This window comes from Nesoenas mayeri (assembly GCF_963082525.1).
Source record: "Nesoenas mayeri genome assembly, chromosome: 1".
In the NCBI taxonomy this organism is placed as follows: Eukaryota; Metazoa; Chordata; class Aves; order Columbiformes; family Columbidae; genus Nesoenas; species Nesoenas mayeri.
The window spans coordinates 68,955,901-69,163,486 of NC_137541.1; the positions used below are offsets into that span (position 1 = coordinate 68,955,901).

The 207,586-nt window shown below is 37.9% G+C and overlaps 1 protein-coding gene across 1 annotated transcript; it reads right to left on the reverse strand.

The window, feature by feature from the left end:
* Window positions 1–27,258: 27,258 nt before the first annotated feature.
* On the reverse strand, window positions 27,259–205,940 carry ANO2 (anoctamin 2; the record flags this gene model as incomplete). Its single annotated transcript, XM_080356136.1, has 23 exons — window positions 27,259–27,540; window positions 29,109–29,214; window positions 35,960–36,141; window positions 38,076–38,128; window positions 38,236–38,388; window positions 50,358–50,506; window positions 59,379–59,479; window positions 60,342–60,399; window positions 61,659–61,770; window positions 66,306–66,507; window positions 72,218–72,292; window positions 122,912–122,995; window positions 138,226–138,308; window positions 142,115–142,275; window positions 144,825–144,959; window positions 162,084–162,148; window positions 167,659–167,700; window positions 167,939–167,994; window positions 171,154–171,202; window positions 172,096–172,150; window positions 173,428–173,579; window positions 178,088–178,186; window positions 205,602–205,940. 23 exons carry the CDS (start codon window positions 205,938–205,940, stop codon window positions 27,259–27,261), a joined length of 2,793 nt encoding a protein of 930 aa, XP_080212262.1.
* Between the last annotated feature and the right edge of the window lie 1,646 nt (window positions 205,941–207,586).

Below are 207,586 nucleotides of genomic sequence, written 5' to 3' on the forward strand. Positions count from 1 at the left end.
AGGAATAATTGCTTGCATGAAACTACATGAAATTTTCTGTATTCCATTGCCATGACTACTGGGCGGTTACTCAAAGGTATTTGAATGATTGTTCTTTTCTCTTTAATCACACCAAACAGAATCTGAAATAATACCCAGGGTAGAAGACATTCCACAAATACAAAAGCCTGCAAGAAAGGAACAAAACTTTTCCACACCATTATACTGAATTATAAAACTCATTACTGTAGGATATCACTGAGGCAAAATGCATAGATTTATTTGTATAAGAAAACTATCCATGGAGGCTGGACATATTGGCAGATATTTAGCACAATGACTTTGATGTCTGTTCTGGGTCATAATGCCTCCAGAAGCAGGAAAAATGTTTGTCTTTCTTTTTCATCACCCAAATTATCCACTGAGCCATTACTCAGCGTGGGCTACTGGTCTAGACAGGGGTTTTGGGGGATTTAGACCAGTCAGCAGGCAGTGGTAAGTGAAGTGACTTATTTGAAGACACCAGGAAGCTTAGCAGCAGATTCGGCTACAGAACCTTAACCTCCAAAACCCCACTTTTAAAAATCTGAAAGCCTGTGAGTGTATCCAGGGCTTTGGGAATATTTTATGGATCACTAATTGTTCTGCATTTGGTTACCTTACTGAATTATCCTAGTATTTGATGGTTTCAATACAAAGAGTTGGAACTAACCTTGTCCTCTCCTGTGAAAATACTCAGAGAAGTACTTTTCAGTCAATATGTGACTTGTTCTCTTTGACTCAACAGGAAATATTTCATGTGAGGTATCTGGGGAAAAAAAGGGAAGGCAGGGAATAACTACAGCCACAAAACCACCGTGGGAAGATATGCACCTGTTTTGGTTTTCATCCAGTATCTCATGCAGTACTTACAGCTTTCAACCAGGATGTGAAAACAAGGATTCATTAATCCTTTTCCCACCCTAAAAGCATCTCACTGAAAGAGTCATACCCATTAGGCTACAGAGTAATGAAGAAGGCAGTGAAGGGAAAAGGGTGTTCTTCTTAATTCTGTATAAATATCAACTTCCACCTATGCTGCAGTATCAAGCATTCAGAGCTGACTCTTGTCTATTATTGCAGACACATTCCTCCACATTGAAACTCTGGATCAGCACATTTTAAATAAAACAGTCACATCAGTGGTAATAGCAGAGTCACAGTACTGTCCCTTGCATGAGCTGGTGTAAAAAACAGTAAAGGCAGTAAAACTATGGTTTCTTGTAAAAAAGGCTGAATAAAAAGCTCTGTTCACCTGGAAGACAAAATAATGAATCCTCTTGAAAACCTGGTCAAGCAGTTCATTGAGGCAATGGGGAGATGCCTACCTCAGCCACTGAGGGCAGACTAGCTCTACAGAAAGGGTGCTTGCCTGGTTCTGTGAGCATTTCCCTGCTGGGAGTGCCACAAGCTCCTTCTTGTGCCAACAACCAATGTTTATGGGTCTGCCAAGTGAGGCGGGCAAAGGAGCTCTGTTAAGTTAAAATAAATTTTTGAACAGCCCTGCTCAGTGTTGCAGTCCAGTTAGCCATGCAGCTGCACATCGAGCACCTGAAAGGAGAGGAATTGCTTGAGTCAGTACCGCTGGCAGGAGAAATCTCAGTGGAGTCATGGCCAGGAAGAAAAGTGCCTTGAACACCACATTTCTAATGAATTTGTTCTCTTCTGGGAATGGTGAGAGTTCTGCCTCAGTGTCTTATAAAGCATAGTATTCATCCCTGTTTATATGAAACCAGTTCTCCAGTCCATTCCTTTAATGTCTCATTCTCATTCACCCTGTCATCCAAGGGAAGAAAATTAATTTGCACAGACCTTGCCTTTTCTTTCTGAAGAAGATCTCTTCAGTCATGCCGAGGTCTTATCTCATTCTCTCATCTTCTATATACTCTCTATGTCCACAAGATCCGCATACAGGAGCCATATAGCTCTTTGTAATCACTAAGGAAACAAGCCATCACAGGAGACAAAATTTCATTCCTTCTTTACAGAAATCGTGATGGAAACACATCAAATTACCACTTTCAGCTCATGGCTCCAAGGGGTGAAAACAAGCAGCAGTGAACACTAAGCTGGGAAATGAGGGAGCTGAATTTCTAATACAGGAGTGACAAGATGGATGGCCTTGACTCCATATTTCATTTCCCCACCTGTGAAGTGGGAATAGGATGATGTACAACTAACACTGTGTTAGAATTGAGCATTTCTATGTGACTACAGAGAACAGTACCTGGAGGTACTGGAGGGCTCCATCACCTGGTTCTTTGGATGCCAGTTCCCCCCAAAAGAAGATACCAGGAGAGAGGAGAAACTCCTTCTACCCTTCATCAGGCAATTCAGTGACATTAGGAAATCCTTGTACACTAAGAAGGGTGCAGCTTTGGACAGGTTTTAAAAAAAGATAAAAGCAGACACAGCCACATGGAAACACAAATGACATCCGTTCAGAATTAGCTCTGCCCCTTTTATCTTCATAAGAAGCCAAGCTGAACTCCAACCTTTGGATGCTCTTGAGGCATTAGCTTTTCATTACGAATAAATGGCAGATCACATTTTGACAGACAAATGATCGGCAGCAGGAGGGTTTACCAACATACTGTGCACTCCCACAGTCACTGAGGGGGAAGTCTAATGAGCAAATAATCTGCTGCAACTTTCTACATATTTCCTGTAACTGAGAACTCTTCTGTACTTTGTCTGGAATGCAGATGCCTGTCAGTCATAGGGTCATAAATAGGATTAGGGCCTGTTTCTTGAAAGGCGGGCAACTAGCTATAGATGCTCAGGTGAAAATGCAGATGTTTTCTGGCTGCGTGGCTGTTAGGCAGTTGTATCTACAAGTCTATTTAAGGATGTTTGGCTACTAACACTTCCCTAAGGCCCCAGTCCTGCAACTGCTGCAGATCCCAAATAAGATCCCTCTTCTGATCTGTAGTTGAAAAGGGAAAAGTACTGTGCTTGCTGTTGGTATTAGATGTGGGGCTCTAGAGTCTGAGTTGTCCCTAGAGTCTGGGTCCATTGCAGAGATTGCATTTGGAGGGGTAGATTGTTACTAGAGTTAGGGTGGTGTTGGTGCAGCCATGTTTAGAGCAGGTATGAATTCTGGAGTTGATGGTTGCGGGGGGTGTAGGCGTTGGGGTTCTATCTTGCTTGTTGTTTCTAGATCACTTGCCAGTTCCAGAGTGGGTTCTAGCTGGATTGTTGGTTCTAGATGGGGGATTGGGGTATGACATGAGTGGGGGAAGGTCCTTGAATCTAGTTCAGGGGTTTCTCCTGTTCTGGCATCTCACAAGGATTTGTGGTACTTGATGACAGCAGTCTCCCTGTGTTTGTTTGTTTGTTTCGTGTTTGTTTTGGTTTGGTTTGGTTTTGGTTGTTGGTTTTTTTTTTTTTTTCCCTCCTGGAATGCTTTTTTCTTGATTTTTGGCTTTTTTTTTAGTTAAAGGCTGATAAGATGGGGATACTATCATTCAAAAAAGGGTAACTCTCCCAGATTTCTAGCACACTGACTTGTGCTGCCTCTATGGTGCAGAGAGAGAGGGATCTGGGGATTCTGGTCAATGGCAAGTTGAACATAAACCAATAGTGTACCTTGGCAGCCAAGAAGGTCAACTGTGTCCCGGGGTGCATCCAGCACGGCATTGCCAGCTGGGCAAGGGAGGTGATTATCCTGCTCTACTCTGGTGTGGCCTCACTTGGAGCCCTGTGTGCAGTTGTGGGTGTCACACTATAAAAAAGATATTAAGCTACTAAAGAGTGTCCAGAAGAGGGCTACAAATTTGGTGAAGGATTTGGAGGGAAAGCTGTATGAGAAGTGGCTAAAGTCACTTGGTTTGCTCAGCCTGGAGGAGATCTCATCATGGCCTACAGCTTCCTCACAAGGAGAGGAGGAGGGACAGGCACTAAACTCTGCTCTTTAGTGACCGATGACAGAACCCAAGGGAATGGCAGGAAGACGTGCCAGGGGAGGTTTAGGTTGGACATTAGGAAAAGATTCTTCCCCCAGAGGGTGGTGGAGCACTGGAACAGGCTCCCCAGGGAGGTGTCATGGCCTCAAGCCTGACAGTGTTCAAGAAGAGACTAGACAATGTCCTCAGACACATGGTGTGAACTGTGGACCTGTCACATGCAGGGACAGAAGTTGGACTCAATGACCCTTGTGGGTCACTTCCAACTCAGGACATTTTATGATTCTATGATTCCTACCTGTGCAGACAGAATTGGAAACTGGATGCAGGACAAGATCCTACTTGCCGCTGTCCTTCATTGGTTGTCAAGCTCCTGGTCCCAGGATTCTTGCCAGCATCTCCAAGAGTCTTGTCCAACACTTGTCCAATTGCCTTTGGTACCCCCTCTTGCACCCAGAAGCACTTCAGCCAGGCCAGGTGTGGCCATGCAGCTCAGAAAAGGCTCAAAAACTCTAAAGTACTTGCACCCGCAGCTGCCAACAGTGTGCTAGCCCAAAAGCCAAAGGAAAAATATCTAGGTCTCACTGGCAAAGTTGAAATCTGCTGCATCACTTGCCTGCTCAATCCTAATACACAAGATGTCACAATAGCCATTGCTACTGCTGGCAGAGTCATTCTGCAACCTTGCCTGAAGTCCCAGGGTTGGAAAGGCACAAAAGATGAGACTATCTGGTCTCCTTATTGCTGAAGTCCAGTGGTGAGTTTGTGATCACTATGGGTAGTTGAAGCACTCTAAACAGTTGACTGGGTTGATACTATTGCTTTTGTACTTGTAGTTTGGCCCCAGGTCCACGCTGCATCCAGCAATTAAAACCAGGTGCTGCCACCCACCCCTCCACTGCTGCTGGTATAGTGTTGTGATAACTGAGATGTATCACTGGTTCTGGGATGTACCCAGGAGCTATTCATGGTCATGGTTGCTAAAAAGCTGCGAAAATGTTAGGGATGAAGAAGGTAAATATAAGTTTTGGATATACCTCTTCTCAAAGAAAAGGAGATGGATTTGGATCTTGGTTTTATGTATATATGACACACAATATGGTGGGTTTTGGTTCGTTTTTTTTGTTTGTTTGGGGTTTTTTTGTGTTTTGGGTTTTTTTGCTGTGTTTTTTGTTGTTTTGTTTCTAAGATGACAAATGTGGTTTAATACCAGTAGGGTTTGATTTCTGTTCTAGCATTTTCTTTATTTTCTTACATTTTTATATCCATGCAGTATTAACATTTTGCAGAATCTGAGTCTCTCTAATTGTTGACATGTAACCTTGAGGGAAAAAAAATCCTGTTGTTCAGCAGAAGCAGAGATCCTTTGCAATGCATCTAGCATTTTTGTGTTCTGGTGCATGCTGTGATGTTACAGTTGATTACACTGTGGCTTATGCTATGAATTTGCACACTCTGCAGTGCACATAATGAGGAAAGGTATGGGATCCCATGTAAGCATGGGATTAAGTGATTGAGCGGAGAGAAAGGAACATTACAAATAGCTTAGAGAGCTAAGAGAAAACATTTCAGTGTCGTAATGTGGTTTAAATCCTAACTTTGGTAAAAATATTAGTTAATTTCAAAATAAAAGCTATTATACTTTATTGTCCTAAATTTGTGTTCTGTACTGTATTTGAAACTTGGAGTACATTGTTGAGGATGTTATTTCATGACTGTACCTACGTACTTTGTAGAGAGTGAAAAATTCTGAATATATTTAGCTGGCTAATGAGATCTTAGCATGTTTGGAGGACAAGTCTTGTGAGGAGCAGCTGAGGGAACTGGAGCTGTTTAGCCTGGAGAAAAGGAGTCTGAGGAGAGACCTGATAATTCTCTACAGCTATCTCAAAGGAGGTTGTACCATGCAGGCTGTTGTTCTGTTCTCCCAAGCAACAAGTGATGGGATGAGAGGAAATGGGTTTAAGTTGTGCCAGGGAAGGTTCAGATTGGATATTAGGAAAAAATTCTTCACAGAAAGTGTTGTCAGGCACTGGAACAGGCTGCCCAGGGAAGTGTTTGAGTCACCATTCCTAGAGGTGTTTAAAAGACTCATAGATGAGGTTCTTAGGGACGTGGTTTAGTGACAGTGGAACTCGATGGTCTCAAGGGTCTCTTCCAACTACAATGATTCTATGATTCTAAGTGCAGATCCCTACTAATTTTTCTTATGCAATCGGTTGCAAGATTAAAACATTAAAAGCTCCTTTTAGAGACATACAGTGTAGGAGTAACTTTCCAGCCTCTAACAAAATGACCTCAGACATTTAATGGGCACTGAGACCTTCTTTCTTTTGAGATATCTATTTCAGACTGGTGAGCCGCTTCATAAGCATGTAGCAACAGTCCTTGCCCCTAAAGGCATTTAAAATCTCAATAGCAAGGACACAAAAAGTATAGGATAAGAGCTACTGCAGTGAAGCAACTTTCTTGGGGTCACACAGGAGATCAGTGACCAGGCCAGGAATAAAACTTTCTCCTCCTACACCTCTCTGCTGTGTTCTGTTTTTCTTTAGTAGAAAGGAGTTGGTGTTGAAGCTTATTGGTTTCATACAAGGCAAATTCCACTGGATTTCACCATAATGAAGATAAGGAGAGGGGCTATATCCCCTTTAATGAGTCTATCAAAGCTTACAAAACCTGAGTACAAAACCCTCCCATTTCATCAGCTTATTCAGCATATGAAAACCAGATGGAAGTCTGTGTATTACACAATTAAATGTACTTTAGATCAGAAAGAAGCAATCACCAAAATCATTCAAAGCAACGATATGACAGAGTTCTTTTTCTTCCATTCATCTAAGTTAAGGTCACAAAAGCCTCTACAGAGATAAGAGGATGTGGTTAGTGCCCTGAAAGGCTGACATACTAATTACAGACAGAACAAAGGGACTGAGGGATAAAGCACAAGCTTTGTGCTTGGGTGATGAGGCTAAGGCCACAAGGTTATTCAGCAGAGACATGGTCAACAAGGCTGTCCGTGTCCCCTGCCAACCTTAGGCTGATCCTAGTGCAGGAGAGGTTCTGCCTCTTTGGGGGTATAATTGTGAAGTGAGCATACCAAAATGCACTCTTTTGTCACAGGACACAGAAGAAGGTTTCAGAGGAAAAGTTCATTTTTCTGAACAGTGTTCCCATATTCTGAGATCATTGCCTATCTCTAAGTCATAACCAATCTGTCTCTCACACATACACAGATACATACATACAACATACTGATGTTCTACCTAACTGCTAGCTGTGCTTGTGTGGTTTATTTCCAGACAGCCTATCACTCTCAGCGTAAATGCATATTTTTCAGGTAAAACACACTATAACAAGAATGTTGAATTGGCAGCAGACAGAGGAGGTGGATAATACCATAAAACCCTTGTATTTTTCCTAATTACATTTTACATTATGAAACATAAAATGATTCCAGTTTCAGAATCTGAAAACTTTGAATGAGTTTTATCTTGAAAAAAACAAACAAACAAACAAACAAAAAGACTGACATTCTTGCAAGTTTTTCTCCTCAAACTGTCTTTTTTCCAATTTTTGATATTGCATTATTCAAACTGCCAGGAAGAATGGTTATATTTTGTCCTGTATCTAAGTTAAAATTTCTATCCAGGATACACCAGGCAGAGCAAATGTAGTTCAGTTTAATATGTTGTTTCTTTCTCTTCCTCTAACATTATATTTGCCTCAGCAACATCCTGCAGCAATTAATTTCACTAGTCATGCATACTTGTGCAGGCAAAAAAGGAGTATTAAAATAGTGCAGGACACAAAGTACTTCATACAGAGGGACTTTACTGACTACTAGTCTCCTAAGTGTTTCCAGCACATAAGAGCAATGACGTCTAAGGCATGTCCATGAATTATTTCTATGATGCCAATAGCAGATTGGGATTGACACTTAGATACCTCAAGCAATTAATCAGAGACTTTGAAACATGCCACAAGATGGGCAGCAGACCAGGTCCAGCCCCAGCTTCAGAAGCCCCCAGTCCACATTATCAGATTCTCAAATTTCCCCAAATCTCAAAATTTTATTTGCTTTGCCCAGATGTACTGCCACAACCATGAGAACACTTAAAGTCTGTTACTTTGGTTCTGTTGAAACCCAACATTTGTCCCTTGGATTAGGAGGTCTGTGGAGGAATTGTCACATTTGTTCCATCACTTTGTGACCACCGTAATACTGTATGATAATGCCGAACAGGTCTGTAAAAGTATTTTGATGCCTAAAGACACACGTGGAATTAACAAAAACTACCAAGTTATCTAAGACCCAGTGCCATAAAAGCCACATTTGTCTGTCTCTGGGAAGCTAAATAACTTGAGAAATTTGACTTAGAAAAAAAAAAAAAAAAAGGCAAAGAAATTAAAGCTTGACACTGATTTCAGTCTTGAGCAGTGTTTGAGTTCACTAAAGAGAACACTCACAGAATCTTTAATCTTGTAGTTTTTCTCCTGTTTATGGAGTATTTGACAACAAGCTTTCCTCCCCTTATTCTTTCTCTCACCTTTCTGTATCAAAAGTCACAGCTTTTTCATCATCCATGCACCCCATGGCTCACGGGCACACTGAATTACGTTAACTGAAATTCCGTAGGCACTCAAATGAACAAAAGCTTCTCAAATACCCACTGTGCTCCTGGTGTAGCTGTTAGCTGAGGTGATGTATGTGAGCAATCATTTAAATTCTTCCTTCCTTCACTGTTGTGAAGCCATATCTCCTATAGGAGAATCAGCCCCACAGAAAAAAACAACACTTACTGTATCCATACATTACATATCACCTGTGGCAAGAGGTCTCAAAAACCAGTTTTCCAGGACTTTTCTCCTTTTTGCTTCGTCCCAGCTCCCTCATCTTCCTCCCTTCACTGTCTTCCTATGGCAGAAGCAGCCGTTCTTTAACTTCTCACCTGTAAGTCAATAAAAATCCATTTTGGATAACATTGTCAAGAACGTCTCAACTGACTTAGAATGTAAAACATGTTATTTGCACCACTGTGCAGATAGAAAATTGGGCAAAAAGGAGAGACCAACAACTTGATTCTGTTGCCTTATGTGCTTGTCTCTTTGAGCTCTCTGAGCATAGCCCAGCTCACTCTCAGCTGTCCTTATGGAAAGGCACAGGTCTCCCACAGGATTTGAGACAAAGCAGTCACATGAGATTGTTTCCAATAGTTCAGAACATCTCCAGGCAGCAGAACTTGATTGTATGGGGATAAGTGAATTGATCATCAGATAACCCTCCTCACCTCTCATAACAAGTAGGTGTGAACCTGTGCTTCCCATGCCAATGTCTCAGTCATAAACCACTGGGCAAAACAGGAGCCCTGTCAAAAGGCTCTTTTTGAAGAAATGCTTTTTTTATTTGTGTCAGGTAGACAATGGAAATGTAATGACTCAACCATCAAGAGGGATGGGCTGGGGTAGAAAAGATTAGTAGTAGTCACCAAAGTTGTGTCATGAAAGTACATGAAGGAAAATAAGAGAACAAAGAGAAAATTAATAATTTATATGTTTGAATAGAACAGGACCCAAGGGCAGTGCAGCTCTTTCAGCAGTCCTGCATGTGTGTTCATGAACTATCTGTACCAAGAGACTGGCAAATAGTAAATATATTAAATCTCCAAAGGACTGAAGGTAGCATAGACATCACTGTGTTTCCTGGCCTACAGGCAACACATTTTCAAAATCAAAAGTGTTGTCTGTCGCCAGCCCTGCCTGGCTGTAGACTCAGAATCCCATTAAATCTCTTTCACAGGGCTTTCCTGAATGTGGGTGTGGGCACTGAAAGTGGATGACTGCCATGTTTTCAACTTTTCTACCTACAAACACCAAAACACCTACTACCACTCTGGAGGCAACTGGGATATCAATGACATTAGCACTGACACTCAAGAGCAGCAGGAAGATCTTCAGGGAGCAGGGTGAGGTTTTTGGAAGCGCATTAGGTCAAATACACTCTCTGTCATATCAGGGACATGGAGAAAATGTTTCTGTCATTAGATTCATCAATGGATAGTAATCAGTTTAGGGCTATATACTTATTTTGAAAAGGTTGTGCAATTATTTTGGAGAATAATTCTCCCCTCCAGAGGAAAAGTCCATCCAAAAATCACAAAGCAGCCCAACCACTATATGCCATTTTTCAAATTACCAAAGGAAAGGAATGAGAATGAAGAAAGATAGTAGACTGATCCTGTTATGCTATGGCTTCTTCTTAGTCTCTGTAGCTAGGGAAAACGTATTCTTATCAAAGAAGCACACTGTGCTACCAGTGCAAAATGTGGCTAACATTAGAGCACAGTTTCCCTAACACAGTTTAATGCCCTGCCTCAGCCTCTTACCCTCTAGCAAGCTCTCTGATTTACACCACTGTTCCTTAATAAACACAGTATCAGCACCGAGCTGACATGTTCTGTTGATCCTAATATCTGTGTGTTTCCATTCACAGCTGGCTTGGGTACTGCTGCCCAGCACAGCTTCTTGGTTGTAAATTCATCACAAGGACTTTTTGGTTGTGAGCACAACATACTCCTAGGCTAAGATCACTGCTTCCAGAGAAAGAGCAAAAAATTGTGCCAAAAATGGATATGTGGAATATCACTCAGAGATCTCTACTTCCCTAACACTAAGATATAAACACTGGAGACTTTTAAAACAAGTAGCTTTGGAGGAGGCTGACTGAGCTCCTGAGAGGTAAAGTGAGCTGATAGAAAGCATGATATTGTACAGAGATGAGCTTTATAGAAGAGTGTAGAGGAAAACAAAAAACCTGAGATAATTCTAATTGTGAACCTGGTGATTCTCTTCAACATTTAAAAAAAGTGGACAGAGAAAGATACTAAATTCCCTTTTCCTTACATCTAAGGTAACACATTTTGCACAGCACTCACAAAATTTTGCTTTCTAGAACCTCAGTGAATATAGAGTTAAGCACTCCCAAGTGGGTGAAAATGGGATGGAGTACCGCAAGTGATGGGAAAAAAAAAATACATCTGGCACTGTTTCAAGCTGAGAAGCAGCACATAATTAGCTACTGAAAAGTGTTCAACTACGGCTTGCTAATTTTCTGATTAATTAAATATGACATACATTAATATTATCTGTACATTTAGCATGCAGTTAGATTTTGATCTTGGCTACAGGGTTTCCCACATCTGTACCATTGTCTTTTATTTTCTTTTACTCCCTGCTGGCTGCCTGAACTGATAACTGGTAAATTTAGAGGTGAAGAAAAGCTCAAAAGATCCAGGTAATTCTTTACCATCCTGCCTGCAGCCCTTACAATATTTTGTCTCAAAATCCACAGAGGTGGCTTTCCTTTCTACTGCTTACTAAACCAGGAGCAAAAGCCCATATTCTTTTATAAAAATGGACAATCAAAAATGTGCTCTCTGGGTATTTTGCCTGAGTCCTCATGCATCTGTTCCCCATTTTTGTACATATCTTTATCACTATAGCTCTGTTCTGATTTTACCAGTGACTGTCACAAATTCTAGCCACCTGGCACCTGTTTTCTTCCTTAGTTTCAACTTGGGTCACTTTACACAGCATAATCTGCATGTATCTGGGGGAGGCTGTTGCCTGTGGGTGACTGGGAGGACAAGACTGTAACTCAGGAGGAGAAAATCTTGCAGTTGTTTGAAGGATGGAAGGGCAGGCCTTTATTCTGCATCAAAGAGGGTGGCTTTGAATGGAAACTCAACTTCTCATTTTAAATATTCCTTTGAACTGTGGAATGACACACATAGCCTGTTCCTAAGAATAGCATCCTTTTCTATTTTCTTTTTTAGTTCTGAAGAAATCTATTTCTGCCCAAGCATGGTATCTCCTTCACTTTTGGCACTGAAAATTATTTATATCAGAAATTCATATTCAGGAAAGAAAAGATGGAATTGATCTCATTGAAATGCATTCCCAGATGAATACCTCTACTGACTTATTTTACCTCCTTCATTTCAGCTCTGTGTTGAAGGTAGTCCTCATTGTCTCTGCTTACTGCTCTTTGGTTCACACTGCAATATGGTCTCACAGCACACAAACAGGATGACTTTTGGAGGGAACTAACCTGGAAGAGACATCCTGAACTGTACCCAAAGGGTTCCAGCCATGAATAGACTTCAGTTTGGAGTACCAGGCTGGAAGTTGTCTGAAGGAGCCCACTTCCCAAATGTATGTAAGGTGGACAGCTGGGCTACAGCTCCCACTGCTTCTCTCTGCTATCCTGCTTCCATTGTCTATACTGCTTGCTCTTGTATGCATAGACAGTGGGACCCCCAATTCTTACAACTTTTTAACATATTCCTAACATCACAAGCTCAATATAATATCTAAAGGTTTTGCATGGCTTAATCATTAGTTTGTGGAATTGGATTCAATTTGCAAGAAGTCACGCATAGCCTGTAGCAAGACAAGAGAAATTTCTGACCACAGAAGAAAGATACTGAAAATGGTCTGGCTAGAAAAGTTACCAGTGGAAATTACTAGATCAATATGCTAGTACCAACGAAATCCAGATACGATAACAGCATTTAAATGTTTTAAGCATGTTCATATTATTACCAAATTGGCCAGGCTTTGTGGTATCTGTGTGTACTGAATGACCACATGGTCAAAATCTTGAAACTACAGGGCATAATAAATTATCATCCTCTTCAAGAACATCTATGTCTAAGTGATGCCTATTTTTTCTCATCACTCTGGTATATTTTAAGAAAATATGATGGTAAATTGAAAATAGATATTTTTTCCATATGGCTTGGAACAAAGTTTTGGATAAACAGAAGACTGAACAGTCTGGAAACAACAGATGGCAGTGTTTTACAGATGAAGAGATGAAAGCCTGAATAACCAATGTCGAATGTCAGTAGTAACATATAATGGAGGCACTTACATCTGGGAATTTAGTTCTACCATAATTCTCCAGGATGGACATGTGGGTAAAGTAGAGACTATTTTTTTAAATGAGATCTACCTGTCGTATTCCAATAGCCAGACACACAATCTCCTTGGTTTTGATTTCAATAGTGTCACTTATGGCTATAAATAATGTTCCCAGATCAATTAGGAGATATAGAAAAAAAGAGGACAAGAATGGGAAATGTAAAAGGAACATAAAAAGGTTCCAGCTTAAGGGTTGGCTGGAATACTTCCCTCCCTTCACAGTATCACAGTATCACAGTATGTTTGGGATTGGAAGGGACCTCAAAAGATCATCTAGTCCAATCCCCCTGCTGGAGCAGGAATGCCTAGGTGAGGTCGCACAGGAACATGTCCAGGCGGGTTTTGAATGTCTGCAGAGAAGGAGACTCCACAACCTCCCTCGGCAGCCTGTTCCAGTGCTCTGTCACCCTTACTGAGAAGTTTTTTCTCAAATTTAAGTGGAACCTCTTGTGTTCCAGCTTGATCCCATTACCCCTTGTCCTATCATTGTTTGCCACCGAGAAGAGCCTGGCTCCATCCTCATGGCACTCACCCTTTATATATTTATAAACATTAATAAGGTCCCCCCTTAGTCTCCTCTTCTCCAAACTAAAGAGACCCAGCTCCCTCAGCCTTTCTTCATAAGCGAGGTGCTCCACTCCCTTAATCATCTTTGTTGCCCTACGCTGGACCCTCTCCAGCAGTTCCCTGTCCTTCTTGAACTGAGGGGCCCAGAACTGGACACAATATTCCAGATGTGGTCTCACCAGGGCGGAGTAGAAGGGAAGGAGGACCTCTCTCGATCTACTAACCACACCCCTTGTAATACACCCCAGGATGCCATTGGCCTTGCTATAATGCTCAACACCATTTCAGAATGATTTTTGTGGGATAGGTAACATTTTACAGACAAACCTCTAAGGCAGAGAAGGAAACAATCTCTCTTTTATGTTTATCTCTGATAATTTGTATTCACTTTTGGAGATGGGAGAAATGGAGGGAAAACCAAACAAAAAACAAACAAAAGAAACAACCAACCAACCAAAAAAACAGAAACAGTCAAACTCAAGGATCTGAGATAAAGACAAAAAAGTAATTTATTTTAAGCCTTCTTACTCACATTTACATGGTAAACTTCTTTGACTTGCCTCAGCTTAAAGATATGAGTTATGCTACACTTTCTATCAAGAATATCAAAGTATTAATGTATACTAAGTATACATCTATAGAGATGGTAGCTTGAGATATCAACCTAAGTCCTTTAAGGACATGTCAAGAGGAGAGAGGAGGGAAAAATAACATTTCCATTTGCACTCAAACTTCTATGTGTAGAGCCTACAATAGGACAATACTGTCGTGCTTACAGCAAAGGCAATGTTGAAAATCAGGTATTGGGTTTGCTTGTATGTAGAGGTCAGTCGTCTTCAGGCAAGAGCCCAGTCAACAAGCAGTCCTGTCACCAAAGTGCCATGTATGACACTTCTGACAGCCCATCTGCAATTGTGCAGTTCTGCTGGTGCAGATAATATCCTTCAACTCCTCAGATGCACCAACCTCGACATTCTGGGGATAACACACAGCAGATGTGCAAAGGTGAAGGAAAAAAAAAAAAAATCTGTGCCTTTTTGTGCTTTCTTCATCGTAGTAATGTGAGATAGCTCCTTTTCTGCCTCAGCTGAGAAGGGCTGGACACAAAATATCCTTTTGAGCCTCCTCTTTCCAGGCAGAGGCAGAAACAAAGCTATCAAGCATTATTACTATTTCTATTCTTATTTTATAATTTAGGCTTCACCTTCAGTTTCGAGACACAATTCATTCCTTTGTCTCTATACACAGAATGTTAAAATATAGTCCGTCACTCTCATAGCTGGATGCTTGAGTCACAGCAGGAGATCTGTTCTCACTCTTATTTTAAGTACAGAATAACTTTTTTGACAACGTGCGAGTTAGTGCGGTTATAGCTTTATGCAATAGTCATATGTTTATCATTAATATATTTCAATGTTCACATTAAGAGAAATTTTTTCTCTAATAGAGCTAAGATTTTTAAGATGTTTTAACGGGTTTTCTTTGTGGATTTTTTTTTTGTTTGGTTGGGGTTTTTTATTAGCTTTCTTGGATTTCTTTTATATTTAACAGTATTTTTTTTTTTTAATTTCCTGAACTTGAAATGCATGGCTTTCTTGTTCATTACAGTGTTTTTATAACACCTTTTGTTCATGTATTGCTGATATAGGCTGCCAAACTTCATCCCAGCATCATGTCGCTTTGTGTCTGGGAATCATACTAATCGTGGATATGCACAACTATATGCTAAAAAAAAAAAAATTCTTCCTGAATAGTAATGTTAGAAAATTCAGTAAGAGTACCAATTTACAGATAGCAGCAAACTGTACTGAAGTAGAAGTTTTGTATTTTAATAAAAATTTGTGTCCATGCACAATGTTGTGTTGTAGCCTGTTACACATTTAGTTGTTCACCGAGTGACACACGGCCGTTTTGCACACTTATATCTCATCTTCACTTTGTGTTTTGTTTTATCTCATTTATAGAGCTTGAGTTGTTCAGTTGGGTAACTGAAGTTACCCTGGGTTTATACAGAAAGGCAGCGGGAACAGATCAGGAGTGTGTCCTAGCAGTGACAGGGATCATGGGATCTGGATTTTCTTATCAGATTTTTGAGTGTGAGTCTCCTCTCACCTCTGCTTTGTTTATGCAGCTGATTTATGCCAGCGTCTGGGAAACGAGAACAGGCAGTCATTAAAACGGGGTGTCTGGTCTTCATAGTCATGATGCTGTACTGAGAAACCATGCACTGCCTTCAGCATATGCATGTTTTAAGCCATTTAGTAGCTATTGGAATGAAACCCATTAGGCTTCAGACAAACCTTGTTAGCAGCATCGTAATGGCAGAGGATCCTCTGGGCTGCCTGGATTGCTTGAAGAGCAAGATTATGACAAATAGATTTCCTCAGGATCAGATTATAGATGTTAATTGCATCTCTCTTTAAACTGAAGAGAAAAATTCTCCAGCAAATGCAGTCTTGACAGTGGAGCTGAAACATCTAAAAATTTTGCCTGGAATCAAAAAGTCTTTTCCTCTTTCAAACAGGTGAAATCAGGTGTGAGCCCCTTGGAGCCAAAGGAGTTATACCAGCAACAAAGAAAGGTAATTGTAAGATAAGTCAGGCCCCAAACATCAGGATTTGCAAGGTATTACTGCTCAAATGACATTCAGGCTTTGCGCTGGCATCAACCATATCTCCTTTTATCCACTAATTGTGTAATTCATTCAAAAGAGCAACCAGATTGGTTTCATCTGTTACATGTTGTATGGGCCAAACCCCAGGAAAATATTTCCCTTGGCTCATCCCAAGGAAAACATTCACACACACTGTTTATTTTGATATTCTCAAATACTACTTTTATCTTATGTTTTAGCTAGATATTCCTTTAAACTTGTTCTTCTGATGCCTTGTCCCTTTGGTATCTCTTAATTAGACCTGGTGACTAATTCAGAAGGAATTATTTATTTAACAAATCCCTCTCTTTCCAATCACAAAGCATCACAAGCAAAACACTTTTTTTCCAAGTTGGTATTAATTAAAAATTATTTACAGATGTTCAGACTAGAATTCTTGTTCAGTAGCTCCCTCCTTGTGCTTCTTTGAGATGTGTCATCACTGCTTTGCTAGCATGTCCTCTGCAAAACAGTGATGCCCAAATAACTGACATGGGTGACTATGCGACAATTTGGAATGGGAAATGTTTATGTCTAGACATAGACTCTTCTACAAATATAGGCTAATTAATAGTAGCAGGGATCTCTCTGTTCTTCACTCAGATCTCTTGCTCACTTTTATGCTTTTCCACTTCCTGTACAGCCTGGGGAGGTCTCCATGCTGTTGTTTGTCCTTGCGGTGGCAACCACCATCTGTGAAATACTTTGTGAGCACATTCTCCTGTCACCACTGGCTCTCTTCCTTCCCTGATACACTGGATCTCGTCACTCAGATGTCTTCTACTTTTATCAAAGGCAGAGGGGAAGAAAGTGAGAGAGCTGTGTCCACACTCCTCATGTTGTCCTATAGATGAATGTGCATGAGTCCATATCTGCATACACACATAGAGGAGTGTGGGTTGGTATGTGGGAACATCCCTATACCTTTCCATTGACTTTCTTGGACACTCAGCTCCAGATGCAGCTGGAGGGGAGAACTGATCTCTCAGCTCTCACTGTGCTTGTGGCAGATACTTGCTGGAGGACCACATCAGACCTTGAGGATACACCTGAGTGAAGGGTTGTTTTGTAGGAGACAAGTGAGACATTGACTTCTCCGAGGGTTTTGAACGTCATGAGGGGAAGAAATTGGTAGAAAAGCTGACTTTTTTTTAACAAAAAGAAGATAAAATAGGAAGCCATACAAACCTGCTGGGGTCACCTGCAGCAGAAAGAACCACTGCTGTCTGGAACACACTACAGACACAGACCCTCCTGTGCTGGAGCTGATGCAAGCCTAACTTCACAATACATATATCAATGTGTCCATGTGGTCACTAATCACAACAGAGAACCTGAAGCTGAGGCAGCCCCAGAAACATGTAGCTGAAAAGGAGATGACAAAAGGTCTCCCACAGCACTCCTGACACCCTTATGGGTTTGCTGCTGGCCCTGGGATGGAAGCCCCAGCACAGGAACCACATTTCTACTGCTCACATGCTCCACCTGAATTACTGGTCTCAGCCCAGCCAGCCACGGTTTCAAGGCAGCCTTATATCAAGCATCAGCACCAGCACCAGCATGTCTTCTCATTCAGGTTATCCTATCTGACAAGCACAGGCAGACAAAAAGTGTCCATCAAAAATGCCTTTTAAAAAGGAGGCAGTTTCAAAGGAGTTTAGCATCTTTGCAATATTTTTCTTGTTGTGTTTGTTTTGTTTTGTTTTTTCTCTACTTGATTTTTTTAAGGAACTTAACCACAATTCTTATATAGTTTTCAGAATAGCTTTTTCAGCTCAATTTTGGCAAAAACAATCAGGAAGCTGCAGAGAGCTGAATCTGGAAAGTGAGGTCAAGCTGACCACTTCTGTCAAAAGACATCTGTGGAAATTGCATGGAAAATACCTGCCAGCAGGGATGATCACATAGGGCTTGAAGATGACCACACAGGGTTGACTCTCAGTTTTAGAAGTTAGGGAAGACTCAAAAAGAAGAGGGGCTGACTTCCCCTGAGCCTAGAAGAGGAAGGAGACCCTCCTCCTCACTGTCGTAGGCAAAGAAGCTGTGCTCGCAGATGTTCCCTTTTCCCTTAAGCTGGGTGTCACACACTTCCTGGGCTGGTGACAGGACACAGGCCTCGCGGATGTTGCTGGCGGGCTGCCGGAGGCTTCTGTGATAAATAGGTCCTGTTAAAAAGAAAAAAAAAAAATCACTGATTCAAGTGAGAGCTCTTTGCATTCAATTTCACCAAAACAAATGGTTGGCTTTTTTATGTCGTTGTTGTTGAGAGTTTTTTGTTTGTTTATTTTCTAGAAGGTGTTAACTTTAGGAAAGCAAAACAAAAGAAAACAGTAATTTCATCCCAAATGAAGAGCTTGCTGTTATTTTGGCTCCCAAGGTGCCACAGTGTCTCCCAGGAGCTTCAGCTCCACTCCTTGTGCCTGTGCGGGGCCTCTGGCCACATTTCCTGCACCACATGATGCTCAGTAGGATGCACGACCCATTTGTAAACAAGGTAATATACAGTACATATGGACTCAGAAGAGAGAGAAAGTGGAAAATAAGAGGCTGAAGATCGTATGGGATATGTAAAGCTTGTCTCATATAATACTTCTTCACAGCATTAGCTTTTGTTGAAGGATTAAGCTGTCCTAATCTCCACTAAAGCCAAGAGAATACCAAGCTAGTTATATATATATATATATATATATATATATATATATTTTAGGTTGGAGAAAATCCCAAGTAGGCTATTTTCCAAGGAAAAACTTCTGTCAGTGTCATTTATGTTGAGAGTTTCTGACTGAACTTGGATCCATAGAGTAGCTTTCAAAATGCTTTTTCCTCTGATGGTCTGAGGCATGTTTTATGAACATATGCATCTCATATCCTGCCTCATGAACATGTCCACCTCATTTGAGTACCCTAGGTATGTGGCATATTTTTCCTCCTGCTTTCTTGCTCCACCTGCTGGAACCAGTTCTACATGGCACTTGAATGGACAAAACATCTGTACATTTACTTGCTAAAAACCAAACAAACAAACTAAAAAAACCCAAATAAACAACAAAAACTCCACACAAGCAAACAAACAAACAAACAAACAAACTCTTAATCCAGTGTTGTCTTTACAGTTGCTTCATTTTACTTTTATAAGGAAGTGCACAGTTTCTAAACTAAATCTTCCCCTTTTCCAGGCTCTTAATCAGAGTCCTGACAGTAAGACTCTTCTAGATGTAAATGTCCTCATAAGTTCACATTCTTTCTGACTTTCAGTGTTTCCAAACTTGTACGAAAGTACGCTGTTGCTTCTCAAAGGATTACATGTAATAAAACGAGTAAAAAACATCTCTCAGCATCAATAGAAGCATGTATTGTGTAATTAGCTGTTTAAATTGTACCATTCATACGTAACTGACTTTTAAAAAAATAATAATTTTTTTAAAGCTTCAGAACAGATGGAAAAGACGCTGAAACTCTAGATGACAGAGGAAATTTTACACCACACCTGTAAGATTCAAGTTAACTTTATTGTCAGCTTTGTTTATCCCTTTTCAAAAGAAGTGGCTACTGGAGAAGTTTACAGAAAATAATCCTCTTAAGAACTGGCTTGTTAGGAAAGGGCTAACTTTCTGCTTAAGTGCTGGGTAGAAAATGTTAGAAGTTCTATCTGTATTGGTGCAGTTAAAATCTCCACAGTTTTTTGTCTGAATTTCTTCTGTCTTTTGTGCATAATATTCAACGTAGACTCAAGAATCACTCAAGAAAAAGACTCTACCTTGTGGGTCAGATTCAGGTAAGGCTGTGATTTCTTCCTGTAACTTCCCTTGAGGCAGAGAACAGTCTGTGCTCCTATCTACGAATTTCAAGTGAAAATATTCAAACTTGTGAAATACCAGCATTTTTGTCAAGGTCCATCTAACGTTGTCATTAATAGTCAATGAAAGAATGACAAATTATGCTGAGTGAACCAGGATGTTTTATGGAGTAAAATTTAGAATTACTGACACTAGTGAGTCTTTTCCTCTGGTACTGTTATCAGAGTTGGAGCTCCAGCAAAGGATGTGGCTATGGACTGAAACATGATTAATTGGTGAGTTCTCAGATGAGTATGTTTACCAACAAACAATATGCAGAGACCTTTAATTGAACAAGAACAGAGTTATTCTCACAGCTTCATGGGGCTGTTCTCCTATTCCCCTCGTTCTACCTCCCTAACTAGCTTATTTCTGGTTTTAATGACATGACTTTAATTCTCAGAACAGTCTTTCCCAAAAATGTGGGGTTCAGCTAGAGGACTGAAATAGCCTTTCCAAGTTGATGGATCACATTGTTTCCCTGTTTATTCTCTTCCTGAACTTATTAATATCAAACACTGTAGAATGGAATAACAGGTACCCTGTCACCAGAAGTTGCATATCTTGTATAAACTACATAGATTCAACTAGATTATCAATCATTATTTTTAGATTCCTACTTATGCTATTTATAAGAGCATCATGTACTACCTCCTCTTTTGTCAGAATTCCATAGATAAAATAATTCTTCATTTAGCTCCTCATGTATTTAAATTCAAGGATCAAAATTTTCAAAAGTGATTCATAGCTGTGTCTGCCTTAAATCCATACCACATGGAAACACAGAGTAATAACTCTTTGGAAAATCAAGTTTACTAAAGCCAGCCCTAAAAAGACATCAGTATCAATGTAGACAAAATTGCTAGTCAGTTTTTTCCCAGCTCAGGAAAATGTAGGGTCAAATCCCTAACTGCTGACTGCCCACATTTTCCATAGCATTGACATAGTCAGACTCATTGAAGACCATAGCAATGGAAGAGTTTGCTGTGCATAAACATTTTTTTCACTGCTGTCACATTTCTCTGTCTAACTGTTTGAAAGCTGTATGCAAAGTTGCCTAAAAGAAACACTCTCTGATCAAGGGGATACTGAAACGAATATAAAGACTTCCACTGATTCCAGTGAAGTTTGAATTTCAGGTTCTTGTCTCAGGTGGCCACGTTAGAGACAGACATAATATATTCTTGTAATAGTAAAAATTTTACTTATTAAGATTTTATCTGTAGAACTAGGGCATCAGTGGGAACAGCTTAGAAAACTCTGTACATGTGAGCAGAGAGTAGTTTTTAATGACTTTCTTAAGAATCAGGAAAAGTAAAGCTGCAGGATTGTATTGACAAGCCGGGTGAAAATACACATAAATGAAAATATTTCATTACATCATTATGTATGAATGAAGTGTATTATCAGGCTGTCTCAGGAGTTGTTATGGAATCTGACTAATTTTAACAATTCTGTCGGTGGTGCAAAAGAGGCAGTAAGGCAGCTTGTTAATTAATGCAGTGATTAATAATTTAATAGCCAATTAATAATTGAGTACATTTGCAGATGATGGGTAAAGGACAAGAACTGTGGGGAATATTCAGAGTTTGGGTAGTACTGAGGGAATTATGAAGGATTGAAACACATTTAGAAAATAACTAAAGCAGAATCTTCCTCGAAACGTTTACACATAGGGCATACAGAATCTATACTCATTTTATTGCTAAAAATATTCTTCAAGTACTGTTGTCTGTGGGCCTTTCAGATGAACCATATGCTGATGTCCTTTACAAGGTAAGAACTGAGAGTTCAGGTGTACATCCTCCTCCTATCTCCATACCTTTAAGTGCAATAAAAGCACTTTCTATTCGCTTATCTGAAAATCTCATGTTACTGGACATGAGATGTCTTAGCCAGTATATGATGTAGAGGAATTTACCTACAAGGATAAGTCACAAACAAAACTGGTTTATATTTTCTTCTCAAAAGGAAAAGAATTAGACCAGATGGGGAAGAGGAAGACCATCTGTGCCTAATTAAAGGGTGAGACTGCATAACAGCAACAGATGTTATATTATTGTAGTCAGAAGAGTTTATTGCTAACAGTGGTAAATATTGTGCATGTTGAGTTGTATATTTCCAAGCAATAATTTAACAGACATACTTCCACATAGGCTACCCTTTTCTTCCTGGACTACGTTTCATTAGTTTTGAATGTCATGAAAGGTCAAGCTGCAGAAGAGGTCTCAATAGCAGTATTTTCTACACACTGAGAACCTGAGGACTGAAAAAACAATAATACTCATCACAAAAAAGGCATCTAGTACTGATGATTAAAAAAAAGGGCAAGTCTATGTGAAGAAGACATGACAAGCAGTTTCACTCAGCTCCTAAAAGACTTCTTTAAAACTAGAGATAAGCACAGTGAGAGGGTTCATCGGGCTGTGTGGATCAGATGGATTCTGTAATTCACGGCATTTAAGCACAGCATGACTTAGTAACAGGGACCCCCTTCAATCTGGGCCAATTTCTTCTACTGAATAACTCCTGAAAGCTGCTTGAAACTATCTTGCACTAACAGTTCAAAGGAGAGGCTGTGGTAAGTGAAGAAGCAAACTCTTTCTGCTGCCATGAGCTTCTACTGGCCACACAGAGCTGGACACACTTTTCCATTGCCTGGTAATTACAAGGTCACATCTGATTATATCTGTTTTAACGCTTTACACAAGCCTCATTCCTCCCTTTTGTTACTTCATATTCACACTATTCTGATTAGATGTGCAATTATATACATTCCTATTAATGCGACTCCACGTGAAGCCTGAAGTGTGGGTTTGATGGTTTATGACTGGGTGTATTAACTACTCACACACAAAGGCATGTGAGGTTTCACTTGTTTGCTCATTTCCTTTAATTGGAGTTTTCTCTTAATTTATAGTTGAAAAAGTTTGAAGAGCTATGAAATTGTGAACTAAATGTGCAGAAACATCTATGCAACTTCTTCTCTTATTTTTTTTCCTTTTGTTGCAGAGATTTTAGCTCGTTTTCATTACTAAAGCAAAGAATGACTATAGCTCACAGGTTTTATTACCTTTGTGTTTCTACTTGAAGCCCTGTACTCCTCTTCCCTAGAGAGATCTTTCTACGCACGTCTCTTGAAACAGTCATTCTCTGCTTCTGAGACACAAGTTATGGTAAGGGGGTGCTTTGTGGGTAGACTTACAAGTATCATGCTGTTAAAAAGGGATCAGATAAAGTCTTGCTTTGTCCAAAAGAGATAAGTTAGAAACTGGGAATGAATGAATGCTCAATCAGTGATCTACAATTACAGGAGCTGATGGGAAGCACTGTCAGGAGAATCCAGAGGTTGCCATAGAAATGTAACAAAGGATGCAATCCTCGGGGACTGCACCTGAGTCAAGTACCAAACATGCAGGAATTCTCAGTGAATGAAACTTTCAAGTTTAAGAGAAAAATAGAAGCCATATCACAGATAAAGATAATTGAGCTGTCTGTCCTGTTTGTGATATCATGGTAGATCCCATCTGGACGTCAGCCGTGATTGTTGTTATGCCGCTTTCCCAGCCTTGTTTGGGTGAAATGTATAAACCTCAGGAGAATCTTCAGAGCATCGGTGTACGTCTGCTGCCTTCTCTAGTTCCTTTTGCTAGGAAATCTAGAAACACATTATCATTTTTGGACCATAGCAAGCATTTCGGTTGCTTGTTATGGAAATTCTGTGTAACAACAGCCTAATTTATTCAACTTTGGGATAGCATTTTTCTGACTCTTTTTGAGTGACTCACAGTTTTTAAAAAGACAAGAGAGTATTTCCTGGGAGAGGGAGGGTGCAAAAAAATGGCTTAAGAAGGAACTTAACTCTGAATATCCTTCATCAAACAAATCACATCAAAAAGCTTACAAGTGCTATGCAACTTGTAAGCCTCTTTCTAAACCTGTTTCTGTATGCACTCCCACATATCTGGGAAAAGGAAGGAAGAATTATGATAATCTAAAGGTCTGGCAAGGTTGATATTTCTACTGTTTGGAAACATAATGTTTTTCCTCATCAGAGGCATTTTGAAGTGAACAAAACTGATTGTGTTTCAATCAACTAGAGTTCTAAACAATGAACATAAGCAGTTCCAAACTCGCAAATCCACCACCAGAATACCCTCTAGTGTAAACGAGGGAACATATGTCATTAATATTGACTTACTTAATATATTAGACCACGCAATACCCAACAGGGCTTGTTGGTCTTTTGAAATTGAAATGAGACAATTTGTTTTTGAGGATATACAGTATCTTGATTTAAATATTAACCTTAAAGGGGGTAAACCAACTTTTATGTCTATGCCCTGTCACAGATTTCCATCAGGGAGCCCAATTCTTAAAAATTATACTCGTTCAGGCACCTAGCAAAATTAAAACAAAATAAAACAAGCATGATCAAATAGGAATATTGCAGTCACTAGTTCTTTCAGAGATCTAAATATCTTAAGCTCTCTGACTGGGAAAGTTAGATTCTGATCTTCTGCAACCTAAAGTCCAAGAGCATAATCTGAAATGCAGACAGCAGGGCTCCCACTACAGTGCAGGAAAGGAGACAGGCATCCTCTGAGTGCATTCATCTGTCCATCGCAGACATCAGTCTCCAAATGGGATGAGTAAGCTGTCTGTTGGTGCCTTTCTTTCTCTGGTGACTGCAGAGGGAAACTACCTAAATTTTAACAGCGTATTTAGTTCATACAAATCTCATCATAGCTGAGCCTCCCCAAGATGCAATAGCATAACTTTCAGGACTGGCAAGAATGTAGTTCATGTGATCACAAGTGACTGTGAGGTATTTATACTAAGAAAAAGCTTAAACTGCACTTAAGGAGAGGACTATTTTCCCATAAGTTTCCTATCTATCTCAATCAATTACAAACACCACATATATACAGTCAATAGTTTATACACAGTACATTATAGCAGGAGCTCTTCAAATAGCTTGTATCAGATAATGTATATCTAAATGGAAGAAACATTGTAATACTACACTGCGGCTCATTAGCCTGGAGAAAAGGAGGCTGAGGGGAGACCTTATTGCTGCCTACAACTACCTGAAAGGAGGTTGTAGAATGGAGGGTGCTGGTCTCTTCTCCTAAGTAGCAGGTGATAGGATAAGAGGAAATGAATGGCCTCAAGTTGCACTAGGAAAGGTTTAGATTGGATATTAGGAAAAAATTATTCACAGAAAGGGTTGTCAGGCATTGGAACAGGCTGCCCAGGGAAGTGGTAGAGTCACCATCTCTGGAGGCGTTTAAAAGATGTTTAGATGAGGTTCTTAGGGACATGGTTAATGCTAAAGTTAGGTGATTATTTGACTTGGTGATCCTGAGGGTCTCTTCCAACCAAAATGATTCCATGATTCTATATTTTTGCACATTTACAAGCTGTATTTCTAATCTTGAGAGTATATAGTCAAACTGAGATTTGGGCAATATCCCTAGCAATTAAAAAAAACACAGTTTCAGAAGAGGGATGAACTCTCTCTGAATTCATTTAAAATTCTGCAAATGAGTTTTGACAGGGCAAAAAGAAGGAAACATTTGGTGAGGTCAGACTTTTTTCAACAAAGTTAAACATTTGCAATTTTATTCAAGTTGACATTGTAATTTTAAATTCGATCTGTTATATAGAAGGGAAAAATAACCCTAAATGAAATTTTAAAAATGAAACTCCAAAATGAGACTTTTAATTCTAGCCTGCCCTGAAACAGTTCTCTCATTTTCATTTTCTTTAGTTTAGCCAATGAAAAAAAAACCCCAACAAAAACAAACACCCCCCCAAAAAAAAACCCAAACAAACAACAACAACAAACAACAACAACAAAAAAGAAACCAACCAAAACAAACAAACAAACAAAAAATAAAAAAAAAACCAAAATTATTTTTACATCTCTCATTAAAGCACCTAAAGTTCTTATAGAAAAAATCTTTCCACCAAAGAGAACAATGAAGTTATTAGGCTTCAGAAATATATAAAATACCATTATAATGTTAAAGAGCAATCATACAGTACACAATGCCGGAAACTGAAGCACTTCTTCTTTTTGTTTGTGTTTTTGATGGCTTTGAAAGCATTTTTGAGAAGACAAAATAAGAAGAAAATCTTATTTCCAGACTCTGAATTTCAAGTCAAGTTAGAGGCAGAATCTATAGTAAAAGAAACAGATTTTTTTAACAAATATTTATTTTCATTTGTAGAAGAAAAATGTTATTCATTAAGTGCTTATAGATGAAAGCTTGCTTAGTGTATATATTTATCTTCCCATGACATGTAGTTCTGCAAAATATTTTAGTTTACAGTAAATGCACAACAGCAACAACTTTTGTTACTTTACACACAATGCACATGAAAATGCCACATGATTTACAAGACTTGCTTCCACTCTCACTCCTCAACTTCACACTACTTTTGGTTTAGTCATGTGATTCCTCTTGATACTGGCTGAATTCCCAGCTTAAGTGAAAGGAGATTCAAACATGAAGGGTTTTTTTTGTGGTTGTTTGGGACAATGAATAACAATGAGCTCCCCTGGTTCTAGCAGCTTTATTTCATTCTGATGCATATGTTGGTGGGCTCTCTGTTCATTACCAAATGCATTCAAGCTCCTGCTAAGCAAAACACTGTAAATCTGTAGATGAAAGTGCTCAGTGAATTTCATTTCTTTTGTTCCCACAGCTCTGTGCCCTTAACAACAGCTCTACATGCTCTACAGAGACAGCACCAAGTGACAATGTACATCAGGAAGGCACAATGACTCTTGACACTCTAATTGTTTATAAACCATCCTCTGGCAGCTACAAGCTGTGAGACAATGTGTTGTGTGCACTTTGTCATGGTCATCAGTCAGATCTGCCAAAAGATAGATACTAGAGCACAAGTGTCCATTCTATCTCCCATGCCCCACAGGTTGTCTTCAAGACAAGGGATGGCTGCGATCCTACCACTGAGCCTGAACAAGTGAAGAATATTTCTGTATGCCTACCCAACTCACATGCATCACCACTAAGACCAGCTACAGCTATAATGTAGCCCTTTATCTTGCCTTGAGGAAGTCTGAAAATGCTGCAGTCCAGATAGCATATAAAATGTAACAGAGATTCTTGCATATAGAGTTTTTAAGGATGCAAAAGAACCCTCCTTTTTGCTCCCTGTCTCTTCTTTGACTGTCTCTCCCTTTCGGTCCAGGTTCAAAATCACATCACACAGTAAACAGGTATTATGGAGATAAGCAAATATTTTACCTCTCTCTAAGGACTCACACTTCTGTGTGCTGTGACCTAGAGGAGGTAAAGCTGCCTTTCTGACTTCGGTTAAACTGACAGAAGCTGGCAGCCCGAATCCTTTCGCCTTTAGTCCCACTTTTGTGTTTCTCCTTGTCACGTGCGATAAAGCTTTCAATCAGCTTCAGTTTTTCATGCTCTTCCTTTAGGAAGAAGTCAACAAGTACACTCTTCTCCTTTTTGATCTGTTCACTGATGTCCTTGGGAATGTCAGGAATCATCCAGTCAACCAGAACACTGAGGAACATCACCAAGTTCTGCAAACACAGCAACAGACAGGAAACAAGTACAAAAAATCCAAAACACTTACACCAGAGCAAAACTAAACTTTTGTTATAGCTATGAGGCAGGTATCAAACACATTCTGCTGACAGCATGTAGTATTAAGCAGCTGAGTAAGATCTTAGTTCAAGAGCGAGCTCACACTTGTGCACAGCTGAGCCTCAGTGGAGCAGCTGAATTAAACACATGCTTCAGTTAGGTTTGAAATGGGGAAAGGACTTGGATTCATCAAATGATTCGCAGTCTAAGTAGCTAAAACAACCTTATTCTTTACAGGCGTCTAAAGGTTCTCAGTTTTCAACATAAAATTCATTAAGATTGAATCCAGAATTTGTTACTATAAGTGCGATGTCAGTGAAAACATCCTCCAACACAGTCATACTCATGTGTTTTCAATGTGGCCTGAGTAGACAGCAGACAGCTTTCATGGTCAGCCTGTCCTGAAATCCTTCAGTCTGCTGACAAGCAGGATTTTTTACACTACTGCAGCATGCAAGCCACAGCCCTGAACCTCAAGTGTCAAGGTCATTACAGGTGATACTCATAACACAGAGACAGGAAGCAGATTGGGCAAAAAGTTTTACTTGTTTGTGAAATTAATAGATAATTTATGCTTTGGAGTTTATATTATCATGATAATGCTTTGAAAAGTGCTGTGTTGTGCAATGTCTCCAAATGTGTGAGCACATTTACTGAGAAGACTACTAGCATGAAGCCTCTGTTCCATCTGACACAATGGAGCTAATTATCCAGGGAATGTACTCTGGCAGAACAACGTGCATGCAGGCTAGTTGAAGCTCAGCATAACTAGTTGATTTCAAATGTTTTGCAGACAGTGGTGGAAAATTACTGAAGAAAGAGCGAAGAAGCAGAAGAGGATAATATAAACCACACAAGACTCACAGTCATACTTAGGAATATTTGGCAGGTGAGGAGAAAAGACAAGTAGGTTTCAATACAATGATTGGGCCTGATTTGGCTGTGGAGGGATTCCAGATTATGGAGGAAGGCAGAAGGCTTCTGCCATTCAGAAGGCAAGCCATGGTAGCAAATCACTTGCCAACAAAATCTTGACACGGGAGAGAATTTACTCCGTTAACTTGTAGAAAGTAGCAGAAGACCTTGAAAGATTTATTACTTCTGTTTATTTCTTGTTTTGGGTAAAGAACAGGATTTAACAAGCCTACATAATATTTATATGCTTTTTACAAGTGGTGTCTCTGAGAGTATAAAATCGGACAAAGTCAACTTAACTGAAGCATTCAAGATCCTGGGGTATTTGGGGGATCACTGCTAGTGTCAGGGGCTAATGTAGGCTGTGAAGCTTCCCTTCCATGAAGGGAAAGGTCTGCTGAGGAAGTGCTCCAAAAGGAGAACCTGTGCTGCAGCCCATTGGCATCTCACAGGTTGGGTGCAAGTATATCAGGCTGGGTATTTGCAAACAGAAAACCTCTATTTGACATGAATTTCTTTGGCACAAGCATTTCCATCCATTTATTATGTTATTTCTGTGACTGAAACTGCAGTAACTCAACAGACTTACCTGAAATAGAATAACAAAAGCCAAGCGAGCAGATAAGACTGCCCAGTACTGTTTAGAAAACTCGTACTGATTTGGGGACCAAGGCGGTTCTCTGTAGTCTTTGAACCTGTCGATAGAGACAGCTCAATTGTTACACAGTTCCATCAGTCCCCTCCTGCACAAATTACTTTAGTTAACATGATTTTCCAGTCATAAAACCTAAAGAATCAAGTCCTCCAGATGTTCCTACTTCAACCCTTGTTATGAAATACAACTCCAGAATTAGAATTGAACTATGTCCACTGAATTTAGCAAGCTTAGAAGGATTTTCACAGTTTTAACCAAAATCAGAACATTGTTCTAATGCTGGAAATTTCCAGTTTTTCATGGATTTGCAATTGTCCTATTTTTTTTGTCTTCCTTTTAAATTCTAAATTGACATAAGGAAATAACGACACAAGTCTTCATTCATCTCACTTAAATCTTGATGAATTTAGGTAATACTTCAGGCCATATAAAATCTGATGCTTTGATTGTTCCTGTCTTTCCATTAACGACAGGGGGAGCCATGGGCAAGGCACTCCCTAAATTAACTGTGTAGCCTTAGACAGGACAAAACAGAGCTACAGTGGTTTGGCTTGAAGTCTGATGTTTTTAGTATTATCATAAATCATTTGGAAGTAAACAACAGGCTAATAAAAGTCACAGATGCTCCTAAATTAGAAAGTTGTGGAAATAGCAGGAAACACAGAAAGCAATAAGAAATACAGACAGGAAACACAATAAGAATTATCTGGGGAAATGAAAAACAATTAAAAATAAAACAATTGAAGGACCTTTAAAAGCGTAGAGTTTGAAAGAAAGTGCAATGAAAATAGCCCAGATTTTACAGTGGCCAGCAAGTCAGCACAAGTTTGAAATATGGCAGCAGACACTATGACTTGTGGATGTATAAACAAAAGGCATGATGGTGCTGGGGGGTTATTAGTCTTTCTCTGAACAGCTCAGGTAAAGCCACACCTGTAATGCTGCTGCATTCAACCATTCAGTTGTAGGGATTTCAGAGGAGGGGAAAAAACAAAACAAAACAACAAAAAAAACCACACCACAACAAAGAAAGGATAACAACAAATTGAAGGCAGTTTTAGCAAAATAATGCAGGCGCTGAGGAGACTGACTCACCAGAAAAGATTAAAGAAGAGCACATGTATTGTTCCACTTTGGTAAGTAACAGCCACAGTTGGACATGATAACCATGCACAAATTGTGCCCTTAGGACTGAAAGGGATAATTTAGTGCTGTTCACAGTGTTTGACTAGGAGTAATGGGATGGAATTAAGAAAGGGAAAATCTGTTTTGAATACCACAAAACCCTTCCTGACAGCAAGATTCATTAAACTGTGGAAAAGCCTCCATTGGAGATAATGGCAAAGGTTCATAAAATCTGTCAGCTTCAGTTTGCAGGTGCGCTTACCAAAATTACCTTCAGGTTCTATCCACATGGTTTTGCACGTTAAATTACACATTTACAATCCCACACAACCCTACATCCTACCCCTTTCCCTCTTCCTCCCCTCCCCAAAGTTCAGTCTGAAATGCTAGATGTAATTTTGTGCTGCAACCTACTGGAGTCAAAGGACACAAGGTACAACTCAGGATGGGGAGAGGGAGGAGAGAGATGAGGGGGAAACAACTTTAAATTGGGGTCTATATTAATTTATGGAAGCACTCTCTGGGCTGTGTTAGACCCTGGATTATTTGTTTTGTGCAGTGGTGTGTGCAGAATAACAGAGCTCTTTGTCCTGTCTTACATGGGACTCCTCTTTGATCCTATACTGTGCCTGCACTGTGAGTTTCCCTCTCTGATACCTTCTGTACAATGTGGACTCTCACACGTTGCTCAAGTCTGTGTACATGGGCTTCAATAAGGCCCAGAGTCAGTTCCCTTGAATTTAATCTGCTTGAACATCAAAGCAAAGGAAAACCACTGCATTAGCTGTGGATTTTGCCTGGCACTACAAATCAGTTTCTGTCTTGATATGGAGCCCGTGTTCACCTGCAAGGGTTACCAGATGTGGTGAGGTTTCTATTTATTGTACTCTGAGCTTCACAAGTTGTGTAAGTGTTGCAGGAGATCAGACCCCATAGAAATTTTACCTGGCTCAGCTGGAAATCACACTGCTTATGATGTCTGAATCTACATTCAACAGAGCACTAGCAAATGATTTATGGTGAAGGGAGGTATTGTCTGAGTTACAGACAAGGTAGCTGGGTTTCCTCCCCACTCCCTTTCTAATTATTCTATGGCATATGGGACATCAAAGTGCAATAACCTGGTCATTTTCTAACAACTATATTTTACAGGTAGTTTTCTTTTCAAAAAGACCACGTTTTCCCTGGCATCTTCAATTCTTCATTCTTGAAATACTTTATTAAGCAGATATGCTAGGAACAGCAAGTGACTTGTGGTGCAAAGACTATTGCATTTCAAAAGCATTAAACAACTCTAATTCCACTGAAAAAGGACAAGACTATGAAGTAGCCAATATGGTTTAAGAATAGTGTACATGAAAGTTCTGAAGGAAAAAAGAAAAATGTATGCTGGAAGTAGAGAAATGTTGGGGAAATGAGGATGGATGGAGAGGACTAGGCAAGACTTAGACAAAACTGAACTTAAGCCAGATTTAAAAGAAATATGCTAATATGTTTCTTGAGTATATTGCATGGGGAAAAAGAAAGACTGGCAGAAAAAAATCAAAATGTAACTATAAATGGAACTATGAATCAATCTAAATAAACAGATCTGTTTAATTTTCATTTTCAGCTGGTCTTTGAAAAGAAATGAAAGGAAACATGACTGAATCACAAGGAGGTATTGTTTCAACAATGCAGGAGTATATAAGAACTGTTCAGGGAAAAACATTAGAAACCACCAGTTACTATTGGGGGTAGATGAGATGAATCCCAGGGCATTAAGAAAATTAATTCATTCAAAGACACTTTATAAATTTGCTGAATATTGGACCAGATTCATGTTAAGAGAAAAGTCCCTTTAATGACTTTCTTCTTTTCCATGTGATCAGCATGCTTTCATGTACTCCATTATCATACCAGATTATAAAGATTAAAAGGGCTAAACCAATAAAAATGTCACTTAACATAGTAAAGTTTGCTCTTATTTTGCCTTCAGCTACAAAAATATTTTGCTCTGAAAAAAAAAAAATCATTACAACTAATGCTCTGCATCAGACTGGTGTTACAGCAATGTTTATTTGAAAATAATGTTGAACAGTTCACAGAATTGTACAAAATGCTGCTCAAAATATTCAAAGAATGTATTCTGGAGGTTCAGTGGGAGAGTTGTTTCTGGCTTGTTATGGTTATTTTTAAGATACCTTAATCTCTGGCAATGCCCATAAGGAGCAAAATACAGGCTTATTGTAACCGCATTTATCTCCAGAGGTCACAGAAATCTAAGAATAAGGGAGGTCAGCTTGTTCCCAACATATTTTCCAGAAACAGAAAAGCAGATTTTATTTCCAGCATAAGGGACAATGTTTGTTGTCTGTCTCTTGGGACACAAGCTAGATATCCCACATTTTATCACAGTGGTAGTTCTGTCCAAAACTGAGATTTTGATAAGATTCAAATGAGACGAGTGATAATGAGAAACAGTGAATAGGGATGATGGCATATTTTCCTAATTGTTTCCTGCTAATGAAATAGAAATGCTCTCATAGTTGCTTTTCATTCAGACTAGTACGTGATCAAACATTTAGTATATCCTTCTTTTTTGCAATCAATTTTGTTTATTCTCGGTGGCATAGATATTATGAGGCAGGGACCACTTTTATACCTAGTGTGAATTATTTCCTTATCCTTGTATCTTGCTGATTTTCAGTCCATGTTAATCTGAGGACTGCATTTCATCACTGTTGTTAATGTACACATTTCCAAATACCCAGGCAGACTTACACCATAAATAGAGGCCAGTGACTGACGCCAGGTAAAGAGTAGAAAAATGAAAGCAACACAGTCACAGTGAAGTAGGAGATCCATATGGATAAAGATGCTTGTTGAATGAAAACACAGGCTAATTTAAGGATACAAATTAAAAAGTGCTGGAAATTGAGAGTAGAAAAGCATTTTACAGACTTACAAGTCTATCAGAAAGTATAGAGGTGCTGCATACTCTCACATGTAACATTATACTGAAAAATATCTCCTAGCAGCAAATAGGGAATAGCAGAGCTCACATGGAACAACATTTGGAGAAAAGCGACAGGCCCCAGGTTTAAGGTTCTTCACCCTGTCTGCCAGAAGCAAAGCAGCAGGTACAGCACAGCATGCAGCTTTTAGCACTGGAAAGCTATTTTTTTCCTTTCTGTCTGCCCTCAGGTCCCATCTGACCGCCTCCTCAGAGGCAGCACAGATGTCCTTGACAAAGTTCCTGGCATTGGGAGGTGGCTGTGCTGCCTGAATTAAATGCTGACTCTTCACCTGTTTAAAAGTTGGGAGCCTCACCTATGCACTCATATAACCTCCTCCCCTATTGTCAAGGAAGTAAGGCTGGTATGTTCCAAGGGCAATCCCAAGAGCAGTGCCTGAGATAGAGGGACAGATTTACCTCTGCATTTAATCTGCTTCCAGTGAAGGAACCAAGACATGCAATTTTTATGGCTTATAGTTGAGTGAGATAAATATCTTGTTTAAAATTAGTGTGAGCCTGAGTATGATTAAACGTTGCTTGCACAGGAGCAGGAGATAAACACACACAGACTACACTGAATAATGCCAATTTTAAGACTTCTTTCTTGGAAATGATTACATTATGATATGTAATGTTTTTCTTAAAAGGGGTATGGATTTGTAGGTCTCATTAAAGATCTTCCACTTACCCCTTTTCAAGCTATTTCAATTTCTTATTCCCTAATAAAATCAGAAATAAAAAACAAAACAAAACAAAACATGAAACAAAAAAACAAATATGATTTTGTGGGAGATTGGTCCATAGCCTACATTTTAAAATGCGCAATCTTTTAGAAGCGAGGAGAAGTTTTTGGCTACTTCAGGACCACAGCTAGAATATGATCCCTCAGTGAAAAGAAGGGAACTGTTCTGAAGGCCAATTTGGAGCACCTAAGTTAGAAACATAATTACAAAGTGAATTTCCTTTTAAGTAGCTGCTTGTTTCTAGATGCATTTAATTTTAGAAGGGAATTAATTGAATTTCGTGGTTTTGATTTTTTTTTAAATCAAATTGTCTATTTATTTGCAATATTTTCCCTCCCTAACATGAAGAGAAAGGTTTTGGTAGGAGAAAAAAATCGTATCCTAACTATCTAAGTTATAATGTTTCCATGTCACACTGTGAGCTGCTTTTACAAGTTTATAGAAGACTCCAACAGTCATAACTTACAGTAACCCTTTAAGAATTTCCAGCTGCTCTAACTATCTCTATTTTCTCTGTCAGTATAATTTCTTTAAGAAACTCTGAATGTCAGACATGTAAAAACATAGGGATTGCTGGAACTAATAACAAATAAATTTATTTGTGTATTGAATACCGATTTGTCAAGGGCAATTAATTCAACTGAATGGGAGGAAATAAAAAAGAATTCTGAAGCACTAATTGGAAAACACTATTTGATAGCTACGATAACTGGCAGTGTTTTCTCCCAGTATTTCAGTATTAAATAAAATAGGCCAATCTGATGATATGTGAAAATCACCTATAAGATTTGTCTTACTCTGTTCTGCTTGGTAACTGATTTTCTGCCTTTGCTTTGACACTGATACTGATAGAATTTGGCTATAGATTTCAATAAACCCATTTTTGGCACCTTAGCCAAAATTTTATCTTGGAGTAAAACTGCACAAAGAAAGCAGGAGACCAAAGATGCAAGTTAGAGCAGGAGACTGGGAAAGACAAAGGTGAAACCAGGGCAGGTTCGTTCAGATAGCAGCTATTCAAAGTATCAGCTTCAAAACCTTTAGCACCCATCAGAAAAAGACAGCAGACGTACACAAATATATCATGCAACAAAACAAGGGAGGCCCATTAGAGACCTGTGTATAGAAAAATATACATGAAGAATCTCCTTCCAAAGAAAATAGAAGAAAAAGATTTGTGATGATTTCTTGCCGTTGTAGAGGTTAAGTACAGTGTGATTTCAAGTGAGTCCAAAAGGAAGGTGAGACAGGCTGTCAAATATAACATTGATCAGAAGGACTCTGTTTTGAACAGCCTTGGGTTGTACTGCCTTAAAACAGCTCCTTGAATTTCTGCATGTTTTTATAAAAGGTAGAGGTTAATTTGAGAGCCCTGGAGCCATGTTAGTGATTTCTCATGCAGACTGGAACTAGCCCATCAGTATCTGCACTGTGGGAGAAGTGGACTAGACATTTCCGACATATTTTAAAGGAAGTTGAGCCTCGTTTCCCCAGTCTGAAAAGATTAAGCTGAAATTCACATACAGATGGGGAGCAACATAGGTTTTGAAGACGGGCAGAATATACTGAAAACTAAAATCTCATTAAGTAAACACAGAACTTAATAAAGAGAATTAAAGCCTGATTCTATGTAGTGAGGTTCATTTTTAAAACATATTGTTTTTAATGAAAGTTATGCCTTTTAATACAGAAGGAATTTTTTTTTTTATTTTAGTAAGTCTGCCTGAATTGTTTATTTTGCCTCTTAATGCATCAGAAAAACACTTCTAAGAATCTTCTAACATAGTGAGAATACTGTTAAATGCTCTACTATTAAAACCACCTTCCTAAAGACACAAATATTATCAGCTCCCACTTGGAAAAAATTTGTCTCACAAAAATTACTTTGACTATGCAAACTGTCATTAGAAGTACTTTACCTGCAGAATAAAATGTCTTGTGCGAACAGGGAGTTTTCTGGCTGTGTTCCAGCCTTGAGATGACTGACATTGAAATATGAGAGCGTGTGATTGATGAAGCCATGCATGGTTCCATTTTGACTGTATGCATATTGATACATAAGGCGTGGAATGAAATCAGATGTGACAGCAATTACAAATGCCTGAGAGACAAATGAAACGATGATACAATCAAAAAACAACCCAAAACCAAACCAAACCAAAAAACCAACAACAACCAGAGTCATGAATCTATGTGTTTCAGATTAAGTTAATTCAGGTGATAATTTTCACTTTCAAGTAAGTTTAGAGTGGTGATGAAGTGAGAGTTAAATGGCTGTTTCTGGTACAAAATGTACACTTATATAAATGCACAGTAACCTGCTCTGTCTCTCCAGGGGAAGGTTGTCATTAGGGAAGTGGAATATTTCTTAAAGCAAAGAGTAGAAAAGCAATTAATGTACCATACATTTCCCCAACTCTTTTCATCCCTGGAGCCACTAGGACATTTATCACTAGTTTTAAAAGAACTACAAAAAGACATAATAGCTAGCTGGTATAATTGGGAGCATAATTTGGTGTAGTTACATAGTATTATCTGAGATAAACCAGTTGAGTATAAAGTAGTTGTCCTCTATTTCCCCCTTTGCATTAGGATTTACACATCTGACATCAGTGGATCTCATGCTGGAATAAAACTCCTGGAATTGCTAAATGAATCAGACACAGAATTATCTATGTAATATCAGTAGGAATTCATTAGACTAATTTAGAACTACATTTTGCTAAATAGTTCTTCTGCATCAATGTTATTCAGATGGTGAAGCAGAACTGGGCATTTAGTTTTTTTAAAAAATTGAGTATGCGCATATTTACATTTCTGTTAATAAAAACTAGCTTACTGATTTTTGATGGAATCCACAAGAAATAAAAATGTTCAGCATTTGTTTGATGTAGAAAATAATAAAAGACCATAAGCCTGCAAACTGTATTCAGACAAAACTGAAAGGCTGCAGAGTTTTGCTCATCTGCCACAGATCAGTGTTCAGAAAGCCTGAAATCTATACCTGACAACAAAATTACGCATATGTGCAAGGCTGCACAGATTTCCTGCCTTAAATCCTGGAAACTGCTGAGCCAAGAGTGAACAATGCTCCACCCAAGTCAAACAAAACTGCTTCTTCGGAGGCATTATAGTTCTCCCAGTTGTAATGATAGCTTACACACTGCTACAGAGTGCTGTTGTGCTGGAAGCTATTGTACTAGATAAATTACACAACACTTCTCCACAAGTTTCCCCTTCAGTACTGACAATCAACCGCCTTTCTAAAGAGCTTTGATATCTGTGGGTCAAAACCCCACTAGATAATATTATGATTAAACTCCTAGGGCATGAGTATTTTTCATCTTAAAGCATGTACAATAAAATTTTACTTTAGAAATACATGTAGAACAATAAACATATCTGTATACTAGACACACATTATGTTAATGTCATCATTCTTTTTCTATTAAATAATATATTTTTCCATTAAGATTTTGTAGCTTGTGGAGTATATAAGCCAACTAAAAAAAACCTCTACTCTTACAGAAAGACTCACTCGGGGCGGGGGGGGGAAGATGTTTAGGGATATAATGATACGTGTATATGCTAAAACAAATGTTACTGCTTTTTCATCTAGCTAAGGACTTTCTGCTCCTAGAATCTAGGATGTTATGTTACATCCTTTTTATTCATATCAACAGTTATACTAGCAAAGTAACAGAAAAAAGCATGAGTATGAATGAGAATTAATCAATGAATCAATTATCTGGAGTGTTGCCTGCTTACATTCCCTTCATTAGTTGTTCTTATATGAATTAGTCTTCCTGTCCTACATAACACAAGGATAAGGGAGAATGAGATGAGTGAATGGTCATCTCTGTTGTAATTAAACCATGTTTTACACTTCCACAAGAATGAACTGGATAATTTAAGATTTTATTATATTATATTTCATAACAAATGGAAAAATCAGACATCACTTTTAAATTATGGTAGAGGGACAATATAATCTCCCAAGATCATGGTTAGAAGCTGGTGTAGCCAAATACTTACATTAATGATAACGGAAAGCTTTCCAATACCACTCAAAATGTTATACCAAATTCCTGTAAGTTAAAAAAAAAATAAATTATTTATGGATATACTATGATTTTTCTTCTTCCATATTGAATTTTTAGTGTTATCTTTACTGTAATGTTTTTTCATTACTTACCTATATCTTTTTCTCTTACTGTGTCTGGCCTCCTTAGTTCAGTAACAAACTTTTTGGCATCAAGCCGGACTTCTATGATGTTGTTCAGAAGGGCAAAGAGAGGTGCCAGAGGGAAGGAGGCAACAAAGAGTGTGACAAAACCAAACTGGATAACTGGAAGAGAAATATGCAATGTTTTGTGGTATCTTCTGTAAGGAACCAGTAAATGAAGCTGACAGCAAATAGTTGATGAGCTTTGTGGGTTACAAAACCCATAACACTCCACAATTTAGTCCAAATGATAAATATCACAAAGTAAGGTTATGAAACAGAGAAAGGTTTGGCACTATGCTTAATGAATATTTCTAATAATGCTTCCAGTCTCCAGCACAACAGCACAAGCCATAGTAAACAATAAATTCAATAAAGGACAAGAGTTTTGGAGTGTATTCTTCTGCTTTTGTACATAATTAGCAGATTAAGACTGTGCTCTTCTTTTCTCCCCTTTTACCTCTAAGGAAAATGATACACAAGTAAGCAGGAGGAGAAATTCTACAAGTCATCACTGTTTCTTCCGAGCTTCTTTTGAAAAACTTTGTGGCAATCTGTCAAGTGCACGAACAGAATAAGTATCTTTGTGGATGCATGAGCAACTCTTATGGTCTGTCATTTTCATCCCTCCTTACATCACTAATATCCTCCAAAGTAAAAAATCTTCCTCCTAAGCCCTAGTAAAGGAGAATTCTTCTGGAGAATTCTTCTGTCACTTTTTTTTTTTTTTTCTTTCCACTGGGTTTGCAATTTGGGTAAAGTAGTTTGGGAGAAAGAAACTAACTGGTCCACTGGTCCTAAAGAACAAGCAGTATTGCAAAGCAGAGCAGACCTCCTGAGTTCTCCATATTTCTTCCACAGGGGTAAAAACTGACCAACTAACCAAAGAAAACCCTCTAACTTTGCAGTGTGTGGCACATTTTATATCATCCTATGCACAGTACTAGACTACTACACCCATAGTATAATGATATTAACAAAAATAACACATCATTTTCTGAGTGAATTATGCCTGTTTTCCAGGATATAGGATGACATGTCTCCATTCAAACAAATTATCTTCTAAGCAGCTAAGGAACCAATGTCACCCTGCAAAGCACAATGCTGGAACATCTGTGGTTTTTTTCTGACAACTCTCAGTGCTCTACAGAGGCTTTGAATAATGTAGTAGAAAACCATGCCCCTCCAAATCAGCTTCTTCAGTTTTTCAGTGGGCCGAGTACAGAGTATCCCTAAGTTCCCCTTCTTTCAGTGGCATTTTAGGGCACACACAAACTACCTCATCTGGGTGAATCTCATTTGGGTATAGTGCTGAGGAATCAAATTGCCTAAAAGGCTGTATCTTCCATGGAAAGTAGGAGGCATCAGTGGTGAATATTACTCATGAGACTAGATAATTTCCTGGTAAAAATGCTACATTATTTAAAAGTGATACTTCAGGGAAGTGAGAGGGGTTTATTACTCCAGAAAACTAATGAGTAGAAGAAAAAGAAAAACTGACAAGCATGTTGCCCAAATGCAAAGGCAGTAATCCCAACAGGATTGAACTAATAAATCTAACTGTGATTTGCACTTCAGAATTAAATAAATAGTATTATAGAAAAAAATATTGGTGTGTATGAGGCATTATTTATTGTGGATTCTTTTTCAGCAAATCCCTGTATAAGTTCTCTCTCCACTATGGGAGAAATCTATTGTACTTTTTGTGAAAATGAGGGTTTTACACAACCCAAGTCTTTACTTTAAAATCTTTTCCTTAGGCATTGTTTTCACAGCCTACAACTAACTGATAAAACAGCTTTCTCCAGGATTTTCTCTTGCATGCATCTTTTCTTGTGTGCAGATTGCAACTTTTCTGACTGACATACCTGCTTTTCTCTTCTCAGTGACAATATATTTGCACAGTAAAGCATTACTTCTTTATTATATACACGGCCTTTTGATTTTCCTTCTCATTGTTTTGCTTTCAAAGAGCATATCCAAACATATACTAAGATGGAGCTTTTTCAAGGCATACAAACATCCTATCCTTGAAATCATGCTTTCCTGAATATTTAATGTTCAGAGTCAGGAAAAGGAATTAACAAGGAAATAAAAACAGATGTTAGAATAATGTCCCAAAAAACTGTGAAATTCTTAGAAATACACATAACACCAAAATATGCCTTATTTGGCTTTAAGTGAATTTAGTAGGAATAGAGCTGGAAAAAGAAAAAAAAAAAAAGATATTTGCAATGTTTTAAGTATAAACCACACACACATTTGCTTTGATGTTATTTGCAGTTCCTTTTATTCATTGCTGAGGAAAATGCAGTTTAATGCTTTTTTCATGTTCATGAAAGAATTTTCCAGGTATTCAAATGACTTTTGGGCGATTGTGTAAATATGTCTTTATATGAAGTGCCAGAAGTGTTCGTGTGGCCATCTTGAAATCTCTTCAATCTTCTAGTCTCCTTTTTATGAAAGTGTGAATGATGCAAAAAACAGGTAAAAAAAAAGGAAAAATAAAATCAAGGACACCATAATTTAGATGGTCTTGTGCAATAAATTCACAAACAGTCATTCAAAACAAGTGGTCTGTGAACAGCCTGGGCAATTTAAAGGTACTTGTTTCGTTCAGCCAGTATTTGTAGAAAAAAAAAAATGTTTAAAAAACTCTATGAGCTCTATGGATTAAAAAGAGAAGAATCCCCGATGTATGTACAGTTTGGGTCCCAGAATCAATCTAGTCACAACAACCTGGAATTCTGCAGATGCCTCTCAAGTCACAGTGGAGACATTTACAGCACTTTCAGGGCAATTACAGAGACTCATCCATCAAGGACAGCTGATGCTAAGACATCTTATATTTGGTGGGAGGACTTGATGGCAACTATGGAATACCCTTTTTACATTCATGCTTGTGCCACAAGGTCAGTGACAAAATACTCTATTTCTGATGAGACAAAAACCCAAACCTCATAATGTTGGTGCCCAGGACAAGTCACCTTTGCTGTCTGACTTAAACAGGAAAGAAGCAAAGGACTTTGAGGCCGTCCATGAAATTCTCAACACCTGATACCACATCTGCATCTCATTCAGGCTTAGGCTGGCTGAGCCCTGGGACAAAAACTATAATAGATATATAGCATGAAGTCTCTCAGTCTACAGTGCTTCTCAGAAAATGTTCCTGTGTACCCAGGGCCTGAATAGAACCCAACTCAGGTTCTACCAGATTTGCACACCGCATAGTGTGAGTAACCCTACTATCTTTTATGCCAAAGCCTAACCTAAGAGAAGGTAATTTTTTATGGTTCTGTTGTTTATTTTCCTTCTTTTGTATCAATAATATCTGCCATAGGATGATGTGTTACTGGAGGTAAACAATGGAAACATCACTCCTGTGCTAAGAAGGTTTCCAAGTCCTAAAATGAAACTTTTTAAAATATAGCCAAGCCTGTCTGAGAAACTAAGGAAAAGGTGTCATTTACTATTTTTTGGTAATAAATCTATGCAACAAGTCTACACACAACAGGCTATGTCAGCATTTTCAAATCCATCTTCATTATAGAGATTATAGAGAAATGTAGGTTTCTCTTCAATGATTCCTCTATTTTCTTTTCTCTTTTATTGCCTCACAGAATTCCTTTTTGAAGTTTTTCCTGCTTTAGGCAAAGTTCTTCCAAAAATCTAAGATTAATCCTTATAGTAGTCGGTAGCTACGGACATTGGATCTGATCATTTTCCATCTTAAAATTCAAAAGGGAGTTTTGCCATTTATTTTTAACAGAAGTTGAATGATGAAACCCTTTATTATTATTTCTCTTTGAGAAAAAATGTTTTCAATTAGTTGCCACATGAACCTTGGACTTTTAAAGGGGCTAGACTGGAGAAAGGAAGACCAAATGAAATAAGAATCTGAAAGTAATTGCTGATGTCAGTTTCTTCTTAAGAAAATAGTAGTGGTGCAAATTTCATACATTCTCATGCATCATTTAGCTGGCTTTGGAGCCAATTTCATAAAGTTGGGTTCATTAGCAATATTTATTGTTACTCTAAACATCAACTTCTTGCCGATTCCTATCACTGCAGGCTAGTTACACGTGTTGCAAACTTGCTGCCAATTGTATGAGGAAATTTTTATACATGCTGCCTACTTTGGGAACGCATGTGGTCTCATATATTGGGCTGGGTCAAAAGTCATTGCGCAGTTTTAGAAACAGGAAGAACTAATGACAAATTTGACACATGTTAAAAATGACAATTTATATTTCAGGATTCCTTGAGCACAATTTTCTGATCACTAAGGAACATTAAAAGTGTGTCTGCTGAAGAGTGTCTTCTAAAAAATACAAATATATATCGGTTAATAATATCAAAACAAACAGCCATCAGAAATTTCACTGGTGCAAATCAAAACTAAGTGCATACATGCTATTGACTGACAAGGCCTATTCAAAAAGGAAGTTCAGCACAGCCTGCTAACAGAAATCAGATTCAGAGTTCAGCTTGCTGAAGAAATGACCCACAAAAGCTTTCCCCAAAGGAAAACTTACAGTTTATTTTCCGTGGTAAAGTGTTGGCCTCTTCCTCCCACACTGCTGGTATCTGTAAAATGCCACTGAAGTCAATGGAAGTCTGCCTGACTTGTAGACTTTTTTTTTTCCCCAAAGATTTATATATGACTTTTAACTTTGAACTAATAGAATCAGAGAGTAGTTTGAATTGGGACTTCTAAAGGTCGTCTACTCCAACCACCCCTTGCAATAAGCTGTCCTGAATCACCTCCCTGTCCTCCATGTAACTTAGCAGAACTTCTAGGAGGATCTGTTCCATGATCTTCCCAGACACAGAGGTGAGGCTAACAGGTCAGTAGTTCCTAGGGTCCTCCTTTCTACCCTTTTTAAGAAATGGGTGTGATGTTTCCCAGTCACTAGGGTTCATTGATGATGTTTTCCAGTCACTAGGGACTTCACCTGACTGCCATGATGTTTCAGATATAATGGAGCACCTTGGTAACTACATCAGCCACTTCCCTTAGGGCTCTGGGATGCATCTCATCAGGTTCTATAGACTTATGTAGGTTTAGGTTCCTCAGGTGGTCATAAACCTGATCTTCTCTTAGAGTGGGAGGAACTTTGCTCCCACAGACCCCATCCTGTGATCCATCCAGTCAAAAGGTGTGGGAAAAGAGCTTGCCAGTGAAGACTGAGGCAAAAATGTTGTTCAGTACCTCAGCCTTCTCTTTGTCCATTGTTACCAGTTTGCCAGTCTTGCTCATCAGAAGGGGTACACTTTCTTTCACCTTCCCTTTCTGGCTGACATACCTGTAGAAGTTCTTCTTGTTATTCTTTGCATCCCTAGTCAAGTTCAGCTCCAGCTGTGCCTTGGCCTTCCTGACCCCATCTCTGCATGTGTGTTTCCCTCTTGCCCTTTCGTTTGACCAGAAGGTCTCAGCTCAGCCATGCCAGCCTCTTGCTTCCCTTTCCTGATTTCTTACATCTGGGGATTGAGAGCTCTTACACTCTATGGAAAGCATCCTTAAAGATCTGCCAGCTCTGTTCTGGTCCCTTGTCCCTGAGGGCCATTTCTCAGGGGCTCCTGTTGAATAACTCCTTGAGAAGCTGGAAGCTGGTTTTCCTAAAATTCAGGGTCCTGACTTTACCCTTTTCCTGACTCTCATCCCTCAGACTGCAAACTTCATCAATGCCTGACCACTGCGGCCCAGGCTGCCTCCAATCTTGACATCACCAGTTATCTCACTTGCACTGGTGACCATCGGGTCCAGTATTGCATCTCCCCGGTAGGACTGTCTATTACCTGGCTTAGTATGTTATCCTCAATTATTTCCAGGTGTCTCTTGGATTTCCTACAGCTCACTGTGTTAATTTTCAGCAAATATTGGGGTGGTTGAAGTCCCCCAGCAGGACAAGAGCCTGCAAGTAAGAAGCCTCCTTTAGCTGGAGTAAGAAGGTTTCTTCAATAGGCTCCCCTTGCTTGAGTGACCTGTAGTAGACACCAAAAGCAAGGTTCTCTTTGTTGTCTTGATTTCCAATTCTTACCCAAATGCCTCAAACCTGCTCATGGCTATACTTCAGAGACAGCTATTCATGCTCAATTTTTTAATGTACAAGGCAATGTCTCTGCCATTCCTCCCTCACCTTTCCCTTCTGAATCGCCTGTAGCCATCGATAGTTGCACTCCAGTCATGGGATTTGCCCCACCAAGTTTCAGTAACAGTAACTAGGTTGTAGCTTTCTAGCAGCACAGCGTCTTCCAGCTTCTCCTGTTTGTTGCTTATATTGTGTGCATTGGTGTAGAGGCACTTGAGCTGGGCTGTTGGACATGTCAGCTTCTCAGAGCAACCCTCCTAATCTCATTATTTCTACTAACTTACCTAGGCTTAAAAAAGGTGAGGGATGGTGGCCAAGGGACGAAGCCTGTCCAAGGCTTCAGGCTTCCTAGTATAAGAAATCAGAACAAAAAGAAATCCCAGCAGCTTTGAAATGGACATTCCAAAACTAAAGTGAGAGAGTTATAATCAAAAATGCCTTTATGTGTGGCGTATCGTACTATAAAAGACATCTTGACACTGCTTCAAACACTGTCCTTCGGATAAGTGGTGCCTCATCGAGGATAATCTGCTTGATAAGGGAATGTAAAGATAATGTATGATTTGATGCTTGGGGAGTGGGCCAGACTCCAGGTTTCCTTCAGAATGGCCACATGTCAATCCTTTTGAAACAGATTAGTAGAAGAAACTCCATACAGGTACAAAAGGCAAGGACTACCTGTTATTAGGGTACAGTCTGGTGAATGGCAGACCTATAGTCAAGAGTCTCACCTTGTCCAGAGACTTTCTGTGTAGTATTAAAGATGTCACCCATCCTTACAAACAGAAGCATTCTGGCAAGACAAATCTGAATGTAGTGAATATTCACGCACAGATACGTAATCTGTTCATGCTTGTTTCTGCATGAAACCCCATCATGATCTGAATCAGAGAACTCAAATGCTACAGGAAGCCAAGTCTACAGTTTCTTGTTCGACGGCTTCATTCCTGTTTGAGCAGATAGCCACTGATACCAGCGGGACCTTCCCTGAGTAAATCAGTGTGAAAATTAAAAATAAGTTCTGAAACAGCAGTCAGATTTCTTTCTTCTCCTTAATATCATACCTCTTTTTTACATCACAGTAATTCTGCTTTTTTTAAGCAATTCAGGGAAAAAAAAGAAAAAGCTTCCTCTACACTTGCTGCATTGTTTCCCTTCCCTCCCCCTCCCAAAGTAAATTTACAAAAACAGGTAAATAAGCTGTGTAACTGCGTCTTGTCTCACAATTTCAGCTTGATGCCCTTCAACAACCATCCCAGTTTACAGGTTCGGTGTTGAGCTGCACAAAGTGCTTCCTGTCGGTGTGGGTGGTCTGAGTAACTCCACGGTGAATCTGACAGCTGAGTGCAGTGATATGGACCCAGGGCAATGAGCAGACTGGGGAGATGCAGCTTGGGTTTCACTTGCTGACTTGAATCCCACAGGGAGGACATAGCTCACTGTGGCACACCACAAGGCTCAGTGAGCTATTCCCTTCACTTGAAAAGCTAATTCTCCTCTTGTAGACAGATGTTTAGATTAGTAATTTACCATTCATTTGCTAGGCATCTATCTAATTATCCCTGAATGTCTGCAGGATGAGGCACTAAACATTTTTTTATGATCTAGGCACAAGGGACTAATCTAAAATACAGGCTTAGTGTCCGGTGATTTATAACATCAGTATCTTAGACCTTGTTGCCATAAGTTACTCCAACAAGGAAGACCTTTGCATCTAAGTGTTGTCCTTATCAGTGGATCAAAGGTGATCTCTTACACAGATGTCTCGAATCAGGGTGAAAGCATCATCTCAGATGCAATTAAAGTTTGTCACAGGTAGCGGAGAGTGGAAAATAATTTCCTCCCACACCTGAATTCACGCTTTTCATTAGGTCCAGCTACAATTAAGAGAAAGTACCATATATAATGTTTGGAAAGTGGGATATTCTAGTTCATATCATTCAAGGCTCCATTCTACCTCTGTATCAGCCAGCCACACTTCCTCGTTATCACACAGAGTACTCAGCAGTCTCTGGCCCTTCATAACTGGGAAGAACTCTGGGTCTTCCTTACCCTGCCCGTGATTTTCACTGTAATTACCCATTCATGCTGAAACTGATCACATGTTCTAGCTCCCAGAATGAATAAAATCAATTACCACAGATGTGCAAGGACAAGGAATTAAATATTTATAAATAGTTGGTTTTATTCTGTCTGTTTATTACCAACAACTACAGATTCTTGTCCTCAGAGAGAGCTAGCTAACCAGGAAATTTTGGATGTTAAAGTACAGACACTTCTGAGTTATGTTTGAGCATAAAAACATATGAAAATGCAAGAGGAAATGTCTATATTTTTTTCACCATTGTTTAATTCAAAAATTGCAAATAATTTTGCTTAAAGTTTCCAGGAGGAAAAGTTATCTTGAGCTGAAATAATGCCTAGAAAAAAATAAAACCTAAAGGACCCTTTTCAAGATAGTATCATCATGTGCAGAGAGGATAAGGTAGTAGAGGCTGCAACACACAGTCACATCCTAAGGTGAGTTGAAACAATTTAGAAGAGGATCATGGCAGGTAAAGGCTTTCTTATATCAAGTTATGGCACTACAGAGGGCAAGGTTCAGATCCATAAACACATCCATAAAAGAGATCCCCAAATCTGCCATTATAGAAAATAATTCATATACGCACGCATATTTTTTTATTTACATAAATCCATAATTTTATAAAATCCCCTGTATGCATTTATAAATACATTATACATTATATATATAAATCAGTATAGCTATTTCTATATATAGAGATAAACCATACATGGTGTTAACTTTTTTTTGGTCATAAAATACATTCTCTTTCAGAAGTTTTGAGAGTGACTAGTTAAAACAGAAGTTATCACATGCAATGTTTAACAGATGTCTGGTTTTAGATAATATGCCCATTGACAAGCTGTGGTTCTCTCCTAAATACTTTTAGGACCTAAACCTTGGGTTTTTCTAGATTATTTCTCTCCTTTCCCACACCCATACCAATCCCCCTTTCTCCTTCCCTGCCTCTCCGGGGTCTACTCATGAGGCAGCTACAGGGTTTTGCGGTAGACTGCAATTTTTCATTTTCATCTGGTGTGAAAAGCCTGGCCTTTTACTTACTCCCTAGCATCCCTGTGTGCTGCTTCCTCTCAGGTTCATTTCCCTGAGGACAACTGAAGTTGGACTGTGTCCCAGGGCTGCAAGACTGAGTTATTTGGCGATTATTTGCACCTCTGTCCTCCTGGGTTCTGTTGAGTCATAGAGATACTATTTGGAATTTATAACAAACACACTTTAGAATGAGAAGAAGGCACATATATATTTCACTTTGGAATTCTCTATCAGATGCTTCATATTTGTCCTCAGCTAGTTCATCTATAACATATTCCTTTATCCGTGTTTGACCTGCTCCTGCTGTAGCAGTGGATGAGTGTTAGTGGATGTATGGAGATGAATGTGATCAAACAATCTCAGTGAAAGCTGAAAAGAGGAAACAGAGGATTTCTTAAATAGCAGAATTATACCAAAAATGCCTAGTTGTTGGGCTTGGTCTCTGTATCTGTCTATATAGGACAGATACTGTACTCAGAATTTCAAGCATAATTTCATAAGTATCAGAGCAACTTGGGACAATGGAGTTATATTTTCTCTTGAGCAAAGTGCAATCAAGATGTCAAAAGGATCAGACTTCCAAATTATAACTATTGAGGATGATGGCACAGTGCCAAACATGTTAAAATGAAAATAAATTATTAATGATATTTCATTTGAACAAGCTCAGTGTTTTAAAGAATCTTTCCTGACTTCCAGATAGCAGAAAGCACTTTAATGCTACATCTCTGATAACATATGGTGGGCACACTGACCTCAGATCCTAAATCAGAGAGTCGTTTAACAGTATGCCAAGGATGGATCAAGTCACTAAGATGTCAGCAATCCACACCTGCAGATAATAGTGCATATAGTTGCTCTCTGATAAACATTGTATCTTGAGAGGGGCATTTCTGTGTAGCAGCAGATTCAGGTCCTGGATCCCACCTAGTGGAAATCAAGAACTGCTGTCTTCCTGGCTTGACAGTGTGGTCACCAAATATAAAACTGGTGGCACCTTGCCACTTCAAGAAATAATTTCTCCCAGCTCCACCTGGTTTTCCACCAAAATACTTATGTTCTCTAATGTGGAAAAACAAACTGTGGAGCAACCTCCAAAATCTATGGATCTCTCCCGTAGTTTAACAGCAATTTAAGTGAAAACCAGCAAATGCATATGAATATATAGATGGTATACACATGGTGGGCACCAGCTTTATAAAATCAGGATACTATTGACTTTAATAGAGTTGCTCCTACTTTACATGGGTTTGAGAGGCGACCAAATGTCTGGCAGTGTGCACCGCTAGTGACGTCAGTCACTCCAGCAGGGTGATGCATGCAGAGGAAGCATGCACATACTATTTAAAAAACTACAGAATGTGCTGGTTAAAGAACCGTTGGGAGACTGAGAAATAATTCCCAAGTATACTCTAAATTTCCTTAGAAAGTATGACCATCTCAATACCTTTATGGTGCAGCAATCCATGAATAAAATAAGAACAACAGCACTCTATTCCACTGTCTCTTTCAGCTGACTGAGAAGCTCTTACAGGATGAAAGTTCTCTCCTGTTGCATATGCTTGTGGATTTTAATTTAAGCATAACTGCGTAAGTGATTCAACATGTAATGTTCAGTCATGAACTAAGTCATCAAAAAAAATAATCCTACAGTGTTCAGTTGTAAAGGGTAATTTACCTCTTCAAGAAAGTATACATTTATATTTTGGAATCTACTCATTTTTACTATATTTGAAATATTAATGACTGATATTAATTTTGAAAGGAGTTATGCCAGATGGCTGTGCTGCCATCAAGAAGAACCTTAACAGGCTGGAGAAATAGTCCAAGAAGAATCTCACAAAGTTCAGCAAAGGAAAACACAAAGTCATTCACCTTGAGGAGGAATTAGCCCAAACACCAGTAGATACTAGGAACTGACCAGCTGAGAAGCAGCTTCGCAAAAAAGGGCCTCTTATCCTGGTGGACAATGTGCTGAATATGAATGAGCAATGTGCCATAGCTACTAAGAAGGCCAATAACCTTCTGGGGTGCATTAGGCAGAGCATTGCCAGTAGGTCAAAAGAGGGGATCCTTCCCCTCTACGCAGCACTACTGTGAACACATCTGGACTGGTCTTTCCAGTTCTATGCTCCCCAGTACAAGAAAGACATGGACATATTGCAGCGTACCCAAAGAAGAGCCTTTAAGATGATTAAGAGACTGAAGGACCTGGCATACAAGAAGAAGCTGAGAGATTTAGGATTCCTATATCACAAGAAGAGAATATTCAGGGGGAACTTACTAATATATACAAATACCTCTTGGGCGAATTAAAGAAGACAGAGCTAGACTCAATCATGACCAGTGAATGGACAAGAGGTGATGGGCACAAATTGAAATATAAGAAATTCAATTTAAACATAAGAAAAAGCTTTTTTACTAAAAGGGTGATCAAAGACTGGAACTGGTTGCATAGAGAGCTTATTGAGTCTCCATCCCTACAAATATTCAAAAATCAACTGGACAAGCCCCTGAGCAATCTGCTTTAGCTGACCCTGCTTTGAGCAGGGGACTGGACTAGATGATGTCCAGAGGTCCCTTCTAGCCTTAGCTACCTCTGATTCTATGGTTTCTATGTACTTATCTCACCTGGGAACACTGGACTCCCACAATATAAGTGTTAATAGATACTAGGACTCACCACTGTTACTATGCTGGTAACATGGTAGTCTCATAGCTCAGTTGTCTTGCATGTAATTTCTGCAAACTGCAATTGTTTTGGATTTTTTTCCCCTCTTTATCATGACTATTTATGACATATCATCATATGATATACAATGATTAGTCCTATGTAAATCTATGGTTATTGCAGAGAAGGAAAGGGAATTCAGAAAACCTACTCATTTCCATGTATTCTGGAGTCAGCCCAGTGAAAGGTTCCAAGATGTAGTCAAGATCCCACTGTTGAGGGTCCTTTGACTGATTGATGTCCATTTCTTTTGGTTCGGTTCTTTCATCCTTCAGCTTCCTGAAGAACTTCTTTAACTTCCTGAGGAAAAAAAGTTCAGATTGAACCAAATATATATATATATATATATATATATATATATATATATATATATATTTTATTTTTTTTTTTCATTACAAGACTTGGTGTAAGTCTTTGCACAGCAACATGAAATATCACATTATTTTGGTGGCCCACAGGCTTTGCTTATACCATCCTCTGAAGATCTCATCCTGCTTTTTGCCAGGTGACAGGCTGCTGGGACCAGCAGTTGTGTTCCTGTGTGAAAAGGAAAGTTACAACAGCATAGTGCTGTTAAAATGGAGTTGAACCTAGTGCTTTTTAACAATTGTTTCTCTCTAAATACATGTTGAATGGGCATCTTCCTGAAGCACAAGCACCCTGGACCTAAACAATATTAATACTAAGTAATACTCCCAAAACCAAGATGCTGACCACCTATCCCTTAAAAAACAAACAAACAAAATACCGAAAGGTGATTAGATACCTTCATACCACATATCTAGGACAGGTGCATTTTTATCTCACCATGAAACCCAAGAACTTCCGATAGAGTATACTTTTAATGTGAAAATGACCAGACATTGCCAAACAAAGCTAGGGGATGACAAGGACACAGGAATGTATTGATTCCTAAACATTGTGAACTTATGAAAATTTTAGCTTGTTGTTCAAAGTAAAAGGTAATAAGCACCTCTGCCTATAAATCTGCAGCATCAAGAAAAGAAATGTCTCCATGATTCTGACAGGTCCAAAGCCATTTAGGACTCTAAATATGAATATTGTTGACTTAAAGCCAGTCCTATGACCACTAGAAAACACCTGCAGCTCTTCAGGCTCCGGTGTTCTCTCATCACAAGCACATATATCTGAGTTTTTTTAAAACAGACAAAAAAAGGTGCTGCTTGTCAAACCTTAAAGGGGAAGAGCTCTCTTTCCTTTAACCAAAATGATGCTACAACTAATAAAAACAGTAATATATGTACCCATGAAATGTTAAGTATAAGCAGTGTCTTAATTTTGCTAAGGGCCTTTCATCCCAGAGAAACATAATTCCCTTGTTGCTATCTACTGTGCCAACAGGGTTCAAACTACTGGAGAGATTTGAGAGACAGTTTCAGTAAGGTCAGTAGAATTTCGTCTCACAGAGAAGTATGTAATTCCTGTCCCGCACAAATGAAAATCCTACCTTAGTCACTTCAGAATCAGTAAGAAATTATTGCTAGAAAAGTGTTACTTTAGGTATATGCAGTAACAGCCTCTTCAGTAATCTACAATGCAGCTGATACTGGAACTCACTGGGAACGAACTGGAACTCACTGGAGCTTCTATGCAAGTTTATTCCCAAGCCACTGGAAACTACAGAATTCGATAACTATTATCCTAACATCAAAATTGAAACATTTAGTGAATGCTTATGTGAAAAAGATATATTTCTGATTTTTTTTTTTTTCCTGAGAGTCTACTGATCATGCACAAAGCAATATATGCAGATTTATGTAGACACTGAAGAAATTTCTTCACCAGGAGTTAGATGCTTTGTCTGCTTCCACACTTGTGTAATCTTCCTTCAGAGATTTCTCATAAGAGTTTTAGAGGTTCTGAATTTTCCTTCAGATATGCCATAGGCTGTATAAAGCTGGAACACTGGGCTAGCACACAACCACTATTATGACGAGACTTGGAAATTCCCAATTTCAGTCAAGAAATACTTCTGCCACCAGAAAAGTACACATCTTTCAAGACCAGCTATACTGGTGAGTTTTCACTGCCTGTGAAATAGAAAAGCAAAACCATTTCCTAACATTTATTAAGTAAACACAGATCAATTATGTCTCCCAGCTACTGTAGATCAGAGGAGGTTCTATCAGAGGTTCTTATTTTGGCCATGTTTTAGAAAAACATTGCCCATTCTGGCCAGACTACAAATTACTCACACTGGTGAACAATTATTTGTGCAAGTATTTCTTTGGACCTCAGTAGGAATAGTAGTATAAATCAATGTCCCACTGCAATGGGAATACAAATTTAATGGCACTGACAAATACATTAATTTCTTAAGCCGTATGATCCCGTAGTAAAATGAATCTGCCTCTAAAAGAAGAATAAAGTTCTTCCAATGCCCCCTACAGATGACTCTTTAAATGCATATGTATCACGAATTTCATGTTATTTTACACATAGAGAAATTCTAATGGAAAAATGCAATAGAATGAGGTATTTCTTTAAAATCAAGGTAGCAAAATAGAGTTTAATTAGCATAAAATGTCAAGACTTATACATACTTTATGTCTTCCTTTTGCAGATGAAATTTATCTTTCACAAATGTGTACGAAATTATTTTATAGTTCCTCACATATGTTCCATGTGAGTGAAAATCCAGACTAATTCCAGTGATGTTCTGCCAATAGTGTATGCAAGGCTCTCCCATGAACTTTTCCTCCACAGTTTGCGATCAATCCTTTGAACTAGAGGTGTGTGGCCTGGAGACAGGATTGTGTGGGGAAATGGTAGGGGTTTTCATTTGTACCTCCAGTGAAGCAGAACCATTTTCTCAGACCCTAACATGGCAGCAGGGCAAGACTAGCTGGCAAACACACTAAAGGCTTTGCTGGATAGGTTTATTGCTTTGTTCTTGAATATACAGTGAACCACACAGGAACACTGTGTTACCACATAGAACAAGGCTTCATAGCAGCCTGGAAACGACCTTAGTGGCTACAGAATTTCTACACCAACTGATGTTTACAGGACCCATTCACTTACATCGCCAGTATGGAGGAAAAGGGATTGGCAGACACTGTTAAAACAGATCTAGATTGCATCATGCCCTGTCAGTGCCAGGATCACAAAGCTTCAAAAATCAACAGATCAACTCCAACTTTTATTCCAGGTACAGCTAAGATGTAGCTCATTAGTCTGATGGTAACATCATCAGTATTTTAGCAATAGTCAGATATATTGGGGCTAACCAAATACTTTTGGTACACAGAACATCTAGTTTACACAGTGTTAATAAAGGGGTGGGGATATTTAAAATGCTTCACAAGAAAGAATTAGATGTATCCTTACAAAGACATTCACCTCTTACATCATGCAAACTCAGCCATTTCAAGACACTAAAATTTCCTTTCCCCCCCTCTGCTTTTATGGCGATCAAGGGAACTTGTCTGTGACAGAGGTGATGTAACATTCAGAGGGTAAGAGACTGGGGGCAAGATTTAAACCAATCTAAGAATTCCCAGGATGCTCTTCCAGCATATCCTAATTAATTTCCTAATGTGAGGGACTCTCAGAAGACAGTGAACAATAAGTTCAAGACAATACTGATTTCTGTTCCAATAAAATGACATGAGTTACAATGTCCCTCACATTTCCATGGGCAGATGGGATTGAAGAGCATCTTTCTGTCACTGTGCAGCAGCTGAGATAAAATTTGAGTGTGTCTAGATGTGAAGTCTGTACATGTGTGATCTAATCCTCTGCTTATAGCACCATGGAGTCAAGTTATGGAGTTTAATGAATACACATAACTCCCCTGAGAAAACAGTAACTAAAACAATAGTTGTTGTTTTTAATGTTTATTTGGGAATACACTAATTCCAAGGCTCAGTTACTTAGAATAATTTTTAATTTTTGACCTGGTTATCTATAAGCCAGGCACAAGGAGTGACACCTTTACCCATTTTGAGTTAAGCTTTGATGCATGTTCTTATTTTTATTTTTATGTGATTTTTTTAAAGAATCAACTCACTGATTCTTTCAAATTTTTCTCAAAAAAAAAAAAAAAAATTATGTTTGTGTCATATCCAAGTATGTGAAGCTTCAGACCAAACTGAAATGTGTTAGAAAGTTAAAGGAACAGAGGATAGGAATTTGGACAGTGTTATCTCCAGCTATATAGCAGCAGGGCTTTTAAAATTAGTTTTGCAGGAATATAGCTGCACATATGATTGTGTTATTAAAACTGTAAGCTTTTTAAATGCACTTGTGTGAAATCTGTTTTTTTAATTACTCAGATCAGAATTTTAAACACAGTTTGCAGACAACAATAATCAAGAGCTATTCTAGCTTCTGATTTCTGCATGACAGGCAGCCCCATCAGTGAGAAAAAGGTAGTTTTGCCCACTCAGGATGAGTCTCTGAGAATCTTTGTGCTGAAGATGCAAATGCAGCAAAGTTTCATGACTCCACTAGTAGCCATATGAATCTAGACAGAGAAAAGTGTAGAACTGTAGAATAGCCACTATTTCTGGTTCTTTTGCCAGTGACTATCAAAAAGCAAGGTCTATTCTTGAGAAGACTGATTTTCATGGAAGAATGAATGTAGGATCGGAGAGAAAAAAAAAAAAAAAAAAGCAAGCACAGGTTTTTGTCAGAAAGCTATGTGTAGAGCAAATAAAAATGATGCTGCAGTTTCTCACAAGGGATTGACACCAAATTGTTGTGTTAGATAAAAAGTGCAAATATGGTTTAATTTTGCTGTTTGTAATTCCTAATATAACTAGTAAGCATCCCATTGTGCAAGGTAATCAGCATCTGAAGAGAGTGCAAAATAACTACAGGAAAATTCCCCAGCCCTGCAGGACCCACTAGATTTTTGAGAAAGAAAAAAAGAAAAAAAAAAAAAAAAAAAAGAGGAAAAGAAGAGAGAGATCAAAATCAAGTGATCCTGACTGGGCTGCAAAGACATGGCATACTTACAAAAAGCCTCCTTTTCACAAAACAGACAGATGATGCAACAGTGGTTCTATTTACACAGTAGAAAGGAGTAGCAGGATTTCGTGGATCTAGGAGAAGATATGAAGATGACTTAGGAAAAAGTGAGAAATTTGTGGAGTGAGACAGAATGGAATGTAAAGAGATTGGAGAAGCAGGGCAGCTGGGAGGCAGGCTCAAATAGGGCAGATGCAAAGAAGTGATTTTGTTGGCACAAGTATATTCGCCTTTACCGGCTGTGCAGTCCTCACAATGTAGCTTCACCAGAGCTTGCTGGAAGGATTGGAACTGAAGATCCATTTACCAGTTTCTCAAGACTCTCAGTTAACAAATGTCCCTGGGTACTGCAAAGGTAGATCACCTGTGACAGCCACCAAGAACTGGATGTGAAGTACTGCAAGGCAATACTTGCTAGAAGAGAGATGTAAATGGAGAGTCTACATGAAATGATGGAACCCCCTAGAATTCAGCTGCCAGGGATGAATTTTTATTTATATCTGGTGGTTTCTAAGGTGTTCTTTCCAGTTGGTGCTTTTTCCTTTGTAGCATGATAGAAAAGGGTACAAGGAGAAAGCTAGACAGACAAAACTACTTGGTAGAATAGCTGGGGCACTTGTGTCTAGAGAAAAGGAAGCGCAGTGACTCAGACTCTTGTGTCTCTGCCTGTAATTTTGTCTGCTTATTTGGGAAAGGAGCAGTGAAGGTCTAGACTTTTCTTCAGTCATACTACTGCAATCTGTTCACATAAGGAGACCTCATATTCACAGGTAGGGGGTACAAGAAGGAGGCGGGGGGAGAATGAAAGGACTTTAATCTCTCATTCCATTCCACAGATTCATGGTGTAGTTATGCTTCCTTGGCACAATCAGGCCTCCTGGATTGTACAGCAATTTTAGTTGGTTTGGGGTGTTACTGGTTTCTCAACCAGAAGAAAACAAAAAAAGGAAAAAAAGTCCCATTAATAATTATTTATTAAAGGTGAAAAGAAACATAAAAGATCATAACTATGAAAGGGTATCTTTAAATTGATTTCAATAATAGTAAGTGATGGAAACGTATTGAATAAAAAGGCCAAAATCATGGCCCCACTAAAGTCAATGGAAGTTTTGCCATTGACTTAAACAGGGCCAGGATTTTACTCTGAGGGTTTATCACCAAGATCAAAGACAGAAAGTAACAAAATAACCACATGGATTTTTTTTCAGGAAGTTCAGAAAAACAGAACTGAAGAAAACGAGTGTTATAGAAGCTCTAGGTTAAGTCTCTCAAGCCCTGCAGCCTTTTAGGGTCAATTCCTGTGACAGCAGTAAAAGAATTATAGTATGTAACACAACTGAGTGAACTGTGACATATTTAAACTTGTGAATTCCAGCCGCGTGGAACACACATTGCGGTTCAAGAATGCTTAATTTTCCATAATTCAACTGTTGTTGCATTTACCTAGCTGTTTTGATATTCTTGGGTGCAGAAATTGAAAAAGAAATCACAGCAAAGATTTAGAAGACCAGCAAGTCAAATTTGTCATAGCTGTGCAACAGTTTCTCTGGAAATGCTGAAGAAAAAAGCAAGAATGTGCCCCAGTGACCCAAAACAATACAGGACTGCCATCCAAAGTTTAGCCCCATATTCTTTCAGCAAGCACTGACCATGGAGAAGCTAGAATGAAGACACTGAATTGTGGTTGTTTATAAACTCAGTCTATCATCTACTTAATTTTTGAGGGGCAGACAGCAAATGAAAGTAAGCAATTAAAATGCCTTGGATTTTATGGTTAATGAAATATAAAGATTTTCTGAAAACAATCCTGAAATCCCTGAATTTCAATAAGGAAGAAAACTCTTTTGATGTGGTTCAGCATTTAACTTAGCAGAGAGATACTTCTATGTTACAGTAAAGAACAGTTCCAGATTCTAAAGGACAAATCCCTTCTGCCTCTCCATATGGATAAGGTTGATTGCAGCCCTTGTACTCTACCTTCAGTGAAGATTCAGAGTCAATGGAAGAATATGTGCTATTCACACTCTGACTCTCATTCCCTTCAAAGAGACATAAGGTAAGAGGGAAAAAAAAAAAAAAGTCAACTGCTGAAACTGCAGAAAACTAAAAAAAAAATATTGGTAGAAAAAAGATGATCTCACAGAGGAGATGAGATGACTATAAGAGATTACCAAGGAAAACAGGTGGCGGAACAGAGTGAATAGGGTACAGACAAGAAGACTGTAGGGCAGAGAGCAAGGGTATGTATATCTACACATCTGTCACATCTTCTAACAACAGCATGTATAGACATAGTAGACTATGCATGAGACACTGACATGCGCCACAGCTACTACTTGGGCAACATGTGCGTTTAGAGTCCCTTTTTGATCTGAATTTATATGTATACAACAGACCTATTCATGGCCTTCTGAAAATTTGTTTGATTGGCAAAGTGTGTCTGTGTGCCTGTGCACATGGGGCAGATGAGGCAGAATAGAGTACCGTTGACGATGTTGTCCAAACCAGTAGAGTGGTCCATTCAGAAACAGAAGGCTAACTCTGATTTATTTAAGTGTACAGTAAAGCACTGTGTCCCTCTTAGTGAAAAGAGGTCTGGTGAGAACGGCTGAGCCTTACAGATAGACATGTGATTTTCTTGAGAATGTGGACAAGCAAAGGAAAACCAGATGTGCTTATTTCAGGATGACAAGATAGCATTGTGTCTGAAGTGAGGTATTTCTCTGGGAAGGAGAGGGTGAAAGCATGTTTTTAAACAGTTGTTCAGTTCTAAAAATTGAGGCCACCATTGATTGTTGGCAGAAGGGTGGGGGAGCAGAAATGAGAGAGAAGAATGGGATGAAATTGTCACATTCTTGCACCAAGAGTTGTAGTGGGGAAATTGAGAAATAATTTGCAGGAATTCTCTGTTTAGACTGGATCAGCTTCTGCCTTCATGAGTCAAAAATAATAAATAAAGTATTCTAACATCATAAAATACCCATTAAAAAGGTCCAGTAGCAGTAAGTTTTTGGAAGACAGGAAAAAAATCACACCAGGTTTACACTGGGAAAGCTTTAAGCCTTCAACATGTCAGATATTTTGGGAATGATTTACCACCCTTTTCTCAAAATAAACTGTAAACTCAACGAGATGGAGACAGAAAACAGGCCTCCCTATTGAACTTTGACACAAGAATAATGAAACCATCCATAACCCACATTTGATTTGTTTGGGATTTTTTTTTTCACTCTGAATTACTTAAAAAAAAAAAAAAATCTTGCTATAAAAAGGGAGGAAAAGGGCTCATTTTAAAAATATTTCATAATCTTTTAAGCACAATTCATCTTGGTTTCTAGCTAGCATTTTCAAGGCTCTCCTTAGGGATGTGATCCAAAAGCTGCTAACACCAGAGCTGAAAGATTCTGACTAACTTCACTGGAGTTGAAGCTTGCATCTAAGCCAGACTCTTCACCTCATACAACATTTCACAGAGCACTGTCACCAACAGGATGATTCAGTTAGCAGGAACAGGAGCAAACCTCCTAAGAGGAAGGAGCAGGACATTCTCAGTGGGTTCTCAGTGACTGAAGATCCCCTTGACACTAGAGATAGATCAAGAGAGACGTTTTGCTGTGTTTGGAGCAGAGGACACTCTGGAGTAAGCATCCTGTGGCAGAGCACCACCAAGCAGTGTGTCAGCATCTCTCCTGTACTCTAGTTCCTGTGTTATACTGACATACAGGCATATTAAAATTGTGTGGGTTTCATCTGTAAACCCATAAAAATAGTCGTAGATCAAGTAATACCTTTTAAAATCTTTTATGAGCTATTGGTTTTCTTCACGCCATCTCTCCTTCACTTTATACTAATTTGTATTCAATATTGCTACCCTGAAAGCTTCTCTAAAACTTCCCAAGAGATCTATCATACCTTGCCTGTTTTCCCAGGTTTCTAAAATTAATATAGATCAATTATTTAATATATTCAATCACTTTCTTTAAGCCATTTACTGCAGATATAGCCAATTATTCAACATAAAATACAGCCAGATCATTTCATCACAACTAAAAATGTGATTTATCATCATATTCAATTAGAATCTACTGAAGGCAGTATCATTTGAATAAAGATCAAGCCTTTATTTTACCGTGTCACAAGAATAACGCATGGTAATGGAGAAAGCTGGGATACATACGGGATTGCAATTTCAAACAAATTGTTTTGAATCAGTTGTTTTCCAAGCATAATGATGCTGAGCTGAATACAGAGTTCCATCAAACAGCCTCCTGGAGCACACTGTAATTATACAAAACCATAGAGGGTGAAGGGAGTAAGAGAATTAATTTAAAAGTATCCACCTAGGAGAGATACTGATATCTGTATGTGCCTACTGCCCTGCCACCAATTTGCACAGGAACACGGAGCTCGTTGATCATTGCAGTTCTGTGCTTAACAAGGTACTTCATCTCCACTCATAAAACTACATTATGAAAAATATACAGGGCTCTGAAATAATTTTCTGTGCCCTGGGGCTACTATATTTCCTTTTAAAATATTTACTATATAATCAATGTAATAAACATAATGCAGTATCACCAATAGTCTTCCAACCTGATGTCTCCCAAGGAGGAAGAAAGTCTTCAATCTTGCAAAGGCTTATGCATAAGCTTTATTGTAGAACCTTGAGTATGTCTATCGATTTTCAAGGGAATACTCGCAGCAGTTAAAAGGAATTTTGGGGAAAAAAAAAAAAAAAGCATGCTTAACACAAAATGGCTAGAGCTTTTTAGGCTATTTAAATTCCTAGACTTTTAGTGAGCTACAGGATGAGAAATCAGCTTCCAGTTCTATCTCTGCCATAGGTTTCCAGAGGGACTCAGTCAAATCATATAATGTTTATGCCTTAGGGCCCAGTCATAAAACATAAAAATGGTGAAGTTTCACCTAAGAAAGACCATCAAGTACTCAGAAGTGCAGAAAGAACATACAGGTGTCTCAGATGGAAAATTTGGGTTTTGTCTATTTATGTTGAAGATTTAACATCTTGTTTTAACATGTTTTCTGTTCTTCCCTTATTATCTAGTCTTCAATGAAATACAATGTACACATAGCTCTTTCTGTTAAGGATTTTTTTTGTTTTAATTTCATATGTACTTACTTCTTCCATTCGATAACCATCAAACACGTATACATAATGACCAGGACGGCCAACAAATCTGAAAACAATAACAATATATGAAATAATACAAAAATAGGAAAAAAGTTAATTTTACCAACATAACTGTTCATTCATATTAGCTAAAGTATTTCAGAACTAGTTACTTCATTCTGAATCTTAGAAGACTAGACACCTATTCAACTTCGATTATTTAAAATTATTTCAAAACAATAGGCCTCTACAAAGGTTTTTCTACTATAGTTTAATGAAACAATTTCAATAAAATATTTTTGTGTGTGTGCTAAATAATCATAACAACTTCTCTCTCTTGGTTACACAAAAAACCTGGGAACACATATCCTAGCTCACATTCTCTTGCATCTGAGTAATGCCCTGAATAGAGTTATTTACATGTCTATAAGCAGTCAAGGCTCTTCTGTCTACATGAAGAGAAACAGTGAGATGATTGTCTTCATTATAACCATACAACATACACACAGGCACAAAAAAGGTTAAAAAAGAAAATTTTTCATTAATGTCTTACAATATTTACAACTGCTGGTAAAATGTATCATTAATTCTAAAGTCAATGATGCTGAATAGGATTAGAGAAGAGTATAGATTAACAAACTTTACAGCCCCAAAAGGAACAGAACAATGGTATGAAACATAATCCAAAGGAAGTTTAAAAAATTTTGCCAAAGTTTGAGTAAACAATCATTTTAAGCTTCCCGTTCAAAAGCATGTGTTATACTGTGGATAACTGGGTCCCAAAAGACAATGATCCTGAACCCATAGGAAGTCACACTTATTTAGCAAGACAGCTGAATTAGCTTTTTGGTCAACCAGTTCGTTTGCCAAAACATGCAACTTCCAGTTGACTATTTCTTAATTTAACTTGATACGGATGAATAGAGAAAAATATTGAGAAAGTAATAGAGCAAGTGGCTCCATTATTTTAGATGAAACAGGAAAATCTTCCAATGCTAAATGATGTTTCAAGAAAAAAATAGCTAAAATGTGGGAAGTGAAGACAACTAAGCACTATCACTCATTTATAAATGCAACAGCCTTTTTTTAAACTAGGGCAGTACTAAACATCATGACCAGTCATTCAAAAGCAAGCTTTGGACAATCCTGTTTGTGATACATTTTTCACTGCTGGTGAAGGTAGCCAGTCCCAGAAATAGTTAGGTAGCCACTTGTGTCCATTTTTAAACACAGATCAACTAACATTGACACATATATATATGCACATAAATATCTATATATACAAATAATACATAAATGAGTATATGTAAAGGACATTTATCTTACCTTCCTTTAAAAAAAGCAACGTAAAAAATTGGTGCATAAGAATTCACAAACTTCAGTAGGAATGCCTTCAAAATCAGTCTCTCCTCAAAGGTTTTCTCTGTTTTTGGTATCTCTGTGGGGAAGGCAAAACAAAACAAAAAAAGAACCCGAAGAAATCACTTAGCAAATATATAAACTTCTCTGGTATCCCCAAATACAAAACCAAACTTCAAACTTTGAGGTCATACTGGTTTGGTTGTTTTATCTTTTGTACTTTAATTTGTACCAATGCACACTAGTTCTGTCACTGACTCCCGATTTCCAGAAAGTGTTTCCAAATTTCCAGGTGGAAACCAAAGATTCTTTGCTAGAAACATTAATAAAGAAAAGATAATTAACTTGATTCTCTGAGAGACATCTGACAGCTTATCCCAAGTTGCTCTTGGCTGTCCGTCCAATAAAATGGTAGGAAAAAAAAAAAAAAAAACAACAAAGCAACAAATCCTGACAGTTGGCCTGCACCTCTCAATACTTTACTTTTCCAGGCAGACCACATCACCTTCCCCTGCTTTAGGCCACATCCATGAAATCTTAGCATTGAAGCCTCTGTCATTCATTCTGATACCTATTTTATTATTAAATATAAAATAAAATTAACTGTATTTTATTAACACAATGTTGTTTATTATTATTATTATTATTATTATTATTATTATTATTATTATTATTATTATTATTTACATGGATCTCCTACTAGTTATCTGGAGTTTGAAGAAAATTGGATCTTGATATTCAATTGCAATAAAGCTAAAGCAGCTTCAGTGCATATAAGCATATGTATATTAAGATAAAGAGAAAAAAAAAAGGCCCTTAAAGCCTTCTTAAATTTGTGTGTACCTTAAATTTGTGTGTACAGGACGTTTTTAGTATGAGTTTGTTAATGTGCTTAATGCTAAACACAAGACTGAGTACCTTTCTGAACAAGACACTAAGTGAATTGTTACTCGGCATACAAAAAAATGTATTTTTTTCCTAATGCTTCTCCATTCCACTATATATATTCTACATTCCTAGAAATCTTCAGATAACTTGTAAAAATGTGTATTAAATATTTTCAGTATTCATTATTGCTCCCAGATTTATTTTCCATTTCCACGGAAATTTTCTAGCAACAGAACACATGGGTATGAGACAGGTGTTTTTCAAATTGACAGTAGGATCTTCTTTAAATGATTCTGTATGGGTTAAACTGCCATGCTCATCCTGACCTGTTAACTAACATGAGAGAAGATAATTTTATTGTGGTATGTTCTTGACAGAATTTCTGTAGCACAGTGGAAATGTGAAATAATAAGGTAGAAACAAATACTGCTGTACTTGTACAGTTTTGTTTTGGGGCACAGTTTAAGTGTCTTGGTTGCTTTGAAGTTTTTATCTTTAAAAAAGAAGAACAGTGTTTATTTGAGCACTAAAGTAAACTCTAATGAGTTCCCTTTGCCTAGCTTTATTTGTGATACTTTCAACCATATTTTCATAAAAGGTCAACACGTAATCCAATGAACTCTAAGCCATCATTGACTTGTACATATAGTAAAGCTTAATTAACCTTCAGAGGATTTTAATAATTTGTAGATGACCCTATATGCTAGATAGATCCTCAAGACCAAAGCTCAGGGCAGCAGGAATATCAAATAACAGTGGTGCAAGTTTTAAGTTGAGGGAGTAAAATCCTAGCCTTTCTTTTATGGAGAACTCCCACAAAGATGAGCTCAGCCTGAGGATGAAAATTTGCACACCATATATGGTTTCAGAGACTCACTCAGCACTTCACCCCCTCCCCACACTCAGCTATACTACACCATAACAATAGAGGCATGCATAGAATTTGTCCTTTAGCTAGTGGAGTCTGCTACACCCAAAGTGTATCCAGTCAGAATAGATGCCTTAGTAAGAGTGAAAACTTACCCCCAAAAAATTATACACTCATATGGTTTGTTGTGCAGAATGTCACATCAAAATTGGACAGCTGAAACTTTCCAGGTAGAGAATGAGCTGAAATGTCTGTGGCATGGGCCCTACCTCATGAAGGAGTTGCTGCCTTTATAAGGCACAAATACAAGTACTTTTGATTTTATCCCCATTTGACTGATTCTTACTTGACCTGAATGAAGTTACAAATGAGCTGTAAATCAAGTCTGACATCACCTGATTACTGACACCACCTGATTACTGAAGATGAAGATTCATCCTGAGAATACCAGGATATAATTTACACTTTTGCTGGTCTGATCTGTGACAAAGGGGGCATCAGTGGCCCGCTTTGCTGGGTCTACAAAAAGTGTGTGAAGCCCCAGTGCATCCTGTATGAAATCTCTGTATTGGTTACAACAAAACAAATACTTTTTTCCCCCCAAGCATTGATTCAGTAGGTACTGAGACTGATCCACCACTCTGATCCTATGATGAATCTGATTGCTATCAGTGGTACTATTCTTGTGCTTACAGGTGCAATTTTTCACTTGAACAAAGTTTCAAGTGTACTTGTGGTTGAAATAGGAGCCTATGCTGTCAAGACCTCTTCCTCCAACCCAACAAGTCTGTTCCTCAGCTTGTCGGTTAACCACAGTGTGAAAAGAGAAGAGAGTATGTTTTGCTCTGCTCAGCAAAATGAAAGTTCACAAAGTAAGGAGCACTTATCAGCATTAATGAATTGTATTTTTTTTTTAGCATTTTGATTACATTTGGCATCTGAGCCTTAAGCTGGAGAAAGCTGCCTGAATGAACTTTCTAGCTCATATAATTTGTAGCACTAGAGATTACTCAGACTGAACCCTTCATAAACAAAACATCTGGTGGTTAATTAGGAATGTTGCCTAAATAAAGATAGTAGGATTAGAATTAAATGCAAACTGTCAGGGGGGCACTAATCAGCAAGTAAGAAATTATTGTTCCTTTCACAATTCAGAGTGGTGCATATTTCAAAGGGAGAGATTTTCCTTCTGTGCTTCCCCCAGAGAGGCAATGGCAGTGGTTGGCCTTCCCAGACTTTGCCTAGAAATTGCCAGAGAGGAGAATCATCACCTTTATCTCTTCCTACTCTTTCCACACAGCAGTGTCACACCTTAAAAATTCTGCCCTTTCTTACCAGAATTGATCAGGTCACACACAGTTGACAGCTTGTCAGTTATATGAAAGCTGAAAATCTGGGGTACGGTTTTGGCCTGAACAGTAAGTCTGCACTTCCTTAAGCCACTAGAACAGAGTTCATTTGAGTAACCCTGCTACATTCTGGCCAAAGTCTGATGCAAAACAGAAATAAACAAACAAATTAACCCCATATGGTGGCATGTTGTGAAAATGAATTTCTTTGTCTTCATTACAAATGTAATCTAAACCATCAGTCCTTACTGGTGAAACTACAGGACGACGTTTCAAAAATTCAGGATTGAGACTTTATTATAACAACTAATAAACTTTAGTTTATGCTGTTCTTCAAAAATAAGACTAAAAGAGATGTGACTTTGAAAGTGTCTTGAGAAAGTGAGAATAAAAACCACAAGTCTTAAGACTTGCTCAGGTTTTAATCTGAAGTTTGTTAGCTCCAGCCAGCTTCACGTTACTGTAAGTTGTACAGGGAGGGAATCTGCAATTGCAAATTAATAAATCAGGCTCCAGTTGTCAAAAAGTTTCTAATCTGGATGTCTAAATTTAGATGCTGAGAATTGTCAGGTACGAGACTTGCTACAGTTAAAGACATTTGTGGTTGCTGATTGATTTTCAATGTTTTGAATAACTGAGTTTATGCTCCTAAACTTCGAAGAATCTAGAATTAGAGCTGATGTATAAAACTGTGTGAAACAATACTTAATGCCATCTCTAAGAATCTCATGTTAGGGCCTCATCAGTAAACATCTTTGGCCTAATTTATATAACAAAACAAGTGCCAGCCTAAACCCTTTATAGTAAAAATCTTTGGTTTAATATATATAAGAAAACAAAAGTATAGCCTAAACCTCTACAGTAGTCAAAGCAATTACTCCTCTTTAAAAGATTTAAATACATTGCCAGGCTTGTAACAATACAATGACATTCAAAAAGGAAATAAATAAATACAAATCCTAACTGAAATAGATAATATTATAATAGTGTCCAGCACAGACATGCCCCTATATTGGTAAAGAAATGCTTTGAGTAGTAAAGACCTGGTAAAAATCACATCAGCAAAATAACATGGTAAGCATTTTCCAGTGTAGTTTTTCTAGAGCCTGCCACATCTTTGAAATAACCCAATGACTTTCAGTAAACCAAGCTCCTAGAGCTGAAGATATAAGACAAAATACATACCAGGTCAAAAATTTTCAGCCAGCTCTAGATAAGTAGAACTTGGCACAAAGCCAGTGCAATGCACCAATACCAGCTGACATCCTGTAAATAGCACAGCTGCATTAACATGGCATTGCAACCAGGCTAATTAGTCCTTTCAGTGGCATACTGCATGTTGCAACTTAGTCCCCAGTTCACAGAGGCAGGTCTGAGCATCTTACCCTATAGGCCTGAATATTTTCACTGGCATTCTTCAGTGGAAAATATTCCTATTGAGACGTTCTTGCATACTCTCCTGTCAATACACGTAATGTACTAATGAGCAATGTGTTGAGATAGTTTTACCAATTTCTGTCAGCCATTTGGCAACAGCCCCGTAAATTTCATCAAGTATAAGTATCACGACGAGGTTAATGATGACAGCAGTTGCAGTCACAGTCACTCGAACATTTGACCTGGTTGTCCCATTGGTGCTGAATGACAAAGCTGCTGCTGTGATGATTCGGTATACAATCACACCAAACACTGCTGAAAATGTCAGCATAATCTGCAAAGAAATGCACAGATTGATTAGTTCAAGTTTGGTGCTAGCATTTAAACAGAAGCTTTGATGGATACGTTGGCTTTGTCCCTTGAATTGGTATTGCGTGTTTATTTCTTAGACCAATGATAATACGGGGTTAATCAAATTAAAATGTGAGAATTCAAAACCCTCTAACAGGGACATCATGAAGAAAATGGATGCAGAGCTCTGAACTGGCACGACGGCTCTTGAAGGTGTGCATGTTCCCTCTGATTAAAGCTCTACACATTGTTCATGCAGTAGTGGTAAAACTCAGGTAGTTTGCGTTCAAATGCAGGTATTAAATAAGGTCTTTTATCTGGCAATAGGTTCAGATGGCTTGGACTGAAGGACTTACATATATGTGCCATTAAGTAAACCAGTTTTACTGGCTGAAACATCTTCACCTCTGCAAAGCAGAAGTGGCACCTTACACTCCAGTTATGCTTGCTCGATGTTTGGCAAAATTAAAAAAAAAAAAAAGTTTCCCTTTTTTGTTATTTTTTTTAAGACCGACCAAAATAGGATTCCCAGGACTTCACTTTCCATTTCTGTCCCAGAAATCAATTGCTATCCTGGTGTCCTTCATGGGCTGGCTATGACCCATGATATGAAGAAAGTCAGCCCTGCTACTTAAGGACAAGTTCCCACAAGAAGAATTTGAATTTCACAGGGCTATGGTATTCTGTTTTCAAAAATGAACAAGCAAACAGAAAAAAAAAATAACACACTCCATGATTAAAAGAAAATAAAATAGTAATTTTAAAATGGCAAATTTTTATAGCCACGACAGGAAAAGAGGAGAAGGTACATTTTTCTATTTGATTTTTGCCTTTGGCAAGAATTCCAACGTACATTCATAATTTTAGGTAAAACATCTAGAGATCCTCAGATGAAAGAGACTATCTAAATGTGAAAGATTAGACTATTGCAATTATTTCAAGGGTCCTAGGGGCCCCTTGATTCACAATACAGTTCAAGGAAATTTTAATAGCTCATTTTAATGACCCAGTAATAGTTTATTGAATTCCTGTATCCAGAGGAAGACTGTCTTATGAAAAAGTATTATTGCAAAAGAATCAGAACAAGACCTAGTGCTATATTAAAGGTTGAAGGTGAGAACTGGGCACATTTAATTTTAATGGAGAACTTATACTAAAAAATAATGATTTGGAGAAACTCCTGGAGATATCAGATGAAATTCACAAATATGTTTTGTGAGAAAACAGTAGTAAAATGTTAGTTCTAGTAAAATGTGTAATTTTGACTTTTTAAGAAATGTTTCATAAATTTTAAATGAATAATAATACTGATCTAAATAGGAAAGTCTAAACATAAAACACTTTGAAAACACTTCAAATGACATAAAATATTATTTCCTTTCCTTTTGCAGTATTCATTGTGTTGAGAAAACAGTTCTAACTTTTCTGCCTATTTTTATCTTTTCCTTTTGACTTACCTACCTTACCAAACATGCAGACAAAAATCTGATTCATGCTGAACATAATGATTCATGACAAACATGTCTTGCTGTGACAGAAATGGTGTGGGAACACGAAGATCAGAACATTTGCCTAACTTGCACCTCACAGAAGCAATCACTACATCCCAAATAAAGAGAGAAAACAAAAAAGCACCACCTGACTGTAATCTAATTCACCTTCCAGTTCTACAATCACCTTAAACTCTTTTCTTAGTTTGGCTCATAGATTCCTTCCTCTTAACCACCTTCCAAATACTCTTTTTTTCTGTTTCTTTTCCCTGTGGATTTCTTTGAAATTGAGGATGGACAGGGAAAACCAGCAAAGTAAGCTTGTATATATCATTCTGGAGATTATGAGCTCTCTGGGCCTCCACAGACACCTATCTCCATTGCAATCTTCCACTTAGAAATGATATCTTAACAGCACAGAAAGAACAGTCATCAAGGACAGACATCACTAAATAGAGAATGAGGAAATTTTAGGTTGTGGAAGTTGAAGGGCAAAGCCTTAACCCCGACCAAAGAATTTAAGGGATTCTTAGCAATGAGAAAAATTACTTGGAGGATGAAATACTCTCAGAGGCTTGCACTGTTGAGGTCTTTTCAATTTATGCAGTACCATAGCAAGATATATGAAGTTACCCAAAGAAAAGGTTTTATTTGTTTACAGAACAAAGACGCTGGTTTTGCTAAAAAATCAGAAAATCCTTGGTTGCCCAGCTGTTTTTAAACATCTGCATAGACACAGATGGAAAAACACTCCTTTAGGAGTGTTCATTATCTGTGCATTCAGCAATAAGAGAAAACTGAGGAGGGCTTGTAGGACTGCGCAGTAACTGGGAGTATAATTCTCTTTTCCCAGATGGTCACTGAGAGGGAGTGGTTCCTATATCTTCACACCACTTCTCCCATTTCTTACAATGTCTTTTTTGCCCAAATTCCAGATCAGATGTTCACCTTTTATTCAAGTGCTAACTTTGAGTTTTGTTGTCAGTGTCAACTTTTCATCCGCCCAGTTCTATTCCCTACCATGGCAGACAGTTTCTTCACTGAATATCTAAACTAGTCTGTCAAGGACTGAATTGCTTAGAAACAGATGTGAAAATTGGCTGCAGAAAAGGTCACCTACTGAGCTTGGTATGAATGAAGACAAACAGGAAAGCATACTAGATCTGAGAAGGAAGTTATAAAACCCCGTGGGCTAGACTGATACCTTCATCCAAGTAGGATAACAATTTAATGTCCAAATAGTTCTTGACTCCCCAGTGGGGCTATTCTAGAGTCAAGTATTATGCCATGTGAGTAAGAATAGGGCAATAACATTGAAAAGAAGAAACAGGCTGAACTTCTGTGCCATGACACTAATTAATTTTCTTCCTTCCTGTGACAGAGCCAAATGCAATGAACCCAAAGAAAGGCTCCAGTGACGACATTGCTCCACACCATCATGCTCTCTCCCAGCAGCTACCAACGTTTTCATCACATACTCAGAAGTTTTTGTCACAACATACACCTTCTAAATGCAGAGTTTCTAAACTGTGACATATGTTATTACTAATCACACACAAGCTAAACTTGTATATGCTCAGCTGAGCCTTGACCTCCTGCTGCCAGTGGTCATACTGGGCAAAGATAAGGCCTATGAACTTCTGTTACAAAATCCCTGCAAAAGACACTGCTTAAACCGAGGTTGGGTCTTCTGCTACATTTGCAGAGGCTTTCTGTACAACAAAAGAGCTGTGATCATATTTTAGGTATCTGTAAATGTGTAAAATAATCCTTGGAATTATTTGATAGTGTAAAATACCAAAACCAATTGGGCAATAGAATCAAACCAAACATTGTTATCAATTCACACTTTTAAGTAACAAACACGATACATAGCTTAATAAAGACAGAAGAAAAGCCAGAAAGAAAAAAATAAAATGCAGTTCTTTAAAGAGGATTCACAAAAGTGAAGGGCACAAAAGAATTACATAAATTAAAAAGAAATAGAAAAGGTTTTACAACAAGAAAGCCATTAGCAGCTTCAAGAATCATCAGGGAAAGTATGATGTGTACAGCTGGAGGAAGGAGAGACAGAACACAGCAGCATCATCCTATGGCAATGTAGTCATCTTCCTGGATAATAACCATGGGTTTGTGTCACCAGACCCTTTGGGCCTGGAAAAGGTAGTATTAAGAATTCAGCAATCACTTCTGCAGCACTAGAAATTGCAGCATATGAGTGCTCGTCTGTGTCTGAATCTTCTATGTCTGTGTGCTGTATATGTGCACACACACATGTAAATTTGAGATTTCATCACCTTTTATGTACATAGTGCTTACAGATTAAAAAATTTGTCTATGAGGATAACAATAACAGGGGTAGATGAGACCAACTTAGTTTCCCCACTGCAATTCTATTGCACAGACTGACAGCAAATTTGACTCTGGTGTTCCGAATTCCTGTTTAACTAATCTAGCAGGGAAAAAAAAAAAAAAAAAAAAAAAAAAAAAGAAGAAGAAAAGAAACATTGCATACAGTAAAGAGTAGATTGTAATCTTTGCATACAGTAAAAAGTAGATTGTAATCTCCACATGGGAAAGCAGAGCTGGCTCTCCCTCATCAGGAGCTGACTTGAATTTCATGCATGGTTTCTAAGTTGTCTCCTCTAAGTGCTTACATCTTACTAATGCTTGAAATATACTAAAAAATTAATTGTGGCTATTTCTCCAAAAGGTGAAAGCCAGCATAGCTCCACCATTCACTAACAGGAGCTGAAGGATTAGAGTGCTACATTTTACTTTTATAAATCTCTCTCTGAGATGTTGCAGCAAGCAGGGAGTGTAATACATAGGCTATGACTCAGGAAAGAACTTTAAACTCATGCTTAGGGGAGATCTAAACATGTGATGAAAGAGCCCATGTAAGCACCCTGTCTGTGAATGAATGACTTGTAAAAGCTAAGTCGTGGCTATATGCTTAGTCATAGTCAATATAGTCTGCTCTAAGCGAAGTCCCGACTGATGTCAATTAGAGGTTCTGTCTAGAAAGGAAATGCTTGGTATGGGCTCAGGGCAATACACTCACTCAAAATGTTCATAGAATCATAGAATCCTTTCAGTTGGAAGAGGCCGTCAGGATCATCAAGTCCAACCATAACCTAACTCTAGCACTAAAATGTTCTAAGTACATACATATTTATATGAATGACGCACCTAATATGTAGAAAAATATACTTAATCTACAATACCTTTAACTTCATAAATAGATACATATATTTGTAAAAAAACAGACATTAATTTTACTTCAATGTGAATATAAAATGTTTTCGATTGTCAGAAAAATAAATTAAATCTTCACAGGATATCTGTTGCAGTCCATGCAAATTCCAGTATATTAGAAATAAACTTAGATATTCTAAAATAATTTAGTCCCTAATTTCTCATGTCAGATGATCCTGTGGTATAAACAAGCATATTTCATTGTCATTTTATACTGGGTTTAGATGTGAATACATGCTTTCATTCATGAATTTCTGTAATCAGAGGGTAATGGGATTCTTGGCAAAGTAATTTAAGATTTATTAGCCAGGCTTTCTTATTGCTGTTTACAAAGTCTAGCAGCTTGATGATGTGCTTGTGGTCTGTTGGGAATTTCACTAGGACAGTGGTGTCCACACTTTACAGCTGGCTGACCTACACACCTTATTCTCGTTCTCAAGTGCAGATTGTCTAGCATGATCTTCCTTGACTACAGTATAGTTCACCTCTGAATATATGTTGGATGCATACTTCTCAGCAACAGATTTATTTCACCTGTATATCATCTATTCAGTAGGTTCAACACTTCTGAATGTCATTCTGACAGAGCATATGCAATACTACACACACAGGCAAATACAGAGTGGGCTTCCCTTCATCAGATACTGGAGGACGGAGCAGAAACCCTGTGGTAGAGACAGCAGCCAGTAACGAGCTGCTGTCCTTACAGCAAGTCATCCAGCAAACAGCCCTCTCTTAAGGAGCCTTTGGAAAAAGAATAAAGCTGGAGATAGGCACTGAGCTCTGTGTCTTCCTAGTATGATACATATTTCTCACAAACTGTAGGTTATAACACTAGCTTTCTTCAGACCCATCTTTGAGAATACTAATTCAGGATTCCACTCAAGATGCTCATTGCAACATTTCTCACACTTAATAAATGTGCAGAAATGCAGATTTTATTACCATAAATAAAATCAATCCAAAGTTTGCTGCATATCCAGGCATACGATCACTCCATGTCAGCTTCTCCTTTTCATCCTGTCACAAAACACAAAGATAAAACAACAGACATTACAGAAATGCACAATAGTAAATATTAGAGTTAGTAAGATCTATTATTGAAAAAGGTTCTCAATTCCCATACTCCTGTTGTAGTTTTGAAGATGAGTATAAGAACTAGAACAGATGTATTAAAGAATTTAGTTTGAAAGAAAATATTGTAAAAGTATAAATAAGACATATAGAAAATGTCTCTAAAAATCAGAAATTATAGTATCTAACTATTATTTTAGTATTTAGAAAAATGTATTGAGCTCTTAACAAATTTCACAATGTCAGGAGAAAGTCTTGAGATTCACCTTAGTTTACATTTAGGCAAAGCAATTTTCAACCATTTATTTTGAATTGCTTCTTGTAAAACTTCAGAAGAATAGAGACAGAAATAATGAACAGAATGCTTTCTACCATTAAACCCAGATTTTTTGTCTAATGGTTACCTTAGCCAAATGCGGCCCCTAAGATAGTTCTTGAAAAGACACCCAAATTCTTCTCCTGATACTTGGTCTATAGAGAGAAATTACAAAGGCAAGTCACTCCTGCGATTTCTGCTGCTGGGCTTGTATTCTTCATGTGCAAACAGCAACTCTTTATTCATTACATAATTTAAAGCAACTGTGAGCAGTGAAATCGAGTATACTTTTACTCTCCCCACATGAACCTGACTCCATTTCTAGCAACATATGCATCCACAGAGATATTTGAAAGTGGATTTCTATAAGAAATATAATTCCCTTCTCTCAAAATAGGTTTCTTAAAATAATAATAAGGTCATTATTTTGTTTAAGTTAAACTAAACCTATATAATCAAATTAACTAATTTGAGAGAGAGCCAGCTGCTGTTTGCATTTCTGTGAACCACCATTGCTGTCCCATGAACTACTACTTCACTTACATTGGAGTTTACCCAGAGTTATTCTGAATTTAAATTAATTTAAATTAGATTAGAATTCAGGTCAAAGGTTTCAAATAAAACATTTCTAAGGCTCAATTGTCCTCAGATAAAAATAAAAATCAGGGAATATTATACCTTTGTAAAGGGCTTTCCCATGGAGTTTACTGGCATGTGGAATTAGACCAAAGATATTATCCTGTCTACACATCCATTGTGGTGATGTGGCAGTGCTGCAAGCACTGTGGGAAGTAGTATTACTCAGCATCCCCTCTTCTCAGTTCAGTTGTTGATGCAGACAAATTAAGCTTGTCTCCTTTGGGAGAATGCTGGCAGGAGTGGGCCATAGCAAACCCAAGCAGAAGCACAAAGCACAAATAATTTGGCCCAATGTATGCAGTACATAAATGCTCCATACAGTACATAAATGGAGTCCATCATTTAGCTGGAAGGCTACTTTAAAAAGCATTTCTGTGAAAGCACAGATGCATTTCATTTCATTTTGGCTTTTACAACTCAGCAGTTACACAGGACATAAGGAAGTTCTAAGTGATTATACTCCAAGAAGGCCTGAAGGACACCATTTCTAACAATTTTACTAAGGGAAAAACACTGAAGAATCAAAGCAGCAGAATGAGTTAATGCTAGCCAAAGCAGTTAAAGGAAAGAAGAAAATCTTTTGAAACCATATGGAGGTGAAAAGAGAAAATTGTGATCCATACAAAAGGGCCATAAAGAGGCAAAAATGACCAAAACAATACAGCAGTAAAAATTTTTTGCAAAACAAGAAATCATAATATCAAAATAAAACTTTCACATATCATAAATAATTCTTACCAAATCGTAAGGGATGAAGTGACTAAGTTTGGTTTTTTTTTCATGTTTTATTATTTTTTTTTAATATTTCTGGTGATGTAACACATATACTGTATTTTGAAACATTAGCCAGGATTCTGTCATGATCTATTGGCTTTTCAAGTCAAGAAAAAAAATCATATGCTGGAAGACTCTTGATAACACGTCAGTAACTTAAAAAACTGATAAATCAGGGAATACCTTAAGAAACAGTTGTCCTTTATGAAAAAAGAAATAACTATTTGCCATGTTTGCCCTACCTTTTTTTTTTTTTTCTTAATAGTAAAATAAAACCAAATAGTTACAGGAAAGAAGAAAAACTAGGAAAACTGAGCAATGATTGACATATTGTTTTAGAGTTTAATATCAGAAGTTAAAGTGTGCCTAAGTCTGCATTTTTAGGTATTAAGAGACATTAAGATTAATCCATTTAAAGGTCCCAACTTCAGGACTGTTTAAGGAATGTAATTACAGTGTTTACCCTCATTAATCTCAGCATATGCATTAAGAATGCAGAGGCAGCTAGCAACACTAATAATTTTGGAAGTCCTAGGTTTAACTCCTGAATATTTGTTTTACATAAATTATTGCTTTTCAAAAGCACCTTGTGCCTGATTAGTTCAATAAAATAAGTTCCTGAAACAAAGATTTCTAAGCAAAACTGATTCTTAAAATTTCAGTTTATTACTGGTATTAAACGAAATATGGACTGCCTCTAAAAAAATTACCATGCTAAACAGGATAAAAATAGTCCTTCCTCTTGCATTGGGTTGACCTTGGCTGGCCACCAGATGCCCACCCTCCTGCTTTCTCAGTCCCTCTCCTCAACAGAATGGGTATAGAAATTAAGATGAAAAAGCTTGCGAGTTGAGGTAAAGACAGGAAAATAACTTACCAATTGCTATCACAGGTAAAGCAGACTTGACTTGAGAAAAATTAATTTAATTTATCACTATTTAAAATAAATTTGGACAGTGAGAAATAAAAACAAATCTAAAAACTCCAGTTCAACATTACTTCCCTCCCAACTTATTCCTAGGGCCAAGTTCAGTCCTTCTTTCCTGACTCCTCTACCTCTCTCCTCAAGTGGTGCAGGAGGGTGTGGAGTGGCAGGATATGGAGTCAGTCCATAAGAGCCCCTCTCTGCTGCTTCTTCCTCCTTACACTGTTCCCCTGCTCCAGTGTGGATCTTTCTACAATCTGCAATCCTTCAGGGGAAACTCTGCTTGGGCACCTTGGGTACCTCTTCCCCTCCTGTTGCTCTAACCTTGGTGCTGGTAGGGCTGTTTCTCACACTTTTTCCTCTCTCTCTTCACTGTCAGGCAACATTTTACCCTTTCTTACAAACACTTTTCCAGAAATGTCACCATCTTGCCAAGGGGTGCAGCTGTGTCAATAGGTCCATTGGAGCAGCTCCAGCCTCCCCTTATAGAAGCCACCTCTGCAGTTACCACTACCAGTGCCTGAGCAACAGTACCCAGTACATACAGAGCATTGGTTCAATGACATAAGGAAAATCACATTTGTTTTTTAACATTGAACAAGGCAAAACAAGTTGAATGGAGTTCAATGGAGTGACAGACACTTCAGCAGTGCTTTCACAGTCTCTTCTTGAAATTAATGAGTTGAAGTGGGGAATTAGGAATAGGAAATAGGAGAGGGTGTGCATGGGAAATGACAAGCAGATAAAGGAAGAGAAGATCAGCATGACATCTAGTCAGCTTTCTCTTTCACGTATATGTTTTCTTTAACCTTAGGTGACTTTAGCATGTTTGCCATTCTCCACAGCACCTAGCCAAAAGGAGATCAGAACAATGTGCCTGAGTTGCTATGCCATTATGAGAAGAAAGAAAAATATTACCAAGTTACTTAGAAAGCATACATGGCTCAAACCAAATTCTGAAATTTATATCAATATAGCAGGCTGCTGAAAGATACTTTCTGTAAATGCTCTTGCTAAGAATACCAAATCTGTAAATTCATTTTCTTGCTCACCTGATTCTACTCTCTGGCAATAGTGCCATCTAGCTGCTGCAAGACTGTACTGTTAGATATCAAGAACACCTTGTCAGTGATCAAAATGTTACACTTGCACTCTGCAGCAAGGGCTGTTCATGCTAAATTAGTGGAATTCATTTATATATTTCTCCCAGCATATATTACATACCCCATTCTAATAAATAAAGTGCATTGCAGAACACTGTCTAGATGTTAAATGGAGGTAGGAAACCTTTCCTGAATGTTAATCAAAATCTATCCAAACAGTCAGGGAATCTACCTGGAGCAGTCCAAGAGGTATTTGCATTTATTGGTGTAACAAGACGAAACTGATCATTCCCCAAGAGAAACTGTATTGCAGAGAAAAATTTGTATGAAGACAGAAAAACTCATTATAAAGATTATATTTTCGTGGTGAACAAGACAAGGTGAAAGGTATGTTTTAAAGTCTTTCTTTCAGTTTCTTTAAATTCAGTGATGTATTTGCAATTGTATTGGAGGAAAATATATAGTTGTTCTGGGTGTAGTGATACATTCCTGCTTTAATGTTTAATGTAGTGTTGAAAGTGTTCCAAGCAGGAATACAATTCTTTCCTATTAGAAAATATAAAACAAAACAAACCAAAACACAATAAAATAAAATAAAATAAATCAGACAAAAGCCTCACCATCTAGGTTTTACAGGATGATTCATTTTCTTATGAGTTACCTAATACGGCAAAGATACAACATGTGCAGCTTTGCATCTTCAGGTGGGCCTCTGAGCTGTGGAAACCTGGAGATATACTGCACCTGGATAGCACTAAGCAGTGAGGTGAAAACAGTTCTATGTTTCTCTGTGAATTAAACCACAACCAACTTGCTCAGATGACATGTATTTCAGTTATTTATTCATATTTTCCCACAAGAGAACACCTTCTCTAAGCAGGTGTTTTTAACCATCAGCCATGCACTTGGGGAGTAAAGCAACGTACTTTCTCTCTTCTGCATCCTGCCTTGTAGCTCTGGTTCTGAAATTCAGGCTCCTCAGTGCAGTTGTACCTGGGCAACCCCAACGACTTAACTGGACTTGCGTAGAGCTGCAACAATTGACTCAAACTTAGTACAAGATGCTCAGAGAAGAGCAGAATCTAGGACTCCTCTCTCTTGGCTTCCTAAGGTCTTACACAGATAGCAACAGCAAAAAGCTGCAAAACTATATTTCCAATCATAAAATCCAGAAGTTCATCTCTAAGTATGCCCAGGAAGCATCAAATAAGTAACTGCCATTTTTATAACGGCACTTTTCTTAGTAGAAAGAAAAGCTTTAATTTGTGTAAAAACTGTACTGTCCAAATGAGCATATAGAAATAAGAATTGTGGTATCAAATACAGCTCTTCTGTATCTGAGTAACACCCAAAATATAGTATGTGCCTTGCAGGTACAAAACAAAGAAAGTAACGGGCTTCTTCTGAAATAAAAGGTCCCTGTAATTTTACTTTGGGGATGAAATAAGATAAAAGGTAGGGAGAAAAGGATACTTGAGAGCTATTTGTAGATGAAAAGAAGTTCTGAGGCAGAAAAATCCTGCAGAACAGGCAATTTTGGAAGACAGTCTGTTCCAGGATGGTGATACAAAAGGAGCTACAATCAAGACACATCAGCATTTCTGGAATGTTGTAGTGGCCCACAGTCATAATCAAAGCTAGGAAACTCTTTGAACAAGTTCATGGGACTGTTGCAGTCTGTATTAGGGACCGTTTTCCCTAAAATTTCTGAGAGGAAAGACAAAACGGCTGCCACCCTGGGCATCTGTCAATAACTATGTCTATCCTAGTCTGAATCTGTCCCTGGGAGTTCTGCCTTCACACTCCTACAAAGGTAAAAGAGCTTTTGGTTTAAGACCCTTCAAAAGAAAGAACAACATTTTCTATTCTTCTCACTTAAAAAGCAGTAAGGGCATTTTAACAGTAAAGATGGCTCTGTTTTGTGAGCAATATTCTGTTTCAGGGTTGCACATGGAAAAATAACTGCCAAGATTAATTTGGAGCTAATTGAAGGACTGCAAAGCCTTTAATTAAAAACTTTTTCTGAATTTGAAACATACAGAATAGCACAGACACTCTGACAGTTTTCAGTGAAGCTTAATGGACTCATCCTAAATAATTTGCAGAAGCAATGCAGGATAGAGAGCTATGAGAAGTGTGTGCAAGGCTCAGTATTAGGATCATCAAAATTAATGGAATTAAAGGCTAAGGAAGGTTATTGTTAGGCATCCAGTCATGTTTTCCTTTGTAACCACAGAATTTCCATGAGGTGATTTTTGCTATGAGGCTAATAAATGTGTTTCAACTAAGATTCTTTTTAGAGAAACCTCTGATCACAGCTTAGGCATTTCTGTGATGAACAGTCAGTCACAAGCCTTATTAGGTCATTCCAGTTGCTAATTATCCTAGCTGTTGAAAACACATGCATTATCTCTAGGCTGAATTTGCCTATCTGCAACTTCCAGTCTTGGCATTCAGCTTCAACTTTGTCAATTAAAAGCATCTACTGGCAGATTTTGGTTTTGGCTGTAGGTTCTTACAGACTGTGTTCAGGCCACATCTTGGCTTTTCTACCAGCTTAGACCACTCACTTAAAATAGAAACAACCAGCCAAGTCAACAGCTGCATTTCTTCCCCTGCCATGTGATTGGAAACAAATTTCCCTCAGACATGGGTCACTCACTTGGACTTTCATGTAACGAGGCTTATGAATGCATGTGTGAGTAGCCAAGTCCCTGTGCCTCAAGATACACACATGCACGTCCCTTCCAAAGGACCAGATATAGGTTGAGCAATCCAGGGAGACCTTATCACAGACTTCCAGTACTTAAAAGGAGCCTATAAGAAAGATGGAGACAGACTTTTTAGGAGGGCCTGTTGCAACAGGACAAGGGGTCATGGTTTTAAACTAAAGGAGGGAAGATTCAGGTTACACAAGAGGAAGAAATTTTTTACAATGAAAGTAGTGAAACACTGGCACAGGTTGCCCAAAGAAATGGTAGATGACCCATCCCTAGAGACATTCAAGACCAGGCTGGATGGGGTTCTGAGCAATTTGATCTCATTGAAGATGTCCCTGCTCATTGCAGGAGGGTTGTACTGGGTTACTTTTGAAGGTCCCTTCCAACACAAACTATTCTATGATTCTATATGATAGTTACTGTGCTAAGCGAGTGTCATACTTGCAGTCATGGAGCTCAAGGAACCTTTGCAGAAAAGAGGACACCAACCTCTTCTCTGTCAACAGAGATGCTGGCAGAATGGAGAAAAGGACCCAATAATCCAAATAATTTCTAGTCTTCATCAGTCTTAACACTATGTTGCTAGACATAGTTAATTTAATACACTGTAGTTTCTCTGCTGTATTTAAAACTAACTTTGCCTTTGATCCTCATCTTCATGCATTTACTGCATTGTAGCATATTGCAAACCTTATTGTGTAAATGGCATTAAGGTGCTTAGTCTTTATATCACTGTTTAAAATCAACTTCTTGATATTTACATATGGTTCAAGTGAAAACTGGCAGCACTTCTCTTTTTATGATGACAGTTTAACATATGGCTTTACAAGTATGAATTATTTATGTAAACCTGATGCCATTCAGAACATTACCAGAAAAACACTACGCAAACAATAGCGTTACATCTGTAGTCATAAATATTCGTTGTTTATCAGTGTTCTTTGTTGATGATTAATAAATCAAAATGAGTCTGGTCCAGAGAAGGCAAAGGGTTAGATGTACAAATACACTTAGACATCTGATAAGATTTCCAAAACAAGCTACTGACAGAGGTACATAGGTCCGTCATAGTAGGGAAGGTGGTAGCGGAATGCCACAAATTAAGTTCATGACATATTCTGTCACTTGCTTAATTGTTTTTGTCGTGTAGGTCCTGAACTTTCTCAAAAAAGGTATTGAAATGCCACATATACCTTTAAAATATGCTTATATAAATAAAAGAATGCAAAAGGAAAACATATTCTGAGCTAGACATGTCTGATTTGTGTGATTAGATCATTTTAACATGCTTTGATATTGACTAGACACAGACCTATCTGTCACATTAAACAAAGGGACAACAAGGTGAGTTACAAAGACTGGCTTTAGGAAAAAATCAATTACCAGCAATAACCATTCCCTTACATTGTCCTGCATTTAACTGGATTTGCAACCACTTTGTACCCTGAAATCCAAAGCACTATTACTCTAATAGTGAATTTGGTTTCACACTTTCTTCTGTAAACTGTGAACGTCTGATGAAGAAGTTAATGAAATCATAAATGCAGCACTTTTTAAAACAATGTATCTAGTGTAATTTAAAAAAACAAACAAACAAACAAACAAAAACAAAAATAAAACAAAAACGTTTTACTAGTTCCCATAATTTAGTACCATTTTAATATTGCAATGATTTTAAACATTTTTCATTGTAAATTATTATAAGTATAGAACTATCTTTTCTTAGTAAGTCCTTTTAAAAATATTAGTTACACAATCAAAATCCCAACTACATGCAGTATCTCTCCCTACAATATAAAAAAATCCCTACAAAATAAAAAAAAATACAATATTAAAAAAAAAAAGTTTTTAACTTCAAGTTTATTTGCCCCAGAAAAATAAGAGTTTACCTTAAATTTATCTGTAAAATCACTCATTTAGTCACCATTATACACTTTAATATAAGCAACGTGTGCCCAGTGGAACTAAGCCAGTTGGCAATTTTGCAATTTCCAAAGCTTGAATTACAATTCTTTATGTGGGATTCTCTTAGCAACATTTAATAGTCCTATTACTTCTCTAAACTGCATGTATTGGTTGCCTTAATGTGAAGAGAATACAATTAAAATTTTTAACTGGGTGTTTGATTTCAGTTCTGGATGAGATGTATTTAGTGTTAGATTCTGAGGATCCTTTCTGTGTTTCTTTGAAGCTTGTCTAGCCCACATCTGGGCCAGTGTCCTAGCCTGAAGAATCTAGGCTGAAATTCTTGCTCATGTGAAATCAATCACAAAAAACCCATTGACTTCAATGAAGCAGAATCTCACCCAAATGCTTTGGCATTGCACACTTAAAATTAGATTCTCCATTGTTTTACACCATGTGAAGTCACTTATCCCCACACAAAGTGGGAGAAAGAGGCATGCAACACATTATCGGTTTCATTTGTTTGAAATTTCCAATTTAGCTTAGACAAACTGTGAATGATCACACAAACAGCAGAGGAGAGTGAAGTGGTGTAAATTTTAGTAACATTTTTAAGTTGGAAATTATATGTTTGAGAAGCAAGGAAATAATTAAAAAGGGATGTGGCTATGCGAGATTCTTTCCCTGATTCCAGAGCATTTATTACCAGCTGTAAAATGTCAATTAAGTTTGTATTCTAACATTTGAATATGCCATAAAAATTGGCACTCAGTTGCAGAATACAATCTACAGAGGTGCACTTTTGCCAGCAATATATGGATGACATGCAGAGAAGAGTTCTGGGTAAACAGTCAACAAATGGAAGACTTGAAGGGTGGGGAGGGGTACAAGAGCAGAGCAGCCTTCAAGTCTCTCCATGTCTGCTCCAAAAAGAACACATTTAGAGGTACAAGAGTCCTGCCTGTGTGCTTTATCCTGCTGAGCCGTTGTACCTGACTGTTTCATAGAATCGTAGAATCATACAATGCTAGGGATTGGAAGGGACCTCGAAAGATCGTCTAGTCCAATCCCCCTGCAGGAGCAGGAACACCTAGATGAGGCTACATAGGAACATGTCCAGGCAGGTTTTGAATGTCTCCAGAGTAGGAGACTCCACAACCTCCCTGGGCAGCCTGTTCCAGTGCTCCGTTACCCTCACTGAGAACAAGTTTCTTCTCAAGTTTAAGTGGAACCTCTATGTTCCAGTTTAAACCCACTACCCCTTGTCCTCCCGTTGTTTGTCACCGAGAAGGGCCTGGCTCCATCCTCGTGACACTCACTCTTTGTATATTTGTAAACATTAATAAGGTCACCCCTCAGTCTCCTCCAAACTAAAGAGACCCAGCTCCCTCAGTCTTTCCTCATAAGGGAGATGCTCCACTCCCTTCATCATCTTGGTAGCCCTACGCTGGACTCTCTCCAGCAGTTCCCTGTCCTTCTTGAACTGAGGAGCCCAGAACTGGACACAATATTCCAGGTGTGGTCTCACCAGGGCAGAATAGAGAGGAAGGAGAACCTCTCTCGACCTACTAACCACCCCCCTTCTAATAACATCCCAGCATGCCATTGGCCCTCTTGGCCACAAGGGCACAGTGCTGGCTCATGGTCGTCCTGCTGTCCACCAGGATCCCCAGGTCCCTCTCCCCTACACTGCTCTCTAATGGATCATTCCCCATCTTATACTGGAACCTGGGGTTGTTCCTGCCCAGATGCAATACTCTACATTTCCCCTTGTTATATTTCATTAAATTTTTCCCCGCCCAGCTCTCTAGCCTCTCCAAGTCACGCTGAATGGCAAGCACAGCCTTCTGGCGTGTGAGCCACTCCTCTCAGCTTGGTGTCATCAGCAAACTTGCTGATAGTACACTCTAGTCCCTCATCCAAGTCATCGATGAATATATTGAACAGTACTGGTCCCAGCACCGACCCTTGAGGCACTCCACTAGATACAGGCCTCTGCCCCATTGACCATGCCTCTCTGGCTTCTTTCCTTCAGCCATTTCGCAGTCCACCTCACTACCCGATCATCCAGACCACACTTCCTCAGTTTAGCTATGAGAATGCTGTGGGAGACTGTGTCAAATGCTTTCCTGAAGTCAAGGTAGACCACATCCACCGCCCTGCCATCATCTATCCACCTCATTATATCTTCATAAAAGGCTATGAGGTTGGTCAAGTACAACTTCCCCTTGGTGAAGCCACGTTGACTGCCCCTAATGACCCTCTTATCCTTGATATGCCTTGAGATGGCACCAAGGATAAGTTGTTCCATTACTTTTCCAGGGATGGAGGTGAGGCTGACTGGTCTATAATTACTCGTGTCTTCCTTCTTGCCCTTTTTGAAGACTGGGGTGACATTAGCTTTCCTCCAGTCCTCAGGCACCTCTCCCATCTCCCAAGACTTGGCAAAGATGATGGAGAATGATCCATCAATGACATGAGCCAACTCCCTCAGCACCCGTGGGTGCATCCCATCTGGGCCCATGGATTTGTGGATGTTCAGATTGCCTAATTGTTCCTTAACCCAGTCCTCATCAACCAAGGCAAATTCTCGTACCGTCCTGACTTCTTCTGGGGCCTCAAGGGGTATGGGGTTCCTCAGGACAGCCTCCGGCAGGGCAGAGTAGACAGAAACAAAGAAGGCATTCAGTAACTCTGCCTTCTCTGTATCTTCTGTCACCAGGGCACCCACCTCATTCATCAGTAGGCCTACATTGCCTCTGGTGTTAGTTTTATCTGCTACATATTTGAAAAAGCTCTTTCTGCTGTCCTTGACCCCTCGTGCCAGCTTTAATTCTAACGAGGCCTTAGCTTTCCTAATTGCCTCCCTACATCCCCTGACAACAGCCTTATATCCTCCCCAAGTGACCAGCCCCTCTTGCCATGATCTGTAAACTCTCCTCTTCCACCTGAGCTTACTCAGCAGTTCCCTGTTTAACTGCGCAGGTCTCCTGTCTCCCTTCCTTGACTTCCTACGTGTCACGATGCTCTGATCTTGTGCCTGGTAGAAACAGTCTCTGAACACTAACCAACTATCTTGGGCCCCTTTACCTTCAAGTAGCCTTGCCCGTGGGATTTCCCCCAGAAATTGCCTGAAAAGGCCAAAGTTTGCTCTGCTGAAGTCCAGGGTTGCAATTCTGCTTGCTACTCTGTTCCTGCTGCACAAGATCCTGAACTTCACCATTTCATGGTCGCTGCAACCAAGGCAGCCCTCAACCTTTACTGCTTCAACCAGACCCTCCTTGTTAGTGAGGATGTCCTCCTCCAGCAGTCCTCCTCTCCTCGTTGGCTCCTCCACCATTTCTGTAAGAAAGTTATCATCAATGCACTGGAGGAACCTCCTGGACTGTGGCTGGCTGGCTGAGTAGTCCTTCCAGCAGACATCAGGGAAGTTAAAATCCCCCACCACAACCAGGGCCTGTGAATGTGAGGCTGCTCTCAGCTGCCTGTAGAAGGCCTCATCAGCTTCCTGACCTTGATCTGGTGGTCTGTACTAGACACCCACAAAAGTGTCTCCCCTGCCAGCCTGCCCCTTAATTCTCACCCATACACTCTCAACTTGCTCCTCATCTGTGCCTGGACAGTACTCAATACATTGTAGTTGCTCTCTCACATAAAGAGCAATTCCACCACCTCGCCTGGCTGTCCCTTCTTTCCTGAAGAGGACATAGCCATCCATGACCATGTTCCAGTCATGTGAGCTGTCCCACCATGTCTCTGTAGTTGCCACCGGATCATAATCTCCTGCTTGAACACAAGTTTCTAGCTCCTCCTGCTTGTTCCCCATGCTGCGTGCATCGGTGTACAAGCATTTCATGGAGCGAGCTGAGCATACTGATTCCACCCTAGGGGGATGGGAGGCCCCTCAGTCCCCATCAATTCTAGAATGCTGCCCCACTGATGCAAGCCCACTTAGAACCCCATCCCCCTTCAAGTCTTGTTTAAAGCTCTCCAAATGAGCCCTGATAATTCCTGACCCAGCATCCTTTTTCCCTTGCAGGATAAACTATTCACACGCATCACTGTCGGGATTGGTGTCCTATAAATCCAGGCATTATCAAAGAATCTGAAGCCCTGCCTGTAGCACCAGTCTCAAAGCCAATCGTTTAAGGATTGGTTTCTTCTATTCCACCCCATGTTGTCACCCAAAAAAGGAAGGAATGATGAGAAAATCACTTGAGCTCCAGACTCTTTCACCATCCATCTCAGAGCCTTGAAGTCTCTCTATATTCCCCTCATACTGCAGGATGCAGCCTCCTTCCCACCTGTCTGGAAGATCAGCAGTGGGTAGTAGTCTGTCGGGTGCACCAAGTCAGGGAGTGCCCTGGTGATATCCCTGATTCAGGCCTCTGGTAGGCTACAAACATCCCTATGATGAGGGTCAACTCTGTGTATTGGGCCCTCCATCCCTCTCAGAAGGGAATCACCTATTACAATCGCCCTTCTTTCTTTCTTATCAGAGGCAGTCTTGAGGTGTGGAGTTAACAGCCTCTTCCTACGTGTCCCTGTAGGCGGATCTTGCACCGTGTCCTCACCTACTTCACCTACCTGCTCTTCAAGCTCCAGGGCTTCAAACTTGTTATGGAGGGGCACCTGGGGAAGTAAAGCAGGTAGGGAGAGGGGTTTCTTGTGACACCGAACCGGAACTCTCTTCCAAACCTGAGGAATGAGGCTGCATTTATGGCAGTTGTTGTATAAACAACAGCTTGGAGACTGCAAGAATAATATGGGTACATAAATACCATTGAGTGATGACTGACCTGAGCTGACCATACCTATGCTACTTCTAGAACTAGAGAAAGGATCCCCAAGATGACTGAATATAAGGCCACTGAGAGGACCTCTGGAAAGAGCCGGGAGTTGAATAGGGTAATTCGGGATGTTCCATTTCCCCTCAGAGATTTGTTCAAAGTCCCCATACCAATCTGAAGATTTTCTGAACTTCTGGTGTTGTCACAGAAAGCTGACAAGATCCTGTTTCTAACATTACTTATAAACTGTTAATAGGTCATTTAACAAAGCTGTGGGAACAGGGACAGAAATATTTAGGAGAAATAGACACCTTCCAATCAGAGGCAAGGCTACAAGGGAGGCCTCTCCTGCAGCATTTTTTTGCCATGTACTTTCTGTGTTTTTAGACCACTGAAATGTCTTTTGCATCCTGGAGAATCACCACCCACTGCACTGGCCTGTGTAGAAGACTCAGAGCTACTACGGTGGAACAGAGAAGAACATAACATTGCCACATAAACAATGCCTGTCTACATCTCTTCTGACACTGTCCCAATGACATGCCAAAGACCACCAAGCATTTACAGTGATATGGAATCTTGCATTTAAACCCTATATTATAACCAAATTTCAACAAAAGTTAAGAAAAATAGTTTCTTCTGGAAAACAGCTTTCAGTGTGAAGTCATCAATTTAGCATTTCCTCAAAGTTCCCAAAAATATCCAGACTGATCCTCTCATTTGCTACATTTTCTTTGCATTGACTGCTGGAAGACTTTTAAGGAAGACTCTGTCCAAGAGAAAATTACAGGGATTTGTTGGGAATCCTTTGTTGACACAAATCTGATATAAAGGCTTCTATATGATGTCCCATTCCTCTGGCTAGAGTATGATACGTAGCTGAAACGAAGGTGACAGTTACAGTCAAGGCCACCTACATTGGCGGTTTGTCTTTGGACAAAGTTTCAGCTAAATGGCCTGTGATTTGTTCAAGCAGACCTGCGACGGGCATCTGCTGAAATGTCAGAGCTTCATGATATCGTTACATAAATAGACACACACACACACACACACACACAATGGTTATATTGCCCAATGAGACAAAATAGTACCAAAATAAACAGTCTCCCCAAGTTTTCCATTGTGTATTGCAGTATAGTCAGTCTCAGAATTTCCCATTGAATCATGATTTAATGGAAGAGTAGTACTGGGGCAGAGAGAACTTGTGTAGAGTCCTCATACTCATGTCTCATTCTATGTGTCCAGGCTCTTTCAAAAGGCAAAGGGCATGTTTGTTTTTCACCCTCCTTTGAATGTGCCTTGTTCACTGGTACTCTTGCGACAAAGGAAGGAGGAAAAAAAGATCTTTGGAATCTAGAAATACTGAGGAATTCTCCACTATTTGCAGTTTTGAAATCAAGGACATACACTTTTTTATAATTTTCTGTGTATTTTATTTTGATTACTTGTTGCGGATTGGTTGCAGGATTCATTTAGTGAAATTCTATAAGTTGGGTAATAAAATAAAATAAAATGGTTTATATCAAAACTAAAGCAAAAACATATTTTAAAAGAAATCTATGTGAAGGAAGTAGATGAACAGTCTTCATGTCTATTACTGATATGGGTAAAAAGTAAGTAGTGGCTCAAATTACCAACAGAAATATTTATACTGGACATGAAGAAAGTCCTTGGAACAGTAAATACTTCAGTCCTTTCAACAAGCATCGGTAAGGCCTAGGTCAATTTCCCTAAGGATGATGTGGTGTCTTCATCACTACAGATTTTTAAGACCAGGTTAAAGAAACATCTGGTGAACATGACACTGGGTATAGCTGGTCCTGCTTTGGAGCACAGTGGGGGAACTGGATATCTACATGAGTTCCCTTCCAAGCTTAATTCCTGCATTTTATTTTCTGTGTTGCCTATGACCTTTATAGCCTTAAATTAATTTAAACTACTGATAACTTTGTATATTTCTTTTTCTTGTTCTTCAGAAAATATCAAATGACAATAAATCTCATGTATTTTTCCCAAAGTACCAATAAGAGAAATTAAAATTGAAGTAATTACCGGTAGTTACTGACAGGATGTGAATAGAGTTATCATCACACACAAATGATTGTCACATGATGTATCCACACACTAACTCATGCAAGTAAATACAACAATCTAAGCACCATTTCGAGGGAAATAATGGCCACTGAAGACGTGGTCTTTATTAAATGAAAAAGGGTGTTCATTATTTGATAATTACCTCACAGAAATCTATTAATATAAGTACAAAACCCAACAGTAGTCTGCCTGCCCCTCAGCCTCCAACCGGAAAGTGTGACTTCCTGTCCCAACAGACATATAATCTGAGTCCTTGACACTGACAGAGAAAGCAAGGAGAGGTGACCTGTAGACCTTGCAGGCAAGTAAATATGTCTTCCAATAAGCCAAGGTTCTGAATCAATGATCTAAGGTATCCTGTCACTCAATATCAGGCCAAAAACCAGAAGGGCTAAGCCTACAAAGTTTTGCAACCTAGACACCACTCTAATGAAATGATAAGTCAGGGGCCTCAGAGCTCCATGTCCTAAACATAACCCTGACTACCCAGAGGTTCAGACCTAGTAATATCAGCCCAACAAGCTACAGTCCACCCAAATCAGGAAGCTCACAAAACTTTGTTATCTGGCATTTGCTGAGGAAATAAAGGAAACAGCTGATGTCTCAGACATCAACTCCTGCTTTAAGGGTTGTATTTGCTGGGTAGTCTTCCACTAATACTTCTTCTTCTTCTTCTGGAGCTGAATTCTCCCTTCATCCTATAGTTTTTCACCAGTCCATGACTCCTCAGGAACGGAAGACAGATATACTGAAGGATCTGGGCCAGGCCTGAAGAGTTGTGGTGAATGGAGTCAAATGCAGTCGGCAGCCAGTCATGAGTGGTGTTCCACAGGGATCAATATTGGGACCAGTTCTGTCTAATATCTTTATCAATGATCTGGATGAAAGGATTAAGTGCACCCTCAGAAAGTTTGCAGACAACACCAAATTAGGTGGGATTGTTGATCTCTTTGAGGGTAGGAATATTTTATAGAGGCATCTGGACCAGCTGGATTGACGGACTGAGGCTGACTGTATGAGGTCCAACAAGGTGAAGTGTTAGGTCCTGCACTTGGATCACAACAACGCCAAGCAACACTACAGGCTCAGGGAAGAGTGCTTGGAAAGTTGCCTGGTGGAAAAAGACCTGGGGGTGTTGATCGACAGCCAGCTGAACATGAGCCAGCATCCTGGCTTGTATGAGGAATAGTGTGACCAACAGGACAAGAGGAGTGATTGTCCCCCAGTATTCAGCACTGATGAGGCCCCACCTCAAATACTGTGTTCAGTTTAGGGCCCCTCATCACAAGAAAGACATCGAGGTGCTGGAGAGAGTTCAGGGGAGGGTGACGAGGCTGGTGATGAATCTGAAGAACAAGTCTTCTGAGGAGCAGCTGAGGGAACTGGGGCTGTTTAGCCTGGAGAAAAGGAGGCTGAGGGGAGACCTTATCTCTGTCTACAGCTACCTGAAAGGAGGTTGTAGCATTGAGGGTGTTTGTCTCTTTTCCCAAGCAGCGAGTGATATGACAAGAAAAAAAGGCTTCAAGTTCTGCCAGGAATATTAGGGAAAATTTGTTCACAGAAAGGGTTGTAAAGTACTGGAACACACTACCCAGGGAAGTGGTGGAGTCACCATCCCTGGAGGTGTTTAAAAGACGAATAGATGATGTTCTTAGGGACATGGTATAGTGCTAGATTTAGGTTATGGCTAGACTCGATGATCTCAAGGGTCTCTTTCAACCAAAATGATTCTATGATTCTATGATTCTAAGATGATGCTCACCTAGGGGGTTTATGAGCACAAAGCCTTCCCATGGGACCCCACAAACTAGACACACATACATATGCGAGTCAGTGAGTTTAGTGGACTATGGTTTCAGTTTGGAAATGTATTCTTTCTGACTTTTTAAGTTTGTTCTCTCATCCTTGTCTGCAAGATAATGCAGTATCCTTGCCACAGATACATCTGATAACTAAAGCTGAATTTACTGCTACAATTAATTCAAGTTCTATGAATTCCTGAGGAGGTATATATTACACTCATTCTTACTTTCCTTTTTCTGTGAAATTGTACTACTACCAGTTTACGTAGCTCATGGGACTGGCACTATGCAAAATTCACCAGCTGCAAATAGATGGTGACATTGTAATTCCATCACCTAATGCTTAAAATGCACCAATGCCATTTTTTTCATATTTGTAGAAATCCCTAACTGAACCTACAAGATTGTAACAGAACTAAGACTATATATTCCTATAAATAATAAGATGGAATAATTCCTTCAGAAACAAAGCAATTTCATTTATGTCCAAATAAGAATGAGCAAATTAACAACAGATTAAGCATATGGAACTCTTTAAATAATTTGACTAAATGTGCAGCATTATTAAGAAAAGATGTGTTTTCTTCTACTGAGATTTATGTCCGATATATTCATATCACCACAGATGAGCTTCATCAGGCAGCAGGAGAAACAGCCGAAACAAAACATTTTGCTTGTTGGCTCAATAAATGAATTATTATATTTGTTCTATATTTTAATGAAGGTGAAAAATAACACTGTGCTAATCCTGCCAGGCGTGGCGTATGTGTGGTTGGTCAACTGAACCCTGAATTCTGGTTTACAAAGGTCTGAAAGATATACAACATAGCCAGGTTCAAAGGAGACTAGTGAGCCCAGTGAACTCAAACTTCCAAGTTCAAATTTCCAGCATTGCACTTTGGGGCCTTCGGAGGCCCAGTGAGGAATTTCAGCTCCCAGTTTTGTACTACTACCCCAAAACAGAGAACCTGGTATATCTAAGATAGATGCTTTTCAGAGAAATTACATGTACACCACCCACATATAACCTTTTTCTTTTTCTGTGTTATCCTATTGTCAGTACCTGCAGGGATGCCAGGTGGCTGTTCTTCATGCCAAACAAGTTATTCAAAGATGTTATTCAGTATTCATTGCCAGCCTTTGAATCCAGAATGTCCTCTGAGGACAATGAGTAGGTGAGACGTTTCCCCAGCAATTACAAAAGCAGCTCTGTCATAATTTCTAGCCCTGTGGATTTTTGCTATTCTAGAAATAACTCACACTCCATAAGGCCTCTTTGTCACAGAACTTCTGGAGTGCATATTTTTCCATTCTTGCCTTATTTTTTAGCAACACAGATATTTCCTCTTCCCTGCCCCCCAGCAGAATACTGCTCTGGATTGAGAAGCAGGTGTCTATGCTGTGGTGCCTCACAGAAAACCTACCGATGACTTTGAGTACATCATTCTCTTCTTAGCATTCTTCTTCTGGTCCCATTTTCCCATATATGCTATGTGGCTTCACCTTAAATAAACACCAGTACACACGTAACTCTTTCTTATTAAATGCAACTTCATTTGGAGACATCAGCTTCTGCCTCTATTTGCAAAGGTCTCTGTCTTTCCTCCCTCTTGCCCAGTCTTCCTACTCTATTTGCAGAGTCACAGAATCACTGGTTCCACTACAACACACAGGTATTCTACTCCTATTTTTTTCTCACTGCTCCTTTTCATATGTCCATGTATTCCACCTGCTCTCCTCTAGCATTCATCTTAGACTGGGTTCTTTCATTGACTGGGGTGGTATTTTGTCATAGAGTCCTGTAAAATATTCTGTTTGTTTCCAAAATATCTGCTAAAATTAATCTTAAATATGGTAACACAACTATTCCTTTTCCAGTAAACTGGTGAGATCATAAAGATAAGAATAATGAAGAAGATGGAATAAAGAGTCAATCTTAATCTAAAAGGAGAGTAAAAAATCTGTTCTGAACAGGTGACAATGAAAAGTTAGGTTTCATTGGCAATTAAGCAAGCTAAAAAGGGTAATAAGTGATTTTTTTCTCCAGTAAAAACAAAAGAAAGGAGATATGTCCCAAACTAGGATGAAAAGCTAAAGTATTTGTTTTCAAAAGTGTTTTTAATTACTGTGATCCAAATGTTTTACGTCAAAAACTTACATATTTTTGTTTGATTCATTCTATTTTTAAAAACCCTCTAATATAAATTGCATTTTGAAATAAAAAGTCATTTAGTAACAGCAGCTGGAAACTTGTCACTCTATAAAAGTTGAACTAAGATATTTCATTAAAATCAAAACATGCTTTATGAAAAAATAGGATCAGTAAACAATATTTTCCAGTTGAGAGGCATTTCAACTCTACAACTTTTTTAGCACCTCTGCTTTCAGTTTTCTTTGAACACAGTACCAACAGGTGTCTATAGAAGGAAAATGGCACAAGGAGATTTCTGGAGTTTTGTGCTCTGTGAAAACCCTGCTGTTAAGGCTTAACATGCATGTTGTGTGTTGTCATGTCAAATGACTTCTACTGGTAATAGTAAGATTCTGCATAACATATAGTTGCCAGGACTGTAGACACAAAAAACTACTTCATCATCTCACTTGACTCTAAAAAAAAAAGCTTGACAAATCTGCAGTCTGTGCTTTCTTGCATGCAGACATATTGCATTCAACATACTCCACCCACTTCAACAGCTTATGGTAAAATAACCACTTTGAAAAGCAATGAGGAATAGTAAGGACCACTGCATCTGAGGTGGTTCCTACCTGAACCCCAGGCCAAAATTCACTGCTGCAGCACTACGTCTTTTCGCAGGTTATAGCTTTGTGAAAGATTGTCTTGCTCTTGACTATGTCTCCCAAATCTAGAAGTAGTATGGCCCTGAGCTGCATTAATTTTGATGTTTACTTTTGGATATCAAAGAAATGAGACATTATGAAATGCTGTTCAGATGTATCAACTGTTTTCTGATGCCTGTGTGCCTTGAAGAGACTGATAGGCAGAGAACAGGCAAGAGGAAGAGAAGGAAAACTTGCACAGTGGCAACATGTGGTGCAAAAGTTCAGCATCTCCAAATACAGACGTATTTTTTCAGAAAGTCTTTTAAAATTCTTATCAGAATAGAAAGGTAGATTCTGCACCACCACAATATATGTCCACATTTGTATAGAGAAGCTTGAGACAAAAACAGCAAAAAAACTAACTCATGCAATAGTAATGAAAGACAAGTATCAGATTCTTATCATAACTATATAAAGAAGAAAGCTCTTGTTAAATGTGTATAATTACAGAGAGAGGAAAAATACAGTGATAAAACTGATCTTCATGTTCTGTGGATTCAAAATTCCATCATGTTAAAAATGGTACTGCAATGGCCTCAATGTGGCTGAAATTCATTATTATGTTCTTGAATGGAGGAGTCCAGTAATTACATTTAAATTCCAAGCTCTAATACTGTTTTGAGTCAGTAGCTGTTTTGTATAACAAGCACTATTTAATAATTCAGCACTCTCATTCTGTTAATGCAAGTTTTAGGTGAAATCAGAGAGCCCTGAACATTCAGTAACTCACCCAAGTTATGTTCAATGACAATCACTGATACAACTCAAAAAGTGTACACCTGGACAAATCCTACTTGCAGGGACACATATTTCTGTTTCATAAGCAGATAAATGGAAAAGTCAGTGTGGCACAGTCATATTCCTCACCATGCCTCACAATTCAGAAAAGCAGAAAGACATAGCACTTCACCTGGCTGGTGTTTTCATTTTCTTGCATACTTGGTATCACATCCTGTTCTGCTACTGTCTGTGGGATTTGGACTCCTCCTGGACTCCTCACATACAGGAGGATCCATGCTTTGCCTAGTCTCTGTTCACCATTTGGCTATTATATAGATGGATAGCCACAGAATAACACTACTCATCTCAAAGTATCTCCTTAATTATTTTTTATGTTTTCATAGTTAGCAGAATTCATAGGCTAAAGTAACGATTAACCCTCTGAAGAACCTCTGCTGCAGACCTCATACACATCACAGTAATTGATATATTTCATGACCTTTTGGAAAGAGCACTGTGAACTATGATATCATACCTCATTTGAAGCAAATTTTTAGTCCATGCTTAATAGTTTGATAACACTTGTATTAATAAAGAAAAGAACTCTGTGCCTAATGCTTGACATAGGAAAGGTGTAGAGTCAGCAAAATGTTAATTGTAATAATAAGTCTCTTTTTACAGTATCATCTAGTTGCTCATCAATCTGCCTAATCATTAGAGTTCTCAATTGTACTAGCTTTGCTTCTGCTTCTTCTGTATAAAACTATTTAAAAACTGAGTGCTAGGGCACAAGTCAGAGAATTCAGCCATTTAATGCCTATGCAGAAACAGTTGCGATAAGCAGAGAAACACAGAGAGTGCTCGAGCACAGGAGCAGTCTCCACAGCAGCATCACACACTGGGGAAAAGGCAAGATACTGATAGGGATAAGAGGTGTGGCTTTGTGAAGGAATGACCATGATCTAGGAACTTCAGTGTAACAAGCAAATGCCAGACAGCCACCTTTGAGATGTTCATTCACAGCTCTTATCAGCAACAGGCAAGTGTTCTCTGGGACGTTTAAACATGGCTTTAGAAGAACTTGATGTAAGGGCAGCAAGAAAGACCAGCAATTAGTACAGTAATGTATATTAGAAAATTTTTGAAACTTTCAAGTCAATTTTCCAAAACACTACAAAATTTTTTGCTTAATCACTTCTTTGTTTTACTTTCCTTCTTTCCTTCACTATTTTTCCCATTTTGTTCCTTATCAGGATATCTAAAAGCAACAATTTAAGAAAATAACATGATACTTCTTAGCTATTCACATCAATTCGGGAAATAGGGCTTTCCAAAAGCATTAGATATTCTGAGGTACATAATAAAACTTCTAGCATTCATAAACATGGAAATCTATGGGAAGATTTTGAAGATGCTGATCCTTCATGGACAGAAAATTAGAATATGCTTTGGGCCCAGTATTGCTGCTGACTCAGCAGTTAATTTCACCATAATTCTTTTAAGAGCATGTAGGTCATATAAATGCTGCAGGTGATATATTGCTCTCTTCCTTCAAGGCTTGAACCTGGGCTATGGCTATTATAGATGCTGAAGTCCTGGGCAAGGAGCCAGGTCACTGGAGTACACCCTTTCCAGCCCAAAATCTGAAACAGAAAACTATTTTCATGAGCTTTTTCACTGCTGTAGTGGTGTTACAGAGCTCTATGTATCAATTTGACTTTTGTGTATATATTTCAGATGATACTACTGAAAGGCTTCTTTACAAATGACTGAATGTGGCCTAATGAGATGGTCCTCAATGAGCCAAACTGCAGGAACGCTGACACCGAGGTCCCCTGTTCTTCAGGAATACAGATGAAGGAATTACAGCTGTCAGCTAAAATCAGAGTTGAAGAGCAGGGAAAGTTTCATTCTTTATCTCACCCTACATTCACACACTTAGGTAAAACAGAAATTAACTCCCAGATTGCTGGAACTCTATCTCCTTGGACTTCCAGTTCAATACTCAGAATACATGCTCCTCTGAGTTATGGACAGTAGGAAAAGACTTCTGACACTTTTCCACATGTGGGCCAAAGGCCAACACCATGCTTCTAAATACACAATTCGTTCCATATATGTTAACCCTTTAATAAGTGCAAATAGCACAACAGAAATTCAAATTATTCTTTAACTTTCCTGATTAGAAAAATCTGGGCCATGCATGTGTGGGGGACTACAGTGTGTCCGTGGATTCCCTGACGGAGGGCATGGGAACAGAAATTAGCCTTGAAGATATGAAGGCCTACCCGTGAGAAAAATGGGAATAAAGGAGTATCCAGAGATGTTAGGGATGTACCCGTGAGAGAGAAGGGAGTAGAAGAGTAACATTGATGATAGCAAAAATAGCCAATGAGATGTTTCTGTTGTAACTTGTAACCAATAGTGAAGAGACACATGAATTGGCAGAATTGTATACAAATGCACTTGTGGCAATAAATGGCATCTACTACATTCATCCTGGAAGAACTTGGTCTATGTCATTTGTCCGTCCCAACCACGACATGCATGATCTGTTTTCTCTGTTGTCCTTCCATTTTGCCAAAGGCTACTGTCAAAATCCTTGTTATCTATGTTACTGCAAGAGCCAACTACTCTACGTAAATCACCTAAAATTGGTTAACATTTTTTTATGTTAATATGCAACAAAAAATAATAGAAAATGTCTTTTGGCATATTTTTATGTCATTTGCATGCCAAAAGTTACAATTTAATAATATTAATTTAGTATTTAAATGCATCAAGGCTTGGGAGTAGATTTGAATTATTCCAATTTATCATAAGTGTTAAGTTTGGTTTGGCTAAGTGCCCAAACGGGAGCTGAATGCTGTTGAATATGGAGTTAGAGTTGGCCTGTGTTCCTCCCTGAGTGTTTGACAGCAGTACCGCAAGTGAAAACATACAATTAACATGTAATTATTATTAAAGATGGTCATTGTTTTCATAGGGTTATGGGGTTTTTTTATGTGGATTTTTTGTTGTTGCTCTGGAGGGTTTTTTTGGTTTGGTTTGAGGTTTGTTTTGTTTTATTTTAAAGCTATTTTATCTTGATTGGAAATAAAAAAAAAAATTAAAAATTCACCTTCAGAACACATATATTCTTACGCAGGGGGGATCCTTGAAATTCCATTTCATTGGTTATAAATTAAGAGAAAGAATCAGTGATTCTCCCCCAAGAACGGTGCCATTTGGAAAGAGGCAGTGCAAGACTCTCCGGGATAACAGGGACAGAACATCAAAATAGCAGTTACCTAAAGTAGAACCCCCTCAGCATAATAGTAACTGCAAGGATTTGCTTAATGGTACTAGAAATCTCTCTCAGTCTCACAGTTCAGATGTGATACTTACTATGAAACCTTTTGCAAATGTATCATCTTATATAATACAGAGCAGCAAATGATAATTTTCTTCTCAAATGAGGAGGTACAGTACAGAGAATGCTTTCCAGTGGAATCACTCCTTGCAACAGCAGGATCACATCAAAGCAGAACTTATTCAGGAGGTTTGGATGCCTGATGGAGATCTAAATATCTGATCTAATGCTGCAGCCAAATAATGCCATTAACAGTATAAAGAGATCAACAATATAAGTTTTATATACACATAAGATCAGCAGAAATAAAGTTCCTCATGAAACAGTGGATTCTCCCTTAGAATGAAGGTCATGATTTCATGATACATCTAGTTACTGTCAGTGAAAATAAAAAAGTCACTATCATTAATCATATTTTACTCTATTGTGTGACATTAATTGATCTAGAGTGCATCATTATACTGCAGAAATGTATACATATGATAATATCTATCAAAGCATATACATACTTCTGGACTTTCATTAATGTGACTGAACAAAACAAAATCCACATTTATTTAAAAATGGGTCCTAGTACAAAAAAGTCACAAGGGGCTACCACATAATCAGATGGACTGGGGAATATGGTCTATTAGCTAAATGTGCTATTTCTGGTACAAGTAACCAAACATATTTACTCATTTCATAGGAACATCAAAAAAACATACCCAATGCATACAATGAAGTACAGAAGTTAACTATAAAAATACACTAAAAAATAAATTAGTACAGGTTTCTGAACTGAGCCCTGTCATAACTGGTCATATGACACAAAATTGATGGAATAATCTTACATTGGAGGAATCACCTCTGCACAGTGGAGCTATCTCTCTGAGAGAATATGCTTCAGAAAACTGACGTAGGAAATTGTTAGTAATTTGATATTCCTCTGCCTAAGTAATACAGGAAAGTCTGGTTGTAAGTATTTCAGTCTCATACAACACTCATTCTGCCTTTATTCAATGCATTAAGAAACATTTATCAAAGTGACATAACTTTCTAACTTTCCACTATTATGTATGACAACCTTGCCCCTATTTAGTAAAGAATTTCTAACATTTGGCAAATGCCTGCTAATTGGCCTCAAATATAAAATGTGTCATTCAAATGTATTGTGTGAATCAGGAACAACTTTTGCGGAATTTCAGACTGGTAACTGCATAACTTCCTAACTTGACTGGATTTATATCAGTGAAAGAGCTAATATGGTAAATATAAGTGTAATTAAAAAATTAAAAAGAGTTTTATTCAAGCTATTAAAATATTCTATTAACAGGAGATCAAAATGTACAGTCTTCATTCTCACATGTGTTAACAAATCTGGAAATTCAGAATCATGGGGTTTTACATTTGGTTTTGACTTTTTGTAAAGGACACTCTTCCCACAGAACACGAAAACTGAAGAATGTGAAAGGAAAAAAAAAAGGTGTAAAGTTCATATGTGAAAGGAATCCTCATTTTTCACTGATAATTTTGTTTTGTTTGATTTGCTTTCTTTCTTTTTATACTGCAACATATGCAGTGGGTCAGATCTTGATTTCAGTTCCACATATGTAAGTTAGAAGGACTTTCAATTAAGCTTTGTGAATTACTCCAGATTTATACTAGTTTAACAGAGATCAAAGTCTTGTTCAGAAATGGTGCTTATGTCAGTTAGGAACAGACTGGAGCAATTACAATTAATGGGATAATTACAATTTGCACGCACATATATTATCTATGATGATAGGAACTTCCAATTTCAGGAAAGCTAGTATACTCCTCACATAATTTTATCTTTCATTACTACTGGAGTTTATATTCAGTGGCGAACTCTGCGGAGAAATGATCATCGTTTTGACAAGCAGAATAAGGCGAATGGCATGTGCAAAATGCTTAAGCAGAAACGTAAGTATGTGCCTGAATATGTGTAAAATACAAACTCCATTTGCCAGAAACAGGGATCTGGAGACAGCATCTAGATGCAGACTGGTGCATTTAGGCCTGCTACAACAGCACATGTGGTCTTGACCTCTAGGAAATAAATGAGTATTTAAAAAAATTAGATCTTCTGCTAACTCTTCTCCTTAGGCAAGAACCATCTTAAAAGCGCATATCCTCCTTCCACAGATATACACGCATGCACGAACATGCTGACACATGAGAACATAAGCACAAGCATATATTTCTAAAGGTATCCCAATGCTGTTTAGATATGATAGCAAGGCTCTTTTTAAATCAGGCTTTTCATGCAGAGTAAAAAAGCATTTTGATGATGAGGGAATGTTTTTATACTCAGTTTCTCCAGTAATGACCTTCATACCAAAGCATAGTAAGTGACTTTCCTTGCATCGGGATCAGCCAGTTATCTGATATGTATTTCCAACAACAAGAAAAGGTGAAATAGCAGGCCAGCAGCAAGCTTACAGAAATGTGGGAATTCTGTTCTTGCTGCTTGCAGAAGGTAATGTGAATAAACAGTATTCCTACTCACAAAACAATCAAAGTTGTACAAATAACTGTCATTTTAATCTTCCCCTTACCTGTTAATAAAAATACAGCTGTAAGCTTATTAGTAGCCATTTCTATAGTAAACTGCAATTTTCATGAAAGAGCTTTAGGGTATAAAAATTATTTCTATAGTTGCGATTTGACACTAGACAATTTGTTATGATTCTCATTGCAATAGACAGATCATACGTTTCCTAGATCTGAGCTCTGTCTCTCATATTTGTATTTCACTCCACATTCCTTCTAAAATAAAGAAGCTTACACAAGCTAGTGAGCATGGCGTTCTTCAAAAAAGTTTAGAATACTAGTCACCTGAAGCTCAGCCTACATTGAAATATACTATAGACCTTAGGGACATTAAAAGGAAGTGTTTCCCTTCCTTCTTATAGAAACTTATGGAAAGTAAAGGGAAGATTAAGTCATGAGTGGAATTCATATTTTCATCATTTCTCTGCTGTTAAATTCACAATAACATAAGTAAATTAGAGCTATGTGAAAGCACATTGTTGTTTCTGAAAATGACATCTTGAATTTGCACCTGACTACAGATTTGTCATTTTTGGCTCATTCATAACTTGTCTTTCAATCTTCCTATCATCACCCCTAACTATAAGCCAAATTCATCTTGTTCTTGCCTCTGCTATGATTATTACATACATCTCCACTTTTCATTCTAAATTTTATGATTCCCATGGCTGTAGTCTCCCCACATCCCTATACTTTAAATCATCAACAAATTCAAAAAGTTATTTTCAGACATCTCTCCAGATGAGCAAAAACATATTAACAGATACAAATTTACCAGTCAAGGCTTAAGCTGGTTCCTCAATAACATTGCTTAGTGAAATTCCTGTGTTCACTACTCATGGAGAACATGGAAACACCTATGTATCTACATGGATTCAAACAGCACTGCACTGCACCATCTCCTACAGATCACTGTCTTATCAGTATCATCTTATCCAGCTGGCCTTCATTTCAGCCCCCAGTGCCTCAAATTTTCCACAGATTTACCCTTCTCTTCCAGTCCACACTTCAAGCAACGGTCATTCATTAAAATTTAGAGAGGTCTTCACACCTTCCCATAAGCAGAGTGACTGCTTGTCATGTTATACAGGATTCGCCTACATAACCATAGAGAAAAAGGATTTTATTTCATTTTACCAGCCAGTATCGGCTGCAGAATAACACAGAGAAAATAATTACCTCTTTCTAAAGAAAATCTGACTAAGGAGATGTGTGCTATCCAAATCTTAGCAGCAGATTCATAGAGTAACTCCATAAACCTTATTGCAGATCACTACCAGAGACTACAAGCTTAAGTACAGCTTCAGGCTCACCAAGATGAACAGACTTCAGTAGCCCAAAAAATACTTTTGTGCCACTAGGAGAAAATCAGTGTTTCTTCTCTTACTCAAGTAATAAGGGGAAGAACAGCACAGCTTGCATCCCACCATATAGCTATAACAGGTAAACTGGAAGCCAGCATGGTACATGGGAAAAATACAGAAACATTTATTCTTAAGATTGGCCCATCTGAAAAGATTTTTAAGATGCAGCAGCCCCAACTGCAACCTACACATACCTGCCTGTTTGTCAGAAACTTCCCATCCTCAGCTTGCCAGACAAGGCAAAAATTAGACACAATGTATAGTGGTAAAAATCAGCTATATTTTTTCATACTCTTCATATTGTTGCTAGAGAATGTTAATTTTTACTTCATTTCAACAAACAATCGGTCAGTCTTCAGAGGGAGAAACACACTTCTGTACACAGACACCTTTGGTATCTCTGTTCATGTCTTCCACAACAAAAGCAAAACAGGTTTAACACTTTTATTTTATTTAATACATGAGAAGATAAAAACCAAGAGATCAGCAGAGTACCATTCAACTAAAAGAGTGATACCAATTTGGTGGGTTTGGTACAGTAAATACTTAAAAGACTGCTCACATCCAGTGTTCCTATTTGTGCCACACCACTCAAAAGTACTGCCAATATCTGTAGAATGCTATTTCCCTCAGGACAATATTTGGTCAATTTACATATGTAAAGCTACATCTCCTGATACTCAGAGGTTGTACTGTAGTCAGTGGGAGGCAATGATGCCCCCTTTTCAATATGAACTAATTCCATGATGTAAAAGAGATGAGTGTTCACCTGAACACTAACATATTATCCAATTACTTTCATGGTCTTCGCAGGAATATCTGGAAAAAAACTCAACCTATATTGACTTAATATCAATACCATGTTTATAAATATGGTAAATATCAATACCATGTTTATATAGTAGGTTTTTTGTTGATAAACTGGTATATATACATATATATATATAAGATCTTAGGTAAGAAGCAAGAGCGTTTTTGTATTCAGTCATAAACCCCTTTTCTAGACAAAACATTTAGTTACCTTGGGTTGACAAGGCAAATAATTTGGGACATTTGGCAAATGTTTACATAAGAAACAAACCACCATCTCTCTTGCAATCTTCACCATAAGACTACCTAGAATCCAAAGTGTTTAACCAAATATACAAAGAAAACATTCTAATTTTAACTTGTAGGGTTATTATGAGACAAAATAAACTTTTGCAGCATATAAATATACAAGCCAGTTTACTATGAGCCCATAAAGATAAAGCACTTCTTTTGCATTGAGTGTTCCAGAAAAGAGTAAATATTCATTAGTAATAACTTTACATTTTGAAAAGCTATAAATTGAGCTTTACCAAGTACTAAATATGCATTTAATTATTCAGCCTTAGAATACAATATAAACCAAGATTACTTTAAATTTCTAGGGCCCCGACATAGTTTTAAGCACAGATTGTGCAGTCATTCACTGAGAGAATGTCAATGTTATAACCATTATCTTGCATTAACACTGCCTAACTTTTCCAACAGTAGAATCACCTAAAAGAAATTCCAGTACAGAAATGGAGAACAAGACTCATTATGACTTTAAGCATTACTTGCCTTCTTTTTAGTGTTTACTTGCATGATCTAAATGGAATATGATCCTTACAAACTTCTTCATAAATGTTCACATAGAAAAAGGTAAATATAGCAGCTGTACAATCTCTAACAACCTGACTCAAAGTCAGATGAAATGAAACAATACTCCCTTACCTTGATGGACTTTAGCTACAGTATAATTCTTACTGAACAAAGCCAGCAACTTCTAGTATATGGATAATGATGGGTTTACTCCCTGGTAAACTCTTGATAAATTCTGATTTTAATACTATGATAAATAAGATGATATGTGTCTGCTTTGTAGGATAAAGCTTTCCCTAATGCTTTCTCATGCCAGGACCTTGTACTGCAAGCTTCCCATTTGTAGCTCTCTTTTTGACTTCAGTAAGGTCTCATGAAAAAGAAAAAGCATAATCAAGCCCTTAATCAAATTTATTAAAATCCTGATGATATACAACCCAATTAAGGAATATCTCTCCATTCCATAAGAGCTCTTTACATTCTCTATAAAACATTTTATTCCTCGCCACATAAAACTTACTGTGTGCATTGCCATCTGTCAGTATGAAGTACTAGCCTTAGAAATGAAAATGGGGTAACTGTCTACAATCTATTGATGACTTAAAAATGAAAAGACAATGCTGATCTGTTGGAAGAATTTTTGAGTAATTTTCAGTCATGTTATTAGCCACATTTTGAAAACCACAGCAATATTGTGATATGCCACTTTCTAAAAGTAGGATCTTCCTAATCTAATTTGCTAGTACAATACTTCTGTCAAGTGCCAAATGTATTTCTGCCTGTTTTGAAGTTTTCTATATGTTTCCAAACTGTAAAAATGCATATCATGTTTCCTAACCATCTCACATTCTATATTATTACAGAGCCAATTTTGTTTTGTTTTGTTTTCTTCCCTGCTGGTCTGTGTTGCAACTGCTTTGTTTTAGATGCAAGACCTTTTAATTGTCAACCACACTATCAGCATGTCTCTCAGATATATATGGCACATTTCAGAGCACAACATCCCTGCTTCTCTTAAGCTGAATCTAACAACCAAAGCAAATGATCACAGAATCTGTAAATATCCCACAGTATCTTTATAGCCAAGCTGAACAGATAGGGACTGAATAAGCACAGTATAAGATGGGTGAAAAATAGGTTGGGATCAGCAGTACGAAGTCCTTCAAAGCAGCAGCATCCTTCAAAGGCTGATACTCAGGCAAATGCAGTTTAATATATTCATTAACAGCCTGGATGTTGGGACTCTTCACAAGTTTGCAGATTGTAACAAATTGGCTGAAGTAATTCACACCCTCAGGAGTGGGGTTGCTATTTAGGAAGACCTCCACGGAGTGGCATAATGAAACAATTCAAACTAATTAACTTCTGCAAATGAAAAAGCAAAATCCTGCACTTGGATGGAAGGCAATGGTACAGCCTGTGGTCCAGGTGGTAGAAAGAAATTTTGCCAAAAAGGATCTGGTGGTCCCCCTGGACAGTGGTTCAAACACAACTCAGCAGTGCACCCCCTGCTGAAAAGAAAGCCAACAGCAGGGCAGGATGTATTGGTAAAAGAATAGTCAACCAGTCAAGGAAATTAATTGTCCCACTCTGTTTAGCTCTTCTGAGACCGCATCTAAACACCTATGTCTGGTACCTCAGTACAAGGAAGATGTTTATATAGCGGGAGAAGTTGAGCATGATTTAACCATTTCAAGATGGTTATGAGGATATAGCTCTTACACAGAAGGAGAGGCTGAAAAAAATGGACCTCTTGAAGGTGCAGAGTGATAAATTCAGAAGCATTAGACACAAGTTGCAACAATGGAAATTCCTATCAGATAACAGAGACTGGAGATAAGCTCTTCACAGTGAGTTCAGTCAAACATTACAGTAGATTCGTCAGAAAGGCTGGAAATCTCCATCCTTGGAGATTTTCAAAACTTGATTGAACAAGGCCTTAAGGAAGCTGTTCTAAAGTAGGCCTTACTTTGAGCAGGTGAGCGGACTGGAACATTTCCAGAGATCTTATCTAACCTATATTGTCCTATAGCTCTGTGATTAATTTTAATACCATAACTAGATTATCTTTAATACCAGCCCTTTTGAACAACACCCATATTTCTTTAATCCTTTTTCTTCTCTGTGCATGTGCAGCTACAATTTTTTGTTGTTTTTTAATTTGCTTTGCAAAATTTAGCTCAAGCTTGACTTCTGCCAATTCTTGTTTACTCCTGCTCTTCTTGTCTCCCAAGACAGATTTCTGTCTTGAACAATCTGTTTTCCTCCACTATTTTTCAACATTCTGATTGCTTTCAAAATATTCCTTAAAGGAAAATATCCATTAATGTATTTCTGTGATCCTATTAATTAAATCATATGGAACTCTACTATTCAAGTGCTTTCTGTATGTTTTTATCAATCTCACTTCAAGAAAACCTTGCCCACATTTTAGTCCCTGATCACTTCAGACCAGTTAGTGTTGAAAATATGTTTCATACTTTTCTCAGTTTTCCTACCAAAATTAAAAACCTCATCTATGTCATGAAGAAAGTTTAGCCTACTATTTAATTTAACATTAAAAAACCTCACAATTATTTGATCCAAGTTTATCAACTTTTTACAAGATCTGCTGCAACTAACATAGGCAGATATTTTCAGTTGTGGATATGCACCTCTGTGTATGAGACGCTTGTTTTCAAGATGGTGACTTAGAAAAACAGAGAGATGCAAAAGAAGTACCAGAAGTGGGGAAATGATTACCTACCTAACCAAGAAAGCAATAAATGGCTTTGTCAAGTGAAAAACAACAGTAACAATACATTAAGTAAACGTAAGTTTAAAAAAAAAAAAATCAAAATTAAAAAATCCTATGGTTTGTATAATTTTAAATTACAATCAGTTTTACTAGCTACTGGTTTATTACAGACATTAAGTGATTGCCACAGTTCTTTTTGTGCTTAATCTTTTATTTCTCCAGACTCTGCCTTAGATAATACTGTTGTGTTGTGACAAAGAAACTGTTGTGCAATGAGTACCTGGAATGGCTTCTTTTTTTTTTTTTTTTCCCTACATTTAGATAGCAACCTTTCCCTTTTCCAAAGAATCAGATTGTTTTGTCTCCTCATCCTGTCTATGCTTCTTTTGAAGGCATGCACAACCCTTAGATAGCATTTACCTTTTGCAAAGATGTGATGCCTGGTGCCAGGCTATGGATCATACCAACATTTTCATGGGGTTACCACGGTTCCTTGAGGAGGAAGATGTCTTATTGCACTGCTGTTTCAAAAATCTGAGCTTATTTAATTTCAAGAACAAAAAAATAATTACAGAAAGTTTCATCGACAAATCTTGTTAAACTACAGCTTTTTACCCTTATCCAACCAAACAATATTCTAAAGTGCAACACTAATATTTAAAGAAAGCTGAAGGAGTGATCCTCAAATCAGAATTGTCCAACCTTTTCCATGTGCAAATCACTTAAGAATTCAAGAAAATCAGCACCATACCTCCTTGTATTTTCACTGGTTTATCTGATAATCTTTCGAATTACTATTAGTTGGACTCCATAGAAGAACTGCATGAGTTCAAGAAAATGAAAAAAGAATTAATCTGTTTGGGTTGTTCTGAACATGCTTATTGAATATCATATTTGGGGCGACTTTCTTTGTAGCTGACAGTGCAAGATAAGGCAGAACAGCCCTGAAAACCTCACAGTCACCTTTCCCCAATGCCTTTGGAGCCTGTTAGTGATGTGAATAGGTCTTTACCTTATAGGGCCATAATCACTGGCCAGACAAAAGAAAGGACAAAGCACCCAAAATATGGTCCTGCTCCAGTTATTACCTTTCAGGTCCAAATTTTTGAGAAGTACTAATTCTTTCAGTCTCTGCAAAAGAAAACTTTAGAGATGCTTTTGAAAAGGCACAGCTAGCCAGATTTTCAAAAGTGCTCAACTCTCAGCAGCTTTTACTATTCCCTGTTAAGCTCTTTTGAAAACAGCCATATATAAAATGAAAATTAATTGAATTCACTCTGGCTTGTATTCCTGACAGCTGTGATTAGAGCGTTACACATCAAGCTTGTGGATCAATGAGCAGCATCCCTCCCTGAGAACAGCCCAAATGTAAACCCTCTGAGACTGTAGGAGGAATGTGCTACCCTCAACAACAGTTCATCTCTTAGCAGCCACCTCTGCTGAATACCTGAGCTCCACCACCATCAGCACAGTGCATCTGGTAGTGACTCAAGGTTTCTCTTCCTTATAAAACTACAGCCAACACACTTGGTTGGCTTGGCAGCGAAATGCTTTGGCATGCTATATGAACTCCAATTATTTTTCAGCTGAAATAGAGCATAATCCTTAGTGAGTTTCATTGTGTACTGCTAAATTATTGTACTGAGCCACTCCTAAGGGCTGTTTCACATTTAGCTTGAGTGCATGCAGAACAGCAATGTATCTGTACAAAGTTTCAGGAGCAAAATGGGAAACCTGGAGAAACTTGGGACTCTCCAGACTTTCAGGATAGGCTTGCCAGGGTTCATTGTTTAAACTTCATCTGCCTGGCTGGGATTTATTCTGCTTGCCTGAAATTTCTAGCTCCTATACTTTCACCAAAAGCTATCCAGTGATTTAAAGCAGCCTCCTAACCTCAATATGGTCTTTTTCCCTACCAAACATTCTGAATGCAGCATTAGGTATCATGTGAAAGATGATAGTTCTCCTTGCCAACATCCAGCAGTTTCTCACAACCCTGATGGTTCTGTTGTACATCAAGAAACCATGAAATTAACAGCTATGGTAGTGCTTCATAGTCTTTTGGCCATATTGTTAAGTGAGCATCAGGTAGACTAGCTGTGTACCACTAACAGTTTGACCACGTGAGGCCTTTCTGCCATGGACTTCTGTCCAATGAATTACATCAAAAAGTATGTTAGAGTTGAAAATTTGGACGTTCAGAAATTGAGAATTCCAAAATCTGTTCAGAAATTAATGACAGAAGATTCTGACCTGAAGAGTTACTGTTGTACACTGTTGTAAGCTACAGAAAATAGATAAAACTTCACGAGACCCAACATTAGAAATCCACATCTAAAAAATTACTAGAATGAGAATTGTGTAATATTACAATGGAAAGAAATGAAACTTCTGCACATACCTTTACTATGAATTGTTTGTTTGTTTGTTTTTTTCTTGCTTACAGCTTATATGTCCTTATTTGTCAATGTATAGGTTATGCAATCCCTAGATATAAATGAGTGCTTTTATTTGGAGGAAAATAAGTGCTAGTCTTAGCTTCAGCAGTTATTCAATTTTGACTTCACAGAAGAGCATAGGAAATGACAGAAACTGTAAATTCTGCTTAGCCAAACTAATGCCAAACCCATATTTCATATACAGAACATCTTAAATCCAGAGAGTGTTTCATCTTTACAACCAGTGATGTGTATCTTCTCTATCAGCTGTGCTACTTCATGTCAATATATCCTTGCAGGTCAGTTTTTTATTTAATTTGTATTTAATTCTTACATTTCCATGAGCAGCACGTAAGCAGTCTTCATAACAGGTCTCTAACTATAGTATTTCCAACAGATTTGAGAGAAACAGTAGTAAGTTTTAACACTCTTTTTCAGTGCTATTTCAGGCACACATAACTGCTTGTAAGGCAGATATCTGTAATGTAGAATGCGAGGGCATAAAGGAACATATCATGCCCTCACCAAAGAAAGTAAATCTAGGACAGAAAGAAATTATACCTAGTGACTACATTAAAGGAATAGATGTCTAAGAACAGATCTTAGACAAAGTTCGGTGTTTTGGTACAATTAGTCAAGACAAAATACACATATTGCTCTGCTGCTGTGACAATGCATCATGGAATGGTGACAAAAACAGCTAACAATGTTTTTTCTGGAACACAGTCTTCCCCTCTGCCTCACCATTTATGAGGCTTTTTCTTCCTTAAAAACAAAAAACAACTAACCAACTAAACAACAACAACAACCAAAAAAAAAACCAAACCAACCAACCAAAAAAACCCCAAACAAACAAACAAACAAACAAAACAACTGGCACAAGGAGATGGGATGGAAGAATACTGTAGCAAGTTTTATCCACTCTCCATTACTTAAACAACTATGGGTTTTGAACAGTTCAGTCTACATTGCTTTTGGCTGTATGTCTCCAAAATTGATAGCAATTAATTTCTGTAAGTTGTTCATAATTACTCTTTTCCTCAAAACCATGTTATTATTTTTATTCTTTCATTATATCCTTCTCTGCTCTTAGATTTTAGCCCTACTTCTAAGTCTTCACCTTAGTTGGTAAGGCTGGTAATGCTCCAGCTCCCATGCAAACCCATTTAGACAATATCTTTCCACATAGTACAAACCTAGGAAAATACACTTTTATTTTATAAAAATACAAACGTATTTTTAAATTATGCTTAAAGGTATACTTTATTAGTTATTCAATCTTAGCCATTCTGAATGGTGCCAAAATGGTGTCTACTTCCTTTCTTCTACACCCTGTTAAAAAAAATCTACTCAAATTTGTGCTTCACTTCATTTTTCTGATTCAGTTTTTGTCTCTCTGAATCTGCTCTAGATTTTTCATTTCATAAGGAGAAACTAAGCTACAAAAATGGTCTTAAAAGTCTGTGATATTCCCTGGCTTGGCACTTAGCTGAAAAGAGGTTTAATTTTCATCAACAGTAATTTTATACTAGAATAAACAAAAGTAGATGAAAACGTATGTTTTTTGGGTTTTTTTAAATATGCAAGCCTTGTAAATCCTGAAGAACAGAGTGGCAGAACCCATCCATGCTGTGTTCATTTCTGTAACTGAACAAGCCTGGGGTAGGAATAATTAAGGAACAAATATTTGTGTGATATTCACTGAAAAAAAATGAATCTGTCAAGACCAGGACTTATCTACATTCTAAGGCTTTAGATCCTCAGACATTTCTAAAATTATCAGATCATCAGCAAAGTTTCCCACGTTCTCTACAGTAACTTTCTTCAAGCAAGCTATTTCCAACTCTATAGCACTTTTTAGTCCTTTTAAAGGCAGAGGAGAGGAAATATGTGTTGAAGTTCATACAAATTCAGCATGAGACCTTTTCCACTACATAGCCTGATACTTTTCCTCATTTCACCTGGATGAATCAACAGGTATGCACTTAAACACTTGGGAATATGAAGCACAGAAAAAAGCCATGCCATACATTTAGAAAGACTCAGCCGCAGGTTTGTGTGGAAAAGTAGACTAAGGGGGAAAAAAAAAAATATATATATATATATATAAAGATCTAAAAGGACAACAAAAATAAAGGCAAAAAAAGGCTTCTAGTACACCACCTGCAACACAAATAGTCAAAAATCAAACATAAAAATAAAATAGAGAAGATCTAAAGCACATGCCCTAAGTTATAATCCCCTCTCTTTCACAGGAAGTCCTATAAACTTTTAAAAACAGTGAGATCATCTCCTCTAGCCCTGCAGTGATAACAATATGCATGGATCCCTTGCCATTTGCCAGGAACAAGAAGGCTCACAGGAGCAGGAAGACCATGCCAGAATCCCCTTCTTCAGACAGAGACAGATGCTCTTCTCTTCCCTTGAACTGAGTAAGCTGTTGCTCTCAGTCAGAGTACACTTTCCTCTATGTTTGGAAGTACCAAACAGAAGTGGCTGGAAGGCACTGTAGTTGCATTGCCAAATTAACCATTTAAAAAAAATAATAATAATTTTGTTTTAATAAAAATTCTCGTAATCATTTTTCCTGTCATTTCCAATGAAATCTATTGATTTATAACCTATATTGGTTTATAACCTATTAAAAATGTGATATTCCCCTTGTGGCATAACACTATGTGAGTTTACTGAAGCACACTACATTTCCCTTCCTTAGGGAATCAATTACATTGTTTAAAACAAGTTTAGATGGCATGGTTTAGTAATTTGCCTTTAGTAAACCCATGTTACTTTTTGTGCCATTTCTCAAGTACTTCTGGTAAAGCTCAAATTACATTTTTTTCAAAATGTGCCTATTGTGGTCAAACCAATTTGTCTGTACTTGCTTAGATCATTTCTTTCCTACATTTCACATAATTGCACAACAGTCAGAGTTTGAAGGGACCTCTGGAGATCATCTAAGTCTAAGACCCTCCTTAAAGCAGGGTCAGTTAGAAGAAGTTTTTCAGGCCTGTGGCTAGCTAAGCTTTAGTTATCTCCAGGAATGGAGACCCCACAGATTATCTGGGCATCTTGTTGCAGTGTTTGACTCCCTGTAAAAGAGTTTTTCCTACTTTTAACTGGAACTTCTGGTATTTCAAGTGGTGGCCATTACCTCTTTTCCTTTCACTGGACACCTTTGAGATGAGGCTGCTTTCATCTTCGTGAACCAGTTTCATTCAGGTATTTAAACACATTGATAAGATGCCCACAACCCTTCTCTTCCTGAAGTTCAACCATCTCAGCTCTCAGCCTCTCAAACTCTCATACAAAGGTTTGCCAGATGATCCAATACTGTAAGCAACTTAGTGATGCTTCAATGGACTCACTCCAGTATGCGCATGTTTCTCTTTCACAGGAAGGTGCAGAACTGGGAATAGGGCTCCAGCTGTGGTATCACCAGAACTGAATAGAGAGGAAGGATGCCCTCTCAACCTGCTGGAAACACACTCTGTAAGGTGTTTATCTCAATCCAGGTTTCTTCCTATCGATTCTCTCCTCTATTTGGGAGGGAGATGGGGAGGTGGCAGGGGAGGGATGAGTGAGCAAGTGGTTATCGTGGTTGTATTGCTAGCTCGAGTTAAACCATGACAACTACATAGGTGTGTCAGTTATTTTGTGGGGGTTTTTATCAGTAGGTTTAAAAACCTTTCAATGGTTTTAATTTTCTTTTTAAAAGCCTAATCCAGAATTAATGTTTTGTAACTTTTATTTCACTTTACAGCTACAAAAAGACATTCTTAATCATTGTGAGCTGCCTTCTAATGTCTGATGGGTGTCTTTTTTTTTTTTTTTCAAGCATGCTTTGGATGCAAACTGTCAATAATTTTTAAAACTTTGAGACGTTAAGTCTCTTCTATGTTCAACACCCGGAGCTCTCCAATCCAGCATATTTCACTAATTGACACCTTTTATTTCTTAAAGATTACCTTATTGCAGTAAAAAACTTTATTTACAGATATTTTTCATTTATTGGATATGGCATATTTGCTGTCAGTATTGTTTCTGGAATAGCAGTCCATTTCAACAAGTATGCCTGAAACGATTTCTTATCTAGAGTTTTGCTATTTTTCTTCATAATGTCTTTTGTTATGACTCACAATTTTGCAAGGATACTTCCATAAATGTAGTGCACTTCACTTTTTATGTACCAGTGAGTTGACAATGGACCCAGGGAAAAGAAAATCACTACCATCTTTATGTTCAATGTTTATAGAAAGAAAACTTCTTTGAAACTGTTTTAAGTCTTTTCTTTATCTGCAAATTAAGACGATTCATTCCTTGTGTCTGGATTTGATAATATTTCCCTTTCAAATAATGCCCAAGAAGATGTAAACTTATACCACGTTGTCTCTGTAGAACTGGTAGTGATTGTCCCATAAGTAAAGGTGGGATCTCTTCCTCTTTCAATGGCAGAGCCACTGTACCTTTCTATACTGTCTGTCCTTACCAAGGAAAAATAGACAGATAGAAAATATAGGCAAACTAGAAGAGACCATGATAGGAGCTGCAGAAAACAGAAAAAGAAGGAATTCTGGGGGGAAAAAAAAAAGGTCCTAAGGGTTGCTTTTGTAATGCATCAACAGGAAGACAGAACTGAAGCTGTATTTTTGATACAGCATTTGTAAAACAAATCAGTCTGAGACATTAAATATTTTCAAATATTACAGTAGGTAATTTTTAAAGATATATTTGCAATGTAAGAGACAAGTATCAACTCTTTCAAAAGAGACAGGTATCAACTCTTCCACGCTAAGGATCAGAGCATCCCCACACATAGGAAGTCAAGGAAGGGAGCCAGGAGGCCTGTGTGGTTGAATAGGGATCTGTTGGGTATGCTCAAGCAGAAGAGGAGAGTTTACAGGTCATGGAAGCAGGGGCTGGCCACTTGGGAGGAATATAAGGCTGCTGTTAGAGGATGTAGGAAGGCAGCTAGGATAACCAAGGCCTCCTTAGAATTACAGCTGGCAAGAGGGGTCAAGGAGAGCAAAAAGAACTTTTTCAAATACATAGCAGATAAAACTAATACCAGAGGCAATGTAGGCCCACTGATGAATGGGGTGGGTGCCCTGGTGGCAGAAGATACAGAGAAGGCAGAATTACTGAATGCCTTCTTTGTCTCTGTCTAGTCTGCAGGAGGCTGTCCTGGGGAGCCCTGTACCCTGAGACCCCAGAGGAAGCCAGGTCAATGGAGGAGTTTGCTTTAGTTGATCAGGACTGGGTTAGGGAGCAATTAAATAGTCTGGACATCCATAAATCCATGGGTCCGGATGGGATGCACCCGCGGGTGCTGAGGGAGCTGGCTGAAGTCATTGCTAGACCACTTTGCATCATCTTTGCCAAGTCTTGGGAAACTGGAGAGGTGCCCGAGGATTGGAGGAAAGCAAATGTCACTCCAGTCTTCAAAAAGGGCAAGAAGAAGGACTCAGATAATTATAGACCCATCAGCCTCACCTCTGTCTCTGGGAAAGTAATGGAACAGCTTGTCCTTGGTGCCATCTCAAGGCATATCAAGGATAAGAGAGTTATTAGGGGCAGTCAGCATGGCTTTACCAAGGGTAAGTCATGCTTGACCAACCTCATAGCCTTTTATGAGAATGTAACAAGGTGGATGGATGATGGTAGAGTGGTGGATGTGGTCTACCTTGACTTCAGGAAAGCCTTTGACACAGTCTCCCACAGCATCCTCACAGCTAAGTTGAGGAGGTGTGGTCTAGACAATAGAGTAGTGAGGTGGGTTGCAAACTGGCTTAAGGAGAGAAGCCAGTAGTTGGAGGCCTGTATTTAGTGGAGTGCCTCAGGGGTCAGTACTGGGGCCAATATTATTCAATATATTCATTAACGATTTAGACAAGGGAATAGAGTGCACTATCAGCAAGTTTGCTGATGACACTAAGCTGGGAGGAGTGGCTGACATGCCAGAAGGCTGTGCTGCCATTCAGTGAGACCTGGACAGGCTGGAGAGTTGGGCAGGGAATAACCTGATGAAATTTAACAAGAGAAAGTGTAGAGTCCTGCATCTGGGCAAGAACAACCCCAGGTTCCAGTATAGGTTGGGAAATTACATATTAGAGAGCAGTGTAGGGGAAGGGGACCCGGGGCTCCTGGTGGACAACAGGACGACCATGAGCCAGCACTGTGCCCTTGTGGCCAGGAAGGTCAATGGCGTCCTGGGGTGTATTACAAGGGGGGTGGTTAGTAGATCGAGAGAGGTCCTCCTTCCCCTCTACTCCGCCCTGGTGAGACCACATCTGGAATATTGTGTCCAGTTCTGGGCCTCTCAGTTCAAAAAGAACAGGGAACTGCTGGAGAGGGTCCAGCATAGGGCAACGAAGATGATTAAAGGAGTGGAGCACCTCCCTTATGAAGAAAGACTGAGGGAGCTGGGTCTCTTTAGTTTGGAGAAGAGGAGACTAAGGGGGGACCTTATTAATGTTTATAAATATATAAAGAGTGAGTGCCACGAGGATGGAGCCAGGCTCTTCTCGGTGGCAAACAATGATAGGACAAGGGATAATAGGATCAAGCTGGAACACAAGAGGTTCCACTTAAATTTGAGAAAAAACTTCTTCTCAGTGAGGGTGACAGAGCACTGGAACAGGCTGCCGAGGGAGGTTGTGGAGTCTCCTTCTCTGGAGACATTCAAAACCCACCTGGACATGTTCCTGTGTGACCTCACCTAGGTGTTCCTGCTCCAGCAGGGGGATTGGACTAGATGATCTTTTGAGGTCCCTGCCAATCCCAAACATACTGTGATACTGTGGTATTTAAGTTGTTTCAAGAAATGAGGTCCAACCTATTTTCCAGGCAATTCATCTCAATAAGAAAACCAAGTGCAAAGTAGGAAAATCAGGTCCAAAAGAAGCAAAACAGAGTACAACACTAGGTCCACTAAGTTGTCTATGCTTTCTCTAAGCTACTGTAATTTGCCACACAAAGAAAAGATTGCAACTTGTGTCTATGGGTTAGGAAAGCTTCTAGAGTGATGCTCAAAGTACCATCCAATTTTAAACAGATCAGGATGAACTTTGCTGTTGTTTGGGACCACTTTAATTATGAGATTGAGGCTCAATTTGTCAATTGGGCTAAAGATAGAAGTAATCTTTAGAACAGTTCTTACACTCTAGCATTAGACAATTATAAAAGCTTTATAGCATCCTCCTTCAGTTTTCTGGTTTGATTTCATGGAACTTCAAGAACAGAAGAAAATCATGTGGACGACTGAATTTTGAACTGTTATCCTTACATACAAAGAGATAGCTAGGGGCACATACCCATCACTCTACCATCTTTTGGTGGACTCCTTGTTGGAAGAGGAGATGCACTAGAGGTTTATTTTTACTGTTCAAAAAAGGTAATATTCCATCTTTATTTATATCATTAGCTATGTACCAGTCTCTGGGGCTAGAGTTGGAGTATGCCATTGGAAGTTGTTAAATTAGTCAATGCGTCCAAATAAGGTTTAGATTTTCACTACATGAACAACAGAGATAGAAAGAAGCGGTGAATCTGGCATCATGTATTAATAATTAAAAGTCTGCTCTTCCTAAATTCAGTTGTACAATATGCAGGTGGTATCAACAGAAGAAAAAGTTGACTTGAATAACCCAGTAAAAATTCAAGTTTATCTATTACATGAAATCCCATGGCATGAAGGAGCTTCTGAACACAAGGCCATCCTAGCCCTAAATTAAGTGAATAGTGAAAATCAGCACATCAGCAGGCAAGTGTTTTTCAATTAATCATGATAATAGCTGCAAAAGTTGTCTGGTTCAAACTGACTTATTTACTTTTTTAAGCTTGGAGTACGTGGAATTTCAATCTACATGGGATGGGTGCCCAAAGGAATTAAATGTAAATGCAGTTTATTTCTTTAAAACTGCAGACAGGATTTCAATATGCATCAAATAAAAAATTCTTGGCAACCAGCTTAACTGACTGTTGTTTCCACAGCCAATTTGTGTAAATTTTGTCTCAAATCTGGGCTTCTGTTTTGACCTTGGAGATTAATAGCATGAAATTTACCCTATAAATATGCTCAACAGAAGGTAAAAAATATACTCCAAGATACAGGAGTTTGTCACCAGCACACAGGAAAAGGAAGCTTCTTAAGTTCCAGTATCTGCATTAAGCTAAAACCCAGCAGCCCTTCTGGAGATTTATTTTTTCACCTGAGACTTTGCTGTAACCCTCTAACCTGTTATTATAGTCTTTAACTGGGTACAACGTGATAGTAACTCATCTGCAGTAACTGCAGACATAAGGACTAAAACTTTATTACTCAGGCAGAACTGCTATTAATTTCAAGTACTGATGAATAAAACCTGTAGGAATGAGCCTTTCTATTTGGTTTAATAGGAAAGAGACCTGCATCATCTTTAATTGTGTCAATAAGAAGCTTAGGCCTCAATTCAAAAAAGCACTTAATTGTACCCATATTCAGGATACAGAGGCATGTGCTTAACTTTAATCGTATGCTTAAGTCCCAGTTACGTGATTAAACACTGCAAGCTGTAGTACTGCCCTAGAAAGAATGCTTTCTTGAGCCAACATCTTAATAAGTAACACAAATAAGACCAACAAACAGTGGCCTGTCTTCTCTTGTTTCTGGGTTCAAACCTCTCTTCTGAAAAAGACCAATATTTTTTTTTATTTTGGAAGAAGGGGTCTCACAAGCATTAGATACCTTTTACTGAAAATTCTGGCTCTGATCTGCACTGTTTGGCATTCAGCAGTTGAAAAAGAAAGTATCCAATATTCCTAAATACCATTTTGATGTCTAGACAAAATGATGATTTATTCCTTTAGAAAAGACAAGCAGTGATTTCATTTACCTATAATTTCAGAGAAGAGTAATGGAAGCTTGAGGAGTAGGCAGATGTTACTGTAAGGTTGATTCTGTCATGTCTGGAAGGACACTGAGATGAGGGAAGGGCCTTAGCAACTGCAGAAAGAGCAATTATGTACCCTTCTTCAAAGAAAGGACAAAAGGATAATCAAGAAGTCAGCCTCACTTTGGTCTCCTGAAAGTTGTTTTGAAACCTTCTGAGCAGATAAAGGAGAAGTAGGTAATTGTGAGCAGTCCTCTCTGATTTACAAAAGGTGAATCATGCCATACCAACTTGTGAGAAAACTACTAGGCTTGAGGACATGAGGACACTTGTCAATGTCATTTGCCTTGACTTCAGCAAAATACAATTTTGATTGTTTGACTCAGAGGGTATTAGCTAATGAGTCATACTCTACCTGAAGAACTGTAACAGCTGGACTACTGCTGGGTTCTACATTAGGACTTCCCTGTTTAACATCTTCAAAGAAGGATCTGGAGGAGGTAATGGAATGATTGCTCATTAAGTTTACAAATGACGTCAGACTGAGGAAATATCAGTCAATATCCTCGAGTACATGGCTATCATCCAGAGAGACCTAGACAGGTTGAAGAAATGAACCTATATAGATCTCATGAAATTCAACAAGGACAAATGCAAAGATTTGCCTTCGACACGGAAAATTCCTTGCAGTACTAGACTCTACTGACAAGGCCTGTCGGTGTCTATATGGACAGCAAGCTGAACATGAGCAAAGGCTAACAGCACATGGGCTTTGTTAACCGGTGGTTAACCAGCGGATCAAGGGAAGTGATTACTTCTGCTTCTCAGCACTTATTATCCTGCATCTAAAATATTGTATCCAGTTTTGGGGCCCTAAATAGAAAAAATAAATTGCTCAACTTATGTTAGTCTAGCAGAGAGTCTTGGAGCACTTGTCCCATGAAGACATGCTGAGGAACAAGGCTTTCTCACGTTGCTTAAGGAGGTCATCAAGAAGACAGAGCCAGTTTCTTCACAGTGGCACATGCTGAGAGGATGAGAGACAATAAGCATAAATTGAAACAAGACAAGTTCAGGCTGGATATAATGAGAAGCTTTTATACCATGATGACAGTCAGGCAGCATCTAGAAAGATTGTACCAATTCCATACTTGAAGCTTTTCAAGACCTGACTGGATAATACCCTGAACAACCTGGTTTGATATCATAGCTGATGCTCTTTTGGGCAGGAATTTGGACGAGCTAAAATCCTATAGACCTTTCCAACCTGAATTATTCTGTTATATTATTTTTCTAAGTGTTTTCTTTCTTCATGTCCAGAGTATTGGAAGAGCCACCTCCTTCTGAAGAGTGACTGGAATATAATTCTAAATGCTGGACCACAGAACTCCAGAGATACACTGGGTTCATTAACTTGATACAAATAAGAAAATCCCATCTCAGATCTTCAAAGACACAGGGAGAAAGTGGGACATTTTTAGCTACATTTTTCTGCACTACTCCATACATAGATAACCAGTTTCCAAGACAACAATAGGGAAGAGGTTTGAACACATACATCTAAATGAGAGCACACTGAAAGATGTTGTCAACAGTCTCTTGAAGACACAAATTCTATTTATGAATACTATGGTATAAAACTGGTGTAACCCAGGACTCAGATAAACATTAAAATAATCAGAATTATAAAATTTATCCTTCAGATGTTATTTGATCCTATTAGCTAACCAAACATTGCTACAATAAAGAGAATGAGATCTCTCTCTATTATTATCACCATAGGTGTCCTCATTCATCTTCTGCATTCTCCATTTTTTATTTTCAAAAGTTACTGACGCAAGGAATAAGTTGAAAATAGATACATAGATAGATAGATAGATAGATAGATAGATAGATAGATAGATAGAATCAGGTATTACACATTCCTATTTTCCCATATGCTTGGAAAGTGAAGTTATTTGTCAAGGTGAAGCAATGAAAGAGGCTTGAAAGACACTGGCTAACTTAAGAAATACTGAATCAAAATTGTTTGTTTGTTTGTCTTTAATCACATTAATAATAAGGTCCAACAAATGCTAAAAAAAATATTTTCTCAATATTAGTTATTAAGGAACACTGGGTTTATTCACAGTTCTTTTACAGTTCTGATTGTCCAAATTAGTATTTATGACCAATACTCTTAGTTTCTTCTATGAAGTTGCAGATAATATATAAAAAAATGTATATTTTTTTTCTTTTTTTAATCTTATCAAGGGTTTGCTTATAAAGAGATGGACTCCAACATCAGAAGTGTTTCTTAGGCCTTGTGGGAGATTTACTTATGCAAAACTGGGTAAGGAACCGACTTGTAGCAAGAATTACTATTTCATGTTTTACAATGCTGACAATTTTAAAAATATATATATGTAAAGTATTTGTCAGCAGTGTACAGTTCTACCTTATATTTATCTGTATCAATCTTACCCTAGAGACCTTCTTCAAACCAACTTGCTTAAATTCAGTTACGAACTGAAACAATGGTTTAAAAGGAAATATTTCTCTTTTGTTCAAATTACCAGCTGAATTAACAATTTAAATAACTTATTCTGCCACTTTCATATTTAAAATGAATTAAAGGCAAGACAGAATGCCAGATGCTATTATTCCCAGGATTTGCTCCAAGTAAGGACATGAGCCAAGAGACAAGCCCTCTTTTTCTATAAAGTTTTCCTTGAGAAGTATGTAGAATGAGTTATTCAGTTTCCCGCCAAATAGGAAAGATAAGAATATATACAATGTTGCATCATGTTTGCCAGATCAGCTGGACATTTAATGAAAAGGAGACAGGGCCTGATCCATCTCTCCCAGAAATGGCTGGAAGGCATTCTTTCCATCAGCTCCAGTGAGAGTTGGATCGAACCCCATCTGCATGTTTTCAGGCAAAAAACCAATTTTCATTTCCTGAACTGCATGTATTTCCATTGAGAACATTACTATTGCACCGAGAGAGGAACAACTTATCAGAAGATTACAAATGTCCAACACCTTTTTCAGTTAACATTCTGCAGATACAATAACCTTACCCTATTTGTTAAATATTTCTCTCTGCATATTCTATATGATAGTGTATTAAACAAGAACAAAAAAAAAAAAAATAATATAAATCGCTTTAGTAGAATAATTGCATCTGCCATCTTTACATGAACATATTATCAGACACACGCATTCATGCATGAACACATAAGCACTCATTTCTGCTGCAAGGCCAAAGAAGCCTTCTAATGTAAATGGATCAAGAAGCTCTATTTGCAAGCCTTTATTTATGTGACTGCAAAGAATCAAATATTGTTATTGATTATCTGCTGGATCCTTGCAGGTTTCCAGAATGAGTCCCTTAGAACTTGTCATTTTTCTAAACTGATGTAATAATTTATAAGGACTATGTTTATGCATGTACTACCTAACCTGAGGCATTTCATGTAAATGATTCAACTCCTTTAGCTTTAAATGAATTATCTTCTGAAACAGTAGAACCTTACTTAGGTTGTTACTGTAAGAGGAATTTCAGAGCAATCTTTTGTGAAGTGCTCTTAGCCCTCACAGTTTCTTTTCCACTCTCAGAATAACCGATAAAATATTTATTAAAACAGCCTGAACCACACAGGGTGGTGTAAGCTGAAATTTTATTCTTTGCTTATTACAGCAGCACAAATGCCCTAATCAGCATTTGAATTAAAGTTGTATTCTATAACACAAACCCCATTAGCCAAGTAGTACCTTAGATCTGTAATACTTTCTATTGCCAGTGTCATCAAGCTGATTTGGAATTTGTTGCCTGGGTAGAGTGACTCATATGTTTACTCGGCTTGACAGGTGTTGGGCACCTTCCACACTCATTAAAGTTAATGACTTCAACAGCAGACAGTGAAAACTGTATGCTGAAGTAGGTTTCCTCTTAACAGGTATTCCCAAGTTATCATTTAAGAGAGTATGCCAGTGGTGTCAATTTTCTTCTGCAATCACAAAACCAGTCCATAACCAAACTCCTATCCCTTCATTGCAAAAACAACCCAATTAACTTCACAAGGACTCCTTGTTGGAGTAAGGCAAGAAAAAAAAAATGCACTGTATACAGAGCTTTCCACATAAAAGCTTAATTTCTTGCCATAAAACTAGTCACATCCTCACCGGAACAGAAGAATTAACATACTGGAAACAAGCCAGGAATTTTGTAGAAATGTATGCCTTTAAGTAAGCTCTAAATCAGTATTCTCACAATAGCCACAGATTTGGCATCATTTCTATCCCAACAAGCCACAGCTGCTGAACTGGAGACTTCTGACTTCATCTTAGATAAGTAAAGAGAAGTTTCAGACAGCGGTGCCAGAGTCTGTCCTTTGATATCAGCACAGCACACTACAGTTTTTGACCAGCTACACCCAAAAGATATGCCTTTAAATTACACTAGTCAGCTAAAAGTATTCAGGCGAGAACTTCACAGAGACTTCTGCTATGACATTAGACTGTCAACCAAGATATGAGGATACTGAGACCTCACAGGCATCTGTGTATTCATACAAGACCAAGAAATTAGGAAGACTGAATATTTAACTACACAGACCTCTACTTTGATGCAAGTCCAGACACTAGATCTACACTATTAATATGATAAAGTCCTGTACCTTGGCTTCCACCCAACAAGACAGAAGTACTGAGCCAGAGACCTCACAGAAACCTGTGCCTTAATATTAACCTGCCATGGAAAAACTCCTGAGCTAATGGTCTTGCAATGTGTAAAACATACAGCCATCTGAAGGAGGAAAAAGAAAATATTAAAACCGCTAACAATTAAGCAGAAGAACTATTGCAGTCTTAGATACTGATCACTTTTAACATCTAACTTTTCAGGATCATCTAAAGCAAAATGCAGTGATACATTTACACAGTTACATTAAACATAACAGTTCAGTTTAAGAACTGGGCTTTTTCCTCTTCAGCAGGCCTCACACAAACAGTCCTTGCCCTTATAATATCATGAGACTGTGAGGTACAAACCACAAAGCAACACATCTTCCAAGCCCAGACTAGTGTGCAGTTTGCTAGAAAGAATTTGAGGGAAATCAAAAAACTGATTACAACAGAATTAGTAAGCAAAATGTTAACTGACAGAAAACTGCTCAGAAGTTTGAAATATATTTCAGTAATTTGTGGAGAAATAGTAACCAGTAAGTTGCAGGATGGATGCATTTATTATAATAGAAATTTACCTTAATCAACACAAATGATATGTTCTGCCGTATGAATAACTGTTTGATGCCTATGAGTAACTGTTTGATGGCAAATCTTGAAGTACTCTATTTTTACAAAACCTAGAAAGTGATTGAAATGACTGTGGGAAACTTTTCTAAATATTATTTAAATTACCTAAGAACTAAAATATTTTTTTTTCAAAATTAGTTCATAATTAAATATTACTATTTTTCCCCAGTTTTGCAGTTTGCTGTTCAAAATATCTACATCAATTTCCAAAATAGGATTTTGAATCCTGGAAGGACATTGGAGAAAGTTTCCATGCAGATGCCTCAAAAACCTGAAGTAAATCTTTTCTTTCTGAGTGCTATTTTTCCATCTACATTGTTACAAAAGGTAATTGAAGGTAAAATTATTCCAGGAAAGCCTTTCACTTCCAAATGTCTGAAAGGAGTTATTCACATTTTTATAGTGCTCTATCTTTACATTTTTCCTCATTTTAATTGCTTTCTTTTACCTTAAATTAATTTCTAATTTATAATGCTGCTATTTTTCTGTGTCTCATTTAAGCATGTTAATCATCTAACACTGCCTCATGACTACAGAAGTCTAATATTCTGCAGCATCAATCACTGACTTGTTTCCAGATTTCGTTTACTTTAAGTTAGAAAAAGCTGAACAAATGGCAGCAGCTGCTTTATCTGTCTTTAAGTCTTTGATCCCTCACTTGGAAGGCCTAGAGAACTACTTAATGTGTAACGGAAGACCTCCACACAGCGCTATGTCAGAGTCCTTGCTCATATTGGGCAAGATGTGGGCAAGCCTACGAAAGCAATTGAGAATCCTTCAGTCGTCTTCTGTGTGGTTTGCTTGGGCCCAACAGGAGAAAGGCAGCCTCACTGAGATGAAAGGTTCAGTCAAAACACTTCACAATCTTGACAGTGACCAGGGGTAGAAAGGGGTAGTTAAGTTCTTTCATAAGCTGCAAGGCTAAATTTATTGGACCAAACCTGGAAACTGGAGTACTTTCCACTTCAGATACTGGTTCGCAATGTTTAAACAAAGTAAGTTGCTTCCTTCTACCTGGAAATTGGACATGGGTTTGGAATGGTTTGGATTTTTTGCCACATGTGGCGTACAGGAATAAGCAATGTTTAACCAAGCTTCATGGACAAAGTCTGCAGAGACTTAGAAGTGCTTTGGAAACAGACCTCGACCAGCACTTTACAAGAGAGGACTGCAAAAATAAGTCCTTGTTCTTAGGTTGAGATAGCCAGAAAAACCCTAAATACACTTCAATCTAAAAATTATATACCAATTATTATTTTTCCATTCCTACTGGAAATGCTATCAAAACTGCACAACTGTGTAACTGCAACATAACTAAGGATGCCAATGTTACCTATGCAAATGAAATAACTATGATAAAAGCTGTTGTCTTCATTGTCCACAAAGTACTGAAATCCTAGGTCATTGCTATAATGCCTGTGGTGATTATCTTACTAATAATTCACCACTTTACAGATTAGATCTTGAATCACCTGTCATATTGCTATGCAAAATGCTTCACTTTGCAGAACTAGCAAAGAGAGGACCTCAAAGCCTTTCAATGACACTGCAAGGCTGCATACAGCAGATCCCTAGCAAGCAACTTAAAAGGCTAATTAAGAGCACCAAAAAGTGTCTTTTGCAAACTATCCAGAGACAGACAAATACATAATCATGATAAAACAAAACATAGTATAAATTAAATATAAATGAAAAGAGTAAGTTGTGTCTTACTTCATGTGAATTTTCTGCTCTCATGTTTTTATTTTTCAGCTTTTTCTGCAGCAGCTTGGTTTCATACTCTGGTCTGGGATGCTCCTGAAAAATAAATAAATAAATGAATAAATTAATAAATTAATAAATAAATACATAAATAAATGTGATTACGCTTAAGAGAAAAGAAAGAAATAAAAAATGTTCTGGTCACTTATTCATGATCTAAGCCACCAAGATGATTCAACAGTACAGCACTTTTAGAGTAGGGGTATCACTACCTAGAGGGATAGGATACGTTACAGGATGCAGGGAAGAGTATTTGGGCATTGCACATGGCTTATTATGGGAAGCTTAGGGGAAGAACCAATGGTGGGAAAGGGAGGGATCTAGGCCACTTAGACAGGAACAAATATAGAAAAATAGAGGGATAAGGAGATAAATAGTGCTGGTCACATGTAAACAGTTTGCTGGTCTGTATGGGGGTCTGGCCGCTGGCAACTGGAGCAAGTGCAGGTGTGAGGCTGAGTATGTGAGCACTAGTGGAGATCAAACTGGAGCAGCTGGCAAGTAGGTAAAATGCCTGAAATCTCTAAGGGTAAGACCTTGGCCAAGCAGGCTATGAGAGGATCAGGGGATCCCCAGCCAGCTGCCAGAGAAACTACAGGGTCTGGAGGTCTCTAAGAATGAGACCCACTTGTGTGTGTCTTTTTAAGGTCAAGACTAGGTGGGTTGGCTGCAGGGGGACCAAGGAAGTCCCAGCCAGCTCTGCGTGAGTGGGGTATATGCATGAGTGAGCAACTGGAGAGAGACAGTAGCCTCATGGGCTTCTACCTCTAGGTGCCAGCAACTGGGGACAGTGGGGTCCAGGGGCATCTACTGGGACAGATTGAGTGATCCTAGAGACTGGGGAGATCTGCATCCTACAGGCGTACATATATACGTTTTCACTAGCAGACCTCCATCCTTCTCAGCCAGGGAGAGAAGCAGGATGAGGACGTTGTGCTGGTTTTGTGTGTCTGCATGTCTGTGTGATCTGTGTGGTTGGCCATGCATATATGCAGGTATGTAGTGTATGCATGTGCTCTATGTACATATGTCTACTGGGAATACATCTTAACCTCACTACAGATTGGACCTAGGGGCATGGAGCTGCAGCTGCCTTGTTTCTTTTGGGCTGTTGGATCTAGTCCTGTTTTCCTTATCAATAACCTTTCAAGGTTTGCTTGCAGATTATACTTCTCCAAATTAGAGCATAAATTAAGCATGGTAGTACAAACTTACCAGGATTTTAAGGAGAGCAGCTCATAAAAAAATAAAAAGGCTACATATGTCCTCATTCCTGACAAGTTCTGAATTAATTCAGAGCCTGGAATTTGATTTGATGCCTCTCACAAAAAGCTTATTCCTACAGAATCTGTCTTCAAGTTTTTTGTACCAAGTGTCACAGGTTGCTAGACCTGACAAGAAGACTAGAAATAGTGTATAAGCAATATCAGCAGTGTTTTGCAAATAACCACATCTGAGCAGTCTCTATTTATTCTGTTTGCTTCATGACACAAGATCTAGCTAAAAGGCACTTCGTTGTATGTAAACATGAAAATCCATGTTTTGGTTTATACAGGAAGGTAGGGAGGAGATACTGAATGGCTTCAGAGACATCATGGGAAAAACACTCACTGCTCAGAGCTTTTTCAGAAATGCCAGTATTCCATAACTAAAAATGTTAATATTCCTCTGTCTCATTCTGAGCATGAGTACATCAATCTCATGCATTTCAGAGGACCAGTATCATTTATCATACCATTTGTCCTTACTGTAGTTCAAACATACACTTATCATCCAGGTCACAAAATCGACTTGATAGCAATTTTTAGTAATCTAATAACTGTGAAGATAATAAGAACCATATTAAAAAAAAAAAAAAAATCAAAAAAAAAATCATTAATCCTTATGGACAACAGAACAGGGGTTACATAGGACTTTAGCAGTCTTCCTTGGATGACACGTGCTCATTTTCTGCTATCTGTAAAACTGGAACTTCATCACACACCATCTTGAACATTTTCTGTTGCACATCAGTATGGAGACACAGTGAAACTTCCAATATATTGTTTATCTTGATCATGAGATTTTCTTGATGCATTGAACGAGTATGTGAACATGCTATCATTTAAATCAGGGGTGTCAAATTCATTTTCACTAGGCACCACATCAGCCTCACAGTGGCCTTCAAAAGGTCAAATGTAATTTTAAGACTGTATAAATGTAGGAGTAACAATTGTCTTAAATGGATATTTCTCTATGGTTTTGAATTCTATGAAAACATCATATATAATACTTCTTCCCTAAAGGCAGTCCCACAAATGGTACATGCCTTCTGCTGCTCCCAAGGAATCTAGTACTGAGATGGGAGGCTCAAGGGAACAAATTTTCTGTAAAGCTCAAGTATGGTTATGCCTCTGAGACTATAGCACTAAGATGCTATAGCAAACAGATATAACGAAATTGTTAGAATGACAGCTTGTTTTACACTTGTAATTTCATGCACTACTCAAATTGATGAAAAATGTTCTAAGGGTGGAGGTATGACACTCTTTGCATCACGAACTTTTTTTATGTTACTTATGCCTCACATAAAAATCAATACCACAATGAATGAATTTCAGGAATCATTATAGCACTTCTTTTCTCAAGGGGCAATGTTGTAATTACTTACAAAGTGCTTCGAGTGCATGTGGAACTCCAAGAAATAATGAGGCATGGCTAATCTCTGACATTACTGAAGCTAATTAGCAGCAAAAATGGTGGCGAGCAGGATGGGGAAAGGAAAGACAAAAATACAATAACTGTTTAAAGATGCTGTGGTCAATGCATGTATCTTGATGTTTTGCAAGTTTGCACTAGCTTGCTGATTTGCGTTATTTTTTATCATGCTTCCTTGGATAAGGTTTGGAGATCAAATGGAACAAACATCTTTAGACTTAAATAAAGAAAGGATGAAGGCATCAGGCATGGATGGCTACATGAGAGGAGACAGTTTGATGATAGTAGGGAAATGAGATAAATGAAGCTGTAAGAAACTGAGGAGATTGAACAACACTGTGGCAGCACCTGCAGAGCTGAATTGGCTTTCTTCCTTTTTTCTTATTTTCTGCTAAGCAAAGCATTCTGGGACACCAGGGACAGCTGTCAGAGGTCACAGGAACTTTTGAAAATTGTCTTGAAATGAAACAAGGTAAGAAAAACAAAATGCCAAGCAAAACATTATAAAGTAGCTTACTTTTTTTTGGCTATTGACAGTTTTGCTTTGAGTGCCTATTCTGTTCAAATTTGGTCAAGTTATACTTAGTTTTCCTAGTAAGACATCTCAATATCATTTTATGTGAGATTCATACACCTACATCTGGATTGGAATATTAGTTGATCTTCATCACTGAATATGCCAAGTCATCTTACCCTTGACTGAACAGACCACAGCGCCTCCTAGAATGTATCTATATATTCTTTCTTATGAGTATATTGCATGAAACATTTATTTACAACGCAGATTTAGAGATACTTCATCCTGATCATATATACATAGACGTGAAGGACAATTCCACTCTGCTGTAAAAAGAGTGTGATTCAGAATCAGTTCTTTGTCTGAAAATGGGAAGAGCTCTACACTTTGTTCAATAAGCTAGAAATAGTTGTGATGACTTGAAGAAGGCCAAATGTCCATGTAGGGATAAATATGAATCCCATGATCCTGGAAGTTTGCCAGTACAGCTGCCAGACACTTATTGAAAACCATTTGAGCCAAGGTACTTTGAGGCCAAATGAGTGTTAAGAGTAGAAAATGATAATTCCCACCCTGAAAACAAAGAGCCAAATCATGGATTTTTTACTCAGACAAAACTCATATTGACGTCAGTGGGAATTTTCCCTGAGAACGGTTTCCAGGATTTGCCTTAAACACACAACATGTGTATCCACTATACATTGCAAATTAAGGCTGTGTAGGTAATGATCCAGTTTGATAAGAATATATATATAATATGAACCAATTTCTCCTTAATTTCTTTTTGATTTAGGAAGAAAGTGACAACGGAATTTTACAAAGCATGACAAACACGACTGGGCTGTTATGAAAAAATAGAAGCTTAAAAACTACCCCTAACAGATCAAAGGAGTTACCAGCACAACTTAAGCCAACCTACTGCTTCATTTGTACACTTTAGGCAAAGTCAAAGAAACACGGTGAACTTATTGAACACCCTTATCCCAATATGCTGAACACAAGCAGAGTAGCAAAGCTGTGCACACTGGTAGGAAGGAAGGTTTCCACAAATGACAACTGGAATGACTCAGTTGCAGCTCTAAATCAAGATGCAAACTTGGAATGGACAGAACAGAGAGCACAGCTTTTCTTTGTTTTAAGAGGGCTTATTATTACAAATCAAGCACTAATCTCCTCGATTTCTTATGAGGATGACACAGTGTGGGGTGGGGGAGGAGAAGTCCAAGGAAGAGATTGTCGTTCACATTAATTATTTGCTTAGGGTATCCTAGTAATGGGATACTCAACCAAGGAGAAGTACTTTTATATCTCAGCACGTATGAAGGGATCTCTGGTAGATGTTCACAATCTTGTTAGTCCAGATAACTTGCACAATAAATTTAAGTAAAATTAAAACAAAGCTCAAATAAGTCATCCAATATTATTACACGCTTAGGAATGTTAAATGACAAAAGCTGGGTTGTGTGTTCAGATGTCTCTTGAACTATGGTATTGAAAATTTTGCTTAAAATTGTTTATTCTACTTCATGATAAGTCATTGTTGAAACAAATGAGCTGACAAACATAAAAAAGAAACTCAGCAGTAAAGTCGAGTACTAGCACATCAAAATGGGGCATCATTCAGCCTGACTGTAGAACAACTTCCAGTTTGCCTTATTGGTCTTTGATAAATCAACTTTGATATATCATCTAACTTTGATAAAATATTACCTGTACTCTTGACACTTTAAGATGTCTGTGCATATCATTGTCATGTTTATTGGTTTACATGTTCTGTGGTAGTAACAAGTTGTCACAGCCATGGACTAGGATCCTATCACTTTAGCCATTATATAAGCATAGAATTCCTTCTCCAAATAAGTGTTCTTCGAGAATGCATCATTTCCTGTTTGGGCAATGCTCTCTTTTTTGTCTCATAATGTGTAACAGTAGGAACACTTGGCTCTGGAGGCACTCTTTAGGGAAATGTGTTTATGGAAATTTTTATCTGTCAGTATTCAAGATTCAGTGTACTTTGGATGGACAACAGATTTGTCACTCTTGAAAAAGAAATGTAACAAATACTGCAAAATCCTTTAAATTTTATCTACAATAACTGCTTCACAAATCATAACATTATGGCCTCAAGATAAAATATCTTACAATTTAGCAAGGTTAGAAAACAACAGTTTCCTCCAACTAGGAGAAGATATTTTTCTTCTAAGCAAGATCAAAATCATGAAACACTGGGCCATAAATTTGTCATTAGTGCAAGGTTATGTATTGCACACTACACACCACAGTGATCCCAAGAAACTTTGATAGAAGGTTAAAAGAGGAAGTCACTGATGCATGAAAGGCTCAAATATTTTCTAGATTCATCCTGTTACAGCTTGTCAAAGGTCATAAAGTTTAGATCTATCATTGATCAGACAAGTAACTGTCCAAGTTAAATGCTAAATCAAGTTTACAACATAGTACTTATATCAATCTGACTGCCAACGTCATTAATTTCCCTGTATTGCCATTACAAAAAGCTCAGTGAATATAAGGTAAGAACATTTCTAGCATGCCAGATCTCAAAGTCTCTATCAGTTTCTCCCATTTTAATAAAGATGCCTTAAAAATAGCCCAGGTTTCTGCCACACAAGAAACTCTCTTCCAGGTAATATCATACCGGATTTTGTTTATGAAACAATGTTTTCTCAGCACTGGCTATTTATGATACTTCTGGATTTTCATTTCCCTGAAGTTTCTTCCTTTCAGACTCCATGCACCTGGAACTCATGGCTTATAGGCAAGTTGGTTTACTATAATACGTAAAAGCAATGGGACTCTACAGCATTCTAAGGTATACTTCATAAAAAATCTTAAACCACATATATCAGAAGCAAGCTAAAAAAGCTTTACAATATCAAGAATTACCTAGTTCTAGAAGGTCTATATTCTGACCAACCACAATCTTTCCAAACATTTGTGGACTGTTAAAGTTGAACCATGATCCAGATTAAAGCATTAGCTTTTCTCTAACGTGGAGGGATACAGATACTTTAGCTAATCTGAACTAACAATCTGACTGTAAATATTTGCTCAGTCTTTATTAATTTGTTTCAGCTGTACCAGTGCCTCTTTTAATTGTTTCCCATAAATATCCCAATGACTGTATTTACAGCCAAGAATGTTCATGAAAACAACTTGAAGCAAACACAAATGTTGAATTTGTAGTTAAAAGCTTTTATACTTGAGGCTTGAGTTTAACAGCTTGAGCTTCACAGCAGCATAAGCCAATCTAAGCCTGGGCTTCCATATTCTCAGATTCAATTTCACTTTACACAAGCCACACATTTCCATTTCTGTCCTTAACACTGACACCAGTGTATATGCAGCTTCATGGTATAACCAGAATAAAATCTCCTACCCTACATATCCCTGACTACCCTTCAGTCGTATCAGCTGTCTGAACTGTTGACCACTCAGTTGTATGATTGCCAGCATGCATATATGAGGAAGAATGAGATTGCATGGCTGGGATAGTAGCACCATGGTAGTGTGGAGTTAGGTTGGCTTAGGCTGCTATGCAGCTGCAATCTGTAAATGAAGCTGCATGATACAAATGATACAATCTGTAAATGAAACTGCATGATACAAATAAACTGATTTAATGACCCACCATTGCTAAAAGGGTCTTCCTAACCCACACAGTCTTCTCTTCCCCTGCTCAATGTCCTGACTGTGAAAAATTATCTAATTAATTGGTCCCCTCTACCACAAACAACGTCCACTTTATTTCTGGAATTACTTCTCCACTGGTTTAGTCAGTAGGTTCAGGTGATAGATGAGACACTAGAATTAGTAGCATGAAAGTCAGGAGGGGATCTCTACCTAGTTGTATCAGTGATCTACTGAAGCATTTCATGCAGTTTCACCTTGTGAGTCTAGATCTTCCAAACTGAAATTTCAGAGAATAACATGGCCAATACATTTTAAAAAGATCAAAACCTAGACTCTTAATTTTATAAACTATTCAGGTACCTGAATTTACATTTCATCATTATATAGTAAACTATTAATGGACAACCTACAGATCAGATTCTTTTAACACAAACATACACACACAAATGGAAAAATCTTTCTACACTGCCTAGAATAAATTTTATCTTGCAGCTGAAGTAGCAGAATAGGATTGAAGCATGAAGATGAGTTCTAAAATGAATCTGTGGAGTTCTACTGATTTGAAATCAAGATCCAGAATAAAATAAGTGCTTATGTTTTCTAAGGGCTAGAATGAGAGTTAGAATTTTTTCTATAGCTCTTATCCTGAGAGGTGTGGATGAATAAAGAAAAAAACCCCACACTTATGCGTTCTTGGAAAGTAATGGTTAAAGGAAGGCCATTTGAAACTGGTATCAATAGAACACTGTCTCACTCCACATAATTACCTCATTTATATGGACGTAATATAGGAGAGTTTTTACGGGCATGAGTTTGGAACAACATTTCACTACTCATAAGTATCTACATGCATATGAAAATGAAGGATATATAAAAAAAAATTAAAAACCTGAAGCAAAACTAAAGAATAGGAAACAAGTCCGACTGCTGAAATATTATTAATTTTGAAACTCTGCATTCATTTTAAACAATTGGCAACTTCTGCTGTCATTAAACAATAACACAAAGTACTATTCTTAAATTCTAAAAGCCTTTTCCAAGTTCAAAAGCCCTTTTAGAAATAACTTCTGCTTCCACCTTATTTTAGTCTTGATTAATCTTCTTGTGTCAATGACACTTCCTGGGAAAAGTCACAGAATAACAATGACCTAACAATAAATGACTTTACAGAATAATAAATGACATTTATACCACTTTATCCTAGTTCATTAAAATAGAAATTTCTTAACACATTTCCACATTACTTACATGTGCCGTTGGGGTTAAGAAAATGGCTGCCTCCATTCATACACACAAGTAAATGTAAAATGTATTTTAAATTTAGAAGGAAAAGCTCGTTTCCTTAAAAACCAAAGTTCTTTCTCTACGCAAGAAAATGCATAGTGATGTTGTGCTGAGATTGCTGGAGCAACTGCCTGAACTAGGACCAAAGTCTGATCTCCTTTTTACCACCAATAGCAGGTTAATATTGGAAGCTGTCAGCATGCCTAATTTACCTAACACTGAATCAGCCCAAGACGTCTTCAATGCACAGGAAAAGTGCTCTTGTTAGGTGCAGCAGAGGAGGACAGAGAGGAGGAAAATGGGGTGAGAAAAAACAATGGTATCTAAGATACCTTTGTATGAGAGAGCTGCAAGAGGCAGTACTATGACTTTGGTGACCTGAAAGGAGCAGATAGCATTTGTGAAATTATTGGAGAGGAGATGGTCCCTCTCTGCCTTCTCATACCCATCTCCCTCAGAACATGCACTCCCTTGTACTACAAGATCCCCTAACCTCACTCTGTGTCTTGCCTGTTCTGCAAGAAACACATAACTGGCAAGCCTTGCTTATCTACCTGCATCTCCTGAGTCACTGTGAAGGAGGAGAGAAGAAGAAAAGACCTAGAAACGATCCCTGTTCTTAAGAGTGGCAGTGCTGGTTAAGGATACAAGATGTGGTAGATCAAGGCACAGAACTATTGGAAAATAGGACTTTCTGCTACTCATTTCCTCCAACAGTAGCTCCTATTTTCCATCACCCATTCCATGACCATGCCCTGGGGAGCAACAACTGCAGTTGAGAACTGTGTTGTACAGGCTGGAAGAGCTTATTCCAGCTCTTTCTCCATAGCTTCACACTCCAAATAGCTTCCTTCATCTGCACTTACAACAGAGAATGTGAAGATGTGATCCTCCTCTCTGAACTCAGGGGACTGCAGGAGGAAAGAATGCCACCCCAGGTGACCCAGCCTTTGAGTAACCCATCACAACATCTAGAGCAATCAAAGCTACCTATAAGGAGCCAAACAACTTCACAGCTTGTGGACAATTCAGTCCTAGAAAGGACACATGAGACCATTAAAATAGAAAATTAATTAACAAAAAAAAAAAAACAAACCAAAAACAAACAAACAAACAAAACAACAACAAAAGCAAACACAGAAACAAAATCATGTTGATATGTATGGTAGAAGTAAAAGAGGAAAAGTAAGTAGAGCCTCAGCATATTTTGGCACAAACCTGGATCAACTGTCTTGGAATGAAAAAAAATGTAATCATATATCTTTACCAACTTCTCAACAAGCAAAGGAATTATCATCTTCTTTGGTTCTTATACTCTACCAAGTAAAACATGTTTAAAGTGTGCCACCATGTGTAATTTTTTAACAGAGCAACAGCTGGTACTAAATATTTTTCCCTAAGAGATAACATCCATTTTTCAACATTCCTTCCCCAACTATGTTAATAAAACTCTTATCCTCCTAAACATAACACGTAAATCTAATGTTGAAAGGATTTGTTCAGAAGATTGGGTCTATCTTAGGACCATTAAATAATTACTGTGAACAGGAATTTAATTAAAGTGACAGAAGATTCACTAAAAGGAGTGATGAAACCCAAGAAAAGGTAGTAAAAAAAATATAAATACAAAGAGATCAAAAATATTTGGAAACATGGACCCAACACGAAAATCAGAATAGGCATGGCAAAATGTGAGATCATGCATCTGGGGAAAAAGTCTCAAAACGAAGATCTCGTTGGCACAAGAAACCTGAGGAGTAGAGAGGATGAAATATTTGAGACAACATAAAATACTGTAGCTACTCATCTCCCTTTTAGCATTACTCACCGTTTTTTCCCCAAGATGACTAAGCTGTGAACATACAGTTATTGTATTAGTGTCTATTTTTTACTCCTCCATTTTTTAAGCAAAAAAAATATCTTATACCACCTGTTTTAGTAGACACTATTAGAAATTCAGTAAAGGAGTACTATAATTTGCAAAGTGGAAGACAAGCTGAAAGTATCCCATTAACTAGATCACAAAAAAATTTGAAAATATAGTAGATAGAGTTAAACCACGACTGAATTAAGAGAGAATGGGATAAACCTGTAAACACAATATCACCAAGTCTGCTTGCTATCTAATTCCATCTTACCCAATTTACTTTCCTTATTACTTTTGCTTAACTCAGCAATAATCCACAGTCTTCCACTAAGGGTTTGTAACAAAGATACCTCAAAAGTCATTTTTAGGCTGACAAAAAGTTCCAAAACAGACTTTATTCTAGCCGGAAAAGTGTAGCCAATAAACCGACTAGAAACAGGGTTTATAAAATTATTTAACACTCGACAACATAAAATATAGGTTGGGATATCAGTTGAGGAAATTATTGGGAAATGACAACATAAGAATAATGGGGATCTACAACATACACTCATACACTCACAAGAAATAAAAAGCAGAGGCCACTCACTCCAGGTTACCCACAAGGAATAATCACTTGCCTGGGTTAGGCAAGGGCTTGCGCTTGGGCTAGACAAGGATTCACACTTGCCTGGGTTGGGCAAGGAGTCATTCAAGGATATACCCTGTAAATAATCATTTACCACAGGAGGAGGTGAGGTGCTCTCAGTCCCAGGAAGTTTCCTTAGATGACATCTCAGACTAAGGAGAGGGATCCAGTTCACTGACCCGCTGTTCTGAGAAGACCACTCAAAGGTGGTCTTCAGCAAGAATCTAGTTTTATAGCCTGGTCAGGTTTGGTTGTGGGCATTACAACATAGGTCAGAAGCTTCTCTGGATACCTTCTTTGTTGAGGACACAGTCAACTGACCACCCCTCCTGCCCCCCAGCTGGGTAGAGATGAAGTCACGCTGCCCCGGGGCAGGGGAGGATATGACTGTCAGCACCTTGGCGCCACCCTAGATTTGCACGTTGGGATAGGCACAATGAGGCACAAAAGGTGCTAAAGAGCCACCCACTGCCCTATTGAAGGCTCCAGATCTCAGGGGGATGTGCAACTGCCACGGTTTTGTTTGTTTTTTTGTTTTTTTTTTTTTTGTATGGTTTGGTTTGTTTTTTTTCTTATTTGTTTTGTTTTGTTTAGTTTTAAGTCATGAAATAGCAAAAGGAGGAACAAGACTTTGGGAATTCAGAGAACTTTACAGAGCACAAGATTTGAACTTAGTAGACATGTTTCTAATGGAGACAGAAACCTAAGTTCCTCCTTGTTGTACTGAAACAGTATAACAGCATGACTATTTAAACAATAACAAGAGCTCGAAACATTAGTATTTCAGTCAGTGTGGACTTTCTGTCCATTTATTCTTCTGAGTTCTGCTCCAAATTCCAAGATTTCTTCTTTTATAATTACATTTCTATTTCAGTTTACACAAGACTGTTGGTAAAAGAAGGTAAAAACTTTTCCACACAAAACTTAAAGCAGGAACATCCTGACTCCTAGAAATACAGTTTCTGAAGATTCCTTGGAGTCAAAGAGTTTCTACTCCCTACATGCTAATTAGAGTCCCTCAGTATTTCTTCACCAGCTCCTTCACAAATAGAAGAGGGTAAGCATTCTTCCACCTCTACCCCTGCTTTATTGATGGTTACATCCTTTGTCACACAAATTGAAAAACAAGCAAATGCACAACCTGTTTGACTGGATTACACAAACATACATCTGTGGCACCTTGAGTGCTTATTCATGATATTCCTAAGACTTTGTCTGTTTTCATGTTTCTAGTCTTTGTTTCTTTTCTTTCCCCTTCCTATTTAGTTATCAGTTGCTCAATTTCTTTTGAACACAGTTATCTATTTTACAGCCTAGTACCCAATGCTACCTATATTTTGGCAAATTTCAGATATAAAAACAGATCCTCCAAGTCTGTACAGCTGCCAGCCGCAAATATGCATGCAAGCATTAGGAAGTCTCCTTTCTCAGATTGCCATTGCCAAGATATTTACAAATAAATGGACTAAATTAATCTCTTCTGAGATTAATGACTCTTCTGAAGCAAAATATTTGGCTTAGGGTGTTCAAAGAGTAATTTTACTGAAAATTTTCTAGTCAAGGGTCCACAAAAATCACACAGAAGACATTCATTTCATATCAATTCTCACAATGTACTTCTCAGCTCTTCAACTTCTATGGTTGTTTTCTTCCCTATTTGGGTTCCATAACTTCCCTTTCTAAAGAAATTGATAAAATAAATAACTCCATCAAGTCTAAAAACTGTTAAACTTTCTCACCCCTTCCTTCTCCCTCTGTTAAGTGAACTTGTGTATTCCACTGCAAGTTCCTTCTGGCCTAACCTTAGCAGACACAATTTTCCATTTTCCAACATAATTTTCAATACTTGTAAAGACTTGATCACCTCTGAAACATTTTGCCAGTATCTGTCTTACAGACAAATTTATCCTCATCTTTATTATTCAAATGGATAAAAGGTGAACACAACCTGTTCTAACATTTGCATTTTTGCTGAAGCACCAAGAGCTGCTAATGATATGGTGTGTGGTTTTTTGCTTAAGATGTCAGGTCAAGAGACATGTCCATTTTGAGTATTATTCTTCAAGAAAGAGATGGTTCAACTATCTAAGGAACATTTAACAAACAACTGTTGTTTTTACATAACTGAGGACCTGGCACCTGACCCGAGCAGGTGGGAAGAGGCATCGGACTATGAATCCTCAATGTAAAACATAGTCTTTTCCCAGAATATATACTGATAACTGTATACGTACTGATATCTGTATTTACAAGTTAATTTAGCGGGAAGGACTGAGAGACATTGGACTATGAATTTTTAATGTAATACACAGTCTCTTCCCGGAATATGTACTGACACCTGTATACATACCGATACCTGTATTGATAAGTTAATTTAGGGGGAAGTGTAGCCAAAATACCAAGAATCCATATCTTAAATAGATTGATTAGGGGAAGGGTATTGTGTGTGTCAGGATAGTCTGTAAACCCTGAAGTACCCAACCAATGGGGAACAGGGGAGGGAAGTTGTGGGTAGGATTTTGGGGAGATATAGGCAGGGGCTTTTTGCCCTATTAGGTGTGCCTAGCTTTAGGTAGAACACCCGGTCTTGCAAAATTGTTATTAAAATATGCTTTGCTGAGAGATCTTGCCTGAGCTTATTATATTTGCAAAATAATTGTTTCCTACAAACTCGAAAATGTCCAGAAGGGAACGAGAATAAACAGACATCTAAAAAAATGATGTAAGAACAAAGATTGAAAGAGCAAAAGCTAGTTCATCTTATTAAAAAAAAAAGCGACAGAGATATATGATATTATGTTGAAATTTACTGAAAAGTGGAAAGAGGTAATATTTTTATCTCTGAAAGGAAGAACAAGAAAAAAACTTAGTATTTAGCAAGGAGATTTACGCTAGACACTAGGAAAATCTTATTAGAAGTAACGGTAAATAAGTATTAGAATAGATTGCCTAGGGAGGAAATGAAATCTCCACTGCTGGATTTATTTAAGAACAAATTAGACAAATGTCCTTTAAAAATGATTTGAGTAGAGTTGATCCTACCATGCAAAACGGATGGCCCCTCTAAGTCTATTCCAGCCTTATTTTTGTGACCCCATGTTCCTAATTCTTCAACTGGTGCTGAAATGTGTCTGGCACTCCTTCACTTGTCATAAACAAAGTATTCTTTCTGATCCCACAGTTCCTGTCCACAAACTTTACCACTTCAGAGCTCTTCATCACAGGACCTCACAAATCTACAGATTCCTTCACAGCATTTTGCAAATAATGAGCTAAACCTTAGGATTTTGTACTGCTAGTGATGGACTTGAAATTCAGTAAAATCTGTTGCATTCATCAAGTGTGCTGCAGAGGCAAGAGTTTGCTCTCCACCCTCTCAGTCTATGCTGTAGTTAGCACAAAATTGCTGTTTTCCCACGTAACAGTATGATGTTCCACACAAGACAAGCAGTAATTTCTAATGTGCTGATGCACTTGGCTTGCATCACAACTTATAAAGTGCAAGTACTGGGTCGTATTGTGAGTATCATCCACTTCTTAACTGGATGGAGAGCACTGAAAAAGCTGAGAAATCAGAGGTAAAATAAGGAAGGCTGTAGTCAAGTCATTAATGAAGGAATACTCCAGAAGTCTCCCTTAAACTAAAGACATTGCTAAAGGTTGCATTTGGGGATAGAGATGGAAGAAGAATAATACTGGAGTCTATGGTCTGTTTTCAGGGCTATTTTATAATTTTATCCAATGATTCTTATCTGAGAAACAGACAAAAGTGGTATAACATTATTACCATACTACAGCATGCAATTCTTAATTACTGAATATTACCTTATTCTAGAGCTACGTCAGCATTTATTGCTAGGAGATATGTAATGGAAGCTTCAAAATCTACCTGTTCTTAGTATGATATTTGGGGCTAATAACTGCACTTTATTTAGTCTGAGTTAGAAACTAATCCTCTGGTCAAAGTCAGTGATTTAAATAGATCATAGGCCATGACATGAAACAATGCCTAAGAACAAATCTAAAACCAAATTTAGGGATTTTGTAAATACTAATAAACAAGTATGCCTCACTTTTTGGTGACCGCAGGTACAGTTAGAAGCCCCATGTGCTGGTTGCAAATCACTTTTAAATTGTTCTTAAGAAACCAAGTCCATCTGGTGCTTACAACAGCTTTGTCAGTAAGTATGTAGAGTTCAGGTTGTTGTACCTAAGGCATCACAGATGCAGCACAGCCCTGAATGCAAATATTATTTATGTTATACTGACATGTTTAAATCATCATCACAACTAAGTTTTGTTAAACATAATTAAGTAACATCTATTTATTACACTCTGTACATAGGTATATGGCCATCCTCAGCAAAGAATTATCTGCTGTTATCTTATAATCCTTTTTTATCATTAATTGTTAAAATTAAAGAGCTGACCAGTAAGATGTAGGGGATGATTTCTTTAATTATACATTGGTACTCAGAACTGTATCAGTTACAGTCATTTAAAAACCATAGCTATGACCTGCATTGTGCTGAAGAACATTCATGAGAAATCTAAATGTCAATGCATATCACCAGATATAGAATAATTTACACAATAAATTAGAACAGAGAGAGGAAATTTACCTCTTCTTCTTCTAGTCCAGTTAGATCCCAGAAGTAACTCAGTCTCATCTGCAAACGCTTCCATTGTTCAAGGAACATAGTAGCTTTAAAAAAAATTTTAAAATTATAAATCCAATGCACTATGATGAATGTTTGTGTTACTTATAAACCCCAACATATATTTTAATCCCATTATGCTAGGTCCTTTCTAAACAAGCACTAAGAAACAAGCCCAGGACCAATTTTAAAGAAAGAACACAAGCAAAGCATGGAAACAACAATTACTGTTTCTTTACAAATAAAATACAGAAAGATAGAACATGGAGTGCCCAATGGCACTGGTAAGTTCTTTTCAGAGACTGGAACTGAACCCGTATCTGCTGATATCCACTCCAAGAACATCATGTCTCTTAATTTACCATGAGTCACTGTATAATTAATGAATACAAAACATACAATGAAAAAAAATCTAGGTCTAATCTGTAACACTCTAACTTGCCAAACAGATTTTGCTGTTGAATGTTTTTGTCCTGCATAGATACAGTGATTTTGTCCTAAAGGACTAGCCAGTTGTTGAGTCTCCTGCTTTTCCTTTTTCATTAAGATGGAAGAACAGTTGTACTGTTGTCTCATATTTATGGTCTCTTGACCTTCTCTCATAATTGCTGTTTCCTCTAGATAGTTCTTTGACTAGTTGCTCATGATTTATGGACATAAGGATTAATTAGAAATAGTAATTCTTACTCTTGACTTGTGGACACCTATTTTCAGATGACTGTATCAATACTAAACCAGTATATACCAACTAAAATCTATAGCTATAAACAACTGAGGGCACTACTTTCCATTTTATTATGCTTCATATCACTTTTTCAGTTGTTGAAAAGGGGATTGTGAAAACATTGTCAGATCATGGCAGTTTTTTTACCACTTTGAACATCTTTTAGACAGCTCCACAAGACAGATAACAGTGGAGAATTAGATCCAGCTTTCCTTGACTGCATCTACAGTTGGTGTGAGCTGTAAGATAACACTAGCAAAAGTTAGAGTACTATTAGAATAAGCTGTTTTTACAAGACAGAATCTATTCCAACAGTAAACTGCAAATGTTTTCTGCACTGATATCCTCCCATAATGTAAGAAATAAATATAATTTAAACACTGGACTCTCAGTATACTGAAAGTAAATCCTGACATTAAGACATTAAGCTGCTATCTCCCGTTCCTTCTTTACAGAGGACACATAAAAACTATATTTAGCATGTTTTGAAAACACAAAGGTTTTAAGATATCCTACATACAGAAACATTTGGTTATTTTATAGGGTGTTATTACTCATTCTATTTTTTTCCTGTTATTCAAAAAGTCAGTTCCACATTTACCTCTGTAAGAACTTACTTGGCTAGATGAAGTAGCTGTTCTAAAATTAGCAAGTTTGCATTGATTGACACTAGCAGAAAATTGGTCTCATGATATTCAATTGTCCTTCTAATAAACAAATCTGAGAACTGAAATTCAACATCCCACACCACCAGTGACATTAAGCACAATTAGCCAGGCATTACTCTGTATTTTGTGAATATGGTCATTTGCAAACAGTATTGCTGGAATCATGAAGATACTTTATGAGGCATCAAGATCAATTAGTAAAAGAATGATTCTTTTCAAGATATTAACCATATGGTAAGTCACCTGCCTTTTACAGAATGGGAGAAGTCAAGCAGGATAGAAGACTTCATGTGCCCATCATGAAATGAAGTCAGCTCTTATTACTGTACTTTACTCTTTTAACTATACAATTGTAAGTTACGAGACATGCCAGTTTCCACATCACTATACTATGTCTAGTGAAAAAGCACTCAGGCAACATTTAGCCAACATACTGTGAGGCAAGCTGCCTAAATGTGTGAATAAGCTCTGTCATTCAGCAGAATGAGCTCTAGATAGAACCAGTACAGTTTCCTAGTAGTAAGGCAGCAAAATTTGGTGCAATCTAATACTTAACAGGCAAGTTGGGCAGAGTTACTAAAGGATACGTTATTTCACTTTGCTGTTCTTTGTATATGATGTCTGCTGTAGTTTCCTGCACTGACAAGCTCAGTTATCATGGTCTCAAGAACAGACTTTCCCAATCCATGGGAAACATTCTTTGGAGGTGGGCTACAGCTCAGAAAGGGTTTTTTTATTCTTAAGTGCCATTTTTTGGCATATTCTTTTGATTTTTTTTTGTTGCTTTCTGTTCCTTTACAAATTCTAATAATTTATCTTAGTATAAGGATATATCAACACTTTGTTTTGCACATTGCATTGCTGGTACTAAAATATATTTATTTTGGATGAGGCTGCATTTGCATGGATGCAAGTTTACAGTACAGATTCTCCATCAGGAAAATACTATTTATCTATGAAAGAGTAAATGAATTGTCAGTCATACACATGCTGTCTAAAAAGCTACACTGAAACTTGGACAAGGCAGCATATTTCATGCTTCGTGGCAGCAGATAAACTGTGGCACCTTATCTGTCAATCTAGCCTGTCATTGGCAGCAATCTGAAATAGGAAAATGCCATTGTGAGAGGTTATAAATTCATCGTCTTTTGTCATTTCTTTCTGTCATAGTGCTTACATACTCTCTAACTTCTGTTGAAGAGTTTTCAGAAGCTGCTAAACATAAACTTCTTATGTCCATGATCTGTTCTGTTTGCAAGTTCTTAAAAAATCCTAGGTATCCATACCTACCACCAATCTACAGTCATTTCTAAAACAAGCTGTGAAATTTGGATAGGGTTGCAAAGCATAACACACTATTTGCTGAGGGATGGCTATAGTACAAAAATAAATTTCATCTTTCATATAGGCCCATTTTAAGCACTGAAATGCCACAATAAGGTCTCCTTGGAGCCTTATCTTCTTCAGGCTGAACAATGCCAACTTTTTCAGCCTCTCACAGAAGAGGTGTTACAGCCCTCTGACCATTTTTGTGGCCCTCCCATGGATTATCTCCATCAGGTCCATGTCTTTCCTGTGGTGAGGGCTCCAGAGCTGGATGCAGTGCTCCAGGTAGGGTCTCACTAGTGCAGAGTAGAGGTATAGAATGAAAATTTTGTTTTATGAACAGTGAATAGGGATATAAAAAATCATTTTACAGTAGAAATAACACCTTTAACTTTCACAATAAACAAGACCTAGAGTGAATGAGGGCAATAATACACAGAAGCACAGAACACACACACACACACTTTTCAGGGCAAGGCCAGAAACAATAATACTACAATGCATTCATTAGTCTTTATGAAGTGTTTTGGTATTCTCAGTGAGACAGGGTATATTTGTCATTAAAGAAAACCAAGCTGGTTTAAGTGGAATACCTTAGAACATATTATAATTAAAACAATAATAGTCCCATTGTTCTTGGAATCCCTTAGAGTTTTGATAAAATTATGTGACTAGGTTGTCCCACATGGAAGTGCACTCTGTACTTAAATTAAACCCTTATAGGTGCCTGCACTACACCATTCCCCAAATACATTCCTGCCCAAAATGTAGAAGGTGTTAGAGGGACCTGCCATGCGGACAGAAAAGGTGGAAAAACATAGCAAAGCTTAAAGCAGTAGAGGAAGAAAGGACACATTTTTCTTCCCTGAACTACCCAACTCCTCTTCATTTATTCCAAAGCTTGTTGTTGACAGCAGAAAGCCTTGTAATATTGCTTTCTTCAGTCTCAGCTCAGACAGTCCCTCACTGGCCCTCCAAGGCTTGCCAGCTTCATAAAGCCATATGTTCCCATTCAATCCAATAGCACTTTTCTATACGTAAGGCTACTGCATTCTACTACTGTCCATTACAGCTTTCATTTCTGTCAGCAGCCCAAAGATCAAACGACACTGCTAACGTGCAAAGCAATGCTCACCCCAGAGAGCCATGAAGATGGAGAAGAAAACCGTGGCAGGGTTGTCAAACAAGTGGCTAGCTCGAGCGGTGGCACATGCAGAGCTGAGGTTCCAGTAGTCACAGAACTTGTCACACAGGGGGCACATGGTGAAGGCATTGCGTTGATCACACATTTCTTTACTATGAATGGCAAGTGCACAAGTTCTTAGATTATTACTACTCAGAAAAGGGGGTATACGCTATTGATATTAAGCAGCACCTCATAGCTATTACAAGGTATTTGCACCATACAGGGCTTGAAGTTTCAGAGAACAGAATGTATGTGTTTCTTCAAGGCACATTTCCATCTGCTGGAATATCAGAATACTTACAGGCATCTTACCAACAGAAGAACAATGCAACATAGCAACCAATCAAATCACTACACCGTATTAGTGAATTAGCGAAGATTGCATCACTGATGATTGAGGTTAAGCACACTAAAAGAAAATAATTAAAACACAGTCAAAGTGGAATTTGCCATCTCTACATTCAGTTGCATGATTTGATACAGATCAAATTTAAATTCATTAAAAAGAATTCCAAAGTGGTTGTAAAGGATGTTCTGTGCCCTTGATAAAACACATATTTTTAACATGATGGCACAAAAATCCATGTCAAATACCATGTTACTTTGTGTGTTTGGACTAGCCATAAAAGCTGCATAAAAGCCAGAACCAGCAACCAGGCATGTCGGTTGGTCTGGTCATAGATAGAATGAATCTGCAACATCATTCACAAAATACACCAGGTTTTACTATAAACTGACATATGTTAACTGAATTGAAAATACTACCAAGAGTCTTGTTCTTATCAAGGCCATTTTATTTCACAACATTTATTTTGAGATTCACCTCCACCCTGCATTTTATTTGTGAGTTATTTGTAAAAAATAACATTTGTTTTCCCAGTATAGAGTTTTAACACCAATTTTCATCTGTATCGCCATCTTCGATAAGGTTTTGGCTAAGTTATTCAAGTGGGATCAGTTATTTTAAGCACCCATACTAGTATGTTTTAAAGGTGTTCAGATACTGTGTGCACAGTGATTTTTGGGAAATTAGATAACTTTATATCTCAGGATTCTCATGTTTGAATGGTCATAAATATGGATGTGGTATTCTTGGTCACAATAGCTTCTTGTTTTTCTAGTACAGAATTCTAACCTAATTTTCAAAAATATAATTTTAAACAAATAGGGAAAAAGTCCCCTTTCCCCTAGCAGTAACTCTTACAACTGGAAGGCTTCCACTTCTGCCTGATCAGATATTCAGTTGTATTTCTTTTGCTCAGTTTACAGCATAGCTTCATCTGTCCTCAGGAAAATGTGAAATAAGAGACTTGCCTATAGATTTAAAAATCTTTAAAGTTGTTATTTTATTTCTTAGCCTTTTTTTTTTTTGCTATGTACTTACTCAGTTTCTAAAAATCTTTAAAAAATTATCACTATCTCTTTAACAAGCCAAACCCTACTTGATGCTGCTGAGTATGCTTCCAGTTTTTGTTTGTTTGTTTTATAAGGTTTGTATGAGAAAGACCATACCTGCACATTCTTACTCCGATAAACTGAGTAGTGCAAAGCCCAACTGTCCTGGCCAGGACTGTGAGCTAAGGAAAGACTTGCAACATTGCTTCATTGAAAGCTGGCATACTGTGATCATCATTGTTCCTGTATTGACCATTATTAAATACCATTTTTTTTCTATGACTTCAAATGAGAAAATCATGATTCAAGATATAGTATCACTACGTTTCATGTTATGTCATTTGAAAGGCACACAGCTGTTTCCAGCTATCATACTGTTAAAAGTAATGCTCTCTTCTATTTCAAAAGGCAGTAGAGGGTGCTGCAGATACATCTTATCCATAAATCTCCCTTAAGTGTTAGTCCAAGCTTTCCCACAGACAAACACAGCCTATCAAGATTCATTCAGATCAAGCTAAGAAAACAAACTCTGTCTCTCATGTGTTGTTATTCATCATTTACTTATCAATAATAATGTCCTACTCCAGTGATCTGCTTGAAAAGTTGCTAGTTCATTTTAGAGAATGCAGGAACTGCCACAGATAATAGAGAGGACAGAGAGGAAGTGTCTTTCTTTCTTTTTTTTTTTTTTTTTTTTATTCCACTGAGAAACAGACATTAACATCAATTTGGCAGTTTTTCTTTAGTTTAACACCTTCAGAACATACAGCACAAAACTCAACATTTTTCTGTAACTATCAAGAAGGAGAATACTGCCAATATCAAATTGCTAATTCTGCTAACTATTGTTCATATTACTTGTGCAAATAGCTTGGTTTTACTAGGAAGAACAAAGTAATCTAAGAGTTCTGGACAGTGTATTTACATTAACTGTAGTGAGTTCTGCATGATGTCTATCTGGGTAAGCATGGACATATGTGCATTCATAAAAAGCAAATGGATGTAATAAAAAAGAATTTCCAATAACACAGTAGACTCACTGAACAATTTCAGTTGCTGCAATACTGAACAGCTAAATAAATGCATGTAATTCAAACATCTTGTCTACTCAATGCAAGTATATTTCTAATGTTCACAGGGTTGTTAGTGATACATCACTGCTCTTCAGACATGTTAAAAGCAATTATTCTCACTAAGGGTTACAAACAAAAAGCACAGTGTTACAATTTTCAAGTAACAAATTTTTGATCACAGAGAAGCTTACCTAGGGATGTCACTCTCAATGGTTATACATCCATAAAGAAATACAATAATCCCAACTACTGAAGATGGAATGAGGAATTCTGTATATAAACCCAGCCATGCAAAATAAAGTCCTATCTTTTCTCCAAAATACTTTCTGAAAAATAAGGAAAAAAAAAGGTATGTGTCAAGGTTTTAATTTTCAAATGTGTTTTACAGATTCTTACAATCCCCAAATATTAAAATACTAATTGTCAAATACATGGATGAAAACCCTGAGTTTCTTGAAGTCAGAATCACCAATGGAAGGAGATGATTTGGGAAGTTAGGAGTTCTCCTTTCTGAGAAGTTATGACAGTCCTGTATCATTATAGTACACAGAATCATAGCATGGTTTGGATTGGACAGGACTTTAAAGATCATCTAGTTCTAACCTCCCTGCCATGGGCAAGGACACCTTCCACTAGACCAGTTTGCTCAAAGCCCCATCCAACCTGACCTTGAACACTTCCAGGGTTGGGGCATCCACAGCTTCTCTGAGCAACATGTTCCAGAGTCTCACCACTCTCATAGAGAAGAATTTCTTCCTTATATCTAATCTAAACCCACCCTCTTTCAGTTTAAAGCTATTACCCCTTACCCTATCACTACACACTCCTGTAAAAGTCCCTCTCCAGCTTTCTTGTAGGCTCCCTTTAGGTACAGGAAGGCTGCTATAAGGTCTCCCTGGAGCTTCCTCTTTTCCAGGCTGAACAACCCCAACTCTCTCAGCCTTTCTTCCATAGAAGAGGTGCTCCAACACTCTGATTATATTCACGACCCTCCTCGAGACTTGCTCCAACATGTCCATATCCTTCTTATGCTGGGGGCCCCAGAGCTGAATGTAGTACTCCAGGTGGAGTCTCGTGAGAGTGGAGTAGAGGGGGAGAATCGCCTCTCTTGACCTCCTAGTCACACTTCTTTCTATGCACCTCAGGATACAGTTGACTTCCCGGGCTTCAAGCTGCATTGTCAGGTCATGTCCAGCTTCTCACCAACCAACATTCCCAAGTCCTTCCTCGCAAGACTACTCTTAATTCATTCTCTGCTCAGCCTCTATTTGTGCTTGGGATAGCCCAAACCCATGTGTAGGACTTAATATCTGCTCAGGGAAGACTGCAGCTTTTGCATCTCCTAAATGAAGTAAGTGAAATATCCCTCACTTCCATCAAGAGTAGCAGAATTTCAATCAAATATTTAGCAGAAAACACTGGAAAGGATTTAGCTCTTCAAAAGTGTATTTAGATAAACCATTATTCTTTGCCTCTGTAGTCCTCCTGGATTCAATTGGTGAAAGTCACGGAAATTATACCTATGGGAACATACTGATGGTGTGCTCTGGTATCTTAAAAGACCAGTGATCTTGAATTTCTGTTAAACCAGGAAGGTTCACTTGTGCACTTAGCACTGGCTTTTCAGAAATAACACTTTTTTTAGTACTTCAGCCCAACATCTTCATGAATCACACTGAAAGATGAAACTCACTGGCCATTCCAACATACCGTTAGGAGTGATTACAAATATTACAAAACACTAAGAGCTGCAGGGAGCTCAAGATCTCACCATCATTAAAATGAGACTAAATTTAGATAAAGTGCAACATGCTTAGAAACATTTCAAAAGCCAGAGAATATGACGGAGGAATGTTGGACAGCTATACAGAAAGCACTCAGGGCATGACATGGCATTTGAATTAGAGAGACATACGTTCCTGTTGTGGTGGTAGAAAGAACAAAAACAATCTCAAGATAATATGTCTAATAAAAGGAAGACAAGACTTACTCGTGTAAACACTGAGCAGAATCCCAGTTTGAGACTGATTCTGAACTCATTCACACTAGGAAATTTTTACCTAAACTTAGCAGCCCAGATTTACATTATTCCTAAAGAAAATAGTTAAATGAGATATTTTGAGGCTCATGATTTCTTCTAACAGCCATAGTTCTATTCTGACAGACACAATGACAAACCTCCATATCTGTAGAACCGAGCTCAAGTCTGTTCAGCAGCATAAGCAAAACTGATATTTTCTACTCCCGAAAGCAGGGCCAGGCTGCTCCTGCCACAGAAGAGATGGGGGCAGCAGTGCAAGCAAGGCAGACAGCCATGAGACAAGCTAAGCCTCCGCAGTCAAGTTTTTGGCTCAGATTAAAGGAGTAAGTGTAGAAACAGTGGGGTTTCTTATTATTACAGTTCCTGCTGTTGTTCTTACACCATGACAGCTACAGCTAACTTCACATTCTTAGGCTTTCACATAGAAAGGCAGTCAATGCAGTCATGCTCATTTCAGTGTTGCCTTACATGAGTACCTATATTTGATTATGTTTAACCAACCTCATCCTTTAGGAAAGGCATATGCAATAATGAAAAGGAAAACAGATCAAGAGCACGTTAAGGTGATACACAGACAATATTGTCTTCAGCATAAGGAGATGTCATAACCTGGAGAATGAGAACAATAGGGTGGAAAATTTCATAATTCTTCTGAGAAAGCAGTACAGCCCCTACAACTGACATTTGCATGGCTGTCATATGTAACAGACTGTGTGAAGTATCAAACAACATAGGTGGAATCGTGACAGAGTGAACTGAATGACAATAACTTAATTAGCTGTGTAATTCTCTTTCATTTCAGAAAGACAACTTGTTGAAGTCAGGATGGGAATACTATTTGCAGTAACCAGTCTTTAAACAAGATATATGAGCTTAGTAACTCTACATTCACACCACAGGATAGTTTTTAAGCACCTTGCGACAAATGATTATCATGTTTGCAGAGAATACAGGGTGTTTCAAAAAGATGGGTCTAATTTCAAAAAGACAGTGTTTTCAGATTGGGTCCCTCTTTTTGAAACACCCTGTATAAGGAACTATGGTACAGAATAATTTATAAAATTATAATCTTAAATATTCATGTTGTAAATGTAATCCAAATACTGTGGGATTAGCATGCAACCTGGCACATGCCAGGTAATTTTGGAGGTAATTTTTAGTGTGCAGTTTTCTTCACCTTTTTTGTTTTTTGATAATTATTTTTAATATTAATTGAGGGAGGAAATACTTGATTAAAATATGGAAATAATCAGATGGCCTATAGCTTTTCTTCAAGCAACATGTGTTCGTCAACATGGCATTGGAGCAGCACAGGACACAGGGAGACTCAATTTGCTTTCAGGTTTCCTCCTGACTGGGAGGTGACACATCTTCCATTTGACAGTAAGGCAAACTTCACATCCTTAAAAACATGAAACAAGAAGGAGGAGAATGGGATTATCCCGATACTTGTCTTCTCACTCCTTCCTTATTTGTAGAGTTGTGCAACATGCATAGCCCAGTGCTCCAAAGAGGTCAAAGCAGACATGAAAATGGTCCATAAACTGGGTTGTTCTAAACTGTTTATTGTTTTGACAAAGGGCCACAAATTAACACAGTGTTTAAATCCTAGAAGCATTCAAGACCAGCTGACCAGGGTCAATGAAGTTGAAGCTTCCTCTACAAGCCTCTACCATTCTAGTGACAACTTTGATCTGTAGCCTATAAAGCAAAGGGTTGCTATTTGCATCCCTGCCAAGACAAAGTGAAAAGAGCTCAAAAATGTCCTGGCAGTATTCAAAAAAATAGTTGCCAGGAAGAAAACTGCACAATGTTCTGTAACTTAACTGTTTTGAAAATAAAAACAATTAGGATTGCTGTGCCCAAGCTCAGTCCACCAATGTGCCAGAAAGTGAAATAATCTAAGGAGAAACAATGAGAGTGCTTGAAAGCATGGTGACAAATTTAAATATGAGTTTATAAACCTAGCAGAACACATGATGTGGACATGCTTCTTCCTTTTTTGACATGTCCCAAGACCTGTTCTCCCTTTGCTCAGGAGTCAAGCCTCTACAAACACCTGTGACAGCATCTATTGCAGCCACAGCTGGATTAAATGATTTTTGGCTCAGACCTTAGGAATATCATGAGATGTGTTTCTTTCTAGCACCCCTCTACAAATTTCTTAAGAAAGGCACACTGGACATAGTTTTACAGTGTTTGAAAGCATTCCACCCCTACTCAAGTCAACAGTTTCATGCTAGCAAATTGCAATGCTATTTGACCTTGAAAGCAGGCTAAATTTTCTCAAATGTGGACATACTAGTCCATTTATATTTTCACACTAAAAGGAAAAAAAAAAAAAAAAAAAAGATTATTGTAATGAATGAAGAGGTGAAAAACATATTCTTCCAGAGTGGAGTAAGATATATATCAAGAAAAGGAATTTTGACAATTTTTTGTATATTTACACCAAGACGTTGACATATTCTCTCATTTACATTGTGATAAAACCAGTCTCTATCATACTCAATGAATTGCTCATTATTTATGCTGGCCTGGAAACAGTGAACTGAGGTTAGAGTTTTGCCCTTTGTTGGTAGCTAACTCACATCCAGTTCACATGTATCCAGACAAAGCTGAGGACTAATCCTTTCCAAAGTGTGCTTGTGGATAACCCACTACAAAGTGTCACGAAAAAAAGTATGCCCACTGCATTGCATGAGCTTTATTTCCACATTAGTTGTATTCTAATGTAGAGAAATGGCCCTTTATACACACATATGCAATGAGGGCAGCAGTTTTCATCCAAAGCAAGGGGCAAATGGCTTTGATAATAATTATGCACCACTCCTTTAAAAAGCAGCAGCCAAGAATTTTGTTCTGTGTGCTATTAAAGTCTAAGGCGGAATTGTGTACTTTTCTTTTTGGAAGAGTTTTTGAATGCTGGTTAAATGGCCACCTACCAAGCACTAAGTTCTCTTCATTAAGAATCATGTCTCTAAGGAAAGATTTGACCAAATCATCAATAACTTCTTCAGAAGCTGAACAAAATCACTTTTTTTTTTTTTAATAATTTCTCAAGAACAAGAAAATGATAAGAAACAGCATTAAAAAAAAAACCCACAAAACATCAAAAGTCACCTGTAGAAAGCACATTCCCTCTCATGGCAGAGTTAGAATAAGTATTGGAAAGACTGCAGTTTACTCAATTCCCTCTGCTTCACCCATATAACACTTGAATCAGACATCTGCAAAGCACTTCTGTCCGTCTGACTGCCAAACCAACATCAAAAAGAATAACTAATAATTAAACTCTCTACTTGCATGTTGGTCACAGTGCTTCCATGCCAAGTTGTGAAATTTATAAATAGATTAAGATATAGGAAGTGGGGAGAAAGAACAAAGAAAAAAAAAAAAAAACAAAAAACAAACAAACAAACAAAAACCAAAACAAAAAAAAACCCACAAAACAACAACAACAACACAACAACAACAAAAACCCCACAAATGCTTAGTTTTTGACTGCAAAAGTAAGTGTGGGATACCTGGAATGTGAATAAAGCATGTGGTTTGTGACACACAGTGGAAAGAACTCTGGAATTGTTCAGGAACAAAGTTTAAAAAGCAAGGAAAAGACACTGTGGACACTGAATCACCTAACTGGAAAATCTGTTCCAAACTCTTCAGTTTTTTCATTTCCACACAGCATTCTAGGCCAGCTGTTATTTTGCATTTGCCACAATTCATTTCACCATGCCTATGGTGGTGGAATAGTTTCTGTGCAATAGTTTCTATGCAAAACTAAACTGATTTACAGTTATTTATTGGGCAGGCTTTCCTCTGTGCAAAAGAGCCAAATAAGTCATGTATTACTTACGCCTTTAAATTAAACTTATTCACACAGATTGTTGACAAAGTTCTGGTATTTCTGCTGTCAGGAGAAAGGACAAGCAGTCCTCTAAAAGTATAGATTAATGTCAGATCACCTCTTCTACCAGAGCTACTTTTAAGACTGCTTAAATATAGAGAAAACCCCAGTTACTACAACAGAATCAGGAGCAGGACATAACATCTCTTTATATCCCACCATTTCACTCCAGGTACAGCTGCCTGTGTCCAGACTTCTCTGTATTTGTCATTTTTTCTCCATTTGAAAATTTTCCCAGGGCAGGATTCAAGCATTTATTACAACCATCTGGGACACCTGGGTGGAATTACAGCTCAGCAGCAGCAGTGAGGCTGTTGCGCATCTAGAGATCCTAGAGATTTCTACCATGTTTGTGCCTGACATCATATACACACATGTTCTGTTCAGACAGTCCCAAGAAGAAACATATCAGTACTAAATCTAGATATACAGAGAGTGCACCAAATGGAGTAAAATGGAAGCCAAGAAAGACTTCTGGCAGAAGACTAGCCCCTTGGAACAACTTGCCAAGAGACTTAAAAACTTTTTATAGTAAAATATTAAGAGGAGAAGAAAAACAACTACAGAACCTCAGCTAAATTACAATGCATCTAAGTATGAAGCAACAAAGAAAAAGTCCATTAAAAAGGTTGACTGGTTCTGCCTACAGAAAACAAAGAAAGGAACTTCTGTCCAAGGTGAGAGTGCATGGTTTTCCCTAAACTGGAGAAAAAGATCAAGACTTTCCAGTAGAGAGTGCTTATGAGGGTGTTCGTGAAAATAGTTGATAAGCCAATGCAAGAACCCTAAATCAAACCCTAAATGCTAAAAGCTAGCTCTGTCCTTCATGTTTGGGGCCACATCTGCAAATGTCCCTCATTCACTTTAGAACACTTGGGACAAGATTGGTAAGACCTGGAAACAAGTTCAGAGTTACGGCGCGTCTTTTGAATTCTATACAAAGTTTCATACTCTGCTAGCTTTCTCTAGTAAGTGATGGACAGAGTCATCTGCAGTGTTTCTGTCTGAGAGCATTCACCGAAGACCAACAGAGAAACTATGAATCTGACCCTTTTTGCCTCAAAGCAGAACAAAACAAGATGCCACAAGACCCATTTAATCAAGCCCTTATAGTTAAAGTTCTTGTTTGAAAACATTAGTTAACAAGTGTTCACTGTCACCTGAAGTCTGGAGCCAAACCTCCTTAAATTACAGATTATACCAGCCACAGATATTTTTTTTTCTCACAAGGCACTTTGAAATATTATTTGTCACCTATTACAGGACAAAAAAAAAAAAAAAGAAAAAAAAAAAGGACCACTGTCAAAGTATCACAGCTCCTCAGAGAACAGTAATTTTGAAATTCACTTGGATGTAGAAGTATGTTTTCCCTTAGTCTCTTGGTTCTTAACACATATATACTATCCAACACAGTAACAGGGTACTGTTTAGGGAGAACGTGATCTGTGCAGAAGAAAGTAATATCACGTTCTCAAATTTTACTTTCTTCAAAAGCCTGGGAAAAGTATCTAGAATAAAAACCACAGAATTTGTGTATTAACTGAAATTTAAAATAGCAGAAGATCAAACTTTACTTGGTAAAGAAATAAAACCAGGACAAGCCACTCACTGAGCTTCATAGATTCACAAACCTTAATGCTTCCATTCCAAGAAACTGTCAGAATACAACTGAAAGGACATAATTTGTGGTGATGGATTGGAAGCTGAAAAAAAGCCTTTTTTTGCTGACTGTAGTACGAAGAATAATAGAAGCATAATAAGTAGATGTAATGTGGCTGAGACAGAAATTAAGGTTGACTACCTACCAACTCTATAAGCAAGCAACAAGATGCTGGTTAGTCAGAAGCACTGTATCTGCATTCTCCCCTCTGTTATGAGAGAATACAAAGCTTCAGTGCTTCTACAGACCACTTTGGGATTTTTGCATGGCCTTTGTAAATTTCCAGATCCCCATGGTTAAAGAAACCTTTTATCAGAGAGCCAGACACAAAGAGAACATCGTTTTCAGGAACATAAAAACAGTAATGTACTCCTACATAGCACTTTAGGTGCAATAGTCACAGTCCTTAACCTCATGCAGTGTTTAAAAGTATGAAGTGCCTGATTACATTATTCTGTTGATGCCTGGATTTTCCTGTCATGTTCTTTGCCTACAAAAGTTCTATGTGTCTCTGAAACTGTAGCAGCAACAGAACATCTTACTGAAAAGAGACATTTTCAGCAAAACTAATAATGCAGTGTTTCTCTTGTCACTTCTAAGAACTCATCCATAAGACAACCTATGTACACTCAGTATCTCTCTTTAACTTTCTTAACTTTATTCTTTAGCATACTTTAGCACTTAAATATGTCAGCAACCCTCAAAACCTAGCAAATTAAAAATACACAGCAGGTGGTCTGACTACCTGAGGCTGAGTCAATACCAGTGTAAGTCAATAGAGGTTCCTATAAGGAAAGGACTACACTTTCACTTCATAAAAACCTCGACACATCAAGTGACGCTCTATATAAGAAACAAATAATCCATTCAGTTATATATAAGATTTACTCTCATAATACACTCTAAAAGCTCTTAAAAATAAAATGTAACCTATTTAATATGATACAATGGTTCAGCCTTTCTTTTAGACTGGCATGGAAGTTACCTTGTCTCTTTCATCCTATTTTTTAACACTTATTATGACTTGTTTTTCTGGCTTTTCTTTACTTGCAGGTAAAGTATCTGCCCAAGTTCTTACCTTGAATAAATGTGAGGTCATTGATACTTTATCACGTTCCTAATCTTCAGTTTTCACAAGACCATTTGCATGATTTTCATCATCTAAGTTAACAGAGTTTGAAACTCAAATACTAAATTTTTTCATAAATATCTTTGATTTATAGTAACTAATATTTCATGGAAGCTTTCTGGCTTTTCAATTTAACATAGCTAAGCTTTACTACACAGTCTGAATTCATTTCATGTATTTGTTTTAGAAAGTACTTTTAAGTACTTGCACTGTATTAGCATTGTCAGATAGACACCATCTAGTGGCTAATGAACAGATGTATAACTTCCAATAAAAGACAAGTATAACAAATTCTTTTTTTTTAGTCACAGTATTACTGTACACCTTGAGATAACAAGGCTTGCCTTTTGGCACTTTGAGACAATAAGAGAGTTACAGAACTTTCTTGTTTAACTAAAATTTAAACTGCTGGTCCTCAAGACTTCTGAGACTGTGATAAATGAAAAGGCAAACAAAACACATTCATATGCATCCTGTAAGTTAAATGCATGCAAGAGTTTCTGGATAATTGTCTTTCAGGCCTTCAGTAATCCCATGTCCCAGAGATCAGGGGGGAAGGTTGAAGAAAGGAAGATATAGTCTTGGTGAAATGCAACTATTCCACTAAGACAGTAATGCACAACACCAGTAATCACTTGCTCAAACATTGCATTAAAATGTTTGTTTTTCTGTTCTTTTTACTGACTGTGGAAGTTCAGAGATTTCTCATGCTGATAACCTTCATGTGGGTATTTTCTGGGCATAATTGTTACATGGGGCCCAGTTTTTAATCTCTTCTCTTGCTATCTTTGTTTGGTCCATTGTTGGAAACAGGTTACTGGATCGGACAAAACTATGGTCTGTTCTAATGTAACTTTTGTACAGAGACAGCTGGGACCCTCATACCAAGCATCTTACTATTAGGGTATACCTTTAAAGCAAATGACAAGGATTGGTCTTAACTCCTTAACTCTGTCAGAAAAGGACCTCCTTTCACCCCAGTATGCCATAGACAGAACTTTCTACTGAGATTAAGATGTCAAGAACAGTTTCACAAGACAGATGAACAGAACTGTTACCACCCAAATGCAGCAACAGTTTTCTCCTTCCTGCAGTTCCAAGCCATATGTACCTTTAGATGCCTCCTAGATGCCTACAAGTATTTTCATGCCTATGTTTAAAAATGTGCAGGACTTTCTCTTTTATTTCAGTGTGGCCTCCCACCTCTGTTTTTTGCTTCTCCAGTTTAAAACAACGAACTTCAATTTCCTATCAAAATACACTGATATGACTTCTAAAGGTACCTGTTGAATTGGGACATATCACTCAAATCCATTAAAAAATAGAAGTTTCTGGCTGTGATGTTTAAGGCGTCATACAGGCACTATGGAATATAGTCTGAGCCAGTTATGCATACAGATAAAACAGAATTCTAGCTGCCTACAAAACTACACAATCCAAGGGACAGGCACCAGGAAGCTGCGTGGAAACAACCTCAATCTTCAGAACCTTGGCTTTGCACAAGTCCTCACGTAGAAGTGCATAACTTTTGCTGGATCTAGTTTTTGAAAATTCCACTGAAGGAGTGAGATATCTGGATGGTAATGAGTATCTTAGTGCTCACACAGTGGCCTGAAGCCTGGGAATTATGTTTATCAGAAAGCAGGGATCTGTTTTTCCTCAGCACTGCAATACGAGCTTACTGCTTTAAAATTCCATCTCTCATATAAGCACCAATAAATAAGACCAAGCTCTTGCCAAAACAGACAGAGAGAGAACCACTTCCTGCAGGGCTGGCAAAGTCTATGAAATCCAGAGCTGTAAGTAAATCATCTCACCCTAGCTACAGGCCTGCACTCAGTAGAATAATTCAATATAAATTCTTCAGTGATTTATGCATCATAAGGAAAACCCCTCTGCTTTGCAATAAACACAGGCTGAAACACTCGTGTAAGCCCTGTGATGAGAAGTTCCAGGGGCTGAATGGGAACTCCATAGAACTGCAGATGAAAAGTCTGTCCTAGCATCAAGCATCTAATATGCAGGCCATTTAGTGGATGCATGACATGATAAAAAAGTCCATTCATAAATAAACTGAGGTCAGGAGGGGTAATGAGCTCACAGAGACACTGGAAAGGGGAAAGAATTATAACGATGGAGAAGGAGTTCCTTTCTCAACAGCTAAGACTATGCACTAGGTTCCCACCTTCTGACTCCCTCCAGGAAGGTCTCTGCTGTACAAACTGGCACAAAGGACATCAAGGCTGAGTGGATCCTGGCACAGCACTTCCCACTGTATCTACTGCTTTAACGATGATGAACTATAAGATGAACATACCCATGTTGGGACTGAATCTTTGTTGTAGAGTTCTTTGGAACTATAAAAAGGTGTTGGACTCAAAGTGCAAAAGGATTACAGTGAGAAGATACACTCAGATTATTGCCTTAGGCACATTCTCAACAGTGGTTTGAAAAGGAGTTAGATGGACTACTGCTAAAGTTACTGGCAGAGCTCATGGGCATTTTTCTACTTTATGCTATGTTTGTTTGATTACTGCACTTTCCCAGGCTTAAAGCTGTTTTTTTTCTTTTTCTTACTAAAGAATTCCTTGCATGTAGCTTCAACATCTTTGTGAATGTTGAAGATATGCCTGCTAAAGACAGTCAGGAAAGAGTTGTATAGTGTTCCCATATTTCTGTATGAGAGCTGAGTCATGGAATTTTTTACCAAGAACTTTTTTTTACCACACCATAACAGGGCCACCTCCAGGATCCCATGAACCAGAGTAGTCTCAGAAGAATGCTACAGTAATTCACCAGACTAAGGGGGAAAGCACAGCACTCTGAACACACTGATCACTAATATCCAAAAAGAAAGCAAGTTTACTCGTCCTTCGAAGGGAAAGGCAATCCCAAAAAATGAGGAGCATCCCACTGTCATATAATGAAGAAAAGAGGCTATAAAAAAAATTGTCCGTGGGTAAGCCTGAAACATGTTTGGTTTCCACTGAAAAGGCATTTCTGTTAAATAAGGAATCAAAATGTCAGGTAGAGAAAAGCTCTTCTTACTCAGAAGGTAGCACATAACCACCTGACCTTGCAATTGTTTCAGTAGAGAGAAAATATCCTAACATAACTATTCTCCAGGCATTAGGAACTGTATATTACTGTGCACATCTAGCATGACGTTTTCTTTCCTCTCTGCAGCATTATGAAAGCTGGTGATAGTCAGGTAAGGCTTGCAGAGGGAAGGTGTGAAGGGACCTCGCTGCTCTCAGTCTGCTGGCTGTATATGGGACAGAGGTCTCACTGTTCTTGGCTTGAGACATGGCTTTCAAAAAATATATACGTATTTGTTGCAAGACTGATCTGCTGGGTCAGCCACCCCACTACAGAGTGGGGCACTACATATAGATCCATTCCAAAATATTAGTCTGTGCTGCTCCTGCTTAGCTCTGAGGCAAGCATTACAGAGGATTGTTCAATCCCTGTTAGATAACCACATATCACACAGTTGCTTTCTGCCAAAGTAGTTGCATTGCATAAAAAATAAAGATTGGATGTTTGATTAGGTTAATTCACAGTACCACCAGAAGAGTGACAAGTAAACTGAGGAAATAAAACATACAAGAGAATCTGCACTTTGAGGATCAATAATCACAAAGTTATCATAAACAATGACCAAAAAATATTTGAGTGTACTTCATGAATTACAGAGGGCACTGCAGACATTTATTTTCAAGTTCTTAGACCCCCTAGACAGTGTGTGGAGACAAATGTTCTCTCTCCAGAGATGAAGAGGTTACTACAAAGGACAGTGGTGAAAGAAGCAGTGTTTTGCTAATGTATTAAGTAAGATACATGGCCACAGTTAGGGGAATGCTGTACCAGAAACTGATCTTAGCCACACTTTTGCCAGGGAAGAAACACTTATCTCCAAAGACAGTAAAAACACCATTTCAGTAGAACTCTCTTTCTTACTTCATTGCTCCTTCAAAACTATACTATCCAAAGTAGCATAAGCAGATACAACCAATTAGGCTTTTGTGGTGAAGACTGAAGAAATAAGTTAAAAGGAAAAAAAGGCAAATCAATAATAACGCTTTTGGGGACTGATTGCTTACATTGAACGCTGCACTACAGAGGCTCCGAAACACTGAAAGTGGGGTAACAGTATCCAGAACCAGGACAATAGAAATTCAGAATGTCATAGGTCTGTCACCACTTCAAAAACTGCCAGGAAGAGAAAGCTACAGGATGTTCTGCTTTGGGAAAATGAAATTCAAATGCAGGAACAGAGGGGAACTGGGGACTGTTTGGTCAAGGGTAGGTTCGACATGTGCACACTGCAATGAAGGGCCAGAATTCATTACACACAAAGTTGAAACAATTTTCCATACAAAAGAAAAACATAGTTAAAAATAGTGAGGAAGAAATATATTAGACAGACAGTTTGAGTAATAGAAACTCCCGTTTTGATTTACATGCTACATGCTATAAATAATATTTTGGTTAATGCACTCTTCCACCTACGTCTGCAATAAGAGTTATTGTATACATAGTCTTAATCTTTACAATGACCATGTCTTCCCAGTTTTATGCTTTACAGGAAGATAAGCATATACATGCACTTGGAGCTTTGAAAGTAATCATGCTATAGATAATTAGGTGAAGTTAGGTGAAGTCCTAGTGATAGGAAATAGAAACGAAAACATGAAGAATGAGATGGGTTAGAAGGTCATAATGAGCTGAGACCTGTTAGAAGCACTAATATTAAAATAACCTCCACTACAATGAAAAATGAGCTAGCTCTACTTGACTTCCCTTGGGTAAGGTAATTTTGTACTAATAACAAGATAACAAAAGGGGATCTGTCCTTTATGATGATCATCCCCTATCTGGAATTCTACTTCATACACAGGTTCTCATGTGCAGGTGCTTCAAGTTGTCCACCAAGAAGATAACTCGCCAGTTTTCCAAGAGCTAAGTAAGCTTTTGTCTTCAAAGGATAACCACCTCTTTCTAATATCAGTAACCTTAGCATACTCCATCTGTCATTTAGACCTAAGTGCCAAAAGTTGCATTCAACTAGTAATATAATTCATTATAAATTCTATTGCATTTCTTATACTTGCTGCATGTTTTCTTGACCTGCTCTAACTCATTACAGGTGCACTGCTAAAAGAGGAGAGACAGTGGCTGTAGGCTGTATCAAGGAAAATTTGGACAACAGGAAAAAATTCTTCCCCAAGTGTGGCACAGCACTAGAAAGGGTGCCCAGAGATGCTATGTCCTCTCTATTCTTGGAGATTTCAAATCTTGTGAGCAACTTGATCTGGTTTTCTAGCAAGCCTGGCTTTAAGCACGGAGCAGATCTAGAGACATCTAAAAGTCCCTATGGAATACCTATTCATTTTAGAATCTGACAGTTAAAACTTTGAGCGACATAGATTTATAAAATATTTATTAAAAATATCATAAAACTTGTTTTCTTTATGCAGGTTCATAAACTCCCAGGGAGTGTCCTCCCTGTCTCTGGACCAACAGCAGTATTACCCCTTAGGAAATTAGCAATGCTTTAAGTGCAAAAATTTTTAGAAACTGGGTTTGAACTTATATTCATTTGAGGAAAGAGCATCATCAAAATAGAAAAAAAGAAATCAATGAACCATAGATATGTTTTAATAGAATCTTTTAAATTTGGATTGAGAGGAACTACTGTTGATAAGCACATTCCTACAAGAAAGTTACACTAGAGTAACTCTCTACTAGAAATCAATATTTAAATTAGTATGAGAAAAAAAAAAAATGTAACAGATAAACCTCTAGAGCCCTGCACATCCTAGAGCCGCAATTTTATTCCCTGCTGTTCATATGTCATTCATGCCTTCCAAGTTCAAGGGTGAATGAAAGAGGAGGTAAACCTCTTTCAGACTTCTAGCCTAAGATATCTGTTAGCAAATATTTTGTAATATCCCTCTCAAAAATTTTTATTGTCCTCTTCAACTGAGTTGAAAATAGACGTACATGAAAAGCAAAAACTGAATTCATATGACTATATTTAGACATTCATATGCTTTTGAAAATAAAGAACTGCCTTAGCCAGGCTTTGTTTCAAACAATGTTATTTAATATCTGGATGTGCACCGAGAGACTGTGTGCTGTAAAGATTTTACAAAACAACCCTCAATTCATACATGATCTGCACTACATACTCCTTTCAAGTTTTAACTGAAACTGTTTTGCTCTAGAATAGAAATATGTAACACTCTCTGTGTTTTCATTTGGTGAAATCCTCCTCACTCACAACTGAATCTCCCAATTCACAAAACAAAACAAACAAACAAACAAACAAACAAAAAACAAAACAAAAAACCCCAAAAATAATTTTAAAAAAATCAAAAAACAAACAAACAAACAAACAAACAAAAATAGTGTTCCCTGTAGTCCATAGAGGTGCATGAAGTCAGAGCACAATACTTTTACAGATTAAGACACAGGGGTGAATAGAACTGTCACTGAATATTGCAATGGTCCTTTATGTCCTTTATTAGGTGTTACATTCTTAAGAACTTGAAAATATTCTAAGATTGACTATGAAGTTAGCAGTCCCTCAGGCTATCAGACCTTAGAAGAGAACTCAGAAGACTCCTGGTCTGTGCCAAAAGTGAACATAACAACTACGTAGCTCCTGCCTTTGGTGTAAAATCACCTGGAAACTGTCAACAGCTCTATGGCCAGAAGCAAGGAACTGAGGCACTGGGAATGATTTATAATAATTCTACAGTTCCATATGTAGTCTTCCAGCACAGGTAATTTGGTTAAAAGCATTGTTCGAATTCACATTCTTACTGTGTAAAGCTGAAACAGTTAAAAAATTAAACAGTTAAAAATATTTGCACTGTTAAAAGTTGTATTAAAGGTTACACTAAAAAGTCTAATTAATTTGGGGACGTGAATATTACTCAAGCAGTATACTTACAGTTCATGAATTTGAAAACATCAGTCAGAACAGGCTTTGGATATAAGGCAAAATAAATGCTACTTCTTCTGTCCGTCAAAACTTGAATATAAACTTGTTAAGTTACAGTGCTCCCACAACCAAAACAAAAGTTGAGTATAATCTAACCAATCTCAGAAAGAAGTGTCACACTAAATTATAAAAATCTTTGAAGCGAGGCTGATGTGTGCCAAGGGAATAAATGTCCACACTGAGACTGAGCTCAAATCCTCCCCACAGTATAGACATACAAAAATTTTTTTCAGTTGCAGAAAGAAAAGGGTGGTAATTCTTCAGGTATATATACTCTAAAGCTTTGACATTAGTCAGAAAATAAAAGCCACATTTATTTTAGTGGTAACAGTCAAACTTACAGTCAAACTAAGTATGGAAGACAAAACCAACAAAAATAATCTCTGAGAACAAAGAATCAATTGCACATGTCTGGTCCTTTCTTTTTCTTTCTCATAGAAGTTTAAACCACATCATTTCTATGAAATCATATCAGTATAGTGAAACATTATAATGGAGACAGCAAAATACAAATGAAGATGGAGTGTAAACAGATGTAGCTCTATTTGTCATTCAGCTGAACTGTCAGGTCTGGTAAAACTTGAGAATTCCTCTAGGCAGACATGGTTTAACTTAACATTTGTAATATTTGCTAATAACATAACAAGTGTTCTAATGTAGTTCTGATTTACCTGTTCCATACTGTAGCCTGGCCTGGAAAAACTGGTATTCAAAATGTATATAAATCCTGCACAAATACTTTAAAGCAAAAAAGAAGAAATTTCAAAGCCTTACAGAACCTCAGTAAACTTTGATGGTCTCAATATTATGTGCCAATTTGAAACATCTCACTCCCAATAAAGAGCAATTCTGCTCACATTAGAAGCTAGTGGTTAAGACTTTGAGAAACACTAGATAACATTATAACTTCAACTCAAAATACAATAAATATATTTTACAAATTTTACTGATTATCCATATTACTATTACCAGCTTTTGCAGGTTATGATGCTGGGGCAGATCACCTCAGATTATTTGAAAGGGAAACACTAATGAATGTCATCTTTCTTATGTACACAAAATATTCAGAAATGACTTTTTTTCTTTTTTCAATGTTTGTTAATATCACAGTTCATTTATTCCTAGACAGTTATCTTATGTAAGAATATTTCAAGTCAGCAGTTTTCTCAAACATTTCCTTTTCTCATTGTTCAGTATTTGTAGTATACAACAAAAATTGGTTTGGTTTGACTTTCTTGTAGATACATGGTGGAAATTATTCTAAAAACATTATAGTTTTGTTTTGTCTTATTTTAAGCCCAACTTCAATGTTTTTAATCTCAAAATTCAAAATATTAAAAAAAACCCCAAAACACTAGGAACACATGTGGATGTGTTCAGATGAATAAAACTTGTAAAACCAGGAGTAAAAAAATCAAATCAATTTCAAAACTGTCATATACTTTCACACTGATTCATGATGTGAACACCAGCTTTTCATTATTCACCAGACTTCGTGACCATACTTCCAATAAAAAGTCATCAGTGCAAATGGAAATTCTTATTTTTTAAATAAGAATTTTTTAAAGCAGTAAGAGCATTATTTTTGATGCTTTGATCAATCCAAGGTTTCATTTGCTGAAGTAACTGGAAGGAACTTAATTAATCTACATCAGTTAAGAATGAGATTCCTTAGGGTTCTGTGCAAGTCCATACTACCTTATAAGGTGAATAGGCTGAAACTTGTAAAATACTCCATATCTTGCCCATTCTCGATACAGCAACTGAATAAAAAAAGAAAGAAAAAAAAAAAAAGAAAATTAACTCAAAACACATGCTCACATCTGTTTTTACAAACATCTTCTAAGAGTTAAAAATATATGTACCAAAAAAAGCCGTTTCCCATACTTCAGTGCAAACTCCCAAGTACATTTTTCAGTTATGGAATACTTCAACCAAGCCAGCAATGTGAGCATGCTATGCACACATCTTTCTCCACATATCTACTCCCTTCTCATTACATTTATTAGATAGTGATATTAAACAGAAAGACTCAAAAGGAAAATATTCTATAGTCCTATGGATATCTTTGGAAAGATGCTAGAAATAATCATATTTACAGAGACTTTTTAATGTGATTTAATCTATTTAATGTCTGGAATCACACCGTAGATAAGTACCGACCAGTGTTTTGAGGTCCAAACTGGCAGAAGAGTTCAAAACTGATAAACTGGTATGTAAAAATATACCTAGAGGTAAAAGTGTGCCAAAACAGCCTGCTCTCCTGCTCAGGTCCTGAGGCTATCATACCCAGCAGGGCCCATATAAAAGCCCCTTCTCTCCCCATGCTGCACCTGGACACAAAAATTCACACATTCACTGTTGGAAATGAAAATTCATCCACAGCTTACAGACAGCACAGAGGAATGTGCAAATTCTGCTGGAACTTCTTATGATGGGACAAATCCAGTGGGAATAGAGTCAGGGATAAAAGGAAATATTTCAGGACCTGTGATATATTAACCACAATACATTCAACTAAAATAGGCAAGGAACTTGGAATAGTCTTCCTCATTCCCTCTTTTTTTGCTGTGATCTATGTGACACAACTTTGTTGAATTTTCAAAAAGAAAAATTTTACACTCCTTTACAAGAGACTGTAAAGGAAACTGGTAATTATGGTGCAAAAGACATAACATTGTTCTGAAACAAAAGCCAACTACTGGATAGAAATTGCCATGCAGTTAAAAATTTGTTAAAAGAGTTAATTCAATAGTGGGATATTTTATATCTCTGTATGCATTTATTAATAATCCAGAAAAGACATTAAAAGATGAAGCTTTCCAGAATTACATGAAAACCAAAAGAAGCCCAGAGGAAACATCAGCAGGATCTAACAAAGTTAGATGACTGTTCACCATATTTTATCATCAGAGGAAAATAAAAATCAGAGCACTCCTGTACAAAAGACTGGACTTTTCTATGGAACCACCTGAATTGTTTGCATTTCTTTCACTGTTCTATGCTGTGACAAGACTGTACACAGTCTAAGACAACATGCTAGTTGAAAACTATTCCTTGAAGTAGAGAGTGCATCAAAACATAAAAAAGCAAACAGACAGAATATGATGATAAATTAAACTAAGTTAACTACATCACCACTTATAGAATATAAATCTGTATCATTCAAAAAGACAGGTGTCATGCCTTTTATCCTACTTTCAAAAAAAAAATTGGAGGGGTTCCAAAACAAGAGCACCATACGAGAGGTGCAGTCAGATCCTTTAAAATAACGCACCACATCATTCCTAGTAAAACTGGAATAGTGATGAAACTGTGTTTTGAAAATGAGCTTCTGTGTGGAATATCTTCAGTCTCCAAGAGAAGACCTCATATATCAGTTCCTCACCTGTCTCACAGAAATTGTAGGTAATATGAAACAATGGAGACTTCTGTTCTTCGGTAAACCTTGGCTGAGATTGGGCATTTTTTGGAGTTGCTAGTTGCTACAAACCAAGAAACACATGCACACAAGTACAGAGCCAGGTACATACAGAGATCTTCTACAGAGATGTTAAAGTATTTTATAATTATTTGTTTACTTTCTTCTTTAACAGAAAAAAAAAAAAAAAAGAACTCCAAAGATAGTAAAAATCAGTAATTTTTTCAAAATGTTTACTATGTGGAACTCATTGGTTTAGTTGCAGACTAGGTTGCAAACTGTTTAGTTCTATCTATAAAATAGATGCTCATTAACTATGGCACTTTTTCCCAGTAAATAATAATTTATTGCACAATGGAGTTATCCAAGTATGGAAGAGCTGTAAAGGATGTTAGTAACAAAGTATATATAGTTTTTGCTATTATCAGTAGTTGCATCAGATAGTCCATTTTGACAGCTAGCAGCACACTGCACTATCTTATGAAGTTAACAGGACAATTAAAATAAGTGTGGAGAAATTTTAGATGAACTTCAGAGTTATCTTGACATATTTTGAAGTTTTCTAGTTACATTTTTATATTGATTATAATGCCTCTCCTCCTGCAGATGCTATGTGAAAGAACTGAATAAATATCAGGTGAGCAATTAAGATCTAGATCCTGCAAACATGTGCCTAACACAGTATTATTGTTCAAAATATGAAACCTAGCCTGCAACCATTTAGGTGAACAGAGCTACGCCATTGCATACTCTCATACAATACTCATACAATACAAAGTATTTTCTGTTCATAGATCAGGAAGTAAACCCTACACTTGCTGAAGGAGTTGGGAATTTGGCAATGAGGTTTAAGGAGCATGGAGTGTTGGCTTTTAGAGTATTGCTCCTATAGAGCACAGTCTTGCAAAGTGCTTTGCGGCATTGGAAAGAAATTATGAGATGAGGTTTGATTTCCTTTGGCTTCAACAGGAGTTGAAGAGGATTGCCCTGGCTGCCATATTGTTATTTTTATATGAATACTTGTGGTTACCTATTCAAAATTGCTCCTTGCCATTGTCTCAAAGTATTACTTACAATTTCATATATTTCCATAAATTATCTTACAAATAAATGCTTTCACTGAAATATACAAATCAAGAATGTTAAAGCTATTCAATTATTATAACTACTTAAAAGCTGTAGATTGGAATTTGAAGTGTAAAAAGAAAAGTATTTTTAAAATTGCAGTCAGTTCAGGAACAGGTTGCTATGACATTATGTCAGACTATAGAATCACACTGGTTACTCCGATTTCAAGGCACTGAAGGTGAGTTTATGATATGGATATTTCCATTCATGTGTGCTGCCCACACTAAACCTTTGTCTCAACACAATTGTACAAGATTAAGCTTAATCTGGAAGCTGGAATGTGCTTCCTTTCAAGGCATTTATTAAATTGAAAGGCATTTTAGAAACAGTTTTGTAATAAAATTCACTATGTTTTATCAGTTTCCCTTAAAAGAAGTACTTTCTGTAAGTTTATAATAGTATTTTCCAATCTGCTTCTAATATTCTAGGGATGCTCTTGTAGTATATGACAACAGCGTTTTTCCCAGGTAGGTAACAAAGTCCTTATGTAGTTCTCAATGTCAAACATATCTCTAGCAATGGAAGGCTACAAGTTGCCAGTGGAATAGAAGCTTAAAAAAAGATCAAGTCAGTGTTCATACTCATTACGAGTTATTGACATGATGATGTGCAACAGTTTTCTTAAAAATATTTTTTCTACAGCAGAAATCACACTAAACAGGGCAATTCCTTTACTTCAGTCAACAATCTTAGGAAATAGAGGGGCTTTCATTGACTGTAGATTTCTTTTACTCATAGGATGTGACAAAAGTGTTGTTTCACTATCCATTTTCTCCAAGGAAAGCCTGAAGAGGGTTAATAAGGATTAACCTGTTATATTATGACCTGGTACATAAACCTTAATTACTTGTGCTGCCTTATTGGCATAAGTACCCCAGACAGGCTCAGTTCATCATTCTTTGGACTTATACAACAATTGAAATGGAAGATACAGATAAATTAAAATGAACAAAATAAAAATGGGTAGAGAAAACTGAAGCTGAAAAATGTCCTCCTTTCCTTTAAACCTGATCAGGGCTTTTCAGGAAATTAAACACTGGGTCTATTGAATTCAGATAGAAAACAGATGATGTTATACATAGAAATACTACAGCAGATTCAACGGCTAGGCAGCAGAGACATATGTGAATAATCAATGAAGTATTTCTGGAAAGAACCTTTTATGTTTTTAATACTTAACACTTCATAACTGAGGCTAATAGGCAGCATAAAAAGAAGACAGCAAAAATACAACTAGTAGGGTGAATATTTTTCCAGACACTAGTCCTTTTAGGCTCTTTCCCCATCCTTTTCCATAGTACCTAATCTTTCTCCATTGACTAATGTTTATTTACCTTTCTTCTCTAAAAATTTTGCTGACCTTTAAAGTCAGTAAACTATGTAGCTGACTTTCAGAGTCCATTACTGTACCACTGTTACCACTTACTCAGAGAAAATTCTGTAAGTGCAGAGTAGACAATTTCTTCATGAACAAAAAAACTCAAAATAATTGACACAAATATCCAAGCTTCTTTATAGATTGTTTTCCAACTTTACCTCTTTTGCTTATCAAGGTTCACATGCTAAAATAAATCGTATATGGCACATGAAGACATCTAGTGGCTGAATGTTAATGTTATTTACCAAAAACTACAAAGAAGATTACGTTTCTATGTTCTTGTTAAACCAGCGCTGGAGAAATCAAACTTCTTTGTATGACCTATGAACTCAATCTTACTTTCAAGTTATCAAATAATTATCATTTTTGGCAATTATACTATTGAGGACTACAGTGTGTTTTGCCAAATTCATGATGTTTTCTTACCTCTTCTTCTAATTCAATAACAGATGGCATATACCAACATGTAATTCCACAGAGTTAAAAACATTTCTGAAATGATGTACAAGTCACTGAGAACATATGCAATTTAATTCCTAACATAGTAAAATATTTTAAGTGTCTAAGCATTCTCATTTTCATCATTCTTCCCCCCTCTTTCTCTCCCTGCAATTTTCCCTCTTATTTTCCTGTCCTATTTTTTGTATATCAAGGGGAAAAAAAAACAACCAAACAAAACAGCAAACATTAGAGAACAATGTGAACAATATGGAATGGATCTTAGTGGATTACAGGAATTAAATGTTTTTGCTCATTTTTAATAGTAAGCAAATATATTAAAAACAGTCTGGATTCCTATAGTCTTTGATTATGCATTCGTTTCTCTAGTGCAGACAGTTGGTGGGTGATATATTTTCAAAAGTAATTTAATAGTTAGAAAATTTTTATTTACAAAATAATTGGAAGCAGATTTTTAGAAATTACATATAATTTAATTGAATGCAGAATCAAATGAAAAATAAATTATGTTTTATTCTAGTAACCATTGTTCCATAGTATCGTCTGGTTATTGAAAGAAAATAAACATATAAGTTCTTCAACAACTTTTGCTTCCTGACAGCTGAAAAATCTTGTCTATGCATGTTGGAGGAAAATTGTAACATTTAAAGATGTAAATATCAAATTAAATTCACTGAAATACTTCATAAGAACACTTTATAAAAAGCCTTGTGAAAAATATTTTATATGCGGAAATAGAGGAAAAGAAGTAATGCAAAAAATACATGCATTTGTAAAAACGTTTACATGCTTGAACACTGACTAACGATTTATGATAGCATTTGGCAAACTACTTATTGTTTATCACATTAAAGCTAATATGAAACTAATTTTGCAATATATTTTACCTTTCTTTCATTCATGTCATCATTTTGGCCTTCATATTCACCCTAGAGAAAAAAATAATAATTAAGTAACGGTTGTAAAACTACATAGAATTCCAGAAAAGATTGCTCAGTTGTTCCTACGTTGTTGATTTTACTTTTAGGTCACAAGTTGAAATGTACTTATGTAAGAGTTTTCATGCTAGAATCACATAGTTAGAACGTATTTTCATTGTTACAGGAAATAAACATGCACTATTGAATTATATTGTCAGAGAACTAGATTTTAATGCTATATACGTACATCATGTAGTGGGTATGCTGCATCATAAACATTGTTTGCTATTAATGTGTTAATACCTAAAAAAAAAAAAAAAAGATGGTCAACCTCTAGGCACAGTTAAACAGCAAAAATTAGTAGAGATTTCATTTCATGAAATTACATAGAGGACTGAGCTGTGTTCCTGGAAATACTCAAAATCATGCCAAGATGAGTATACACCAACCTAGAACCACCTAGCTGTGGAAAACATGTTTTCACAAAAAGGCTCATTTCCATATAGTCCTTTTTCTTGAGTGAACTAGCGTGGTAGAAAGATTGTTTTGACCACTTTCTCATCCTGACAGCAAAGAGTTATGTGACTGTGGGGGAAAGATCTGGGGAGTCCTTCTTGAATCCTGACATTGATCAGAACCACAGATCTTCATTAACTCACCCAAACAATTAAAAAAACACTTTCACATAAATTTGTGATTGAATAAACCTTTTCCATTCATTAACTAATGTTAGATCAAGTCTCGTTGCCACTGAAACAACCGCTGAGTTTTCTATCCTTCCTCATATCAACACACAAATTTTGAATCCAAGTTTGAATCAATGCTTCTTTGTTTGCAGATGTAAAATCAGTTTGTGCTCACCAAATCCATGGTTATTCTGGAAAGCTGGGTGTACCAGGACAAAAACAACTGGGTCCTAAAGACTGCAAACAGGAAGTATGGTGAAAGGTACAGGAAGATACAGGGACATGGCAATATTACTGTCACCACACGCTACAAGGGCTTTAGCAACTGAATCCCCAGATAATGACTACAGCACCTATAGACAGACACAAGGCCACTACTAGCTCTCAAGACCTATAACTCTCATTGCCAGTCTTCAGCCTCTGCAGGTGAAAACAATTGTTCTGTAAGATGACAAAATTAAGACTAGTAGTTTATTCCAGACCTCTTTGCTTTTGATGTCCAGTGAAAAATAACCAGCTAGATAGTCTTTAGGGATGAAAAATATTCCATAGTCAAATTTCACAACTATTATTCTGAAATGTTTGGGAAAAAACTTCTGGTCACAGATACTAGACAGACATTATCAATAAATTTCTCCCTTGGTACAAAGGAAAATACCCTTATCACTACATACATTAATAGAAACAGGAAGTCTTCATATTTGGACCATGCCAAGACCTCTACTGAAAGCATTCAATGTTTGGAAAGTTTACAATGGTTCAGAGTTATGCTAGAAGAAAACATGCCTTCCTTGTGTAATGTCATAGGAGTGGAATCAGATTCAGCCTTACGCAGATGTAAAAATAAAGAAGTAAACATGTTTGAAGTATTATTTTCCTCCTACATTATGAAGCACATGTGTATGAAAACCAAAGAATGCTATAAGTCCTTCCAACATCACTGTCTTAGCTCTTGTGCAAAATAAGAAAACAAAAAAACAAACAAAATAATAAATATTTGCTTCATGTTAAATTGGACCTTGAGCTGACCTGAGCTTGACATGGATCAGGCTGTATTTTAACCTTGGAGTGAAAAAACACAAATAAACAAAAAAAATCACTGCTAGTGCTTTGATCTTTAATGATGGCTTTTGTTACACTATAAACCAGAACAAGATATTAAAATGGACAAAATCTGTGAGAGGAAAAAAATCGTTGGTAAAATGCACCTTCCCTTCCTACTGTGTCCTGGTAGGATGGACTTCTTTTAAGCTTTCTCTCAGCCCCAAAACTTACAAAGTCTTAAGAGTTTCGAGAGGTTCTATATAGTCTCTCTGGCTCCCTTGGGGAAGCCTCAGCTCCAGGGGCTGGCTTTTCTGTCAATAGGCTTAGTGTCCCTGCTGGACTTCAGGTTTCTGATTTTACATACCTTACACTGCCTTGTCCCTAAAATCCTGCACTCTAGAGACATCTACTTGCACAGGCTCCACAGCTCCCAGGGAACTCATGGTCTCTCCAGACACCAGGAGGGTTCCCTGGATGTCAAGTGGAGCAATCCAGCACAATAAGATACCATTCCTTTCTGCTGCCCCACCAGAGCCTTTGAGCAGAACAAAACAGTGAACAAAACAGACATCAGCTGAGCAATGTTTTAGAAATCTTAGAATCATACAATCATTTAAGTTGGAAGAGACCCTCAATATCATTGAGTCCAACTATAACCTAACTCTATCTAGCACTAAACAATATCCTAAAGAACCTCGTCTATGCACCTTAATGAAGAATGCCTGACATTTTCTCAATCATCTTTACTCTTTTTCTAAAGGAAACATAACTTCAAATATTTGTTCTGGACAAAGACAATTATTTTTTTGTTGAAAAGAGAAAGTATTTTGGTTGGTTTGTTTGTTTGTTTTTCATATCATTTGGAAAAAAAAATAAAAAAGGCAAAACAAAACAAAACTTTTTTTTTTTTTTTTTTTTTCACTCCAGCTGCTGTCCCAAAGAAATCTGTTACTGCAGCTTCATTGCACAGTTACACCAAGACTGTGCGGGAATATGTTGCTATAGCACATTTTTTCTTTGCAGGTATATTACCCTAGAATATTGTGATCTGCATGTAAGTGGTCAAAATTACAGAAGGACTTCCAGAAAACATGCCAGACAAGTACTATCACTTCTTCTCCATTAGAGAGATACATGTCATGATATCATGACAGATGAAAGAAAACAATAGAGAGAATAAAATAAGTACACTTGTCCATGTTCTGAATCTCAAGAAAATAAAAGCTCCAAATATTTCAGAGTTAACCCAGAAGTATCACAGAATGTCTTCAATGGTCACAGTTTAACCACGTTTCATTGTGCAGTTCATGGACAAAATTTTTAAAGATGCGGTGATAAAAATAACCTGGAAAGATGTATTATTCTATTGAAATGGCAAGAAAAATCTGCTCCCAGAAGAAATAATGCAACATATTGTAGCTGACATCTGAATTTTCAAAACCAGGTCATATAATATCCAAATCCAATTTTATAGCAACTCATAAAAAGCAAGTTATATACTGGATCCTGCAGCTGTAGAAATAAAAAGCAAGCTCCCATTACCTTGTCCTATCCAAACCATGGACCAGAAAGTCTGATTTTATTCCTCAGAAAAAAACATTTGTTTCAATCTCTATTTTTTTGGAAATGTGCAAGCATACTTCTATGTTCTGCTGGAGAATAAAATATTCTGTGAGATATCCAAACAATTCCTTTTAAAACAGCATGTAGAATTATCTTCTCTCCTCCTTACCCATGCTGTTTCTGGCCTTTGTAGGTGTGCGCTTCAAAATTTCATGTACCTGTGGAAAAGAGCAGTGATATAGCACACGAATTGTCTTTTAGCATTATTTTCATCATGGATCTAGCAATAATATAGAACTTTAAAATAAGAGGCTTCTGTAGAGTTCATTTGCATCTACATTTAAATTGTATGTTTTACTTATATATAAATGCCTGACTTGAGGCCGCTAGTTAATGCTTAAAAATGCTATGACAACTCCTACTGGTGGATTATCTGCCCTGACATCTGTAGACTAAGTCCTGCTGTGTCACATCCTTTTAAAGATAAATGAAGTATAAGAACTTCAGGTAAAATGAGAATTTTACACTAAGGAAAATCAAAACTAAATTCAACTTTGTAAAAAACCACATTTATCTGTCTTTCATATTTGGAAGTATAACATCAAGGTGCACATAAAGTGATTGCTAAGTATGCTGTATCTATGAAAGCTAAGTGTGTATGGATGAATATAATGTGTTAGGGAGGAGTTGGCTTTGCATATGTAAAGAGGAATCTTGACTCACCAACATCCTAGAAACATAGCAGGATCTCAGCAACATTACACAAGGTTTCTCACCAAAGACTGCTGGAGCTAGGCAGTTACTACAAGATTGTACAGGAGGTCCTCTTATGGAACAAAATCTGGTTAAAAATTAGGAAACAGGGCTTAATAACAACTTTGAACTATGGGAAGGAGCCAGTACCAGTGTTTCCCTACAGACCATCTCCGACTCCTGGACCAGCAGGCAGCTCCAGGAGGGTATCTCTTAAGTACTTATGACTGCATAGTGTTTTGCAAGAACAGAGAAATACATAGCTCCTGAAATCAGCAAAATAGTCACCAATGCTCTTTATTAAATCAAATCCCATTCAGCACAAGAAGTCAATTATATGTTACTTTTGTTTACTTACAATTCGGCTACGGGTAGCATTGTCAAAAAAGGTGTCTTTGTCTTTAACGTTATACCTAAAACATTGGAAAGAAAAAAAATCAGTTATGTTTTCAGACATGATGATAATGAGGAAGGTAAAATATAAGATTCTGATTTAGAAATCATTTAGAAACCACAGCAAGTAAGAAAAACAGATACTTAAAGGAAATATAAATGAAATAGTACAGCATAACAGGATGTGCTATTTAAGACGTAGTCATTCCGAGTTCTACCTAGATTGCAATCATAGTGGGCATAAAAATGGAAAAATATTAGCTAATGTAAAATGTCTTTTGGGTAAGGAGAGCTTGTCTATTGTTTACACAAGATGACCTTTTAATCTTTTCCTTATAACATACCCTCAACACTATAACATTCTGAGGTTATGTTATTAGGTTTCAACTACCCTAATGCAGATGTTCATTACTCTTTCCCAGGCAACTAACCAGTCAACATTTCACTTGCTTTCAAATAATTATTCCATTAGAGTTACGCATTCCCTTAAACCTTAAAATCATCATATGTGAAATTAGCCATCCCAATTTATTCCTCTCAATCTATTTGACTTGTATTCAGTATTAATTAAAATAGTCAGGACAATAAATGACATGGTAGGTCATTATATTAATTACTGAATTTTATTTGTCAAACATAAATACAAAGAGACACCCGTGTGGGGAAAAAAAAAATAAAATAGATAAATAAATAAATAAAAGAAGAGGAGTATTTTATGTCCAACTGGGACAAGAAATATTATTCTGAGTGAAAGGGCAGGTGTCAAGAATTCCTCACACATTATTAACCAAGTTTTAATTACTATAATAAATCCATCAAGAGGAAAAATATTATCCGATTTTTACAAGCTCTTTCTTTTTTCAAAACAGAGAGAAATATCATTAACCAAATAATCAGGGATTTGTTGTTAGGATTTTTACACTTCCAGCTAAAAGCATAGGTATTTTATTTGTTGCACTACTTCCAGTGCCTTGCCCAGCAGAAGGAAGTAGAACACCAGCAGAAAGTCCCTGCAACTTAGATTTCTGTTAATCCTCTGAAACTGAACCCAGTGACAATGCATGTTCATTTACTTCAAATCTATTTACTTGGTCTTCAAGAAATCTAATTTTATGCAGACGTATGTTTTTATCACTTGGAAGTATTATCCCCCCTGACAATTTGCATATTTTCTCAGGATTTCTATAAACACTCAATGAATTTCTGAATTTTCATTGAAATTCAGGTAGAAAAAAATGACAATACCAAAATTATGCTATAGCTTTCTTCAGTGTTCATCACAATTTTAAGTACTCACAAATATATTTTCTCTCTGGAAAATGGGTAAGACAGACTTTTCATTTTGGTATTTTCTTGTTGTGGCACCTGGGGTTGCAGAGGTTCAGTCAATTTGCACCATATTTCATTTAATGTTTTGAGTACTCCCCCTTCTTCTGTGATTTCATACATCTGAGCAAATAAAATATTGTTCATTAGCATGTCACTTCAAAAAATCCACTGAAACAAACAAACAAAAATAATTTGCTGTACATGTGTGTTTAAATCTGTAATCAAAATAAGCGTCTTCTCTAAAGACATATTCATATATAACAGCAAGCACCTGAACTCATAAAGGTTTCAGTTAGAAAGAGAAGTTCTTGTTGTTCACAAGCAACTTTCGGAAGAAAACTCAGTACAGAACTATTAATTCGAGAAACATCCTTACTAACTAAACTAGGAGCTGCAGGAAGATGACAGAAAGGCAGAGTAATTATTTTGACTTTGCAACTGGGAACAGAGGGAGCAGACAATGCAGGAAGGGACTTTACCTGCTGCCAATTATACTGCCCCAGAAGAGTAAATTATTCCTAGGTAGCTGTTGCGAGTATGGTCTGACAGCACGTGTACACATGCCATTAGAAGCTAGAATGCCCAGGCTCATGACCATGTGTCAGGTTTAAGTGCAAGGACCTAGCTTTTACTGATCAAATTGATGCAAAGTGCTAGGGAGCTTTTCAGAGATAAGAATGTATTTTTCCTGAAACACAGACAACCTTACCAAAAGTGAGTTTTGTCCTCCTCATAGGACATTCCTTCCAGCCCTTCCAGCACTTTTGTTGCCCTCCTCTGGATGCATTCAGGGACCTTTTCATCCTTCTTAAATTGTGGGGCCCATGACTGTACACAGCGCTCAAGTTCAGGCCGTGCCAACACAGAATACAGCAGGATAATCACCTCATTTCACTGGCTGGTTATGTGCTGTTTGATGCACCTCAGGGTGCTGTTTGCCCTCTTTGCTGCCAGGGCACACACCGCTGACTTATACCGAGCCTCCTGTTTACCAGCACCCCCAGGTCCTTTTCTGCAGGGCTGCTTTTTAGCTGCTCCTCTCCAAATATAATCTTGTACCTGACATTAATCTGTCCCAAGCGCAGAATCTGGCATCTGTTCTTCTTGAATTTCATGCTGTTGATTATTGCCAAATGATCCAATCTACTTAGATATCTCTGCAAGGCCTCTTGTCCCCTAAGAGGGTCAATATCACCTCCAAGCCTAGTATCATCAGCAAACTTGCTAAAAGTGAATTCAAGTCCTGCATCTAGATCATTAATAAATATTTTGAGAATAACTGGCCATAGATTTGAGCCCTGAGGAACAGTGCTGGAGACTAGTCACCAGCCAAATGCAGTCCAATTCACTACAACACTTTAAGTCCTGCCATTCAACCAGTACTCAATACATTGTAGTTGCTCTCTCAGGTAAAGGGCAACTCCACCACCTTGCCTTGCTGGCCTGTCTTTCCTGAGAAGGACATAGCCATCCATGACCACATTCTAGTCATGTGAGCTGTCCCACCATGTCTCTGTAATTGCCACCAGATCCTAATCTCCTGACCAAACACAGGTTTCTAACTCCTCCTGCTTACTCCCCATGTTGCGTGCATTGGTGTACACGCATTTCAGGGAGAAAGCTGAGCGCACTGATTTCACCCTAGTGGGGTGGGAGACCTCCAAGTCTTCATCAATTCTAGAGTGCTGCTCCACTGATGCAGGCCAATCTACAACCCCCTCCCCCTTTGAATCTAGTTTAAAGCTCTCTAAATGAGCCCTGCTAATTCCTGTCCCAGCATCCTCTTGCCCTTGTGAGATAAAACCTTTCCTTTCCTTTCCTTTCCTTTCCTTTCCTTTCCTTTCCTTTCCTTTCCTTTCCTTTCCTTTCCTTTCCTTTCCTTTCCTTTCCTTTCCTTTCCTTTCCTTTCCTTTCCATCCCTTCCCTTCCCTTCCCTTCCCTTCCCTTCCCTTCCCTTCCCTTCCCTTCCCTCCCCTTCCCTCCCCTTCCCTTCCCCTTCCCCTTCCCCTTCCCCCTCCCCTTCCCCTTTCCCTTTCCCTTTCCCTTTCCCTTTCCCTTTCCCTTTCCCTTTCCCTCTTCTTGAGCTCCATAAGGAGTTCCTTCTTCAACCAACTGGTTTTGTGCCCCATTTCTTTGACTTATGACATACAGGAATTGCCTGCTCCTGTGCTTTTAAAAGCTGCTGCTTAGAAAATGACTAGCACTCATGGACCCCTAAACCTTCAAAGGTAGACTCCCAGGAGACACTGCTAACTAGATCCCTGAGTAGCTTAAAGTGTGCTCTCTTGAAATCTAAAGTAACAGCTTTGCTGAACTTTTTTTTCTCATTGCACTGAAAACTTCAAACTGAACTATTTTGTGATCACTGTGGCCAAGATAGCCACCTACTGTCACATCTCCCATGAGTCCTTCTCTGTCCAAAAATATCAAGTCTAGCAGGGCAACTTTCCTAGTTGGCTTACTGAATACTTGTGACAAGAAATTATCTTCAACACATTTTAGGAATTTCTCAGACTTGCTTGTCACAGCAGTATGATAATCCCAGTTAGTATCTGTGAAGTTGAAATCTGCCATAAAGACAAGGGCTACTGATCCAGATATTTCTCCTAATTGCCTATAGATTAATCCATCAGTGCTATAATCCTGGCTAGGCAATCAATAGTAGACACCCACAGTCCCCCTAGTCCCACAGTAGACACAGTTCAGTCCCCCTAATCCTCACCCAGAGGCTCTCTACCATATCATCCCTAACTTCAAGTCTAACTTCTCCCTTACGTGCAGTGCAACTCCTCCACCTTTCCTGCCCTGCAGATCCATCCTGAAGAGCCTATAGCTCTCCAACCCAGCCCTGCAGCTGTGTGACTCATTCCACCAAAGCTCACTAATACTGAAGACATTACAGCTATGGGAAAGGGCCAGTGCTTCCAGTTGGTCCAACAAAACAAAATAAACTGAAGACATGAACATAGTTTTCCTGTCATGCTTGCTTTCTCATAGTACACTGGTAGTGCTCCATTTCTGTTGTTGAGATAACAGAAAAATAATGTAGCCTACAAGAGCTGTCAGAAGTCTTCTCCTTAAAAATATCATAACACTTTTAAGTTACACAAAATAACTTATTACCCTAGAGTGAATTTTCAGGAAAATTGAGATCTGGTTTCCTTATTGGTAGATATATTTAATTTCATCTTCTATACACCAAAAGAAATTACAGGTACAAACTTGAGGACTGTTTTCATAACTGTCTAATCAATGACTGCATGTCCATTTGCTCATTGAATATTTGTCATACTATCCAATAAATTTCAATATATGACAACCACATTCCACATGAAGTGTGCACAGACCTAATTAGTTCATTGAAATGTGTTGCTTTAAAGAAAATAATGATGTAAATAATGTAATAGATAAGAGTTAAATGAAGTAATTTGATGATATTTTCAGATGTCTTTACCCCAGATGATTCAGTGTCTTTAGGGCTTTACGATTTATTGTGCATTTTTTCTCCCATTCAGAGAAGCAAAGGGGATGCAGAACTATTTGTGACTAGGGTGGCCACCAGAGACTGTTGGCTCCTGGAGACCCTAAAGTAGAACAATATGATGGCAACATTCCTCAGCTAAAATAGTGCAAAATTTGCTTTGGTGCATCTGCAAAAAGCTAAGAGGGGAAAATTCCCATGAGGGAAAAAGGAGGGAGAAATTAGCAGGTACTAAAAACAAACAAAAGGAACAAAGTTGAGAAGGGATCAAAGAGAGGAGTTGAATATGTAAGTCCATTTCTAGAAAGGACCTAGATATCTATCAACATGCCAAAAACAACAGAGGTACGGCAGCTGTCCAAACCTACTCATTTTCAAAGCTTTTGCTGAGTAGAAACAACCAATAAACATAAATAAATAAATAAATAAGACAACAAACAAAACAACAACCCTGTGGGAAAAAAATAAAATCAGTAGTTCAACCGACGAGTGTTACTAACCGAAAGCACAAGGCAGTTGCACTCACCTTAGTGGAGTTGTTGGCCAGCATACTAAACCATTGCAGGACCACAAATTTCAGGATCTGCTTTTCAGAATTTATATTTTCCAGCAACTTCGCTGGAAGCTCTAGATATTCTCAATTACTACGACTGTAAAGAGGATAGTGAGCCAAAATTCTTCTGAAAATGGGCAACTCTGGATGGACTAAGTCATTGATAGCACCAAAACAGACTTTCTCAGCATCTCCAGACTTTAGAGAAATCCTAAGGTAATGACTAGCCATCATTCTATCTCCCATACTGCACTTCACCTTTGAGGAAAGTTCCTTGACAAAAATTCAAACAGCCAGTGACTTCTTAGTTTTCAAAACCCTCCTTAAAACTCATCTCTGTCATCACTCTTCTGAATGCCGTCTGTCAGCCAGCTGCCTCTGTGGCCTTTGAAATCACCTTGAAAATCCCATCTTAAATCTGATTCTGAGCAGTAAATCATCTCAAAATAATTAGTAACTTGAAAGAATAGGCCTAGCAGTTCCTTTGTCCTGGCTTTGAAATAAAGTAATTCTACGGGATTGTGTACATTTAACTACCATTCTGATCCACCCTTCTTCATTCATACAACTCCATAGAGGATGGAAGATACTTACCTTTTTAGTAGGCATTTTTATTTTATGGAGTTCTGCTTCTCGACTAAGTACTTGCCAAGGTGCATGTATACGGACAAAACTCAATCCTTGGCTCTTATTCTGTAACATAAAATAGTGGAAACAATGTATTTCAATATTATCCAACAGAACACAGTAACAAGGTTTCAAGATGTCAACTCTAAAACATGCAACAGTAGGCAATCAGAGAGAATAACCAACTTCTGTTACAACTGGGTTTAAAAGTGACCTTTTCTTTAAAAAGCTGAATCTTTAGCTGCTCTAAAATCCATTAATCTTCCGCCTACAGTGTAGCTGTGTGTGCACCATGAAGACAGAAGGCTACAATCCCAGATTTTGGAACTGTGTGAATCTGAAGCCTGCGGCTTCCACACTCAGTTATTTTGGAAGTCATCTGAGTTCATTAGGAGCTTTTGTGCCTGTCTAAAACAACAAAGAAAAAAATATTTCTTCTCTTCTGGTTGGGCTTTACTTTAGGTTCACATTTTCAGTTTTGCCCGACTATTTCCTGAAGACTTCATCAGATCAGTAGTTCCTTACAGGCAATCAGGCCCAGCATTCACTGCTCTAAAATTCTGCAGCTGGAGTAGCAATCCTAAACAAATCATTCAAAATTAACTTCTGAAGAGAGACATGAGCCTAATGTTTATGTAAATAAGTGATTATGCTGTGCAGAGGCACAAGACTATACAAGTGGGCCTCTGTACATCTAGTTTGCTGTGATCTGGGCTATTGAGAGGGTCCTGTCCTGGTAGCACATGTGACATACACAAAGGCACTCTAAGATCAGAAAGCAGCACTCCTGCAAAAAGCATGAAAATGAAAAGTAGACAGGTTGATACAGACTTTTTCTCTATGCACAAAAATGAATTATATCAGTAAATTATACAGATTAATGGTTGCTGTGGAAATACACAGAATAAAAAGCAGGAGGCAGATTAGAAAGAGGATCTGAGGACATACTTTGGAAAAGACATGGAAATGGACAGGAGCAGGCTTGAAAGATTTGACATAGATCCAGGAAATAAATTATAAGGTTAATGATTTTTGCATAGCTGTGACAATTTGGGTGCTTTATTGCTGTGGTACACTGTCACTTTGCATTTTCCCACTCATCTGTGTGTAAGGATCAGAATAGTCCACTTCCTTCAGTGGAGCATAAATTTCTATTTGCATTTATTCATGTGTCCTGAAATTTAGAAGTGAGACAAGAAAGCTGAGGTAGGGTGTCCATTTCAATGAGGAATATAGGAATATGCTTATATGCATTACACACATTACATACATTTCCTGAATGTTTCATGATGTTTCCTGAATAAAGCAAAACAAACGAACAAAAAACAAACAAACAAGTTAGATGGAAATCCTACTGTTCATATTGCAAGCATATCGTTCTTATTTCCTTTATAGCTGCAACATGAACTACAAAGATCACTACCTCATTTTCAGCTAATGTGAACTGATGTTATTTTTAAGAGCAGAACAAGCTGCAGAATGTCTCTCATCCATCCACTGGGGAAGGCAACACTAAGAGAAGGAAGTAAAAATTTACTGGGCATGAGCAGATATTCCGGTAATCATTTGCTGAAAATGTATTAATAGCAGATGAGAGTTTATATTTCAGTTGGTGAAGATCAGGAGGCTTTTTCTCAGCTTTTGGCTAAAATCAAGCATGTGTCTTCTGTCTGGGGAACTATATTCCACATTGGCAAGAGGAGGGACAATCTAAGCTAATTGGTTGTTTCCAGGACAGGCTCATATGACTACACAGATTGCAGACAAAATCAGCCAGACAATTTGAGAGAAAAGAACAGATGAAGAATACAGCCTTTGTATATTTAAACAAAAATACTGTGGAAAGTTGTGTTATTCACAAAGTGATATCATATGCTGAGGGTTCAGAGCCTTAAAAATCTTCAAAAGTCTTAAAAATCACCACATGATAGGAAACTGAGATCCTTTTAATAAAGACTAATTAAAAGTAAATAAAATAGGGAAAACAAGACCAGGTTGCACGGTAAACAAAAAGTACAGAAAAATAGTCAACTGAATATTTAGCTTGAGATTGTTTCCCACATCTTCCTATATTTTCCTAACACTAAAATTTATCAAGGAAATTTAAAATAAATTTTGTATCATCAATTTCATATCATATCTCAAGGGATAAACCTTCTATCCAGTTTTCTATTGAGCTACCAACATAATCTATACCAGCTACTGGTCTGCTAAGGCTCCTTTCCCCACTTCTTCAGCCTTCATCTGCAGCAGTTCCAGTTGTCTGTTTGCATGCCCTTTTTGTCATTATAATTGTGATGACTGACAAAGGTCCGTTTAACTAGCTTATTCCCAGAGCATTTATTGTCTTGAAGATGTTACCAAAAGTTGGTAACAAAAGGGGTTTTTTACTGTCAGAGTGGACTTATAACTGTTTACTGGAGACCCCCACTAAATGGTGTCACTTGATTGTTCACCCAAAATGATAAGGTACATGTACTTGTGAATAGAATTTAATATTTGCTCTAATGAATGCTGTCAGTCTTGTATTTTGAGTACTCACAATCACCATTGCTTATTCATTGTAGTCTAGATGTATTATTGAAGTTAATGTGCTGGCTAACATTATTTTTGTCTGACCATTCATTTGTTTAATACAACCATCCTTAATCAAGTCAATTTCACTTACAGCTGATGTTCCACCAGATTTTATTCCTGGCCCTGCATTATTCAATGTCTATATCATTGCACTCTCTGATTATATTACTCAGATGACTAAGTATTGCCATGCAGATGATGAACAGATTTGTTGCTCTCATGATCCCTTTTTTTTTGTCAAATCTGTATTCCATATGACAGAGTTCTTCAATTAAGTTTTGAGAGTGGATGTTTTTCAATAAGTTGCTTCTGAATTATTCAAGATATATTTATGTCTTGGATCTTTTTCTATTTTGTAAAGTTGAATTGGGCCTTCCCAATTCAATAGGAAAACTCAGCATTGAAGCTAAATGGAAGAAAATCTGGTTTGGTTTTCAAACAGCACGTGAAGAAAAAAATACCAGGTATTTCTTTCAGTCTATCATGTATTTCTAGTAGTTTAAAGCAGGACTTTAACAGTAGTTTTATTACATTTTTTTCTCTCTATAGTGGAAATGCATATGCTGAACAAAATCTGAATTTCTCAAAGGAGACATTTTCTATCTTTCCTGCCTTAACAGTTAAATACATTAGCGCCTGCATCAACTGTCATCTAAGATTTATTGCAAACTTATCACCAACAAGGCCATAGCAGAAAAATAAAATAATTAGAACTACAAAAGCTCTCAAATAGATGTGTATAAAGAATGTACTCTTATTATAATTTAGTTAGTGAAAACTCAAAAAGTCATTATTTTTTTTAACTAAAAGTTGAATGTAGTGTAACACGGCTAGGCAAGCAAAATGGTTGGACTAAGTAGAGAAGCTTTTTCTGCCCGAAAATTTTGTCATTGAACTTAGGTTTCTACAAAAGTTAGATATCAAGTGAGAAGTTTGCCATTCTTAAGTTAGTGTCACATCCCTATTTCTCACCCAGTTTGATAGTTACAGTTGTCCAACTGTAACATGAATTATTTTTAAACCACTATAAGACAATTTCTATGCTTGTATTAATCTCTACCAGTTAACAGTTTCTCAATTCCAGCCTTTGCACAGACAGGCAACAGACTGAGGAGATTCACCATGAAACATTCTCTATTGCAACAGGAGTCTGAGAAGAAGTCCTGTTGCTCCATAAGAGCACAACACACGAAAGATGGAGTACTGCACACCCAGCTCAAAGATTTCTTGTAGTGGCATTATTTTGTCAGGCAAATTTGACTCCCACCTAACCTCAGACAAGCCGTTTGACATGTATAAGCCATGTCACCTCAAGATGAAGTGTTCTCAACAGTTTATTTAGGCACCTCTAATATGAGGTAGAACACTTGATGCTAAAAGTATCATATTCGTCAGTCACAGGTAAGAAGATAAAAAAGGGCAAAAAGAGTAATACTCTGGTATAAAAGCCTCAGGCTTTTTTGTGGTTAGCATATTGCTCCTATCAACTCTGTAAATACAAATTAATTGTTGAATGTTACATTTTAGTAAGACTTTCTTATTATTTCCTCATCATGAAGTCACTCACCTCCTATCCTATATTAAAGGAATATCATTATATATGATCTTTATATTAAAGGAAATCAGTTATTTTAGAATACTTGTGCAAAGAAACAGATTGCTGCTGTGTACCTTAGTAGGAAGAAAAGAAGAACACTGAAGGGTAGAAATAAGCTGAATAGAAGTGATTAACTACTGACTAAGGGAGTCCAAGGGAACTCTTAATCTTTCTTATGATTTAAAAAAATATATATACATAGGGAATGGAAAGGCATAAATCATAAAACCCGAAGCATGTAGACTTCCTTCTTAGAAAGACAAAGTACCTGGTCCTTAAACATTTTATCCTTCTGTGATTAATAAATAGACAGAAAAATACCAGATGTGTACAGACAGCAAGTTTCTAATAACTCCAGCTAGTACAAGCAGTCATCTCTTGCTGACATGGGTAATACCAGCCACACTTGGAAAGTAACAATGAGACAGTTTGTAGGGATCACAGGGGAAAAGACAGGTCCCAGTAGCTCAGTAAAAGTAATCATCTTCCCATTTATTCCATCATCAAATGGGTCAGTCATGTCTGCAAATGTAATTGTTTGAAATTAACATCTAGTCTCCTGGAAACTGAGGCAAACGACATGTGATGTGAAAACGCAAATAAAACACAATTTCATGTTATATCACAGAACTCTAGTCACATAAGTTTTACAAAACCCAAGCCAAATACTGGGCTGTTGGCCCCCTGCATGGGTAGCACGTGATGGAATGACATGGCGTTGCCAGATTCAGGCAGCAACTGTGAAAGAGTCGATGTTTTGTGCCAAAGGTATTGAATGTCTATCTGTACAAGGACTGATGTGCTAAATTTAATATTTTGTATCCAAGATACAAAATCAGTTTATTGCCAAACGTGCATATTAAAGTGTATGTCAGTTACATTATAAAAAGGGCAGTACAATAGTTTGGGTGAGACATCAAGACCCAGAATGTCATGACATGGAGATGTCAGTCTAGAGCAATTCCCTACTCATGTTATCTATATAATTGTAGGTAAGTAATTTAATTATTTCTGTCACTGACTAAATGAAGATAATGGACCTCCTTTCTATCAAAAGGTGTTTGTGGGGATAAATATGTTACAATTTGAGAGCTGCTCAAATAATACAGTAAACAAAAAAAGAGTGTATGGGTACAAACAGTTGCCATACTACCCATTCTATAATTTTCACATTTTCCTTCTAAAACTGTAGCTCTTTTACCTGTTGCCAAACTTCCCCTTTTCTGTTTTCATTATTTCTCTTGGGTACAGATCTGACTTACTGTATGGCCATATAGTACCTAGTATAACGGGATCCTCATTAATGACTGCAGATTCTCTTGCAACAGTATTAGCAGCAATCCCTAACAGCTCCAAGTTGTCCCACTCCTGACAGACAAGCAGTCACACACAGCACAGTTGTAAAGATGCAAAGCACAGGCTTGTTCATTGATGACGAAGGTAAATTCCACCTAGTTCACAGAATTAGGTTTATTTTTAGCCGCTCAACAGTATATGAAGCAAGCGTGCTTAAGTCCAAATTTCAGACCTTAAGCAAAGTTTAATAATTTACACACTTTGACTGTCTGCCTTTCTTCATTTCTACCAACAGAGATGGTGTTAATGTCCTGTTTATTTTACTCTCTAACTCCCACTTGTGAATATAAACAGTTAAAGAATAAACTAGTGTGTATAAGCAAAGAACAGAACACCTTGGAATGAAAGATCTGGCCAAAATGCTTTAAAAGTAACTATATAACCTTAATTCCTTAGAAAAAGCACTGTGGAATGAAAGAGTTGACTATACACATCCTTTGCAATGATGTTTCTTCATGGCATTACTACCTTTCCAACCAAAATCTTCCTACTCATCTATAAACAGAAAAAGTTTTTGGATAAAAAATGATACAGGAAGCCTAAAAACACAGGTAGGCTTCCCCTGAAGAAGATGGAAACATTTAATGGGACACAACAGAATGAAAATGAGCTGTTAGAAACTCAAGCACAAATGTAGAATAGATTGTTAAGTCTGCCAAATACAAAAAAATGCAGAGTCCTCTGCATTACTGAAGCACTCAATGCAGAACCTATATGGAGGCGGGCAACAAACATGCCAGGATTTACATTAAATTTTAATTATTTTTGAAAGCACACTTTGGATTTCAGAATTACTGACTTTTTGTGGTTATTTTCCAACTATTTATCTATGGCCTCTGATTACTACAACATAAAAAATGTGACTTTCAGATGTAAAGCAAATTCTTTCCTGTTTCTTTAGAATAACTTTATCGGCAAATTTCTCCTATGTCAATAACACAAATTTCTTGCTACAAAAGCATATCACAATATCAATAGATCTTCTGAGATTGAAAAATACAAGAAATAATAACAAGATAAAAAAGTGAAAAAATACCACTCAAACCAGATTTCCTCAAAGAGAAACGGAGGAGAGTCTCTACCACTTCCTGTATTTCACAGTTTCAGTGGAAAAACACATAATCAGCTGACCTGGATACATTCAGTGCCAAATTAGCTGGCAAATAAACCAATATTCTGTAAAATACATAATATCAAACTTGATTATCAATAATAAAATCAACAAACTTCTTGAGGCCAAAGAGTTAATGTTAAAAAGGGCAAAATGTAATTCCCCTTGAGGGAATGAGACACACTAATCTGCAAAGAGACTTATACCCAAAACAATTTTCCAGATGAAGCAGTAAGATCATGGAAGTCTATCATTAGACCAGATAACAGGCATGTTACCAGTAGGGGGATTAATGCAAGAAAGACTGAAGCCCTACTCCAGCAAACTCAATCTCAAGAAGAAAAATATGGAGGAAAAACAAAACAACAATAACAATAAACCAACCAATCAACCAACCAAAGAAACAAAAAAAGCCCACACAAAAAACACAACATTGTTTTTAGGATACAAAACTGAAAAACTGAGGAATGCACCTTAAAATGCTGCTTCATCACTCAATATTTGATCTGGGATATTAACGAACAAGCAAATAAAGGAGTGATCTGCTTTTGTGTTGACAGATTTTAAATTTTGATTCATTCTTAGGAAAAAAATGTTGGTTTACTTTAATTAAAAATGTTAAGAGATGGTACAAATTTATTTTGTTTACTGAGTATGTTCTAATAATAAGCTACAAGCCTTTCTAGGATGATGTCTCTCTTTGAGGTCTCTCACTAAAAATCAGGACCAGTAAATGGAAGGTTAGCTGTATTTGCTGAGGCTTGATTGGAAGGAATTGAAGAGGAAGATAATCAAAGTGTTCTAGTTGGCTTATTTGTTGACAGGAAATTCAAAACCTCCCTGGACAGTTATAACCTCAGTGTAAACAGGGAGAGAAGGGAGAGAAGCATTGACAGTCACACAGTAACATCATGTGACACATTTTGGGTAAGGTGACAGGTCCTGGGGTGGACAAATAATTAGTTAAACAACAGGAAACAGTAGGTAGAAGGACTTAAGCACTGCTTAAAAAAAATGTCACTGAAGGGGTTTTGCAGCATCAGCACTGTACAGAATCATCATAAGCAGCCTGGAAAAAGAGATAAGCAGTGAGAAGGCAAACTGCACTCATGAAGTTTTTCAGGGTAGCAAGGATAAGAGCAGACTACAAAGCACTGCACAAAAGCTTTGTAAGTGCCTGAACAATGGCAAATGATTTCAATATAAAGCAATATCTGTGGGTTACAACCAATATCACATATAGCACACTGGGCTCTGAATTAACCTATACGAGTCAGTAATGACATATTGGGGTTGCAACAAAAAGTTCCTTGAAAATATCAGCTCAGTATTTGAAAAAAAAGCCAAGATGTAAAGAAAACATCACATTCCATTAGGAAAGGAATAGACACCAAGAAAAAAAAAACATTATGTAAACATAGCAATCCATGCTGTATTCATATCTTGAACTCAATGTGCAGTCCCTGTCTCCTCACCTCCAAAGAGATAAATCAGATCACAAATGGGTTCAGAGGACTGCAACATCTGGCATAAAAGCCTTGCTATGACAGCTGTGGCATCACTGAGTAGAATGAGACCCTTCATTCTAGAAAAGAGACATTGTAGAATTCTATAAAATTATGCATGGTAAGGAGAGGGGGTGTGGAGGGACTGCCTATTCTCTTTTTCAGCACAAGAACTAAAGGGACTCAGACAAAACCAGACTAAGTTATTTGGAACCAGACTCATAATAAACAAAAGGACATGGGTACTAATGCAGCAGGTAGTACCTCTGTCTTGCCAAAAGTCTTTGTGGGTATAAAAACTGTACAATGTTTCAAGAAGAAACTATAGCAGATTTTGGAAGAGAGATCCATGGAAGGTTACTAGATAGACAAACTACATCTAGTAGGAGAAATTACCTGAGCTGAAAGTAGCTGTCATCAAGAGAACATTAAAGTTGTCATAAAACTTCGTACCATTCTTATTTTTTCCTGAACATTTTACCATTGCAACTGTTATACACAGTACTGAGTTGGCAGACTGTCTCAAACAACAGGATCCTTTTGTGGCCATTAAGCCAAATCTGATAGGAGGGACTTCAGGCCTCTCTTTTTCCCCATTATCTGACCTCCTGCCTCCTTCTGTCATCTCTCCTTCAATCAACTACATAACCAAAAAATACACAGTAAGCAATCTAATTGCCTCACCCTTGGACAGATTACAGGTTGCTATGATTCACTGTTGACACAAGGGTCACCTGCATGCTAGTTAAAGGAGCTATTTAACAGTCATCTGTTGTTGGAGCAGATCCTGACTGCTGAATATGTCTTAGTAGGTGTTCACATCATGCCTGGGTTTTCCAACATATCACATTCTGCAACATCTCAAGTCTAGAGAGTAATGGGGACTCAAGAGCTGTCATTAGTTCATAATCTTATCACTAAGCAGTTCCTCTGTTTTCAGCTTATGTTGAAATCTGGTGATTCATTTATAATAAGTAATACAAATTATGATGCAGGTGCTTTCCTTCTGAGGTTTTAATGAGACTATCAGGCTAGGTTGTCAGATGATGTAGTTTGGCATAGCTACATCAAGTTAACAGAGCTATTTAGATGGGCATGACTAGAGGTTATAACCTGAAAATTTAAGACACTTGAGTCTGGACTCATGAAGATTTATCAGCAAAGGGAAAAGATCCAAGTTAATTTTGAATCTGCAGACACTGACTGAAGGAAGAACAAGTCCAGACAAAACTCAACACATGGAAAAGAATTATAAATAAATTTATTTTATTGTTGAGATGTAAGGACCAGAAAGCTAATGATGCTGTTTTGTTATGTGTCCCCATATCCTGATTACTTGAGAAAAAACACTTCTCTTCTTCCATAGTATAAAGGAAATTGTTCTGCTGTTGGTAATTGTCAACAGGAATAAGTGGGAGCAGGATTGAAGCACAGTATGCTCCATGCCTGCTCCGGAAAGTAATTCCTCTTTTGAAACAAAAGATCTCATACTGGGTGAGTCAAGATACATCAATACTCAAAAACTGATTTGAAGGCTATGAAGTCTGGTGAGTCCATTAGGTAGGATTAGAAAACATGGAATTTAACTTTAGATGGGGAAAGTGCTGGAAAAGGTCACTAAAAAAAAATAATGACACTGAGTATGAAAAAAATATCCTTTCCTATCTTGTCAGTGTTACAATTTAAACTTCTTCAAAGCACATGTTATTTAAGGGAGTTCATCCCATCTCCAGACTACAGTACTTTACTGCAGTTAGTTGCAACAATCATACCTTTTATATTATTATTAGTTTGTATTTACAATTCTGGTGCTATTTCTTTTCGATTGTACAGCCAGGTGTGGGGAAGAGGCAAGAGAGATTGCAAAAGAGTACAATGGTATTTCTTGTACTTCTTCAACCAGCAAGGTGACCAAATTCAGGTAAAAGAATCCTTCTCTTTCTAAATACACATGATGCAAGAAACTAAACTGCATTTCCAACTGCTCAGCATCAGCAGGGGTATAACAGAGCCACAGTGACTCTGGGACTAATTCCTTGCCTCCAAGGACTTTCTATAGAAGTAGTTCCCAGCCAGTGAGGCACAACCATGATTCAGATGAAGTGTGGAGACCAAGCTGATAAAGTCTGTTGGATGCTCGCAGGCTCTGCAGTTGACTAGAAGGCAGTAACAGCAGCAGCAACAGACCTGCAATCTGAGCAAATCATCAAGCAAAGAAAAATAATTGCTTGAAACATTGCAGCTGAGCCTAACATGAGAAACTTGGAAAACAGGCTTGGAATCAGTGTCCAAGAAATACCTCATTCATAGATGGAAAGTGCAGTATTATGATATTTCTGGGGCTCTAGGAGACCCAATTCTCTCAGCTAATGTGGTACCTAGGTTGGAAGTAATGTCATCCCCCAGGGCTGTGATAATCACTACTGAAATCAGATAGAGAATGGAACATATTCAATTTACAGAAATGTTGATTAGCCAGCACTTTCTAGTGATATCTGCAGAATGTGCTGAATTATCAACAGTTTTGAAAATCAACCCTCAGTACACTACCACATCAGGTATCTCTCCCATCTATACTGCTAGTCTCAGCTTCCCAAAAATTGTGGCCCAAAAGACAATCACTCAGTTGATATCTGTAGAGCACTTATTACAACACATAGGTACCCACAATACAAGACATTAAATCATAACACTATACTCCATTCATCCATCATGCTTTTTACATGTCATAATCCATCTTTGACAGATTTAGCACTCATCTCTACTGCCATAAATCTGGAATCTTGGATTTACAAGTGCAAATTTGCTCCTTTGTAACACAAAAAATGAAAGAGGAATGAGCCATCAGCTATATTGCCTATTGTACCAGTCATCTGTCAAGTAAAAAAAAAAAAAAAAAAAAAAAAAATCATTGTAACTGAAATGTGAGTTTCAATTTCTATTACAATTCTTGAAATTAGCTGTTAGCAAATGTCCTTACTATAACAATGTTTGGTAAAGCTTGACACATTACAAAATTGTAGGCTCTCCAATACATTTTATACCACCATAAAAAATTCAGTAAGATTTTTTTTGATTGCCATTGAACTATAAATATTTATGTACAAAGCTGAACAAATCGCTTGTAGAGACATAAGGGTCAGGTGCGCCATTAACATTCAATTCTGAAAAAGATACTTAGCAGATAGAAAGTAGAATATGAATATTAAATTGATACAATGCCAAAGTTATTTGTACCTTGAGGGAAATTAATTAGCAAAGCAAAAATATAAGATTTGTTATTCCAAACCTGGTGGTATCTTGCAAGTTAAAATTTACAGGAAATCACTACCGGATTTCTATAATAAATATAGTTCTGTTCACTGATAGAAGTAAGCACCTTAATCCACATTTTAAAATCTATTTTATGCCTCATTGGAAGTACTTTCATTTTGTCATTTTCATATATCTTTAGCTTGTTTTTGTTCCATCAGCACACAAAGTAAATCACATGGTATCTCTGTCTAGACAATCTTTTAAAAAATATTTAAGTATTGCATCACATTTAACATGTTTGCACCTTTGCATTGGCATGTTTTTGCTATAGTTTTCCCATATTTCTACCACAATGAATAGTATTAGTAAGTACTATTATTTTCTGATAAACATTAAAAGTTCAGAAAATGGATGCTATGTAACAAAGCCACATACACGCTATGCTAGGCTGTGATTTACTAAGGGGAAGATATGTTCAGCAACAGAATAACCAAACCTTGCACAGCAAAAACCGGCTATTCTCAGGAGAGTTCTGCAAGTCTTGCCTGTTGCTCAGAGGCTAAGGATGCCTAAGTCAAATCTTTCCTGTCTATTTGCAGAGGGTCTCACTGAATCTGTCTGTTTAATATTGATTACAAGATGCTTTTTTTTTTTTTCTTGGTATGCAGTAGGGAGAATATCCTGATATGAGAGACTTGGAGTTATTATGCAAAACTGAGAGCAAGAAAAACGAACAAGCAAAAACAATCAGAAGATTTAGGCAGTAACTGGGAAATGAGTAGACTAAGGCATGGCAATTAACTAACGGTGTATTTTGGCTTACTAAAGAAGCAATACAAAAAATAGTGTCTTTGCCTTCCATTACTACATAACTATATTGGCAATCATAGTGCACAAATATTACATTTGTGGTCAAGGATAATTTAAATTCATTGTAATATCTTTAACCATAAAGTTATTTGGTCAGATCAAGATCTCACACAAGTTTGGGAAGATAGCACATATTACTGATTCTTTTTACTCTTACTACAACTGGATGCTCCATTCTATTTCCTTACACTCAAATGATAATCTTAGTAATACAGGATCCACCTTTTTCTTCTGTACTTGTTCAGAAAACACTGGATTCTCATATATCATACACCCCAACAGTAGTTTAAATAGTAGTAACCACATAGACCCAGATCTGGTTATATAACTTCTGCACATGATTTTAAAACATTACAAATATAACTTCTACTTCATCATTCACTATTAAAAATATTGAGTGGGGCTTTTGCCAGAAAATTCACACATCAATCACAGATAACTGAACAGATGTTTTGGTTGAAGCAGACTTCGACTGGAACATTCACACATACATAAAATGACCTCTTAATACTGGTAGGATATTATGATTTTAGAGCTTTTTGAAATTTCATTTCAACAAAGACCATTAACTAAATATTTGCAAAGTGTGTTAGCTCTTTTCAAATATTTATAGAGCTTGTTTATAAAAGAAAAATACAACTAATTGCAATGCTTCCTTTTGACTAAAAGCACAAACATACATACACAAGTTTATATAACTCTGAAGTATAAAAAGTGCTCTAATTCCCCTTAAATCCATACATTAGTATAGGTATATGTATATACATACGCACAGTATACAAACATACCGTATTTTTATATATATCCAAATTAGAAACCCCTGCTTGAACTTTGACCCTTCAGGGAGACTGCCATAGTGTTCAAACCTTCTCCCCCTGCCCCCACCAAAGGCAAAAGCAGAATTTGGGCTTCCAACAGAGCAATGTACAAATATAGAGTGGAACTGAGAGTGAGTCCTGAGCAGGACCCTCCCTGGATCATGCTTTGTTACTCTCTAAGGCAGCTTCCGCTGGTCTCCTCTCTGTGAGCCCTGTGAGCACTTAATCTAACAGGCTCACAACTCACGCAGGCGGTTGGTAAGCTGTCCTTTCACAATACAGGTTGATGTAAGTTATAAAGGTTTTGGCCCTAAATTTTTGCCTGCCCCGTGCCATGTGGCTACACACCCATCCCTCCACTCTCTTGAGCCAGTAGTCACATTTATATAACTGGATATTTTCTTTAGATGGATCAGTTCCCTGAAAACTAAATCCTAGTTTTAAAGAGCAATTATTTTCCAACTGGACCCAGACTTTGTGGAATCAACTCGTGGCAGCACTGCAAGACAGAGAAATGTGCAAGACACATTGTTCAGGGCAGGAAAGGAGAGATTCACAGAATCTGTAACTTGGATCAGCCTGCCCTACGCCTTCAGGATGTGTGCAAAAAAATGAAAACAATGATATTTCCATGAAGAGACTTGCCAGTTGATGGCCAGATGTAACACAACACCCATAAACCAACAAATACTTTCCAAGAGAGTCACTTATGAACCATGGCTCACAGGTGAAAAACAAGTTGGGATCCCTTGTGGGGCAGACTGTGACTTATGTCGTTACCATAGTGCTCTCAAATGGCTTCTGCAACAGACCAGCTGAGAAAAGTACAGCAAGTCCTCTAATGAGCAAACTTCAGTGCCTAACTGAAGCTGAGCTTTGTCACCTTTGGGTGAGCAGTTTCTTAAGGATGGTGTTACTTGAAAACAGGAGAGAATAAGGGAGAAACAAAACTTTGCACAGGAGTCTTTGAGAGAGAAACAGTCATAAAGTATGAATTCCTCATGTACTTAGCAGTCACAGAGGAGTGATGTCTTGTAAGTTGTGACTTCATGTAGGCCAGTGACTGACTGATTGTAACTGATGGACAGCAGGGAAGGGTGAAGGACTGACTTCACATAGACCAAATAAAGATACACAGTCATACTGAGGAGTGGCTGAATTGCTACAGGTATAGGATATGAAGATGAAACAGCACCATGGACAGAAATGGAGAGTCCTGGAAAGACAGTGGTCTGTGATAGATTTGTGAGCAGTCCTGCAGAGGACTAGTGTGAAAGTACATCAGTGGATATCCATAGGCCAGAGATAGGTGAGCAGGTCAAGCACTGGTGAGGTAAAACAGTTACCATGCATTGACCTATGAAAGCTGAGAGGTGCCACTGGAGGTAGAGAGTAAACATTATCCAGTGAACTCACCGAGGCCTGTGACAAGCAAGCAGGCTTGCCAGAGGCACAGAGCACTGCAGCATGTTGACCTTTCCTGCAAAAGCCTGCAAGTACACCTACATAACAAACAACATCATATGGAATTTCCTAGGTCCCACGATCCAGAGTGTGGACAATGAAAGGATGCAGTAACCTTCAAATGACCTTCCATATTTACAGGATCTTGAGGATGTTACTTTCTAGTAACAAAACAGGGTTCAGCTGAAAATATGTAAATTCTGGTTGGAAAAGACTCTCAGGATCATAGAGTCCAACAACAACCTAACTCTAGCACTAAACCATGTCCTAAATGGTCTGAGACTTTAATCAGTGCAGTGAATTTTTTACGTCTTTAATTTTGGCCCCAAAGAGGCAGTACTTCCCTCAGAAGTGGGTCAGGCTTGCATATTGAGCCTTTTGTTCTTTCAATCACAAGTTGCCTTTTTTGGCTTCCTGTAGCTGTTTTTGATGGAGGCTGGATGGCTCTGTCACCTCTTACAACCTGCCTCAATGTTGTAGTTTGGTTCTGCTTGCAAGGCCTCATACCGAACTTGGTAGGTCCAGTCCACTGCATTCCTATTTGGGAATGGACCCTCCTCCTTCTAAGGCTGGGTAGCAATGTACTGCTATTGTCCCCTATTTCTCAAGTCACTGCATTCTCCATCCAGGGCCTCATGCCTGTTTAACAGAGGCACATGCTGGAAGGGTGGTGAGTCACTGCAGCTAGGACTCATTTCCATAATGCCTATCTTAGGAGGCCAGTGCCTTATCCTTTAGGCCACTGGGTCTCCAAAGTAATCAAAGAATGATTATTCAAAGCCTGTCACAGTACAGAATACAAGAGTTAAAAAAGAAAAGCAGCAATACCAGAAGTTGGGACTCCAAGTGATTTGGAGAAAACACCTAAGCATAGGATGGGCAGGGATATCCTTCCTCACTTTGAAAGTATTAAGAAAAAATAACAGTACAGACTGTTTTGAAAAGATGGACCCAATTTCAAATTGAAGTGATTTTGAATTAGGGCCATCTTTTTGAAACAGCCTGCAGTTTGGACCAGCACTTTGGAGGTGACAGTTTGGAGTCTGCTTAAGTATTTACGAGACCTTGAATATATTGTCTATTTCTGAGATGCTAAATTTTCTTTCTATTACTAACCTACGCCAGATAAACAATGACTGAGTTCGATGAACACGTAGACTGAGTCTGCAGACAAATCTCTCATCTTCCAGCTCATAAAGTGTGTCATTAGTAAGGAAAGTGTACTGCACTCCTCTGAAAGAGGAAGATTCTTCTTCCAGGTATTCTTCCAGTGTACTTAATGTTGGCAGTAACCTACAGAAAGTAATGGTCACCTCTACATTTTCTAGAGAATGTTTCTAAGTAGTGCCTTTGTGTTGTCCCTAAAAAGTTCGCTGTTTCCAAAGGTAAGAGGGAATATTGGTCTACATAGCTTCGTTTTTGCCCCTAACTACCAGCAGCTCATTCTCTCTCAAATACATTTTGTTCATTTCCTTTACCACTAGAAGTCTTATGACCAATGTCATCTACCTAAATCCACCTGGAGAATTTCCTTAAAAGTATAATACAGAGGTCCCAATCCTATTAGTGAATTCAATAATCACAGAATCACAGAATCGACTGGGTTGGAAAAGACCTCAGAGATCATTGAGTCCAACCCTTGGTTCAACTCTAATCTGTTTACTAGATCATGGCACTAAGTGCCATGTCCAACCTCACTTTAAAAACCTCCAGGGATGGTGAGTCCACCACCTCCCTGGGTAGGCCATTCCAATGCCTGACCACTCTCTCTGTAAAGAATTTCTTCCTAATATCCAGCTTAAATTTTCCCTGGCAGAGTTTAAGCCCATGCCCCTTTGTCCTATTGCTGACTGCCTGGGAGAAGAGACCAATTCCCACCTGTCTATAACTTCCCTTCAGGTAGTTATAGAGAGTGATGAGGTCACCTCTGAGCCTCCTCTTCTCCAGACTAAACAACCCCAGCTCCCTCAGCCTCTCCCCATAGGTCTTGTGCTCAAGTCCCTTCACCAGTCTTGTTGCTCTTCTCTGGACCCGCTCCAGCACTTCAATGTCTTTCCTGAACTGAGGGGCCCAGAACTGAACACAATACTCCAGGTGTGGCCTAATGCTCTAAAATGATTATAGAGGTCAAGGAACAGAGGAAGAAGTCAGCAGTGAAATAATGAATCAGTTCCTGGATGACAGAGCTTGAGTATGGAGCTAATGCAAATAAACCCGCTAACTCCATAAACAAAAAAACAAACAAATAAAAAAATCACGTGATGAAATCATTGTTATAGTAACGTTAACCTAGGAGAACTGCACAGAAATCAACATCTAGCTCTTCATGATATTTTTCTCTGGCTGATCACCCTGAACACATACCTGTACACATAAGGGAGACTTACTAGAGTGCGAACAGTTTCAGTCCTGTGTATCAAGAAGAGAATTCAACCTGGAGGGTAAATTTTCCGTGCTGTGCATAGGGATTTAGTAATCTAACTCCCATTAACGTTAATGGGAATTGTGCAGCCTGATACCACTCTGCTAAAATTTTATTCCTTGTTGTATTCAGGCCAAAGTAATTGCTGATCTGGAAAACCAGAAACAAATACATGATACAGTTTTGAATTATTTACCTTGTCCTATGATTTAAAGGAACTTACAGTGACTGGCAAAGATACTTCTAGCTGAAAACAACATGATTACAATCTTCTATAACAGGGGTGCCAAATTTATTTTCACCAGGGGCCACATTAGGCTCACAGTTGCCTTTAAAAGGCTGAACGTAATTTTAAGAGTGTATAAATGTAGCAGTCGTTACATGTATAAATGTAGCAGTTGTTACATGTATAAATGTAGCAGTAGTTACATGTATAAATGTAGCAGTAGTTACATGTACAAATGTAGCAGTAGTTACATGTACAAATGTAGCAGTAGTTACGTGTATACGGTCCTAAAATTACGTTCAGCCCTTTGAAAGCAACTGCAAGGCTGATGCAGCCCCCAGTGAAAACGAGTTTGACACACCTGTTATAGAAGACTTATGTATCACAACTTCCTTTTTTGTTTGTTTGTTTGTTTTTCAGGATGTAGGCTTTATAAGAACTGTGTTTTTTACAGAAAGTAAACATAAACACAACTCTTATCAGATTAAAAAGGCAGCTAGTTGAAACTGTTTTTAGAAGCATGAAGTGCTGCAGGGTTCCCAGTGTTCCCAGAATAGGAAGAGGACATTCTGATTTCTAAGAGAAAATGACTTTTTTTTTTTTTTTTCTTTAAAAGACTCTTCCATTGGCCATGCTTATCAGCTTGAATAGAAATCCAGTTTTCCAAAATGCCTCCCTCTCATACACAATATAACATTTTAAAATGCACACAATATAAAATGTCTAGTTGTGCATCTGAAAGGGAATAATTCCTTCCCTGTAGTGGCTTTCTTCCTGCAGAAAGCCACAGAGCTTTTAATAGCTTAAATTTGAGCAGGACACACAACCATTAGAGTCATCAGTAAAGCAAGAACACCTTAAAAGAGTCCAAAACATGTGAAAATAATCCCACAAGCCTGAGTCATTATTTACGTTATCTTTCCCTGGATCTGCTAAAAGATAACAAATTCCACCCTCTCACTCCACACACAGATGAACAGTTGTGGTTTTCTTCCCCATAAGGCAGTCCTGTATTTCAAAGACTAATTTCTATAGTCAGATACTCCCCCTTTTCTCTGTTGGCATCCATTCTCAAATGAAGTAGCAGAAACTGGTGAATTCCACTTTATGGCCACTGTACTGATGGTTGATTGATTGGTTGAGAAGATTTTTCTTTCCTTTTCATGTTATTGGGTTGCTTTTTGTTTTTGTTTGTTTTTCGTGGGGTTTTTTTGTTTGTTTGTTTTTGTTTTGTTTTATTTTAATTTTTCTTCTCTCTCTGACATTCCAGTTTTAATTTCCAGCTCCCTCTCTACCCTTGGCCCCAGCCAAGCCATTCAAGAGTATTCATTGTCACTTCTCTGATTTGTGAACTGAGAAAGAAATAATACTGGACTGATGCTTACTATGACAATCCAGAATTCCCAGATGGTGAAGGCTTTTCCGTACCCAGTTGCATCAGAAGCCAAAACAGATGTAGCAGACATGGAAGATCTGTTTCTAAGAAACCATTCACTGTTTCACTTCAAACTGTTCTTTTGCCCTGCAGTGGTTTGCTCTCCCTGGCTCTGGAAAAGAGCACTATATCTGCTCACTGGAAGGTGTTCTTCACTCTCATCTTCCATAAAGAAAGAAGTTCCTCAAGAACAAATCTTATTACCTGCTTTTTCCATCAACATGAGCAAAATCAATTTGATGACACAGAGCTTTCAGACAGAGCTCGCCTTTTAATCTGCTTTCATACAGGCCAAAAAGCATGAGGGGAGAACAGAGAGGCACCATCTTAGTTCAGATCTTTTATAATGACAACATAAACCGGTAGATAAATGAATGTATATATGTATAGAAGCAACATACTAAACAGAGAGCACCTATCCAGGGTGTTGCATCCTCTCCTAGGTAGAATTCTCAACATCACTTATGCAAAGAAGTTGCAGGTAGACCTCCCTGCTTTCCTTTGCATAAGGTGTGAAATCATGACTAAGAAGCAATGACTCCAAAAATAACAAAATCATACAGCAACAATTCAACCAGCATAAATGCAGAAGTGATGACTTCTTCGGTATCAAAGATACCTGTAGCACTCTTTGCTGCTATAGACAAAATAGGCACTTGCCTGGAGACAGCAAAGCAAAGGAAGTCCCATCTGCCCTACAAAAGAATCTCTGAAACTGAGGATTTCTTCTTCTGTCAGAAGAATAGGTTGAGATGCATCAGGCAGCAGGTACTGCAGTTGGGGCAGTCCTCACCCAGAATGTGTAGGAGCTGATTCCTTACCCCAATCATCAGCAGCATTATTTATGTCCTTCAAAATGCCAGAAAAGTAACAAATCCCAGGACAAAAATCCCCAAACTATCTCATATTTTGCTGCTTTATTTTCATGAAAGTACTATTCAAATTGCACTGGCCCAAATAGTTTTCAGAAGTTATCACTATTTCAAACTCCAAGTCTCCTCTGCAGGCACTCCAGCTACTGCAGCGTCATCAGTGTAGTGTGGCATCCCTGAGGGCTTCCACTATTGCTCTTCAAATTGCCTCCATGGATTTATTTTGCAGATTAAAATTATGCTGCAAACAAGAACACTGATTATTAAAAATGTTTTCATTAATTCATCTGTGACCAAGCCAAGCAGCTGATTTTGTCACTCTTCATTCCCTGTCCTACAAATGTCCAGTTCTCTCCCTGCTATACCCTATCAGAGACGTACAAGCCATTTTTGTGGGCTTCTCATCTATCCAGCAGTTTGTAGAAATGGAAGTGGTTCCTCCAGCAGGTGAGAGAACTCAACAAAGGACACAGTGATATTGACACATATGCTTGGAAGGCTACTCACCATTTCTACCAAGCAAATCTGATAGAGGTAGCATTATATAAAATATATATTTTAAAATAGGTTGGTTCTTGCCCAGCTCACAGTGTAAAAGTCACCAGAATGCACACCACAAATCTACCACTATCTGAAATTCAAGAATGTTGATGTCTCCATTTCCCGAAATGCAGGCAGTGGATGAGATATATAATTGCTGGCCCAGCAGCCCTCTAAATGTTCTGATAACATACAGGCCCATTTTTTCTACATCTCTTCAACTTTCTCTAAATTCCATGGAAGCCATTTTAACTAAGGTACCTAATAGCTAAGCATGAAGTGTCTGGATGTTAATTAAAATACAGAGTGAGTCTGTCTACTATTTCTTCTATTCAAGTCACAACACAATCATTAAAAAACAGGATTTATAGTATGGATTTTTCAAGTTTGACAGCACAGCTATTCTACCGAGCCACCTGTTAACATGGATCATTATTTTAATACTGATTGAACCACACTTAACTCCCATGGGGCTACTACAAAACCCTCTCTAAAATGGAGACACAGTTTCCTCTTAAATAGTTAATCAGCTTGCCAGTATTTTCATCATGTCCACTTCATTATCAGTGAAAATGTGGCTTGCTTGTTCAACTTTAATTTTGTAAGAGCTGTGTATTACATTTCAGGCCCATATAAGCAACATACAGGAGCAGAACATGTTTTAGCTAATTAATGTTTCTGTAATCGGAGTCATTGAATCAAATATTTATGTAATTGATACACAAAGAGGTCCCCAAAGAAATATTGTCTTGTTCCAAGTGCTGTACTAAGTGAGAGTAAAATACAAAGTCTAAAGAAGTAGAGCACAAAAGACCCCAGTCTGCTTCCAATGCTACATTACTCTGTATGCACTCACATTGGCTTCAGAAGACATTGATTAACATGGATAAAAGTCTTGGACACATATTGAATTTCCCCATCCTTTTAAAATCAATGTTAGCTACTATTAAGCTTTCTTTTGCACTTTAGATGAGTGAATATTTTGAGACAACTAGAGCATTCACACTGAGTAGCTGCAAGGTGTGTCACATGTTCTAAGGCCATGAGTTGCTTTTCTTGGAATTATCTGCAAATCATATAGAAAGATTTTGGAAAAATGTATCATTTTTTTCAGGCTCTTAATTACTACTACATTAAGCAATATCCATAACCTTTTAACTAAAAATTGAAATATTTTATGACCAAAAAAAAACTCAAGGAAAAAAGTTCAATCCAAATAAATAGAACTCTTGGATATCAGAATTCCACTTTTTCACAATGAAAATTATTAACATTAAAATAAGCTACATATGATGTAAATGTGATGTTAGGGAATATGTCAGACTCAAGAAAACAACTCATATAGCAAGAACATTGATGTCACTGCTCAAAAAAAGCATCCTCAACTAGAGGTGTGGAAAGGAGGAGAGACAGAAAGAAAAAGCCCCTCTGTATTGGATGATTTACCATGATATTATTTTGGCTACTCTTCTGCAGCTGGCAGAAGATAAAAGATAAAGCCTTCTCCCACTGGCAAATGGGGAGCACCTTAGTGTGACAAAACAGTGGAATTTAATCCCATAGATAAAATCTATCTGCAGCATGATAAGCTTTTTGTTGTTTCAGTTTGGCAGTGAAGGGGTTGGTTGGTAGTTTTAGAGATGGATGTTGTTTTGGTTTGGGGGTTCTGGGGGAAGTTTTATATGTTTGGTTTGGCTTTTAGGATTGGGGGGGTGGGTTTGTGTTGTTTTTAACAAAAGTTCAAAAGCATGCCTTGGAAATCAAGCAGAAAAATGCAGTCACAGCCACCATCATCAGTAGTGCTCTTATTAAGAGTTCTCCATAAGCTGATACATTGAGGGCCTTAAGGATTTCCTTGTCTTAGAGTGTCATGTAGACAACAGAGTTTAACAATACATCCTTAAAACTATGCTAGCTCTAAAATTCAAGTTATTATACATGAGCTTCTTGGAGGGTAATTTAAGCATGGTTTTAAAATTGTCATCATCTTTCCCTTGAAAGATATTTTCATCTCCTAAATGCTACTTAGCAAAGTACATTTCATTTCCAACATGCTCAAAGTGATCTCACTTTGTCAGAAAGCCAAGGTGCATCTCCAGTGTCTTCTTATTCTATTCCTATTATGCTTCACCATACATAATACTAACTGAATAAAACACATGTTGCAGTTGCAGTCATTAAAGCAGCAGTACAATTAAAATTTAAGTGAACTACTGGTGTTCCACATTAGGTAAAACACAGAAAGGAGAAAGAGATGAAGGGAGAAAGGGAGGAAGGAAGGGAAGGAAGGAGGGAGGGAGGGAGAGATGGAGAGAGGGAAGAAGGGAGGAAGAGAGGAAGGGAGGATCAACCCCAAGAACAGCCTGCAATGTCAATGGTACTTACTGCTCTTCCTGGGAATCAAGGTGAAATATTTGAGGGCATTCTTAAAGTGGCCCTATCTCAGGCAATTCTTTGTGTATCTCATGCAAAATTTGACTTGTGCAACTAGTGTTAAATAGGGTTTATTTAGAGATGACTGTCATGGCTTCGGCAGCTATGTCACAAGGGTAAATATGAGCAGCTGGCATTCCTTTTCAGTTTATGAAGACGTGCCAAAAAATCTGGGTTCTGGCGTGGACGTCTTTGGGGAAAAAAAAGGGGTTTACTGTATTTTTATTAATAACCGTGTTACTTTAAGTGGAGGAAGCAAATCCTGCTAATGTTTAACATTTTGCAGATTACCATAAATGTTTACAGGATCTGTATTATGGGATCTATATTAGTCACTAGGTAATATTGTAAAATACAAAGTAATTAATTCCACATACATATGCAAGAGTTAACATCAGACTCATTTTATCTAACTTTGCAAACTGGTCAAACAGGCCAGTCACAGATGCAAATGTTATTTTTACTCACAGCAAACAGTAGTTGTGTTGTTATGTTGCTGTCACCAGATGCGACTAGGGAGTTTCCTCTCTGCTCTATTCTTTCTGCCAAATATCATTTCACATAACCCTAAATTATACTAATACCATTGTTTTCATAGGCACAAGCTATACTGAACCACCCAAATGTTTTGATTTGAAGATAACCAGTCAAAGAGCTCCTTAAACCTGATCTGCCACTTGTGATCTCTGATGCAGAGAACATCAAGTTTGGAAAGTGAGTTATTATGACACAGGAATAAATGCTATAGCTTGGGTCTGACTTTTGCAAGGAGCATAGTGAGAAGGTTGTCAAACCTCATTTATGACAAACCACCATTATGCGTACTCAATGTTACTTCACAGAGGAAAAAGTTGTAACATTCATCTTTATGCCCATTGCCTTCATTGTGCACTTTGTCTTGGACATGTAAAATAATACTTCAGTTTAAAACAGGAAAACAGAAAAACCCAAGAAGTTTACATTAAGAGAAAACAAACTTTCTCTGGAGGACAGCAATAACAAATGTTAGAAAGTTATAAGGAAATTAGAAACAAGTAAAAAATTCCTTAATTCACAAATAATAACTGGCTAGATATGGAGACAGACTGTACTCTTGCCTATTTTTCACATATCCAAAAAAGAATAATACTGCCCTCTCCACATACAAATTATGCATCTGCATTTATTTTCTTTTCTCTGTTTTTTGTTTGTTTGTTTTTTGTGATTTTTTTTTTACACAATTAATTAACAACACAAATGAAAAAGGTGTTTGCCTGTAGCTATTCAGCATGTAACAACCATGTTAACAAATATTTTATAATGCAAATTCTCATTTTTTCAAAAAGATAATTGTAGAAATTAAGATTTTTACTTTGTCATAATGTTATCCTGTGTTCTTAGAGATGAACACCCTGACATCGAAATAGTTTTAGCCTACAAAAACCCAATGCAAAAGATGTTGTGCTTAGTTCATTCAAGTTAATTCAGCTTAAATTCTTGTACTTCAACTAAGGTTAACCAAGATCATAGATTAAGCAACTTTCCAGCCACAAGAAGACAGATGCCCTTAGAAGTCATTAAGTGCTGAATCAGCTCTATTGCTCAGTAAGTATATCCTTCATGGCTCCCACAATATCAGTAAAAAGAGGGCAATGGCTTGATCCCTTTTGTCTGGTTGGTTGGTTTTGGTTGTTTTGTTTTTTTTTTTTTTGTTATTGTTGTATTGGTTGTTCTTGTTGTATTTCTTCAATAAGTTTAACAAGAATAAGAACTATATAGGCCCTATTTTTTTTAGCTGTATAGCTACCATAGGCCACCTAGAAAAGACAGTGCAGGGATGTTCATTGAAGACCATAGACATAGCAGACACCCTTTTGCTCTCTTCCTTTCTGTCACTACTGCTTCAAGCAAAAACTGATGCTGTTTTAGGAAAGAGATTGTGTTCAGGACGAGTGTGACCAGCAGGTTGAGGGAGGTTATCCTCCCCCTCTACTCTGCCCTGGTGAGGTCATATTTGGAGTACTGTGTCCAGTTCTGGGCTCCTCAGTTTAAGAAAGACAAGGAATTATGGGAGGGAGTCCAGCAGAGAACTGCAAAGGTGATTGGGGCTCTGGAACACCTTATGAGGAAAGGCTGAGAGAGCTGGGTCTGTTCAGCCCGTAGAATAGAAGGCTGAGAGGGGATCTTATTTATGCTTATAAATATCTCAAGGGTAGGTGTCAAGAGGATGGGACCAAACTCTTTTTAGTGGTTCCCAGTGACAGGATGAGGGGTAACAGGCACAGAAGGTTCCATTTAAAACATGAGGAAAAGCTTTTCTACTTTGAGAGTGTCAGAGTACTGGAACAGGCTGCCCAGAGAGGTTGTGGAGTCTCCATCTCTGGAGACATTCAAAACCTGTCTGGATGCATTCCTGTGTGATCTGCTCTAGGTGTACCTGTTTTAGCAGGTGGATTGGACAAGATGATATCCAGAGGTCACTTTGAACCCCAGCTATTTTGTGACTGTGTGATATCTTATTGATCTTAAATGAATGTTTTTCTTTACAAGACTGTATACTGTCTGTTCTAACCTGAGGGTCCAAAAGTGGAATCCCTCAAACATGAGTCGTAGCACTGTGTTTTACACCAAAAATACAGCATGCTGTCATTAAGAATGTTCTGAATCTAGTGAACCAATAAAAACATATTTATCCCAGGACTAAAATCACAAGTTGTTCTCATATCAGCTCAACATACAATTTTAATGAAAATATCTGTACCCTTCACACGTGACTTCTCAGCATGTTCTACGAAATTCTCAGCAGTATAACAAACAGCATCTTCAGCATGTTTTAAGAGGAGTTAACAGGAGGAAGGAAAAAAAAAAAAAAGCAGTGAAACAAGCAAAATAAGACACATGTCTTGGCCAACAAAGAAAAAGGATAATGTATAGTCTCATTTTTCTCAGGAGATTCTGAAGGGAAAAAGACTTTCCCTTTTTGATTAGACAACTTGGGGGAGGAACGGGGAGGGGAGGGGGGCAAGAGTGACATACACATCTAGAGAAGTGATGGAATTTCATTTTTTGTAATTTTCAAAACCAATTAATTTTTCCCATAAAAGAACTCATCATCAAATAATTACCTCAGAACTTTCCAGTTCATTTACAAAAAGCTTTTTCCTCTTCAGAAGAAAGCCATGACAATTTTTTTTTCTTCTTAATCAACTCTCTATAACATCATTCATTACTTTGTATATTATTTAAGAGCACACGTCATCACTTGGAAGTGGTCTGAACCAGAATTTGAATCCAGCTGGACTTCAGCTAAATAAGGAGTCAAATAATCGAATTCAAGTCTCTTGCTAGACTTTTCAGGTTCTGATGAAATTCACAACTGGAAGAAGCCTCCAAATAAATCTGTTCTCATGGGTTTTATGTGATTTGGTTATAAAAATCATAGCAGGAAGATAGTCATCTGTTAGCAGTATTGAACCTTAACCCAAACATCTAGCATAAAAGAATCAGGATCTGAGGTCACTTTTTTCTGTTCAGTGCAAGGATGGCCCAGTGAGCTGAGCAGTGAAATAAAACCCATAGCCACCTGCAACTCAAACTGAGCAAGGAAAGTTTTAAGAGTTAAAAGGCTTTTCTATTTCTTTCTATTCCTGGCAGTGATTTAATGTGTATACACTATGCCAAGTCAGCTGACTCAAATTTTCAGATACAGTCTGCAATTTGGTCCACATTTTGGAAGTGTTGACTGGTTGCACTGAAAGCAATGTGAGCTGCAACTTCACAGCACCTCTGAAAAGAAGCCCTAAGTTTCTCAGATTTGGTGTCAAAAACAATAGAACACCTAAAACTAGTACCCAGGAGGGACTTCCCTTCAATGGATATAAATACCTCTAGCTTTTAAAGAGGTCCAGAGGGATAGCACAGCACTCCATTCATCAACATGGGATTTGGAAGACCCATGCTCAATTGACCAACTGTCTGCAGTTAAGTAACCTAAACACAGCTCCCAGCTGATATGACCATAGTGCTATCCAACATCACACACATGTGGTGAGAATAAATACATTAAAGGCTGTGAGGTTCTGCTGTTGCAGTATAAGAGCTGTTCATTTTGTGGGTTGAATGAAGAAACAACAGAAAACTCATATAGGGCTGTGAAGAAAGCTAAGAGTAACACTGAAAATCACCAGGTTATTCTGAGAAAATACAAAATGTCTTAACAGTAATTTGTATTCCAGCAAACTACTTAAGAAAGCCGTTCTTCATTTTATCAATATTAAAATGTAAACACTTTTTCTTTTTTTCTTTTGGTAAGAAAAGTGTTTTCACATGCCATAGGAACATTTAGATAAAAAATAAGTTTTCTACTGAAGTAATATGAAAATTGGTACTCAATTGTGCATTAAACAACAGTAACAACCACATATTTCCCAGGCAATAAGAACCAAGCAACACAGAAACTCTCCCATCATCTTCTTCTTGGCTTCACACCACATTTTAGGCAGATATAAAATAGCTTGTACAACATATTTCTGCAGATCTCTAACTGGAGGTTACTGTGACAGCAGCGTTTGGCCCAGGGATGTTACTGTTCAGCAATAAGAAGCTGTCTTCATGATCAGCTTCTCAAGCTGGCTATGAGACATACCTTCAGGACATCCTACACTTGCTGTAGCTGCTGAAGCAATGGTGGGGAGCCAGTGAGGCTGTGTTAGAAGGAAAGCAGCACATATTTTTAAGAGATGGCATGTGTGTGACTTGTCTCTCAGTTAACATTCATGTAAGGCAGGAATGAAGGCAGACTGGGTCAAGCCCTAGTACATGGTCACAGCTGGGCTCCTATCCTCCCCACCAGCATGCAGAGTGGGGATCCATGCTCTGGGCACCCAGTTGCTGCTGAGCTGCTCTGACAGCACAGTCCAGCCATGGCAACATCCTGCACATAACCACCTCTGACATTGAAGAGGTCATGACCTGTCTGGGTACTTGGTGTTGTGCATGAGGAGCAAGTCGTCCCCTCTTACCTCAGGGTCTTTCTCTATCTCCAGCCCTGCTTCCACCAAGTTGCGTTCGTACTCCTCCCGCTGCAGCTGCTTCTCCTCCTCCAGGGCATCCTGGGGGCTGAGCTGGATCACCTCCACTCCCAGAGGCCCCAGCTGCTCAGGCAGGACACGCTGTCCACCATCCTGCTGTTGTGGCTCAACATGGCCCTTCCCGGTCCCACCATTCAAAACCCAGGCCAAGGAAGCAGATCCACGTGTTGGCTCTGGTGAGCCCACACTGGGCGGCTGCCGAGGGAGACGTTTTCGATAGTGGTAGGCTAACACATAGTCAACTTTTCTCTTGCTGTCCCTGAAATGCATGCCGCTTGGGGATGCCTTGTCCACGGCCCCTTCTTGTGTCACATCCAGGTAATTGTTGATAATCTGAGACAGAAACACATGAGTTTCACAGACGAGAAAGCCAAAAAGCCCAAGAAGAATGCAAGCCTGTGTTGTATCTCAACACAAGCACATAAAGCTGCACAGAGCCAAAACTGGAGGTCAGCCAGGGGCAGGTATGACCTAAAACATGCACTCTGCATACCAGATTAAGTCACTTTGACCACACACACACATGCAAAAAAAAAAAAAAGAGTGGCTGAAGACAGCAGCCTTATCCAAATGCATGGGATACCTACTAGATGGATAGGTATAGAGGCATGAACCAACTCTGTCTCTCCATCCTACACATGCACAGGCCATACAGGAGAAGACACATTTTGAAACGGGATGAAGAAGTGAGAGTAAGGATCATGTTATGGATTGGGATATAAGAAAGGATCTGCTGTGGAGCAAAACTGGGCAGGGGAGGGAAGAAAAGGTCTGCATGTGGGAAGAAAGGGCAGAAGCTGATCTGAGCTAGAATAAGATATCCTCAGTGTAGTGCAAGGGAAAGAAGAGTAGGGCTGGACAGAAATGCTTTGGAAAACACCAGGGATTTGTGAGGATATGCCCTATGGACAGCTGACAGTGCTAGCTGACCTATATTTTAACCTATTAGGAAAAGACTATGTGACTGACCAGCAACACTGCAAAAGGAAACCAATTACTAAAATCATTCAAATTACCTATATTGTGCTCAGTTGCTCCCTTGGACCGCCCCTGTCTCCTCTCCTCCACTCTCCAAACCCTTCTGGAGTGAAGCTGTTCCAATACTAACCCCTGACATCATGCCCCAGCCTGGACAGCAATTTTGTGTCACCTGTGTTGAACTCTGATACCAAATATAAGGCATTCACTTTCACCTCTCATTCACTAAGATAGCCCATGTGTTTTCCAAAACTGTTATCAATCACCATTTCCAGCTCAATGCTGTAACTCAAAATCCTTCACAGAGCTCTCTACATTGTCGTTCATTAGAGTGACACCAGCCTTTCAGTGACAGGGTAATAAGATAAGAGCAAACAAAGAGGGCCAACCTGATGCAAAGAAATCAGCCCATAACCTAATACTAGACATTTATGGCTCCCAGAGGTGGACATACAAGCAAAATCTTGACAGGTACCAGTTACAGATTTCTTTTTCTCCTTATCTCCCCTTCCATTACATGCTCTGGTAGTCCTGAATGCAAAATTAACCAAGCATGCTGTATAGCAATTTTCTCATTTGTTAACACAACATGGATTTTTGAAGGTTTTATATAAATGTGCATACTATTATATACCACAACATCTCCCAAATTCCTGCTTTTGATTGCTTTGCATCACTTAGTTTCCCACAAAGTAGTTTTCAGTCACTATACCACTAAATAAATCTTGTTTTTTATATGCATACTTCATCCTTCATTCTTTCACAAAATTATCACCAAATAATCTGTTCTGCACATTACACTTATCACACATTTTATGTGTAAAGTGTGCATATAGTCCCTTTAGGCATATCTATACTCACATTCAACACTACATTCTGGCAGAATATAAAACTGCTTGGGAAACAACATTTTCTTGTAATTCCTCATTTCCTAGTTA